The following is a 229,265-nucleotide window of genomic DNA, read 5'->3' as shown; positions in this document are numbered from 1 at the left end:
ACAGACAACCATTCACACTCACATTCACACCTACGCTCAATTTAGAGTCACCAGTTAACCTAACCTGCATGTCTTTGGACTGTGGGGGAAACCGGAGCACCCGGAGGAAACCCACGCGGACACGGGGAGAACATGCAAACTCCGCACAGAAAGGCCCTCGCCGGTCACGGGGCTCGAACCCGGACCTTCTTGCTGTGAGGCGACAGCTCTAACCACTACACCACTGTGCTGCCCATGCAGGCTGCTGTTTCAATCAATCATTGTTGGATATGCAAAGTTTTGGATTGGAGGACTTGTGAATATAAGCATATAACCTTCTTGCTGTATAGCTAGTGAGCTAATTAAGATGTTCATGATGAGCAAATTCACTGCTAATCCACTAAACTGAGACTCGGGTCCTGAAATCCCACTTGTATTAATACTGAATGACCCTCAAAGTGTCGATGTTCCTATGCTTGGACAATAACTGTAGATTACTGTTGAAGATCGAGGCGTTTTCTTGTCAAGTTTCCTTCTGATAGAGAAGGCTCTGTGCACACCGCTCAGGGAATGTGAACGTCCTTTAAATTATACGCTGAAAAGCAAAACCTTGATCTGTTCAGTTAACCTCATCCCTGTCTTTGGATTGTAGGAGGAAACTTATGTACTTTATCAGAAGTGCGTGTAATTCTCTTTGCTGCATTGGTTTACACTTTCAGCACTGTGTTGCAGTCATGCCACACTGAAACGCAATCACTTTCAATCACAGAGCTAAGATCCAGTCACTCTTGGGGTGTTCCTGTCCATGTAATACGACACCCTGTAACATTTCTTGGCTTTTTTTTTTGAGCGCTTAATCAAGCTTTTCAGAATTAGTATTAATAAAACATAAGTGTTGATGCTAAACATGCTAACAGTTTGGGTGGTGCACTGCAAGAAGGTTTTGGGTTCAGACCCGAAGAAGAAGAAGCAGCCTTTATTTGGTCACATGTGTACACACAGAGGGAGCAGTTGGGGGTTTGGTGATACTGTTCGTTCATTCATTCACTCGACTCATGTTTTTCCCACCGGTCCTGGGAATCAAACCAGGTTTGCCTCGTACCTGCATGGGTTTCTTCCAGGTCCCCTGGTTTCCTCCCACAGTCCAAAGACATGCAGGTTTGGCGTGTGTGTGTGTGTGTGGTTGTTGCTGTGTTGCTAGAACCCCGTCTCTCACCCGATATCAACTGGGATTGGCTCCAGCTTCCTCTGTGACCTGTAATGGATGGATACTTCCAGCTCGCCAACCAAATTCTGACCATCTTACCGTGTCCGGCGCACACCCATCTTAGTCAACGAACCCTACTTAATCCCATGAGCTTTATTTCTGACTGCCCACACGAGACGAACTACCTTCCTGTTGTGTCCCAGTCGAGTTGAAGGTTTAAAATTAACCACCGTCCTTAATTTAGTTCCAAAAGGTTAAGTCAAGATTCTTTCGTTTGTTCGATATGGATTAGAACCGAACGAGTCCGAATGCAGAATCGGATCAGGAACGCTGTTTATTACCGGAATAGTTTCAGTCCTGGAGCCCAGATAGACTGGTACCAAAATCCAGAATTGTGACACCCAAAGGCATTTTTGAGACAAAGTCGGCAAACAGTCTTATTTTGTCAATTTGGGTGTGCCAAATTCAAATCTGCAATATGCCGAGCTCTATCTGACCTCTGTTGACCTCTAGAGGTCATTGAACTTTGGGCCTGTAAACGTCTCAGCTGAACCCAGTTTCTCAGCTTTCTAAGGAATGAAATGTACTAAAATGATTAATGAAGTTAGCAAATGGCCTCGTTTGTTAAATGTTTGGGTGCTGAATTCATTTTTCATTTGTAAAACGACATATGACCTCTGATAACCTCAAGGTCATTAAACTTGGCCTATAGGCCTATGCATTTAACGGCATTTTTAAACTGACTTTACTCCCCCAAAAAGAATATGAACAGACAAAAAACAAATAGAAAGGAACAAATACAACATTAAATGCCAGTTCATGTACATGTGACTTACTTTTCACAATGAGAATGCCTCGGCGATCACCTTACATAACATTGCATTACATTTAGCGGTTATTGTTTATACAAAGCTACTGAAAAAAGGACAGATTCAGCAGCATACAAAATGTGGGGGTATACAGGTTAATCAGGGTTAGTATATATGAGAGGTTTTTTTCTTTGTTTTTTGTTTTAAACGGGGTAAAGCCTTTACAAAAAACAAACAACAAAGAAAAAAACTCTCATATATACTAACCCTGATTAACCTGTATGCCCCCACATTTTGTATGCTGCTGAATCTGTCCTTTTTTCAGTAGCTTTGTATAAACAATAACCGCTAAATGTAATGCAATGTTATGTAAGGTGATCGCCGAGGCATTCTCATTGTGAAAAGTAAGTCACATGTACATGGACTGGCATTTAATGTTGTATTTGTTCCTTTCTATTTGTTTTTTGTCTGTTCATATTCTTTTTGGGGGAGTAAAGTCAGTTTAAAAATGCCGTTAAATGCATAGGCCTATGGAGCACTTGCATGTGACATCACAGCCGATCCAGATTGTGACAGACGCCATCTTCTCGGTCAAACGCCATATTCCGCCTTCTACTTCTGGTTCTACTTCTGCTTTTACTTCTACCTTTTCTTCTGGAAAACCCTACTATATACAATTCTACTACAACGGCTGCGGCTACAAGCTCTCCCTACCTGTGCACGTTTTTTTGTGTGTATTTTTGCGTGTTGTTCGTCTGTACCGGACTTCAGTATCCACTACAACCGTATGGACTTACTGGACATTGGTTTCCAGCAGAAAATGACGGTTTGTAGCGATTTCCATCGCATGCACAACATTCCGGACGAGAAAAAAAAAAAACATTCCGGACGAGATAGCGAGACCAGCGGGGTCTCCGTGGATTGTTATCGGAAGCAAAGCGAAGGAGGCAGCGCCGGGAGCGGAAGCAAAAGCGAGGCTGCAGAGCCGGCCTGTTGACTAAGCTCAGAAAACAGCCACTCAAATCTCCACTGCCAAGCCTCTACCTCTCCAACACCAGATCCATGTAAACAACACGGACGATTTGGAATTACCTTATTCTATTCTATAATCGGCTGGTCAGTGTTATACTCAATACTTAAGTGACTTACCCATCCAATGAGGATTATTTTCTTGTTTACAAGATGCCACATCTGAGTTGCTGACAAATCCTGAATTTCTGTACAGATAACTGTCCAGAGATTTATAGGCATGCAGTGCTTCACCACTGAACAGCGAGGGAAAGTTAATGAGGTAATCATACACGTCTGGGTATTCCGCTGACGGTTCAAAATCCGGTCGTGAAAACTCCGTCCGGTAAGCCATAAGGGTCACTAATCTGTAGATGGTTTATTTTAGACATATATCTAGTTATCTGTTCATTAGAAAAATGAGCCGTGTAGCCCGTCAGTTGAAATTGATCCATTCTGTACACGAGTGCAGCAGTATTCAGCGGTGTTTTTGACCGACAAGATGGCGGTTGTGTACTTTCCGGTCACGTGACTGCAAGATCACAGGTCATATGTCGTTTTACAAATGAAAAACGAATCCAGCACCCAAACATTTAACAAACAAGGCCATTTGCTAACTTCATTAATCATTTTAGTACATTTCATTCCTTAGAAAGCTGAGAAACTGGGTTCAGCTGAGACGTTTACAGGCCCAAAGTTCAATGACCTCTAGAGGTCAACAGAGGTCAGATAGAGCTCGGCATATCGCAGATTTGAATTCGACACACCCAAATTGACGAAATAAGACTGTTTGCCGACTTTGTCTCAAAAATGCCTTTCACTCCTTAAATAAGCACTTTTTTGAATTTTGGTACCAGTCTAAGAACGGTTTCTTGTAAATTATTCAAAATCAGTTTGAATAACCAGTATCGCCACAAATAAGTTCAAGTAATAAATCACAAGACAAAGTTTTATTTTCAACTTTCACAACACTGCAAATCATAACTGTAACCATTCTCCAAAAAAGGGGGGGGAAAAAAAAAAAAAAAAACCACCTACAATCTAGGGACGGGGGATAAATTAAAACCCCAAAAAAATCTGAGCAGTCGACTCGTGAGATATAACACATTTTCAGTGATATCACTCAATCCTGAAAAATATTTTTCCCCTGTTCCTGTTGGTTCTGGATGATTGATTGATTGATTATTATTATTTCAACATTTTTAAATGGATAACTTTCAAGCAGGGAAGAAGGGAAAAAAAAATAATTCAAGCCTATTGGCCAGTAATATTCACAGTAAAATTAAACATCGTAACTTGAAATAAAAAAAAAACAAAAAAAACGAGCACTAAGTGCAGTGATTTCTCCGCAGCACTTCTGCAGACGCTCCCCAGCTTTCGACGGTAAGTAGTGTCAGACGCAGCACGTCAGATAATTATATATTATGATCACGTGTGAAATGGAAAGCGAGTCAGTTTTCTTTTAAAGTGAAGAACTAATCAGCTCAGAAATATCCCAATTATATTTTTACACTGAGGGGGGGAAAAAAAAAAGTCGTCGTCGGCGGCGGCTAAGAATGACGGCAGGACGTTAAAAGAATTAAAACTACATTATACAGCAGTACGGATGGCGATGTCGTGATATAAAAAGAACGTTCTAGTGAGTGTGATGGAAAATATCCTGCCTTTTTCCCCCCTCAGGCATAGCATCATATTTAATCGTGATATTCCTTTTATTCCAAATGTAGCAGATCAGCCGGACGTCTGAACACCTGAATCATCTCGCACACGCGCGTCAAAACACGCTGTTGGACTCCAGTACAAAACTCAAGGTGCGAACTGTGGACGCTAAACACGTCTGGGTCCGACTGACTACATTTGCTGTAAGAGGAAAAAAAAAAAAAAAAAAAAAATTTAAATTAACTTTTGGCCAAACTAACGCGTTTCATTTAGAACTGTAAATGTTACATGAGCAGATTTATTCTAAAAGGCGTGTCGTCAGAATCGCGTGCTGCTGCTGTGCATGCCGTCAGTCACTCATGTCCATGTCTTCGTCCTGTTGTTCGTCGCTGTGTTGGTCTGACTCTCCTCGCCCAGCGTCGTCGGCGCGCGGAGACGGCGCCATATCCGGGCTCCTTTCCCGCTCTTCCTCGTGCTCGCTGTCGTAGCCCTGCTCTTCTTCGTCATAATCCCGGATCACCTGCAGGACAGACACGAGTCAGAAGTCAGCTCAGGATCTAAGTCAGAAAACGGACAACTGATCAGCGTTCGAGGACCTTCACGTCGCTCTTCTCGCCGTCTGACTTCCTGTCTCGCTCCTTCTCCTTGTCTTTGCTCTTCTTGCTGCTGGAACGTTCTATCTTGTCCCGGCTTTGCTCTTCTTTCCTGTCCCGGTCTCTTTCGCGCTCCTTGTCCTTCTTCTTTTCCTTCTTATGCCTGAAATACACGCTAAATTATTGAAGACAATCTTTTTTTTTTTTTCCTGGAACCTACTTGGCTCAGATTCACTTTCTAACACAACACAAGTTCTTACAGTAGTAGAGCTGCAAATTTATAAGCCATATAAAAGGAGACGTTTCTTTCTGGAAGGAGTCTCCGCTTTCGCACAGCTGATCAACATTAAATGTAACCATGAACAGATTTTTTTTTAAAAATCGTCGGGAAATTGTTGCGTTTGTTTATATGTGCGAGGAATCTCACACGGTGGGACGCACTGTTAAAGAAAATAATTCTTTTCACGTGTAACTCCGCTTCATCACACCATCACCATGCCGTTGATTATTTTTCTATTTCCGCACGCCCCTATTTTATTTTTTTTAAGTCCCTTGCGAATCTTGTTTCTACCCTGGCCATAATACAGCAATTTCAAACTGAGCTTTTATTATATTCTGTTGCTCAGAAGGCATTCTGTCCTGTTCCTTTCATTTCTAAGTAGTGCAGCGTATAAATCATTCCTTTTCATGGAATAGTTCAACTGCAACATAAATCAAATTAATCGATCAGTCTATAACAAATCATACGTTTAAAAAAAAAAAAAAGTATTAAACAGGTTTTGATCAACCTTGATTTACAACCCCGATTCCAAAAAAGTTGGGACAAAGTACAAATTGTAAATAAAAACGGAATGCAATAATTTACAAATCTCAAAAACTGATATTGTATTCACAATAGAACATAGACAACATATCAAATGTCGAAAGTGAGACATTTTGAAATTTCATGACAGCAACACATCTCAAAAAAGTTGGGACAGGGGCAATAAGAGGCTGGAAAAGTTAAAGGTACAAAAAAGGAACAGCTGGAGGACCAAATTGCAACTCATTAGGTCAATTGGCAATAGGTCATTAACATGACTGGGTATAAAAAGAGCATCTTGGAGTGGCAGCGGCTCTCAGAAGTAAAGATGGGAAGAGGATCACCAATCCCCCTAATTCTGCGCCAACAAATAGTGGAGCAATATCAGAAAGGAGTTCGACAGTGTAAAATTGCAAAGAGTTTGAACATATCATCATCTACAGTGCATAATATCATCAAAAGATTCAGAGAATCTGGAAGAATCTCTGTGCGTAAGGGTCAAGGCCGGAAAACCATACTGGGTGCCCGTGATCTTCGGGCCCTTAGACGGCACTGCATCACATACAGGCATGCTTCTGTATTGGAAATCACAAAATGGGCTCAGGAATATTTCCAGAGAACATTATCTGTGAACACAATTCACCGTGCCATCCACCACTGCCAGCTAAAACTCTATAGTTCAAAGAAGAAGCCGTATCTAAACACGATCCAGAAGCGCAGACGTCTTCTCTGGGACAAGGATCATTTAAAATGGACTGTGGCAAAGTGGAAAACTGTTCTGTGGTCAGACGAATCAAAATTTGAAGTTCTTTATGGAAATCAGGGACGCCGTGTCATTCGGACTAAAGAGGAGAAGGACGACCCAAGTTGTTATCGGCGCTCAGTTCAGAAGCCTGCATCTCTGATGGTATGGGGTTGCATTAGTGCGTGTGGCATGGGCAGCTTACACATCTGGAAAGACCCCATCAATGCTGAAAGGTATATCCAGGTTCTAGAGCAACATATGCTCCCATCCAGACGACGTCTCTTTCAGGGAAGACCTTGCATTTTCCAACATGACAATGCCAAACCACATACTGCATCAATTACAGCATCATGACTGCGTAGAAGAAGGGTCCGGGTACTGAACTGGCCAGCCTGCAGTCCAGATCTTTCACCCATAGAAAACATTTGGCGCATCATAAAACGGAAGATACGACAAAAAAGACCTAAGACAGTTGAGCAACTAGAATCCTACATTAGACAAGAATGGGTTAACATTCCTATCCCTAAACTTGAGCAACTTGTCTCCTCAGTCCCCAGACGTTTACAGACTGTTGTAAAGAGAAAAGGGGATGTCTCACAGTGGGAAACATGGCCTTGTCCCAACTTTTTTGAGATGTGTTGTTGTCATGAAATTTAAAATCACCTAATTTTTCTCTTTAAATGATACATTTTCTCAGTTTAAACATTTGATATGTCATCTATGTTCTATTCTGAATAAAATATGGAATTTTGAAACTTCCACATCATTGCATTCCGTTTTTATTTACAATTTGTACTTTGTCCCAACTTTTTTGGAATCGGGGTTGTAGTTTTACTTTATATTATATGGACACCAGTGTTTTACTGGGAAATGCACCACTTGTATTTTTCATCCGAGCTCTATCCGGAACATGGAGAACCAAAACCGTGACATAAATCTCTATATGTCAGTCGTGAGGAAATCGATGAATGAATTGTTTTTTGATAAATTTGGGGACTTTTTGTTTGTGAATGTGTCGATATAATAAAAAGAAAAATATCACACATTGGCTTAAAGATATGAAGTTTATCTTGTGTTGAAAAACTCGCATTTTTTTTTATATGAAAATACATCGCTGATCTGAGCGACATATTTAAATAATATTGGCCAGCCTTTTTTTTCCACGGTATATCGGATACATTCCATTCAGCTAGCATGATATTGAACAAGTCAAAGATGAGTAGGTGAATGGAATATATCTGATGGACCACGAAAAAAAATCCAGCCAATATTATATTATTATTATACATACACATTCCTTTTGGGTGTTTGACGCGTCTTTCTCTTTCAAAATCTTCTGTATTTAACGAAGCAAACCTGGCAGCCATGTTTGCTTACAAACTGTCACGGTCGCTCGCTAGCACAGGAGTTTTAAGTCTCCGACGTGTGTCTTTTCCAGTTTTTCAATGTCCGTTGGTATGTTTTTCTCTTGTAAATATGCGTGAAGAATATCTAATGAAGTTTTGATAGCCTCTCGGGTGTTCAGCGCGTCTCTCTCTTTATAGTGAACTCTATAGCGAGTTCGCCATTTTGTAGTGCTGTCCGAATGTACACTACCGTTCAAAAGTTTGGGGTCACCCAGACAATTTTGTGTTTTCCATGAAAAGTCACACTTTTATTTACCACCATAAGTTGTAAAATGAATAGAAAATACAGTCGAGACATTTTTCTGGCCATTTTGAGCATTTAATCGACCCCACAAATGTGATGCTCCAGAAACTCAATCTGCTCAAAGGAAGGTCAGTTTTATAGCTTCTCTAAAGAGCTCAACTGTTTTCAGCTGTGCTAACATGATTGTACAAGGGTTTTCTAATCATCCATTAGCCTTCTGAGGCAATGAGCAAACACATTGTACCATTAGAACACTGGAGTGAGAGTTGCTGGAAATGGGCCTCTATACACCTATGGAGATATTGCACCAAAAACCAGACATTTGCAGCTAGAATAGTCATTTACCACATTAGCAATGTATAGAGTGGATTTCTGATTAGTTTAAAGTCATCTTCATTGAAAAGAACAGTGCTTTTCTTTCAAAAATAAGGACATTTCAAAGTGACCCCAAACTTTTGAACGGTAGTGTATAAATTCACCACTTGAAGATAAACTTCATATCTTCGCGTAACCGTGCAACGTCCTCTATATACCTACAGAGACGTCATGCTGCAACTAAAATGATAAAGGCTACATTTAAGTGTGTTTAAACAGGGAAAAAAATGTTCAGGATATCACCACCACCACCATCATTTCTATGAACGATCCTAGGTCCCCCCCCCTCCTAAACAGCTGAGCTGTACCTCCTGGGAGACGGAGATCTAGAGAGCCTCCTCTTTGGAGATCTGGACTTTTTCGGCGAGTGGGAGATGCTGCGGCTCCTCCTGTGGCGTTTACTGAAGGAAAGAGAAGGAGGGGAAAAAAAAAAAAACCACACAGCTTCATACTTAAGATTCACCGATCCATTTTTCTGCAGGGCAAATCACAGACTCGAGCGCTTTTACATGCAGAATTGCACTGTGTAAAAGGAATTCGATGTCATGTATTCAAGGCAAACAGAAAAAATATAACCGGTACCGCGTGCTGTAAGATTTCCTGAAACCTACCGGCTGCTGCTGCGGGAGCGTCTGCCGCTGCTGTAGCTCTTCGGTGGAGTTTTCGAGCGCTTTCTCCGATCTCTACGCAAAGAAAACAAACATGATGCTCATCAGCAGGCAGTCTGAGGACAACATTCCAGACATGTGCGATAAAATACATTTGCTTGCGTGAACTTGTGGCTTCCTATTCGTCATCCTTACTTCTCTCACCTTCGTCAGTGTAATCTTCCCTGGCTCGGAGTCTACAGTCGTGGCCAAACACTTTAATACCGAGACAAATTTTGGTTTTCACAAAGTTTGCTGCTTCGATGTTTTTTTTAAAATCACGTTTCTATGGTATACTGAAGTACAATCGTAAGCATTTCACAAGTTTCAAAGGCTTTTATTGACAAATACACAAATCAATATTTACAGTGTTGACCCTTCTTTTTCAAGACTCCTGCAATTCGCCCTGGCATGCTGGATATCAGCTTCTGGGCCAAATCCTGACTGATGGCGATTCATTCATCATCGGAGAAAATAACTTTACTGCAGTCTGCAAAAAGCTATTTTCTCTGATGAAGCCTCGTTCAGACTGTTTGGGACAGCTGGAAAAATTATTCTCTAGGGGTGTTCACACGGCAACTTTTACTCCGGTGTAGCACCAGGGCTGCCCCGGTAGAACGTTCACACGATACAAAGTTATACCGGTGTAGCCCCTGAAAGCTGCTTAAACCGGTGCAAATCTAACCCTGCTCGGCAGGTGGTTTAATAAATTTACTCCGGAGTAAATGTTAGTTTGCGGGGCAGCACCGATATAAAATGGGACGTCTGAACGCTACAGGGGTAGACTCGCTACATGTGAGGAGAGTTGATTATGTTGATCCTGGGATTGAGATGCTGGCCTCTTCTGCCCCTCGGACCTGCTTGATCCATCCTGGTGCCCTGTGTCTGGTCGGAGTTTTATCGCCCCACTCCTGTGAAGGACGGCCCCATGAGGACAGTTGAGGGTTATACCTGTTAAAACTGTTAATATTATAGTCAGGCTGTCTGTTGTTGCCCAAATGAGGATGGGTTCCCTTTTGAGTCTGGTTCCTCTCGAGGTTTCTTCCTCATGTCGTCTGAGGGAGTTTTTCCTTGCCACCGTCGCCACAGGCTTGCTCATTGGGGATAGATTAGGGATAAAATTAGCTCATGTTTTAAGTCACTCAAATTCTGTAAAGCTGCTTTGCGACAATGTTTATTGTTAAAAGCGCTATACAAATAAACTTGATTTGATTACATACAGGCATTGCATAATTTGCATCCTGGTATTTTGCGCTTCCAAAATGGCGAATATCAACAACAGAACTGCGTGTCTTCCAGTGTTGCCAGATTGGGCGGTTTTAAGTGCATTTTGGCGGATTTGAACATATTTTGGGCTGGAAAACGTCAGCAGTATCTGGCAACACTGGTGTCTTCATCCACATTGTTTTCCCCGGCGCTTGGTGATGCCATGACAACCTAGCCTGGGAAATCCCATGCTGCTTTGCACAATCGTTCCGATCTGAAAAGACAGCATGGAAACTATGGTCTAAAGGCTCGCCTGAGTTAGGGAGCCAATCAGAGAGTGGGGAGGGGTGGAAAGACGGTGACGCGTACTACTCGACAAACGGAAGCTTGTAGTTTATTTGGGACTGTTTACGGATCACATTTAACATGGCGGCGAGCGATACGAACCAAACTTCTCTCATATTTGTCTTGCACAAATGGCAGTAATCGTTCGGTGCCATTGTTTTCCTATTTTTGTTTTGCCTTCTCTTTCTCTTTCCTTCTCTTCGTCGCTCTAACTACGTCACCGGGTACAACTGCCATGATTGGCCATGGGCTACGTATACGCCAAATGATAGACATTCGCAACGTCCAATAAACGGCCGTTGACAATCGTAAACCACACCTCCCCTACAAGAAATTCGATAGGCGGATTCCAGACCTGGTGTTAACCAGACTAATGACAACCAGGAAAAGGAAGTACATTTTCACGCATGCGCATATTTCATTTCCGCATTATTACTCTCGTATAGCACGGTCGCCAAAACTGCCGTGTGAACACAAGTGGGGCTGCACCGGTGCCAACACGCTTCTCTCTCGTAAGCAGGTTTGTGACATGTGAACGCTCCACAAAATTTACACCGGTGTAAGATATATCGCAACAAAATACATCGGTGCAGCATCGATGCAAATATGTGCCGTGTGAACACCCCTTCTGTCTGGAGAAGAAAAGGTGAGCATTACCATGAGTCCTGTGCAGAGGTGGACAGTAACGAAGTAGATTTACTTGAGTACTGTACTTAAGTACACTTTTTGAGTATCTGGTACTTTTACTTGAGTAAAATATCGTACTTTTCACTCCACTACATTTCTATCAAGCTCCTCGTTACTTGTTACTATAAAGCAGCTTTGAAAGTAGATGTTTTTTTCCTTTTCTTTTCTAAAACGTGATTGTTTTTTTCACAGGTGACACTGAGACAGCCTGTCAGTAATCACTAGGGTCACGTCACGTCCTAAAATCACGTTCAGTGATTTCTCAGCAGCGTTATTTGAACTCGATCAGTTGATGGCAGAATGGAAGGAGGCGGTTCTTCTGTGGAGCGCGCGCGCACACCCATGGCTATACCTAGAACCCATGTTTCAGTTTTCTGTACGGATTAAAGAGTCGTTTTGTTTTAATTGTTTGCCTAAAATGAACCACATCACAGCCTACAAAAGCTTGCCGCCCAACCTGCGGAAGCATATAGAGGTGTATAAACGTTTTATTCCAAGAGAAAGCTTGCAACGAAGTGGTCTGTGCTTTTAGAGCTAGCGATAACGTTGCAATAGCTATGCAGTCTGGTTAGTCAAATGACTTTCTATGGATTTGCCCGCCAAGTTGCCGTAGCCTTGTCCACGGCTAACGTTAACACATAGCTAGTTAACTTGGACGTTCTTAGTTAGCATGTAAAAACAGAGTTACGCTAACATGAATAACGTTAACTTATCTGAAGTCCTTTCAGAAATATGTTTCGGCATAATCTTGCCAAATAAACAGAATGTAGAAATCTTTCTTTTCTAGTAGCGTTAGCTACGCAATATGATTTCGAGTTTGAAAAGAGTTTGCTAGCATGTCAGGTGGAGCTTCACTGACTAGCTAGCTTAACGTTAAACCACCATGATGGCCCAGCATGCGTTCATCCTGTGAATTCATATTTCTGTCTTCGGTAACGGTGTTAGGTTTTGTAAGCGTTGTGGCAATAATACGACGATGTGTTGACAGAAAATGTACTTTTAATACTCAAGTATTTTTAAAAGCAAGTACTTCAGGACTTTTAAGTAAAAATTTGACCGGACAACTTTCACTTGTATCGGAGTAACATTTGACCAGTGGGATCTGTACTTTGACTTAAGTAATGAAGATGGGTACTTTGTCCACCTCTGGTCCTGTGTCATGGCAACAGCAAAGCGTCCTGAGACTATTCATGTGTGGGGTCGCTTCTCATCCAAGGGACTGTGCTCACTTACAGTTTTGCTCAGAACATAGCCATGAATAAAGAACGGTCTCAAAACATCCTCCAAGAGCAACTTCTCCCAATAGAGATGAGAGTGGAGCAAAGAAAAAAATCCTGAACTTTTTAAAGTCCAGCTAAGATTTGGGGGAGGCACACAACGTCCCCCGAAAAAATTTTAATAACACCACGCAAAACCCTGCATTCTAGCGCATTTTAGTACTTATTTTCACTAAAACAAGTTATAACTTTTAAGCCTTTTTCTTTCATGTACATTAATGATTAACATGTCAAAAATATCAAATTTAATTCCCCTCGTTAATGAGTAATTTTCAGGAGTGCGTTTAGAAAACGCGGTGATTTTCCTGCCTACACAGTTCATTACTTTGAAAAAAAAAATCAGACAGTTGAAGGTAAACTCAGCAAAATCCCAAACCAGTCCTGTTAAAAAGTAAAGGTCTGTTAGAGTTTCTAAAGCTTTCAGGTTTCAGTGTTGGGGACGTTGAGCCTCGTTTATCAATCTTTTAGTAGAGTTGTGCGTTTGCAAAAGCTAAAGTGAACTAAAAATTTCCAATTGAGATTTATGCGAGTTGAAGCCAATTGTTTACATTAGTTCGTATTGTCTGTAAATTTAAACGCACCAATGAAAACCAAATTTCTCATGTAAATCAGGGGCGTAGCGAGGATTTTTCGGGGGGGGGGGGCACACACTGACTAGCAGCCTGAGTGCATTACGTAACAAAAAATAAACCGGTTCCTCCATTATTGCTGTTTCTTCCACGTTTTCTTGATGTTGTGTTCTAGAAACGGCACTAAAACTTAGCTTCAAAGCCACAAAATACAACTGTGATGGAACATATACGAGTGATTCCACGCTTATGGGTACTGAAATGGGGACATGAACTTATTCACCTAAAACCATTTCTTTTTTTTACCATCAGGTCACAAAACATGTAATCTTTAATGAATGATATGTTAAAAGATAACTTTAATTTTCTGAGATGTAATAAAAACATATTTATATGCCAAAGTCAAGCCTATGAGTTCCAAAATGATGTCTGTTCCATTACTTCTGTTACGATTGTCCATCTCGCGTCTGTTACAAATTAATTACAATCTAGCTATATACCATGTTAATCTTATTGAAAGAATGTGTATGTTTATTCTACTACACATGTTTATTAATTATATTTGCTAAAACATCACCCTCCTATGTTTCAAAAAGTAATTCTACATTGTTAAAATTGAGAATATATACATGTCCACAACACTTCTGTTACGTTCTGACTTTGGCATATAAATATGTTTTTATTACATCTCAGAAAATTAAAGTTATCTTTTAACATATCATTCATTAAAGATTACATGTTTTGTGACCTGATGGTAAAAAAAAGAAATGGTTTTAGGTGAATTTTTAAAAATAAGTTCATGTCCCCATTTCAGTACCCATAAGCGTGGAATCACTCATATATAAAATAAATTGCTTACCTCTCTTTTTTCTTTTCTCTCCGTGCTCTCACGGAAGACGGTCGCATTTCTTTGCTCTCCTCTCCTCTCCCTTATTTTCCCTGCTTGTGCTCCTTTGTCTCGTCTTGTCTGTTTGTCTATACTTTTGAGAGACACTCTCCGCACTGCTCTCTAAACTAAAAATCACGGAATTGATAAACTGGTCTCCTAACGAAATTGACACTGTTTTCTCGACGAGAAGCCTGGGTTCGGGGGAACCCGCCTGTCCTGCCGGAACATTCGCAGCTGGCTACACGATGGACGCATGGGAGCGGTGGCGGGTCGTGTGCCTGGCGGTTCTTTCTGTGGAGGACATTGAAGACATCTACATATTCGCAACCATGATTACAGGACTTTTGTTGATTGGATTAGGCACTGCCCTGGTTTATCGAGGAAATCAGGAAACGGTGACAGCTGTTCAAAGCCCCATAAAGCTGCCTGACATGATTGAAGCGGTGGGCAGAGCTGTCGGCATTCAGACTGTGGCTTTTCAGAACTTGAACCGCAACATGGATATCATCATGGAGAAGCTTTCGGCTTTGCAAAGGAAATGGATTGATTCGGAGACCAGAATGGACAGAGTGGTCGTGTAAAAGAATGCATCTGCTCGCCAGACCAAACAATCTCATCTGCTTTCGGCTCCCTTAGACAGCACTGGCCTCGGCCAAGGCCGTTGCTGGGACAACATCTCCCCCTGAAGGTCACTGCTGTGAGATGCTCTCGTATTCCTTCCCCCTCTTCCCGCGGTCGCCGCTTTTACCCCCAGTGTGACAAGCGGGTGCGTGACCAGCGCCATCATGGTTGCAGGAGAGGACGGCTGCTTGCTTGCACTGGGTTACCTCTACCTCCCCCCCACACACAAGTCCCGAGTCTTCATGTTGTAAAGTGTACTTGTGTTTTTTTTGTGCTTATGTGCTGAGGTGTTTTTTTTAATGTTCCCACACTGTACTCCTCACAGGAGCATAGTGTGGGGGTTGCTTTTTTTTCCTCTTCTTCCCATGTTACTCTGTATTTTTTCTTTTCATCCCTGTCTTCTTGTCCTGTCTACTCCCCCTCTGTCAATTGTGTGTGTGTGTGTATGTAAGGACAGGTTGATCGCCAATTTCGCTGGTACTTGTGACTAGTGATAATAAAGGGTTCATTCATTCATTCATTCATTCATTCTTCCCGTCAAAAGAAGGAGGAAAGTTTTGCTTGTTTTGACATGGCAAATTATTAACACGAGGAAATACTCGTAATTCGCAACTTAAAAGACTGCAGCTACACCGGCAGCTTGAACATGCTTTCTAGTGCAAAGAACACCTGTCTTTAATCAATGAACTATGTTTGGGCTATTTAAGGACTGCGCCCATGCAAGGACGATGCGAAATATTACGCTGCGTCTAGGAACGCGAAAAATCCGAAAAATAAATTTCTCCATTCGGAAAACCGGAGATTTTCAAGTTTGTCAAATATCCGGATTTCTGGGTAAATCCGGAAGACTTTCATTTATATCCCAATGATCCAGGAGCAATTTGGTGATGAACAATGCTTTTTCCAGCATGATGGCGCACCGTGTCACAAGGCAAAAGTGATAACTCAGTGGCTCGGGGAACATTCATTTATTCATTCATTATCTCTAGCCGCTTTATCCTGTTCTACAGGGTCGCAGGCAAGCTGGAGCCTATCCCAGCTGACTACAGGCGAAAGGCGGGGTACACCCTGGACAAGTCGCCAGGTCATCACAGGGCTGACACATAGACACAGACAACCATTCACACTCACATTCACACCTACGGTCAATTTAGAGTCACCAGTTAACCTAACCTGCATGTCTTTGGACTGTGGGGGAAACCGGAGCACCCGGAGGAAACCCACGCGGACACGGGGAGAACATGCAAACTCCGCACAGAAAGGCCCTCGCCGGCCACGGGGCTCGAACCCGGACCTTCTTGCTGTGAGGCAACAGCACTAACCACTACACCACCGTGCCGCCCGCTCGGGGAACAAAACATTGAAATTTTGGGTCCATGGCCAGGAAACTCCCCAGATCTTAATCCCATCGAGAACCTGTGGTCAATCCTCAAAAAATGGACGGACAAACAAAAAAAAAAAAAAAATCCAAAAATTGTGAAACTCCAAGCACTGATTATGCAAGAATGGGTCGCCATTAGTCAGGATTTGGCCCAGAAGCTGATATCCAGCATGCCAGGGCGAATTAAAAAAGAAGGGTCAACACCGTAAATACTGACTTGATGTATTTGTCAATAAAAGCCTTTGAAACTTATGAAATGCTTAGAATTGTACTTCAGTATACCATAAAAAGATCTACAAAACACTGAAGCAGCAAACTTTGCGTCAGTCTTAAAAACTTTTGTCCACAACTCTACTCACCGTGACCTGGAGCGCCTCCTCTTGTCTTTAGAGTGAGATCTCCTCCTCCGAGGGCTCTTTGACCTCCTCTTGCTCCGAGAGCGAGACCGCCGCCGTGACCGGCTCTTGGAACGCCTGCGACAGAGCCCGTGTTTGTAAAACAGGCAGCACTGTTTTTCACGCTCACACCGCAGCACTAGTACGCACCCACAACAATGCGAGGAAGTGTTTTCTCAAACCTGTATTTGGAGCGAGACCTCGATCTCTTCTTCCGTGACCTTGACCTTGACCTTGAATGCTTCCTTTTGTCATCTTTCTTATCTGAAAAAAAAAAAAAGCAATGCAATGCCATCCCATCAGGCTTCTTTTAAAAGTTGATAATTGTGTCTCAGCCCTTTTTTTTTCTCCCCATTTTATACTTTGGATTTTACACTTCTCAGGTAACCTAGGATCTTTGTTAAAATGCTCCGTCTTCGCGTGCAAGCATGTTTTTTTTTAATCCTCCAACAGAATAAATCCCGATGCACTACATAGTGCTTAATTTGAGGGGGAGCAAGCCGGAGCGCGCTGCTTAATTTGAGGGGGAGCAAGCCGGAGCGCGCTGCTTAATTTGAGGGGGAGCAAGCCGGAGCACGCTCCGGCAGCTATTTACACTGGATCCGGTATAAATAGCTGCCGGATCATAATTACAGTAAACTAGTAAATACAGTAAAGGAAAAACTTGACTGAAAGTCTTGACTGTTAAAAGTCATCCAAATGACTGAACGTAAACATTGCTACAGTAACATACTAGCTACTATGTTGTTGACATTAGCTAGCTTGACCTTCAAAATGGCGGACACCGGGGCGTCACGTGACCCTGTGACGTCAGGTGAAGTACCTCAATTGTGGCTGCCGTGTCAACTAAGTGTTGGGCTAACTGAACTAATCCCCAACCAGCGATGCTGTCATACGGGCGGAGGTCCGCAGCAACAAAATCAACGCATTTCTCCACGGTCTTTGCCTTCAACGCATCTGTCACTTTTGCGTTGTTCCCTCTGAACTCCAACAATTGTTGTCCTTTTAAGACAGTACATACATGGCGATTCAGGCCTGATGTACCGGATTTATGGCCGTTGTACGTCAGAACCTTTTGGCACTTATCACAACAAGCAAAGAGCAGCTGATTTCCCTCTGCGTCGTACACGAGTGACAACGACTTCCAAATGTCTAATTTCAGGTCTCTTGGCTTTTTAACGGTAAATGTACCTCTTTTTAAAGCAGCACTTGCTTCTGAAGCACTGTGAGCTTCACTAGAGGAGCTCTGCTCTTCTGCCATGATCGGAGATCTCAAACACGGAAGAGCGGAAAAGAATCGGAAACTTACACGAGATTGCACCACATCCGCAAATTTAGGCATCTTAAAAGGTTTTTATTAATGCCAAATAAAATATCCAGCACAAATTATATATGATAGACATAAATTAATAATTTATAAATTTTATTTTAAACACGTTTTTAGTTAGCGGGACTGCAGCTCATCACCTCTCCCGCCCACTCCCACATTGTGCACTCCCCCTCCTGCCCGCAATGAGCTTTCAAAATTTGTCCCGCGCCGCACTGCTTTGCGTCGGGTCCCGCGGGAGTGCAGGGCTCTACTGACAAGTTAAGGTGATCTTAATCGTTTCATAAGTTTGGCCTCTGTGCCTTTATAACGACGTACTAACACTCACTTCCAGGCTCGATGGCAGCAGAGATCAGAGACTGGGCCTCTCTCACCCTCTTCATGGCCTCCTCGATCTCCTTGTTTGACGCGTCTGCCTTTAGTCCAGCGTTTAGGTTTAATCCAGCAGCCAGTGGATTTAACCTGCAATAAAAAAGCAAAACGCGGTAAGCTTTGACGGTCGCTGCATTTCAAAAAGTACATTTCTACACAGATCTACCACAGTGTTATTGATATTAAAATGGATTCAGACAGTGAAATAATGTCATTCTAACACGTATTCAATTTCTAGTTCATCCCCATCACTATAATTACTGTTAGAGTATCTCTGGGATTTTAATCCAGTCTGTATCCGTCGTGCTGCGTGGATAGGTTATGCTGTATTCTAAAGAAGCAGCCTTGGGCCCAAAGGGACACCGGTTTGATTCCCGGGACCGGGAGGAAAAACCTGAGGGGAGTTGAGTGAATGAACAGCACTTGAGGAAGGCACCTAACCCCCAACTGCTCCCCGGGCGCTATAGCATCGCTGTCTATTGCTCTGGGTATGTGTGCGCGCTCATATCTCACGTGTGTGTTTACTGCTTCAGATGGGTTAAATGCAGAGGAGGAATTTCAGTGTGTTTGAGTGTACATTTGACACAAAGACGACTTCCGACCAACAAAAATAACCCTAGGTGATACCATATACTGACAGATAGGTAAAAATTTACATCCTGTGAGGAAAGGTTTTGTGCTCGCTCTTCACTATAAAGACACTCCAGGAAGTATAAAGCATATACACAGAACCATGGCCTCACTTTCATTTATAAACACCTTGAGACCTCAAGAATGGTACAGGAATAGTTTTAAGCGTTAACAATAAATCTAATATAGTAATTTTTATGATTAAAGTGATTCATATAGGTAGCGGTCTGAGTGAATGACCTTGACGTCCGTAACGTCACAGCAGGAAGTCTATCGGTCTCATCGCCATTTCCGCTATTCTAAAGCGCAGAGCTGACTGCAACTCCGATCCTCCATTTTGAGCTAATTTACCGCCATGCCACGTAGATGTGTTGCTGGCGGGTGCAGCAACATGACAGAAGGTGGATTTACGTTGCATTCATGGCCCAAGAATGTTCAAACTGCAAAGATTTGGACGCGTTTTGTGAGAAGTTCACGGCAGGGTTTCCCATACATAGACCATTGTGTGGTGCAGCGCCACACAATGGATTCCTATCGCCACACAATCAGACTCGCGATTTTGAAAAAAAAAACAAAAAAACACAATTCCGTTGCGTATCGTTCCGTTCATTCATAGTGCTCTTTCTTCTCGTTCGCGCATGTACACAGGCCTGCCGTTGCGCATATACCCGGACTGCAAGTAGTCCTGTTAGGCTAATTAAAAATAACGATTCGCCTTCCGACCCTTTATTTTAAAAAGGTAGCCTACGTCGTGCTCGTGATGAGCTTTATCATCATAGCCTTCTTGGCTTACAGGAAACGGACATCCCTGAGTCAGGCTATAAACCAATTTTGATGCATACAGTAGCAGCTTGACGCGAGGAACCGGCCTTATTGCATTATCCCGTTTATCCCGCTTCAGCAATGACTTCCCTTACGATAGAGCACTTGAGGTTTTTTTTTCAGGAAGCCACGCAGAATTAAATGTTCTGATAGGGCATGCAGGCTTTGCACCAATTAGGGTAATGCTTTTTCATTACTGTTAGTTGCCTTGGTGTTACCTTAAGTGGTTTCTTACATCTAATTATGATATTTTATTTTATTATTTTGTTGTTACACTATACTATTTATTTCATTTTAGTATTGGTTGAGGTAAGTGTTGAGTTCAATATTTAAAATAAAAACCTCCAGCTTGTTTTTTGCAATTTATTCCTTGAATGTCAACTAAAGAATGATTGAAAGATTGCCACCAAAAAGGCAAAAAACTAAGGTAAAAACCAGAGATGCACCGATTGACCGGCGACCGGCCGGTCAAAATTAAAATATGCCGATTTTCTGCCGATCAAAACTTGTGTATCACAGAGATGAAAGTGGAAATACTCGTAATTCGCAACTAAAAAGACTGCAGCTACACTGGCAGCTTGAACATGCTTTCTAGTGCGATTGTGTTGCGCTTGCGCAGAACAGCGTCAGTCCTGTGCGCCTAACGAGCTCCGGTGCACGCGCCGTTAACAAAAAAATAAATAAATAAAATCACTATATTTGGATATCCAAATATAGTGAATTTTTTTTTTGTGACAGATATTGGATGTGAAAAGAAGAAAATGTTTGTGGTTGTGTGAATTTCCCATTACAGGAATTAATACGTTAGCCTATTACCAAACATCTAGTTAGATTTGTACAAAGAGAGAGAGAAAAAAAATGTCTTTTTGTTTGTTTTACAGCCTTGGTTGCTATTGATTCCTTTGGAAATTACTCTACAAATACACATTTGACAAAGATGATAGAATGGCTATGGTATAAGTATGACTGGAAATTATTTTTGTATTTTGATACTGAATGAAGAAATGGGTTGTTCTATAAGGCATAAGTTTTCAGATCTAAACAGGGTCATGAAAGTGTGTTCCATAGCAGTTGGCAAATAATATATGAGGGGTAAGTTGTTTTTGTGCCAGATATTGGATGGGAAAAGAAAAAATATGTTTGTGTGGATTTCCTATTTCAGGAATTAATATGTTAATACCAAACATGGAGAAAGATTTTACAAAGAACAATGTCTTTTTGTTTGTTTTCAACCTTTGAGGTGTTGAATATTTATTACTGAAAATCTGGCAGAATGTTCTATTAAAGAAAAGATAAAAAGAAAATAGTCTTTGTGTGTGCTGTGAAGTGGTTTGAAAAAATGAAATCGGAATCAGCCAAAATTGGTATCGGCAGGTCACACTCCATGGGAAATCGGAATCAGCCCAAAAAATTGCAAATCGATGCATCTCTAGTAAAAACTAAACTTCAATTTTGGTGAGTAATTTTCATAAATTTAAAAGACAGGTTTTCCACCAACATCAAGCCCAGCAAACTAATGGCCTGCCCTGTAATGTAAAGTTGGGTCAAGGAATGAAACCATGCAGGGTTCTGGGAAAAATTGTTTTAGCTGTCTTCTCTTAAAGAACTTAAAAGAATTTAGATTGAACTGAATAATCTCAAATGCTTCTTGTAGCTTTAAAATAGTCCCAGCAGGTGACTCTGAAGAAAAATACTGTGTGTTTGAACACCGCCCGCTGTAAACACTTTGCATACACCCCAATGACCGACTCCACCGACCGCCACGACACCACCGCGCACGATTCCCTCATCAGCACAGTGGAGCACCACAAATTGCTACCTGGTCTGTGGGAAACACTGCACGGGCACATTGGGCGCCTACGAAGTGGTCTCTCCTCTGCTCTGCACATTTTACTGAAGACTCGTACGAGACCTCTGATCTGTTGAGGAGTGTTGGCTCTAAGCCCGTATTGAAAGAGGGTGCAGTACCAACAATTAAAGGAAAAGAAAACTACAAGAAAAGGAAAGGGGTTTTTTTTAAAAAGGAAAGCAAGTTCAGTTGCACCAGTTCTCCCGGAGTGTGAGCCAAGGGTTGTTGGTAAAATCCGGGATGGAACAGGACGTGACCTATTATCGCTCGGGCAGTTACCTCCCTGTGGTTGTTGCTAAAACTGGTTGACGTCCCGTCCCGGGTTTTAGTAATTGCCTGAGCTGAGCAGTAATAGCGGAGTACTCAGCATGGAGAAAATAGAGAATGAGTGAACCAGCCGTCTGATTGCTCCACTGGATATTGCTGCCATCTCGCGCTTACGTGGAAGAAGTGAATGAACGGAGAACTGAACAAACAACTGAAAGTCAGATTGTTTCAAAACAATCGGCCACAAGGTCGGCCTTCAAGAAGCGAGAACACAGACGGGTAAGATGCGACTCTCATTTGGATACAAAACACGTCGTTTACCTGCATTTAGATTAATCCATGTAACTTGTATTGTGTGTTTAAGTTACCGGTATAAGATTATTTAATTTGCTTCAGAATGTGATTGTCTCAGTTCATCTGATTATTTAATGAGCCTTTTACGTGAAAATGAATGCATGTACATGTCTGTTGCACAAGTTATAACACCCATCCTGTTTTAATGAGAGTCAACCCACAATCAATGCAGTCAAATCAGTCTCAGTTGAGCAAGTCGGTAACGGTATTTCTTACTTTCACCATAAATTTTTATTTACATGACTTTGGTCTATAGCTGTCAAAGGCCTCGGTCTTAAAACCGGTTACCGCTGTGACGTCACACATTCAGGCCTGGCTGGCTCAGCGGGGCAGCTCGAACGCCAACTTTGCGTTCGATTTTAACTCTCAAAAATACATATTTTTATTCCCATTTCTGCAGCATACAAGAGTCAAGGATGGAAATACTATCCACTCAGAAATTTATTTTAAAATAAAGGTTCTGCGTATCTCCTTTAAAACACAGGAATATAAAATAGAGACGTTTAAAAGGACTTGCCAGAGAAGCCAGTGGTTTTAGGGAAGTTACGGAGTTCCTAGCACAGCTACAGCTCATATACTCACCATGTCATAGTCGTGTGATTGACTGATGATCAAAGTAATGCTCAAGCGCTTATGATAAAGGACAAAGCAATCAGTTTGTAATAAAATGAGGTGGACGTAATAGCGAAGCTCCATACGCGAGAGAATATGGTATGGTAAGATGCTTTTCTGCTCACCACGGTTGTAAAGAGCTGCTACGAGTTACTATATCCTTCCTCGAACCAATCTGGCCATTTTCCTCTGACCTCTCTCATCAACAAGGCGTTTGTTTCCACCCACAGAACTGTCGCCCATTCACTTTGGGGGTTTTTTTGTTGTTGTTTTTCACACCATTCTGTGTAGAGACTGTTGTGTGTGAAAACCCCTGGAGATCATCAGTTTCTGAAAAACTCAAACCAGTCCGTCTGGCTCAAACCAGCACCCGTACCACGGTAAAAGAAAGTCAGTCAGGCTTTCACGGAGATCACAATTTTTCCCGTTCTGATGTTTGAAGTGAACATCAATCAGCTGAAGCTTGTGAGTGTAGATGGGTTTTTATCCATCACTTATTTTTAATTTGCTTTAAAAAATAACATGGGACTAACATTTTACGAAAAAAACATGAATGGATTTTTTTTCCCCCCTCTAGCGGGCAACGTATCTTTGCATTGCATGCTTTTTTTTTTAAAACACTCGTCTAAACACAATTACTGTACAGTTCAATCGCAATTCTGAGCAACTTTCCTTAATTTTAGATAATCTAAAAGTCGTGATTAGTTCTTGTGTGCGAAAATATCGGATGGTGACTCTACAGTCCTGATGTAAAGTGAAAGCTCTGGTTCACTGCTGTCCCCCAGGCACCCAGCAGAGTCACACTATAATAAATGTCACGGTGTTGTTTCTGGTGCATGGCATGTGGCGTCAAAGAAAGGAATAAATATGTATCCGGAACTGCAATGCGTATCTCATTATTGGTTTTAATGTCACAAGACAATGGAGTGATTTACTGATGTGAAATAAACGGCACTATACAATTCGATGGTTCATTTATGGCGCTATATTATTATTATTATTATTATTCTATTCAGGCTGATTTTGTACCACTGCAAATATTTTGCTCATACACTCATCAGGAGCTCTGCTTTTACGCAGTGACTAAAATGAATATATGTTATTTACCAGCTGGGAGGTCCGTATGGTGAAATACCGTGACCGAGGTCTTGAAAGTACTGATCGAGGCCCTCTGGGCCGAGGTCAGTATTCAAGGCCGAGGTCACGGTATTTCACCATACGGACCAAACTTAAGCTGGTAAATAATATATGTATTTTTTTCTTTACCAAATTCTCACAGAAAACGAGAGCGCCCGAAAGGGAAAACCAAGCCGAGGTGAGCCGCCATTTTGAATTCTCATTCACGGCTGTAATGCAAATGGCTTCCTCCTCGGTATACAAGTGCACTTCCATGGCAGGAAAACAAAACTACATTTTGCCGCCTATGTAGTCCCCTATTTATACAAAATTGAGTCATTCAGGATTCAGCCATGTTTTTGCTCGTTACAGGTTTTTAGCTTTCTCCTGAAATGTTTTCTTTTATTTCTTCTTCCTCAGGGTAGTAAAACTCGCTTTCGCTGTGAAGACTCATTATCGCTGTCCATGATGTAAAATTAATGCTATTCTCCTGAGAAATGCGAAAATAAATGTTGACAAAAATTGCTACAATGTTGTTTGTTGTTGTGAACAAGCGAGTCGCCAGAGGTCCGTAACCGGGGTCTGTATCATAGGATACGGACCCGCTTGCCAGCCAATCAGAGCACAGGATTTGATGGAAACCGCACCGCGAAAAAAATAAATGGATTTATTTTTCTCGCGGTCCAAATCCTGCGCTCTGATTGGCTGGCGAGCGGGTCCGTATCCTACGGTACCGACCCCAGTTATGGACCTCTGGCGACTCGCTCGTTCACAACAACAACAAAATATAGTGGCATTTTTTGTGAACATTTATCTTTTTTTTTTCTAAGATTTATTTATAAGATTATCAAAAACCTTGTAAATTTTTGCCAGCATTTCTCAGGAGAATAGCATTAATTTTACAGCATGGATAGCGATAACGACAGCCTTCCCAGCGAATAAGAGTTTTACTACCCTGAGGAAGACAAAAGAAAACATTTCAGGAGGAAGCTAAAAACCTCTAACTGTTGCTAACGCCGAGTAAAAACATGGCTGAATCCTGAATGACTCCTATTTGTATAAATAGGGGACTACATAAGTGCAAAACGTAGTTTTTTTTTCCTGCCATGGAAGTGCACTTGTATACCGAGGAGGAAGCCATTTGCATTACAGCCGTGAATGAAGATTCAAAATGGCGGCTCACCTCGGCTCAGTTTTCCCTTTCGGGCGCTCTCGTTTTCTGTGAGAATTTGGTAAAGAAAAAAATACATATATTATTTACCAGCTTAAGTTCGGTCTGTATGGTGAAATACCGTGACCTCGGCCTTGAATACTGACCTCGGCCCAGAGGGCCTCGCTCAGTACTTTCAAGATCTCGGTCACGGTATTTCACCATACGGACCTCCCAGCTGGTAAATAACATATTACATGGAAATTTAAGTGTGATGACTTTCCATACATCATAAAGATCCCATCTCTGTGGTTTATCCAGAGATAGCGTCTCCTGTGCGAATCGATCATAATTACTAATGTCTCACTAGAAACCTTACGTTGCCTGAGTAGTACAGTACTTTAGACAGCAGGTTATACAACGCTAGACTGCACTCGAAAAATAAACGCAAAACTTTAGACAACAAACATCCTTCTACATATTTAAGATGATCTGGAAATTGATATTTTCAGGGGTTTTTTCCCCCTAAATGGTTCTTTTAACATTCTAGATATTTAAAATCTAAGACACAGAGATCTTCACAGGCTTACTTGGGATCCATTGATGCCATGAGCTTCATAATCTGCTCCGCTGACAAAGACTAAAGGGAAAAGAAGAAAAAGAAAAAAAAAAAAAAAAGAACCACACACAGGGGTATTTTGGGTTTGGTGCAATGAATAAATAACATGACTTGACTACAAATAGTTAAGGTGATGATACACGGAGCAACTTTTTGGGCAGCCAGGTGAGATAAAGCAAAGGGGAGTCCCATATACGATTCGAACATTGGGGGAGTGCCTGTTAGAGAGTGCACTTGTCCTGGGCCATCGGCATAGTGAGGTAGGGTGGCCAGTTCCTTTCCTCGCCGCCTTTAACTTCACCAGTGTTTCCACCAGGTCCCCATTCACTGCTGGGTGGACAGGGAGCGAGCCCCAGATCCCCGTCGAGCCGAGGCTCGAACCAGGGACCGTTCGCTTAGTGGTCAAGCGCTCTAACCACTTGGCCACCTGCGCTCCCCAGGTGAGACACTGGGCAACTAAGGGTAGTATCGCACTGGGCTGCGACAGCCCACGACTAGTTGGAGACACAACAATTGCGATAAAATATGCGAATTAGCGACAATTTTCACCTGGAATCACACTGAATTGATACTCGCACATTTTGCCGCAATTGTTGTGTCTCCAACTAGTCGCAGCCCGGCTTTCCCTCGGTAGGCAGGGAAGTAGAGAAGCCTCACGGAAACTGACTTGAGAAGGGTTCGCGACGGCTTTGCGACACCAGCGACACGTTTGCGTCTATTTTGTGAGAAATTCTGTCGCACTAATTTTTTGAACATGTTCAAAATTTCAGCGATGAAGGAGCAACACTTTGCGACTCATGCGAGGAAATTGAGAAGCCCCGCGAATGTTTCAAGACACTTTTGAAACTCTCTTGCGAACTATGTTCGCAATTTGTCACAAGCTGTCGCGGCCCAGTGAGATACTGGCTTAATTAGGGCAACAGACAATTGGCAACAACCAATCAGATCAGCGTAAATCTACTGCCAGGGAGACAGACACCGCAAAGATGGACACAAACATTTGCAGCCGTCACTTCTAGATCAGATGATAAATTAGACAGACAACCTCTATTACAACTCTCAAAGAAAATTAAATAAAATAATAAGCTGCCCATCACTTTTAACTTGACACAAGAGAGCTAACGTTATCCCTACATAGCTAGCAATAAATTTCAGCCAACTATGTTAGCAAAAACCACCGCTAGTTAGCTAAATCCCATTCAGACTCTATGGAGCGGTGGTTAGCTAATGGCAGTTTACAGATAGATAGATAGATAGATAGATAGATAGATAGATAGATAGATAGATAGATAGATAGATAAAAATCGTTGTCTTAAGCCTTGGTCACAACCAGCCGTACGTGCTCCTACGGATGGTCTATGTGCAAAAAACGCAGAAACGCACGGAGGGCGCGCGTGTGACGTGCTGATTTTCGAGCCGTAGACCGGCCACAGAGGTTCTTTGTCATGTCAAACAAGCTCTACGGGCGCTTACATTTTTTTTCAGGTTGCAAGACAAACTTACAGCCGGCCAACGTGCGTCTTTCTCCACGAACAAAAAAAAAAAATGCAGAGATTTGGGAAACGCCAAAAATCGCACTTGCCAAAAAAATCGTACGTCCGGTTGTGACCTAGGCTTTAATTACAACCAGAGAACATAAAATGAGGTAAAATACACCACTTTGGGTTTACACATAACTTACCGGCATAAGAAGATACAAGTCGTCTCTTTTTCTTCGCCATCTTTGTTGAGAATTTCAGAAGCTCTCAGGTGGTCATGCGAGTCGCTGCTGGCACTCTGATTGGATGATCTTAAAAAGTTGCCCAAAACGATCCAAATCGTTCACATAGAAATCACGTTGCCCGATCTCAATGGGAAAGCGTCGAAGCGCAATTACCCGGCGACACTACCCAAAAAGTTGCCCCGTGCATCATCACAGTTATATTCAAGAGCCTGGAAAAGAACCTTTTCTGACCTGAGGGTTCATATTGGGTCCAGGCATGCCTAAAGCAGTCATAGCGTCCATGCCCGGTCCGCTCAGAGAGCCAAGAGGAACACCAATCTGTAGGTCACAGGAGACACTACGGTAGGATGGATGGAACATTTTAACAGTGTGTCAGAAACAGAGACTGAGCAGTGCTTACAGATGGCACTGGACTGGGTGTGGGGAGAAGCCCGCCGCCTGGCAACATTCCTGCAACGGCGTTGGCTGGAGCCATCAGCGACAGAGCTTTGGATTCATCAGGGATCACTCCTGCAGGCCAGAGACAGAAAACGATCACGCCGTTACGTCGGTCCCGTAGAACAGACCCAGCCTTAGAATACAATCTAATTTTGTCCAAGTTTACATTTGCACTTACATCAAGGCTCGATTTTCAGAGGACCTTTTTACAAAATTGCATGATACTATTAAAAAAAAAAGTGTCACTAAACACACTGCCAAGATTTTATCACCTGAACTGTTTCTAAGTCATGAACCAAATGTAAGCAAGCACACAGCCGGTTGTCCAGGGGAGCTGCTTTCAATTTTCATTAGCTGTTTTATGAACAAGCGACTCACGTCGACTGCTTCGCTATAAAAGCACACAAAAACATCAAAATAGACAAAACAGAGTTTATGATTCGGGATCAACATCAAAGGACAGTTTCATTACTAATGGACTGACTTACCCTACATACTGGAAATAAAATAAAATAACTTCTTTTTTCTTTCCAGGGGGCTTTTGCTGGTGTCCATGTTGTAGCTATGTGAAATTTCTTATAATAAGTGTAGATGTGTGTGTGTGTGTGTGTGTGTGTGTGTGTGTGTGTGTGAGAGAGAGAGAGAGAGAGAGAGAGAGAGAGAGAGAGAGAGAGAGACTGAGGAACAGCAGCAGGAAAGGACAAGTGTGAGCTGCCAGCAAAAGCCCACTTTTTATACTAATGAACAAAAAAAAAAAAAATTAATAATGGACGTTGTGGGAGAATCCATGGGGTGAATCTGTAATCAACATTTTACTGTGCATGTGTGTGAGTGAGTGTGAGAGAGACAGAGAGAGAGAGAGAGAGACAGACAGGACGGGCTGCGGAGGATAAAATTGTTGGATGACATTTTCAGCTGGGTCTGGTTTATAGCACTGGTAGAATCAGGGACAAACAACTGGAAAACACAACAACAAAGAAAAAAAAAGAAAACCACCATTAATACGGTTCTCAGGCTTTTTGAGAGTTTTGTGGAAAAGATAAATACAACATTCTAGACCAAAAGTCAGCACTCTTTCCAAATTGCAGAGCCAAACAAGGACAGAGAGAGAAGGAAGAAGAAAAAAAAAAAAAAAAAAACACGTGTGGCGGCCTGGGAAAACCCATCAGCTGAATTCTGTAAAACAGCCAACATGAAAATTTTTTTATTAATTAATTAATTCATTAATTCTATCCACATTCACTGGCTATGTGCAATCGTGTGCTCTGATTGGCTACTCTACTACTAGGATATCAGCTCATATACCGTGAGTAGAGAAAAACAAAATGGCAGAGCATGTTGCGGAACCAAACGAGGACGAAATAAAAACTACTCGAAAACAAAAACCCCCAAAATTGTCATCAAGCGTTTAAAAGAAACAGAAATATCTAAAAGAATATAGTCCGTCCCCCAGACATCTCCTGTTCCGCACTCCAGCCCAATCATGCCCCTTTTCCACCAAAGCAGTTCCAGGGCTGGTTCGGGGCCAGTGCTTAGTTTGGAACCGGGTTTTCTGTTTCCACTGACAAAGAACTGGCTCTGGGGCCAGAAAAACCGGTTCCAGGCTAGCACCAACTCTCTGCTGGGCCAGAGGAAAGAACCGCTTACGTCAGCGGGGGGGCGGAGTTGTTAAGACCGACAACAATAACAAGACCGCGAAAGATTGACATTTTTAAGCGCCGAGAAGCAGCAGCTGTACAAACGCAAAGTCATCCATTATTATTATTGTTGTTGCTGCTGCTGCTGCTTCTTCTTCTTCCATATTGTTTTTGCTTCAATATTCGCGCCAAGGTTTATGCAAACGTAGCGACGTAACTGACGTATACAGCGACGTAATGACGTGGCTTCCCTTAGCACCGTGAGCTATGGAAAAGCAAACTGGTTCTCAGCTGGCTCGCAAGTTGAACGAGTTGTGAACCAGCACCAGCACTGACCCCGAACCAGCCCTGGAACTGATTTGGTGGAAAAGGGGTATCAGTGGTGGTAATGCACCTTTAAGTTGGTTCGCCAACCACCAAAAAAAATCCTAAAGAAGAAGAAAACCCCCCCAAAAAAAAGACCCAAAATATGGAATGAAAGTATTTGATAGTAAGAACTTTTTCCCCCCAAGAATCATCACCACCAGCACATTTTTCACAAATTCCTCCTGTCATTCGTTTACATTCCAAGTGGAAATTATTTTGTCGGATGTTTTGTATAAAGTTTTTATTTATCGAATTTGCGCGAAAAAAAAGCGCCCCGTTTCTGAAAATCCAGTGAGTGTGGATCGAATAAAACAGTTATTCCATTCGATCTCGTCGTACATGGCTTATAGACGACTCGGTGCTACGTGCCTCGTCGGCTATCGGCTCATGTACGACTGGATTTCATGGAATAACTGTTAAATATGTTGGTTTTCCCTTCCAACATTAGAATTTGGCATTTGTAAATATATTTAATGTTTTTATTTCTGCTACTTTATTACCTTGAATTGGCATCTTCCTGCAAAGATCACATCAGGTTAAACAAACACAGGGGTAAAAGCAGTCAGTCTGCTTGAAGACATTTAAACCTTCGCGAGCGAAGATTAAGCATCGTGCCATAGTGAAACAGACATTAGGTTCATACACTTAGTTTGTAATCAGACACTTTGATTCAAGTCGGTGAGGAAATTTTACATCACGTGATAACAGAGGCCCGGTTAACACGTGCGTCCTGCGTGATCGGATCCGAAGTGTAAACGTGTCTCAATGCATCCCAAACAGCAACGAAGCACCAACTAATCGACTGCGACGTTTCCCCGCCGGTAGAATCCGCGATCACTGTTTGTCAACTGTGGTCTCTGCTCTGCTGCTTGGTTAATGGACCAAAGCAGCTGTTTTTCATAGCTACAGATCATCCCTCGTTCATTTACGAGTTTCATTAACAGACCACGTGATTAAAACTTCTTCTGAAACAGCCAGTAAGGCGTAATAAACGTGCGACAGCTTTTCAGCGGAAACAGCGTACGAAACGATCACCTGGAGATGCCCTCACAGGAACGCTGTTCCCACCTGGCACCATCACCCTTGACTTGTTGTTGAGATGCGTAGAGCTTTCCCAGGCCGCCACACACATAGGTTGAGGTTTCTAAACTTCATTTTAATGATGAATCTAAACAAGAGATCTTGTGATAAGTATTAACCCATATCAATGACAAACTAGTCTTCAGTCATATTACTGCGTATTAAAATAAATAAATAAAAAAAATTCCGCAAGCAGCGAAGCATGCGGAGTCAACCTGTACTAAGGGTAGTATCTCACTGGGCTGCGACTAGTTGAAGACACAACAATTGCGATAATATATGCGACAATTTTCACTTGGAATCACACGGAATTGATATTCGCATATTTTATCGCAATTGTTGTGTCGCCAACGAGTCGCAGCCCAGTGAGATACACTCGCACTACCTGTCTCACGGAAACCGACTTGAGAGGGATTCGCGACGGCTTTGCGACACCAGCGATGCGTTTGCGGCTATTTTGAGAGAAATTTTGTCGCGCGAATTTTTTGAACATGTTCAAAATTTCAGCGACGAACGAGCGACACTTTGCGACTCGTGCGAGGAAACCGAGAAGCCCCGCGAATGTTTCAAGACACTTTTGAAACTCTCTCGCGAACGACGTTCGCAATTTGTCGCAAGCTGTCGCAGCCCAGTGAGATACTGGCTTTAACGGCAAAAAGTTTGTGGACGCCTAACCATCACACCCACATGTGGCTCTTCCACAGACTGTCAGTATAAAATTGGAAGCACACAACTGTCTTTGCATGATGTCGCCTTAAAGTGCATATCACGGGTAAATTCAGGAGCAAGATCAATGTAATTCTCTATTTGATATTAAACTTTGGTCAAATATCTGTAACATTCTGCATTCTCTGCAATTTTTTTTTACCTTGCGCAATACCAGAAAAATTCAGTTGAAATCGAGCCATTTGAGGCGAATTGGTCCGCCTCTGAAAAAACTTGCCGTTTGGATTTCCCAGCAAACGTTGATTTTCGTGACGTCACGTGCGGGACGCCTCCTTCTGAATCCTTCGTCAGCGCTGGTTTGTTTATGAGAAAACGACCTGGTGGTTTATTGCAAATTTCTTCAACGTTATCGCATAATTATTAAAATGGTTAACAGATGTATCGTAGGAAGGTGTAGCAACACCAATCTTGATGGGATTAGTACTCATCGTTTCCCAAAAGACCGGACAACGAGAGAGAAATGGGAGCGCTTCGTGCGAGGCACCCGGAAGCCGAGCCGAATAAAAGACCAAGACAATCGGCAATTCACAAGTTGACTGTTGCCAGGGTAAGAAATAATTCTGACATCTCATTATATTCTTCATCCAAACGTGAAGTAACATTGCGCTCAGGCGACAATTCCATATTTCAATGCAAAATCGCGAGCTGCTAAACTTGGTCTACACAGGCTGTGCACTGAAACCGTGCAAGCTCTCGCAGCCTGCTGGCGCTTCCGCAGGTGACGGCACGAATCTGGCTTGGGATTTTTCCAGACGCGGTTTGTTATTTTATTTTTTTCTGATGTAGACAGATGGCCTTGTGAAAAATTACTCTTCTGGATGAGTGTGTAAAGCGACATTCTTTCATATAAAAAAAACAAACAAAATTGGTCCAGGATATACACTTTAAGGCTCCGGTCACACTACAGCTCGCGATGCTTTGCAGTGATGAAAACGAAGCGTTTGGTGGCCATGCTTCTGGAAGTAGTCCCAAACCCATCTGCGAGTATTCGCTCCTTAGTTTGCTCACGCGAACAAACATCGCCACCAAATTTCAATGCATGCACTGAAAGTCGATGCGATGTTTTTGGCCACTCACGAGGCAGAGACATGGCAAAAAAACAACTCGACAAGTTCGGAGAACACTTGCCGTGCATCACATGATTGGTGGCGATGCTGCCAAGTATTCGCAAACCCACTGCGAGCTGTACTGTGACCAAAGCCTAAGATTTCCCTTCACTGGACCTAAAAGACTCCAACCTGTTCCAGCATATGACAATGCCCCTGTGCACAAAGCAAGCTCCATCAAGGCATGTGTGCTAAGCCTGGAGTGGAAGAACAAGCTGAATGGACAGAAATCCCTTCAGCCGCGCTCCAAAATCTAGTGGAAAGCCTTCGCAGAAGAGTGGAGGTTATTATAACAGTGAAAGGGTTACTCAAATCTGGAATGAGCAAGCACATATGGTCATGAGTTCAGACGGGGTCAATATGGTGATTGGGTAATTGATGAATGCACCAATTTTTTTTCAAATTTCATACCTTTTTTGGTGTTTTTTTTTTTAAATCTCATCTCATCCCATCATCTGTAGCCGCTTTATCCTGTTCTACAGGGTCGCAGGCAAGCTGGAGCCTATCCCAGCTGACTACGGGCGAAAGGCGGGGTACACCCTGGACAAGTCGCCAGGTCATCACAGGGCTGACACATAGACACAGACAACCATTCACACTCACATTCACACCTACGCTCAATTTAGAGTCACCAGTTAACCTAACCTGCATGTCTTTGGACTGTGGGGGAAACCGGAGCACCCGGAGGAAACCCACGCGGACACGGGGAGAACATGCAAACTCCGCACAGAAAGGCCCTCGCCGGCCACGGGGCTCGAACTCAGACCTTCTTGCTGTGAGGCGACAGCGCTAACCACTACACCACCATGCCGCCCGGATATTTTTTTAATACTTTTTATTAAAAGATACATTTTTATGCACCTAGCTTAATCTCTGGCTTAAACACAGACAGGTGTGTGTGTGTCTCTCTCTCTCCACGGCACTGCGCCTGAAGGGCTTCCCCAAAAACACCGGTTCCTCATTGGCTAGGAAAAAGAAATTTCGCCACGTGACTGGGGACACCCTAATGCATTGTGGGATGTGCGTGTATGCAGATTTCAAACCATATACACACAGTTCAATCCTCAAACCGTGCAGTTGAACCGTCAGCGATTTCTCGCAAATTTGTCACGAATTTTCCAGGTAAGTTGCGCGATTTGCAGAAAAAAAGCATCTCGAGCAAAACAGATTGATCTCGTGCTCAATACAGTGCTTTCATTTTGATTATTCAAGCTGAGGAACAAGCGTTTGCCACTTCTGAACACCAGCACTCCTCGTTTCAGAATCGTCAGTTATATTCAAATATGCTCATTTGCATATTTCCTTCATGGGGTTTATAGCAACATTTTCAGTGGATTTTCTTTTTGATGTTTTGTCTCTCACAGTTAAAATAAACCTACCATTAAAATTACAGAATGTTCATTTCTTTGTCAGTGGACAAACTTGCAAAATCAGCAAGGGATCAAATAATTATTTCCTCCACTGTATACAAATTAAATATTATGCTAATTAGCCGAATTAATTATGCACGGAAGTTTAAACAATTTTGAAACGCCTGGATTCTGCAGGGAAGAATAATGTAGCACAGAAAATTATCAAATTTGGCAACTTATTAATAAAAATACAGTTTTATTCCCAGGATTAGCATAAAAAAAAACAGCCATTGTTCTTTGCTAATTGCCTTTTGTTTTATACGGACCCATTTCTCTGAAAAGAGCAATATCCGAGAACTAAAAATGTCCATCAATCTGAACCACTGGACCGAGTTGCTTGATTTTTTTTTTTTAAATAAATCTGCATATTTCAAAGATTAATAATTTATCAGTTTTACATCTCTTGGCCATACTTCAAATTTCAGTCTGAACTCCCTACGTAGGGTGGCACGGTGGTGTCGTGGTTAGCGCTGTCGCCTCACAGCAAGAAGGTCCGGGTTCGAGCCCCGTGGCCGGCGAGGGCCTTTCTGTGCGGAGTTTGCATGTTCTCCCCGTGTCCGCGTGGGTTTCCTCCGGGTGCTCCGGTTTCCCCCACAGTCCAAAGACATGCAGGTTAGGTTAACTGGTGACTCTAAATTGACCGTAGGTGTGAATGTGAGTGTGAATGGTTGTGAAGCTGCAACAGGCCTAGCAAGCTGGCGGTAGATTAATGGCCCTTTTCCACTACCCTTTTTCAGCTCACTTCAGCCCGACACGGCTCGCGTTTCGACTACCTCAGAGCAGCACGACTCAGCTCGCTTCAGCCCTGCTCAGCACCCAAAACTCGCATGGTTTTGGAGTGGGGCTGAAGCGAGCCAAACCGAGCCGAGTGGGGCTAGGGGCGTGAGGAGACACTCCCCTGTGCACTGATTGGTGAGGAAGAGTGTCCTCACATGCCCACACACGCCCCGTGAGCACGCTGGGATCTGTAAACACCGTAAACCCGGAAGAAGAAGAATTACGAGAATTTCTGAAGCCTTATGCGCCTCGCCTCATCTATACGCTCTTGCCAGTATCTGTTGGCGTTGTCGGTGATAACAAGCCACAGCACCAAGACCAGCAACACTAACGACTCCATGTCCTCTATGTTTATTGTTTACTATCCGGGTCGTGAGACTACCGCTTAAAAGCTCACTGATGTCACTGTTTGCGCCGCCTAACGACATCACGTGACGTCCACCCACTTTCGCTAACACCACCCAATGTGTCCACCCACTTCCAGCCAGCGCGGTTGTAGTCGAAATGCAACTCCAACAGCCCCACTCAGCTCAACTCAGCACGGCACGGCTCAGCCCGACTCAGCCGCGTTGGTAGTGGAAAAGCGGCATAAGTGTGCTCTCGATAGACACTGACAGGCCAATTGACCTACAGGGTGTTAGGAGGGGGGGGGGACTCCCTACATACGGGTGTCAAGGTAAGGTGTCCACAAACTTTTGACCACAGTGCAACTTTGGTTGGTCTAGACCAAGAGGCTGCTGACTGGCCTGAAGCGTTTAGGTATGTTACAGATCCATGTTTGCTTCACCAATGAGTTCTCCCAGTTTACCGGATCGTTATTCTGAGGAGCCGTAGCTGAATGGATCAATCTCATCTTGGCTTTACATCCGAATCCAGCTTTATACTACTCTGATTTATTTCACACAAGGATCCTGCGTCTCAATAATAATAAGTGCTAACAAACAGTTCAGGAAAACTTATCTTACACCAAATTAATTAATTTGATGAAAATCCAGTGAGGTTTTTACTTTTCTAACCAACACCAGAGCAAACGCTTTGTAACAATAGACTATACACTGAAATATCCCTAATGTGTGTGTGTGGGGTTTAGGTTATGGATTTTTGTAGCGTTTCTATCAAGAAACCATGACCACAGGGACTTTCTGTAGTTCTACAGCTCTGTCCTTCGGTTCAGTTTATCAGCCCGCATAACCCCCAAATCTACGACATGTTTGGTTCACCTCCTGCAGTCGAGTCGCTTCAGCCGTGCTGAAAGAACTGCACTGAATGGAAACACACCAGGCTTCAGACTAAACGGACATGCATGTGTGAAAACACTCAAGAAAGAAATACTTTTTTTTTTAATCAGCTGATCTGTACCCAAATATTTCCTGCATACTGATTGTATTTGTTTTTAATCTGTTAACAATATGATTGTTGTGAGGATTGGATGGACACAAACCTTCGGCGAATGGGACGACGATCAAGGCTCTGTCCACGAAGACCGTGTTCGTCAGATGCTGCGAAACGCCAACTGATTCAGATTCGAGGAACTTTACAAAACAGACACGGGAAGTCACAGGCAAGGGAGAATCACTGGAAGAAAATATAAAGGCTTTTGCAAGACGTACGTATAACTTTTAGACACACTTGCTCCCATCAATCCATCTTAAATCTTTTACTTTCCGGATAGTTTATATCCCAGATCACTCACAGACGCTCCGTGTCTACACATCCTACCTGAACTGCAGTGCAGCCCGATGTTTTTGTACAGGTGGAAATGACAGAAAAGAATACAAGTTAGCTATATTATTATTATTATTATGGCTGGTTTTTAAGTTTGTGAGCGATGTGGAAACTATTACAATTATCCTACGTACACCGAATGGAAAATATGCACCTTTAAAAAGATGTTACAGAACCAGTTTGTTTAAATTTATTATTATTATTGTTATTATTTCTAACGCTTTCTATTACATATACATATATATCCACACAGCACTTCTCCTACTTTACACTTGCATTTAGATTCAATATTAAAGCTGGCACAATTTTATTTTTATTAAATTGAGCTTTAAATTATATTAGTGTGACTGACAATTTTAATGAAAATTGAAAATTTAGAAGTAGGTAAATAAAGGGGGGGGGGAAACATGAGCCGCAATACAAATAAATAAGTAAATAAATGAGTCAGTAAACAAGTAAATAACTGACTAAATATACAGCATAAACAAGTAAAAGAATCAGTAAATAAGTTTAAAAAAAAAAAACAGGAAATCAGTCAAAATAAATAAGCGCATACAGTATCTGAAAAAAAATCTAAAATAATTAAGTTTAAAACAAAAAAAAAAAGAGGCAAAGGAATAAGTAAACTAAAATTAATAAAGTCAAAATAAATAAGTGAACATTTATTGACTTTATTTAACAAGTCAGTAAACAACTGACTGTGTAAATAAAAATAAGTAACCAGGCAAATAAGTAAATAAATAAACAGTGAGTGAGCAAATAAATAAGAAAATAAATAAATAAACAAACAAACAAACAAACAAACAGATATACGTATAACTCTGTTAAATCTGTACTCGTTTATCTAAGTTTTAGTTTTTATTTTTTTTAAACAGTCTAACATTAATGTATGTTTAAAAACAGTGCACATGAGGAAAGATATTTATTTTTATTGTTATTAATTTGACATTTTCAGCTAGTTCTAGCTCATACAGAACGCTAGCTATGCTAACACAGACTTTGGCTAAATTCCAAATGACTCGCTGCTCCCTACTAAGGGCACTACATAGCGCGTTAAAATGAACAGCTCCTGCACCTGATGTAGTGCGCTCGTTTTGAGTTAGGTATCCGTTTGGCATTCCGCCGTTAAAGCACATAAGAACGCTGCAGTTTTGTACTCACTCTGGTGGGAACAGTTTGAGCTCGTCGATGCTCCCCAGGAAGCCGAACAGAGTCCTCATCTGCTCCGAGGTCGCACTCGGGGACACGTTGGTCACCTGGACCACTTTAGTGCTGGAGCTCATTCCTGTTGTTATTCTTATGACTGTTAGCTGAGCAGCTATTGCTAGCTACCTAGCTAGCTCGCTAACTAACTAGCGAATGAGCCTTAGCTCGTGAGAGCCCGAAATTTCAAAACAGCTCGCGCTTTCAACGGTCAGGTCATGCGCGCGACACTGCAGTTCGCTAAATTCAAAAATTTTATGCTAATTTCTTTTTTTCTCCCCTTTTTCTTTTATTTTCTTCCCTTTTTTTTAAACAGACGACTTATCGCTCTGCAAATGTTCCTGTTTTCACCACCAGGACCTCTTCAAGGCGAAGACTGAAACTTTAATCAGTGCATTTCAACATAATAGTCCTTTTCTTAATCTTCCCTAAAAAGACCAAATAAATAAAACAAAATAAAACTCGTCCTCAGATACAAAAAGTGTTAATTTTCTAAGGAATAAAATACTTTGGTGCAGGCTGTTCTAGAAAAATCATCAACTTTAGGATGGCGGCAGGGTGGTGTAGTGGTTAGCGCTGTCACCTCACAGCAAGAAGGTCTTGGGTTCGAGCCGGCGAGGGCCTTTCTGTGCGGAGTTTGCGTGTTCTCCGGTTTCCCCCACAGTCCAAAGACATGCAGGTTAGGTTAACTGGTGACTTTAAATTGACCGTAGGTGTGAATGTGAGTGTGAATGGTTGTCTGTGTCTATGTGTCAGCCCTGTGATGACCTGGCGACTTGTCCAGGGTGTACCCCGCCTTTCGCCCGTAGTCAGCTGGGATAGGCTCCAGCTTGCCTGCAGAACAGGATAAAGCAGCTAGAGATAATGAGATGAAGCAGTGAACACACGCACACACACAGAGCAGCTACACCAGAGCACCCGGGGAGCAGTTAGGGGTCAGGTACCTTGCTCAAGGGCACCTCTGCCCAAGGCCACCCCACGTCAGAAAACCCACGCCGACAACATGCAAACTCCACACAGAAAGGCCCTCGCCGGCCGCTGGGTTCGAACCCGGAACCTTCTTGCTGTGAGGCGACCGTGCTAACCACTACACCACCGTGCAGCCTCCTTTGAAGGGCGGCATGATGGTGTAGTGGTTAGCTCTGTCGCCTCACAGCAAGAAGGTCCGGCAAGGGCCTTTTCTGTGTGGAGTTTGCATATTCTCCTCGTGTCCGCGTGGGTTTCCTCCGCGTGCTCCGGTTTCCCCCACAGTCCAAAGACATGCAGGTTAGGTTAACTGGTGACTCTAAATTGACCGTAGGTGTGAGTGTGAATGGTTGTCTGTGTCTATGTGTCAGCCCTGTGATGACCTGGCGACTTGTCCAGGGTGTACCCTGCCTTTCGCCCGTAGTCAGCTGGGATAGGCTCCAGCTTGCCTGCGACCCTGTAGAACAGGATAAAGCGGCTAGAGATAATGAGATGAGAAAAAAAAACCTAAGAACCCTTTATTCATCACATGCACACTTCAAGCACAGTGAAATTCATTCTCTGTATTTAACCCATCTGAAGCAGTGAACATACACACACTCAGAGCAGTGGGCAGCTACACCAGAGCACCCAGGGAGCAGTTAGGGGTCAGGTACCTTGCTCAAGGGCACCCCACATCAACCTAACTGCATGTCTTTGGATTGCGGAGAAAACCCACACCGACATGGGGATAACATGCAAACTCCACATAGAAAGGCCCTTGCCAGCTGCTGGGTTTGAACCCGGAACCTTCTTGCTGTGAGGCAACCGTGCTAACCACTACACCACCGTGCAGCCTCCTTTGAAGGGCAGCATGGTGGTGTAGTGGTTAGCACGGTTGCCTCACAGCAAGAAGGTCCAGCAAGGGCCTTTTCTGTGTGGAGTTTGCATGTTCTCCCCGTGTCCGTGTGGGTTTCCTCCGGGTGCTCCGGTTTCCCCCACAGTTCAAAGACATACAGGTTAGGTTAACTGGTGGCTCTAAATTGAGCGTAGGTGTGAATGTGAGTGTGAATGGTTGTCTGTGTCTATGTGTCAGCCCTGCAATGACCTGGCAACTTGTCCAGGGTGTACCCCGCCTCTTGCCCATAGTCAGCTGGGATAGGCTCCAGCTTGCCTGCGACCCTGTAGGACAGGATAAGCGGCTACAGATAATGGATGGACCTCTCTTGAAGTCTTTTATTCCTCTTATACTGAAGCAATTTTCCAGCAATCACAACTTGTAATTTAAAGAATGATACACTATACATATATACAATTTTTTCCATTTATTGTTGCATTTGATGGAGAATGTCGATGGAAAAAGTTATCAATTGCTTTATCGCAGCTATAAACTCTTGTCCTGAAGGCTCTCATTTGGCAGAAAACCAACTGACCTGTTACACTGGAGACTCCTTCCATAAATGTGAAATAAACATCTTCCAAAAAGTTTCACCAAATCAAGTGTATGATGGAATTACATAACGTTACACAGCATTTAGCAGACGCTCTTAACCAGAGCGACGTACAATGAGTGCAACACAAAGTGCTGAACTTCTAGACAAGAACATTCTACTGCCAACTGAACAAGTGACAACAATTAGTGTCATATTCTGTTCAAGTATCAATACTCAGCAAACAGCCAAGGAAACAAACCAACCATATAAAGTACAACTAGAGAACACAAATGACTAACCCCAGGCTAGACCGATATGCAGTGAGACAGTGGGCAGGGGAGAGGTGCAGCCTGAAGAGGTGAGTTTTCAGTCTGTGCTTGAAGGTGGTCAGGGAGTCAGCAGTTCTGACCTCAATGGGAAGGTCATTCCACCAATGGGGAACCAGGACAGACAGCAGTCTTGAGCGGGATGGGCAGGAGCAGAGAGGAGGAGGGGCCAGGCAACCAGTAGTAGTGGAGCATAGGGATCTGGCTGCCGTGTAGGGGCAGATCAGTCTCTGGAGGTACGCTGGCCCTAACCCCTTGAGAGCCTGGTAAGCTTGCACCAATGTCTCAAATTTAATACGAGCTGTGATAGATAGCCGGTGCAGGTCGACAAGCAGGGGGGGTGACATGGGAAAAATGAGGGAGGATGAGCTGCAGGGGTCTGATGGCAGAAGCTGGAAACGGGAGATAATCAGTAGCGGAGTAGAATAGATGGTGAGAAAAGGGCAGATCCTTCTGATGTTGTAGAGAAGGAATCTACATGTCTGGGTCACTACAGCCATGTTCACTGAAGAGAACATGACCCCTAGGTTCTTCGCGCTGGGTGAAGGTGACCTAGAGATGTCCCCCAGGGAGATGATGATGTCCAGGGGTGGAGAGGATGGAGCAGGAATCTAGATTACCTCTGTCTTGCCTGGGTTGAGCTTCAGGTGATGGTTGTCCATCCAGCTCTGGATGTCATGCAGGCAAGCAGAGATTCGAGCAGAGACCTGTGTGTCAGAAAGAGGAAAAGAGAGAAACATTTGAGTGTCATCAACATAGCAGTGGTAGGATAGACCATGAGCAGAGATCATCGGGCCAAGAGACTGGGTGTACAGGGAGAAGAGAAGCGGACCAAGGACTGAACCTTGAGGGACGCCAGTGGTAAGTGGGCATGGTGCTGATACAGTACCAGACCAGGTAACCTGAAAGGAGCAACCGGAGAGGTAGGACTTGAACCAGTCTAGGGCTGTCCCACAGATCCCTAGAGCTGATAAGGATGACAGGAGGATGGGGTGATCAACAGTATCAAATGCATCATGTCTTTTTACTCAGTTTATTATCAACATTAGGTTATATTCTTGTCTGCCGTATAAGGCAGCTGGGCCATAGAAGGTTCACGCTGCACGCTGCATGCTGCACGCTACACGCTACACGTTCACATGAAGAACCGGACCCTGGGCCATTAAACTTCAACTTTTCTCGGTAGTCGTCCATTTTATCTCCCTAGACCCGTTCTGATTGGCTGGCACAGCGGTGACCTTGGGGTCGTGCATGCATTGACTGGAATTTCCATCTTCACGCCTAGAAAAAAGTGTGCATGTTCATTTCTCGCTTCACGCGTGAAGTGTGCAGCGTGCAGCGTGCAACGTGAACGCCGTTCTACGGCCCAGAGCAAGTCATGCTATGTTTGTCCACTTTTCTTTACACGCATGTAGCGTGCAGCATGCAGCATGCAGCGTGCAGCGTGAACCTTCTATGGCCCAGCTGCCTAAGTCCTTGTGCATGAGCTGATACTATAGAAACAAGAATGTATTAGAATGAAAACATTCATACAAACCTCTGATTTGCAATTGCATTAGTGTCAGAGCTGTCAGCACAGAATCGTTGCTATGATTTCAGGTCAGAGGAGAGGTGAACCAACCCACTCTTTAGGCCCAGGGGCCTGTCCACAGTTTGGCTCAGTGAGCTGAGACAACTGAGCCGACCACCCAGGCTGTACCATTCACACACACGTTCACCATGATGGACAATTTAGAGTAGTCAGTTAGCCTAATTGCATGTCTTTGGACTGTGAGGGAAACAAGAGAACCTAGAGAAAATCCATGCAGACACGGGCAGAACATGCAAACTGCATACAGAAAGGCCCCCGTTGGCCGTGAGGTTCAAACCCTGAACCTTCTTGCTGTGAGGTGATATTGATAACCAAAAACATTTATCCATCCATTATCTGTAGCCGCTTATCCTGTCCTACAGGGTCACAGGCAAGCTGGAGCCTATCCCAGCTGACTATGGGAGAGAGGCGGGGTACACCCTGGACAAGTCGCCAGGTCATCACAGGGCTGACACATAGACAAAGACAACCATTCACACCTACGGTCAATTTAGAGCTACCAATTAGCCTAACCTGCATGTCTTTGGACTGTGGGGGAAACCCACACGGGCAGAACATGCAAACTCTACACAGAAAGGCCCTCGCCGGCCGTGAGGTTCGAACCCTGAACCTTCTTGCCGTGAGGTGATATTGATAACCAAAAACAGCCATTCATCTCATCTCATTATCTCTAGCCGCTTTATCCTTCTACAGGGTCGCAGGCAAGCTGGAGCCTATCCCAGCTGACTACGGGCGAAAGGCGGGGTACACCCTGGACAAGTCGCCAGGTCATCACAGGGCTGACACATAGACACAGACAACCATTCACACTCACATTCACACCTACGGTCAATTTAGTCACCAGTTAACCTAACCTGCATGTCTTTGGACTGTGGGGGAAACCGGAGCACCCGGAGGAAACCCACGCGGACACGGGGAGAACATGCAAACTCCACACAGAAAGGCCCTCGCCGGCCGTAAGGTTCGAACCCTGAACCTTCTTGCTGTGAGGTGATATTGATAACCAAAAACAGCCATCCTTAGAACATTACTTGTTTCAATTAAGGTGCGTTGTCTGACTTTTATTTTGAAATTTAAGGTCTGTTCCGGTTCCGGGAAGAATGAAAGAAGTAGCAGGTATGGAGTCAGAAACAAAGCAAAGCGGTCTTTCTCGAGCAGAGAGAAAAGCTCTTGAAAAAGCTAAACTCGTCCAGAAAGAGACGCAGAGAAATAATTTTAAACTGGTGAGTGGACCAGATGGTTATTTATATTTATCTGTTTGTTTATTTCCCCCCAGATGTCTCAAAATCTGTTGTTTCTGTAGTAACACGTTCCTCTAACACACTCAGTTGATCCTACTTTAACATTACATCAGAAATTAAGTTCATGCTTTCTTGACTATTTCTTGAAATATGCACAGCTGCCCCCAGTTTTGTACTGGAGTCACACTATATGTGCAAAAGTATATGAACACCTGACCATTCCATCCTGGTATGGTTCTTCCACCAACCTGTAACCGATTCCAGTGTAATCTAGAAGCACACAATTGTCTACAATATCTTTTGTATATTGTGGCATTACAATGTCCCTTCACTGGAACTAAGAGGCCCAAACCTGTTCCAGCACAACAATGCTCCTGTGCACAAAGTGAGATCCATGAAGACGTGATGCGTTCAGGTTGGAGGAACTCCAGTGTCTTGCACCTCAACCCAACTGAACATCTTTGGGATGAACTGGAATGCCAACTGCACAAAAACCTCCTCGCCCAACGTCAGCGCCTGACCCTTACTGATGCTCTTGTGATGCTCCAGAAATTTTTGCAGAATGGTGGAGTTTCTCATCTCATCTCATTATCTCTAGCCGCTTTATCCTGTTCTACAGGGTCGCAGGCAAGCTGGAGCCTATCCCAGCTGACTACGGGCGAAAGGCGGGGTACACCCTGGACAAGTTGCCAGGTCATCACAGGGCTGACACATAGACACAGACAACCATTCACACTCACATTCACACCTACGGTCAATTTAGAGTCACCAGTTAACCTAACCTGCATGTCTTTGGACTGTGGGGGAAACCGGAGCACCCGGAGGAAACCCACGCGGACACGGGGAGAACATGCAAACTCCACACAGAAAGGCCCTCGCCGGCCCCGGGGCTCGAACGCAGGACCTTCTTGCTGTGAGGCGACAGCGCTAACCACTACACCACTGTGCCGCCCCATGGTGGAGTTTATTTTCACAATTTAAAAGAGGACTAGATCTAGAATGTGATGTTCAGCAAGCTTGTATGGGTCTCATGGTCAGTTGTCCACAAATGTTTGGCTATAGGTGTGTGTCATGTTTTAAAGGAACAGTCCACCGTACTTCCATAATGAAATACGCTCTTATCTGAATTGAGACGAGCTGCTCCGTACCTGTCCGAGCTTTGCGCGACCTCCCAGTCAGTTAGACGCGCTGTCACTCCTGTTAGCAATGTAGCTAGGCTCAGTATGGCCAATGGTATTTTTTGGGGCTGTAGTTAGATGCGACCAAACTCTTCCACGTTTTTCCTGTTTACATAGGTTTATATGAGCAGTGATATGAAACAAGTTCAGTTACACAAATTGAAACGTAGCGATTTTCTATGCTATGGAAAGTCCGCACTATAATGACAGGCGTACTAACACCTTCTGTGCGCTTCGGCAGCGCATTGATATCTGAGCTCCGTATCAGTGCGGCGCAGAAGGTGTTAGTACGCCTGTCATTATAGTGCGGACTTTCCATAGCATAGAAAATCGCTACGTTTCAATTTGTGTAACTGAACTTGTTTCATATCACTGCTCATATAAACCTATGTAAACAGGAAAAACGCGGAAGAGTTTGGTCGCATCTAACTACAGCCCCAAAAAATACCATTGGCCATGCTGAGCCTAGCTACATTGCTAACAGGAGTGACAGCGCGTCTGACTGCGTCTGACTGACTGGGAGGTCGCGCAAAGCTCGGACAGGTACGGAGCAGCTCGTCTCAATTCAGATAAGAGCATATTTTATTACGGAAGTACGGTGGACTGTTCCTTTAAATAAAATTTTTGGGCAAGTGTTTCCATTGATCTTATCACAAGTGGACTCAATGTTAATATTCACGTTTTCTATTATCTTTAGTAATAATGTTCTGGTGATACACGAGGCTTTTTATTCTGATGGCTTGGGGTTTGCGTACACGTGTGTAAGACTTTGTATGAGACCCTGATTAAGGACTGGCTTGACTTGAGGATTGGTATCTGGTGTTTTTCCTTTTTTTTGGGAAGCCCCATGTTCAGGTGGATGGGCTTTTACTTGTATATGGGTCTGTCTCAGAAACTGGGTGCTGTGGGGGAACCTCACTAAGTACTGTATACTCTGTCAATAAACTCTACGGTTTTGAATGGTGATGGTTTTAATATGAAATAAAATGATGAAAGAAATAATACAGATAAAACTAAATCTTTGATGTGAATACTCTTCAGAATTTGGCAAAAATTCTGCAAATTTGTGGAAAAATGGCGGCTTGATCTGGGACCTGATAAACAGTTGACTCCATCGCATTCCTTTAAAAAGGTTGTAGTCCACTGAAAAGTCTATAGTTATCACTAATTGTATTTTCAGTTGTAACTTTATCCACCTAAGGATCGGTGCGCTCATAGAATAATCATAACCGTAATAAAACATCATGCAGAATATTTGATCACCGTCGTAACTCCATTTTCCGCAAACCCAAAACCGTGTGTTTTGATCTAAATGGAAAGCCTCAGGGTCGAGGTCACTACCTCACCAAAAGTAGGAACTTAAAATCACTACACCGTATAAAAATTTAGTTATAAATCTGCGATTTTGTTTTTTAAAACGAAAGCTGAAAGTTAGGTATAGAATATGTTTCTTACAGAATGTTACGATGGTAGCTGGTCTTGTATGAATTTCTGAGCTATAAAATGAGTTGTGGTCTATTTTTTACCGTAGCGTGTTATTTGTGTGCGGGGAAGGACACACGTTAACAATTTGCATGTGTAGAATGGAATTTTCCACTCCAACAGTTAGAAGTTGATCGTGCTTCCATTTGCGGTCTTTCTGTTACGCGGGTGATCTGTTCGGAAGTTATCGCTGAAAAGGTGAGTTTTGACAGTTTTGTTTTAGTCTTGCAGTATAAGGCAATAGAATGTTTCTTTTTCATCTTACTTTCATATTTCGTAGTGTTTGCGTATTTTTGGCCAATGTTTTGCAACCACGGTCAATTTAGATCGAACTTTTGGTAGAATCTACGGCCAGTCATTTTGCCCCGCTCCCACCTCGCGCTCCGTCCGGTGCGGTAGTGATGTCCCGTTGCTCGCGCGCCGCAGCAGAGACCCGCGCGACCTTCAGCCGGTACAGTCGCTGTTCTTTTACCCAAATACCCAAAACGTATCATATTATTCATATTTAAGTGAATAATTAATTCAGTCATCATAACTTGGCATATTGAACCCAAGCAATCAAAAAGAGGAAATGTATTCAATATTTTCACTCATCTGTGAAGGAGGGGCTTTAATTCTTCATGATGTAGTTATTTTATATGGAAATCAATTTTACAAAAGCATTTGAATTGTAATAAAAAAAATGTTCCACGGTGGAGGCCAGATAAAGCAAGATGCTATCTTTATTCTTATTAAACATGACAAACATTGAGTGTTCGGTAAATGCAAAAAAAAATTGTAAAATTAGAAAATTTATTTTTTGACCATAATGTCCCAAATGAGAGACCAGTTTCTGAGACGGAACCATATGTAATATTTTAAAGCCCATACTCATGTGGGTGGGTTTTTTTTTTCCCGCCCTGTGTTCAAGTGGATGTTATTTATTTATTTATTTATTTATTTAAAGCCCTATGTTCATGTGGGCTTTTTTTTAAGCCCCGTGTTTAAATTTAATGCTCAATTGTGTCACATCAGATGTTAAACAAACAAGCAATAATCCTTCCTCCGAAGTACAATGAAAAGCTGAACTGAATCGTTTCACGTCAAGATTTTGTTGCTGACGGTATTAACTTCGACATGAAATCAACATGCATATGAACAACGGAGTCGCAACCGCTCGAATTTCACAACAAATCACAAAAACATAAGGTTCACGTCTCCTACTTGTTACATTTTGGCTTTTGCTGATCTTTTCAGGATCATCTGAATTGAATAAAGCTTTGAAACGGAATTAAGAAATTCCTTCTGAATGTAACGCCTTCTAAAATGGTGTTTTAGCCCCACGTACAAAATCCCTCAAGATGGGGCTCAACCACCATAAACCCTGCTATACGTCCCCTTTTATACACGCATCTTTTAGATAATATAAATTAGATTTTTTTTTTTAAATGTCTGTGATTGAAAGATTTTTCAAACTGTTCACCACTGCACAAGAATTTCATATGATACTGATTTGTATGTCATAATTAGTACATATATATAAAAAATCAATCCTTAAACTTTGTTATACTGATTAAAAACATTGTTTTTGGACGTCTACCATTTAATCAGGTGGCTAGGATATTAAAGAAACCTGAATGTGAGCGAACTGAAGAGGAGCGTGCTTTACTGCAGGGACATCAAGACACCGTGCAAGAGCTGAGCAAGCGCCAGGTTCGGACAAACCTCCTGAAACGGAAACAGGAAGAGGCGAGTCGGATAGATTTTTAACGTTGGCTGTGTTTCAATAGCTGAAAAATCCTTTTCATATTGTTCTTATAGAAAATCTTGAGTTGTTATTTTGAATTGATTACCCGAGACACAGTGTTTGTGTTGTGCTGCTTTTAGGTCTTTGATGATGAGGAGGATCTGAGGAGTAAAGTTAAGCAGCTGGCCGAGGCGATGGGTCAGGCTCGCCATGTTGTCGTCTACACAGGAGCCGGGATCAGTACGGTACCAGTGTGCTTAGTTTCTGTACTTCTGACTTCGTAGATTGCATGTTTGATGAAGGTTGATTGATTGATTGATTGATTGATTGATTGATTGATTGAATGGTTGCTAGGCTGCTTCCATCCCGGATTACCGCGGGCCGAATGGAGTGTGGACCCAGCTGCAGAAGGGGCACGCTATCAGGTGACGGAGTCCAAGACTGACGTCCAGCTTTTGCGTTTGTGCTCTTGATGTCCTCTTTCATGCAGAAATCGCTCACTAATTCGTTCTCTGTCCATCAGGCACTCGGACCTCAGCGAAGCAGAACCGACTCTGACTCACATGTGTATCCGGATGTTACACAAAGTCAAAATGGTGAGTGCTTGAAAATCTTGAAGCTCACTTTTCTCAGCACAATTTGAGGTGCCTGAGATCTTTTTTCACTTTTCTGGCCACGAGCTTCAGAATCCTGAAAGTTGTTGCAATCTGATTGGTTATTCAGAATTTCATGAATGCGTAGAGTTTTACATCGTTTTTTGGGGTTATGGGAAACGGGTTAAAGCTAGACGGCCTTTCGATTTCATAAAATTGGTGAAATTTAGCTCTCTCTGAAATGTGGTCATTGCGATATATGTTTTTATTTCTGTAATATCTCACAAAATATCAGGACATTCTGTGGCTGGGAAGTTACTTAATTTGAGGGGATTCCTAAGCAAATGATGTGTATGAAATTGCTTGCTTTGTGCAGTCAAGCAGACCGAGGAAGTGTGTGTGCGCGCGCGCATGCGCAGGTTTACCTTTGACCGTGCACTGACAGTTCCATCATTCTGTCACTAAATGAACAGCTGATCACACCGAGGTGCTCGCTGAGTGCCAATATTCATTAGTTTGGTCCTGCGTTTCCTTTCCTTCATATATAACATAACGTCTTCTCGCTTTCTGTTACTGTAGTCGGTCTTTCACGTTTCATTCGCACACTCACGCCCTCCATTTTTCTCTCCTGTTTCAAATTTGTATCCCACAATGCCTTATGCGAACGGGGAAAGCCCACCACGTGATGCATGACATTAGTATCTTGTATTGCGTCATGGTGAAGCAGGAAAAAATAGCGGAGAATTCATGGATTAAAGTTTTCCGTCGTGTGACGGATTTCCGTCAACTGAACTCTCCCAAGGCCAAATGTGAGGTCGGTGCTGATCCGAGGAGAATTAAAATGACGGGTGGTTGGGTAGAGATTGGGTTATAACACTGATGTGTTGCAACATCATCAACTATCAGCAGGGTTTATTTAACTTTTTTGTTTTTGAGCCATGCTTTGTGTCGTTCATTTCCTATGTTTGATCATGTTTAAACGTTCGCTGTCTACGGTGCGGCATTAAAAAAACATACGCTGTCAAAATTGGCAAAATACATTCCCATGTGCTTGGCGTGCTTGTGTCTGACCATTTCTGTTTTGTATTAAATTAAATCTTGCCAAAATGACTCAGTTCAAACTTGGACATATAGAAATAGAGCATGTTAAAAAAAAAAAAACGAAAAAATAAACCCCGGAAAGCCCGCTCCTCTGCTTCAGCCAGACTTGAAGACCCGACGGTGCAATGCTTGCAGACTGTCAGAAGTAATTAGACCTAAACTTATAACTAACAAATCAGCAGACGCCCCAACAATTATTATTTTCGTTAGGCCAATGTGTAAGGTATGTTAGAACCGTGCCTTATAGCCTACGTTATATCACAATTTAAAGGACGTTTGAGGAGTTGGAGGCTGCGAGCGCAATGATGTTCCGACATGCGCTAAACTTTATTCCCTGAAAATCATACACCAGCGTTCAATGCCCCAAACAGTCAAAATGTCTAGAAGACTACGGTTAAATAATAATCAGCCTACTAAGTTAAATTACGTCAAAACATCTGTTTCTGGCCGATGAAATGATGGAGGAAAATGAGAACGAACGCAAAGTAGATAGCAGCCAACTTCACGCGATCTTTTTAGGTAACTTAACACCCGTGTTGGCCACAATATTTCTCTAAATAAAATCTTGAATTGTTTTTGAAGTCGTATTCAACACACAGTAAGGTCAAATTATAATTTTAATTTTAATGTAAGCGAAGATCCAAACTTTTTTTTCTATATTGACGTCGAGCATAGAGGAGCGTGTCATTCTGCTTTCGGTTTCGGCAGCATGGATGCGCTTTACATGAAAGAAGGCACTGATGTGTCTGCCATCAATAAAGGTATAAAAAAACAAGTGGAGGTGGGCTTGGCTGTACGAAATAGGTGAAAACGTAAAGCCATTTAGTTCATGGTGCAAAAAACTAAACATTCCAGGTGCTTGCATTTGTGTGGTTTGCCACAAAAAATAATATACGGAAGCAATGGAAAGAAAGTGCAATAAATTGAATATATTAATCCATTAATTAATTGATAATAAAGTTATCAGTTCTAAGGCAGCTGGGCCATAGAAGGTTCACGCTGCATGCTGCACGCTACACGTTCACGTGAAGAACCGGACCCTGGGCCATTAAACTTCATGCTTGGATGTTCACGTGTTGCGTCTGTTCTACTTTGACCGAGTAACCAACAATATGGACTCTTCGGATGACGACGATTGCCTCATTCTGCTTTTACTGAGACAGAGGAAGAGAAAAAGGAACAGAATTTGGAGCCGAGAACACTTCCTTCTGAGAGAAACCCGTGGTGAATTTCACCGAACATTCTATAATCTGCTTGACAATCCCGATGAAGAACTATTTTTCAATTATACCATTCAATTATATTTTTTCTGAAGTTTTCCCCTGAAAGCATAGAGTTATCTCCCTAGACCCGTTCTGATTGGCTGGCGCGGCGGTGACCACATGCATTAACTGGAATTTCCATCTTCACGCCTAGAAAAAAGTGTGCATGTTCATTTCTCGCTTCACGCGTGAAGTGTGCAGCGTGCAACGTGAACGCCGTTCTATGGCCCAGAGCAAGTCATGCTGCGTTTGTCCACTTTTCTTTACACGCGTGCAGCGTGCAGCGTGAACCTTCTATGGCCCAGCTGCCTAAGTTAATCATTCTCAGAATTTCATCGAAATCCACCCATAACCCCCCCCCCCCCCCCCCCCCCCCGTAGAATTTCATCGAAATCCACCCATAACCCCCCCCCACCCCCCGTAAATTTTCAGTCAAATAATTTTTTTTTTGCTTTAATCCATGAGAATTTAGGGCCACATGGCCCTAAATTCATTAATTGTTCAATTTACAAAAAGAAAACTAATAAAATTGGAAGTCTGATTCGAATTTAGTAGCTTTCGGTCCACTAAACAAAAATAATTGGGTGTCGGGGGATTCTGTTCATGACCTACACTTGAAAAATCTGAAAGGCAGTCGCCCTTTAAACTTTTGGTTGTCATGTATTAAAATGGATGCTAAGGCTCTATTTAGATGTTTGTTTTTTTTTTTATATTAACTTGCCAAGTGTTTTTATTTGAAGTGACGCACATCTTCTGTTCAGGAGCCTCATGATTTTGCACAGGTTTAAATTTTTAGAGCAAGATATAAGCACTGGATTGAGGAGAAAAAAAATTCCAGCATCTGTCAATTTATTCCCAAATGCTGTTAAATATTTAAAAACGCCACACACGTACAACAGAAAAAAGAATGGCCAGACTGGTTGGAACTGAAAGAGAGTCTGCAGTAACTTCAATAACCGCTCTGTGTAATTCAAATCAAATCAAGTTTATTTGTATAGCGCTTTTAACAATAAACATTGTCGCAAAGCAGCTTTACAGAATTTGAACGACTTAAAACATGAGCTAATTTTATCCCTAATCTATCCCCAATGAGCAAGCCTGTGGCGACGGTGGCAAGGAAAAACTCCCTCAGACGACATGAGGAAGAAACCTCGAGAGGAACCAGGCTCAAAAGGGAACCCATCCTCATTTGGGCAACAACAGACAGCCTGACTATAATATTAACAGTTTTAACAGGTATAACCCTCAACTGTCCTCATGGGGCCATCCTTCACAGGAGCGGTGCGATAAAACTCCGACCAGACACAGGGCACCAGGATGGATCAAGCAGGTCCGAGGGGCAGAAGAGGCCAGCATCTCAATCCCAGGATCAACATGTAACTCAGAGGGACAGATTGGGGGGGGGAAGAGAGAGAGAAAGAAAACACGTTGTTAGGAATGCCCTAAAAATGGCAAGTATTAAATCTGTGTGGTAGGCTCGCAGAGATGAGAGTCTTTACATCAGGCATAACTCACAGCAATGGCATGTTAATATGGTAAAATATATCATGACCTGCTCTGGCTGGATGCTTGATTGGGTGATGGGAGCACACTCCTCAGCAATGATGAGATGCAGATGGGACCCTTAGGGCTGGCCAAGACAATTCAGTTACATTTCACCGGGTCTGGGACATGCGACAGAATGTCTGACGGCCGATTCCCTGCAGGCTACGATAGCCAGTCGAGGTCTCCACCCTCTCCACCAAAAGATTTCCTGTTGACTCCATGTAACTCAGAGGGACAGATTTGGGGTGGGTGGGGGGGAGGGAAAGAAAACACAGGTTGTTAGGTATGCCCAATGTCACCTGAATAAGTAGGAACAGTATACATATTGCACCAAGTACAAGCAGGGACTCCGGCAACTAACTATGACAGCATAACTAAAAGGAGAGAGCCAGAAGGTAACACAGGCATGAGGGAGCCCCGGGACATAAAGCAGCAGCCACTACACCGTCAACAAACTCGAGTGAGCAAGCGAGTGGGGACTGACAGCATCCATACATCCCAGTTTACCAAAACACACTATGTCTGAGGACCCTCCAGATCTACTCCTTTACCTCATAAACACCATTAACAAAAGGCTTGACTAAACAGATATGTTTTCAGCCTAGACTTAAACGCCGAGACTGTGTCTGATTCCCGAACATTACTTGGAAGGCTGTTCCATAACTGTGGGGCTTTGTAAGAAAAGGCTCCGCCCCCTGATGTAGCCTTCACTATACGAGGTACCAGCAGATAGCCTGCACCTTTTGATCTAAGTAGGCGGTGTAATTGTGGTGAGTAGGAACGCATCTCGGAATGCACAAAACGTCAAGCCTCGAGGTGGATAATAATAAACAACTATTAACCTGTTTCTCAAATTAAAAAAAATGTATACATGTTGCTCTTAACTTTATCATGTTACCAGTCTTCATCATCAAACCAAAGTAAGATAAATTCAAAACAAAACGCACCAATACTTCTCCATACTCCTATACACACATACTTGATCAAGTAGACAAATTCAAAATAAGTAAAACGCAAGCAAAAAAAAAAAAAGCTTATACAGTGGCATGCAAAAGTTTGGGCACCCTTGCTGAAAATGTCTGTTACTGTGAATAGTTAAGTGAGTAGAAGATGAACTGATCGACTTCCGGTCTGGCAGCCATGAGGTAGACAGCACACTATCGGAGCTCCCCGATCATCAAGAAAACGCCGTTATTTTTTTGAGGGATTGTTTCTTATTAACAGGACAAGTTAAAAAGGCGTTTATAATATGCCCAAACCAAAACAAAAAAGCGTATCACAGACGAGGGAAAGAGCTCAAACAACCGAGGACGAGTCAGTCGAGGACGACACACCCGGCCTTCCTGACATGGCGGAGCAACAGGTGGATGCAGACACGGCTAGCCTGCAGATGATATTGCAAGAGCTGAGAGAATTTCGGTGTGAAAATGTAGATACTCTTCGAGAGATACGAGAAGACATTAAGGCAACTAACAACAGAGTCGAAGAAGCCGAAATGCGAATTTCAGAGACAGAGGAAAGAGTGCAGGGGCTGGAAGAAGCTACGATGGAGCTGCTAAAGCTACAGGCTAAGCTGGAGGACAGGCTAACGGACCAGGAGGGGAGAGCAAGACGGGAGAATATAAGAATCCACGGCATAGAGGAGGGGTCCGAGAGCAACTCCACATCGATGATAACATTCGTGGAAAATCTGCTGAGGGAGAAGCTGGAGCTGCCCCCCACCCATGACCTGAAGATTGAACGTGCGCATCGCGCACTGGGACCGAAGCCCCCGGCTCAGTCTCCCCCGAGATCTATAGTCGCTAAATTCTCCAGCAGCAAAACTAAAGAAGAAATTCTGAAGTTGGTATGGCAGAAAAAAGGTTTTCTGTATAAGGAAAGAAGAGTTTTTGTGGACCACGACTATGCACCGGAGACCCTCAAGAAGCGCCGGGAATACGCAGAAGCGAAGAAGGTGCTGCGGGAAAACAACACACGGTTCCAGACGCCTTTCCCAGCCAGATTAAGGGTGTTCTACGAGGGTGAGACGTGCCTGTACAACTCTGCTGAGGAAGCTACGACGGACATGGTGAAGAGAGGTTTGCCCGTGACGATATTTAAACCACCGGTGAGCTGGGCTGATAGAGTGAAGGACCTGATGTGGCGCAAAGTCCGGTCTCCGGGGAGAGCGAAGCAGCAACCTGAGACGCCGCAGGATGATTTTAAAAAGAGACTGGACGTTTTCAGGCGGTCTCACCGCTGATCTTGTTGCGCCTCAGAGCGGTTTCCCCACGGTAAGGATACATAGTAGTAGTGGCAGTGAAACGAACAATTAATTAACCGCTACTTTAAGACGTGTTTGGGACAGTTTAATGACATTAATAATACAACATGTGTGATCGGGGAAGCTCCGACTAAGCTAAAACATGGAACATTTTGAAAACTTAAAGGAGGGCCCTCCACAACTGGAGATGATTGGAGACTTTCCCTCCGAGCCGGCAAAACATCCCGGCTCCTTCAGGGTCACAAACGAGACCTCAAATCAGGAAGTTCAACTTGAGTCACTGGTAAAATGTATTAAGTTCATGTTTTCTTGGGACTGTTCAAGTCACGTTCTTTTTTCTGTTCGTGTTCTTATAGTGTTTGAGTGGAGGGGGGGTAGTAAGATTAAGAGACACATAATTTATAATGGAAAGTCCAAAAGTTCCACTTAGGTTGGCCTCTTATAATGTGAAGGGTGTACTTAATCCAGTTAAAAGAAGTAAAATTCTGGGCAAAATGAAAAAAGACAAGGTAGATGTAATATTCCTGCAAGAGACACATTTAACTGAATCCGAGCATGCTAAACTTAAAAGGCAGGGCTTTAATCAAGTTTATTCATCGTCCTATAAAACAGGACATAGAAGGGGAGTGGCAACACTGATAGCGAAAAGAGTAATTTTTGAAAAGATATCAGAAACCACGGACAAAGAGGGAAGGTATAGCATGCTTGTAGGAAAATTAGAAGGGTCAGAAGTCACTCTCTTAAATGTTTATGTACCCCCAGGTGCAACATGGGAGTTCTATAGACAAGTATTTGATCTCATGATTACAAAAGCCCAGGGAATGGTGATCTGTGGTGGTGACTTTAACTTGAGATTGAATCCAAAGTGGGATGTGTCAAGATCCACTCAGACTAACACAGTAAGCAAAAAGGTGAGAAAGATGATGAGTGAAATGGGCATTTGTGACGTATGGAGGGAGTTTAATCCTACAACTAGAGACTACACCTTTTATTCCCCACCACATAAAACGTACTCAAGGATTGATTATTTCTTCATGTACAGCAAAGACATTGGTGTTGTAAAGTCTTGTAAAATTGGAATAATGGACCTCTCGGACCACAGCCCGGTTTATCTAGATTTAAACTTTAAAGATAACAAAAACTGTTTTTCCTGGAGACTTAATTTAAATGTACTTAAAGGGAAAATGAAGAAAGAACTTCAGGAGGAAATTCGGTTGTACCTGTCAGAAAATGATAATGGGGAAGTGTCCCCACTTATGGTATGGGATGCAGGTAAAGCTGTCTTGAGAGGGAAAATCATTGCGAAACTGGCCCTACAAAAGAGGCTTAGACAGGAGAAACTGAATAAACTAGAAAAAGAGTTAGAAAATTTGGAGAAAAAACACAAAAAAGATGTCCAAATGGATATTACGCAGAAAATTAAGGAAATTAAAAATCAAATCAAAGAAATTTACGAGGTAGAAATTCAGAAGAAACTAACCTTTTTGAAACAGAGTTATTATGAAGTAGGTAATAAGTCAGCCAAAATTCTGGCTTATAAATTTAAAAAACAACAAGCAGAGAGGGTAGTATATAAAATCAAAGACCCAACCACCAAACAAATAAAACTTGACTTTCAGGACATTCATAGTTGCTTTGAAAAATATTATAAAAATTTATACACCCGGATGGTCAGTAAGGGGAATAAGACACCTGAATCTCTGCTTGCGTCACTCAATCTCCCCACAATTACAGAAGATCAGAACAAAGTCTTATTGGCCAATGTGACTATCGAAGAACTCCAAAAGGCAATCTCTAGACTAAAACCTAATAAGTCCCCAGGCTCCGATGGGTTTACAGCGGAGTGGTATAAGACTTTCTGTGACTCATTGTCACCTTTACTACTGAGGACATTCAATTGGGTCATTAAAAATGGAGAGATGCCTCCATCTTGGAGGGAGGCAATTATTACTGTAATACCGAAAGATGGTAAAGATAAGACAGATTGTTCTAGTTATCGACCAATTAGCTTGCTAAACCAAGATTATAAACTATTCACATCAATTTTAGCAAAACGCTTGGAAATCATACTTCCAGATATTATTCAATTAGATCAAACGGGGTTCATTAAGCAGAGGCAAACCCAGGACAATGTCAGGAGGACATTGCATGTTATCAACCATATAAACCAAGACAAATTAGAGGCTGTTCTGCTGGGGCTAGACGCAGAGAAGGCTTTTGACTCTGTCGACTGGTCATTCCTATATAAGACACTAGAGAGATTCCAGTTTCACAATGATTTTGTTAAAGTAATACAAGCCCTATACTATAAACCAACAGCTAAAATTCGAATTAATGGAGGATTATCTAATAGTTTTGAATTAGAAAGGGGATGTCGACAGGGCTGCCCTATATCTCCGCTCTTATTTGCCATCTTTATAGAGCCCTTGAGTCAATGGATAAGGCAGAATGAGAAGATTAAGGGAATTATGGTGTCGCATGAAGAACACAAAATTGCCCTGTTCGCTGATGATATTTTGATATACTTGGGGCAGCCATCCTCCTCTTTTCCAGAATTACTCACAACCCTGAAGGAATATGGCTTACTATCAGGTTATAAACTTAATACTCACAAATCACAAATTTTGACATTCAGGTATTCACCTAGCCATACCATCAGAGAGGAATTTAAAGTCAATTGGGAATCCAAATCAATTAAATATCTAGGTGTGAATATCCCAAAGCACCTGAACATGATCATATCAGAGAACTATGACATACTATTTTCCAAAATTAAATCTGACCTGACCAGGTGGAATCTAATCCCCTTCTTAGGATTAGGACAAAGAGTGGAAGCGATAAAAATGAACCTGTTGCCCAGATTACTGTATCTGTTCCAAAACATACCAGTCGAGCTCCCAAAGGGGAAATTTCAAGAATTAGACAAATTAATATCTCGATTCATTTGGCAGGGGAAGAAGCCAAGAATTCGCTATAAAACTCTCCAACTAGCAACGGACAAAGGAGGCCTTGCTCTCCCGAATATTAAAAATTATTATCAAGCGGTTCAGATAAAAATTTTGGTTAACATTTGCAACCCTTCCTATAAAGCAAAGTGGAAAGACATAGAATGTCAGATATCTAGCGACATCCCAATACAAGCAATTATAGGGGATAGTGGACTGATTAATTGTTTAAAAGAGGTAAACCCATGGATTAAAACGTCAATGAGGATTTGGCACAGGGTAATCAATGAAAATAAGGCGAAAGAACCTTACTGGATCATAAAATGGATAGGATATGACATAGATTTTGTACCAAACAGGATGGATGCTAGATTTAAACAGTGGGCTGACAAAGGGCTAGCAAAATACAGTGACCTTTTTGAGGGGGGCAAACTGCGACAGTTCCAGGATCTTAAAAATCGATTTAGTTTAATAAATCAAGATTTTTATAGATTTTTGCAAGTTAGACATTATGTAGATAATATAACGAAAAAGGAAGAAGTACGACAAACTAACTTGGGATTACTGAAGATATTTCTACTCAGCTACAGATCGGACCCTGGACGCGGAAACATATCAAAGATATATAAGGTGTTGCAAGAACTAGAAGGAGGAGACACTGCATATATAAAGGAGAAATGGGAGAAGGAGAGCAACATTACGATGCAGATGGAAACATGGGGAAAAATTATGTTACAGAAGTGGAAGAGTACATTCTCTCTGTCCTGGAGAGAATTTGGGTGGAAAAATGTTGTCAGGTTTTTTAGAGTTCCAGCACAAAGGACTTCTCTGGGAAGAAATACAGCCTGCTGGAGATCCTGTGGCGAGAGCAAGGCAACGCATTATCACGTGTTTTGGGATTGTCCGGTCATTACAAAATACTGGGAAGAAATTAAATCGAACATGGAGAAAATCATGAAAATAGTGATTCCATCAGGGTTTGAGACCTTATACTTAGGGCTAAGACCGGACTCTGTGAAGGGACCTGAAAACAGATATATGTATAATATTTTATTATTAGCAAGTACAAAAGCAATCACAAGGAAATGGTTGGTAAAAGATTCCCCTACAATTGAAGATTGGATCAAAGTGGTAAAGGATATTTTCACGATGGAGAAGCTAACATTCATTTTGAGGCTGGAACAAGAAAAGTTTGAAAGTTATTGGAAAGTTTGGATCAACTATCTAACAAATGATAGGCAGGAAGTTTAAAGTGACAACCCCATACCCCCCTCCTCCTCTTGGTTCTTAGTTCTTGACTACACTCATTTGGTTCTGGTTTCAGTTTTTGGTGTAGTTATTACATTATTATTATATGTGCTACACATGTATGCAGCAAGCTATCTTTGTTTTATTTTAATGACTATCACAATTGTTATTATTTGAGTTATTTATACTTTTGTCATTGCTGTTATTAACACCCCTTGATGGATTATTGTCCATACTACTCCCCATATAACATGGTTATTAGTGTTACTTTGTAACAGTATAATTTTATTTTTTATTTTTTTTTGGATACTTGAGATGTTTAGAAATTTAGAGGGGTGCTGTGTTAGGGAACGTAGGTGCTTTTGTAATGATTTTTTTTTTTTTTTTTTTAAATTTTGAATATCTTTGTAACCTATTTGTTTTTTTATATATGTTTCAAGCAATAGACTTGATGAGGTATACATGTATGAGCTCTCATTTTTTCCAATAAAAAGTTTAATAATAAAAAAATAAAAAGAAGATGAACTGATCACCAAAAGGCATAAAGGTAAAGACGAGACGTTTCTTTAATATTTTCCGCAAGATTACATTTTTATTTCCATCATTTACAGGCGTAAAATACCAAAAAATGAAAAGGACCTGAAGCAAAAGTTTGGGTGCCTGACATGGTCAGTACCTAATAACACCCCCTTTGGCAAGTATCACAGCTTGTAAACACTTTTTGTAGCCAGCTAATAATCTTTCAGTTCTTACCTGGGGGATTTTCACACATTCGTCCTTGCAAAGGGCTTCCAGTTCTACAAGTTTCCTGGGCTGTCTTGCATGCACTGCTCTTTTGAGATCTATCCACAGATTTTCAATGATGTTTAGGTCAGGGGACTGTGAGGGCCAGGGCAAAACCTTCAGCTTGGGCCTCTTGAGGTGTTCCATTGTAGATTTTGAGGTGTGCTTTGGATTATCGTCTTATTGTACGACCCATCCTCTTTTTAACTTCAACTTTTTTACGCATGGTGTGATGTTTGCTTCCAGAGTTTGCTGGTATTTATTCGAATCCATGCTTCCCTCGACCAATGAAATGTGCCCTGTGCTACTGGCTGCAACACAACCCCAAAGCATGATCGATCCACGCCCATGCTTCAGAGTTGGAGAGGTGTTCTTTTCCTGGAATTTGGCACCCTTTTTTCTCCAAACATACCTTTGCACATTGTGGCCAAAAAGTTCTATTTTGATTTCATCAGTCCACAGGACTTGTTTCCAAAATGCATCAGGCTTATTTAGATGTTCATTTGCAAACCTCAGACGCTGAATTTTGTGGCTAGGACGCAGGAAAGGTTTTCTTCTGATGACTCTCTCATGAAGGTGTTCAGGTGTCGCTGCATAGTAGAACCGTGCACCACCACTCCAGGGTCTGCTAAATCTTTCTGAAGGTCTTTTGCAGTCAAACAGGGGTTTTTATTTGCCTTTCTAGCAATCCAATGAGCAGTTCTTTCAGAAAGTTTTCTTCATCTTCCAGACCTCACCTTGATCTCCACTGTTTCTGTTAACTGCCATTTCTTAATAACATTACGATCTGAGGAAACAGCTACCTGAAAACACTTTGCTACGTTCTTGTAGCCTTCTCCTGCTTTGAGAGCATCAATTATTTTATTATTCAGAATGCGAGGGAGTTGCTTAGAGGAGCCCATGGCTGTTGATTTTAGGGACAAGTTTGAGGAGTCAGAGAATTTATACAGCTTTGAAATCTGCATCATCTGACCTTTCCTAACGAAGAATTTGAACAAGCCACAGCTCAATAAGCTAATTAAGGTCTGGAACCTTGGTAAAAGTGACCTGAGAACTCAAATGTATTGGGGTGCCCAAACTTTCACATGGTGTTCCTTTTCTTTTTTTCACTCGCCAGTTGTACAAAACAAAAATAATACACACATCCTGCATAAAACGCTGAAAAGAAATGTCTCGTCTTTACCTTTATGCCTTTTGGTGATCAGTTCATCTTTTGCTCACTTAACTATTCACAGTAACAGACATTTTCAGCAAGGGTGCCCAAACTTTTGCATGCCACTGTATGCTTATCTACGCTCATATACATCTACATTCCCTTCGTTCATACATGTCCAGGGTGGCACAGTGGTGTAGCGGTTAGCACTGTCGCCTCACGGCAAGAAGGTTCTGGGTTCGAGCCCAGCGGCCGGCGAGGGCTTTTCTGTGTGGTGTTTGCATGTTCTCCCCGTGTCCGCGTGGGTTTCCTCCGGGTGCTCCGGTTTCCCCCACAGTCCAAAGACATGCAGGTTCGGCTAATTGGTGGTTCTAAATTGACCGTAGGTGTGAATGTGAGTGTGAATGGTTGTTTATCTCGATCTGGCGACTCGTCCAGGGTGTACCCCGCCTCTCGCCCGTAGCCAGCTGGGATAGGCTCCAGCTCGCCCGCGACCCTGCACAGGATTCTACCCCTGTACAATCAAATTCACAAACCCTGCATACATATTATTATTTAATAAGGGGGGGAAGGGGGCGGCACGGTGGTGTAGTGGTTAGCGCTGTCGCCTCACAGCAAGAAGGTCCTGGGTTCGAGCCCCGGGGCCGGCGAGGGCCCTTCTGTGCGGAGTTTGCATGTTCTCCCCGTGTCCGCGTGGGTTTCCTCCGGGTGCTCCGGTTTCCCCCACAGTCCAAAGACATGCAGGTTAGGTTAACTGGTGACTCTAAATTGACCGTAGGTGTGAATGTGAGTGTGAATGGTTGTCTGTGTCTATGTGTCAGCCCTGTGATGACCTGGCGACTTGTCCAGGGTGTACCCCGCCTTTCGCCCGTAGTCAGCTGGGATAGGCTCCAGCTTGCCTGCGACCCTGTAGAAGGATAAAGCGGCTAGAGATAATGAGATGAGATGAGATGAGGGGGGGAAGGAAAAAAACTACCAAAAAAACTGGCTGTTTACATGTCTACCTCCTAAAAACAATGAAAAAAAGGAAACAGAACCAGTGGAGTGGAGCCGAACAATAGGGGGAGCCATTGTGTCAAGTTACTCAATATCTTGTCTAAAGGTTGTTCTATAATTTGTCCAAGTTTTTCCACTATCTTTCAAACTCGTCTTGTTCAAACCTAAGAATGAAAGTTAGCTTCTCCAATAATAATGGATGAGGTTGAACAAAATATCTTAATTTTTGTTAACGGCGAATAAGCAATTAATTATTTGCCAACGCTGAAGGCAGATCACGATCTTTTGTTAAAACGGAGAGCTCTCCTTAAATGGTGTGTATGAATGCGTGTGTTTTTTTTTTTTAAATTTATAATAAGCACTAAAACAGCATAATGATTGATATACTTTAATTTGTTCATTCGGTAATGTTCAGTAAGCACTTTATCCTGGTCAGGGTTGTGATGGTTTCCGAGCCTTCCTGGGGAAACTGGGTGTGAGGTAGGAACACACCGTGGCTGAAACACCAGTTATTCACGACTCTGGGGATTTTAGCTTCGCCAATTCACCATTCGATGTATTTTTGGGAGGTCGGAGGAGGAAACCTGCGGAAATCCACATGGACACGTGGAGAAGCCTGGAGCTGTGAGGCACCGCTGTGCCACCCGTCAACATACGTTTCGATATCTTCTCTAACTGTGTGTACGCTACCGTTCAAAAGTTTGGGGTCGCTTTGAAATGTCCTTATTTTTGAAAGAAAAGCACTGTTCTTTTCAATGCAGATCACTTTAAACTAATCAGAAATCCACTCTATACATTGCTAATGTGGTAAATGACTATTCTAGCTGCAAATGTCTGGTTTTTGGTGCAATATCTCCATAGGTGTATAGAGGCCCATTTCCAGCAACTCTCACTCCAGTGTTCTAATGGTACAATGTGTTTGCTCATTGCCTCAGAAGGCTAATGGATGATTAGAAAACCCTTGTACAATCATGTTAGCACAGCTGAAAACAGTTGAGCTCTTTAGAGAAGCTATAAAACTGACCTTCCTTTGAGCAGATTGAGTTTCTGGAGCGTCACATTTGTGGGGTCGATTAAATGCTCAAAATGGCCAGAAAAATGTCTCGACTATATTTTTTTATTCATTTTACAACTTATGGTGGGAAATAAAAGTGTGACTTTTCACGGAAAACACAAAATTGTCTGGGTGACCCCAAACTTTTGAACGGTAGTGTCTATGTAATCATTCACAGGTTCAGCATGTGGTCTCTCAAAACTGCGATGGTCTTCACTTGCGTAGCGGGCTCCCCAGACACGCCCTGTCTGAGCTGCATGGGAACATGTTCATCGAGGTGAGACTTCGTCCAGTGCACTTCACCGAATCTTGTGTGCCGTGCCTTATCCAATATCCGTCTTCTCAATTTTCGTGCAGGTGTGTGTGTCGTGCTCTCCGGTTCGCGAGGTGATCCGTCTGTTTGACGTGACGGAGCGTACGGCGCTGCACAGGCACGCGACAGGCCGGCAGTGCGCTCATTGCAGAGGGGAGCTGAGGGACACCATCGTGCACTTTGGTGAGAGAGGGACCCTGGAGCAGCCGTTAAACTGGAAAGGCGCAGCGGAGGCCGCAGACCAGGCTGATCTCATCCTCTGCCTCGGTTCCAGTCTGAAGGTCAGCCAGGAAATGACGTTAGGTTAGGTTTAAAAACATTCTCTCGGCGGTTTCTCTGATGCCTGGCGTTGCTTTGGCAGGTCCTGAAGAAGTACGCGTGCTTGTGGTGCATGAAGAAAGCGGCTGCTAAAAGACCGAAGCTATACATCGTCAACCTTCAGGTAAAGCCATCTCACGTCTGTTATATTCGATTGAATGCATTTACAGCACGTTTGTTCATCTTTTTTTGTAGTGGACACCAAAAGATGACTTGGCCACTCTGAAGATACATGGAAAGTGCGATGATGTGATGCGTCTCCTGATGGAAGAGTTGGGAGTTAAAATTCCAAACTACAACAGGTAGGAATGGTGGGTTTGTTTGTCTTCCCCCACAGCACATTGAACTGGGGACCTGCACTGTGTGGCACAGTAAAAGCAACTGCATCCGTCATTCTGGCACGTATCCTTGTCTTTGTTAAAATGTGTCTTTTATATTATATGGACACCAGTGTTTTACTGGGAAATACTAGCCTGGGCCCGCCCATCCTAAGTGTGACGTAACACGAGGGCCTGTTGCGAGCTTAGTCTGGCAAGGCAAGCTATCTCCAGCTCTTCCAAGCTCCCGAAAAATCGGGAGCCAATCAACTTTGAGCATCTCCAACGGCCCTGGGTAGAGGCGTGTTCAAGGCAGTGACGTAGTAGAACTGCGACCGGAAGCCATAGATTGTTTACAGAATCTATGCCGGAAGCGCTTCATTCACTAGAAACATTACGAACATGGAGCAGCGGCAAGCCTTTGACACAGCGGTGGATGCTGTATTGAAAGCATTCAACGGGAAGTTCTCATTGAAAACGGAGCAAAGAGCAGCCCTGGAGGTATTTATTCTCCTCCCTGTTACTCAAGCAGTTTCCGTCGCGTCACATACGTCAGAGGAAAGAGTGATGTGATTGGTTTAAGCTTCGTCACAGCCTTTTCTGGCTTCGACCAGTAGCAAACTGAGGCATTTCAGGTAGGCGGGTCAACCACGCGCTTTGGGAAACGGTTGGGGTTAATATCTTTGCCAGACCAATGCTCGCAGAGCTTTGAAGTTGCGTTAGCCAGACTAGGGAAATACACCACTCATGTTTTTCATACGAACTACATCCGGGACATAAATCTTTTTTTTTTTTTTTTTTCTCCTCGCAGTCCGGTTTCCATCAAATCGTGTGCTCTGATTGGCTCGCGAGCGGTCCAGAATCCTACGATCCGGACCCTAGTTATGGACCTTTTGGCGACTCGCTCGTTCACAACAACAACAGACATGGTAGCAATTTTTTGTCAGCATTTATTTTCGCATTTCTCAGTATAATAGCATTAATTTTACAGTATGGATAGCGATAACGGCAGTGTTCACAGCGAAAGCGAGTTTTACTACCCTGATGAAGACGAAATAAGAGAAAACATTTCAGGAGAAAGCTGAAAACCTGTAACTGTTACTAACACCGAGCAAATCCAGCAGTTTATTGAGGAGTAAAGGGCAGAAACAAGCTTATTAAATATTTTATTTACCAGCTTAAGGTCGGTCCGTATGGTGAAATACCGTGACCTCGGCCTTGAATACTTTTTTCAAGACCTCGGTCACAGTATTTCACGATATGGACCTTCCAGCTGGTAAATTTTTTTTAAAATATAAAATGTATGTCACTCATGAGGAAATCAATGATTTGTTTTGATAAACTTGTGGACGTTTTTGTTTATGAATGTGTCTATATAATATCTTCTCGTGTTGAAAAACTCGCATTTTTTATACAAAATGTATCACGGATCTGAGTGACGCATATTTAAATAATATTGGCTGGCTTTTTTTTTTTTTCCATGGTATATCAGATATATTCCATTCAGCTAGCATGATACTGAACAAGTCAAAGACGAGTAGCTGAAGCTGAATGGAATATATCTGATATACCATGAAAAAAAAAAGCCTATTATTATACATGCACTTTCCTTTTGGGTGTTCAACGTGTCTTTCTCTTTCAAAATTCTCTCAATTTTCTGTATTTAACAAGGTAAACCTGGCGGCCATGTTTGTTTGTTTGTTTGTTTGTTTGTTTGTTTGTTTGCAAATTGTCCCAGTCACTCGCTAGAGCGGAAGTTTTACGTCTCCGATGTGTGATGTCATGTTATCTTGACAACCATGCAATATCGTAAGCCATATTCAGCGTTCATTCTCCATTGGGTAGAGTGATGTAATGCACATAGGATAAGCGATATGCTAACAATATTGCATACTATCGAGCCAAATGAATGAAACCTGCTAGAAGGGAATAGAACACGTTTTTATTCCATGGAAAAAAGTGTCCTGTATGTATAATAATTCCTGATATTTCACTCTGATGACGTCACGCCTAGTGTTTTCCCACTGACTAGACGCACATTGTCAAAATGGCGAACTGGTTCAAAATTAAAATTTTCATTAACTTTTTTTTTTTTTGTGGATGTCCATATAATATAAAGAACATTATACAGTGGCGCGAAGATATGAAGTTTATCTTCTCATGTTGAAAAAAATATACATTCACCACTCTGAGATCAACTTCATACCATGTAATATCCTCTATATATGATTTTATGCTTGTATATGCTGCTGAAAATGCCTGATTTTAATGAAGTCTGTTTCATTCTTACTAGCGTATTAAGATGGCATAGTGATCCATCAGTAACACTAGCTCATGTTGGTACAGTTCCAGTTTAATGGTGCCAAAACTTCTTGTGCTTTGTATAGTGGAACAAGTCAAGAATACACCACTTGGGGTTGTGCTGTAAAACAAGCTGGTGCCTGTTATCACTTGTTATAGCAGCCATTAACAGTCGTTCCCTCACCATCCTGTCTTTCTCTTGAACTTAAAGCATGTACACAGAACCGTGGCCTCACTTTCGTTTATAAATGCCTTGAGACCTCAAGAATGGCACAGGAATAGTTTTAAGCGTTAACAATAAATCTAATACAGTAGTTTTTTTTTTTTTTATGATTAAAGTGATTCATATAGGTAGCGGTCTGAATGACCTTGACGTCCGTAACGTCACCGCAGGAAGGCTATCGGTCTCATCGCCATTTCCGCTATACTAAAACACAGCGCTGACTGCAACTCCGAGCCTCCATTTTGAGCTAATTTATTGCCATGCCACGTAGATGTGTTGCTGGCGGGTGCAGCAACATGACAGAAGGTGGATTTACGTTGCATTCATGGCCCAAGAATGTTCAAACTGCAAAGGTTTGGAAGCGTTTTGCGAGTTGTTCACGGGCACATTGGGCGCCTACGAAGTGGTCGCTCTTCTGCTCTGCACATTTTACTGAAGACTCGTACGAGACCTCTGATCTGTTGAGGAGCATTGGCTATAAGCCCGTATTGAAAGAGGGTGCAGGACCAACAATTAAATAAAACTAACAAGAAAAGGAAAGTAAGTTCAGTTGCATCAGTTCTCCCAGAGTGTGAGCCGAGTGTTGTTGATGAAACCCGGAATGGGATGGGACGTGAAGTATTATCGCTCAGGCAGTGACCTCCCGGTGGTTGTTGCTAAAACCGATGATTTCCCGTCCCAGATTTTAGTCATTGCCTGAGCCGAGTAGTAATGGAGGAGTACTCAGTATGGAGAAAATGGAGAATGAGTGGAGCAGCCGTCTGATTTCTCTGCTGGATATGCTTGCCTCAGCAGCAATATCTCGCCCTTACGTGGAAGAAGCGAATAAACGGAGAACTGAACGAACAACTGAAAGTCAGATTGTTTGTTTCGAAACAATCAGCCACAAGATCGGCCTTCAAGAAGCGAGAACACAGACGACTAAGATGCGACTCTCGTTTGGATACAAAACAACACTCGCTGTTTACCTGCATTTAGATTAATCCATGTAACTTGTATTGTGTGTTTAAGTTACCGGTATAAGATTATTTAATTTGCTTCAGAATGCGATTGTCTCGGTTCATCTGATTATTTAATTAGCCTTTTATGTTTTATCAGTGAAAAATGCATGCATGTACGTATGTTGCATAAGTTATAACACCTATCCTGTTTTAATGAGAGTCAACCCGCAATCAATGAAGTCAAATCAGTCTCAGTTGAGCAAGTCAGTAACGCTATTTCTTACTTTCACTATAAATTATTTATATGACTTTGGTCTATAGCTGTCAAAGGCCTTGGCCTTAAAACCGGTTACCGCTGTGACGGCACATGCTCAGTTGGCTGGCTCAGCGGGGCAGCTCGAACGCCAACTCTGCGGTTGATTTGTTAACTCTCAAAAATTATATATTTTTTTAAATTCCCATTTATGCAGCATACAAGAGTCAAGGATGGAGATCCTGTCCACTCAGAAATGTATTTTAAAAATAAAGGTTCTGCGTATCCCCTTTAATGAGACCTGACAAGGCAGCTTGTCATGTGACTAAGAAACCATAAGCGCAATAATTCTTCTCTCTCTTAAGAATGGAGTGTGGACTTTACAAAGTGCTAACACTGGAGACTCCTTCCATAAATGTTTAAACATCTCTTCCATACGCAAAACTTTCCCATATCAGCAACACATCTTTTTGTAGTTACAACTATTGTCATAGAAAATTAATCACCACCTTCTGCCCAATCAGAATTGAGCGTTTAATAGCACTGTGGTACTGTATAATTGTATTTACTGCTGTGTGTCTTTTTTCCCCTCAATGTAACAGATCTGAGGATCCTATCTTCAGCTTGGCCACCCCTCTCAGACCGGATGAAGCGGACAGTCACAGCCGTAAAACATTAGCGCCCCCTGCTGCCCTGGAGCACTCTGAGTCCGAGTCAGCGAGTAAATCTGAAGAGCCTGGAGTACAGGGTGGCTGGTTTGGGCGAGGTTACGCCAAAGCAAGAAAGAAAAGAAAAAGTACATAGTGACGTGTAGTTTCACTTCAGGATAGCACAGATTTTGCTTTAAAGAAACATTCCACCTACAATCCATATTTGTATCATTGTACTGCAAACCCAGCTATTTTGGTGTATTATTATGAGACAATTTGGTCATCTGGATGACTGAATATTCGTTACTTAGCAGTGCAGATTTGCTCTCTGTGGAAAAAGCAGTGGGGTTTGTGTTCATTTGTTAGGATTAAAAAAAAAAACTGCCAAAAAATGCAGTGAATGATGATGGAAACGGACTTTTAAAGTCTCAATTCTACTAGGCATGTTCTCATATTCTTACTGCAGTACTTGGAATAATTTTTTCTTTTTAACAGGAAGAGGAATTCAGGTAAAATAACAAAACCAGCTTCAACCTCAGTATCAAAGTGTCTCTGCTGTAAATAATCAGTTTTAATGCTGTGTGGAATGTTTAAGGGACTAATTGCATTAGGACTGTACCAGTTTTTCAGTATTGGCCAGTCGCACCTTCTGTTCTTTCTCTCAGGTATTAAGTAAAACTTGATGCATTCGGTTACACCCAGAATCCATGTTGATGAGCTAAATAAAGTCTTATTCTGACTCCGGGATGGTGGAGTTTTGTTTTACTTGCTCCACCATATCTAGTCTGTGCAAGGTCAGAAAATTGGAGAAATCTGTAGTGCAGATTTTATAGAAGGAGCTTGCTACTTTAAAATTATTTCTACAGACGAGGACATTCAATTTAAGTATAATGTACAATAGCAGTCATCTGTTAGGGTGCTTTCACACTTGGGCTTTTTCCTTCCTTCCTTCCTTCCTTCCTTCCTTCCACAGAGCAGGAGGTTCTGGAAAATATGCTCCCCTGGAAAATATTGAAATTAGAGACTTCAGATGGTGTATTCTGGTGGCATCTAGGGCTGATTTAGGCACAATTCAACATTATTAAATTTGCTGGGGTTTTTTTTTGTCAAATATGCAAGGAGCAAAATTTTAAAGGACAAAATTAGATTTGAAATGAAAACACTGAAAAGTCAATTTAGAGAAATATTTAAATGATATACCACTTAACGCCAGCCCATATGGGAGAGATATATTCCATTCAGCTAGCATGATATTGAACGAGTTGAAGATGAGTAGCTGAATGGAATGTATCTGATGGACCATGAAAAAAGCCATTATTATTATACATACACACACTCCATATTAGCATTCTTGAAGGCCAACGCAACATGGGGCAGTTGTTACCTTCTAGCTGTTGTAGCATTCAGCAGTAGCATTAGCGAAGGTCAACGCGAGTTTACCCACGACTCGGTGCTGTTAGCGCGGCAGTTAAGTTACCTTCTAGCTGGTATAGTGTTAGCGAAGGCCAATGCTAGCACAGTCAAGCTGAATATGATTATTATTATTCTCTCTGTGTAATTTACTTACTTTTTAAATCAACATCGACAACTACACACAACGGAGCGACTTGGCAGTCAAAATTCTCTCAAAATCTTCTGCGTTTAACAAAGCAAACCTGACAGCCATGTTTGCTTACAAACGGTCAGTCACTCGCTAGCGCAGAAGTTTTCCATCTCCGAAGTGTGTCTTCCAGTTTTTCGATGTCCGTTGATATGTTTCTCTTGTCAATATGCGTGAATTATATCTAATAATGTTTTGGTAGCCTTTCAGGTGTTCAGCGCAGCTTCAGTTTCAGTTTTTAGTTCATTTATTTAGTGCTTAATTATAGCATAACTAATCCTAGCAGTAGCACTGGATTAGCCTCGTCTTCTCTCTCGGCCAACAAAGAAACGATTCTGCGCAGCAGAAAAGCTCTGTCATTGGATCTTTGCGTGAGCACAGACATGTGATGTCGTGTTGTCTTGACAACATGCAATATTATAATAATATTGCACACTCATTCTCCATTGAGGAGAATCTAGCAGCTAAAATTGGAATATTAGCAATACGAATGTCAACTACAGACCTGCAACCCAACAAGCAAAAGTCACACACAAAAGCCTGCAGGATAGTGCCAGGAACAGAATCGAGGTCAAATCGCTCACCAGCGCCATCTAGTGACCAGTGTTGAGAATGTGGTTTTATGTATGGTTGTGAATGGCAGTCAGTGCACGCAGCGAAACCCTTTTTCACTTCTGGGTTGAGTACCAGGATAATCTAGACCTATATTTTATAATATCTTATTTATGTAGTTATTACTCATTTTCAGACGGGAATAGGAGATATTTAGGTGTTGAAAGTACAATGCATTGTTCAGTTTATAGTTTTTATTTTTTGGTGTGCAAGTGCCAGTGTGGCAGAGCGCCGCGTATCCGCACCTTGGGGAAAGCTCTGCAGGATGTGTTTTACATGCAATCCTGTTGAAAGTGGCTGCAAGATGGACCAATGGAGATCTTGCATGTGACGTCACAGCCGATCCAAATTGTAACAGACGCCATCTTGTCGGTCAAACGCCATATTTCCGCCTTCTACTTCTGGTTCTACTTCTGCTTCTACCTTTTCTTCTGGAAAACCCTACTATATACAATTCTACTACAACGGCTGCGGCTACAAGCTCTCCCTACCTGTGCACGTTTTTTGTTTTTTGTGTGTATTTTTGCGTGTTGTTCGTCTGTACCGGACTTCAATATCCACTACAACCGTATGGACTTACTGGACATTGGTTTTCAGCAGAAAATGACGGTTTGTAGCGATTTCCATCGCATGCACAACATTCCGGACGAGATAGCGAGACCAGCGGGGTCTCCGTGGATTGTTATCGGGTCTGGCAGGCGAAGGAGGCGGCGTCGGGAGAGGAAGCAAAAGTGAGGCTGCAGAGCCGGCCTGTTGACTAAGCTCAGAAAACAGCCACTCAAACCTCCACTGCCAAGCCTCTTCAACGCCAGATCCATGGTAAACAAGACGGACGATTTGGAATTACAGCTGGAATTATCTTATTCTATTCTATAATCGGCTGGTCAGTGCTATACTAGATACTACTGATATATCTAGTATCAGTACTAGTAATACTTAAGTGACTTACCCGTCCAATGAGGATTGTTATTTTCTTGTTTACAAGATGCCACATCTGAGGGCGGCTGATAAATCCTGAATTTCTGTAAAGATAACTGTCCAGAGATTTATAAGCACGCAGTGCTTCACCACTGAACAGCGAGGGAAAGTTAATGAGGTAATTTATACATGTCTGGGTATTCCGCTGGCAGTTCAATATCCACTGACACGGTCGTGAAAACTATGTCCGGTAATCGATAAGGGTCACTAATCTGTAGGTCGTTTATTTTAGACATATATCTAATTATCTGTTCATTAGAAAAATGAGCCGTGTAGTCCGTTGGTTGAAATTGATCCGTTTTGTATACGAGTGCAGCAGTATTCAGCGGTGTTTTTTACCGACAAGATGGCGGCTGTTTACATTCCGGTCATGTGACTGCAAGATCTCTATTGCCCAATCTGAGCTAAAATTGGGGGGGGGAGAAACAAAACAAAAATTGTCAAAAATCGGTGTTCGTGAATTAGTATAAGATTTAACATGTTGGAAAATATTTTGTCAATATTTCAACATCACAGTTTAACTATAATGAACAAGGTGTCAATTTGTGGGACGTTCATTAGTACGTGATGTGGCCATCTACTTTAACTGATGATAGATAAATCCAATCTAGACAGGACAAGACACTATTTGGTTAGCCGGCAAGAGCATCATTATAGTAATACTCCAAGTGTGAAAACCATCCTCGCAATTGTCACTCGGTCAAATTCTCAATGTTATTTGTGGCAGCAGACAAATATTAATAGAAATTATTACACTTCAGAACATTTAATTTTTTTAAATCGCTTTAGACCTGCATTGCTCGTACCTTTTGGGTAGAACAAAATTTGACTTCTACAGGTTTTGTAGTGCAGCACATAGGTGATAGAAATTTCCAAATGAGGTGCATTTTAATAATAACTTAAGCTGTATATATGACATATATATATTTTATTTTAAAAATGGAGGACGGAGTGACTTCTTGAACATCTTTAATTCAGCAATGACTCCATCACTGTTCATAACAATGTGTTTACATGAATGAGCTCAGTTCATGGCATCGACTTAAATTACTGTGGAAATGTACTCAGCCTCGTAGAACTGAGAATTACGTCTATAGAGAGACTAATACAGTCCTGTGCAGAAGTCTTGGGTATGTGTAAAGAAATGCTGAGGATGGAAAAAAAAGTCTTAAAAATAATGAAATGTTTCAACTTGGGGGGGATACTGTAAATAGCAGTAAGCCATAATAAATCAATATAACAAAGTCAGTATTTGGTGTGCGATGACCCTTTTGGTTTATATAAAAAGCAGTCGTCTGAGGTCCAATGAGTGCAGTTTGATAAGGAAATGAGCTGTAGGTTTTACTGAGCATCTTCCAGAACCAGCCACAGTTCTTCTGGACACTTTGACCGTCTCACTCGCTTCTTCATTTTGCACCAAAACCCAGCAGCCTTCATTATTATTTTTATTTATTTATAAATCTGAAAAGTGCTCTGTTATGGAACATGCTGCTCAGATACAAACTTTTTTTTTTCTTTTTCCTGTGCTGTGGAAACAACGAACGTTTGGAACTTTTGAAATGTTTTTGTACTGACTTGATAATGTAGAAGTCATAAAACAGAAATCTATAGAGTTTGTATGGGAGGAGGGTGCCAAGACTTTTACATAGTACTGTATGTCTCATGCGTTCGTTATATTTGCCTTAATGTCACCAAGTACGTCTGTTTTGAATTTTTTTTTAATCATTAAGATTTTAACGATACAGGGGGTTTTTTTTTTAGATTTGTGTGTTGAATTTGTACAGATAGAACTATTATGATTAATGTACCTGTAACTTTTTTTTTTAGTGCTGTCAAAATAAAAAGGAAAAACGTTCTGTTTTCTTTTCTGGTTTGTATTGGACTTTTCATGACACAACCTGCAAACCTGAAGTGAAACAGTCTGCTCAAACTATTAGAATCTTGCACGTTTGCAAAGATGAGGTTCGGTACAGATTTAAAAAAAGAAAAAAAAATTCCAATATTTCTGGATAATTGAAATGGCTTCATCTGACAATGACAACCAAAATATACCTCTCACTGGCCACTTTATTAGGAACATCCATCCATCCATCCACTGTTTTATGCTGTTCTCTAATCAGCCGATCCCTTGATGCATAAAATGATACAGATACAAATCAAGAGCTTCAGTTAACGTTCACGTCTAACATCAGAACGGGAAAAATTGTGATCCCAAAGTGTGACTTTCTTTCACTGTGGCATGGATGTTGGTTTGAGTATTTCAGAAACGGCTGATCTCCTGGGGTTCACACACACGCACCAGTCGCTAGAGTTTACACAGAATGGTGCGAAAAACAAAAAACAGAGTGAGAGACAGTTCTGTGGGTGGAAACAAATGCCTTGTTGATAAGATAGCTCAGAGGAAATTGGCCAGAGTGGTTCAAGCTGCCAGGAATGAACTCGTATAATCACTCTTTACAACCGTGGTGAGCAGAAAAACATCTCAACATGCAACAGCAGAAGACCACACGGGGTTCCTCTCCTGCAGCCAAGAACAGGGACCTTAGAATCAAGAACGAGTTCCTATTAAAGTAGCCAATTAGTACATGTTTAAATCTTGTAGCGATTAGCAAATTACACTTTTTTTTAAAAAAAAGACCATTGGTGGTAAACTGAAAAGCAAAACAACCCCCTCCTCACCGTTTTAATTGAATCTTTACAGCACTTATACTTCCGACAAATGAAATATAAGGAAACTGCGTTTGATCCCTCGGTTATTCCTTGATCAGTTTCCGTACAGCACTGATGAGTTCTGGGAAATGTGTGTTCTGAAAATGTCCACGGTCTGTGTATTTGTGAAGCTCTGCCTTCAGCCCATCTGCTACTTCCTGCTGTTCCTCCCACGGTAGGAAAGGGTCGTCTGTGGAGCCGAACTGGATGATGCGTTTCACGTTCGCTCTGATCTTCTCCCACTCCCATGGACGGTTGAAATATCCTGAGTGAAGGAAAAATAGATATATATTTAACAGTTATTCCATGAAATCGAGTCGTACATGAGCTGATAGCCGACGAGGCGCGTAGCACCGAGTTGGCTCCAAGTCATGTACGATGAGTGAGTGGAATAATTGTTTTATTCTATCCACATTCACTGGATTTTGAGAAACGGAGCATTTTTATTTTTCACAAATTCGATAAATAAAAATTTTACATCAAACGTCCGACGAAATCATTTCCGCTTAGGTCTCGTCTCGTCTTCTTCCGCTTTATCCGGGACCGGGTCACGGAGGCAGCAGTCTAAGCATGGAAGCCCAAACTTCCCTTTCCCCAGACACCTCGGGAAGAACACCGAGGCGTTCCCAGGCCAGCCGAGAGACATAGTCCCTCCAGCGTGTCCTGGGTCTTCCTCGGGGCCTCCTCCCGGGGGGACATGCCTGGAACACCTCCCCAGGGAGGCGTCCAGGAGGCATCCGAAAAAGATGCCCGAGCCACCTCAGCTGATTCTTCTCGATGTGGAGGAGCAGCGGCTCTACTCCGAGCTCCTCCCGAGTGACTGTGCTTCTCACCCTATCTCTAAGGGAGCGCCCAGCCACCCTGCGAAGGAAACTCATTTCGGCCGCTTGTATCCGCGATCTTGTTCTTTCGGTCATTACCCAAAGCTCATGACCATAGGTGAGAGTCGGAACGTAGATCGACCGGTAAATTGAGAGCTTCGCCTTTTGGCTCAGCTCCTTCTTCACCACGACGGACCGGTAAAGCGACCGCATCACTGCGGAGGCTGCACCGATCCGCCTGTCGAGCTCACGCTCCATCCTTCCCTCACTCGTGAACAAGATCCCGAGATACTTAAACTCCTCCACCTGAGGCAGGACTTCTCCATTTCCGCTTAGGTGGACTTCTTAAAAACCTATCGATGGCTGCACAATTTATTTTTTTTTTGGTAGAAAGTGCCGTCTTGCTGTCAAATAGCTTGAGACGTTGATTTAATTCTTCCTTGGACAGGGTTTCTGCAGGCCTGAACAAGTTCAATTTAAGACTTTTTAAGACCTTTTTAAGACCATAACAGGTTAAATTTAAGATTTATGCCGCACAAAAAAATAAAGAAAATTGGGAGAGCCTGAATTGCTTTGAAAATAACAAAATTTATTATCATTCACCAATGAACTCTACATCCCCAGGGTGCGCTCTTGCATTAATGAAGAACTAAGTTGCAGTGGAGCCAAAGACATCCCACAAATCACTTGAGGATGAGGCATTCGATTCCGTACGGTTTGTGTGTTGTAATGTTACAGTTCGCACGGAGTTCGCTGATACACCGTCTCAAGATGTACTTGGACCTGACAACGGTGAACAAAATTGAGTGATGGCATGCGACTGTTGCAGACTTTTATGGGCAGCCTGGTGCTTCTCCACTTCCGCGTGCGATTCCGGTGCCTTTACACCCAGGGTGCCGAGTTTGAGTGAGTGTTCTTTTGCACAATGTGCAGTACGCCTCAAACGGATTGTTTGGTACACATTTTAGCCAGTCTACGAAATCATTGCGTTCAAGCAAGCAGTCGTTAAACTTGCATTTGCCCATTTTGCTACAAACCGTGACACTCTCCCTCGCTTCTTTTAGGCTCTACTGTCTAAATGCACGCGTACCATGCCCTGTGCATCACCATGCCAACCGGGCTAGACGCCGGATTCCACTGTGTCTCATTTGTAGTTTGCAGCGTAGCCTACTGACACTAAGTAGGCCTAGCCTATATGACTAATTATGAATATCACCAACGCATTTAACAAAAAAAAAAACGAATGGGGTAAATGGACGTAAGGATTTAAAACTTCACAAAATTACATTTAAGACCTACAATGCAAAATATGCTCGTATTTTAGACTTTTTAAGGCCTTAAATTAGGATTATCAAATTTTAGACTTTTTAAGACTCCGTGGAAACCCTGCTTGGGCATTTCAGTTCTTTAATTTTCAAACTATTTTGAGCTTTTGAACCAGTCAAAAAAAAAAAAAATTTAATGCTTAAAGATGAGAATGCAAACAAACCAGCGAAATGACAGGAGCAATTTGTGAAAAATGCTAAAATAATAATACTTGAAAAATTAAGAGATATGTTCTTACCGTCAAATACTTTCATTTCATATTTTGTTGCTTTTTTTGTGTATTTTTGGGGTTCTGTTTTTGAGTAGAGTTTTTAATTTCATCCTCGGTTGGTTCAGCAACACGCTCCGCCATTTTGTTTTTCTCTACTCAGGGTATATGAGCTGATATCCTAGTAGTAGAGTAGCCAATCAGAGCGCGCAATTGCTCATATCCAGTGAATGTAGATAGAATAAACTATTATCTGATCAATAATCAACAATTTATGTTATGTTATGCTAGAAATTAAACACTTGGGGGGGGGTTTATAGGAAATTAACAAAAGACGAGGTTTTGTGAAGAGTTCACGTTTCCATCCTGGAATTGATTCACTTACTACAGCAGCATATCCGGAAGTGTTTTATTCCGTTTACAGTTGCAATCAGAAATATTCAACCCCCTCACCTCAAAAGACATTATAGTGATGTGGATGAAAGATGACAATAAATGACAAAAAAAAAAAACCCTCATTAAACAACAAAAAAAAATTTGATGCGTACGAGTTATTTTGACAACAGAAGTTGACTTAACTTTGACGTTCAAATGAAAATGTAAATCTTTTAACACGTGCATTGTTATTATTCAACCCCCAGCTTCAGTACTTTGTGGAGCGTCTTTTAGCTTTTATAACTTCTAACAAACATTTTCGCTAAGTGCTGACAAGCTTCTTACACCTCTTGATTGGAATCTTTGCCCATTCTTCACCTCTAGCTCGGTGATGTTTGATGGCTTCCGTGCTGCAACCGCCTTCTTTAAATCCCACCAAAGATTTTCAAATCGGATTTAAATCTGGTGACCGAGAAGGCTGTTCCAGGACGTTCCAGGATCTTTTTCTCAACCAAGCTTTGGTTGACTTGGAGGTGTGCTTGGGATCATTGTCTTGCTGGAAAGTCCATTATTCACCAAGGTTTAATTTGTCAACAGAAGGCATCACGTTCCTCTTTAAAATGGCCTGGTATTTCTGGGAATCCATGATGCCAAGGATACAATCAAGATTGCCAGTTCCTGCCGCAGAAAAACAGCCCCACATCATCAAATCAAATCAAATTTATTTGTACAGCGCTTTTAACAATAAACATTGTCGCAAAGCAGCTTTACAGAATTTGAACGACTTAAAACATGAGCTAATTTTATCCCTAATCTATCCCCAATGAGCAAGCCTGTGGCGACGGTGGCAAGGAAAAACTCCCCCAGACGACATGAGGAAGAAACCTCGAGAGGAACCAGACTCAAAAGGGAACCCATCCTCATTTGGGCAACAACAGACAGCCTGACTATAATATTAACAGTTTTAACAGGTATAACCCTCAACTGTCCTCATGGGGCCGTCCTTCACAGGAGTGGGGCGATAAAACTCCGACCAGACACAGGGCACCAGGATGGATCAAGCAGGTCCGAGGGGCAGAAGAGGCCAGCATCTCAATCCCAGGATCAGCCCCACATCATCAGTGACCTACGTCCATGCTTGACTGTAGGGATGGTATTCTTCTGGTCATAAGCCTGGTCTTTCGCATGCCAGACATACCGCTGGTCCATATGTCCAAATAGTTCCAGTTTGGTTTCGTCAGTCTATAGAACTGTCTCCTAAAACTCTGTAGTCTTATCCAAATTCCTCCTGGCATATGATAACACGTTATGAAAACAAAGGTGACAGAAGAGATTGCAATAACTATTGTGCCATCTCCCTTCTCAGTGTCGCTGGTAAGGTGCTCACCCATGTTGCTTTGCAACGTCTAGTCTGCCTCACCGATCACATTCTTCCAGAGCGTCAGTGTGGGTTCAGGTGAGGATGCTCCACCATAGACATGGGCTTCGCTCTCCAACAATTGCAAGAAAAAGCAGTCGAACAGAACCGCCCCTTGGTTGATCGCCTTTATTGACCTCACCAAAGCTTTTGACCTTGTGAATAGAACTACGCTCTTCATCATCCTCCAGATCATTGGTTGTTCTCCTACACTTCTCGCAGTCATCCGTTCCTTTCACGATGGGATACAAGCAACCGTCACCTTCGATGACAGCTTCTGACCCCTTTGTTATACAGAATGGTGTAAAGCAGGGCTGTGTGTTGGCCGCCACCCTTTTTGGTATATTTTTCTCAGTTTTGCTGAGACATGTGTTACCTGATCCATCTGGCATCTCGCCGTGTACCAGATCGGCTGGCTCGCTGTTCAATCTTGCGAGACTAAGGGCAAAAACAAAGACTCGTACTCTCCTGATTCGTGAGCTTTTGTTTGCGGATGACGCAGTTTTTCTTGCTCACTCTCAGGATGGTTTGCAGTCACTGTGTGACTCATTTGCCTCTGCTTGCGCATCATTTGGTGTAATGATTAGTATCACAAAGACCAAAGTGATGCATCAGGGCCTTCCGTTACCACCAGTCATTACAATGAACGGCCACCTCTGGAAATCGTGGATCAATTTTGTTATCTTGGATCGACCGTCTCCAACCCACCGTGCTTTGAGGTTGAGATTAACAAGCATATTGGAAAGGCCACCTTTACTTTTGGTGTTCAACAAGAAGATCTCCCTCAGCACCAAGGTCAAGGTATATGAGGCTTGTGTTCTCTCTGTTCTACTTTACGGAAGCGAAACTTGGTCAACATATGCCAGCCAGGAGAGACGACTCAACTCTTTCCACCTGAGATGTCTGCGTAAAATCACAAATGTAAGCTGGCAAGATAAAATACCTGATGTCAGAATACTTGAAATGTGTGACTCGATTAACTTATACACCATAATGCAGAAGCATTGCTTGCGTTGGCTGGTCATATGTATCGGATGAAGGATTCGCGAATTCCAAAATCAGTTCTCTACGGTGAACTAACTGACGCCAAAACACTCCATAGGCCACCCTATGCTCCGTTTCGAAGATGTCGTAGAGCGTGATTTGAAAGACTTCAACATTGTACCAGCTAACTGGGAAGTCACTGCAGCTGATAGACATGCCTGGAGGTCAGCTCTATATGAAGGCGCAACAGCATCATCCAGAAACTTTGAAGAGCTCCGTCACCACCAGCACCTGACCAGAACGAGACGGCAGCAGTGCCTACAATACGTCTAAAGCCTGGAAACTCTCAAGTTTTTGATGTAAAAGCCAAAAAAATAATTCTAGTCGACTTTTGATGTTCCTTGTGGTCAAGAGTGGAGTGCGTCTTGGAGTCCGGCCATGAAATCCTTGTTTGTTCAGTGCACGTCTTATACTTGCCACTGAAGCACTTGTACCAGCCTTCATCATGTCATCCTGTAGGTGTCTTGCAATCACATGGGGGTTTTTCTTAGTTGTCCTGATTAATGCCTCTTTTCCACCAAATCAGTTCCAGGGCTGGTTCGGGGCCAGTGCTGGTGCTGGTTCACAACTCATTCAACTTGCGAGCCAGCTGAGAACCAGTTTGCTTTTCCATAGCTCGTGGTGCTAAGGGAAGCCACGTCATTACGTCGCTGTATACGTCAGTTACGTTGCTACGTTTGCATAAATCTTGGCGCGAATATCGAAGCAAAAACAACGCGGAAGAAGCAGCAGCAGCAACAACAACAATAATAATGGATGACTTTGCGTTTGTACAGCTGCTGCTTCTCGTCGCTTAAAAATGGCGATCTTTCGCGGTCTTGTTATTGTTGTTGATCTTAACAACTCCGCCCCCCCGCTGACGTAAGCGGTTCTTTCCTCTGGCCCAGCAGAGAGTTGGTGCTAGCCTGGAACTGGTTTTTCTGGCCCCAGAGCCAGTTCTTTGTCAGTGGAAACAGAAAACCCGGTTCCAAACTAAGCACTGGCCCCGAACCAGCCCTGGAACTGCTTTGGTGGAAAAGGGGCATAAGTGGCTAAGGGGCCTTGATTACATTTTGGGCTTTCTTCTTCTTTCTTCCGCAGCCAGGCAGGTTTGCAGCTGTTCCATAAGTTTTAAACTTCCTTACAATACTCCCAGTGGTGTCTCTTGGAATGTTTTTGGAAATTGTCTTATACCCAAGGCCCTTTAGGTGTGATGAACTAATCTCCTCTTCTCAGCTTTTGTAGAAGCTCCTTTGTCTTTCCCATGATTCCAACGGACCTTGAATACTTTCATGGGTGGGGTTTATATATGCATCACAGTGGAAGCAAATGAAGGATCATTATAGAGTTCACCAAAGGCTTAATTATGTTTCAACTCCACTTTAGGCCATAAAAAGTGTCAGAAAGCTTTAAAAAACAATATAATATAGGGGTTGGATAATTGTGACATGGCTATCTTAAAGTGCCATTCCACCATAGGATGTATTCTTTGGCATAAAATACAATATATTTTATGACAACATGACTAGACAGAGAAATCTTTTAGCTTCAAAATGATATATCAAACATAATTTTTTGACAACGACAAGTATATTAATTTTGCGACCAAAGTCACCTACCCTTTTAATTTCCGCGCGGTAGTGAAACGTGATGTCATCGGCAGGTTCCCCTTCTTGTGTACCACGTGTCGGTCTATTTTTAGACCAGGAAACCCCCAAAGTGAGAGAGTCATTTCTCCTCGTATATGGGGGCCAAAAAAATTGCGAAAAATTTTGAGTTAATCTTTGCTAGATTTATTGGTATTAGCTAGATTTATTGGTATTATTTTTATCGTGTTCTATCCGCCATTGCTGATAATATGTGCCACGTCACACGTCACGTGGTACACAAGAAGGGGAACCTGCCGATGACATCACGCACGAAAATTAAAAGGGTAGGTGACTTTGGTCGCAAAATTAATATACTTGTCGTTGTCAAAAAATTATGTTTGATATATCATTTTAAAGCTAAAAGATTTCTCTATCTAGTGATACCATTTATATATGTTGTCAAAATATATTGTATTTTATGCCAAAGAATACATCCAATGGTGGAATGGCACTTTAACAAAATACGGTATACTGTTACACACAAATACTACATCATTGCATTTTCTGTGTTGATTTTATGTCTCCCCTTAGCAAAAAGAAGTTTATTCAAGTGTACTATGAGTATACTTATTTTTTACTAAAACTGAGGAAGTATACTTGAAGTTGACTTTTTATAAACTATATTTTATATACTTAAGAATAGTATAGTGACGTATACTTGGCTTATACTGAAAAGTATAAATAAAAGTCTAAGACTAATGGCCCTTTTCCACTACCCTTTTTCAGCTCGCTTCAGCTCACTTCAGCCCGACACGGCTCGCGTTTCGACTACCAAAAACCAGCACGACTCAGCTCGTTTCAGCCCTGCTTAGCCCCTAAAACTCGCACGGTTTTGGAGTGGGGCTGAAGCGAGCCAAACCGTGCCGAGTGAGGCTGGGGGCGTGAGCAGACACTCCCCTGTGCAGTGTGCACTGATTGGTGAGGAGGCGTGTCCTCATATGCCCACACACGCCCCGCGAGCGCACTGGGATCTGTAAACACCGCAAACCCGGAAGAAGAATAATTACGAATTACGAGAATTTCTGAAGCCTTATGCGCCTCGCCTCATCTATACGCTCTTGCCAGTATCTGTTGGCGTTGTCGGTGGCAACAAGCCACAGCACCAAGACCAGCAACACTAACGACTCCATGTCCTCCATGTTTATTGTTTACTATTCGGGTCATGAGACTACCGCTTAAAAGCTCACTGAATCAGTGACATACAGAGCATCGTGGATGAGTTCGCGGAGCGCAAGGCTCGTCGTATGCCCTTCAAATAATGCGCGCAGTAGGCTATTGATGTTTTATTATGAGCCATGTACAGTATGTCGCCTAATGTTTTTTTGTTTCTGAGTTGCATGTTCGTTTGAAGGACTTAATGTACAAAACAACATAGTTGCACCCCGGAGTGTTGAAATTGGTAAACACAGTGCATTCAGTGAGGTTTGCACCGCCCTCCTTTTATTTCTGACTCTTCCTGTCACCGTTGCAACCTCTGAGCGCTCATTCGTATGCCCTTCAAATAATGTGCGCAGTATAGGCTATTGATGTTTTATTATGAGCCATGTACAGTATCCTAATGTTTTTTGTTTCTGAGTTACATGTTCGTTTGAAGGACTTGATGTACTAAATAACATAGTTGCACCCGGTAGTGTTGAAATTGGTAAACACCGCAGTTGCGGACATTTTGTAGCCTAAAATGATGTTATGATAAGCTTTAATAAAGGGCCCGGTCATTTGCCCCGCCCCCGGCCCGGCTCTGACTTGTTCCGCCACTGTCACTGATGTCACTGTTTGCGCTGCTTAACGACATCACGTGACGTCCACCCACTTTCGCTAACTCCACCCAATGTGTCCACCCACTTCCAGCCAGCACGGTTCAGCGCGGTTGTAGTCGAAATGCAACTCCAACAGCCCCACTCAGCTCGACTCAGCTCGACTCGGCACGGCACGGCTCAGCCGCGTTTGTAGTGGAAAAGCGGCATAAGTACATTAATACTAAGACTTCCACTGTAATACTAAAACTTATACTTTAGAATACTTTTTACGTTTTTCTGCCACAAAGTACTAATACTTAGTATATCTTGCTCCAAGTGCATAATAAGGTCAAGTCATTGACTCATGCTTAATATTTAATTTATATATTAATATAATGCTGGAGTTTAAAACTTTACAGTATATAGCATGTGTGCTCAATTGCATTATCTTTATGTACCTTAAAATCATACACAAAAACAGAAAAACTTTTGACTTGACTTTATTGATCAATTTCTCCAGTAAGGAAGGACTTGATTTCATAGGTCTTTGTTTTTGAAATGTTTGAAAATATATCAAAGTTGTTTTCAACATTCTGTCTTGTGATTTTGTAAATGCATCACACTCGTGTACATACAGTATGAGTAAACTTTAAGAATACTTTAAGGAGTATATTTCCAGTATATAAATAGTAAGCTACAAGTAATATGCCAAGCAAACTTAAAGTATAACAAGTAAACTAGTGAAATAACCAATGTTTATAACAGTATACTTAAAGTATGTACAGTGGTGCTTGAAAGTTTGTGAACCCTTTAGAATTTTCTATATTTCTGCATAAATATGACCTAAAACATCAAATTTTCACACAAGTCCTAAAAGTAGATAAAGAGAACTCAGTTAAACAAATGAGACAAAAATATTATACTTGGTCATTTATTTATTGAGGAAAATGATCCAATATTACATATCTGTGTGTGGCAAAAGTATGTGAACCTCTAGGATTAGCAGTTAATTTGAAGGTGAAATTAGAGTCAGGTGTTTTCAATCAATGGGATGACAATCAGGTGTGAGTGGGCACCCTGTTTTATTTAAAGAACAGGGATCTATCAAAGTCTGATCTTCACAACACATGTTTGTGGAAGTGTATCATGGAACGAACAAAGGAGATTTCTGAGGACCTCAGAAAAAGCGTTGTTGATGCTCATCAGGCTGGAAAAGGTTACAAAACCATCTCTAAAGAGTTTGGACTCCACCAATCCACAGTCAGACAGATTGTGTACAAATGGAGGAAATTCAAGACCATTGTTACCCTCCCCAGGAGTGGTCGACCAACAAAGATCACTCCAAGAGCAAGGCGTGTAATAGTCGGTGAGGTCACAAAGGACCCCAGGGTAACTTCTAAGTGACTGAAGGCCTCTCTCACATTGGCTAATGTTAATGTTCATGAGTCCACCATCAGGAGAACACTGAACAACAATGGTGTGCATGGCAGGGTTGCAAAGCGAAAGCCACTGCTCTCCAAAAATAACATTGCTGCTCGTCTTCAGTTTGCTAAAGATCATGTGGGCAAGCCAGAAGGCTACTGGAAAAATGTTTTGTGGACGGATGAGACCAAAATAGAACTTTTTGGTTTAAATGAGAAGCGTTATGTTTGGAGAAAGGAAAACACTGCATTCCAGCATAAGAACCTTATCCCATTTGTGAAACATGGTGGTACGTAGTATCATGGTTTGGGCCTGTTTTGCTGCATCTGGGCCAGGACGGCTTGCCATCATTGATGGAACAATGAATTCTGAATTATCCCAGCGAATTCTAAAGGAAAATGTCAGGACATCTGTCCATGAACTGAATCTCAAGAGAAGGTGGGTCATGCAGCAAGACAACGACCCTAAGCACACAAGTCGTTCTACCAAAGAATGGTTAAAGAAGAATAAAGTTAATGTTTTGGAATGGCCAAGTCAAAGTCCTGATCTTTAATCCAATGGAAATGTTGTGGAAGGACCTGAAGCGAGCAGTTCATGTGAGGAAACCCACCAACATCCCAGAGTTGAAGCTGTTCTGTACGGAGGAACGGGCCAAAATTCCTCCAAGCCGGTGTGCAGGACTGATCAACAGTTACCGGAAACGTTTAGTTGCAGTTATTGCTGCACAAGGGGGTCACACCAGATACTGAAAGCAAAGGTTCACATACTTTTGCCACTCACAGATATGTAATATTGGATCATTTTCCTCAATTAATAAATGACCAAGTATAATATTTTTGTCTCATTTGTTTAACTGGGTTCTCTTTATCTATTTTTAGGACTTGTGTGAAAATCTGATGATGTTTTTGACTATATTTATGCAGAAATATAGAAAATTCTAAAGGGTTCACAAACTTTCAAGCACCACTGTAAGTATAAGTATACTTAAAGTACGTTGTGGCTCAGTCGACTAATGCCGCTTTTCCACTACAAACGCGGCTGAGCCGTGCCGTGCTGAGTCGAGCTGAGCGGGGCTGTTGGAGTTGCATTTCGACTACAACCGCGCTGAACCGTGCTGGCTGGAAGTGGGTGGACACATTGGGTGGAGTTAGCGAAAGTGGGTGGACGTCATGTGATGCCGTTAAGCAGCGCAAACAGTGACATCAGTGACAGTGGCGGAACAAGTCAGAGCCGGGCCGGGGGCGGGGCAAATGACCGGGCCCTTTATTAAAGCTGATCATAACATCATTTTAGGCTACAAAATGTCCGCAACTGCGGTGTTTACCAATTTCAACACTACGGGGTGCAACTATGTTATTTTGTACATTAAGTCCTTCAAACGAACATGTAACTCAGAAACAAAAAAAAACATTAGGCGACATACTGTACATGGCTCATAATAAAACATCAATAGCCTACTGCGCGTATTATTTGAAGGGCATACGGCGAGCCTTGCGCTCCGCGAACTCGTGCACGATGCTCTGTATGTCACTGATTCAGTGATCTTTTAAGCGGTAGTCTCATGACCCGAATAGTAAACAATAAACATGGAGGACATGGAGTCGTTAGTGTTGCTGGTCTGGGTGCTGTGGCTTGTTGTCACCGACAACGCGGACAGATACTGGCAAGAGCGTATAGATGAGGCGAGGCGCATAAGGCTTCAGAAATTCTCGTAATTCATAATTATTCTTCTTCCGGGTTTGCGGTGTTTACAGATCCCAGCGCGCTCGCGGGGCGTGTGTGGGCATGTGAGGACACTCCTCCTCACCAATCAGTGCACAGGGGAGTGTCTGCTCACGCCCCCAACCTCAGTCGGCACGGTTTGGCTCGCTTCAGCCCCACTCCAAAACCGTGCGAGTTTTAGGGGCTAAGCAGGGCTGAAACGAGCTGAGTCGTGCTGGTTTTTGGTAGTCGAAACGCGAGCCGTGTCGGGCTGAAGTGAGCTGAAGCGAGCTGAAGTGAGCTGAAAAAGGGTAGTGGAAAAGGGCCATAAGGTGCCATACCATAAATCCAGGGACCCGGGTTCGATTCCAACCCGTCTCTCTCCAGCTCATTTCCTGTCTCTACACTGTCTTATCCAATAAAGGTGAAAAAAGCCCCAAAAAAATCTTAAAAAAAAGAAGTATATAACTAGTACAATTGCAGTATATCAGTGTGTACTTGTGGTATACTTTAAGCATACGAGAGGGATATACCAAGTACATTGATAGTATATAGATGAGTGTACTTGTTGTATACTTTAAAGCAGGCATCACCAAATGGCGGACCTCGGTCCGGATCCGGACCCGTGACCAATGGTAAATTCACGAGATTAAGTAATTTTCATGAAGCATTATTTTGGATGGTCACGCCTATGGACAGCAGGCGCTGCTACTCCAGTTAATACGACAACAGCTTTACTCAGTTGAGCCAATAAAATCGTTAGTTTACCCAGCGCGCCACAGCAGAGCAACAAGCAGAGAGGAAGAGAGTTAAGTTCAGAGACAACCGACCGAGACAACATGGCTTGCTCCAAAAGGCGGCGGAAAGTAGACAAGGAAAATCGTTGTTTTAAAGATGAATGGACGGAGAAATATACGTTCATTCTTCCGGTGAGCAGTTCAAAACCAGTGTGCCTCATATGCTCCGAAAACGTGGCATTAATTAAAAGCGGCAACGTGAAGCGCCACTACGAAACAAAGCACAGCTCTTTTGAGCAAAGTTATCCCCTGAAGTCCGAGCTGAGGGCACGCAAAATAACCCAACTGCAAGCCCAGTATGACAGGTCTACCCAACTCATCACACATACATTTACAGCCCAGCAACGTGCAAACGAATGTTCCTTAAAGGTCCCATGGCATGAAATTTTCACTTTCTGAGGTTTTTTAACGTTAAAATGAGTTCCTCTGACCTTCTTAAGTCACCCCAGTGGCTAGAAATTTCATAATGTGTAAACCAAACTATGCCCAACATTTGAGAATGGCGCATCAAAACGGCGCGTTGATAAGCTCTTCCCTTTACTACGTCAGCAAGGGAGATGATCCCCACGCCCCCCCTCTGGATTCCCACCCACTGTATGAATTGCCCGCCCAGTTGTAGTGAGGAGACCATAGAGGACACAACAACATGGCATCACCTAAGCGAGCGAAACATGGAAATTGCGCTGTACATGGATGTGACAACACAGAAAAGAGTCTGTTTTTACTGCCGACGGGAGAGCCCCTGAAGACACAGTGGCTTAATTTTATTTACTTCAATAATACGCCGTCGAGTCTACCTAAGACGGTGTATGTTTGTCGGAAGCATTTTCCTGAGGAATGTTTCCACAACTTGGGACAGTACAGGGCAGGTTTTGCACATCAACTGTCACTGAAGCCTGGGTCCGTACCAAGCATCCCTGCCACATCAGCAACAAACACCAAACAAGTAAGTGTATAACTGTTAAGTCGTTTTGCCGTGTTTTAAAATCGGTGCCACGTTAGCCTTGCAATTGCTACATTAGCTGTGCAGCTAACCGCTTCCTGCAGTTAGCCAGGTACTCTGCGCTACAAAACCAAAAAGCATGCAGCATGCTCTGTTATAATAGCCAATCAAAACAGTTTTTACAAAGACACCCACATTCTTTTTTTTAAGTCACTCGTTCATTTTATTTGTTTGTTTGTTCAGTAAAAACCCAAACATTTGTTGAATTTTATTTTATTTCCTCGCGTCACACCTTAATGACGTCAGCGTGCGGTATTTTTCCCTTCGCGGTTTGTTCCTTCTCTCTCGCCTAAGGCTAGGCTGATACTTGCACGATTCCGTGGCACGCATTGGCACGACTCGAGTCGTGCCAGTGCGCAAACTAGTCGTAAACTGGCGTGAAGTGTGCGTAAACCCGTCGTGACTGCGTGCCATGTCGGGATGAGAATTTTGAAATGTTCAAAATTTTGGTCACGACAAAATTTCACGACCGGGTCGTGAACTATGCGCAAACTGTTCGTGATCTCATCGTGAACTCGTCGGGACGATGCGGGAGGATGCGTGCCAGTGCGTGGAAGTGCGCGCCATGCCACGACTGTCACGAACTGCCACGAATAGTTCACGAACAGCTCACGTCGAGTTCACGAGTAGTTCATGACATGTTCACGAATTGGTGCGCGTCGCAGCGTGGCCGTGCCTTCCCACTGACACGGTCACGCATTGATGGCACAAGCAGTTCACGACTAGTTTACGCACTTCACGAACAGTTTGCGCATGGCACGAGCAGTTCACGACGAGTTCACGAGCAGTTCACGACTACTGCGCGACAGTGGCGCTCGCGTCGGTGCGGGGGTATATATAGGGCTTCCCGGACACTTATCACCATTCGCAATTTTTTTTCTTGCTTTTTTCTTTAATGTCTTTTATTTTCTATTCCTTCATGACTTTTTTTTTGGGGGGGGGAGTTTCGTTTCTTTTATTTAAAAAATGGAACAACTGTGGATGCAGCTCATGAAGCTACTACCATTCTTTCTTGCCAAGGGACAGCACCAGCAGGGGACATGTAGTAATGTGACAGGTAGTCTCGCTGATCCTTTGCATCCTTCTGGGTATGATGGCCGGTTAGAGGCAGCAGCCCCTGCAGGTGTCGGTCAGTCCTCCATCCACCAGGGATCAGATCATGTGTGTCTGGATCTTCGCGGTCCACTTCTGAAATTGAGTGTGGGTATCTGATGAGGATGAGGTTGTGCATGACACAGGCGTGCCCAAGTCGGCACGACACCGTCCGAATTGCGCAAACTCGTCGTGCCAATGCGGGAAGTGCGTAAACTATGCGCAAACTATGCGTGAACTCGTCGTGCCAGTTCGTGAATGTGGACGGGCACGCATTCGTGAACTCGTCGTGAACTATGCGTGAACTAGTCGTGAACAGTGCGGGAGCCTCCCAGTTCGTGCCCCAAAATGGCACAACTTGCCACGACAAAATCATGGCCAAAAGTCGTGCAAGTGTCAGCCTAGGGATAGTAAGACACCCACATCCGCTTCTTCTGACCCACTGGAGGTAGCGTCACAGTGCTGTTAGCCAATCAGAGGTAACACATTTACATGTCATGAATATTAATGATAAGACCCACCCCCAGGCTTTCTCCCAGGAGGCTATATCTACGTGCCGAGGGTTCATCTCGAGAAAGGCTGCGGATATAACATCTGGAAGCCTCCACGAACCCGTTTAAAGCATCAACAAACCACCATGCCATGGGTCCTTTAAAAGTAGCGTGGATTTTGGGGCAACATAAACACATTGGAGTGTGTTCCCTGGTCTAATCAAAGGAGCACTGCACACCTTGACTATGTTTGGATCGACTTACAGCTGTGATTCAGCTTTTTCCACGATGAACATTGTCAAAACCAAGTACCGTTCTAGGCTCAACAATGAACACCTACATATCTGCATGAGAATGGCACTCCAACCAAGATTTAAATTACTGGCAGGTCAGCCACATGCCCATTTTTCTCATTAAGACAAGTAAAAGAAGAATTAAAAGAGAAAAGTTCAAAGAAAAATGTTCTGTTTGCATTTCCCCCCCAAAAAGCCACTTGTTTTCTGAAGATGTGGACTTTTTTTCTTGAAAAGTAGGCCCTCATTTTTTTACGCTGGGACCTCCTTATTTTAAGAACAAAGAAGAGAAAATGTGAAGTCGATGCTCTGTTTGCACTTTTTAGTTAATGTTTTCTGAGTTGACTTTTTTACTTGAACCGTAGGCCTTCAATCCTTCAGATTGGGACCTCTTTAATTTAAGAGAAAAAGGAGGTATTCCACTCTGTTTGCACTTTATTTATTTTATTCTGAGGTTTCTGTTTTCTTTAATCTGAAATGAAGGCCTTGAATTTATTTATCTGGGACTACTTTTACAACCCCGATTCCAAAAAAGTTGGGACAAAGTACAAATTGTAAATAAAAACAGAATGCAATAATTTACAAACTTCAAAAACTGATATTGTATTCACAATAGAACATAGACAACATATCAAATGTCGAAAGTGAGACATTTTGAAATTTCATGCCAAATACTGCCTCATTTGAAATTTCATGACAGCAACACATCTCAAAAAAGTTGGGACAGGGACAATAAGAGGCTGGAAAAGTTAAAGGTACAAAAAAGGAACAGCTGGAGGACCAAATTGCAACTCATTAGGTCAATTGGCAATAGGTCATTAACATGACTGGGTATAAAAAGAGCATCTTGGAGTGGCAGCGGCTCTCAGAAGTAAAGATGGGAAGAGGATCACCAATCCCCCTAATTCTGCGCCGACAAATAGTGGAGCAATATCAGAAAGGAGTTCGACAGTGTAAAATTGCAAAGAGTTTGAACATATCATCATCTACAGTGCATAATATCATCAAAAGATTCAGAGAATCTGGAAGAATCTCTGTGCGTAAGGGTCAAGGCCGGAAAACCATACTGGGTGCCCGTGATCTTCGGGCCCTTAGACGGCAAATGGAAATCACAAAATGGGCTCAGGAATATTTCCAGAGAACATTATCTGTGAACACAATTCACCGTGCCATCCGCCGTTGCCAGCTAAAACTCTATAGTTCAAAGAAGAAGCCGTATCTAAACATGATACAGAAGCGCAGACATCTTCTCTGGGCCAAGGCTCATTTAAAATGGACTGTGGCAAAGTGGAAAACTGTTCTGTGGTCAGACGAATCAAAATGTGAAGTTCTTGATGGAAATCAGGGACGCCGTGTCATTCGGACTAAAGAGGAGAAGGACGACCCAAGTTGTTATCAGCGCTCAGTTCAGAAGCCTGCATCTCTGATGGTATGGGGTTGCATTAGTGCATGTGGCATGGGCAGCTTACACATCTGGAAAGACACCATCAATGCTGAAAGGTATATCCAGGTTCTAGAGCAGCATATGCTCCCATCCAGACGACGTCTCTTTCAGGGAAGACCTTGCATTTTCCAACATGACAATGCCAAACCACATACTGCATCAATTACAGCATCATGGCTGTGTAGAAGAAGGGTCCGGGTACTGAACTGGCCAGCCTGCAGTCCAGATCTTTCACCCATAGAAAACATTTGGCGCATCATAAAACGGAAGATACGACAAAAAAGACCTAAGACAGTTGAGCAACTAGAATCCTACATTAGACAAGAATGGGTTAACATTCCTATCCCTAAACTTGAGCAACTTGTCTCCTCAGTCCCCAGACGTTTACAGACTGTTGTAAAGAGAAAAGGGGATGTCTCACAGTGGTAAACATGGCCTTGTCCCAACTTTTTTGAGATGTGTTGTTGTCATGAAATTTAAAAATCACCTCATTTTTCTCTTTAAATGATACATTTTCTCAGTTTAAACATTTGATATGTCATCTATGATCTATTCTGAATAAAATATGGAATTTTGAAACTTCCACATCATTGTATTCCGTTTTTATTTACAATTTGTACTCTGTCCCAACTTTTTTGGAATCGGGGTTGTATTTATGGTAAAAGAGATAGTTGTGCACTCACTTCATTTCCTGCATTGGAAATGAACAATAAATATTGTTGAAACCATATGAAAATGTGGACATAGGGGAAGGCTATAAGACACAAGCTGGACTTCGGTTCGGACCTTCTACTTGGACAAAATTTAATAACCGGACCTCAGTGACTTAATTGAATACCCCTGCTTTAAAGTGTACTTTTGCAAACTTAAAATGAACTTTAAAGTATACTTTTATAAACTTGAAATGTTCCAATTTAGTCCGAAAAAGTATTAAATTTGTATACTTTCTAGTACACTAAAAGTACATGGTCTGTAGTATACTTGCTATACTTCTACTGAAGCATACTTAATAAAATGAACTTTAAGTATACTACTTTTTGCTATGTCTCACTCAACTCATAAAGAAGTCATCCAAAGCAGGTTTGAATATTTCTGATTGCAATTGTATATCACAGCAGTTTCTCAAAGATTATAATTTTAATTTGTTAAAGAATGGCACGCCCATCCACGACTGGAAGCACAAGAGCCTACAGTTTCAGGATCCATCGGACTCACGAGATTTAATCATAAACTCTTTTTAACAAGTTACTTTTCAATATTTGTAAACCCTACGGACAGACGCAAAGGGTGTCCAATAGCATCAAGTTTAAGAAAAATGATTAAAGAAAAAGAAATATTGAAATAAGAGGTTTCTGCCCAACAACGACATGCTATATGTTACAAAGCACTGATCCTGGAGACTCCTTCAAGACAAATGCTAAATAAAAATCTCCTTACAGAAAACTTCACCAGGTCAACGATGGGACGTTGTTGTTGTTCTAGAGAACATCAAGACATCATACTGTATGAGAATGAGTGCACTGACATAAACATTGGTTACAGCTGGAACTACTATCAAAGCTGCTCTTCTAGAAAATTAATCAACACGTCCTGAGCAATCAGAATCGTCGATCGAGTGAATGTATAAAACACTCCATCTCAATGATCTATTTAGCTTTGCAAATAAGGACGAGTCTCACCGCTCTCTTGCTCATTCGCGTCTCCGAGGTCGGAAGTGTAGGCGCCCACCAGGATGATGCCGAATACCTTGTGGGTCTCGCCGTACCTGAGACGCAGTTAGAGGGGAAGAAGAGCGCAAGTGATTTACATCAGTTTCACTTAGATCATCAGTTAATCATCAGCCCTACACAGACAGGGCATAAAAATGTACCAAGTGTAATACCAATTATTCAATCCACATTCACTGGATATGAGCAATCGCATGCTCTGATTGGCTACTGGGATATCAGCTCATATACACCGAGTAGAGAAAAACAAAACAAAATGGCGGCGTGTGTTGCTGAACCAACCGAGGACGAAATAAAAACTTGATTTGAAAACAACCCCCCCCCCAAAAAAAACATACATAATAAAAGTAAGAACACTTTTTATTTCTCAAGAATTATCTCATCTCATCTCATTATCTCTAGCCGCTTTATCCTGTTCTACAGGGTCACAGGCAAGCTGGAGCCTATCCCAGCTGACTACGGGCGAAAGGCGGGGTACACCCTGGACAAGTCGCCAGGTCATCACAGGGCTGACACATAGACACAGACAACCATTCACACTCACATTCACACCTACAGTCAATTTAGAGTCACCAGTTAACCTAACCTGCATGTCTTTGGACTGTGGGGGAAACCGGAGCACCCGGAGGAAACCCACGCGGACACGGGGAGAACATGCAAACTCCACACAGAAAGGCCCTCGCCGGCCACGGGGCTCGAACCTGGACCTTCTTGCTGTGAGGCAACAGCGCTAACCACTACACCACCGTGCCACCCCCAAGAATTATTATTATTATTATTATTATTATAGCAGCATTTTTCACAAATTGCTCCTGTCATTGCGCTGGTTTGTTTACATTCTAAATGGAAATGATTTTGTCAGACGTTTTGTATAAAAAGTTTTTATTTATTGAATTTGCATTTAAAAAAAAGCTCCGTTTTTCAAAATCCAGTGAATGTGGACAGAATAAATTATTCAAACAATTATTCCACTCAATCTTGTTGGCTATCCACTCATGTATGGTACGACTCGATTTCGTGGAATAACTTAAATGTAATACCTTGACAAGGGTGCCAAATTATTCACTTCTCTCCTTTCGGCTGCTCCTATTAAAGGAGAACTGAAGTCATTTTTAAACTTGCTTTATTTCTTAATTAACGTGTTATTCAATGACGTTTTCGGTTTTAGTAACCTTATATCGTGACTCGTATTGGCAGCTAATCGCAATTAAATATTATACTTCTCGGCCTATTCGGTTTTTAGCCGTGTTGAATTTAGTTCGTTTGGTCCACGGCAGGCGTCGCTTATCCGCGCGATCTTCGTGAGACTTGTGCGAGACTTCGAAACGTGAAGCGTCAGCCGGGTGTCAGCGCCGCCATTTTGAAAACTGTTTTCCAAACGAAGTATTGCACAGAAACGAGTTTAAATGACGATTACTGCCGACTTTTTTCAAACTTTCCTGATTGCTATCAAAACAAACAAAACTTCCGGCTTGATCACATCAGCATTCGAAAGAGGGCGCGCGCGTCTTTTGACAACGTTGGCAGATGTCGGTCACTTTGATTTCTGCCGTACGTTTTACTTCCGTCCTACGATGTCTCGCACAGGTCTCAACGAATCTCGTTTACGGCCGTTGCTTTGACATACGGACTGATATATTACAGAGCATATTTCAGACACTCATAACTTGCTACAGCAGCGACAAAATAGCGATCAAACATGCATTCCTATATTTAATAAAATGAGATCAAGAGAATTTTGATAATAAAAAAAATTTGCCTTCTTTAAGGGTCGCCACAGCAGATCTGCTCCGCATATTTGATTTGGTATAGGTTTTACACCCGATGCCCTTCCTGACGCAACCCTCCCCAATCTATCCAGGCTTGGAACTGGCACCAAGCATGCACTGGCTTGTGCAACCCCAGTGGCTGGGTATTTTTACCTAACCTGCATGTCTTTGGACTGTTGGAGGAAACCCACAGACACGGGGAGAACTTGCAAACTCGACACAGAAAGGCCCGCCAGCCGTGAGGTTTGAACCCAGAACCTTCTTGCAACAGTGCTAACCACTGTACCACCGTGCCGCCCTAAATTATTCAAAACAACTGGGGTGTGCTGTTGGAGGAAATTAATGAACAAGAGTACGTGTGATGAATGAAGTGGATAGTTTTCCTTTCACACTGCATCACCAGAGTGTTTTATTCCTCTCATACCGCAGCAATTTGCCAACTGTTACAATTCTAATTTATTACTGAACACCACATCATGCTTTTCAACCGTTCATTTCCCTATTTAATGTCGTGGAACACCTACGAGGCAACGGAGTTCCTGTTGAGTGTCTTTTTTTTCTATTCAAATTAACAAGGCAAAGAGGAGGAGGGAAAAAAAAGCGCAGCTTGTTGCATTACAAAGAACCGGAATACACAAACCTCTCCGTCCTGAAGACTTTCTGTGGTGGAAAATGTTACAAAGCACTGAAACTGCAGACTCCTTCCATAAACATTTACATCCAGAAAACTTTATATCAGTAATAATCCGTTTATTATTATTATTATTATTATTAGATTATACGACTATCTGCCGTGCTGCAAATGAGTTGTTACTATAGAAACGCTATGCGTTAAAACAACAGCTTGAATATACGTAAACCTGTGATTTATTCAGGAATTCAGCAACCCTGTGGTGTAAAATGTTTTATTTCTATTCTGATAAACCTCGATCGTATTCTATTCGACCCGTCTTCCTAAAAGCTTCCTCCATCGCGTAAGGCGTTTTGATATGAAAATGACAATTCAATAAGTCTATGCTGTGACAGTTTTTGAATGTGTATTGTCTACTTTTCCCCGATACGAGAAAATGGAAAGCAGCCCCTCATCACATGTCCAGTACCTCATCGCAGCAGCAGCTCCTGAGCTGTGGCCGATGATCACCGTCTCCTCGTCACACTGCAGCTCCTTCTCCATGAACGGCAGCCATATGCTCTCTCTGGCGGTCACTGTTCGACCGTTCAAGAGTGTAAAAAAAAAAAAACACATTAAATGAATCAGTTTCAAGTTTGACTTGTATTTTGTTCAAGAGCACGAAAATTTTGTGGTATCTTCATGTACCTGAGTCTGGCATGTTCCTCAGCTCACCGCACACACCAGGTATCTGCAAAATAAGTGCAATCGATAGATGTTTGAATACGTAGATAGACAGACAGACCGACAGATAGAGATAGATGACACACAAACAGACAGATAAACAAATAACTAGACAAACAGACCGATAGGTGGACAGACATGAATAGGTAGATAGACAGACGCGACACACAAACAACAAAGATAGGCAGACAGATAGATAGATAAATAGCTAGACAAACATACAAAGACAGACCAACAGAGAGAAAACAGACATATTTGGATGCGTAGATAGACCGACAAACAAATAGCTCAAACAGACAGAAAGACAAACAAACAAATAGCTAGCTAGACAGACAAATAAATAAATAAAAAGCTAAACAGACAGATAGATATTTGGATGCATAGATAGACAGACAGACAGACAGACAGACAGACGGCAATAGATTTGACACAAACAGGCAGACAAATAGATCGACAAACAGACAGATAAATAGGTAGACAGAAAGACAGATAAATAGCTAGCTGGCTAGATAGACAGGTAGACAGCCAGCTAGACAGACAGACAACAGGCAACTAACTTACACAGTTACAACTAATTACTAATTATAATTTTATTTATATATACATATACACACACACACCCTTACAAAAGTATTCATCCCCCTTGGTGGTGTTTGTCCTGTTTTGTCGCATTACAAGCTGGAATTAAAATGGATTTTTGGAGGGTTCGCACCATTTGATTTACACAACATGCCTACCACTTTAAATGTGCTTTTTTTTTTTTTATTGTGACACAAACAATAATTAAGATGAAAAAACAGAAACCTGGAGTGTGCATAGGTATTCAGCCCCTTTCGTATGAAACCCGTAAATAAGAGCTGGTCCAACCAAGTCACTTCATAAGCCACATAATTAGTTGATTAAGATCCACCGGTGTGTAATCAAAGTGTCACATGATTTGTCACGTGATGTCTGTAGAAATCAACCTGTTCTGGAAGGACCCTGACTCTGCAACACTACTAAGCAAGCAACATGAAAACCAAGGAGCCTCCAAACAGGTCAGAGACACCAAAGGAGCTGCAAAGATCCACAGCGGATATGGGAGTATCTGTCCGTAGGACCACTTTAAGCCGTACAATCCGCAGAGCCGGGCTTTATTGGAAGAGTGGCCAGAAAAAAGCCATTGCTTGAGGAAAACCTGTTTGAGACTGGGATGAAGGTTCACGTTCCAGCAGGACAATGACCCTAAACATACTGCTAAAGCTACACTGGAGTAGTTTAACGGGAAACATTTAAACGTCTTGGAGTGGTCTAGTCAAAGCCCAGACCTCAATCCAGTTGAGAATCTGTGGCTTAACTTGAAGATCGCTCTACACCAACGCAACCCATCGAACTTGAAGGAGTTGCAGCAGTTTTGCCTTGAGGAATGAGCAAAAATCCCAATGGCTGGATGTGCTAAGCTAATAGAGACACACCCCGAGAGACTTGCAGCTGTAACTGCAGCAAAAGGTAGCTCTACAAAGTATTGACATTAGGGGGGTGAATAGTTATGCACGTTGAAGTTTTCTGTTTTGTCCTATTTGTTGTTTGTGTCACAATTTAAAAAAAAAAATCACATCTTCTGTAAATGAAATGATGCAAATTGTCAAACAATCCATTTTAATTCCAGGTTGTGAGGCAACAAAACCTGAAAAATGCGGGGGGGAGGGAATACTTTTGCAAGGCACTGTTTATATTATAAAAACACACAAGGATTTAAAAAAAAACAAGTCCCATGTCATGATAAATAAAGTCTTACTTTATAGAATCTGGAAAGTAAGCAAGGGCAACATGACAAACATTATATCACAGTAGTTGAAGATACGATCACGATAAATATCTTTTCTAACAAGCTGTTCATTCAAATGAATGTTGAGAAAATAAATGATTTCAAACTGAGAAAAGAGGAAAAGGCATTTGAGAGAGCTCAGAGAACTGAGTAAGACACATAGAAAAGAAAACAGTATCACGATACCAGTAACAAAGCGTATCATGATATAACTGATCACGATACTGATACTGTATGGTAATATCACCCAGCTCTGACTGAAAGTGGATCATCAAAAACAAGGCAGAAAAGAAACCTGGAAGGTTGTGGATGAAAACCCCTGAGCTGTAGATCTTATAAATGGTAGCATTCAATACAAACTTGTCCCTATTGATGCTATAAAGTGTTTAGATCTTCCATACCTGGTTTAGGTGTTTACTGACCCAACCGTACCAGTTACTGTGTTCCACATCTCCTGTTCCATTACCTGGAACTATCACTACTTTCTTTACAGGCATGATTTCTGTTTTAGAGCTTAATAAAGTAAGAAATTACTACACGATCAACACATCAACGTTGCTTCCGCCTCTTCTTCTTGTTCATGAAACACTATCCGTGCATACTGCTACCTGCTGGAGTAGTTTAAACACTACACTACACTCTCAGAAAATACAACCCTGATTCCAAAAAAGTTGGGACAAAGTACAAATTGTAAATAAAAACGGAATGCAATAATTTACAAATCTCAAAAACTGATATTGTATTCACAATAGAACATAGACAACATATCAAATGTCGAAAGTGAGACATTTTGAAATTTCATGCCAAATATTGCCTCATTTGAAATTTCATGACAGCAACACATCTCAAAAAAGTTGGGACAGGGGCAATAAGAGGCTGGAAAAGTTAAAGGTACAAAAAAGGAACAGCTGGAGGACCAAACTGCAACTCATTAGGTCAATTGGCAATAGGTCATTAACATGACTGGGTATAAAAAGAGCATCTTGGAGTGGCAGCGGCTCTCAGAAGTAAAGATGGGAAGAGGATCACCAATCCCCCTAATTCTGCGCCAACAAATAGTGGAGCAATATCAGAAAGGAGTTCGACAGTGTAAAATTGCAAAGAGTTTGAACATATCATCATCTACAGTGCATAATATCATCAAAAGATTCAGAGAATCTGGAAGAATCTCTGTGCGTAAGGGTCAAGGCCGGAAAACCATACTGGGTGCCCGTGATCTTCGGGCCCTTAGACGGCACTGCATCACATACAGGCATGCTTCTGTATCGGAAATCACAAAATGGGCTCAGGAATATTTCCAGAGAACATTATCTGTGAACACAATTCACCGTGCCATCCGCCGCTGCCAGCTAAAACTCTATAGTTCAAAGAAGAAGCCGTATCTAAACATGATCCAGAAGCGCAGACGTCTTCTCTGGGCCAAGGCTCATTTAAAATGGACTGTGGCAAAGGGGAAAACTGTTCTGTGGTCAGACGAATCAAAATTTGAAGTTCTTTATGGAAATCAGGGACGCCGTGTCATTCAGACTAAAGAGGAGAAGGACGACCCAAGTTGTTATCGGCGCTCAGTTCAGAAGCCTGCATCTCTGATGGTATGGGGTTGCATTAGTGCATGTGGCATGGGCAGCTTACACATCTGGAAAGACACCATCAATGCTGAAAGGTATAGCCAGGTTCTAGAGCAACATATGCTCCTATCCAGATGACGTCTCTTTCAGGGAAGACCTTGCGTTTTCCAACATGACAATGCCAAACCACATACTGCAACAATTACAGCATCATGGCTGCATAGAAGAAGGGTCCGGGTACTGAACTGGCCAGCCTGCAGTCCAGATCTTTCACCCATAGAAAACATTTGGTGCATCATAAAACGGAAGATACGACAAAAAAGACCTAAGACAGTTAAGCAACTAGAATCCTACATTAGACAAGAATGGGTTAACATTCCTATCCCTAAACTTGAGCAACTTGTCTCCTCAGTCCCCAGACGTTTACAGACTGTTGTAAAGAGAAAAGGGGATGTCTCACAGTGGTAAACATGGCCTTGTCCCAACTTTTTTGAGATGTGTTGTTGTCATGAAATTTAAAATCACCTCATTTTTCTCTTTAAATGATACATTTTCTCACTTTAAACATTTGATATGTCATCTATGTTCTATTCTGAATAAAATATGGAATTTTGAAACTTCCACATCACTGTATTCCGTTTTTATTTACAATTTGTACTTTGTCCCAACTTTTTTGGAATCGGGGTTGTAAAGTACATTATAACGGCTGGTCACTTAGAGCAGTACCCTATAAGATACTTACTACTTGTACCCTTTATATACTGCTTGGGAACATATATGTGCCTTTTTTGGCCCTAAAAAGGTACACATAGTTACCTTGACAAGCCCGAAGTGGTACATTAGTGTCGACTGTACCTTGGGGGACAGAAATAGACCCGTACTGTACCCATCCATCCATTATCTGTAGCCGCTTTATCCTGTTCTACAGGGTCGCAGGCAAGCTGGAGCCTATCCCAGCTGACTACGGGCGAAAGGCGGGGTACACCCTGGACAAGTCGCCAGGTCATCACAGGGCTGACACATAGACACAGACAACCATTCACACTCACATTCACACCTACGGTCAATTTAGAGTCACCAGTTAACCTAACCTGCATGTCTTTGGACTGTGGGGGAAACCGGAGCACCCGGAGGAAACCCACGGGGAGAACATGCAAACTCCACACAGAAAGGCCCTCGCCGGCCACGGGGCTCGAACCCGGACCTTCTTGCTGTGAGGCAACAGCGCTAACCACTACACCACCGTGCCACCTCTATTATTATTATTATTATTATTATTATTAAGGGCGGCATGGTGGTGTAGTGGTTAGCACTGTCGCCTCACAGCAAGAAGGTCCTGGGTTCGAGCCCTGGGGCCGGCGAGGGCCTTTCTGTGCGGAGTTTGCATGTTCTCCCCATGTCCGCGTGGGTTTCCTCCGGGTGCTCCGGTTTCCCCCACAGTCCAAAGACATGCAGGTTAGGTTAACTGGTGACTCTAAATTGACCGTAGGTGTGAATGTGAGTGTGAATGGTTGTTTGTGTCTGTGTGTCAGCCCTGTGATGACCTGGCGACTTGTCCAGGGTGTACCCCGCCTTTCGCCCGTAGTCAGCTGGGATAGGCTCCAGCTTGCCTGCGACCCTGTAGAAGGATAAAGCGGCTAGAGATAATGAGATGAGATGAGATTATTAATAAAGATATGTAAGGAAGAGATACTTTTGTTAAGGGAGTGGTAAGATGGCGGCCAGATTGCTTCACTCTGACGAGCCTATGAGCGCGGCACATTCGGGTCACGTGATTCAAAACCAGGATGTAGGATTCAAAACAGACGTCTAATCCCATGCAAATCTTTATTATGTAGTTTTACAGTGGGCTTTAGAGAAGAGTGAAACTAACTGAACTCTGTTTAGACGCAGCAGTGTTTCTGTCAGCAGAATGCTGTAATATAATATAATAGAATAGAATGTAATAGAATAGAATAGAATGTTGTGTAATGTGATAGAAGGCCTGGGTGTGTAAACAGAGGAGCATCAGTGAAGCAACTCAGAAGCTTCAGATAAAAAGGACACTACTGCTGTGTTTATAGTGGCACATTTTATCTGCAGTTTGGCTTCAGTGCTTATTTAACAACCTGAAATATCTTTCTAAGGGAAGTCAGTTGATCTGGTAAGTTGATTTGTTTCCTTGCTGCTTGAGTAAACTGATAAATAAACGTCTGCATGTACTGCATTTCCTTAATGCTGGCTTCTTTGCTTTTTCTATCTCTAACCACTTCCTAGATGGTCAAGATGATCCACCTACCAGCAGCTCAGTGTGTGTTTTGGTAGCTGATCAGACTAAATTGCATGTTTCAGAAGGGAGGAGATGATGATGATGAGTTTATTTAGTAAAATAATGTACAAAATACAAGTATAATGTACATTAAAATACACGGATAGCACAATAAAGTCTAAACGCTTATTTCCATTATGGTCCAAGTACATCAAGTGCCAAAATAAGGGGCTATAAACAAAAGGAGGGAGGGGAAAAAAGTGTCCAGGAGGTATACAAAATAAAACATGGCATGAACTAGCCTAGAAGGTTAACTAGGACATCATTAAAGGATTTTGTGATTGCGGATAAAATTGATCAAGTAAAAAATGCTTGACATTGGATTTAAAACTATGTAAAACAGGGCAGCACGGTGGTGTAGTGGTTAGCGCTGTTGCCTCACAGCAAGAAGGTCTGGGTTCGAGCCCCGTGGCCGGCGAGGGCCTTTCTGTGCGGAGTTTGCATGTTCTCCCCGTGTCCGCGTGGGTTTCCTCCGGTTTCCCCCACAGTCCAAAGACATGCAGGTTAGGTTAACTGGTGACTCTAAATTGACCGTAGGTGTGAATGTGAGTGTGAATGGTTGTCTGTGTCTATGTGTCAGCCCTGTGATGACCTGGCGACTTGTCCAGGGTGTACCCCGCCTTTCGCCCGTAGTCAGCTGGGATAGGCTCCAGCTTGCCTGCAGCCCTGTAGGACAGGATAAAGCGGCTAGAGATAATGAGATGAGATGCGCTCAGTATAATATGGAGTTATCACAAAAATACATGCATGTATTTATTATTTTGAAAACCCACCAGCCGACTGATCTGGCACGTTTTGATCGTGCGACAGTAATGACGTAAATACCAGCGCGACGGACTAGTGTCCGAAAGTGTTTTTTCATTTTACCAATGAGCTCACTATATAGTCCTCTATAGAGTAATTCCCAATATGGAGTAAGGAGTAGTGAATGAGTGAGTGATTTCGGACACAGGGAATGTTGGCAGATGTCGGTCACTTTGATTGTCGCTGTACGTTTTACTTCCGTCCTACGATGTCTCGCACAGGTCTCAACGAATCTCGTTTACGGCCGTTGCTTTGACATACGGACTGATATATATTACAGAGCATATTTCAAACACTCATAACTTGCTATAGCAGCGACAAAATAGCGATCAAAAATGCATTCCTATATTTAATAAAATGAGATCGATAGAATTTTGACGATAAAAAAATTTGCCTTCAGTTCCTCTTTAAAGCCTTCCTCAATGTCACTAAGTTTCAGAGTATCACAATCAGACAAAACCTGACTTTTTTGTTGTTGTTGAGTTCTTGTATTTTTATTATAACAGTCCTGGAGAAGACCTATATATTCTCGATTATCCAGAAAGCAAAATGATACGTCGCAGCATTTTTCACAGCTTTTGAGACCCCAGAGGAATCAGGATGGATGTCCAGTGTGGTTTGCTTCTGTTTGAGTTCCGCTTTTATTTCCACAGATCTGCGTTACACCAAGATGACTTACACACTGAGCATCATTGCGGCTGTTTTCGTGGCTCATATTGTGTCCTTGAGCAGCTCGCAACAGAACGTTGACCCAAACGTCATCAAAGCGGCCAACTTTGCCATGGAGTTCCACAATCGCATGACAAACTATCCCTATGCGTACAAAGTCGTGGAGATCCTGTCGAACTCTGCTCAGGTACGTGACACTTAAAGCTCAGGAAGAAAGCTGAAAGATCTTCAACTCTCAGATTCTCGTCTTAAAGCATTGAGTAATGTCAGTGAAAATAATAGGAAAAGTGTTGATGTGAGACAATTGTGGTCCAGGTAACTTGTTTTGTGGAGGTACAGTGGTGCTTGAAGGTTTGTGAACCCTTTAGAATTTTCTATATTTCTGCATAAATATGACCTAAAACATCATCAGATTTTCATGCAAGTCCTAAAAGTAGATAAAGAGAACCCAGTTAAACAAATGAGACAAAAATATTATCCTTGGTCATTTATTTATTGAGGAAAATGATCCAGTATTAGGTATCCTTGAGTGGCAAAAGTATGTGAACCTCTAGGATTAGCAGTTAATTTGAAGGTGAAATTAGAGTCAGGTGTTTTCAATCAATGGGATGACAATCAGGTGAGAGTGGGCACCCTGTTTTATTTAAAGAACAGGGATCTATCAAAGTCTGATCTTCACAACACGTTTGTGGAAGTGCATCATGACACGAACAAAGGAGATTTCTGAGGACCTCAGAAAAAGCGTTGATGCTCATCAGGCTGGAAAAGGTTACAAAACCATCTCTAAAGAGTTTGGACTCCACCAATCCACAGTCAGACAGATTGTGTACAAATGGAGGAAATTCAAGACCATTGTTACCCTCCCCAGGAGTGGTTGACCAACAAAGATCACTCCAAGAGCAAGCTGTGTAATAGTCAGCGAGGTCACAAAGGACCCCGGGGTAACTTCTAAGCAACTGAAGGTCTCTCTCACATTGGCTAATGTTAATTTTCATGAGTCCACCATCAGGAGAACACTGAACAACAATGGTGTGCATGGCAGGGTTGCAAGGAGAAAGCCACTGCTCTCCAAAAAGAACACTGCTGCTCATTTGCAGTTTGCTAAAGATCACGTGGACAAGCCAGAAGACTACTGGAAAAATGTTCTGTGGATGGATGAGACCAAAATAGAACTTTTTGGTTTAAATGAGAAGCGTTATGTTTGGAGAAAGGAAAACGCTGCATTCCAGCATAAGAACCTTATCCCATCTGTGAAACATGGTGGTGGTAGTATCATGGTTTGGGCCTGTTTTGCTGCATCTGGGCCAGGACGGCTTGCCATCATTGATGGAACGATGAATTCTGAATTATACCAGCGAATTCTAAAGGAAAATGTCAGGACATCTGTCCATGAACTGAATCTCAGGAGAAGGTGGGTCATGCAGCAAGACAATGACCCTAAGCACACAAGTCGTTCTACCAAAGAATGGTTAAGGAAGAATAAAGTTAATGTTTTGGAATGGCCAAGTCAAAGTCCTGACCTTAATCCAATCGAAATGTTGTGGAAGGACCTGAAGCGAGCAGTTCATGTGAGGAAACCCACCAACATCCCAGAGTTGAAGCTGTTCTGTACGGAGGAACGGGCTAAAATTCCTCCAAGCCGGTGTGCAGGACTGATCAACAGTTACCGCAAACGTTTAGTTGCAGTTATTGCTGCACAAGGGGGTCACACCAGATACTGAAAGCAAAGGTTCACATACTTTTGCCAATAAATAAATGACCAAGTATAATATTTTTGTCTCGTTTGTTTAACTGGGTTCTCTTTATCTACTTTTCAGACTTGTGTGAAAATCTGATGATGTTTTAGGTCCTATTTATGCAGAAATATAGAAAATTCTAAAGGGTTCACAAACTTTCAAGCACCACTGTATGATAACATTAAAACCAACTAAAAAAAGGGAGGTCATTCGTTAAAGAATAAAATATGCAGTTGTGGCAAATTGCTGTGGTACAAGAGAAATAAAACACATGCTGTTATCATTTGTAGTTGATTATTTTCCTGTAACAGTATGCTTGCAAGTCTTTTACTTTATAAATCACATCTTACATCTTGTGTGATTTTTATAAGGATAGGAAGGTTTAACCCTGTGATGATGACGTCATCATCCCGTCGAAATCCAACCGTTCTTGATCAGTTTCCTGTTGATTGAAAATGTATGGATTCAGACAGGAAGTTTGGTTGGAGATCAGCACCTATATGTGCGTATATGATATTTAGTTCTTAATACCGTAGATAAGCAAAAAAATAAGTAATGTAGGTAATTATGTTACAAATTCTGAATATGTTTCAGTGCTGAACCTGATCTCGGATTATCCTTATCCTTTCGTAAGAATATTAAGAAATATTTGGCAGCTTTTACTGCATCAGCTGGTCAGATGTTTCCACATCCAGCCATTGCATCAAAAATAAATGTGTTCCTTCACCATCTCGTTATTGTTTTGCTCTGTGCCTGGCTTGTGACATGTCACATGATCAGTTAATGCTGTACTTGATTAAAGGTCGTAGCTCAGACCTCCGACGAGAAAAAAAAGCAAAGAAAATTCTATTTATTTATTTATTTATTTTTAAAAAATGAGTTATTCTGTGGGCGGCACGGTGGTGTAGTGGTTAGCGCTGTCGCCTCACAGCAAGAAGGTCCTGGGTTCGAGCCCCGTGGCCAGCGAGGGCCTTTCTGTGCGGAGTTTGCATGTTCTCCCCGTGTCCGTGTGGGTTTCCTCCGGGTGCTCCGGTTTCCCCCACAGTCCAAAGACATGCAGGTTAGGTTAACTGGTGACTCTAAATTGAGCGTAGGTGTGAATGTGAGTGTGAATGGTTGTCTGTGTCTATGTGTCAGCCCTGTGATGACCTGGCGACTTGTCCGGGGTGTACCCCGCCTTTCGCCCATAGTCAGCTGGGATAGGCTCCAGCTTGCCTGCGACCCTGTAGAAGGATAAAGCGGCTAGAGATAATGAGATGAGATGAGTTATTCTGTATATACAAGTATTAGCTTTAGAGCTATAACATGGACCGGCGTCTTTAATAGGAACTTGGTCTTGATTCTAAGATTTCTCTTCTTGGCTGCAGGAGTGGAACCCAATATGGTCTTCTGCTGTTGCATGCTGAGATGCTTTTCTGTTCACCATGGTTGTAAAGAGTTGCTCTGAGTTGCTATATCCTTCCTGGCAGCTTGAACCAATCTGGCCATTTCCCTCTGACCTCTCTTATCAACAAGGCGTTTGTTTCCACCCACAGAACCGTGATGTTTTTTTATCCCCCGCTGGCCGAAAGGCCCAAACGGGGATTATGTCATGGCGATGTCTGTCCGGGGAAGGGTGCTCACCTTCTGAAATCAACTCCTCTCACAGTGGTTGGTTGAAGAGAGCAACTGGACTTGCTTGACGATTCTTGAAAACGTTTCGCCTCTCATCCTAAAGGCATCCTCAGTTCTGTCTGACTAGTCAGACAGAACTGAGGATGCCTTTAGGATGAGAGGCGAAACGTTTTCAAGAATCTTCAAGCAAGTCCAGTTGCTCTCTTCAACCAACCACAGATTAGGCCATCCTTAAAAAAAAATCCGTTTCCTGTCCACCGGGTGGGCAAAAAAAATTTCAGTCGGGAGGGAGGGATTTATTTTTTTTAATTTATTTTTTTTATTATATATGGATGGATAAGAAATCGCAATGCTGTGTTTGCTTTTTCTTTCAGTACTTTTTTTTATTACAAAAGCAGACACATTTAATAAAATATGACAGTTAAATCAACTGAAACTTGTACAAAAACTTTAAGTTAGCATTTTAAATGCTGACTGCAACATTTGCAAAACTTTTACAAAGGTACTTAAAATGTCCGACACGCGGACTTTTTGTAGTTCTAAATCGAGCGTTAGGCCTAGTTCGGATGAAATTACACTATTAAAATGATCACTGAATGATTTGTTTTTCTGAATCTTTACTATTTTGTTGTTTGCTAGAATACCATTTTGCGATTTTACACTTAAGCAAATGTTTGAAAACTCCAGATCTCCTTCCTTCATGGTGGCTGCCATCTTTTTGTGCCGCACGGCGCATGCGCAGAGCTGATTCGACAGGGCTTTCCACATGCGCCGGCTGCCGGCCACACAATTAAGTCCAGCCGGCTACTTTAATGACTATTTTTGTAGCCCACAGGCTCTAAATATTAATTTTCGATTTTAATAAAATTAAATGTTTATCTAACGGACTGACAATAATGTCAAACTGAACCGTTGATCAAGGGAGAGTAACTCATCCGCGCCCCGATATGCGGTGTGCGCGCGCACTCAGCTACATGAATGTGTCATGCACCGAAAATAAGGAATGCCTCATGATGCAATACGCAAGAAAAGAAAGAAGATTTGCTGCCATTTTACTTTGTATTTGAGTAAAGTGAATAAATAAATGGTCTGTGGAAAATACATTTAATCCTGGGAACTGCGTGCACAGGAGTTTATTTTGTGTTTACTCCCCCCCGGCTACTTATTTGTGATGGCTGGCTAGTATGAGCCTTAGTGGAAAGCCCTGGGAATGCGGAAATGTCAAGTTCGATTTTAGATTTACGAACCCGAAAAAAATGTCGAAAAACCGGCGTTAAAAAAATAATTTCACCCGCACAAACGGCACTCACCCGGCCGGTGGACCGGAAACAGAACATTTTTTAATAATGGCCTTACTATGTACCTGGATGACTGAGATTCGTCACAGATAAACTCCTCTCACAATTTTTGGAGGAATTTCACGAAACTTGGCAGGATTCTTTGTTATATGTCGGTAATACGCAGATTGTAATTTCATTAAATTGGGTCACATTTTACCAGAGTTACAGCCCTTGATTAACAAAATTATACTTTGACAATTTCATGAGAGCGTGTTTTCCTTCTGAAATCAACTCCTCTCACAATTTTTGGAGGAATTTCACCAAACTTGGCAAAAGGCCTTGTTATATGTTAGTAGTACACATATTGTTATTTTGTTCAATTTGGTCGCATTTTGGGCGGCACGGTGGTGTAGTGGTTAGCGCTGTCGCCTCACAGCAAGAAGGTCCGGGTTCGAGCCCCGTGGTCGGCGAGGGCCTTTCTGTGCGCAGTTTGCATGTTCTCCCCGTGTCCGCGTGGGTTTCCTCCGGGTGCTCCGGTTTCCCCCACAGTCCAAAGACATGCAGGTTAGGTTAACTGGTGACTCTAAATTGAGCGTAGGTGTGAATGTGAGTGTGAATGGTTGTCTGTGTCTATGTGTCAGCCCTGTGATGACCTGGCGACTTGTCCAGGGTGTACCCCGCCTCTCGCCCGTAGTCAGCTGGGATAGGCTCCAGCTTGCCTGCGACCCTGTAGAACAGGATAAAGTGGCTAGAGATGATGAGATGAGATGGTCGCATTTTACCAGAGTTACGGCCCTTGATTAACAACCTTGTACTTTGACAATTTCATGAAGGTGTGCTCGCTTTCTGACATCAACTCCTCTCACAATTTTTGGACGAATTTCTCGAAGCTTGGCAAAAGGCCTTGTTATATGACGGTAATACGCAGATTGCGATTTAATTTCGTTTGTGAGAATTTTCCCAGAGTTTTGACTCTTGATTAAATAACTTGTACTTTGACAATTTCATGAGGGTGTACATTCTTCTGAAATCAGCTCCTCTCTCAATTTGTGGAGGAATTTCACCAAACTTGGCAGAAGGCTTTGTTATATGACAGTTATACGCAAATTGAAATTTCATTTAATTTGGGCCAATTTTCCGAGAGTTATGCCCTTGATTATTAATAAACTTTAGCAATTTCATCAAGATGTACTTGCTTTCTGAAATCAACTTCCCTCGCAATTTTTATCCCCCGCTGGCCGAAAGGCCCGAAGTGGGATTATGTCGTGGCGATGTCCATCCATCCCGGGAAGGGTGCTCACCTTCTGAAATCAACTCCTCTCACAGTTTTTGGAGGAATTTCACCAAACTTGACAGGATTCTTTGTCGGTAATACGCATATTGCAGTTTCGTTCAATTCAGTTGCATTTTACCAGAGTAATGGCCCTTGATTACCAAACTTGTACTTTTGACAATTTCATGATGGTGTATTAAGCGCTTATAGCATACTGTAGATGTAGTTGCCAACGGGAGATATTGTGCTCTCAGAGCACTTTTGTTTTTTTATTGAATTTGCAAAACGTAAAAACGCTCTTTCTCAGAATCCAGTGAATGTGGATAGAATTAAACAGTTATTCCACTCAATCTCGTCGTACACGGATTATAGCTATCAGCTCACGTACGACTCGATTTCGTGGAATAACTAATAACTGTTAAATAGCCATATCCACAATTTTTACGTAGGGATCAGTGGGAGTTTTCAGACTCTAACGGTTTCTGTAGCGTTTCCAGAAGTCTTCATTTTGAGGCTGGAAAACTCCAGAGTAGTTAAATTCATCTATTCATTTGACGTAGTGTCTTTGGATCATTTATAATCGAATTTAATTATTGTGGTTCTCTGTTGGTTTGTGTGTGTGTGATCTCAGATCTACCCTCCTACTCGGGTGAAGTACTCCATAAAAGTACGAGCTGCAGAAACGACCTGCAGAAACGACGGCAGTGCGAACCCGGAGGACTGCAGCGTTGCGGCGAACGCGCAGGCAAGAGCCCTTGTTCCATTGTCCTCCTCTGTTATTTTGTGGTTCATATTCAGGACTCCGTCGCCATGGATACTGTACACGCTTCTGCAATTTACATGGAAATACAGTTATTACAGGCAGCTCGCATGTGCCCTTACACTGTATCCTATAGACCGTGTATAACAATTCATCGCATTTTTCTTTTTTTTAAACAGACGATGATCTGCAGCTTCGTGGTTCTGGCAGTTCCAGGAGAGAACTCGCTTCCTGAATACGTCCTGTCACAGCACTGTGCTTGAGGTGTTGTTCATCCAACTGCATGAAAGGTTGTTGTTTAAAAATCTAGGTTTCCTGAGGAAGAGAAAATCCTTCTTTAGGAAGAGATTTTCCTTGAAAAGCTTCTTTTTTCCTTAAGAATCTACGTATCGATCAAAACACTATGTGGCATGCTGTTGTGGGAAAATAATCAACAACATGGTGTGGTGAATCGGTGTTACTTTTCCCAGCCAGTAGTTGATTACTTTCCTATAAAAGGATGTCCTGAGGTGGTGGTGATTTTTTTTTTTTTAAATCGTTAAAGAGCGACATAGTTTCTATCCGCTTATTTAATGTTATGGAACGAATCAAACAAATGACTTCCTGTTATCACTTTAGGTCTAGCAGCTATAACCAGTCGTCGTCTGTCCTGAAGATTTTTCCGTGGCGTAAAACTTAGTTCCAGCTGTTACAAAGCCTCACGCCTTCTATAAATGAACGCCTCCTTATGGAGAACTTTACTAAAACTTGTGGTGTTTTGGAATCTGTTTATTAGCATTCGGCTTTGATGAGTGGAGTGTTCATCGGACAGGTCTGTGTGTAAGTCGGTACCATGTGTCAAAACGATGATGCTGTTAGAGAAAATGAATCAACAACCTTCTGACCAATCAGATTTGAGTATTCTGATTCAACAGCGCTGTGGTTTTGGGTTAGAAATGAGGCGTGATAGCAATTTTAATCACGTTTCTTTTTTATTATTGGTATAAATAGTGAGCTGGGGGGGGGGGGGCATTATTTTATTCACAGAGATTCATTAGACTGGTACATCCAGGAACTTTAGCTTGCAGCACGTACCAACAAGAGGCTTTTTTTTTTTTTGGGACAGGGGACAAATAACACTCGCTGTAGACTTGAATGTAAAATAGCAGGACAAAAGCAAAGCAACAGAGAACCACAATAATTAAATTCGATTATAAATGACCCAAAGACACTACTGTACATCGAGTAAATAGATGAATTTAACTACTCCGGAGTTTTCCAGCCTCAAAATGGAGACTTCTGGAAACGCTATGGAAACCGTTAGAGTCTGAAAACTCCCACTGATCTTTAAATAAAAATTGGGTATTTGGCGAATTAACAGTTATTAGTTATTCCACAAAATCGAGTCGTACATGAGCTGATGGCTATAATCCGTGTACGACGAGATTGAGTGGAATAACTGTTTTATTCTCTGTGTATTCACTGGATTTTGAGAAACAGCGCATTTTTGTTTTTATTTTTTGCAAATTCGACAAATAAAAACTTTCTACAAAACATCTGACAATCATTCCTATTTAAAAAACTGGCGAAATGACAGGAGCAGTTTGTGAAAAATGCTAGAATAAAAATTCTTGAAAATAAAAAAAGGATACGTTCTTAGCATCAAATAGTTTTATTCCATATTTTCTTGCTTTCTGTTTTTGTATTTTTGGGATTTTGTTTTCGAGTAGAGTTTTTATTTCGTCCTCGGTTGGTTCAGCAACACGCGCCGCCATTTTGTTTTTCTCTACTCACGGTATATGAGCTGATATCCTAGTAGTAGAGTAGCCAATCAGAGCGCGCGATTGATCATATCCAGTGAATGTGGATAGAATAAATAAATTTATACTACTAATTGTATAAAATATGAATAATGGATGTGAGAATGTGTGAGTCTGTGTGGGCATTCAAAACAAAACCCAAACACCACCGCTTTTGTTATTGTAGTTTACAATAATCCTGAAATAAAGAGTGAAAAATTGGTTTCTGTGTCTCTCTTCTGTGCTTTCAGCCAGTCAACTTATAAAACAGGCAAATCCTGAGAAAGAAAGAAAGGGGAGAGAGAAAGAAAGAAAGCAAGAGAGGTAAAGAAAGAAAGAGGGAAAGAAAGAAAGAGGGAAAGAAAGAAAGAGGGAAAGAAAGAAAGAAAGAAAAAAGGGGAGAGAGAGAAAGCAAGAGGGAAAGAAAAAAGGGGAGAGAGAAAGAAAGCAAGAGGGAAAGAAAAGAGAGAAAGAAGAGAGGGAGATAAAGAAAGGGAGAAAGGAAAGTGAAAGAAGAAAGAAAGAAAAAGAAAGCAAGAGAGGGAGAGAGAAAGAAAAAGTGAAAGTAAAAGGGAAAAAGGAAAGAAAAAGAAAGGGAGAGAAAGAGGGAGAAAGAAAAAAGGGAGAGAGAGAAAGAGGTAAAGAAAGAAAGGAGAGGGAGAGAGAAAGGAAAGAAAGAAAGAAAAGGAGAAAGGAAAGAGAAAGAAGAGAGAGGAGAAAGAGGGCGAGAGAAGAGAAAGAGGGAAGGAGAGAGAGAGGGAGAGAAAGAGAGAAGAGAAAAAGAGAAAGCGGGAAGGAGAGGGAGAGAAAGAGGGAGAAAAAAGGGAGAGAGAGAAAGAGGTAAAGAAAGAAAGGAGAGGGAGAGAGAAAGGAAAGAAAGAAAAGGAGAAAGAAGAGAGAAAGGAGAAAGAGAGAAGAGAAAAAGAGAAAGAGGGAAGGAGAGAGAGAGAGGGAGAGAAAGAGAGAAAAGAGAAAGCGGGAAGGAGAGGGAGAGAAAGAGGGAGAAAAAAGGGAGAGAGAGAAAGAGGTAAAGAAAGAAAGGAGAGGGAGAGAGAAAGGAAAGAAAGAAAAGGAGAAAGAAGAGAGAAAGGAGAAAGAGGGAGAGAGAAGAGAAAAAGAGAAAGAGGGAAAGAGAGGGAGAGAAAGAGAGAGAAGAGAAAAAGAGAAAGCGGGAAGGAGAGGGAGAGAAAGAAAAGAGAGAGGGGGAAGGAGAGAGAGAGAGAGAGAGAATCATTAGTGAATGTTCCCTGAAACAGGAGGTTTGGGAAATGATTATTCGGTACTCAAGAAAACTTACTAAATAAAAATCTCAAAACATATTGATGAAATAATGAGGAAAAATGAAGTACTGTGGAAAATTACTGAATTAAAAATTCAAAACTAAAACTGACTAAAGAATAAAAACACTAATCCCAAGGAAAAATTCCTCAATAAAAATAACAGTCAGTAAAATGAGCAAAGAAAATTCTAGAAGAAATATTACTGAAGAAAAATTACAAAAGAAACATTACAGATTAAAAATACAAAATAAAAATGATGAAGGAAAAAAAATACTAAAGTTAATAACAAACCAAAGGAAATTACAGAAGAAAACAGGAAAAGCATTAATAAAGAAAAAATACTAAAGAAAAATTACAAAGAAAAAACACTAAAAGTAAATCAAGGAAAAAAATAGTAAAATAAAATGTTCTGTTTGTAATGTATTTATTTTTGCTCATTTAAATGATCCTACTTGTGACCGTAACATATCCAGCCCGTAGTGTGTAAATTAAGCCCTATCTAGTGCACTAAGCCATTTGGAATTGAGCAGGCTCCGTAACGGAACCGGAACCAGAACAGTTCAACTTTGACCTGTGACGTTCCAGAAGTTGAGGAGTCGCTTTCCAGAGTAGCTTTGTTATTGTTGATTAGTTTGCGAACGGTATTTCGGTAAATAATGACAAAACAGCATTTTAGATAGACTGCTGGGTTTCAACGGACATTTTATTACGAGCTGGAAGATGATGGAGCTGAACTCGGCGCTTAATAACGAAGGCTGGTGAGTATTTACAACAAGCTAGCCGCGCTACTCAAGAGATTAGCGCACTGTTGTCATAGCAGCACCCGTAATACGGGAAATCCCGCCTTCTGTGCTAGGATTGGTTAGGCTTTCATACTCGCATGGGTTTCATTGGTGGACGGGTTTTGAGTATGACGTCTTAGCCAATCCTCGCACAGAAGATTGGATGGTACTATCCAATCAGAGCGCGGCGGCGGAATACGGTTGGGAAGAAAACAGACGGTTAACGTTAGCTAGCTGTGTAATATTACAAAATGCTTCAAATAACGTTAATAAAATAGTCACTAGATGAATGAGAGAAGTAGTGGGAACATTAAATAAATCGTTAATCAACGATAAACACATCTAGCTGATTTAAAGTAGTAGTTTAAATTAGCTCGTCTGCTAGCTAGCATGCTAATTTTAGCTAGTAGTTAGCAACGTCAGCTAGTTTACACCGACTGTTATTGTTTATCTACCCGTTTTTTGGCAGACAGCTGTTCTGCTTATTATCTGAAATGACTTCCTTTCTTTGTAATTTTTTTTTAATTTGTTTAAAATGTTCAATAATAAAACTAGTCATCAGTTAATTGTTGGTTGCATAAGTATTGGCACCCCACTGTGTCAATTACATCTGCATGTCTTCTGTAATGTATGTCCATCAGCTTTGCACATCTGGATCCTGATAGCTGGTGTTTTTTTTTTTTAAATACCCGTTCTTCTTGGCACATCTGCCCAACCTCTACCAGACTGGATGGAGTTCATTGTTGAGCATCAGTTTTCAAGTCACGGCATCAGATTGGCATTTGGGCTTTGACCAGACCCTTCTAGTACGTTCCTTCCGTTTCTTGGTTTTGAATCACTTGAATGCTTTGGTAGTCTGCTTACAGACCTTGTCCTGATGGATCTTAAGGGGTTAGCGCTGTCGCCTCACAGCAAGAGGTTCTGGGTTCGAGCCCAGTGGCTGACGGGGGCCTTTCTGTGTGGCGTTTGCATGGTCTGCGGGAGTAATGTTTTCCTCCGGGTGTTCCGGTTTCCCCCACAGTCCAAAGACACGCAGTTTTGCCCTTAGGTGTGTGTGTGTGTGAATGTTTGTTTCCCAAGTCTGGAAATGGGAGGGTTGTGGCAGGAAGGGCAGCTATGTTCCAATTAATATAAGTCAAGGACATAGCAGTGACCCCACATACAAGTGGGACAAGCTCGAAGAAGAAGATTGTCCTGATGAATCTTGAGGAATTTTCATTTCAGTTTCCTTGGAACAAGCTTTGTTCTAGGATCGCTCCGTTGTAGGATCGCTCCAACAACATGATGCTACCACCCTCATGCTTCACTGTGGGGATGTTGTGGGTTGTTTTTGAGTGATGAGCTGTATTGGGGTTTCCACTTCTGTTCCAAGGCCAAGAAGTTCAGTTTAGGTCTTGTCAGACCAGAGAAGCTTCTCCACATGTCTGGTGAGTCTTCCAACAGGATTTAATAACCCCAGTTTTGTGGAGAGGTTATGGGTTTTCTGAGTAACAGCTTCCCTCAGCAGAGTTATCCTTGCCGTGTCCGACTTTGGTTGATGCATCTGCCTCTAGGCAGAGTCGTATTCTTTCCAGTTTTAATAATTGATTTAATAGGACTCCCTGGGCTGTTTAAAAGTTTGAGATTCTTTTCCTTTTTTATTTAATAAACACACATTGATATTTTTCCATAACTTGATTCCTGACTTGTTTTGGCAGTTCCTCGATGATTATATTGACTATAATAGCTAGTCACTGGCCTTATGGTAATATAAGGGACTGCTTCTGTTATCACATGACCTACTTTACATCTGATTCCGATACTGGATATAGCGTCAAACTTTGTTATAGATTTCTATTTTATGACTTCTACATTATCAGGTGAGTATATTTACAAAAACATTTTAGAGTTCCAAAGTTTTGTTCCCCCCCCCCAGTACAAAATTAAATGTTACAGAAGAAAAAAAGTTTGTATCTGAGCAGCATATGATATAAGAGAGCACTTTTCAGATGAAAAAAGAAAACATAATGAAGGCTGCTGGGTTTTGGTGTAAAATGAAGACGCGACTGTGACAGTCAAAGTGTCCAGAAGAACTGTGGCTGGTTCTGGAAGGTGCTCAGTAAAACCTACAGCTCATTTCCGCATGAAACTGCACTCATTGTACTTGAGACTTTTTTTTTTTTAATCAAAGGGTCGTCTCACACCAAATATTGACTGTTATATTGATTTTATTATGGCTGACTGTTTCTAGTATTTTTCTTCATGGTGAAACATTTCATTTCATTATGTTTTTAGTAGTGCTGTCAAGCGATTAAAATATTTAATCGCGATTAATGTCGCGACTGTCTTAGTTAACTCGCGATTAATCGCAATTTAATCGCACATTTTTGTCACAGGGGCGGCACGGTGGTGTAGTGGTTAGCGCTGTCGCCTCACAGAAAGAAGGTCCTGGGTTCGAGCCCCGGGGCCGGCGAGGGCCTTTCTGTGTGGAGTTTGCATGTTCTCCCCGTGTCCGCGTGGGTTTCCTCCGGGTGCTCCGGTTTCCCCCACAGTCCAAAGACATGCAGGTTAGGTTAACTGGTGACTCTAAATTGACCGTAGGTGTGAATGTGAGTGTGAATGGTTGTCTGTGTCTATTGCCGCTTTTCCACTACAAACGCGGCTGAGCCGTGCCGTGCTGAGTTGGGCTGAGTCGAGCTGAGTGGGGCTGTTGGAGCTGCATTTCGACTACAACCGCACTGAACCGTGCTGGCTGGAAGTGGGTGGACACATTGGGTGGAGTTAGCGAAAGTGGGTGGACGTCAGGTGATGTCGTTAAGCAGCGCAAACAGTGACATCAGTGAGCTTTTAAGCGGTAGTCTCACGACCCGAATAGTAAATAATAAACATGGAGGACATGGAGTCGTTAGTGTTGCTGGTCTTGGTGCTGTGGCTTGTTGTCACCGACAACGCAAACAGATACTGGCAAGAGCGTATAGATGAGGCGAGGCGCATAAGGCTTCAGACATTCTCGTAATTCTTCTTCCGGGTTTACGGTGTTTACAGATCCCAGCGTGCTCGCGGGGCATGTGTGGGCATGTGAGGACACTCCTCCTCACCAATCAGTGCACAGGGGAGTGTCTGCTCACGCCCCTAGCCTCACTCGGCTCGCTTTGGCTCGCTTCAGCCCCACTCCAAAACGGTGCGAGTTTTAGGGGCTAAGCAGGGCTGAAGCGAGCTGAGTCGTGCTGGTTTTTGGTAGTCGAAACGCAAGCCGTGTCGGGCTGAAGTGAGCTGAAAAAGGGTAGTGGAAAAGGGCCATTAGTGTCGGCCCTGTGATGACCTGGCGACTTGTCCAGGGTGTACCCCGCCTTTCGCCCGTAGTCAGCTGGGATAGGCTCCAGCTTGCCTGCGACCCTGTGGAAGGATGGAGCGGCTAGAGATAATGAGATGAGATGAGATTTTTGTCACATGAAAAACCATTGTAATTCTCTTATCAGCATAAAAAAGTGAATGGGCGGCTTGCTTTGTAGCAGTGTTTTTTATTTATTTTTTATTGCAGAGCATAACACGTCTTGTCACAGCCACTGACATCCATAACTTCCATATTAGATGAGAAAACCAAGGGATGAAAAATAAAGTGCATATCACTGTGAAAATAAAAAATGTTTTATTTTCCTCTTCATTAGTTTCTTTTGAAGAGAAGTATTTGCCATAAAAGAAGAAAAAAACCAGATAACAAAAATAAAAATTCATCATACGTTCAAAAACGTTCATCATAGTGTGGCACTGTATTCTCTAATTCTCACTGCTTATAACTCTACACCTACCCGGTGGAGATGAGCTGGGAAACTGAAGACTGAAGGAACAGTATTGAAAAGTATTTTTCCAGTCTCACCTGTGAAAGGTAATCCCATGTGATCTCGTTTGGACGGTAAACCTGTTGGTACAGTTAAACGCAGCACATGAATGAGGCATCTTTATTCTCGGCTACTGTCTAGACGCTATACCAGAGACGGTTGAAGAATCTCCACTTTGCCCCATCCAATACGGCGGCGAGGATGTTTATATGTCTGTGCCTTTCTCCATCACTCACACTACTCTTATTGAGGTATTTCACCCACGTGACCAAGTCACGTGATGCAGCCATTTTGGACGGCACGCTTAAGTCCTTCAGTGCAAGGCGGTATGAGATGGTGGAGACCTTTGCACATTTTAACAAGAAAGTAAGCTGTGATTCGTGTTAAATTGGATCTGTCTTTTATCACAAACACTGTACCCAGCCTTGGTATGGAGCCAAGGTTGTCGACAGAAGTCAACAGTTTGATGAAGGATGACCCCAGCAGTTTGAAACGGTACAAGGTAGGCTATGTTCACAACACTGTCTTGTTACTCGGGGGATCCGAGATCCCCTGAAACAGACATGAGATCCCTTGAAAACATGATTTGGGAAATGTTGGGGGGGTCTCTAAAATATTGGCAAAATGATGTTTATTGACATAGCAATCGTGTGTAACGGGAAGCATTTGCATATCCGAAGTGTTGTGTTTACATGACAACGACTGCTGCTGCCAGGTTGGTTGTTGAGTAGCCTGACTGTTTTTTTTTTTTCCTTGCGTGTGGCATCATTGTTGACGCGAGGTTGTTTTTTGAACATGCCAATGAACATGCCAATGCCCTGATGAGTTATGACTTCAGACGCGGTGGAGGTGTGGAGTCCGCGTGATATGTGCGTAAGATAGGCTTCTCATGTGTTTGGAGAGCTACGCTCTTTTTTTTTTTTTTCCCCCTCTCTTTCTTTCTTTTTACTTCATTTCCCTGCTTATTTCTGCTACATGCAACCCTAGACAAATTAACACTGCCTTGTTTCACTGCTCAGATGGGTTAACAAACACTGACCCATTTACTGTTTGCTATATCTCATCTCATTATCTCTAGCCGCTTTATCCTTCTACAGGGTCGCAGGCAAGCTGGAGCCTATCCCAGCTGACTACGGGCGAAAGGTGGGGTACACCCTGGACAAGTCGCCAGGTCATCACAGGGCTGACACATAGACACAGACAACCATTCACACTCACATTCACACCTACGCTCAATTTAGAGTCACCAGTTAACCTAACCTGCATGTCTTTGGACTGTGGGGGAAACCGGAGCACCCGGAGGAAACCCACGCGGACACGGGGAGAACATGCAAACTCCACACAGAAAGGCCCTCGCCGGCCCCGGGGCTCGAACCCAGGACCTTCTTGCTGTGAGGCGACAGCGCTAACCACTACACCACCGTGCCGCCCCTGTTTGCTATATATTTTATCAAAATTGCGTTAACTGATAAACTAACCTGAAATGAAATGATCACTGCAAAGTCTGGAGTACTCTGCTGGCTCCCAATCCTGTCTCTTCACAGCTGTAATCCCTCTTGTTTGGGTCAGTAGTAAACCGGTAGTGATGTGTCGGTCGCGAACGATCCGGTTCAAAGAGCCGGCTCTTTGAAATGAACGACGGGAGCTGGCTCTTCGGTGGGAGCCGAGTTTAGGAGCCGAAAGAGCCGGCTCCTTATAGTAAGAAGAGCCAAAAGAGCCGGCTCCCGAAAAAGAGCCGAAATTCCCATCACTAGAAACCGGTAAAAGGAGCGTCCTGCACGCTGTCCCTGTCTGTTGTGGCAGCCCACAGCACAACAAGCAAACACCATGGTTATTTATAGAGTGCTTACTGACAAATTAATCTATTCTAGGTGCCTGTAACACGTTTTTTTTTCAAGCCGGTTCTCCCTCTCTGTCTGCAGCGTTAGTATGTAGCTTGACGTTCAAAATGGCGGACACCGGGGCGTCACGTGACCCTGTGACGTCAGGTGAAATACCTCAATTGAAGCAGCGCGCGACAAGCCTCAACAGGAACTACGGGTGACTCGCAGGGCCAAATTAGAATTTGCGTTAACGGCACTATTTTTTTTTAATCGCGTTAAATTGAGATCGCGTTAACGCGTTATTATCGTGCTAACTTTGACAGCACTAGTTTTTAGCCATTTTTGGTCTCCAGCATTTCTTTCCATGTGCCTCAGACTTTTGCTGTATATCCGAAGCAGATGTGCTGTTGAGTGAGCCATTGTTCTGATTCACAGATTTCTGTCTTTCTTCCTGTCAGGTATCTCACAGATGAAGGACTAGACGAGTGCAAAAGCTCTTCAGAGAAAGAGAAGGCGGTGCCCAATGACATCATCACTGTAGCATTGAATGTAAGTCTGTATGCAGATGAAAAGTGTCTTATTAATGTCTGATAAGCAGCTACATGTACAGAATGATGATAAATAGATCCTAGGGGTGTAATGATGCACTCCATTCACGGTAATGTCTTCACGATTCGATACGATTCTCAGGATATGCTGAACAAAATTTGAATGAAGGAAAATTTCTGTCTGATATTTTTGTCTGTGTAAAACTCAGTAAATCAGTGATTGCTATGAACAAAGGTTTAATATTGTAAACGAAATGTCCTACAGGTTCATTATATCTGAAAAATAAATATATAAATTCTTCCAAAAATTTAATTCAATAAACAAAGTCTCTGATAAAGGATGAAAATGATCAGTGGAAATAATAATTATTATTATTAAGTGTTGCCAGGCAAAACAAACCTCGCCCGGTAGCACTTATGATGAATACGAAGGACGACATTGTGAAAAAAAATGATTTTGACCTATTTGGTGACCTTGACCTTGATTTTGACCTTGCGTGTGAACATACGGGGCCAATCAACATGGTTCTGATTCGCACACCATACTGCTCTCAGCCAGTCAGAACAAGATATCGCAAAAAACCCGATTTTGACCTTTTTGGTGATCTTGACCGGATGACCCTCAAAATGTTGGCGGTTCTATCTGAGACCAATGCCCATCTATCCTGAAAGTTTCATGAAGATTGGTCTGGCAGTTTTCCTGTAATATCATTAACGAAGAAACCCCACCGAAAACAATACTTCGCCCCCTGGTGGACTCCGTCCTGGGCGAGGTAATAATGATGGTTTAATATCAGAGTTTCCACAAATATGGCTCTTCACCTGATATAAAAGCTAAATATACATACTCTATTAATGTTAAAAATACTAATTGTTAAACTTACAATATAAAATATATAAGAGAATTTCCTTGCCTGAGATCCCAAAAAAAACCCTTTTACTTATAATACTAAATATTGGTGATTATATGAGAAATAAGTCAAATTTGAAACTGGAGTGATACTAATAATTTTTCCTCTATTTGAGACAAAGTGAAGGAGTTAAACAATATAATTACCTAACAGATAAACAAAAAGTGTAATGTAACAGTGATAGTATAACGGGGAGGGGAAGAACTGTGTAGCAATAAACAAATTAATAATGAAAATATTATAAACAAAATGAGCTCCATAGCAGCACCCGAGGCGTCGTTTTAACCAGAAATAGAGCTCCAAAGGCGGCTAAACTGCCCGTCTGCCACCTTTTGACTAACTGAGTTCCATGTCATTTGAAGGCCAATGAAGAGCTCTTTTTAACGTTGTTGTTGTTATTGCGAGTCTCTTCGGGCAGCTTGCCTTTCTTGCCAGGCTAATGTCAGATGTGGGATGCCACTCCTACCCATCCCTTGCTCTGGCTTGTGCAACCCCAGTGATTGGGTAAATGTGTTAATGTTTATGACATGGTTGTGTAACTACATCACCTGTAGAGGACTTTCACTGCCGTCATAGATTTTTGTTTATCATGCAGCGTCTGCCATACTGCTGGGCAACCAAAGAAACAGCCGCGGCTAAGCATGCACCGATACTGGCATCGGCATCGGCCCCGATACTCCACTAATATGCTCATACTCGTACTTGTCAAACAGTTGCCGATACCATGAACCGATACCAGTGCCGATCCCATGCGCCGATACCAGTGTTCCCCGCAGCGCTTTTTGTTCCATTCGAGAGAGAAAAAAAACTGAAGCATTGTTGAGCTCAGGCTTGAGCATAATATGATAGGCTATACCATGCGCCGATAGTGTTCCGTGAAGCGCCTTTTGCCAGCGTCCGTTCGAGGGAAAAAAAGCCTCTCCCAGGAAAAAAATTGTAAATCTCAAGCATTGAGCGTAGGCTAATTTCGTCAGAAGACAAAAAAAAATTGTTCGACAACAAACCATTTTTCCATGACGAAGATGTGTTTGCGTAGTCATGAAACAGTGCCGTCACAACATCTTTCCCCAACACTGTCATTTTAAACATCTCTCCACACTCCACTCCCTTTCGCTGCCATACGCAGATAGGCCTATGCTAAGATCCCCAACGTTGTCCTTTTTTAATGTTGGCTATTCGCCTAGGTAAGGGTTTTGTAGGACAGGCTACTCACTAACAAACAAATGAAAATCGGATTTTTGTATAGGTGAATCCAACCGGCAGAGTTTTTAAGTACGAGTTTAAGAGTGAAGAGTGAGAGAGAGAGCTTTAAGAAATGGCTGATTTGAGTTTTCCAACTTGTTTCAGTTGAGGGCAACGCTAAGACCAAGGAAATTGATGTCCCATCTACAGGTATGGAGCTCCACGAGCACGGGACGCGATGTTGCGAATGGACAGCAACAGCGTCTGCCTAACAAGTTCTGCGGCTGAGTCTTCTTCTCTATACACTCGTTCATGACTAGTTGTCTCCCTCTGCTGGGTACTGAATGTCAGTGCGCAGAGTTGTAGTGGGTGGTTGCGAGCATTGCGGCGGCCCGCGGGTGTTAGATTATAGATATGTAGGTAGCCTATATTTTAATAACATCAACGGTATCGGTAGTACTCGGTATCGGCAAGTACTGAAATGATAGTACTCATACTCGTATCGGTTTTCACAAATGTGGTATCGGTGCATCTCTAGCCGCGGCAATTAATAATGAAAATCGAGATGACTGCGGTCAGTACAGTCTCTCTGAAATGATTAAAAATTTAATTATAACAGCAGATCGTGTTGTATCCAAGAGCTGAAACATGTAGGCATGACAGATCCATATAATTTACCCACAAACATTTATTTATTCTGCACACCTCTCTCTCTCTCTCTCTCTCTCTCTCTCTCTCTCTCACTCTGTGCGTGTGTTCACCGCTTCAGATGGGTTAAATGTAGAGGAGGAATTTCGCTGTGCTTGAGTGTACGTGTGACAAAAAAAAAAAGGCTTCTTAATTTACCCACAAATGTTTTTATTCCACTTGAAAAGTGTTCGGCAAACCAGCTACTGGATTTGGGACACGATGACATCCTGTATTTGGGACTTCTAAATACACCAGAGGTCCTTAGCAGTATTTCGAGGCAGGTTTCATGCCGGAATGTTATGGGAAATTCCTGATAAAGAAAAATACCGTATTATGACAAAGGTAAGCTCAAATATGGACTTCTAATAGTAATAAACAAGTCAGGGCCTAGATCTAGCATATTTTATGGTGCTTAGCCAAATCTACATTATCCGTACATAAAACATGCTGCTAGTCTTGCTAAGACTTGGCCGTTTGGTCAACACGACGAGTTTGGCCATGTTGAAAATCGCTGTGGGTCAAGTGCTGGATGAATTCATCCGTCGCAACCGTGAATGCATCCTTGAGGCAGACTTGCGTGGGCTGCCAGGGGTTACCATAGCATTCTGTCGCAATCAAGCTCAAAATGTTCATGGAACAACATTCTGCAGAAAGTGAAAAGTTTGCCTGCGTGGCTTATTTTGTCTTGCCGTGGCTATGCCGTACCTCGGCGGTGAAAACCGTACACACTGCTTTAAGGCCATATGTCGCTGCCGTCACCCAACCGGCCTCAACCACGGAGGCAACTGCCACCCAGCCATCGTTACCATCGGCAACCGTAATGGCTACTATCGCGGGTACGGTGGCTTCATTTGCATATTTACGCCGTCCACATTTACGCGATGGATCACCTCCAAAATCTGCCAGAATGGCCACGTTAAGGCCCCAGACACAGTTCTTGTGGATCAACCGGCTCTGTTTGACCTTCGAGTTAACTTATGTGTTCACAAAGCAAGGAATAAAACACATGCTGTGGTATAAGAGGAATAAAACCACTTCAGGATGTGCCGTTCGAGGAAAATAACCGGCTTCAGCATCGGAACACCACACCATCGTTGATTGTTTTACTGTAACAGCACATCCTGAAGTGTTTTATTCCTCTTATACCAGAACAATTTCCTAGTGATTACAATATTTAATTAATTAAAGCACAACAAATCTCTTTTTTTTTTTTTTAAATTCATTTAATGTTGTGTAACATCCTCAGAGCAAGTTTGTTCCTGTTCTCGGTTATAAGCAGTCGTTCTTGCACCACAACTTTTTCTTCCCCCCCCCCGTCTTGAAGCTAATAAAACAAAAACGAACCCAGTTTGTCATGTGACCCAGGCTTTTCCCTGAAGGCTTTCCCTTGACTTGCTGATTGTTACAAAGCGCTGGCACTGGAGAGTCGTTCTATAAATCTTAAATAAACACCTCCTTCCAGAAAACCTGAAACATATCGATACGATAAATATAAAAATAAAAGCGTTTTAATAAGTCAGAAGTTTTGTGGTATTTTAATTAGGAGTAAAATATTTCAAGGCACACCGTCGCGTGTAAACGTGTGCGACGTTTGTGTCGTAAAAGATCAACGGTCAAAACGGATCAACCTGGATTGTTCATGGATTTGTTTTGCTTCTCGTTTACAGATTGATCTGAGATCGATTGGAAAAGGTTTTCTGCCTGCTGATGTCAACAGTGGCAGAGTGGAGGAGGTAATTTTACTGGAGTGTGTGTGTGTGTGTGTGTGTGTGTGTGTGAGAGCTCATGTGTGTTTGCAGTATTATTCCGGTACTTTTGCAGAGTGGCCACTGGATGTCCCTGTAGGAAGGTAAATGAGCTGATGCATGAATTATTTGTTGTAAGCAGTCATCTTTCCTCCTTTCTTGATGGAATGAAATTACAGGAAGTACGCGACCGCGTTCAGATCATGCTCACCGCAGTCCTTGTAGTTACGATGTGACATTTGGAAACAGAGTGCTTTTTGTAATTGTCCAGTCCTAATCCAGCCATGCATTTCTGGGAGGTGTAAGAGTACCTCCCCCCCCCCCCCCCCCCCAAAAAAAAAAAGACTTGAGACAGTATTTCTGAGGAACACCTGGAATGAAAGCAGTATATGGAAAGAGTGCGTTTGTGCAGTAATCAGGAATTCATTCATTTATTTATTTTATTAAATTTTTTTGGGGGGCCACAGATAACTACACACACACACGAGGGGAAGTCAAGAAGTTCTAAGACAAATTAAAAAAAAAATTAATTTATGAAAATAACAAGGCTATTTCTCTCCATATCCTCCATTTAAGTCTAAACACTTCTGCAAGCGATGTTTCCATTGGAGAATTCCTTCTTTGTATTCCTTTTGAAATTATAACATCGGTCTTAAAACTTTTTGATTTACCCGTGTGTGTGTGTGTAGTACGTATATGTGCATGTGCTGGATATGAGCAGTCGAGCACTCTGATTGGCTACTCTACTACTAGGATATCAGCTCATATACCGTGAGTAGAGAAAAACGAAATGGCGGCACGCGTTGCTGAACCAACCGAGGACAAAATAAAAGCTCGACTCGAAAACAAAATCCCCAAAATTAAGTATTTAGAAGAATATAGTCCACCCTCCTAGTATCGTCTGTTCCACACTCCAGCTCAGTCGGTGGCAGTAGTGCACCTTTTAAGTTGGTTTGCCAACCACCAAAAAACCCAAAATAACTTTTTTTTTTTTTCCCCAAGAATTCTTCTTCTTCTTCTTCTTATTATTATTATTATTGCATTTTTCATCAATTGCTCTTGTCATTTCGCTGGCTTGTTTACAACCCCGATTCCAAAAAAGTTGGGACAAAGTACAAATTGTAAATAAAAACGGAATACAATGATGTGGAAGTTTCAAAATTCCATATTTTATTCAGAGTAGAACATAGATGACATATCAAATGGTTAAACTGAGAAAATGTATCATTTAAAGAGAAAAATGAGGCGATTTTAAATTTCATGACAACACATCTCAAAAAAGTTGGGACAAGGCCATGTTTACCACTGTGAGACATCCCCTTTTCTCTTTACAACAGTCTGTAAACGTCTGGGGACTGAGGAGACAAGTTGCTCAAGTTTAGGGATAGGAATGTTAACCCATTCTTGTCTAATGTAGGATTCTAGTTGCTCAACTGTCTTAGGTCTTTTTTGTCGTATCTTCTGTTTTATGACGCGCCAAATGTTTTCTATGGGTGAAAGATCTGGACTGCAGGCTGGCCAGTTCAGTACCCGGACCCTTCTTCTACGCAGCCATGATGCTGTAATTGATGCAGTATGTGGTTTGGCATTGTCATGTTGGAAAATGCAAGGTCTTCCCTGAAAGAGACGTCGTCTGGATGGGAGCATATGTTGCTCTAGAACCTGGATATACCTTTCAGCATTGATGGTGTCTTTCCAGATGTGTAAGCTGCCCATGCCACACACACTAATGCAACCCCATACCATCAGAGATGCAGGCTTCTGAACTGAGCGCTGATGATAACTTGGGTCGTCCTTCTCCTCTTTAGTCCGAATGACAAGGCGTCCCCGATTTCCATAATGAACTTCAAATTTTGATTCGTCTGACCACAGAACAGTTTTCCACTTTGCCACAGTCCATTTTAAATGAGCCTTGGCCCAGAGAAGACGTCTGCGCTTCTGGATCATGTTTAGATACGGCTTCTTCTTTGAACTATAGAGTTTTAGCTGGCAACGGCGGATGGCACAGTGAATTGTGTTCACAGATAATGTTCTCTGGAAATATTCCTGAGCCCATTTTGTGATTTCCAATACAGAAGCATGCCTGTATGTGATGCAGTGCCGTCTAAGGGCCCGAAGATCACGGGCACCCAGTATGGTTTTCCGGCCTTGACCCTTACGCACAGAGATTCTTCCAGATTCTCTGAATCTTTTGATGATATTATGCACTGTAGATGATGATATGTTCAAACTCTTTGCAATTTTACACTGTCGAACTCCTTTCTGATATCGCTGCACTATTTGTCGGTGCAGAATTAGGGGGATTGGTGATCCTCTTCCCATCTTTACTTCTGAGAGCCGCTGCCACTCCAAGATGCTCTTTTTATACCCAGTCATGTTAATGACCTATTGCCAATTGACCTAATGAGTTGCAGTTTGGTCCTCCAGCTGTTCCTTTTTGTACCTTTAACTTTTCCAGCCTCTTATTGCCCCTGTCCCAACTTTTTTGAGACGTGTTGCTGTCATGAAATTTCAAATGAGCCAATATTTGGCATGAAATTTCAAAATGTCTCACTTTTGACATTTGATATGTTGTCTATGTTCTGTTGTGAATACAATATCAGTTTTTGAGATTTTTAAATTATTGCATTCCGTTTTTATTTACAATTTGTACTTTGTCCCAACTTTTTTGGAATCGGGGTTGTACATTCTAAGCAGAAATGATTTTTGTCTGACGTTTCATATAAAGTTTTTATTTATAAAATTTGTAAAAAAAAAAGTACAAATAAAAATACTCTCTCAAAACCCAGTGAACGTGGATAGAATAAAAGTTATTCCACTCAATCTCGTCGTACATGGCTTATAGACAACTCGGAGCTACGCAACTCGTCAGCGCTCAGCTCACGTACGACTCGATTTTGTGGAATAACTGTTATATGAGGAAATATTGATAGGATTTCTTTTTTCTTTAAGTTGTATTTAGAACAGAAGAGTGTGGGATTAAATATTTTAATCGATTGACAGTCCTTGTATGTGTGTGTTTATAATTTATATAATTTTTGTTTTTTCTTCATCAAAACCTGTTTAGTGTGTGATTTGTTAACTCGTCACTAAAAATTGGATATGAAACCCATGGGTGTGAGAATGCAGTTGATTTTCTCAAATGGTTATCATGTTCCAAAATCTCATCCCGCCTTCATGATTTCAAGCCAACTGAGTGCGACTTGACTTTACAAAAAGGATTCAGGTTACATAGACAGGGGAAGCCGGTATTCCAAGTGAGGAATAAAACACTCCGAGTTATGCTGTCAAAGGAAAATGATTCACAACACGGTCATGCAATGTGGCACAGCATGAAGTACGGTTACTGTTCCCATTTTGAAGGTGGTTCTTCTCCATTAATGTCATTTTCTGAAGGGTTTTATTCCTCTTATACTACAGACATTTGCTAACAGTTATGTTTTCTATTTATTAAAGAATGATGTAGGACTTTTTTTTTATACGTGTAATGCTATGGAACGTCCACAAAACTGGTTCGTTCCTGTTCTTACTTAGTATCTCTCTTTATATCCTCTTGAAGTTAGAGTACCAGTCGAAAGTTTGGACACACCTTCTACAATCCCGATTCCAAAAAAGTTGGGACAAAGTACAAATTGTAAATAAAAACGGAATGCAATAATTTACAAATCTCAAAAACTGATATTGTATTCACAATAGAACATAGACAACATATCAAATGTCGAAAGTGAGACATTTTGAAATTTCATGCCAAATATTGGCTCATTTGAAATTTCATGACAGCAACACATCTCAAAAAAGTTGGGACAGGGGCAATAAGAGGCTGGAAAAGTTAAAGGTACAAAAAAGGAACAGCTGGAGGACCAAATTACAACTCATTAGGTCAATTGGCAATAGGTCATTAACATGACTGGGTATAAAAAGAGCATCTTGGAGTGGCAGCGGCTCTCAGAAGTAAAGATGGGAAGAGGATCACCAATCCCCCTAATTCTGCGCCGACAAGTAGTGGAGCAATATCAGAAAGGAGTTCGACAGTGTAAAATTGCAAAGAGTTTGAACATATCATCATCTACAGTGCATAATACAGGGGTGATAGCATTCCGGCGCCGCGCCGGATTTCCGGCGTACCGTGGCTGGGGGAAAAAAAAAAAATAAATCTAGTTCGCCCATTGTCCTGTGTCACAGGACAATGGGCGAACTAGATTTTTTTTTTTTTTTTTCCCCAGCCACGGTACGCCGGAAATCCGGCGCCGCGCCGGAACGCTATCACCCCTGATAATATCATCAAAAGATTCAGAGAATCTGGAAGAATCTCTGTGCGTAAGGGTCAAGGCCGGAAAACCATACTGGGTGCCCGTGATCTTCGGGCCCTTAGACGGCACTGCATCACATACAGGCATGCTTCTGTATTGGAAATCACAAAATGGGCTCAGGAATATTTCCAGAGAACATTATCTGTGAACACAATTCACCGTGCCGTCCGCCGCTGCCAGCTAAAACTCCTATAGTTCAAAGAAGAAGCCGTATCTAAACATGATCCAGAAGCGCAGACGTCTTCTCTGGGCCAAGGCTCATTTAAAATGGACTGTGCCAAAGTGGAAAACTGTTCTGTGGTCAAAATTTGAAGTTCTTTATGGAAATCAGGGACGCCTTGTCATTCAGACTAAAGAGGAGAAGGATGAACCAAGTTGTTATCAGCGCTCAGTTCAGAAGCCTGCATCTCTGATGGTATGGGGTTGCATTAGTGCGTGTGGCATGGGCAGCTTACACATCTGGAAAGACACCATCAATGCTGAAAGGTATATCCAGGTTCTAGAGCAACATATGCTCCCATCCAGACGACGTCTCTTTCAGGGAAGACCTTGCGTTTTCCAACATGACAATGCCAAACCACATACTGCATCAATTACAGCATCATGGCTGCGTAGAAGAAGGGTCCGGGTACTGAACTGGCCAGCCTGCAGTCCAGATCTTTCACCCATAGAAAACATTTGGCGCATCATAAAACGGAAGATACGACAGAAAAGACCTAAGACAGTTGAGCAACTAGAATCCTACATTAGACAAGAATGGGTTAACATTCCTATCCCTAAACTTGAGCAACTTGTCTCCTCAGTCCCCAGACGTTTACAGACTGTTGTAAAGAGAAAAGGCAGGGCTCAAAATTCACGGTGGTCCGGTCGCCCGAGGTGACTTAATTTGTCATTTGGCGGGTAATTCCTGTCACTCGCCAGCCCGGCTGGCTAGTTGAAAATAAAAAATATATATGAAGCGAAGATTCAGACACACCGTCAACTAAAGCCGCCACATATTAAGCGTGTGCCGTGTCTGTGTTAATCGATTGTGTTAATCAAACCCAGAACCTTCTTGCTGTGAGGTGACAATGCTAACCACTACACCACCGTGCCACCCTGTTGTTATAATTGGTGTTAATTAACTTTGTATATCAGTAATGACTCTCTTTTTCATATCCTTCTCATTGTTTTATTTATTTATTGGGTCAGTTGAAGGGCCCATGTGTCCTTCAGGTGCTAAAGATACGCAATGTCACCGCCCCAAAAGAACATGAGGAGTCCCAGGCTGCTCCCAGAATGCTCCGCCTCCAAATGACTGACGGACAGACCGCGTGCACAGGGCTGGAGTTTAAACGTCTGTCAAAAATTAGGTAAGACCTTCACAAATTTATGAAACGCATTGCAAATTTAATGGCGATCCATAGCTACAACGCTTAATGCTGTTCTTAAGTTAACTTCGTCATTAGTTTGTGAGGATTATTTATAGATTCCGAACTGAATTCACGGTTAACTGCAAAAGAACGAAAAATACTCATCAAAATGCTCTTTTGAAAGAGTGTCAGGCCCCCCGTCCTCGGACATTTATTTCTGATCTGTATGTGGTGGGTGGGGCTATATTGTGGGTTGATGAAGTCAGCTAACTCAAAAAAAAAAAAAAATCAGAATTAGCAGTATGCTTATGTCGGCTTCCTGCTTTACTGTGTGTTTGTGTTTTTATATTAAATATTTGTTAAAGGGTGCCAGTACTTTTGGAGCGCAACCTGATCGCAAAGGTTACAACACAAGTCTGTCAACATGAATCCTCTCTTAAAAAACAAAAGCTGCCTCTATATAAACCTGTTGCATTCTTTGCAAACATGGTGCGCGCTCAAAGAAAATATCGGCACCCTTTATGGAAAGAAGGAAGTTGATTGGCTTTTTAAAAAAAAAAAGATTAATTCTGGTTGAATTAATGCATGCTTGTCTTTAACCGTGGCCAATGATGTGTTCATTAGTCTATTTTAATACATTTGAGTGCAAAAGTTTGCATCCCCTTAGAAGACGTACAAGTTTAAGTTATTGTAACGAGATTTTTAGTGTTGTGGGTTGATAATAGTAGGCGTATCAGATGCTCGCTGGCCATGGTGTGAAAATTGTCCATGCAGACGTTCATGTAAGTTTCCAAATCTGTCATTGCTTCACTCTTGAATATTTTTTATCGTGAATATTATCATTAAAAAAGCTCATCTCTGCTTTCCAAAGAAATGTATCTGGTTAAGATCTGTTCAGTACTTTGGGAGGGTTGAAGTCGGTACAACAGAGTAAAAACTCTGCCAGCGCTTTTCTTTTTGAATCACGGGAAAGCGGTCAGGCCCCCCCCCGATCGGTTTCTGACTGCATTACTCGTCAATATCAATCAGAGAACTTTTATAGTGATGTTCTCTCGTTCTCACTGTTTCTGATGAAGGATTCAGCAAAATTTTCCGTCTGCTAGTTTTGATGTTCTGATTCACAGGAGACTTTGAAGTGAGTTTTCATAGCTTTACCTACTTATTTTTCCAAATCAAACTGATTCCTGTAAATAAATAACTGTTTTAGAATATAACTGGAGTTGTTGTGATGAAAAATATTGAGATCTTCGTGGTCGGAATGAGGTTTTAAAAAACCGGAAGTCAGAAACGCGAGTGTCGATTTCAGTTGAGTTAATGTGAATTGTTTATTGGATGTGGATCAGACAGTTTTTTTCGAGGTTCGCCTTGAAAGCTGTGAATATTAATCGAAATAATCATTTATATTCTTTCATATAAACACTAGTAGGCCCTACTTTTGAGAAATACAAAGGTCTACAGAGCACAAAGAGGGGATTAGAAATAATCTTTTATTACTTTTTGTTTTGAGCGTACCGATTTAATGGGTTTTTTAATCTAATTTGCATAATTAACACTAATTAAAAGCTAATTTGCATAATTTTGTTTTGACTAATTTTTCACATTTTGTATTCAGTATACAACCATCTATGTGCTGCCAGTTTCCATGTAAATATCTTGAAAAGTTATTAAGGAAAAAACATTTAATCTCATTGGTTAATGAGGCCCATTTTGGACCATGTGACCCTCATATAGAATATTGCAGCAGTTTTATAAAAATTAAGTCGCTTCTTCAGTCTTTGACTTGTAATATCTTAAGAACGGATAAACATATTTTAATTCTGTAAAAAGTATGTTGTTCTGCGTTAAATTCTGAACTCAGTGCAACCAGATTCAAGCAATTTGGATAGATTTTGAATTTTCACCTGATATGCCTAGTAACAGTAACCTCGCTTCATCACACCACTCCAGAATTGATTATTTTTCTTTCACAGCATGTTTGGAAGTCTTTATTTCTTACTTATGACTTGCTTGTACTCTGATTTTATACATGATCTTTGTCAGTGAGTTGTAATATGATGTCTGTGGCAGCTTGGGCAAACAATTTTATCGAGTCATGACTGCAGGTTGTTTAAACATCAGTGAGGTTTGTCTGGAAATGATGAAATTCTCGATCTTAAAATACAACCCTGTTGCGTGATGTTTGGTTTTCAGAGGTGGGAGAATTCTGCTTCAGGGTCAGCCTCGTTATTCAGCTCTCAATAGATGCAAGTACCGCTTCACTGCAGGAAATCCGAGATCAGCATTCAGGGCTTGTTTGGGTTCGTGAGCTGCCTAACACAGATGACTGTGACCCTTTGGCCTCTCCTCATTTCGCTTTCCTTTAACCCGTTTCACCCCTTTTCCACTCGACAATCCTCTTCCATTCCACCGTCGTATTTACTGCTGCGTCCTGGCACAAGCCGGCAGCGTGGCTCCCTTCCAGCCAGTACAGGTGGAGACTGGAGCATTGCACTGCTACGCTTGTCTGAGGAACAGACTTCTCTTTATTCATACACTCCTCCTGTCTCACTCTTCATCCATCCCTGTCTCCCTCCTCAAGGCTGGGAGATAATACGTCCTACTGTTCTCCTCCCCAGTGTTATAGCCAGCCTCCTGTTCTTCTTTTTTTTTTTTTAATATATATTGGCGTTGGTAAAACTAGGAGGGAATTATTTCTTTTTTTTAAATATATATTGACAGTGTTAAAATTAGGAAGGAATTATTTTTTTTTATTTTCTTTTTTTATAAATATATATTGATGGTGGTAAAACTAGGAGGGAATTATTTTTCTTTTTTTTTTTCCCCGTTTCTGTGCTCATCTCATCTCATTATCTCTAGCCGCTTTATCCTGTTCTACAGGGTCGCAGGCAAGCTGGAGCCTATCCCAGCTGACTACGGGCGAAAGGCGGGGTACACCCTGGACAAGTCGCTATCTGCGACCCACAAGTCAACATTGCATTTAGCTTGGTTCATTTTTTTAGGAAATGCCATGTGTGTTGCAAAATTAGGAACATTTTTGACATGTTGGTGAAGACACAAGTTTAAAGGAACAGTCCACTGTATTTCCATAATGAAATATGCTCTTATCTGAATTGAGACGAGCTGCTCCGTACCTATCCGAGCTTTGCGCGACCTCCCAGTCAGTCAGACGCAGTCCGACGCGCTGTCACTCCTGTTAGCAATGTAGCTAGGCTCAGTATGGCCAACGGTATTTTTTGGGGCTGTAGTTAGATGCGACCAAACTCTTCGGCGTTTTTCCTTTTTACATAGGTTTATATGAGCAGTGATATGAAACAAGTTCAGTTACACAAATTGAAACGTGGCGATTTTCTATGCTATGGAAAGTCCGCACTATAATGACAGGCGTACTAACACCTTCGGCAGCGCATTGATATCTGAGCTCCGTATCAATGCGCTGCCGAAGCGCGCAGAAGGTGTTAGTACGCCTGTCATTATAGTGCGGACTTTCCATAGCATAGAAAATCGCTACGTTTCAATTTGTGTAACTGAACTTGTTTCATATCACTGCTCATATAAACCTATGTAAACAGGAAAAACGCCGAAGAGTTTGGTCGCATCTAACTACAGCCCCAAAAAATACCGTTGGCCATACTGAGCCTAGCTACATTGCTAACAGGAGTGACAGCGCGTCTGACTGCGTCTGACTGACTGGGAGGTCGCGCAAAGCTCTGATGGGTATGGAGCAGCTCGTCTCAATTCAGGTAAGAGCATATTTCATTATGGAAATATGGTGGACTGTTCCTTTAAAGGTCCCATGGCATGAAATTTTCACTTTCTGAGGTTTTTTAACGTTAAAATGAGTTCCTCTGACCTTCTTAAGTCACCCCAGTGGCTAGAAATGTCATAATGTGTAAACCAAACTATGCCCACCCTTTGTGAACATTTGAGAATGGCGCGTCAAAATGGCGCGTTGATACGCTCTTCCCTTTACTACGTCAGCAAGGGAGATGATCCCCACGCCCCCCCTCTGGATTCCCACCCACTGTATGGATTGCCCGCCCAGCTCAAACGTTGCCACCATAGATACGTCACTTCAATTTTGTAGTGAGGAGACCATAGAGGACACAACAACATGGCACCACCTAAGCGAGCGAAACATGGAAGTTGCGCTGTACATGGATGTGACAACACAGAAAGGAGTCTGTTTTTACTGCCGACGGGAGAGCCCCGAAGACGCAGTGGCTTAATTTTATTTACTTCAATAATACGCAGTCGAGTCTACCTAAGACGGTGTATGTTTGTCGGAAGCATTTTCCTGATGAATGTTTCCACAACTTGGGACAGTACAGGGCAGGTTTTGCACATCAGCTGTCACTGAAGCCTGGGTCCGTACCAAGCATCCCTGCCTCATCAGCCACAAACACGAACAAGTAAGTGTATAACTGTTAAGTCGTTTTGCCATGTTTTAAAATCGGTGCAAACCGGGATATAGCCTAAATCACTACCTTTGTGTAAACATAGACTCGGTTTGATCGCGAACTTTATAACAGGAAACATAACCAACCCAATAATTCCTGTTTCCAGACATAACATTTCAAACTCACCGTTCTGATACGTCCTGCTGAAGTCGGTGATTTACAGTTTGTTCAACTGCTTGCGCTTCTGCTTCGGGGTCGGACTCCGGGTCAAAAGCGAAAGCTTGGACTGTTGCTTGACCTGCCATTGCTACTGTTCACACACAGGTAGCATGCCCGCAGCTTGGTCAAGCCCCGCCCCCTGCTTCTCATTAGCAAAACGACGCACTGGGAAAAGCGCTGAAATGGGGCTTTCTCCCAGGAGGCTATATCTACGTGCCGAGGGTTCATTTCGAGAAAGGCTGCGGATATAACATCCGGAAGCCTCCACGAGCCCGTTTAAAGCATCAACAAACCACCATGCCATGGGCCCTTTAATGAAAATATTGTGAAACTAGGTCAAAATGCATAATAATAAATTAAGGCAAATAATACTAGTCATTCAGTAAGAGCAAAAGTAATTGCACCCTTTCAGAAGAGGAAGGTTTAGTGTGTCGATGTGCTTCACTGGCTGAGGCGTGCTTTCACCGTTGGGTTGCCATTTTGTCATGTGCAGTTCTGAGCTTTTCCTTTTATGGCAGGGCTCTACATTAACTTTTGAAACCGCTTGTCCTGTCGGGCAAGTTGAAAGGAAATTTACTTGTCCGAATGTGAAGTTGACTTGTCCGAAGAAGTATTTGAGAAAAAAAAAACACAAGTAAACTATTTGTAACCCAACAATCTTTATTGCATTTGTTTCCGAATTCACAACATATGCATAATATCTATCTATGAATCAAAAGTAATCAGTACTTGATATACTGAGGCAAAAGTTCAAAAATATAGTAAAACAGACTGATTGATACCGTAATTCACCAATTATTATGCTGAAATTCAGAAGCAATATATTCAAATAGAGTAGAAATTATGAACATAAAATTTTAAGAACAAAATAACTATACTATGAGATCCAGAAACACTAATCATTATATACACACAGATCAGTACTCTGCAGTTCAGTAACAAATATCACAAAAACTAACATTATCATAAAATTTATGACTTGATGAGATATCACTAGTTTGGACAAGAGAAACAAACAACATTAATGCTACAAATAAAAACAACTGATAACAAAATTGACTGATTAATACTGTAAATCACTGATTATTATAACTAGATTTCAGTGTATCAAATGATAAGATTAATATATCTTGTTATGAAAACCTCCACGCCTCCTATTGACTCACAGATGAATGGATACAAATAAAGTTTCTATTCATCATCTTCATCTATCAACCCTTGAGTTCTGCTCCATCAATCGGACTCCATCAATCATTAATTTATTTATGAGAAATTGAAAAACAGAAAATTAAAATTATATATATTCATTTTTAAATTATTAATTTTGAATATATATCCTCCACTGATTAATTGTTGTCTAATTATTCAGTGTGGCTCCTGTATGGTATTTAATGGTCAAAAAAAAGATGATAATTTCAAATAATCCATAATTATATTTAAATTATAGAGCCCTATGTTTCAAATTCCTAAACTCCCATTACTAATTAGTTAATTAATACAGCCGGTAACCTAATTAGCAGCCATTTGACAGCTTGGTATTTCATAGATAACTTTCCCCAGTCCTACCTCACTTCCTGTCAATCCACACGCATGCAGGCGCACATTCCTCGCCACACGCTTGGCTATATAACGAACACCATCAACAACAATTCAAAGATTTGGAAATTACCACACACTCATCGTAAATATACAGTTGAATAATGATCCGGCCAACAGAAACGTCAACAAATCCATGTGTATGACACGATTAAAACCAATCATAAACGACCGTTTACTTTTCAGCTCAAGTACACGAAGCGGTATTGGCCGGTTTCGCAAGTGGAGTATTGCGCATGCGCACATCGCTCTTTCCGAATAGAAACATCCGGCGATTCATCAAAACAATATGTCGAGTGAGATCATGTGAATAAACTGATAAATTTGATATGTAACCCAAATATCGGCGTATTTTGGCACTTGTCCGACATTAAAGTGCCATTCCACCATTGGATGTATTCTTTGGCATAAAATACAATATATTTTATGACAACATGACTAGACAGAGAAATCTTTTAGCTTCAAAATGATATATCAAACATCATTTTTTGACAACGACAAGTATATTAATTTTGCGACCAAAGTCACCTACCCTTTTAATTTCCGCGCATGATGTCATCGGCAGGTTCCCCTTCTTGTGTACCACGTGTCGGTCTATTTTTAGACCAGGAAACCCCCAAAGTGAGAGAGTCATTTCTCCTCGTATATGGGGGCCAAAAAAATTGCGAAAAATTGAGTTAATCTTTCAGTTAGCTAAATTTATTGGTATTAGCTAGATTTATTGGTATTATTTTTATCGCGTTCTATCCGCCATTGCTGATATGTGCCACGTCACGTGGTACACAAGAAGGGGAGCCTGCCGATGACATCACGCGCGGAAATTAAAAGGGTAGGTGACTTTGGTCGCAAAATTAATATACTTGTCGTTGTCAAAAAATTGTTTGATATATCATTTTGAAGCTAAAAGATTTCTCTATCTAGTGATACCATTTATATATGTTGTCAAAATATATTGTATTTTATGCCAAAGAATACATCCAATGGTGGAATGGCACTTTAAGTATCACTTGCCCCGGACAACCGTTAATGTCGAGCCTTGCACGGAGTTTTGTGGGCGTTCCTAAACGGAAATGTGTCTTGAACATACATATGATTTAGCTTTTATCAACATGCATGCGTGAGTATCAAGAAAATCAGCGTTACTGAAGGTTTATTCAGTCTCGCAGGAATTTTTAGTTCAGGTTTCACTTTATGATGTGATTCATTAGAAAATCGAAATGTTTTTCTCTTTTTTTTTTTTTTTAAAGAAATTAAACATAACACATTTTATGACCTGTAGCTTCACTTGGCACCCCATTTTCAACAGTCTGGACCCTGATTTCCTTCGTATTGTGAAGTTAAGAGAGGTTTATCAGGGAGAGAGAGAGTGAGTGCAGTGTGATGCTTGCTCTGCCATTTAACGTTTTTTTTTTCATTTTTGTGCTGCATCTGTGCTTGATTAAAAATAAAATAAACCGCACAGACCTTCTGTTCTTTTGGTGGGACAAATGCTCTTTTGACAGTATGCTGAGTGACATCACATGGCCTAGTGTATGCTTTATTTTCTTAAAAAGCGCTGGCTTTTGCAACACAAACCAGCACAAATGCTGAACGTTCAGTATTCTTGAAGGCTGTGTATTTTGTGAAGATGCCCGAAATCTGTATTTTGTAAAATCATCTGAAATACAGAGGATTATTATGGGTGCTCTTTCACAATGCTGTTAGCCAAGCGCGCCAGCCAGACGCATTTCCTTCATACTGGCTTTTGGTTTCATTCCCGTGCCACAGCTGTAAAATGGCCGAGAGGAAAACAGCTCTAATTAGAGCGCCAGCGTCACGCATCAGAGGCTCAAATCCTGCCCCAGTCCTCGTTTCTAACGAACGCATTCAGAAGAGCTTGACCTGATCGTCAAGCAGACCGTTTGAGGCTACATCCACACGACAACGGCAATGATTATATATAAGGGGGGGGGGGGGGGGGGGTGGTATCCATGTCATCCTCAAGCTCGGGTCCTCTACCAGAGGCCTGGGAGTTTGAGGGTTCTGCGCAGTATCTTCGATGTTCCTAGGACTGCGCTCTTGTGGACTGAGGCTTCAGATGTTGTTCCTGGGATTTGCTGGAGCCACTCTCCCAGTTTGGGGGTTACTGCCCCAAGTGCCCCCACTACCACGGGGACCACGCAACCCTTGACCTTCCACATCCGTTCCAGCTGCTCTTTCAACCCTTGATACTTCTCAAGTTTCTCATGTTCCTTCTTCCTGATGTTGGCGTCAGCTGGGATCGCCACATCTATCACCACCACCCTCTTCTGCTCTTTGTCCACCACCACTATGTCCGGTTGGTTAGCCAGGATCTGTTTGTCAGTCTGGAAGCTGAAGTCCCACAGAATCTTGGCCCTGTTGTTCTCAGCCACCTTCTGTGGTATGGCCCATTGGGACTTGGGTATTTCTATTCCATACTGGTTGCAGATGTTCCTGTATACTATCCCAGCCACTTGGTTGTGCCTCTCCATGTACGCTGATCCAGCTAGCATCTTACACCCTGCTACTATGTGCTGGACTGTTTCAGGGGCTTCTTTGCACAGTCTGCATCTTGGGTCTGATCTACTCTGGTAGATCCTGGCCTCTATGGCTCTTGTGCTTATGGCCTGTTCTTGTGCTGCCATGATTAGTGCCTCTGTGCTGTCTGTCAGTCCTGCATTATCCAGCCACTGGTAGGATTTCTTGATATCAGCCACTTCCTCTATCTGACGGTGGTACATGCCATGTAGGGGTTTGTCTCTCCAGGTTGTCTGTTCCTCCTCCTCCTCCTCTGCACTCTCTTCAGGGTTCTGCTGCCTGAGACATTCACTTAGCAGTTCATCCTTTGGGGCCATCTTTCTGATGTATTCTCGGATTTTCGATGTTTCATCCTGGACCGTGGTCTTGACGCTCACTAGCCCTCGGCCTCCCTCTTTCCGCTTAGTGTATAGTCTCAGGGTGCTGGACTTGGGGTGGAACCCTCCATGCATGGTGAGGAGCTTTCTAGTCTTGATATCTGTGGCTTCTATCTCCTCCTTTGGCCAGTTTATGATACCAGCGGGGTATCTGATGACTGGTAGTGCGTACATGTTGATGGCTCGGACCTTGTTTTTACCATTCAGCTGACTTTTCAGGACCTGCCTTACTCTCTGGAGGTATTTGGCTGTGGTTGACTTCCTTGTGGCCTCTTCATGGTTTCCATTAGCCTGTGGGATGCCAAGGTACTTGTAGCTGTCTTGGATATCACCTATGTTGCCCTCTGGTAGGTCAATCCCTTCAGTCCGGATCATTTTGCCTCTCTTTGAGACCATCCGGCCACACTTGTCCAATCCGAATGACATCCCTATGTCATCGCTGCAGATCCGGGTGGTGTGGATCAGCGAGTCTATTTCTCGCTCGTTCCTGGCATACAGCTTGATGTCATCCATGTAGAGCAGGTGGCTGATTGTTGCCCCACTACGGAATCGGTACCCGTAGCCGCTCTTCGTGATGATCTGACTGAGGGGGTTCAGGCCTATGCAGAACAGCAGTGGTGATAGCGCATCTCCTTGGTATATGCCGCACTTGATGTTGACTTGGGCAATGGGTTTTGAGTTGGCCTCTAGGGTTGTCTTCCACATTTCCATTGAGTTCTGTATGAAGGTCCTTAGGTTCCTGTTGATCTTATACAGTTCCAGACATTCCAGTATCCATGTGTGTGGCATTGAGTCGTAGGCTTTCTTATAGTCAATCCAGGCAGTGCACAGGTTGGTCTGTCTCTTCTTACAGTCTCGGGCGACTGTTCTATCGGCCAGTAGCTGGTGCTTGGCTCCTCTGGTGTTACTGCCAATTCCTTTCTGTGCCTCGCTCATGTATTGAGCCACATGCTTACTCATTTTTGCCGCAATGATGCCTGACAGGGCCTTCCATGTTGTGCAGAGACAGGTAATTGGCCGGTAGTTGGATGGGATGGGTCCCTTCTGGGGGTCCTTCATGATTAGTACTGTCCTGCCTTGGGTTAGCCATTCTGGGTGGGTTCCATCCCTCAGCAGCTGGTTCATCTGTGCTGCTAGGCGTTCATGGAGTGCAGTTAGCTTCTTCAGCCAGTACGTATGGATCATATCGGGGCCTGGTGCTGTCCAGCTCTTCATCTTTGACACTCTTTCTTGGACGTCTGCCATTGAGATGGTTACTGGTTCTTGTTCTGGGAGGTTGCTGTGGTCAGCTCTTAGGTCCACTAACCATTGGGCATCGGTGTTGTGTGATGCCTTTCTTTCCCATATGTCTTTCCAGTATTTTTCCACCTCAGCTCTTGGTGGGTCTGACCGGTTGTTGTTCCCCTGCCATTGAGAGTACACCTTGGCTGGTTCAGTGGAGAACAGCTTGTTTATTCTCCTGGCCTCTCCTTCCTTGGTGTATCTCCTCAACCGGGTGGCCAGAGCTGTTAGTCGCTGTTTGGCAGTTTCGAGTGCCTCTGGTATGGAGAGTGAGTTGTACTTCCTGGGCGCCCCTTTATTCACCATGTTCCCTTTCTGTAGTTCAGCTAGCTGGCTAACTTCTCTCCTTGCTGCCTTTATCTTGGCCTCTAATCGTCTCTTCCATGGTGGATACTGTTTGTTATGTCCCGAGCCCACCTTGTGTCCAAGCATCTCCATGATTACTGTTGCTGTACTGTGTATCAGCTTGTTGGTCTCAGTGATGGTTCTTGTGGAGATTGTCTTCAGAGCAGCATTCACATCTACTAGTAGATCTTCTGAAGGTACTTGGCAACTCAGCTTCGGTATTTGAAAATATATATATATATATATATATATATATATATATATATATATATATATATATATATATATATATTTTTTTTTTAAATATCGTGTCCACATGGGCAACGGATCAGTAAAATATCAGGTTCATATGGCAACGCTTGCTGAAAACGATGCAATACACATGCCACACCACTATGTGCGCTGTAAGACGGTCCCATCGGAGACACCAGAACAATAGAAGAAGTAGACGCATGCGCATAAACCCCTTCTTCTGTAGCATCAGCCACATAAAGTTTTGATTATTAATCAGTAGCGTAAAACGAAAGACGTGGAAAGAGGAATGAACGGGGGTAGGTGGAAGCCGGTACGCCAACATTGTGATATCCTCCAGAATTCTTTAATGGTCCGGAATAAATTGAATGCTACACGTTGATGGATTACTTTGTTCTTCTACGCCCTTTTTGAGGAATGTATTGTCGGACTTAAACCAACATCTGAAGAGGTGAGATCGCTCCTTTTTTTTTTTTTCTATGTTTGCTGGAGGGATTGTTTTTGTTTTTGGAAAGCGCACGGGCTGTGCGCGGTTTGGTACTGCTTCCGCAGTGTTTGGACTAAAGACTCTGCCCTAAAGGCTATTCTCTCTCTCTCTCTCTCTCTCTCTCTCTCTCTCTCTCTCTCTCTCTCTCACTTTGCACCATTACACTATCCTAGTAAACTAGACCCACCCGCTTAGCGGCCAAAAATATTTTTGCCTAGCGAGTGGGTCTAGCCTCGCACCATATAAACAAAAACACCCCGGGCATCAAATCGTGCCCGCCAATCACAACGCAAGGTTTTTGTTTGGATTCTTTGGGCGGGCTTTTGCAGGAGTGACGACAAAGCTGCGCGACGCTGGAGAAAGCACAGCAGGAAAGATGGCTACGGCTAGTGTACAGCGCTCGTTTGACTCCGCTTTGGAATCAGTTTTAGAAGAATTAGACTTGGAGTTTTCGTTGAAACATGAGCAGGAAGAGGCTCTCCGCTCATTCCTTTTCAAGAAGGATGTTTTCGCTGTTTTGCCGACCGGCTATGGCAAAAGTCTGATTTACCAGCTGGCTCCGCTCGTAGCCAAAAGGATGGGGCTAATTTGTGCAGTACGAAGAATTAATAAACAGCTTTGAAACATTACTTTTTGATTGTTTCTTATTTTCCCGTTATTTTAAATTTAAGGGAAATTATTTCACCAAACACCACTAAATAAAAACTCAAAAACAGTTTAAGCAAACCCTTGAAAAACACTTGGAAAAAAAAAAAAAAGAGTGTATGTGGTACAGACTCCAAACTTGTGGTCATTATCTCCAAACTTCTTAATATCTAGAACCTGTTTATTAATTAATACGCATTTTGAAAAATTATTTATTTCAAGGTCTCCCCCACTGCTTTCTGTCGCTCTGACTACGTCACAGTCACTGTTGCGCTGATTGGTCAGAGCGTTGGCCTATACGCACAGAGACAGTTTGAAAGACAGCGGTTTGTTCCTCCTACCCCCGTCGGAAATGTCTACGGGTCGAGGCCAGACTAAATATTCACATTTAGTCTGGCTTGCCAGGCTACCATTACACAATAAATATTCACAGTGAAAATATTTTGTAAGCGCGTTTCATGAACCAAGTTATAGGATTTGTTGACAATTCGCATCGAGTTCGTTACACTTCTACCCGGCGTGAAGCACTGACAGTCATGTGGTTGTGACGTCATCGTGAACAAATCCGTTCTACTCATCCAGACGACTTCGCAACGGTGCCGTTGCCAGATTTTTTTTCACTCGGGAACCCGTTCTCAAAAGATTTCGTTTTGGGGTACCCAAAACGCCGGTGCCGTGTGGACGCCAGGCCGAAACGATAAACAATTTTATCAGCTTCACCTGAATCCATTGCCGTGTGGACAGGGCCTGAGTCAAGTGAAGAAAGGAGGGGGAGATTTTAACACAAGCGCATATGTAAACTTGCGCGCCGTGTCCTACTGAAATTTAGCAAGGAGCTCCATTCGAGGGAATGCACCAACGATTTTTTTTGGCATCCTCACTACTCTCTATCTCCACTGGCTTGCGGCTTATTGGTATGCTTGTGAGGGGGGAAATTGAGTTTCTTTCTCTCGCGCTCGCTCAGTCTCTCTCCCTCTCTCTTTTCGATAAGTTCACTTTAATTAAAATCAGTCTGCTGGCTTTGAATCTAAACTTGCACAGCTGATGTGAAATTTGGAAAGGGAGTCGGGGGGGTGGGGATTGGTTTACTTTTTCAAACAGGCAGTAAAAGAAAATGCAGGTTGGATCTGGCATCTAATCTAATCTGTACTGTGTTCCTTTTTTCTTTTTTTAATTGCTTGAGGGTTTTTTTCCCCCCTTCCCCTTTATTTCTGTTGTTTTTAATTTATCTTATCTATATGCTTTTATACTCGCAATGACTTAAGGTACATAAGAATTTCACTGTAATTACTTGTGACAAATAAAACTTGAGCTTGAACTGTTTATTTTTGGCCAAGTCAAGTTTATTTCTGTCGCGCTTTTAACCGTAAACATTGTCGCGAAGCAGCTTTACAGAATTTGAATGACTTTAAAACATGAGCTAATTTTATCTCTAATCTATCCTAAGGCATTTACCCTCGTTTTTCCTCAAAGGGAGCCAATAGTTTTGGAATGCACGTCGGTTGCCAAGAATGCAACATGGCCGTACGAACACAGTGCAGTTAAAATAGGTTCCTTGACTGACTGCATTGTGTTTTTATAAACAAGTGATGCATTCTTTGCAACAACAGTGCACTCCAAAATTATTGGCACCCTTTGTGAAAGCAAGCCTGCCTTAAAGGCGTCGTGCAGTAATTTCAGCAATCAGGCTATATCATGTGTCAATGTCGGGTTTGGTGGGTTATTCAAGCCCCTCGGTTTCCCGCGATCTCAGTGTCACGATGCGCCCGCTACAAGCATTTATAGTTGACGCGCACAGCCAAATTTAGGCAGCCAGCCGTTAACTAGGTGAACTTATGTGTGACGTCATACCAGTAACCTCCCTTGGGTGATGCTGGCCTGTTGCCATGTTTTCTCTATAGCGTGCGTTTACCAGAGTTGTTTACATTACGGATTTTGTGGATTTATTCAGTTTGTGGATAGTTTTGAACACTCAAAACACTATGAAATGATGTATTAATATTCTGTGATACAAAATGCCTAATCGGTGTATTGTGTTTGGCTGTAACAACGAACACTGAACACTATTTGTGACTGTTATCAATGGATCTGATTTCAAGGTCATGGCTAGGTATTGATAGAAAAAAAATATTTTTTTAAAAACACATGTTTTAAGTGTTTCTATGTATCAATCATTAATTGTCCAAAATGATTTTCATACATTTATGTATTTGTCATATCTTTCTTTGTCACATGAAGTGCTGTCTTGATAACATATGTGGCACATAATTTTAGCAAATGGATGACAGAAGATTAATTGAAAGGTTTATGCCACAGAGCTGCCTTTAACTAATAATTATCACTTATTACTGACGATTGTACATTTACTAAACAATACAATACAAAGCTCAATACTCCCAGCCTATAACATACTGAATATCAAGTTCAAATCAACCGCAATAAAAGGAAAATGATGAAAACTGGAATATCAAGGGGTCTACTGTATCAGAAGGCCCACTGCATTTCGCGAGATCGCAAGCTGTCAAGTTGCTAGAATTCAATCTTTCTAGCTATACTTTCACCCCCTACAGCTATCAGTATTACACATAATCATAGATTAATCACACAGCATTCTAATTCAAGTGAAAATGGTCTTTAAAAATACACACAAGTAGTGATTTAGTCAGAGAAACCAACCAAAACTAGTCTTCAAGTCGCCGGTCTTCTTCATTCACGTCTTCGTTTCTGTCGTCAGAACTGTCCTCATTTTCTTCTGAAGATGAGCGCTCAGGTTCAAATCTGTAAGGCTGGATACCACCAGGACATTCAGCTGTCAAAGGCCGAATCCCATTTCACCCCTTGGACCAACCCCTTGGCCCTTCCCCTCCATTTTGCGCGTTCACGTGAAGGGGTAGGGGTATCCCAATCCCAGTTAACGCGGAGGGGTAGGGGAAGGGGTAGGGCTTCTGTACCCCTCCAAACGGAGATTTTCCTGGAGCTGACTCCGAACGAAGGGGTTTGAGTGATTTTCCACAATGCCATGCGGATTTCAGCGAGATTTCATGCGGATTTCAGAAAGATGGCGGTTCCCGCGGCGAAAGATTGTCATAAATGTATTTTCTCCATTATTTACGTGTTTTAAGTTGTTATCCAGAGGAAACACGCCGCTTGATTCGCTTTTGAGCTGAGAATGAGCAGCGAGTTCTGAAATCCAAGCTGCTGCTAAAAAGCTTTGGGAGTGAGTCTTGTTTTCGGTTGCTTGACTGCGTACGTTTTGTTCTGTTATTCTCGCTTTTATTGTTTACATGAGTGTTCTGACACCTCATTCTGTCGGATGTGGTGCACGAAGCACCAAAGATATCCCATTCAGTGGTGTTAGTTAACAAATCACACCCTGCCAGCAGAGATCTCTGGCTCTGACTGTAGCGGCTGGTCGCAGCCAATGACGCATTTGGTCGCGTTTTGCTAACGTAAACGCTGACGGAGGTACGCGATGACGTATGCGATCGTTGAAGGGCTATCCCAATACGTAGGGGTTGAATTTCAAGCCCTATCCCTTGTAGCTCAGTTTCAAGGGGGAGGGGGAGGGGTAGGGGTAGAAATTAGAATTGGGATTGGGCCAAAATCTCTACTTGTGGGCCATTTTCTTCTTCTGCATCGGTAAAATCAAAGCTAATTTCCTCAGCATCGCTCCTATTTTCTGGTGTATCCGTCATTGCAACTGCACCGAGTGGTTACTGGTATGACGTCACGCAGCTGTTCCATTGACCGAGAGGGGGCGCTGCGAACGCGGGAAATTTCAAGTGATGGGCATGACCAAATAAGGACCGATTACAACCGCGGGAAGCTTTTGAAAAATCGACGGTCAATTTATTTCGAATCTCGAAAGCATTCTGGTGCAGAATAATGCGACTTTTATCGCCACTGCGTGACGCCTTTAAAGGGCTGATGACACGAACATGACTCTATGCAATTTCTTAAAAAAACTATACAACATGGCAAACGTTAGATTTGTGTTATAATTACGTGAAAAGAAGCTGTTGTTACGCGAATATCCAACTTTTAATTGCACAGCGCAAGAAAACTGGGTCCGTGGCTCGCGGCCATGCTGTGACGTCAGCGGAAGAACACGCTGCGGTTCACTGGCTGTTCTACTCAATGGGAATGGTGCATGAAAACGCCGGTGAACTCTCTAGTGCTAGCTCTTCCTCTGAACAAAAGAACAACCAAATACTGGTACTTTAAGCAGTGATCATGATGGCATGATTTTATCTGATTTTAAATAAATGAGATTGATAATAATGTGAATGTTCACAACTAGTACATACAAACTCTGCAGCTTCTGATTCAGCAGCTGCGTCATACTCCGCAAAAACATCAGCAACAACCTACAATATAAATGGAAATGCAATACACTAAGCTCAAATGACTTTTGGAAAGTATAATTTCTAAATTTTTTCTACATATTCTTGAAGTCGGTCATCGGGGTACTTGCTACCGTTCCCTAACAACGCATGGCAAAGGGTAAAGTGTAGTGTTGCTACGAGTACTTGCTAAAGCCTCCGGTGGAAGATCCTCGATGTGCTGATAAGACATACAGTTCTATATAACACACAAGTGTCACGATAATCACAAAACAGATGCAAATTGTTAAAATACCTAATTTTTAAGCAATCATGTGTTGATCTCTTCCGAATAGAATCTATGATAGCCTACCCTCTTTACCCTTTGCCTCTCGTTGCTAGGCGGCAGTTACATGAAAGCCGCAAGCTTTCACAAGCAAATACATGACTGATATCACGCCGACTTTATGATTTACATTTATGATTATCATGAATGTGTACTCTATGATGTGTACTCTATGAGCGCTCTGGAGCGAGTCACTTCCAAGATGGCCGCACAGACCGCAGTGTTACTATTTTTAGCATCATGTCGGAGCACTCTATAGCTCTACGTACCTTTATCTTATGTCGTTTCTCAACACATGTTCTGACAGGAGGACTGTCTTTGGAGGAGTCGGCTTGTCCCAGGCGACTGCTGGATCCGGCATAGCTACTAGTAGACCCCCTCCGGAATACTGTAGACACTGCTGATGGTAGCAGCACACGTTTGTGCTGAACTGAACACCCAAGAGATTCCTTTAAGCTGGGAAGGGTGTCAAAACAATCCAAATCGAAGTGTTCAGAGCACAGGACGGATGTTGGTGAGGGCTCCCACTTGTCACGAGTGCGCCTGACTTGCTTCACCCACTTCGCATGCAGCTCGGGATCTCTGGGAAACTTGAATAAACTTCCCCATCCTTGTGGGTTTTGGAGCAAAAGCCGGCAACACAACGCGAAGGCATATATATATTAGTGCTGTCAAGCGATTAAAATATTTAATCGCGATTAACGTCGCGACTGTCATAGTTAACTCGCGATTAATCGCAATTTAATCGCACATTTTTGTCACATGAAAAACCATTGTAATTCTCTTATCAGCATAAAGTGAATGGTCTTGCTCACCGTTCGAACTACGGGGGTACTCGGGGGATCCGAGATCCCCTGAAACAGACATGAGATCCCTTGAAAACATGATTTGGGAAATGTTGGGGGGTCTCTAAAATATTGGCAAAATGATGTTTATTGACATAGCAATCGTGTGTAACGGGAAGCATTTGCATATCCGAAGTGAGCGCGCGATGGAGATCCGCGCTCTGAGACAAGCGCAAGCACCCCCCAAGGGAAAAAAAAGGGACCCCCCGAAAATATCAGCATAGTTCGAACACTGGTTGTACCAATGTTTTTTTTTTATTGCAGAGCATAACACGTCTTGTCACAGCCACTGCAAAGTGGGGCTGGAGCCGCCGATGGGAAAACGAAACCTAAGCCGAGCACCGTGGCTCTTCGGGGGAGGGCAGAGGACTCTGGCTGTGCGGGGCGTGGCATCATGTCACAGAGCGTTAATCTCGCGATAAAAAAATTATCGCCGTTAAAATTGAGTCAAGTTAACGCGTTAATAACGCGACATTTTTGACAGCACTTTTTTATATATATATATATATATATATATATAATAATGTATAATAATACTAATAATGATAAACTGAACACCTGCCGCATCAACAACAAACTGGTAAGTTAGGAGGAAGGTTCTTTCGCTGACGTCATATAGCCCCTCCTCCTCCTTCGTCTCCTGGGTGCTGCAGCCCCGTCAAATTTGCCCAAATAGCCGCGTTTTTTTATCATAACTTGTAAAATAGGCGCCTTCGTGAAATTAATATATGGATCATCGGGAATTACTTTATATGTTATAAAACATCGCCAAAGATGTCAAAAACGTGTCATCAGTCCTTTAAATGATATTTTGAGCTTAATCATTTGGAAACGCTGTCTGTCTGTCTGTCTGTCTGTCTGTCTTCCATGCACAACATTTCACACTCATTTGTATTTGTACGTTTGTGTATGTGGAAAGTTCTCTTTTTGGGCCAACGTTGTTGTTGGCGTCGTCGGTTGTTTGTAATCATGTAAAATCAGTATTGCTTTATGGTTCAGAGACTTGGAGAATGACAAAACATAATCAGTAAAGTGAGTGTGAATGGTTGTCTGTGTCTATGTGTCAGCCCTGTGATGACCTGGCGACTTGTCCAGGGTGTACCCCGCCTTTCGCCCGTAGTCAGCTGGGATAGGCTCCAGCTTGCTTGCGACCCGGTAGAACAGGATAAAGCGGCTAGAGATAATGAGATGAGATGAATCAGTAAAGTACAGACCCTCATCAACAACTGCCTAAGAAGGATCCACTTGTCACGAGTGCGCCTGACTTGCTTCACCCACTTCGCATGCAGCTCGGGATCTCTGGGAAACTTGAATAAACTTCCCCATCCTTGTGGGTTTTGGAGCAAAAGCCAGCAACACAACGCAAAGGCGCATATGAGTGATTCCACGCTTATGGGTACTGAAATGGGGACATAAACTTATTCACCTAAAACCATTTCTTTTTTTACCATCAGGTCACAAAACATGTAATCTTTAATGAATGATATGTTAAAAGATAACTTTAATTTTCTGAGATGTAATAAAAACATATTTATATGCCGAAGTGAAGCCTATGAGTTCCAAAATGATGTCTGTTACATTACTTCTGTTACGATTGTCCATCTCGCGTCTGTTACAAATTAATTACAATCTAGCTCTATACCATGTTAATCTTATTGAAAGAATGTGTATGTTTATTCTACTACACATGTTTATTAATTATATTTGCTAAAACATCACCTTCCTATGTTTCAAAAAGTAATTCTACATTGTTAAAATTGAGAATCTATATGTCCACAACACTTCTGTTACGTTCTGACTTTGGCATATAAATATGTTTTTATTACATCTCAGAAAATTAAAGTTATCTTTTAACATATCATTCATTAAAGATTACATGTTTTGTGACCTGATGGTAAAAAAAGAAATGGTTTTAGGTGAATTTTTAAAAATAAGTTCATGTCCCCATTTCAGTACCCATAAGCGTGGAATCACTATATATATATATATATATATATATATATATATATATATATATATATAAATACTAATAATGATAAACTGAACACCTGTCGCATCAACAACAAACTGGTAAGTGAGGAGGAAGGTTCTTTCACTGACGTCATATAGCCCCTCCTCCTCCTTCGTCTCCTGGGTGCTGCAGCCCCGTCAAATTTGCCCAAATAGCCGCGTTTTTTTATCATAACTTGTAAAATAGGCGCTTTTGTGAATTAATATATGGATCATCGGGAATTTACTTTTTGTTATAAAACATCACCAAAGATGTCAAAAACGTGTCATCAGCACTTTAAATGATATTTTGAGCTTAATCATTTGGAAACGCTGTCTGTCTTCCATGCACAACATTTCACACTCATTTGTATTTGTACGTTTGTGTATGTGGAAAGTTCTCTTTTTGGGCCAACGTTGTTGTTGTTGGCGTCGTCGTTTGTCGGTTGTTTGTAATCATGTAAAATCAGTATTGCTTTATGGTTCAGAGACTTGGAGAATGACAAAACATAATCAGTAAAGTGAGTATGAATGGTTGTCTGTGTCTATGTGTCAGCCCTGTGATGACCTGGCGACTTGTCCAGGATGTACCCTGCCTTTTGCCCGTAGTCAGCTGGGATAGGCTCCAGCTTGCCTGCGACACGGTAGAACAGGATAAAGCGGCTAGAGATAATGAGATGAGATGAATCGGTAAAGTACAGACCCTCATCAACAACTGCCTAAGAAGGATCCTGAAGGTACGCTGGCCGGAAAGGATCAGTAACAACAATCTTTGGTTGTAAACACAGCAAATACCAGTGGAAGAAGAAATTGGAAGATGATGATGGCGATGGATCGGGCACACGTTAAGAAAACCAGCGACACACATCACCAGGCAAGCCTTGACTTGGAGCCCTCAGAGGGTGAGGAGAAGAGGTCGGCCAGTGGCGAAGAGATCTCCAGACCGACATCAGGAGGCTGGTGTACACCTGGACTCGGATAGAAGGAAAAGCACAGGACCGGGTCCTCTGGAGATCCCTTGTCAGCGGCCTATACCCCAGGAGGGGTGTCCGGGAATAGAAGTGCACGTGTGTGTTTTGAAAAGACAATATGGAGGGTAAAGGAGGAAAAAGCATGCGCCCTGGATGGCCAGGGCGCATGCTCGTGCGGCGACCTGCAGCAAGTCACCTCTGTGTTGTTTTGTGCTATGTTTGTTTCGTTATTTGCGCACATCGACGTACATAATTTGTAACATAAATAACATTGATCAGTCAAGTGTTGAACTATGCTACAGTACATCGCGACGATCTGATGAACATTAAACCATGGATTTTATGGGCCTGCTTCTGCTGTGGACGGCGTTCTATCTTGTGGAGGCTCTGGCTGGTTTCTCCAAACCAGAGCGAATTAGATACAGCAGAGACTTTCTCCTTCAGTGGAGTAACTTCCAAGATCTGAGTGCCGTGGATTTAGTCATTCCTGACATTAATTGTTTTGTTGATCACACTAGAAGCAAAAGGGATTTAAACAACGCGGTTCACCGAAAAACCAGGAAGCGAGGTAAGCGGGCTGGTGCGCGTAATAGATTGAGGAAGCAACCTCTATCCCGCACCCCCCTGCCATCCATAATTCTCTCAAATGCCCAGTCACTACGGAATAAGACTGATGAGTTGCAGGCCAACGTGAGATCTCAACATGAGTTTAGAGATTCTTGCTTGTTGGCTTTTACAGAGACATGGTTGCAAGATAGAGACTTGGACACCGAATTAGCTATAGATGGATTTGGCATACCTCTGCGGCTGGATCGGAATGCCGCAGTGACAGGCATGTCACGCAGGGGTGGGGTTTGCTTATATGTGAACCAAAGATACTGTAAAAATGTTCTTGTAAGGGAGAAACTGTGCACAAAAGACGTGGAACTGTTGTCCGTGTCGCTGCCCCCCCCCCCCCCCCCCCCCCCCCTATTTGCCCCGCGAATTCCCTCAAATATTTGTTATGGTGGTCTACATTCATCCAAGGGCAAATGCGGATAACGCATCAGACACCATAACACACTCTCTCTAAGGACTGCAGGCCATATCTCCGGAAGCGCCTGTTTTAATCCTTGGGGATTTTAACCACTGCTGTCTTAAGACCAACTTAAGAAACTTTGACCAATATGTTACATGCCCGACTAGATTCAACAAAACACTGGACTTGTGTTATGGGTCGATTAAAGGCGCTTACAAAGCGCTCCCCCTTCCTCCACTAGGAGGGGCCGATCATAACTGTATTCATTTAATACCGAAGTATCGCACTGCCTTGCAGAGAGAGAAATCCCTCATTAAACAAGTTAAAGTCTGGACTGAAGATTTTGTACTCAGCCTACAAGGATGCTATGACTGCACGGATTGGCAGGTGTTTAAGGATACCTGCTCTGACCTAGACAACCTGACAGATGTTGTCAGCTGCTATGTTTCCTTCTGTGTGGATAATGTAATCCCGGAAAAGACTATTAAGATATACCCTAATGGTAAACCTTGGGTAACAACATCACTGAAGACTTTGCTTTATAGGAAAAGGTGTGCATTTAGAGAAGGAAACATTGTTGAACTTAAAAGACTGAATAAAGAGGTGAAATATAGAGGGCAAAACGTGACTATAGAGATCTTGCAGTCACGTGACCGGAAAGCCGCCATCTTGTCGGTAAAAAACACAGCTGAATACTGCTGCACTCGTGTACAGAATGGATCGATTTCAACCGACGGACTACACAGCTCATTTTTCTAATGAACAGATAACTAGATATATGTCTAAAATAAACAATCTACAGATTAGTGACCCTTATGGCTTACCGGACGGAGTTTTCACGACCGGATTTTGAACTGCCAGCGGAATACCCAGACTTACAATTACCTCATTAACTTTCCCTCGCTGTTCAGTGGTGAAGCACTGCGTGCTTATAAATCTCTGCACAGTTATCTTTCCAGAAATTCAGGATTTGTCAGCGACTCAGATGTGGCATCTTGTAAACAAGAATCCTCACTGGACGGGTAAGTCACTTAAGTATTGAGTACTGCACTGACCAGCCGATTATAGAATAGAATAAGGTAATTCCAGCTGTAATTCCAAATCGTCCGTCTTGTTTACCATGGATCTGGCGTTTGAGAGGTAGAGGCTTAGCAGTGGAGATTTGAGTGGCTGTTTTCTGAGCTTAGTCAACAGGCCGGCTCTGCAGCCTCGCTTTTGCTTCCTCTCCCGGCGCCGCCTCCTTCGCTTTGCTTCCGATAACAATCCACGGAGACCCCGCTGGTCTCGCTATCTCGTCCGGAATGTTGTGCATGCGATGGAAATCGCTACAAACCGTCATTTTCTGCTGGAAACCCATGTCCAGTAAGTCCATACAGTTGTAGTGGATATTGAAGTCCGGTACAGACGAACAACATGCAAAAATACACACAAAAAACATAAAAAACGTGCACAGGTAGGGAGAGCTTGTAACCGCAGCCGTTGTAGTAGAATTGTATATAGTAGGGTTTTCCAGAAGAAAAGGTAGAAGTAAAAGCAGAAGTAGAAGGCGGAAATATGGCGTTTGACCGACAAGATGGCGTCTGTCACAATCTGGATCGGCTGTGACGTCACATGCAAGTGCTCCATAAAGATAAGCTTGAAGGGGAGTTGGGGAAAAATAATCTAGGGTCTGCATGGGATAGTATGAAGACTAAAGAAATAAGGGATTCAAAAATTGTGTTGGATGGTTTTTATTGTGACAAACAGCTTGCACAGGAGCTGAATTCATTTTACCTGAGGTTTGACTTACCAACATTTAACAACACCATCTTGGAGTTGAAACATCACCTTACTGATAGTGTCCCCCCACTTTTTAGTGTACATGCTGTGACCAATGCTTTTAGACACACTAACCCTAAGAAGAGTCCTGGGTCAGACAATATAGGGGGCAGATTACTCATGTCATGTGCTGAGCAGCTTGCTCCAATATTTTATTATATTTTTAATCTCTCTCTCAGTCAACAGAGAGTCCCCAAAATCTGGAAACACTCCATCATTGTCCCAGTAGCTAAACACAACCACCCCAGGGTCCTGAATGATTTTAGGCCAGTCGCCCTGACCTCCTTGGTTATGAAGTGTTTTGAAAGACTTATGAAAAGGTTTATTTTACTTGGCACAGAGAGGTTCCTGGACCCTTTACAGTGTGCTTACAGGTCCAAACGAGGGGTAGAGGATGCCACTGCCACTCTACTACACATGTTATTTAAACATCTTGAGGGCAGCAACACACATGCAAAGATTTTATTTGTGGATTTCTCATCTGCTTTTAACCTCCTAAGGCCCAAGCTGTTTTTTTACATGCATTTTTTATTTCTCTTTGCTATTTGGGCTTATTAGAACCTGATTAGAATAAAAACTAAGCATCATCTTTTGATAAGATGTACTTTTAGAGAAAAAGAGTGTCCACATATGTGGATTCTTGTTCCGAATTTCCATAAAGTGCTGTCCACGCATGTGACCACTAAGCCCTAGGAGGTTAATACTATTTTACCACACATTTTAGTCGATAGGCTGATTAGCAATTTTAAGTTGGACCATGGCTTAGTGGGGTGGATTCTGGACTTTTTAATTAATAGAACCCAGCAGGTGAGGGTAAATGGGGTACTTTCTGAAAAAATGACATCCTCTACAGGATCACCTCAAGGATGCGTTTTGTCTCCTCTGCTCTACGTTCTGTATACTGATGACTGCCGTAGCCAGTATGCAAACCGACACATACTGAAATTTGCAGATGATTCAATTATTCTTAGCCTTCTCCATGGAAATGAAACAGATCATGGTCTCGTTTTAGATGATTTTATTGCCTGGTGCGACAGTTCTCACCTTCACCTGAATGTCACAAAAACAAAGGACATGGTCATTGACTTTAGGCGCAACCCCCTCCCTGCTCTGACCACTATCATCAAGGGGCAGGCTGTGGGCGTGGTAGACTCTTATAAGTACTTGGGTAGTTGGATTGACAATAAGTTAAATTTTAATATTAACATAGAACACATATGTAAAAAAAAAAAAAGCCAACAACGTCTCTTTTGTCTACGTAAGCTAGCCAAATTCAATGTTGACAAAACCATGATGACTTTTTTTTTTAATAGATCCTACATTGAATCAGTTTTATCATTTTCTATATCTTGTTCGTTTGGTGTGAAAGCCAAAAATTCCCTCGCCAAAATTGTGAAGGTCAGTGGCAAAATCATAGGTGCCCAGCAAAGCAGCCTCACTGACCTGTACAAGAAAGCCACCTTGAGGAAGGCTGAGTATTTTATCTGTCACTGCCCACCCTCTCCACTCTGAATTCCAGCTACTTCCATCTGGTTCATGCTTTAGGTTCCCCTCTGTCAAAACCAGTAGATTTAGATTTTCATTTGTCCCCAGTGCCATTTCCCTGTTAAACTCAGATCCTCACTGATCACTTGACTTGATCTCTGGTGTTGTTTATGTGTCTGTGAAGATTCTCAATCATCCAGGTCATAGTAAACTGTGGGTGGTAGAAAAGGGCAACTGGACTTGCTTGAAGATTCTTGAAAACGTTTCACCTCTCGTCCAAAAGGCTTCCTCAGTTCTGTCTGACTAATAGGGAGTATCAGATATTTATCCTCTCCTGGCTCAGAATCAGAATCAGAATTCTGATGACCAGCTCATCTAAGGTGTCACTGAGGCATCATGTTGGTGTGGGTCGCTGGAGGCTGGGTGTGAATGGCGAGTCATTAGGGTGATCAAAGGATTGCCCGTTAGGGTGATCAATGGCAATCTGACTCTCTCTGTCCTCCTGTGAGTCCCCGAAAACAGCTGGGTCCTGGCGTACACCCAGCCGTCTGGGAAGAGTGTCCAAGACCACCTTGTAGATGGTTGACAAATGATGTCTTAGACCCCCACCTCTGTTCAGTGATGGCCGTTCCAGGTTTACAAAAATGGCTTCTTTGACTCCTCGCTCATACCAACGATCCTCTCTGGCTAAAATGCGTACGTCACAATCCCGAAATGAGTGTCCTTCATTGTTAAGATGAATGTAGACAGCCGAGTCCTGGCCTGAGGAGCTGGCTCTCCTGTGTTGGGCCAAGCGCCTGTATAGCGGTTGCTTCGTCTCCCCAATATACGAATTTGTGCAATTCTCACTGCACTGAATTGCATACACTACGTTGTCCTGTTTGTGTCTGGGTATTCTGTCCTTAGGGTGGACCAGTTTCTGCTTCAGGGTGTTATTGGGTCTGAAATGTACTGGAATGTTGTGTTTGTAGAAGATCCTCCTGAGTTTCTCAGATAGACCAGAAATGTAGGGAATGACAATGTTCTTGCGTTTGTTCCTGTTATCATCCTTGTCAGTTATGTTCCTTTTTATGCTCTTTAGGAAAGCCCAGTTGGGATAACCGCAATTCTGAAGTGCTTTCTTGATATGGTTCTGCTCCTTCTCTTTTCCCTCTAATGTTGTAGGAATGTTCTGAGCCCTGTGTTGCAAGGTCCTAATGACCCCCAATTTATGTTCCAGTGGGTGGTGAGAGTCGAAAAGTAGGTACTGGTCTGTGTGTGTGGGTTTCCGGTAGACCTCGATACTAAGGCTTCTGTCTTGTCTAATGTGTACATCACAATCCAAGAAGGCTAGATTATTCCCACTGACATCCTCCCGAGTGAAGTTGATGTTGCTATCCACTGCATTGATGTGTTTCGAGAAAGCTTCCACCTCCTGGATTTTGATTTTAACCCAAGTATCATCCACGTATCTAAACCAATGGCTGGGAGCAACTCCTGCAAAAGTGGTCAAAGCTATATGTTCCACTTCCTCCATGTATAAATTAGCCACAATAGGGGACACTGGTGATCCCATGGCGCATCCATGTAAACTGGAAATAAGTGGTAGTCAGGCAGAGGTCAAGCAGGGTGCAAATCTGATCCGTGGTGAGTTTCGTTCTATCCAGTAAGGAGCTATCCTGAAGGAGTCGTTTTCTTACAGATTCGACTGCTTCTGTGGTGGGAATGCAGGTGAACAGAGAAGTGACATCGTAGGAAACCATGGTTTCATCTGAATCTAGTTTGAGGTCTGCAACTTTAGAAGCAAAATCTTCGGAATTTTTGACATGATATGGTGTATTCCCAACCAGAGGAGCCAAGATTGTGGCTAGGTGTTTAGCAATGTTATATGTGACCGAGTTTATACTGCTGATAATAGGTCTGAGAGGAGCTCCTTCTTTGTGAATCTTGGGGAGTCCGTATATGAGAGGCACGGCTTCCCCAGGGTACAATCTGTAGTAAAGAGCTCGGTTGATGGCTTGGTCCTTTTCTAGTTGTTGCAAGCAGCTAACAACTTTCTTTTTGTAACCACTTGTGGGGTACAACGCAAGAACATTGTCATTCCCTACATTTCTGGTCTATCTGAGAAACTCAGGAGGATCTTCTACAAACACAACATTCCAGTACATTTCAGACCCAATAACACCCTGAAGCAGAAACTGGTCCACCCTAAGGACAGAATACCCAGACACAAACAGGACAACGTAGTGTATGCAATTCAGTGCAGTGAGAATTGCACAAATTCGTATATTGGGGAGACGAAGCAACCGCTATACAGGCGCTTGGCCCAACACAGGAGAGCCAGCTCCTCAGGCCAGGACTCGGCTGTCTACATTCATCTTAACAATGAAGGACACTCATTTCGGGATTGTGACGTACGCATTTTAGCCAGAGAGGATCGTTGGTATGAGCGAGGAGTCAAAGAAGCCATTTTTGTAAACCTGGAACGGCCATCACTGAACAGAGGTGGGGGTCTAAGACATCATTTGTCAACCATCTACAAGGTGGTCTTGGACACTCTTCCCAGACGGCTGGGTGTACGCCAGGACCCAGCTGTTTTCGGGGACTCACAGGAGGACAGAGAGAGTCAGATTGCCATTGATCACCCTAACGGGCAATCCTTTGATCACCCTAATGACTCGCCATTCACACCCAGCCTCCAGCGACCCACACCAACATGATGCCTCAGTGACACCTTAGATGAGCTGGTCATCAGAATTCTGATTCTGATTCTGAGCCAGGAGAGGATAAATATCTGATACTCCCTATTAGTCAGACAGAACTGAGGAAGCCTTTTGGACGAGAGGTGAAACGTTTTCAAGAATCTTCAAGCAAGTCCAGTTGCCCTTTTCTACCACCCACGGTGTTGTTTATGGCATTTTATGGTGTGGTGATGATTTTATTTTATGATGTTTTTATTTTTCTTTTAACCTTTTAACTTTTTAATGACCAATTGCACTTTATGGTCTGTCCTGTGTTACAGTGGGGCAAAAAAGTATTTAGTCAGTCACCAATTGTGCAAGTTCTCCCACTTAAAAAGATGAGAGAGGCCTGTAATTTTCATCATAGGTACACTTCAACTATGAGAGACAGAATGGGGGGAAAGAATCCAGGAAATCATATTGTAGGATTTTTAATGAATTAATTGGTAAGTTCCTCAGTAAAATAAGTATTTGGTCACCTACAAACAAGCAAGATTTCTGGCTCTCACAGACCTGTAACAACTTCTTTAAGAGGCTCCTCTGTCCTCCACTCGTTACCTGTATTAATGGCACCAGTTTGAACTCGTTATCAGTATAAAAGACACCTGTCCACAACCTCAAACAGTCACACTTCAAACTCCACTATGGCTAAGACCAAAGAGCTGTCAAAGGACACCAGAAACAAATTTGTAGACCTGCACCAGGCTGGGAAGACTGAATCTGCAATAGATAAGCAGCTTGGTGTGAAGAAATCAACTGTGGGAGCAATTATTAGAAAATGGAAGACATACAAAACCACTGATAATCTCCCTCGATCTGGGGCTGCATGCAAGATCTCACCCCGTGGGGTCAAAATGATCACAAGAACGGTGAGCAAAAATCCCAGAACCACATGGGGGGACCTAGTGAATGACCTGCAGAGAGCTGGGACCAAAGTAACAAAGGCTACCATCAGTAACACACTACGCCGCCAGGGACTCAAATCCTGCAGTGCCAGACGTGTCCCCCTGCTTAAGCCAGTACATGTCCAGGCCCGTCTGAAGTTTGCTAGAGAGCATTTGGATGATCCAGAAGAGGATTGGGAGAATGTCATATGGTCAGATGAAACCAAAATAGAACTTTTTGGTAAAAACTCAACTTGTCGTGTTTGGAGGAGAAAGAATGCTGAGTTGCATCCAAAGAACACCATACCTACTGTGAAGCATGGGGGTGGAAACATCATGCTTTGGGGCTGTTTTTCTGCAAAGGGACCAGGACGACTGATCCGTGTAAAGGAAAGAATGAATGGGGCCATGTATCGTGAGATTTTGAGTGAAAACCTCCTTCCATCAGCAAGGGCATTGAAGATGAAACGTGGCTGGGTCTTTCAGCATGACAATGATCCCAAACACACTGCCCGGGCAACGAAGGAGTGGCTTCGTAAGAAGCATTTCAAGGTCCTGGAGTGGCCTAGCCAGTCTCCAGATCTCAACCCCATAGAAAATCTTTGGATGGAGTTGAAAGTCCGTGTTGCCTAGCGACAGCCCCAAAACATCACTGCTCTAGAGGAGATCTGCATGGAGGAATGGGCCAAAATACCAGCAACAGTGTGTGAAAACCTTGTGAAGACTTACAGAAAATGTTTGACCTCTGTCATTGCCAACAAAGGGTATATAACAAAGTATTGAGATGAACTTTTGTTATTGACCAAATACTTATTTTCCACCATAATTTGCAAATAAATTCTTTAAAAATCAGACAATGTGATTTTCTGGATTTTTTTTTCTCATTTTGTCTCTCATAGTTGAAGTGTACCTATGATGAAAATTACAGGCGCCTCTCATCTTTTTAAGTGGGAGAACTTGCACAATTGGTGACTGACTAAATACTTTTTTGCCCCACTGTATGTGTTGTCTATATGTGTTTATGTTGTCTTGCTGCACACTCAATCGCCCCTTTGGGGACAATAAAATTGAAGTTGAAAGTGACCTCAGTTTCTGATAACGAGAACACACTACACTACATGGCTAATACCTCATGATCTGTATACATGAAAAGAAACACCAGTGAAGAGTACCCATGTTGATTATCAGCTCTGCGATTTACTTGTGTCCTCTGAAATGTTTTAAACAGCGACAGTAGGAGCTTACTTTCACTGTCGTCTAGTTGCGCTTTCAGATCTCTTTTGCTGCAACGGGGTGACAGAATTTTCTTTGTAAGTAAATACTGAAGGCATGTAGTCCGTCTTCCGAGTTCACAAAGTCTGGCCAACCACTTACAAAATGGGCACTGCATACCCTGGAAAATTTCTTCCTGTTCAATGCTCTAATCCATATCCGTTGATGCCTCTTCCTGTGGGGAAAGCGAAAGAACTTTATATCGCCTCCTTTCACAAATCGGCGTGCGCATCCTACAATACGGCAACTGACCACCATTTCTCGTTTCTGTCATACGCGGGCAACAATGCGCATGCGCACGAACTCAACCTCACTTAAGCCGAACTGCACGCAGTCCTTGACTTGCAAGTAGAGCCCTGCACTCCCGGTGCGGGACAAATTTTGAAACCTCATTGCGGGCGGGACCGGAAGCGCACATATGCGGCGCGGGCAGGAGCGGTGATGAGCTGCAGTCCCGCTAACTAAAAACGTGTTTGAAATAAAATTTATAAATTATTAACGTATGTCTATCATATATAATTTGTGCTGGATATTTTATTTGGCATTAATAAAAACATTTTAAGATGCCTAAATTTGCAGAGAGAGTCAGATTGCCAGATTGAGTGAGGAATGGCATCTTAAATTTGCCATTGATCACCCTAACGGGAAATTCTTTGATCACTCTAATGACTCGCCGTTCACACCCAGCTAGCAAGAGAACCATGAGTGAAGTGATTTACTGCTTGAGTTAGTCTACAACTCTAATCAGAGAGACAGGTTACACAGTGACGGTAGGCTTGACTCAGTGCTATCCCAGAAATTCTTCCTGTAATATGCAAATTTGGCTGTCCAATCAGAGGTGGCCAAACTTGCTTATTACAGGAAGGATTTCTGGGATAGCATTGAGTCAAGCCTACCGTCACTGTGTAACCTGTCTCTCTGATTAGAGTTGTTCACTCATGGTTCTCTTGCTAGCTCTGCTTTGCAATAAAAAAAAAACATTGATACAAAGCAAGCCCATTCACTTTTTTATGCTGATCAGAGAATTACAATGGTTTCTCATGTGACAAAAATGTGCGATTCGCTATTAAATATTTTAATCGCTTGACAGCACTAATTATTATTACTAGAGACACTGCATGCTGAATTCAGAGACAAGGTAAATAATAACAAACGTGAACGTGAGCTGTAGATATTTATGCTCAAATCCACTCAAAGTAGGGGGCGGGGCACCATCACGCTGTGTCAAGACAAGAACTTTCCTGAGAAATAACGCGAACGTCTGCATCATGCGTGATTTGCGGGCGGGAGCGGGACAAAATATGGCAGGCGGGAGTGGGACTGAAAATCATAATTCTTTGTGGGCGCGGGCGGGAGCGGGACTGAAAATCATAATTCTTTGCGGGCGCGGGCGGGAGTGGGACTGCACAATGCGGGCGGGAGCGGGACTGAAAAATCCGACCCGCGCAGACCTCTACTTGCAAGCGACGTCAAAGCAAAATAGAAACCCAGATGTCGGCCATGTTGGTGGATATACAAATGCGAGGTTTAGCGACATTCCATACAAAACATAGTCACAAGTGCGCAACTCTTGGTTTTTTCACTGCTTTAAGTGTTCTTTTAGCTATGCCATATCTTTGTGTTGTATATGGTTGTGGTCACAACAGTACTCGTGACCGTGGCACATTCCGGTTTTTTAGAATTCCGTCCGTGATTTGGAAAGAGGGCAAGGATCTATGAGGCTTAGTACGGAGAGGAGACGAGGGGATCGGGACACTTCATCCAATGACCATTTCATCCAGTAGTTAAGACACTTCGTCCAAAGCCTTTTTCATACCGTACGGGCTATCAATTATTTTATATTTCAGGTATTCCTGCGTTCATGAACAAAAGTCCTGTGAGAGCGCTGCTCCGCAGCTAAAGATTTAACATGATCCAGCTGGCTTTAAAAATGAATAACTTGGCCAGTGGTGCTCACAGCGAAGCCAAATTTGACAGGCTCCTCCCTCTAAGCCTCACCCTTCGAAATAGTATGGTCTCGGGTCGGTAGGACCACGCCTCGGCCCGGGATTCATAAACGAAGCCCCTGCGAGAGCGCTGCTCCATGCCTGAAGATTTAATATAATCCAGCCGGCAACATAGACATGCAAGCAAGCAACCTGCAATGACAAGGGAGTTAAACTCATCCCAGGGTCAGCAAGTGGCACGGGCCAATGTGGTTACCCCCCTTAGTACACTCTTTAGTGTTGAAGCGCACGTACTATGGCACTCATTTGCTTTACAAAAATGTGTTTTTGCTTCAGTCAAATTCCATTGAGAATTCCTCCTTTTTTCGGATGAACAAATACCTGAAAGATAAAATAATTGATGGTGCGTATTAAATGGCTTTGGATGAAACGTCTTAACTGTTGGACGAAAAGGCATTGGACAAAACGACCTGTATTCATACTTGACGGTCGGTGTAAGTGTCTTATCTTTTTGCCTTTTTTTTTTTTTTAAGCAATATGGGTCAAAACCACACGTATCTATCTTCTCTTTGTATCGACTCTTCGCTTGACCGTTCAAATCGTGGTAACACAAAAAATTCAGCATTGTTTACAGACACGCTTTCAGCAGCTGCCATCCTAGTTGCTTTGCATATCCGCCATCATGGCGGACGCTCATGGCGTAGCACATTTCGATCACGTGGTTGCAAGTCATCTATTTGCAACAATGGGGAAAAAAATCGACCCCTTTTAACAGTGACCACCATTAAAAGTGGTCTCTTAATTTTTTTTCCGTCACTACTTTGCAGAAACTTTGAAAGCTTCTGCTTGCATACATGTTAATAATGTTCTTGCGTAAGCGTGCAGGAGACCTTTCAAAGCAACTTCCTGTTTACCGACTGAATGTATTTACGAAACATGTACGGTAGGGTGGATTTACAATTTTCGTGACACTTTTCTCCACAACTACAAATCACACCTGCTTGATATTTGGTACGGAGCTTCAGCTTGGGGTTCTGTACCGTGTATACCGTTTTCAGGTCTGTCGCACATCGACTTCCTGTTTACCGACTGAATGTATTTACGAGACATACACTACTGTTCAAAAGTTTGGGGTCACTTTGAAATGTCCTTATTTTTGAAAGAAAAGCACTGTTCTTTTCAATGAAGATCACTTTAAACTAATCAGAAATACACTCTATACCAGAGGTGGGCAAACTACGGCCCGTGGGCCACATCCGGCCCGTTGGCGTTTTTAATCCGGCCCGCGCAAGACAATCATATAAACACGATTGAGCAGATCTATAAACTATAAGCGTCAGTGTTATCACGTAGACAGGTGTTCTAGAGATCTGTCTTTCCAGTCAGTCGTATTCACGCGAGATTACATTTGCAGAGTGGTGCAGCGCGTGCCATGGAAGTCATTCTGGCACCTGTGCCACTGATGATCTCGAGAACACAGGATAAAACTTTACAATGAGTGGTCCTAAAAAAAGAAAAGTGGACAGTGAGTGCAGGGTGTTCAATAAAGAATGGACAACTAAATATTTTTTTGCTGAAGTCCGATCAAAGGCTGTATGCCTTATTTGCAAAGAAACCGTTGCAGTTTTAAAGGAATATAACATCAAATGGCACTTTTCCTCCAAGCCTGCTAATTGCGCTGACTGGTTGTTAGCATAAGCACGGACGAATACAGCTCAGCGGTTGCTGAGTGAATGTGAGTATTAACGCTTTCTCTTTTTAAAACTATGTTGGAGCTGTAATAAGATGGTAGTCACATGTTTACAGACATAATAATATAAAAAGTATAACTCTTAGTAATTTTGATTGTCGTGGGTGGCTGCTGTAGTGCTGGTGTTTTGTTTTTAAGTACCGTGTGCTTTTGGGTGTCTGCTCCACCCCTCATTTATGTCCCTGTCTGCTATTATAGGTGTATTATGAGCAGCTGACCTTGCTTCTGCTTATATCTGTTCCTGGACTTTTGCCTGTAGAGGTTATTCTGATCTATGAGTGGCCTTTTGGAATATGAAAACCTGTTTGGAACCTGTGTTTTGATTTTTTGAGGACTGGAAATATTTCAGTGAGTGACTTTGAACCTGAAAACCAGTTTGGAGTTTTTTGCTTTCTTGAGCCGTTTTGTTTGATTTTGTGGGCTGGATGGATCCAGTGCCAAACCATTGAACTGCAAACATGTTGGCATGGTGTGGTACCCAAACTGTTGAACTACAAACATTTTGGAATGGTGTGGTACCTCTCCTACTAATGGTGGTTGGTTGGACTGGCAGGCTGGAAGTGGATGGTTAAAAAAAACACTCAGGTGTAAATCTACGAGTTCAGTGAAATGTACAAAAATTATATGTACTGATATGTAATTTAGGCGGCACGGTGGTGTAGTGGTTAGCACTGTCGCCTCACAGCAAGAAGGTCCTGGGTTCGAGCCCCGGGGCCGGCGAGGGCCTTTCTGTGCGGAGTTTGCATGTTCTCCCCGTGTCCGCGTGGGTTTCCTCCGGGTGCTCCGGTTTCCCCCACAGTCCAAAGACATGCAGGTTAGGTTAACTGGTGACTCTAAATTGAGCGTAGGTGTGAATGTGAGTGTGAATGGTTGTCTGTGTCTATGTGTCAGCCCTGTGATGACCTGGCGACTTGTCCAGGGTGTACCCCGCCTTTCGCCCATAGTCAGCTGGGATAGGCTCCAGCTTGCCTGCGACCCTGTAGAAGGATAAAGCGGCTAGAGATAATGAGATGAGATATGTAATTTAGTTCAATTTAATGATATGCAATTTAGTTGTATGTATAAAATGATACAAATATACAAATACACTGGCATCCTACTCATCCTGGCAGCTCAAAGATGTAATTTAAGAATTAAGTGTGCTACTTTTCTTACTGTCACGTGTGTGTGTGTGTGTGTTACTTTTCTGGATGGATCCAGTGCCAATCTATTGAACTGCAAGCATTTTTCTGCTCTGCCTTTGTTGACTGAGAACTAAAATAAATGTCAATCTGATCTGCATTTGGGTCTCTGTCAGTGAAGGCCTTACAATAACACTAAAGCTTTTCCGGTTTATGTTCGATATGTATGAATTTGGTGTTGGCCCGGCCCGCCTGGCAAATTTCAAAAGTCAATGTGGCCCGTGAGCCAAAAAGTTTGCCCACCCCTGCTCTATACATTGCTAATGTGGTAAATGACTATTCTAGCTGCAAATGTCTGGTTTTTGGTGCAATATCTCCATACTGTAGGTGTATAGAGGCCCATTTCCAGCAACTCTCACTCCAGTGTTCTAATGGTACAATGTGTTTGCTCATTGCCTCAGAAGGCTAATGGATGATTAGAAAACCCTTGTACAATCATGTTAGCACAGCTGAAAACAGTTGAGCTCTTTAGAGAAGCTATAAAACTGACCTTCCTTTGAGCAGATTGAGTTTCTGGAGCATCACATTTGTGGGGTCGATTAAATGCTCAAAATGGCCAGAAAAATGTCTCGACTATATATTTTCTATTCATTTTACAACTTATGGTGGTAAATAAAAGTGTGGCTTTTCATGGAAAACACAAAATTGTCTGGGTGACCCCAAACTTTTGAACGGTAGTGTATAGCGTCCATTTTAATGCTGTTTCAAGAAGCAAAACGCTATCTCAAAAGGACAGTTTCCCAGGATGCTGTTTGAAATCCCTGGGGAGAGACACTGCTCTTTACTTACTTGTTTCAGGGTTCATTATTTGTTGAAGTCAACATTCATAATAATAAGTGTCCTATTCTTTCGATTGCTTGCATTCTGATACAAGCGAGAGCCGGGGGGGATACGTAAGTGAGCAGGAGCTCACAGTTCATCTTGTTGCCACCTGTTTTGCGAGAGAGGGGGGAAAGAAACCAACAACCCCACACGGTCTTTAATTTTACATTTTTATATGATTATTTTGTTTACTCGAGTAATTTTTCAAGGTGCTAGATTTATTCTTGCTTCAAACGCAATGTCATGTTTGTTATGGATGAGTAAATCCTAAAAGCATGCAGCTGAGGTTTGCTGTGATTTGCATTCTGCTTGCAGTTTGAACACTCCACCTGGAACCAAAGTCAAACTCCTGGGCACGGTGCCAGTGAAAAACGGTTTACTGCTATTAGACGATTCCAAGATCGCAGTCCTCGGGGGAGAGGTGGATCACCTGATTGAGAAATGGGAGTTGCAAAGGGTGAGAAATGTCAGAGTGGATGATTGAGTGGTGAGAAGTGATGCGATATGACTACTTTTTTTTGTAGTAATAGTTACATGCACAGTACAGGGCATGCTGCTTGTGCACTGTATATTTGTTCATTGGCAATTAAAGTTATTCAGTAAGAAATAAAACATTTGGTGGCATTGTGTTCCAGGATTATAAGTGAAGCAGAGTTATTGTCCCCACCCTGACATTATTTCTTGCTTTTCTAAATTTCTAAGGATTATTAAAAAAAAAAAATTGAAAAAGCTTTTACACTTTTTTTTTTTTTTTTAATATATAGAGTCTGGCGAAGCACAGCAGAACTAATATAGGTGCAGAGGGTGGCCCGCCTCCGTTTGTGCCCTTCGGACAGGTAAGACGTGCATTTAAACCACGTTCTTCAAAGACCGTGAATAGACGAACGATCTGAATATACACACACAACCTTTTTTTGGTTGCAGACTATTCGATTATACATACAGAGAGACTCTCAGCGGTGTTTTTTCCTTCCTCAGAAATGCGTCCGTAAGGATGAGGTGGACAGTAAAACCCTGGACCAGAAGAAAACCCTTCAAGGCAGCAATGTTTCCAAAGCTACAAACGAAAACGACGAGTTTGAGAAGCAGAGGATTGCTGCTATTGCTGAAGTAGCCAAAAGCAAAGAGGTGGGGAAAGTAGAAAATGAGTAGAGAGAAATTATACAGTGGATATAAAAACTGTACACACCCCGTTAAAATGATAGGTTTTTCTGATGGTTAAAAAAAAAAAAGAGACCATGATAAATAATTTCAAAACTTTTCCCACCTTTAACGTGACCTGTACAATTCAGTTGAAAAACAAATCTGTTTGGGGGGGGAAAAACGTTAAAAAAATAAAAAACGTACAGTAAGCTGGTCGCATAAGTGTGCACACTCTAATACTTTATTGAAGCACCTTTTGCACTGCAAAAACCCGGCTTACAAAAACAAGAAAAAAAAAGTAATAAAATGAGGAATATTTTACTTAAAATAAGCAAAATTATCTGCCAAAAGAACAAGAAAATTTGACTTGGCAAGATTTTTAAAAAGTAAATATATCTAGCTTTAGAAATCCCACAGATGTCTTAAAACTAGTGTATTTACACTACCGTTCAAAAGTTTGGGGTCACTTTTGCCGCTTTTCCACTACCAACGCGGCTGAGTTGGGCTGAGCCGAGCTGAGTGGGGCTGTTGGAGTTGCATTTCGACTACAACCGCGCTGAACCGTGCTGGCTGGAAGTGGGTGGACACATTGGGTGGAGTTAGCGAAAGTGGGTGGACATCACGTGATGTCGTTAGGCGGCGCAAACAGTGACATCAGTGACCTTTTAAGCGGTAGTCTCACGACCCGGATAGTAAACAATAAACATGGAGGACATGGAGTCGTTAGTGTTGCTGGTCTTGGTGCTGTGGCTTGTTGTCACCGACAACGCCAACAGATACTGGCAAGAGCGTATAGATGAGGCGAGGCGCATAAGGCTTCAGAAATTCTCGTAATTCGTAATTCTTCTTCTTTCGGGTTTACGGTGTTTACAGATCCCAGCGTGCTCGCGGGGCGTGTGTGGGCATGTGAGGACACTCCTCCTCACCAATCAGTGCACAGGGGAGTGTCTGCTCACGCCCCTAGCCCCACTCGGCTCGGTTTGGCTCGCTTCAGCCCCACTCCAAAACCGTGCGAGTTTTGGGTGCTGAGTAAGGCTGAAGCGAGCGGAGTCGTGCTGCTCTAAGGTAGTCGAAACGCGAGCCGTGTCGGGCTGAAGTGAGCTGAAAAAGGGTAGTGGAAAAGGGCCATTTGAAATTTCCTCATTTTTGAACGAAAAGCACTGTTCTTTTCAATGAAGATCACTTTAAACTAATCAGAAATCCACTCTATACATTGCTAATGTGGTAAATGACTGTTCTAGCTGCAAATGTCTGGTTTTTGGTGCAATATCTCCATAGGTGTATAGAGGCCCATTTCCAGCAACTCTCACTCCAGTGTTCTAATGGTACAATGTGTTTGCTCATTGCCTCAGAAGGCTAATGGATGATTAGAAAACCCTTGTACAATCATGTTAGCACAGCTGAAAACAGTTGAGCTCTTTAGAGAAGCTATAAAACTGACCTTCCTTTGAGCAGATCGAGTTTCTGGAGCATCACATTTGTGGGGTCGATTAAATGCTCAAAATGGCCAGAAAAATGTCTCAACTATATTTTCTATTCATTTTACAACTTATGGTGGTAAATAAAAGTGTGACTTTTCATGGAAAACACAAAATTGTCTGGGTGACCCCAAACTTTTGAACGGTAGTGTATACTAAAAACAAGTAGATTTGTACTACTCATTTTAACATGCTATAGAGATCTTGCAGTCACGTGACCGGAAAGTACACAGCCGCCATCTTGTCGGTAAAAAACACAGCTGAATACTGCTGCACTCGTGTACAAAATGGATAAATTTCAACCGACGGACTACACGGCTCATTTTTCTAATGAACAGATGATTAGATATATATCTAAAATAAACGACCTACAGATTAGTGACCCTTATCGATTACCGGACGTAGTTTTCACAACCATGTCAGTGGATATGGAACTGCCAAAGGTGGAATACCCAGATGTGTAATTACCTCATAAACTTACCCTCGCTGTTCAGTGGTGAAGCACTGCGTGCTTATAAATCTCTGGACAGTTATCTTTACAGAAATTCAGGATTTGTCATCCGCCCTCAGATGTGGCATCTTGTAAACAAGAAAATAACAATCCTCATTGGACGGGTAAGTCACTTAAGTATTACTAGTACTGATACTAGATATATCAGTAGTATCTAGTATAGCACTGACCAGCCGATTATAGAATAAGGTAATTCCAGCTGTAATTCCAAATCGTCCGTCTTGTTTACCATGGATCTGGCGTTGGAGAGATGGAGGCTTGGCAGTGGAGATTTGAGTGGCTGTTTTCTGAGCTTAGTCAACAGGCCGGCTCTGCAGCCTTGGTTTTGCTTCCTCTCCCGACGCCTTCGCCTGCCAGACCCGATAACAATCCACGGAGACCCCGCTGGTCTCGCTATCTCGTCCGGAATGTTGTGCATGCGATGGAAATCGCTACAAACCGTCATTTTCTGCTGGAAACCCATGTCCAGTAAGTCCATACGGTTGTAGTGGATATTGAAGTCCGGTACAGACGAACAACACGCAAAAATACACACAAAAAACATAAAAAACGTGCACAGGTAGGGAGAGCTTGTAGCCGCAGCCGTTGTAGTAGAATTGTATATAGTAGGGTTTTCCAGAAGAAAAGGTAGAAGCAGAAGTAGAAGGCGGAAATATGGCGTTTGACCGACAAGATGGCGTCTGTTACAATCTGGATCGGCTGTGACGTCACATGCAAGATCTCTATATACTTTGTCCCCCAACCAACAGTTTGACTATTTCATCTGGGCATATTGGTGTGCTCTGTTTAAGTAAGTGTTTATACCAACTGAGACCGCCAAATAAATCAAAATCAAAACAACAAACCAATCCATTTTGTAGCCTATTTTTGTTGCCAGATCGACAATACAACAATTCATTTAATTTAGTTATCTGTTTTGGAACAGGGGCTTTAGTCAAGGTGGAGGGAATTATGAACAGTTCTAAATACCAGTCAATTTTGGCCCAAAACCTTCAGGTGTCTGCTAGAAAGCTGAAGATGAAGAGGAATTTCATCTTTCAGCATAACGACCCCAAAAAAGTTTTGGAATGACTCAGCCAGAGCCCAGACCGAAATCCAATTGAAAATCCATGGGGTGACCTGAAGAGGGCTGTGCACAAGAGACGCCCTCACAATCTGACAGATCTGGAGCGCTTTTGCAAGGAAGAGTGGGCAAATATTGCCAAGTCTAGATGTGGCAGGCTGATAGACTCCAACCCAAAAAGACTGAATGCTGTAATTAAATCAAAAGGTGCTTCAACAAAGTATTAGTTTAAGGGTGTGCACACTTGCACAACCAGCTTATTGTACGTTTTTTGTTTTACCCCAACAGATTTGTCTGCTTTTCAATTGAATTGTGCAGGTTATAGGTCACATTAAAGGTGGGAAAAGTTTTGAAATTATTTCTCGTGGTCTCAGGTTTTTCTGATGTAAAAAATATCATTTGAACGGGGTGTGTACACTTTTTATATCCACTGTACGTACAGGAAATTAGAGGGTGTTGCGTCATACTCATAATAAGTGAAAGTAGAAAATATATATATAGTGTTTAAAAAAAAAAAGTGTACTGCATTATACTCAACATGAGGGGTTCTCAGATTTTTTTTTTTCTACTTTAAGGCCGACCTGTTCATACTTGTAACGAGTCGGGGCCCGTTAAAAAGATCCCCAGTTATTTTGGCTCATCTATCCTACCGTATTAGAATCTAATAACTGATTGTAAAGTGTATTTAATGGAACACATCATCACTCCCTGTTACTACAGATGGGAGCCCAGAAATTAAATAAATGCAATCAAAACAATCTGTTTTTAATTGTAGGTATTGTATTTAAAACTGTATGGATGTGCCTGAAGCCAAACCCTGCATGCAGGGCATTCTTAAGGGCTCTGCATGCTCTTGCGACAAGGCTTTTGCAGATAGCTTTTCGCAGACAGTTGTAATTTATTGTTGGCGTGCGCGATGTTATTCACCGGCACAACGCAAGGGGGCGCGAAGTCGCAAAATCGCTAGGAGTAGTTGGTGGGTGTGGTTAGTGGAGTGTTTATCCTCCGGTTACTTATAATGACTAGAACTTTTTTTTTTATAATGACTAGAACTGGAGTCGTATAGATGTACGTACTTCCTCAATCAACCGCTCTTCATGCTGCTCCATCTTCACTCGTGTTTTTAAAAATGCCGGTCGTGAAAACAAAACAAACCAGGAAAGTAGGGAAGCGGAAGTGCGTGTACAGCGGGTAGAGTGGACCAATCAGAGCCCTCTTGTCTGCGGCGCTGTCTGCGAGGCTTCTGCGGTGGTCACAATTTTTGGGAGGTGCGCGCAGAGCGTCTGTGAAGGTGGGGGGGCTACGCAGACACTGTCTGCGACACCGTCTGCGAGGACTGGGTTGTCAGCATAAATTGGCCTTCGGTCAAAAGGGATTAATGATCCAAAAGTGGAGTCTGGTCCATTAACACAAGAACTTATTGCCATGTTTGTGTTCAGCAAACAAGCACGTTATTAAAACCAAGAAATACACTCAAAAGAAGTGGATACCGAAACCCCCTCAATGGAATTCGATCCTTACACGCTAACAAAGAAGGATTTTTCCTACGAGTTGGAAAATTATCCATCCATTGAGTGGTGCTGCAGACATCGTGCTACGCGGACGCACAGATGAAAACCTGGAAGAGCGTGGAGGAGAACAACTTTTTATATGGCTGGGGTAAAGATCTGGAGATCAGGACACTACAGGATAGACGGCGGTAGACGGAGCTAAATGCAGGAAGAATGTTTATTAGCAGGTGTGATATTTACAGAATCGTAAAGCAGAGTATTTAAACAGCGTTATAAACATGGCTAGAAACAAACGTGACTGTGATGATAATACTTCGCAAAGCGTGTGTGAAAACAGCGTCTGTATCGGCGTGTGCTGATTGCGCTCAAATCAGTATCAGGCGTTTCCCATAACGACCGGGTCCTAAGAGCGTGTACAACGCGCTCTGTGAGCGGGCGCAGTCGCTTGAGCTGCTCCAGACTCAAGCGCGTGAAGGCGTAACAGTCAAGCGTTCACCTGCTGTGTGACCATAACTTTTTTTTTTTAAAGAGATTTTTTGGGCCTTTTTCACCCCTATTATTGGATAGGACAGTGCAGAGACAGGAAATGAGCGGGAGAGAGAGACGGGGAGGGATCGGGAAATGACCTCGGGCCGGAACCGAACCCGGGTCGCCGGACCCACGGCATGGTGCCTTATCCACCTGAGCCACGACGCCTCCGACCATAACTTTTAGCTCACGTGTATATCACCAAGCATCACCACCAAATTTTCATCGATAACCCGTCACAAAGCATCGCGAGCTGGAGTGTGACCGGAGCTTAATGAGGCGGATGCAACCCAATAATTGTATCGTACTACAAGTAAAAATTAGCTTCAATTTTGAAAAAAAAAAAAATTAAATGATTTTCACTGAAATTGGGGGGGTTTCAGCATGCTTTTAAACATTTGTAAATCTGTAACCATTTGCTCAGATTAATTCTTATGAAAAATAGCAAAGTTTAGAGGATGGGCATTCACATAAACATTAAAACAGAGAAAAAAAAGAAATATCAGGGGGGTGTTTATTTTTTATTTTTTTAAACTCTCATTGGAACCAACTGACTAGATGTTAACACTTTGAACTCTATCTTTTAAACTTAAATATTGGAATAATATATCATGAAAATATGTTGAATAAACCTTTATTATAAAATAAAGGTTTCTTCTTAATAGATCATGAAAATATGTTGAATTCTCAAATCTGATTGGTCAGAAAGTTGGAAGTTCTTTATTATATGACACAGGCTACTTCTTCCAGTGAAATCGTGAGCTCTGATTTTTTTTTTTTTTTGACGGGTAGAATTTTCCCGTAAGTCCGTAATCGCTCACGGGCATTTCTTTCCAAGGTGCTAACTTTCAATGTTGCCAAAAACAAAATGGCAAAAAAAAGATTAACTGGAAATCCAAATGGAATCAAAAACGTCCAAAAGACAAAAGAGTCACCGAGTTATTCAAGAAATGAGCAACGAAGAGCATTCAGAAACCGCTAACCACTAACCGAAATTCAGTTTTGAAACCGCGAGCTGTTTATTCTGCCTGCGTGACTCAACTACGTTATAAATATGACGTGACTGAAAGCAGCGTCACGCATCGTTATAATGTGCGTCTATTTTAATCTTAGCAAATATCTGGGAAATATCTGACCTCGGTCTTTTTGTACGGAGCTCGCTTACGGCTCGGTCTGTACTGTCAAGACCCCGGGCTGATATTTTCCCGAAAAGACCTCGCGCTCAGTTAATAAGTAGGTAGTAATATTAATGGTGTATATTTTCAGTCTAATACGTTGTTCTATTTAAGGAAGGAGTTTTGTAATGGGAAAGTTTTCAGTAGACTGGAGCTTATGCCATTTAAAAAAAAAAAAAAAAAAGTCGTCTTAACTCTGGGGGGGGGAGTCCAAGCACTAAAGCACAGAGCACTGGACAACCACGATGTTAAAATGACAGAACGCCTGTTTATGACTGCTTTAACTGACTTGTACCGTAAACATTTCACTAGCTGTAAATTAATAAAATATAGGGCGTGGTGTTTATTAATGAATTTAAAAAAAAATAATCAAGCAAATTGCTGAAGAATAAAACACTTCAGGATGCGCTTTTATGGGAAATATGAACAATTTTGAAGCATCGAGCTGCATCACATCACCCTTTGTTGATTATTTTCCTATTCTTTGTTTGCAATAGACGTCACTTCGGTCGTGATCCGCCTCATTATATCTTCAGATTTCCAGCGGAAGGTCAGGCATCGTATTTGTTTAGTCGCTTTTGCAGTAGTTTCTTGTGATTCCCCTCAATATGCCAGACTCTGTGTTTGGACATTCAAACAGATCAAATTGAGAAAAAGACGAAGGGTATTACAGGATGCCAAAAGAAGTCGTGCACAAGGGTGAAAGAAGGAAAGATATCTCAAAGACGCCGTGAAAGATGTAGAATGTTTTTGCGCAAGATAACGACGGACACGTGCTTGGTTTGGACGCCATCTTTGATCATTGCCCGTCGTTTGGAAACCGGAAGGGAACCAGGAGGCAAAAAGTGCAAACAAGGAATAACAGCATGCCCTCTGTGTTGTGTTGTGTGGTGGGATTTATTTATTTATATTTATTTATTTATTATTATTATTCTATATTCCTTGCATATTGCCGACCCCTAAGGGGCGGAGTTAATGTTTGTCCCCGTTCTTATGGCTTCATTCAAACGAATGTTACGAAATACAACCAAATCGCATTTGTTCATTTGAATAAAATTTGAACAAATGCGATTTGGTTGGATTTCATAACATTCGTTATGGGGAACCCCCCCCCCCCCCCCCCCCCCCCCTTTTAAATTAATTAATTATTTTTTTAAAATTTAATTTTGTGTGTTTGTGTAGTTTGAGGTTTTTGTTTGAGTGTTTTGTCTGCCGGTTGTGGTGTAGCTCCGGACCCAGTTTTGGGCGTCGGTTCCCTCCAGGCCTTGGTTCGCTGTGGGTGATTCCTGTACTCCTCGCTATGGACTGCAGCGAGCTCGTTGCTCATTTTAACATCGTGGTTGTCCAGCGCTCTGTGGTTTAGTGCTTGGCGTGATGTTCCAAGTGATGTTGCTCGGTGGCGTCGCGGCGGCTGTGCAGGCGGTTTGGGACATACCAGCACTCTGCATGGCGGTGCTTCTGTGCTCGCTTTGTGGATCCATGGCACGGTGAGCCGAGTGATGTTGCCCGGCGGCATCACGGCAGCTGTGCTGGCGGTGTGGGACTTTGTTTTCATGCGCCTTTTGGTGGGACTGTGTCTGCTACACCATTGGAATGACATCCTGGCCTCTATTTGGTGGACTTTTATCGATCTATCAATTTATTTATTTTTCTCCTCCCTATCTTCTTCAATATAGGACTAGGTGTTATGGTCCCTACATAAATCAAGGCAAGTGAAAAGGAAACCTGGTTGGAGTGGGATTTAGGCCTGATGATCATGTGGTGCAACCAGCCCAACTCATCGTCAGTTGTGTGCCCTGGCTTCATTGGGTGTTTCGGCCATTTTATCACAAGACACCCTCTTCCAAGGTTGGCCCACCACAGGATGATCAAACCTGGGTGTAAGTTGTGCTGTGGCACCACACGGTCACCTTGCAGCCCAAGTTGTATCCCTCTGTTTCAGCCACAGCCAATGACTACTTTGCTCTGCTGCAGAGGCCAGTTCTTTCAATGCCCTCAGTTGGGCCTGCCCTCTGATACCCACTTCCTTCAGAAGCCTTGTGGTCGTTCTGGCCACAAAGCCTCTGCAGCCCACCTCCACTGGCCACACCTTCACATTCCACCCCCGCGCCTCCGCTTCAGCTGCCAGGTCAGCATAGCGCAGTCTCTTCCTTTCATACGTTTCACTGATCGCATCCTCCCATGGGACGGTGAGCTCCACGATGAAGACGCGCTGGCAGGATCTTGACCATAGAACCAGGTCTGGGCGCAAGTTGGTTACTGCAATTTCGGGTGGAAAGATAAGCCTCTGACTGAGGTCCACCCGCATCTCCCAGTCCCGGGCTGCAGACAGTGGTTCCGTCTCCAACGGGGTTGGCTTGATCACCCTTTTCGCCCCTTCCCGAACGAAGGCCATTCTCCGTAGGACATCCGGCTGTGGATTTGGAGGCATGGCATTGGCGATTACCCTCTTGCTCTCAAGTTCGGCCGCCAGGCTCTTCAGCACCTGATTATGGCGTCAGGTGTATCTACCTTGCGTAAGGCTAGTCTTGCAACCCACCAAGATGTGTTTTAAACTTGCTGGGGCTGCACACAGGGGACAGGCTGGTTCCTCTCCATACCAGCGGTGTAAGTTGGTTGGAGAGGGCAGGACATCATACGTGGCCCTCAAGATGAAACTAAGCCTATTCGCCTCCATGCTCCACAGATCGTTCCAAGTGATGTTCCTCTTCTCAACACCCTCCCATCTCATCCACCGGCCTTGCTGCGCTTGGGAGACTGCTTTAGCACACCTGGCTGCTTCCTCCTGACGGCGCACCTCCTCCACTACCATGTGCCGTCGTTCAGCTGGAGTGGCCTTTTGCCAAGTAGGTGTTTTTTCCATGCCCAGGCCGCCCCTGCCATGCTGGATATGGCCTACTATATCCCGGTGCTTGAGGGCGGTCTTTGCCACTACCACAGCTGCTGCTGGCTTCCACTTCCTTGGATTTCATAACATTCGTTATGGGGACCCCCCTCCCCTTTTTAAAATTAATTAATTATTTTTTTAAAATTTAATTTTGTGTGTTTGTGTAGTTTGAGGTTTTTGCTTGAGTGTTTTGTCTGCCAGTTGTGTTGTAGCTCTGGACCCAGTTTTGGGCGTCGGTTCCCTCCAGGCCTTGGTTCGCTGTGGGTGATTCCTGTACTCCTCGCTATGGACTGCAGCGAGCTCGTTGCTCATTTTAACATCGTGGTTGTCCAGCGCTCTGTGGTTTAGTGCTTGGCGTGATGTTCCAAGCGATGTTGCTCGGTGGCGTCACGGCGGCTGTGCAGGCGGTTTGGGACATGCCAGCACTCTGCATGGCGGTGCTTCTGTGCTCGCTTTGTGGATCCATGGCACGGTGAGCCGAGTGATGTTGCCCGGCGGCATCACGGCAGCTGTGCTGGCGGTGTGGGACTTTGTTTTCATGCGCCTTTTGGTGGGACTGTGTCTGCTACACCATTGGAATGACATCCTGGCCTCTATTTGGTGGACTTTTATCGATCTATCAATTTTTTATTTTTCTCCTCCCTATAATTGTAAAGCGACCTTGGGTTTTGAGAGGCACTATATAAATTGAACTTATTATTATAATAATAATAATAATAATAATAATAGTCATACGTCAAGTAAATATTATAGTGTCCCTCCCCCCCTTCATGGAAGTATAATTGACTAAGGGTACACATATTAATTTTTAATCACGAAGTACATTCACATGATAATGTGTTCCACTGTGTGTTTTCAGGACACTTGCATACATTAGAGCACTTTAGTAGTGTTGCTTCCGAGTTTATAAAGCAGCGGTTAATTGCAGTGTAATTTAGATGAATATTTTATGCAGCCCCAACGACTCGTTATTCTGCCCTGATTCGTGCTGTCGGAAATCTTTGGGCAATGTGGAAATAGGAAAATGGCTCCTCGGTCTAATTCATTTACTGGATGAGATTTTTGCGGCCACTTGTAGATGGAAAAACTTATTAATGTAATAAGTAATTGGGTTGTCTGTTCATATAATTTCTGCCCTCGGCACTGAGCGAGCTTAATAATCTCACGGCAAAAAAAAAAAAATTGATTTGAAATGAATAATGAAAAATTTAATTTTCTTTGTTGGGGAAATGAATGCTTATTCCATTCTGCTATTCATCAGTTTTTTTTTTTTTTTAAATGTTAAAATATACTATATGATCTGTGCAGGTGTGTGTGTGAGATTGCTGTATTGATAAATATTTATTTAACTTCTTGGGTCTTCCACTCTCCAGGTCTTTTGATAAACACACGTTGTGCTTTGCTTCTGTTTGCATGCAGACACGAACGTTTGGCGGTGGAGGCAATGCGGGGAGCAACCTCGCCAATCCGGGTTTCACTTACAAGAACCGAGACACGTACCAGAGAAAAAGAGAGGAGCGAGATAAGAGCAGCACTGAGAGCAAGCCAGAAGGAGTGTATCGAGAGCTGGTATGATTTTCACTGTCGCCTTTATCTGAACGAACGAACAAACAAACAAACAAAAAAACGCATACCTTTTGGTTTGATACGACATAACATAAGTTCAGGCTTGTTGAATGAAGATGGCTCCGGTAGATAAAACTAGAGCCCTTATAGGGCAATAAGATGATGTTCCTAAAAGGTATTGTTTTCCTCCTCTCTCTATCTTTCTTCCTCTGGATTTGTAGCCCTTTGTAACGTGCTCTTGCGTAACGAGGTTTTTCTTTAAGGTTTTGGAAACAAACACTTCCAATTAAATTTAGTTTTTAATTCATTTCCATTCAGGGTGTAGTGGCTGTGTTCAAAATGGCAAAAATACAATTCATTTTAAACCCTGGTGAAGCACAGTATGTACAATGTAGTGTACAACACTGAGAGTACATTATGTATTTTTGTAGTACACAGAATGCAATATACAGAATGCAGTGTAGTATACAGAATGGAGTATGTAATATAAAATATTCAGTATGTTGTATACAGAGCGCAGTATGTAATACACACTATATAAAATATTCAGTATGTCGTATACAGAGCGCAGTATGTAATACACACTATATAAAATATTCAGTATGTCGTATACAGAGCGCAGTATGTAATACACACGATAAAATATTCAGTATGTCGTATACAGAACGCAGTATGTAATACACACTATATAAAATATTCAGTATGTCGTATACAGAACGCAGTATGTAATACACACGATAAAATATTCAGTATGTCTTATACAGAACGCAGTATGTAATACACACTATATAAAATATTCAGTATGTCGTATACAGAACGCAGTATGTAATACACACTATATAAAATATTCAGTATGTCGTATACAGAACGCAGTATGTAATACACACTATATAAAATATTCAGTATGTCGTATACAGAGCGCAGTATGTAAGACACACTATATAAAATATTCAGTATGTCGTATACAGAACGCAGTATGTAATACACACTATATAAAATATTCAGTATGTCGTATACAGAGCGCAGTATGTAATACACACTATATAAAATATTCAGTATGTCGTATACAGAGCGCAGTATGTAATACACACTATATAAAATATTCAGTATGTCGTATACAGAACGCAGTATGTAATACACACGATAAAATATTCAGTATGTCGTATACAGAACGCAGTATGTAATACTATATAAAATATTCAGTATGTCGTATACAGAGCGCAGTATGTAATACACACTATATAAAATATTCAGTATGTCGTATACAGAACGCAGTATGTAATACACACGATAAAATATTCAGTATGTCGTATACAGAACGCAGTATGTAATACTATATAAAATATTCAGTATGTCGTATACAGAGCGCAGTATGTAATACACACTATATAAAATATTCAGTATGTCGTATACAGAACGCAGTATGTAATACACACGATAAAATATTCAGTATGTCGTATACAGAACGCAGTATGTAATACACACTATATAAAATATTCAGTATGTCGTATACAGAACGCAGTATGTAATACTATATAAAATATTCAGTATGTCGTATACAGAGCGCAGTATGTAATACACACTATATAAAATATTCAGTATGTCGTATACAGAGCGCAGTATGTAATACTATATAAAATATTCAGTATGTCGTATACAGAACGCAGTATGTAATACACACTATATAAAATATTCAGTATGTCGTATACAGAACGCAGTATGTAATACACACTATATAAAATATTCAGTATGTCGTATACAGAGCGCAGTATGTAATACACACTATATAAAATATTCAGTATGTCGTATACAGAGCGCAGTATGTAATACACACTATAAAATATTCAGTATGTCGTATACAGAACGCAGTATGTAATACTATATAAAATATTCAGTATGTCGTATACAGAACGCAGTATGTAATACACACGATAAAATATTCAGTATGTCGTATACAGAGCGCAGTATGTAATACACACGATAAAATATTCAGTATGTCGTATACAGAACGCAGTATGTAATACACACTATATAAAATATTCAGTATGTCGTATACAGAACGCAGTATGTAATACACACGATAAAATATTCAGTATGTCTTATACAGAACGCAGTATGTAATACACACTATATAAAATATTCAGTATGTCGTATACAGAACGCAGTATGTAATACACACTATATAAAATATTCAGTATGTCGTATACAGAACGCAGTATGTAATACACACTATATAAAATATTCAGTATGTCGTATACAGAGCGCAGTATGTAAGACACACTATATAAAATATTCAGTATGTCGTATACAGAACGCAGTATGTAATACACACTATATAAAATATTCAGTATGTCGTATACAGAGCGCAGTATGTAATACACACTATATAAAATATTCAGTATGTCGTATACAGAGCGCAGTATGTAATACACACTATATAAAATATTCAGTATGTCGTATACAGAACGCAGTATGTAATACACACGATAAAATATTCAGTATGTCGTATACAGAACGCAGTATGTAATACTATATAAAATATTCAGTATGTCGTATACAGAGCGCAGTATGTAATACACACTATATAAAATATTCAGTATGTCGTATACAGAACGCAGTATGTAATACACACGATAAAATATTCAGTATGTCGTATACAGAACGCAGTATGTAATACACACTATATAAAATATTCAGTATGTCGTATACAGAACGCAGTATGTAATACTATATAAAATATTCAGTATGTCGTATACAGAGCGCAGTATGTAATACACACTATATAAAATATTCAGTATGTCGTATACAGAGCGCAGTATGTAATACTATATAAAATATTCAGTATGTCGTATACAGAACGCAGTATGTAATACACACTATATAAAATATTCAGTATGTCGTATACAGAACGCAGTATGTAATACACACTATATAAAATATTCAGTATGTCGTATACAGAGCGCAGTATGTAATACACACTATAAAATATTCAGTATGTCGTATACAGAGCGCAGTATGTAATACACACTATATAAAATATTCAGTATGTCGTATACAGAGCGCAGTATATAATACACACTATATAAAATATTCAGTATGTCGTATACAGAGCGCAGTATGTAATACACACTATATAAAATATTCAGTATGTCGTATACAGAGCGCAGTATGTAATACACACGATAAAATATTCAGTATGTCGTATACAGAGCGCAGTATGTAATACACACTATATAAAATATTCAGTATGTCGTATACAGAGCGCAGTATGTAATACACACTATATAAAATATTCAGTATGTCGTATACAGAGCGCAGTATGTAATACACACGATAAAATATTCAGTATGTCGTATACAGAACGCAGTATGTAATACACACTATATAAAATATTCAGTATGTCGTATACAGAACGCAGTATGTAATACACACGATAAAATATTCAGTATGTCTTATACAGAACGCAGTATGTAATACACACTATATAAAATATTCAGTATGTCGTATACAGAACGCAGTATGTAATACACACTATATAAAATATTCAGTATGTCGTATACAGAACGCAGTATGTAATACACACTATATAAAATATTCAGTATGTCGTATACAGAGCGCAGTATGTAAGACACACTATATAAAATATTCAGTATGTCGTATACAGAACGCAGTATGTAATACACACTATATAAAATATTCAGTATGTCGTATACAGAGCGCAGTATGTAATACACACTATATAAAATATTCAGTATGTCGTATACAGAGCGCAGTATGTAATACACACTATATAAAATATTCAGTATGTCGTATACAGAACGCAGTATGTAATACTATATAAAATATTCAGTATGTCGTATACAGAGCGCAGTATGTAATACACACTATATAAAATATTCAGTATGTCGTATACAGAACGCAGTATGTAATACACACGATAAAATATTCAGTATGTCGTATACAGAACGCAGTATGTAATACTATATAAAATATTCAGTATGTCGTATACAGAGCGCAGTATGTAATACACACTATATAAAATATTCAGTATGTCGTATACAGAACGCAGTATGTAATACACACGATAAAATATTCAGTATGTCGTATACAGAACGCAGTATGTAATACTATATAAAATATTCAGTATGTCGTATACAGAGCGCAGTATGTAATACACACTATATAAAATATTCAGTATGTCGTATACAGAACGCAGTATGTAATACACACGATAAAATATTCAGTATGTCGTATACAGAACGCAGTATGTAATACACACTATATAAAATATTCAGTATGTCGTATACAGAACGCAGTATGTAATACTATATAAAATATTCAGTATGTCGTATACAGAGCGCAGTATGTAATACACACTATATAAAATATTCAGTATGTCGTATACAGAGCGCAGTATGTAATACTATATAAAATATTCAGTATGTCGTATACAGAACGCAGTATGTAATACACACTATATAAAATATTCAGTATGTCGTATACAGAACGCAGTATGTAATACACACTATATAAAATATTCAGTATGTCGTATACAGAGCGCAGTATGTAATACACACTATAAAATATTCAGTATGTCGTATACAGAGCGCAGTATGTAATACACACTATATAAAATATTCAGTATGTCGTATACAGAGCGCAGTATATAATACACACTATATAAAATATTCAGTATGTCGTATACAGAGCGCAGTATGTAATACACACTATATAAAATATTCAGTATGTCGTATACAGAGCGCAGTATGTAATACACACGATAAAATATTCAGTATGTCGTATACAGAGCGCAGTATGTAATACACACTATATAAAATATTCAGTATGTCGTATACAGAGCGCAGTATGTAATACACACTATATAAAATATTCAGTATGTCGTATACAGAGCGCAGTATGTAATACACACGATAAAATATTCAGTATGTCGTATACAGAACGCAGTATGTAATACACACTATATAAAATATTCAGTATGTCGTATACAGAACGCAGTATGTAATACACACGATAAAATATTCAGTATGTCTTATACAGAACGCAGTATGTAATACACACTATATAAAATATTCAGTATGTCGTATACAGAACGCAGTATGTAATACACACTATATAAAATATTCAGTATGTCGTATACAGAACGCAGTATGTAATACACACTATATAAAATATTCAGTATGTCGTATACAGAGCGCAGTATGTAAGACACACTATATAAAATATTCAGTATGTCGTATACAGAACGCAGTATGTAATACACACTATATAAAATATTCAGTATGTCGTATACAGAGCGCAGTATGTAATACACACTATATAAAATATTCAGTATGTCGTATACAGAGCGCAGTATGTAATACACACTATATAAAATATTCAGTATGTCGTATACAGAACGCAGTATGTAATACTATATAAAATATTCAGTATGTCGTATACAGAGCGCAGTATGTAATACACACTATATAAAATATTCAGTATGTCGTATACAGAACGCAGTATGTAATACACACGATAAAATATTCAGTATGTCGTATACAGAACGCAGTATGTAATACTATATAAAATATTCAGTATGTCGTATACAGAGCGCAGTATGTAATACACACTATATAAAATATTCAGTATGTCGTATACAGAACGCAGTATGTAATACACACGATAAAATATTCAGTATGTCGTATACAGAACGCAGTATGTAATACACACTATATAAAATATTCAGTATGTCGTATACAGAACGCAGTATGTAATACTATATAAAATATTCAGTATGTCGTATACAGAGCGCAGTATGTAATACACACTATATAAAATATTCAGTATGTCGTATACAGAGCGCAGTATGTAATACTATATAAAATATTCAGTATGTCGTATACAGAGCGCAGTATGTAATACACACTATATAAAATATTCAGTATGTCGTATACAGAGCGCAGTATGTAATACACACTATATAAAATATTCAGTATGTCATATACAGAGCGCAGTATGTAATACACACTATAAAATATTCAGTATGTCGTATACAGAACGCAGTATGTAATACTATATAAAATATTCAGTATGTCGTATACAGAACGCAGTATGTAATACACACGATAAAATATTCAGTATGTCGTATACAGAACGCAGTATGTAATACACACGATAAAATATTCAGTATGTCGTATACAGAGCGCAGTATGTAATACACACTATATAAAATATTCAGTATGTCGTATACAGAACGCAGTATGTAATACACACGATAAAATATTCAGTATGTCGTATACAGAGCGCAGTATGTAATACACACGATAAAATATTCAGTATGTCGTATACAGAACGCAGTATGTAATACACACTATATAAAATATTCAGTATGTCGTATACAGAACGCAGTATGTAATACACACGATAAAATATTCAGTATGTCGTATACAGAGCGCAGTATGTAATACACACGATAAAATATTCAGTATGTCGTATACAGAACGCAGTATGTAATACTATATAAAATATTCAGTATGTCGTATACAGAACGCAGTATGTAATACACACGATAAAATATTCAGTATGTCGTATACAGAACGCAGTATGTAATACACACGATAAAATATTCAGTATGTCGTATACAGAGCGCAGTATGTAATACACACGATAAAATATTCAGTATGTCGTATACAGAGCGCAGTATGTAATACACACGATAAAATATTCAGTATGTCGTATACAGAGCGCAGTATGTAATACACACGATAAAATATTCAGTATGTCGTATACAGAGCGCAGTATGTAATACACACTATAAAATATTCAGTATGTCGTATACAGAGCGCAGTATGTAATACACACTATATAAAATATTCAGTATGTCGTATACAGAGCGCAGTATGTAATACACACTATAAAATATTCAGTATGTCGTATACAGAGCGCAGTATGTAATACACACTATATAAAATATTCAGTATGTCGTATACAGAGCGCAGTATGTAATACACACTATATAAAATATTCAGTATGTCGTATACAGAGCGCAGTATGTAATACACACTATATAAAATATTCAGTATGTCGTATACAGAGCGCAGTATGTAATACACACGATAAAATATTCAGTATGTCGTATACAGAGCGCAGTATGTAATACACACTATATAAAATATTCAGTATGTCGTATACAGAGCGCAGTATGTAATACACACTATATAAAATATTCAGTATGTCGTATACAGAGCGCAGTATGTAATACACACGATAAAATATTCAGTATGTCGTATACAGAACGCAGTATGTAATACACACTATATAAAATATTCAGTATGTCGTATACAGAACGCAGTATGTAATACACACGATAAAATATTCAGTATGTCTTATACAGAACGCAGTATGTAATACACACTATATAAAATATTCAGTATGTCGTATACAGAACGCAGTATGTAATACACACGATAAAATATTCAGTATGTCGTATACAGAGCGCAGTATGTAATACACACGATAAAATATTCAGTATGTCGTATACAGAACGCAGTATGTAATACACACTATATAAAATATTCAGTATGTCGTATACAGAACGCAGTATGTAATACACACGATAAAATATTCAGTATGTCGTATACAGAGCGCAGTATGTAATACACACGATAAAATATTCAGTATGTCGTATACAGAACGCAGTATGTAATACTATATAAAATATTCAGTATGTCGTATACAGAACTCAGTATGTAATACACACGATAAAATATTCAGTATGTCGTATACAGAGCGCAGTATGTAATACACACGATAAAATATTCAGTATGTCGTATACAGAACGCAGTATGTAATACTATATAAAATATTCAGTATGTCGTATACAGAACGCAGTATGTAATACACACGATAAAATATTCAGTATGTCGTATACAGAACGCAGTATGTAATACACACGATAAAATATTCAGTATGTCGTATACAGAGCGCAGTATGTAATACACACGATAAAATATTCAGTATGTCGTATACAGAGCGCAGTATGTAATACACACGATAAAATATTCAGTATGTCGTATACAGAGCGCAGTATGTAATACACACGATAAAATATTCAGTATGTCGTATACAGAGCGCAGTATGTAATACACACTATAAAATATTCAGTATGTCGTATACAGAGCGCAGTATGTAATACACACTATATAAAATATTCAGTATGTCGTATACAGAGCGCAGTATGTAATACACACTATAAAATATTCAGTATGTCGTATACAGAGCGCAGTATGTAATACACACTATATAAAATATTCAGTATGTCGTATACAGAGCGCAGTATGTAATACACACTATATAAAATATTCAGTATGTCGTATACAGAGCGCAGTATGTAATACACACTATATAAAATATTCAGTATGTCGTATACAGAGCGCAGTATGTAATACACACGATAAAATATTCAGTATGTCGTATACAGAGCGCAGTATGTAATACACACTATATAAAATATTCAGTATGTCGTATACAGAACGCAGTATGTAATACACACGATAAAATATTCAGTATGTCGTATACAGAACGCAGTATGTAATACACACTATATAAAATATTCAGTATGTCGTATACAGAACGCAGTATGTAATACTATATAAAATATTCAGTATGTCGTATACAGAGCGCAGTATGTAATACACACTATATAAAATATTCAGTATGTCGTATACAGAGCGCAGTATGTAATACTATATAAAATATTCAGTATGTCGTATACAGAACGCAGTATGTAATACACACTATATAAAATATTCAGTATGTCGTATACAGAACGCAGTATGTAATACACACTATATAAAATATTCAGTATGTCGTATACAGAGCGCAGTATGTAATACACACTATAAAATATTCAGTATGTCGTATACAGAGCGCAGTATGTAATACACACTATATAAAATATTCAGTATGTCGTATACAGAGCGCAGTATGTAATACACACTATATAAAATATTCAGTATGTCGTATACAGAGCGCAGTATGTAATACACACTATATAAAATATTCAGTATGTCGTATACAGAGCGCAGTATGTAATACACACGATAAAATATTCAGTATGTCGTATACAGAGCGCAGTATGTAATACACACTATATAAAATATTCAGTATGTCGTATACAGAGCGCAGTATGTAATACACACTATATAAAATATTCAGTATGTCGTATACAGAGCGCAGTATGTAATACACACGATAAAATATTCAGTATGTCGTATACAGAACGCAGTATGTAATACACACTATATAAAATATTCAGTATGTCGTATACAGAACGCAGTATGTAATACACACGATAAAATATTCAGTATGTCTTATACAGAACGCAGTATGTAATACACACTATATAAAATATTCAGTATGTCGTATACAGAACGCAGTATGTAATACACACTATATAAAATATTCAGTATGTCGTATACAGAACGCAGTATGTAATACACACTATATAAAATATTCAGTATGTCGTATACAGAACGCAGTATGTAATACACACGATAAAATATTCAGTATGTCTTATACAGAACGCAGTATGTAATACACACTATATAAAATATTCAGTATGTCGTATACAGAACGCAGTATGTAATACACACTATATAAAATATTCAGTATGTCGTATACAGAACGCAGTATGTAATACACACTATATAAAATATTCAGTATGTCGTATACAGAGCGCAGTATGTAAGACACACTATATAAAATATTCAGTATGTCGTATACAGAACGCAGTATGTAATACACACTATATAAAATATTCAGTATGTCGTATACAGAGCGCAGTATGTAATACACACTATATAAAATATTCAGTATGTCGTATACAGAACGCAGTATGTAATACTATATAAAATATTCAGTATGTCGTATACAGAGCGCAGTATGTAATACACACTATATAAAATATTCAGTATGTCGTATACAGAACGCAGTATGTAATACACACGATAAAATATTCAGTATGTCGTATACAGAACGCAGTATGTAATACTATATAAAATATTCAGTATGTCGTATACAGAGCGCAGTATGTAATACACACTATATAAAATATTCAGTATGTCGTATACAGAACGCAGTATGTAATACACACGATAAAATATTCAGTATGTCGTATACAGAACGCAGTATGTAATACACACTATATAAAATATTCAGTATGTCGTATACAGAACGCAGTATGTAATACTATATAAAATATTCAGTATGTCGTATACAGAGCGCAGTATGTAATACACACTATATAAAATATTCAGTATGTCGTATACAGAGCGCAGTATGTAATACTATATAAAATATTCAGTATGTCGTATACAGAACGCAGTATGTAATACACACTATATAAAATATTCAGTATGTCGTATACAGAACGCAGTATGTAATACACACTATATAAAATATTCAGTATGTCGTATACAGAGCGCAGTATGTAATACACACTATATAAAATATTCAGTATGTCATATACAGAGCGCAGTATGTAATACACACTATAAAATATTCAGTATGTCGTATACAGAACGCAGTATGTAATACTATATAAAATATTCAGTATGTCGTATACAGAACGCAGTATGTAATACACACGATAAAATATTCAGTATGTCGTATACAGAACGCAGTATGTAATACACACGATAAAATATTCAGTATGTCGTATACAGAGCGCAGTATGTAATACACACTATATAAAATATCCAGTATGTCGTATACAGAACGCAGTATGTAATACACACGATAAAATATTCAGTATGTCGTATACAGAGCGCAGTATGTAATACACACGATAAAATATTCAGTATGTCGTATACAGAACGCAGTATGTAATACACACTATATAAAATATTCAGTATGTCGTATACAGAACGCAGTATGTAATACACACGATAAAATATTCAGTATGTCGTATACAGAGCGCAGTATGTAATACACACGATAAAATATTCAGTATGTCGTATACAGAACGCAGTATGTAATACTATATAAAATATTCAGTATGTCGTATACAGAACTCAGTATGTAATACACACGATAAAATATTCAGTATGTCGTATACAGAGCGCAGTATGTAATACACACGATAAAATATTCAGTATGTCGTATACAGAACGCAGTATGTAATACTATATAAAATATTCAGTATGTCGTATACAGAACGCAGTATGTAATACACACGATAAAATATTCAGTATGTCGTATACAGAACGCAGTATGTAATACACACGATAAAATATTCAGTATGTCGTATACAGAGCGCAGTATGTAATACACACGATAAAATATTCAGTATGTCGTATACAGAGCGCAGTATGTAATACACACGATAAAATATTCAGTATGTCGTATACAGAGCGCAGTATGTAATACACACGATAAAATATTCAGTATGTCGTATACAGAGCGCAGTATGTAATACACACTAAAATATTCAGTATGTCGTATACAGAGCGCAGTATGTAATACACACTATATAAAATATTCAGTATGTCGTATACAGAGCGCAGTATGTAATACACACTATAAAATATTCAGTATGTCGTATACAGAGCGCAGTATGTAATACACACTATATAAAATATTCAGTATGTCGTATACAGAGCGCAGTATGTAATACACACTATATAAAATATTCAGTATGTCGTATACAGAGCGCAGTATGTAATACACACTATATAAAATATTCAGTATGTCGTATACAGAGCGCAGTATGTAATACACACGATAAAATATTCAGTATGTCGTATACAGAGCGCAGTATGTAATACACACTATATAAAATATTCAGTATGTCGTATACAGAGCGCAGTATGTAATACACACGATAAAATATTCAGTATGTCGTATACAGAACGCAGTATGTAATACACACTATATAAAATATTCAGTATGTCGTATACAGAACGCAGTATGTAATACACACGATAAAATATTCAGTATGTCTTATACAGAACGCAGTATGTAATACACACTATATAAAATATTCAGTATGTCGTATACAGAACGCAGTATGTAATACACACTATATACAGTGGTGGGCAAAAGTTTCTATACCCCAACAGAATGTTTCTTTTCTTGCCTATTTCTAAGAGAAATTGAATGATAATACACAAAAACCTTTTTCACTTGTGGTTAATGGTTGGCTGAAGCTATTTATTGCATTCATTACTGCGTTTACTCTTTGAAAACCATGAAAACAACAAAAACTACCTAAATGACCCTGATCAAAAGTTTACATACCCCTGTGAATTGGGCTGAAAACCTGTACACAATTTGACATAAACAGGACTGAATGGCAATTAAAGGCAACTACCTTCACCTGTGATCTGTTTTCTTCTAATTAGTGGGTGAAAATAAAAGTAAATTGCTGGACTTTTGAGAGAACCTTTTATCCCTCATCCAGTGCTGCGCGTCATCTTTGAGATTGAACCATGGGAAAATCAAAGGAATTGTCAAAGGACCTGCGTGAAAAGGTAGTTGAACTTTATAAATCAGGGAAGGGATATAAGAAAATATCAAAGCAATTAAAAATGTCAGTCAGCACTGTTCAAACAATAATTAAGAAGTGGAAAGTCAGGGGCTCTGTAGACACCAAAGCCCGTTCAGGTAGACCAAGAAAAATTTCACCCACCACTGCTAGAAGAATTGTGCGTGATGTAAAGAAGAAGCCCCAAATAACATCTGGTGAACTTTGAGATTCTCTGAAACAAGTTGATGTGGATGTTTCAAAGAGTACAATTAGGAGACTCTTGAGAAGAAATGGGCTGCATGGGCGAGTTGCCAGAAGAAAGCCCTTCTACGCAAATGCCACAAAGAAGCCCGTCTACGATATGCCAGACTGCACAGAGACACACCCCAAACCTTCTGGCAAAAAGTTGTGTGGAGTGATGAGACCAAAATTAAACTTTTTGGGCACAACACTAAACGTTACATCTGGCGAGGAATCAACAAGGCCTATGATGAAAAGTACACCATTCCCACAGTGAAACATGGTGGTGGATCTCTGATGTTTTGGGGATGTGTGAACTACAAAGGCACTGGAAATTTGGTAAGAGTTGATGGCAGGATGAATGCAGTCACTTATCAAAAAATACTGGAGGAAAATCTACACGCCTCAGCCCGGAAGCTGCGCATAGGACAAACTTGGACATTCCAGCACGACAATGATCCAAAACACAAGGTCAAATCAACTTGTCAGTGGCTACAACAGCATAAAGTGAAGGTCTTAGAGTGGCCATCTCAGTCTCCTGACCTCAACATTATTGAGCCACTCTGGGGAGACCTCAAACTTGCAGTCCATGCAAGACAGCCCCAGACTTTACAGGAACTGGAGGCTTTTTGGCAAGAAGAATGGGCAGCTTTACCATCTGAAAAGATAAAGAGACTCATTGACAACGATCACAAAAGACTTCAAGCTGTTATTGATGTTAAAGGGGGAAATACACAGTATTAAGAATTGGGGTATGTAAACTTTTGATCAGGGTCATTTGTGTAGTTTTTTTGTTGTCATAATGGTTTAAAAAGAGTTAACATTTTCTTGACAATAAATGGCTTCAGCCAACCATTAACCACAAGTGAAATAAAGGTTTTTCTGTATTATCATTCAATTTCTCTTAGAAATAGCCAAGAAACAAAACATTCTGTTGGGGTATGTAAACTTTTGCCCACCACTATAAAATATTCAGTATGTCGTATACAGAGCGCAGTATGTACAACCCCGATTTCAAAAAATGTTGGTACAAAGTACAAATTGTAAATAAAAACGGAATGCAGTGATGTGGAAGTTTCAAAGTTCCATATTTTATTCAGAATAGAACATAGATGACATATCAAATGTTTAAACTGAGAAAATGTATCATTTAAAGAGAAAAATTAGGTGGTTTTTTTTTTTTTTTTTTTTTTTTAATTTCATGACAACAACGCATCTCAAAGTTGGGACAAGGCCATGTTTACCACTGTGAGACATCCCCTTTTCTCTTTACAACAGTCTGTAAACGTCTGGGGACTGAGGAGACAAGTTGCTCAAGTTTAGGGATAGGAATGTTAACCCATTCTTGTCTAATGTAGGATTCTAGGTGCTCAACTGTCTTAGGTCTTTTTTTTGTCGTATCTTCCATTTTATGATGCGCCAAATGTTTTCTATGGGTGAAAGATCTGGACTGCAGGCTGGCCAGTTCAGTACCCGGACCCTTCTTCTATGCAGCCATGATGCTGTAATTGATGCAGTATGTGGTTTGGCATTGTCATGTTGGAAAGTGCAAGGTCTTCCCTGAAAGAGACGTCGTCTGGATGGGAGCATATGTTGCTCTAGAACCTGGATATACCTTTCAGCATTGATGGTGTCTTTCCAGATGTGTAAGCTGCCCATGCCACACGCACTAATGCAACCCCATACCATCAGAGATGCAGGCTTCTGAACTGAGCGCTGATAACAACTTGGGTCGTCCTTTTCCTCTTTAGTCTGAATGACACGGCGTCCCTGATTTCCATAAAGAACTTCAAATTTTGATTAATCTGACCACAGAACAGTTTTCCACTTTGCCACAGTCCATTTTAAATGAGCCTTGGCCCAGAGAAGACGTCTGCGCTTCTGGATCATGTTTAGATACGGCTTCTTCTTTGAACTATAGAGTTTTAGCTGGCAACGGCGGATGGCACGGTGAACTGTGTTCACAGATAATGTTCTCTGGAAATATTCCTGAGCCCATTGTGATTTCCAGTACGGAAGCATGCCTGTATGTGATGCAGTGCCGTCTAAAGGCCAATTTATGCGGACAACGCAGTCCTCGCAGATGGCGTCGCAGATGGTGTCTGCGTAGCCCCCCCACCTTCGCAGACGCTCTGCGCGCACCTCCCAAAATTTGTGACCACCGCAGAAGCCTCGCAGACAGCGTCGCAGACGAGGGCTCTGATTGGTCCACTCTACATCCGCTGTACACGCACTTCCGCTTCCCTACTTTCCCGGTTTGGTTTGTTTTCACGACCGCCATTTTTAAAAACACGAGCGAAGATGGAGCAGCACGAAGAGCGGTTGATCGAGGAAGTGAGGAAGTACGGACATCTATACGACTCCAGTTCTAGTCATTATAAGTAACCGGAGGATAAACACTCCACTAACCACACCCACCAACTACTCCTAGCGACTTCGCGCCCCCTTGCGTTGTGGCGGTGAAGAACATCGTGCACGCCTATTACTCCCCGCTCAACGATAAATTACAACTGTCTGCGAAAAGCTATCTGCGAAAACCTTGTCGCAAGAGCATGCAGAGGCCTTAAGGGCCCGAAGATCACGGGCACCCAGTATGGTTTTCCAGCCTTGACCCTTACGCACAGAGATTCTTCCAGGTTCTCTGAATCTTTTGATGATGTTATGCACTGTAGATGATGATATGTTCAAACTCTTTGCAATTTTACACTGTCGAACTCCTTTCTGATATTGCTCCACTATTTGTCGGTGCAGAATTAGGGGGATTGGTGATCCTCTTCCCATCTTTACTTCTGAGAGCCGCTGCCACTCCAAGATGCTCTTTTTATACCCAGTCATGTTAATGACCTATTGCCAATTGACCTAATGAGTTGCAGTTTGGTCCTCCAGCTGTTCCTTTTTTGTACCTTTAACTTTTCCAGCCTCTTATTGCCCCTGTCCCAACTTTTCTGAGATGTGTTGCAGTCATGAAATTTCAAATGAGCCAATATTTGGCATGAAATTTCAAAATGTCTCACTTTCGACATTTGATATGTTGTCTATGTTCTATTGTGAATACAATATCAGTTTTTGAGATTTGTAAATTATTGCATTCCGTTTTTATTTTACAATTTGTACTTTGTCCCAACTCTTTTGGAATCGGGGTTGTAATACACACTAAAATATTCAGTATGTAGCACACTGTGTACAGAATGCAGTATGTGGTATACTGAACGGAATATGTTGGATACAGAACGGCATACGTACTATACAGAACACAGTATGTAATATGCAGTATAAAGTACACAGAATGCAGTATGCCATAGACAGTATAAAATATTCAGCATGTTGTATGCAGAACACAGTATGTAATGCGCAGAATGCAGAATGTCGTATAGAAAATGTAATATTAAGTATGTAGTACATACTACACCATATTCAACACCCAGTTTGTGAGTCATGTGAATTTCCAGTACACCAAAGACACCCAGGTTATGTAATGTTCAGGCTGAATTTTTACAGCGTACTGTATGCCGGATGGAGTATTCCGTATGTAGTATAGACTGCATAATGTGTAGTATGCAGTACTCGGTACACTGTATTCAGGCGGCAGTTTGTAAAGAAGGTACGTTTTCCAGTGCACCAAAGACACGCCGTATACAGGACACAGCATGCAGTGAATAATATATACAGTATGTTGCGCAGTAGACTGTGTAATATGCAGTATAGAGTACACACTATAGCGTTATACAGTATATAATACATTCGTTATAATACATTGCATTATACAGTATATAATACTTTCGGACATGGTTTGTGAGTGGACAGAGCTACGTGTGTAACGTATTCATTCAGTTTCCAAATGAAAAGGTTTTTAGTGGTGCTTCAAAATAGAAGCTGATCACTCCAGGCTGTTGTGTACGTGGTTTACTATCTACATTGGTGCAGTGTCCAGTATACCGTATCTGCCTCTCACTACCATGGTTTCATGTGTTCTGTATAATTGCAGGTGGACGAGCGGGCTCTAAGGGATATCATGGAAATGGGTTTCAGTAAAGAGGCAGTCAGACAGGCACTGCTGGATAACAACAATAACGTGGAGGCAGCACTTAACTCCCTGCTAGCAGGAGCCAACCAGGCCAAAGCGGCCCCCGTGGAACCGAGTCGCCCACCGCCCAGAGGTAGACTCATCATACAGTTAGCCTCAGATAAGAACGCTCCATTTACGCTAGTGCTCTAAGCTGCTTCCCGTGGTATTTCTGGATGTGTGGAATTTTTATACCATGTCCGAGTCAAACTAATATGATTTTTTTTTTTTGGGCGGTATGATGATTCTGGTCTTCTCTCTATCAGGCAAGGGCAGAGGGCGAGGAAAATCCAGGCAGGATGATGACGAGGATGGAGGAGCGAGACCCTCAGGGCCTAGCACGCTCTTTGACTTCCTGGAGTCTAAAATGGGAGCATTCTCTATTGATGGTGCGCTATTTGAAGGCAGTGGAATAGTATATTTATGACCTCGTGATCTTTTATTTCTGGTTTTTCATATTAGACGGGAAACCCAGTCAGTCTAGCTGCTCTATCTGTTTTTATTTAAACGTGTATGTGTCTATACGGTATGCCTTTTCTGATCAGGGTTCCTACGCAGTATGGAAAAGTATGGAATTTGATTTTAGTATTTTCCAGGTCTGGAAAAGTCTGGAAAATGGAAATTAGGGTATAGAGAAATATTTGTGTTTCCAGACCTTTGCCGCTACATAGTAAAATGAAGCTCAACATTCCGACATTCAGTTGAATTTTGCCAAAGAAATGTGTTGAAATGCGGAGGGAGGGAAACGGGTGTTCTGTTGTACTGGCATGCGCTCCGCCACACCCCCTGAACCTGCTTGCTTCTTGCAAGACTTTGGACAAGACGCAGGAAAACCCCCTGCTACAAAACGCCTCTTGAACACGCGTGAACACACATCCAGTCAGTGTAAAAATGCTTATGGCTTATTTGGCAGTATTGCCAGAATTTGCTAGAAAAATAAGGCACATGGACCCTGAAAACAAGCGACCCAAGACAAAAAAAAACTGCCAACAAAAATATGAAGGCTGTGTACGCAAATGTACATATAAACTGAACAATGCTGTTATTACATTATTATTATAATTACATTACGTTTAGTTGTCGTGTTTATCCAAAGCCACTTAGTTATTACAGGGTACAACATGGTTACAACCTGGAGCAATGTGGGGTTAAATGCCTTGCTCAAGGGCACTGCAGCCATTACATACTGGTTAGGGTCGCCACGTCTCGGCCACGTCTGCCATCTCTTAGTATGTGGACAAAATGTGATCTGCAGTGGAACTAACACAGGGCCTTCATAAAACACAATAGTAAATACAAAAAATGCCATAATGACTGTTTTCAAATTAGAAGTTTCAGTAAACTTCTGTGTGCGCACAACATACAGTACAGGGTGTCCCGAAAAAACGTATCCACACTTTGAATCATTGTGAAGTAGGTGTTTATTAAAATTCATTTCATTTTCAAGGTGTAATAGAATTTACAGACATCACTTTGTTTTATCACTGCCTCTAACTGATGTTTATAGTCTACGCTATGAGACCTGCAACAGTCACTGAAAGTGAATGTCCAAAAATACTAAGAGAATTGAATGTGATTTGCGTTGTCAGCAGTGACTGGACCAGAATGGATGTCAGTTTGAGAACAGGTGGTGACTAAATAATAAAGTGTCTGTAAATTCTATTACTCTTTGAAAATTACACGGATTTTAATGAACACTTATGGCCCTTTTCCACTACCCTTTTTCAGCTCGCTTCAGCTCACTTCAGCCCGACACGGCTCGCGTTTCGACTACCAAAAAACAGCACGACTCAGCTCGCTTCAGCCCTGCTTAGCCCCTAAAACTCGCACCGTTTTGGAGTGGGGCTGAAGCGAGCCAAACCGAGCACTGTAAAAAAAAAAGAATAGTTGAGAATACTTGAAATTTCAAGGCAACAGTCTGCATTAAGAATTTTATGTTTTGCCAATGATGTGCCCATGATAATCCAAACTATGATAAAACTGTTATCTTTATTAAGAATTCTTAATTAAGTCAATTTTCAATTCCTCATTCTGCCAACATAGATTTCTCTTTTTGCTGAACAGTGGCATTCACAGTAGTACAAAAAGGCAATTGAGGTTATCAGACTTTTTTGGGGGGCTTTTTTCACCTTTATTTGGATAGGACAGTGTAGAGACAGGAAATGAGCGGGAGAGAGGGACGGGGAGGGATCGGGAAATGACCTCGGGTCGGAATCGAACCCGGGTCCCCGGGTTTATGGTATGGTGCCTTATCCACCTGAGCTACGACGCCATACCCACGATGTGGGTTTTAAAAACTTTATTTCAATATTGAAGTTTTGTAATTGTGTAGAACAATGAAAAAAGGCATGTATAGTTTAATGATAAATTGTGATGGCGTCGTGGCTCAGGTGGATAAGGCGCCATACCATAAATCCGGGGACCTGGGTTCGGTTCCGACCCGAGGTCATTTCCCGATCCCTCCCCGTCTCTCCCGCTCGTTTCCTGTCTCTACGCTGTCCTATCCAAATAGAGGTGAAAAAAGCCCCAAAAAATCTAAAAAAAAAAAAATTGTGATCACCTCAATTGCCTTTTTGCACTACTGTGAATGCCACTGTTCAGCAAAAAGAGAAATCTATGTTGGCAGAATGAGGAATTGAAAATTGACTTAATTAAGAATTCTTAATAAAGATAACAGTTTTATCATAGTTTGGATTATCATGGGCACATCGTTGGCAAAACATAAAATTCTTAATGCAGACTGTTGCCTTGAAATTTCAAGTATTCTCAACTACTTTTTTTTTTACAGTGAGCCGAGTGAGGCTGGGGGCGTGAGCAGACACTCCCCTGTGCACTGATTGGTGAGGAGGAGTGTCCTCACATGCCCACACACGCCCCGCGAGCACGCTGGGATCTGTAAACACCGTAAACCCGGAAGAAGAAGAATTACGAATTATGAGAATTTCTGAAGCCTTATGCGCCTCGCCTCATCTATACGCTCTTGCCAGTATCTGTTGGCGTTGTCGGTGACAACAAGCCACAGAACCAAGACCAGCAACACTAACGACTCCATGTCCTCCATGTTTATTGTTTACTATTCGGGTCGTGAGACTACCGCTTAAAAGCTCACTGATGTCACTGTTTGCGCTGCTTAACGACATCACGTGACGTCCACCCACTTTCGCTAACTCCACCCAATGTGTCCACCCACTTCCAGCCAGCACGGTTCAGCGCGGTTGTAGTCGAAATGCAACTCCAATAGCCCCACTCAGCTCGACTCAGCACAGCACGGCTCAGCCCGACTCACCTGCGTTTGTAGTGGAAAAGCGGCAATACAGTACTTTACAGTGATTAAAAGTGTGTATACATTTTTTTCGGGACATCCTGTATGTGCTTGACATCTTCACGCACCTGTGTTTTAATGTCTTGAAGTGTGCATCAGATACGTGTGCGTCAGAGTGGCATCCTGTATTTTGTGTAATGTGTATATATATTTATGACAAAAACAGGGCACTGATACAAATTTTAGGCCAAGCTAAATATGGTATGCATTTTGGTGGTATGTCATAATGTGAGTACCTGTTTGATTTTCAAGTAATTCTTTTAAATATACGAGTAGTTGTTTGTTCGCTGAAGTCTCCAAACCTGAGAATTTGAGTATGGAAAAAGTCTGGAATTTTAAATTTGAAAATGTGTAGGAACCCTGTCTGATTGCTAGCAATTTTGATTCAAGGATGCCAGCACTAGGTTATATGTAAGAAATAAAACCCTGCTTGCTGCTACATGTGCGTTACCGTGCATAAGGCATGAGTGTACTTGACATGCACGCTATAATGTTTTAAGGAAATGCTATCGTAGCACAAGTTTAGCATGAATGCGGGACATCTGTGTGAAATGGATTTTTTTTGAGCCACTAAAGTGTTCCCACTTTTAATTGAACCCCTAGAGACGAAGAAACAGCCACCTCAGAAAGCGCAGGAGCATCCAAGCAGGACAGGCGTCCATAATCCTGATCATTTCCCCCGAGAAGCCTCTCAGAACAAGCAGCCTAGCCGAAACGAGGGACGGGCGCAGAGGAACGACCGACCCCCTCGCTTCCAGAGGGACAGCGATTTCCCCAAACCCAGCACTGCTGAATCGTCTCCTCTAATCCCTTCACAGCCTCAGAGATGGAACGACGGTGAGAAAAGAGGGAGAGGCGGAGTAGAGCAGCGGAGAGACGAAAGGCGGGACGCGAAGGGTGGACACGTGAACGCTACCTCTGCGGGAAACCAGAGGTCAAAAGGTCAACAGGGTCAGTCTGTGAACTTTTCCCAGGGCTCAAAACGAGACCGGGGGCTGAGAGAGCTGGACCATGCAGGCGGAGCCGATAAAAAGAACCAAGCAAACGGCCCACTCGGAGCTAAACCATTAGAATCGGTTGGGATGGACAGACCCGAACCGCACAGCAAGAGGAAAGGCAGGCCAGACAGACCTAACTCCACCCACTTCGATCGGGACACAACGGGCAACTGGAACTCTGTCCACGTTCCCGGGATGAAGGACTCCGCCGTCACACACGACGGAGGGCAGACGTACTTTGTTAAAGGAGGTGGGAATCCGAACACGCTCCTCCTCCAAAACGGGGATCCGGAGCCCAGACGCACAGGTCCCATCAAACCACAGACTTCAGGCCCACCTCACAAGAACAACAGCTTTTACAACTCCGCCCCCAAGAAGAGGTCAGGACCGATCAAAGGTCACAGAGGGTCAGAGATGGGTTATCAAGCAGAGAGCGGTAACCATGGAAACTGGAAATCCGGCGACCAGTGCCTTGCACTTTACTGGGAGGACAACAAGGTCAGTGGAGAAGTACGGACACGGTCCGTGTCATGACATCATGAGTATTATAACTTCACATTGACCGGCCCTAACATGAACCTGGCCCTGACATTTCCTAAATGAAGCCGAAAATCCGTTTGCAAAAAATCGACGTAGAATGAACATCAACATATTTTATTTAAATCGTTGTTCTCGATGACTAACCATGAAAATCTGAGGAACTCGTACAGGTAGTCTTCAGATTATCCGGAAAATCAGGCCATACTGCTTTGCTGAGATTCTGATTAACGAACAGTGATTTAAAAAAAAAAAAAAAAGATTAACTCACTCCTAAACTTTGTATATTAAATAGTAAGTTTTGTCAAATCCTTTTTTTCCCCCTAAAACAGAATTGAAAGTAGGATGCCTTCTCGTCATTCAGCGATGACCCTCTGAAAGCCATAAAATGCAGGTTAATGGCATATCGAGTGAAATTTAAAAGCTTTAAGTGGATGTTCATATACGTATCTCTTTTTTTAAATGATGTGTTTTTACGAGCTTGCTTGTTTCACCAGTTAATTATGTTTCGACTCTCGCTATATTTGAATGTTTAAGCTGCTTGTTGTCGTTCCTCTGTGCGCAGTTTTACCGGGCCGTGATTGACGCGGTGCATCCCTCAGGCTCAACAGCCGTGGTTGTGTTCAGTGACTATGGCAACTGTGAGGAAGTCCTGCTTCAAAATATCAAACCTGTGCACATGGACACATGGGTGAGATGATGATGATGAGAATTCTTCATCTGAGCTTATGAGCTTTAAATGAAATCTGAGTATAAAGGTGTAAATGGAGCTGATCTGGTTTTATAGTCGTGTGAATCTGACTCGGTGGCATTCAGACGTGTACTGACTGGCAGCTGTTGGCAGCTGTTGATTTTGCTACCGTTAATGACTGTTTAATCTTTCGTCTTCTACACAGGAAGAAGACGACATTTACTATGAAACTTCTCTGGAATTCCGAAGGGGAGGAGACGGCCAGCCCAGACGCACTCGACCTACACAGCAGTATTACCAGCCTCCCAGAGCAAGGGACTGATGTTTGGTGAGCGCGTGCATGCACACACACGCGCACACACACACACACACGAACAGCAGCTAGTGCACTTCAGAGCTCTCAAACTCCTAAAAATTTTATCATTTAAATTAAATGAACAGGTTTAATATTCGAATAAATTTGAATATCCGTGAACCTGACTTTCTTAAAAGGATAGTTCGGGATTTTTGACATGAATCTGTATGGCATCCCCATCAATAGTGTCGTGCAAACACACTGACTTACCCCCGACAGCATCCTGTGAGTCCAGTTCTTGTCCAGACGAAAGTAGTCCGGCAAGTTTGTTGGGGTCACGAAAGTAAAACGTTTTTCGTCTCAAAACAGTATGTGCTCAAAAGAGTGATATATTTGCATCACAAAACCGTTGTCAAATAAAAAGTCAGACCTCGAAATCGCTTGGCACTATTTTCTCTCCCTTCTTATCACTGCGCGCTGCCGCCAGGTGACAGCCACGGCTGTTTCATTCATTGTTTACTAGTGATGGGAATTTCGGCTCTTTTTCGAGAGCCGGCTCTTTTGGCTCTTCTTACTATAAGGAGCCGGCTCTTTCGGCTCCCAAACGGCTCCTGAGATTTTATTTTACAAGGGATTTACTAGACCAATTTATATCTGGAACTATTTTCAGCCACAGCACAGGCAAAGCACCGCTGCAGGCGCAAAGACACCGCGCAGCGCCTGAAAACGGGTGCGCAGCGCCTGAAAACCCATTTTCAGGCGCTGCGCGGTGTCTTTGCACCTTCCTTTTCCTACCTATTCCTTTAATTGCTGCAATTAACTAGTTAATTCTGATTCTATTTCTCCTCTCAGTTATAATCTGTCCTGCTTTTGAAAAGATCCTCTCTGGGGGGACAGATGCTGCCACTATACACATCCTCCGTGCCATCACGTGTGTAAGCCGTGGATAGAGTGCAGCCTTGGTCTCCCACCAGCTTAGCGGGTCTGCGTTTCGCTGTCACCTGGCGGCAGCGCGCAGTGATAAGAAGGGAGAGAAAATAGTGCCAAGCGATTTCGAGGTCTGACTTTTTATTTGACAATGGTTTTATGATGCAAATATATCACTCTTTTGAGCACATACTGTTTTGAGACGAAAAATGTTTTACTTTCGTGACCCCAACAAACTTGCCGGACTACTTTCGTCTGGACCAAAACTGGACAAGAACTGGACTCACAGGATGCTGTCAGGGGTAAGTCAGTGTGTTTGCACGACACTATTGATGGGGATGCCATACAGATTCATGTCAAAAATCCCGAACTATCCCTTTAAGCAAAAAAAAAAAAACCCACAAGGAGCCCAAATTAAATTTTATCATAAACTTCAATTTGCTTTTATTTCTTTGCACACAGTAAGCTGGTCATCACTGATTTGTCAAGTGTATATGAGCATCATGGGTTTCCCACACTTGAAAGGGAAGGACTCGGACACAGGATTCCACTCGTCTTGTGTTTTATTGGTTTTCAGTGGAGTTGACGTTGTAGTAGAATTGTGGTAGTAGTAAAATATAGTAGGGTTTTTCCAGAAGAAAAGGTAGAAGTAGAACCAGAAGTACAGTTGTGTTCAAAATAATCGCAGTGTGTTTAAAAACGTGAGTATTAAAGCTCAAAATCCTTATAATAGTTTTTATTTCCATGCATTGGGAACACTGCACATTATATTCTACATCAAAACATGAAGAAAAATGTATGAATATTTTAATTACTTTACAGAAAATGAAGAAAAATGAAGATTGGGCTGTTCAAAAAAATGGCAGTGTCTGCATTTTTCATTACAAACTCCAAATATTTACTATATAAACTGAAAAAATCTTAAGGATTTAGTATTCCTGTGAATCACTAAACTAATATTTAGTTGTATAACCACGGTTTCTGAGAACTTCTGGCACCTGTGAACAGGTATTCCAGCCAAGGATGATTCGACAACATTCCACAGTTCCTCTGCATTTCTTGGTTTTGCCTCAGAAATAGCATTTTTGATGTCACCCCACAAGTTTTCTATCGGATTAAGGTCCGGGGATTGGGCTGGCTACTCCATAACTTTCATTTTGTTGGTCTTGAACCCTGATGCTGCTCGCTTACTGGTGTGTTTGGGGTCGTTGTCTTGTTGAAACACCCATTTCAAGGGCATTTCCTCTTCAGCATAAGGCAACATGACCTCTTCAAGTATTTTGATATATGCAAACTGATCCATGATCCCTGGTATGGGCAATTCCATGTAAATGTCAACCTCACCATGCAAAAATAAAGCAACATGTAATACATCAAAACCACTCCCAGAGATATCACCTAGGCCTGTATTTTACAGATGTGAATAAGTTGAACCAATTTGTAACCAACCTAATATGTCACTGTCAGTCTTTCTTTCTTATAATGTAAAACCCAAGCTAAAATCAACTTTGATCATGTACAATTCTGTATTATTGCCACAAGCCACAGAAATGTATGCTAAAATCCAAAAAACAGCAAAACAATAGCCATCCTAAATATTATTTACGAACTTTGATAGTTTTAGCTGATATTTAGAGAGTTTTTCAAAGGGTTATGGTGGTTAAATTGCTGATTTTCTAAACATATGCCATGTCTATTTCAGACGCGTCACATCCGTAATGGAATTTCGTCACATCCATAACGCTGACTTTTCCTTCCGAAACTCTGCATGAAATACAAAATATTTTAAACAAAGATTTTTTTAATATTCACCTTGGACCCCTCTATCAAATGGATATCTCCATTTCAACATTAGGTTTACAATTTCACAGAGTTTGATAATGTACAGTCACCCAAGAAAAGTGATACTTTTTCTGTCACATCCATAACGCATCTTTTATTGGCATTTTCTGGCATGCCCTAGATGTACTATGGGAATTGTTCTTGTTCTATCACTTCTCCAGTATGGTACAGCCTTAAAATATGCAACACCTGTTTAAATACTGGGAGACAATAAAACATGCACTGGGTCATTTGTTGCCATTTTGAGTTCAAGTGTCACGTCCATAACGCTGGAATTGCTCGTATGCGATAAATGGGCCCAACATCACAGTAAGAGAAACATTCCCATATCATGATGCTTGCACCACCATGCTTCACTGTCTTCAGAGTGTACTGTGGCTTGAATTCAGCGTTTGGGGGTCGTCTGAAAAACTGTCTGCGGCCCTAGGACCCAAAAAGAACAATTTTACTTTCATCAGTCCACAAAATGTTTTTCCATTTCTCTTTAGGCCAGTCGATGTGTTCTTTGGCAAATTGTATCCTCTTCAGCACGTCTTTTTTTTTTAACAGTGGAGCTTTGCGGGAGCTTCTTGCCGATAGATTAGCTTCACACAGGCGTCTTCTAATTGTCACAGTACTCACAGGTAACTTCAGACCGTCTTTGATCACCCTGGAGCTGATCATTGGCTGAGTCTTTGCCATTCTGGCTATTCTTCGATCCATTCGAATGGTAGTCTTCTGTTTTCTTCCACGTCTCTCTGGCTTTGCTGTCCATTTTAAAGCACTGGAGATCATTTTAGCCGAGCAGCCCATCATTTTCTGCACTTCTTTACAGTATACGTTTTACCTCTCCAATCAACGTTTTAATCAAAGCACGCTGTTCTTCTGAACAGTGTCTGGAGCGACCCATGTTTCTCAGGTTTTCAGAGAGAAATGGATGTACAACATGTGCTGGCTTCATCCTTAAATTAGGGCCACCTGACTGACATCTGTTTTTTCACAGAATGAATGATCTCACTAATTAAACTCCACACTGCTATTATTTTGAACACATCCCTTTCACTTAATTATTCGATTACACAGACTCAGGAGCATGCATATCATGAATGTTGGGTCTGTTGGTTTTCTATGACTCTACTACACCTACTGGTAAATTATTTGCCATGTAGTAATATAATTTCCACCAAAAACAGTGATTGATCTGGTTAGTCGTGTTGGACTGCTATTATTTTGAACACAAGTGTAGAAGCAGGAGTAGAAGGTGAAAAACCTTTAAACATACGAACATAAAAATAAATGTATAAATAAATGCCTATTTTTCTACAACAAAGCATATCTGAATAAATGCCTGTTTTTCTACAACAAAGCCCAAGTTAATTAGGCAACAATATATAAATATTTATGTATAAGGCAAGTTAAGTATATTTTAACTAGTGCTGTCAAGCAATTAAAATATTTAATCGCGATTAATGTCGCGACTGTCATAGTTAACTCGCGATTAATCGCAATTTAATCGCACATTTTTGTCACATGAAAAACCATTGTAATTCTCTTATCAGCATAAAAAAGTGAATGGGCTTGCTCACCGTTCGAACTACGGGGGTACACGGGGGATCCGAGATCCCCTGAAACAGACATGAGATCCCTTGAAAACATGATTTGGGAAATGTTGGGGGGTCTCTAAAATATTGGCAAAATGATGTTTATTGGCATAGCAATCGTGTGTAACGGGAAGCATTTGCATATCTGAAGTGAGCGCGCGATGGAGATCCGCGCTCTGAGACAAGCGCAAGCACCCCCCCCCCCCCCCCCCCCCCCAAGGGGAAATAAGGGACCCCCCGAAAATATCGGCATAGTTCGAACACTGGTTGTACCAATGTTTTTTTTTTTTTATTGCAGAGCATAACACGTCTTGTCACAGCCACTGCAAAGTGGGGCTGGAGCCGCCGATGGGAAAACGAAACCTAAGCCGAGCACCGTGGCTCTTCGGGGGAGGGCAGAGGACTCTGGCTGTGCGGGGCATGGCATCATGTCACAGAGCGTTAATCTCGCGATAAAAAAATTATCGCCGTTAAAATTGAGTCAAGTTAACACGTTAATAACGCGACATTTTTGACAGCACTAATTTTAACCATTTTTAATCATTCAGGCAATATGTTGCTGAACAAACATAAATGAACAGAAAACCAGTTCTAAACTAAGAATTATTTACTTCTAACCATTAGCCCTTTAACAGGCAGTTTGTGCACTTTAAGTGAAGATATTTTACTGCACGCCACTGAGAAAGGAAACTGATGAAATTAAACTAATGTAATGAAACGAAGGACACGTTAGCAACTACCAGCAAGCTATAAGAAACAAACATTTCTCATGCCCACGGATTACTGCGAGTGCAGCGTTTGCATATAGTTCAGTAGGCTTACCGGTAGCCTTTTTCGTCCTTTTTTCCCCAATGTGCTGTAAGGTTTGTGTTAGTAGCGAATTCTCTTTGCAACTGCTGTGCTGCTGCTTCGTTACAAACTGAATGTCAATTCTGCCTATCGTTCTAGAACGACCGCTGCCCTGCTAATTAGCGTTCTGATTGGCTTCACCTGTTCAGCGCAGCGTGCTGTGAAGCTGTGCGCTGGCAGCGTAGCACTGCGATTCAGCGTAGCAGGGAGTGGCAGCTGTCAATCATGTGAGCCTGCGTTCAGACACTCCTTGCGGCAGGTCGCCACGACACTGATATTTAGTTACTTCTGTGTCCTAAATAGCATCATGCTCTATATCCATCCATCCATCCATCCATCCAATCCACATTCACGAGATATGATCAATCGCACGCTCTGATTGGCTACTACTAGGATATCAGTTCATATACCGTGAGTAAAGAAAAACAAAATGGCGGCGCGTTTTGCTGAACCATCTGTGGATCAAATGAAAACTTGACTCGAAAACAAAACCCCAAACAAGTGTTGCCAGGCAAAACAAACCTCGCCTGGTGGCACTTACGATGAGTCTGAAGGAAGATATCGTGAAAAAATGATTTTGACCTTTTTGTTGACCTTGACCTTGATTTTTTTTTTTGACCTTGTGTGTGTGAACATACTTGGCCAATAAACATGGTTCTGATTCTCATTCGCACACCGTACTGCTCTCAGCCAATCCGAACACATCTGAATGAATATGAAGGAAGATATCGCGAAAAAACGATTTTGACCTTGACCGAATGATCCTGAAAATGTTGGAGGTTCTATTTGAGACCAATCCCCATCTATCCTGAAAGTTTCATGAAGATTGGTCCAGCCGTTTTCCCGTAATATCATTAACAAACAAAGAAACCCCACCGAAAACAGTACCTCGTCCCCTGGTGGACTCCGTCCCGGGTGAGGTAAATATACAAAAAATGCAAAATATTTTTTTTTCCAAGAATTATCGCATTTTTAACAAATTGCTACCATCATTTCAACAGTTTGTTTGCATTCTTCATCTGTAAGCATTAAAATATTTGTTGAATTTTTTTTTTAGACTGGTTCCAAAGCTCAAAGAAGTCTGAAAATGACAAAACTGAAACATCCAAGAAAGAATTAAATAAATATCTAAACTATTTTATACCTCGGCATGACAGCACTTTCTATAAAAAACAACACTGAAGTCAATTTGTGCAGCCGTCGATAGGTTTTTAAGAAGTCCGCCTGAGCGGAAACGATTTTGTCGGATGTTTTGTAGAAAAAGTTTTTATTTGTCGAATTTGCAAAAAATAAAAATGCTCCATTTGTCAAAATCCAACAAAGCAGTTATTCCACTCAGTCTTGTCGTACATGGATTATAGCCTACTCGGTGCTACGTGCCTCGTCAGTTATCAGCTCATGTACGACTCGATTTCGTGGAATAACTGTTAAATGGCATTGCAGAAACCTATATAGTCCTGTTTGTGTCTATGCTTATATGCCAAATGTCATTTTATTTAGTGACAGAAAACCCGTGACTCCTGACTCTTGACCATTTGTTATAAATTACTTCCACGTAAGATTTGCTGTAAGACCATTCATTGCACATTTTTGTACATCGAGCTACAGAGAAATTTGTCCAAGGTGTTTTTTGCCTTTGAATTGGTATAAATTTACGGATGATACGTACGTCGATAGATCTGTTCCCTTAAACCTTACAGTGGTGCTTGAAAGTTTGTGAACCCTTTAGAATTTTCTATATTTCTGCATAAATATGACCTAAAACATCATCAGATTTTCACACGAGTCCTAAAAGTAGATAAAGAGAACCCAGTTAAACAAATGAGACAAAAATATTATACTTGGTCATTTATTTATTGAGGAAATGATCCAATATTACATATCTGTGAGTGGCAAAAGTATGTGAACCTTTGCTTTCAGTATCTGGTGTGACCCCCTTGTGCAGCAATAACTGCGAGTAAACGTTTCCAGTAACTGTTGATCAGTCCTGCACACCGGCTTGGAGGAATTTTAGCCCGTTCCTCCGTACAGAACAGCTTCAACTGTGGGATGTTGGTGGGTTTCCTCACATGAACTGCTCGCTTCAGGTCCTTCCACAACATTTGGATTGGATTAAGGTCAGGACTTTGACTTGGCCATTCCAAAACATTAACTCTATTCTTCTTTAACCATTCTTTGGTAGAACGACTTGTCTGCTTAGGGTTGTTGTCTTGCTGCATGACCCACGTTCTCTTGAGATTCAGTTCATGGACAGATGTCCTGACATTTTCCTTTAGAATTCGCTGGTATAATTCAGAATTCATTGTTCCATCAATGATGGCAAGCCGTCCTGGCCCAGATGCAGCAAAACAGGCCCAAACCATGATACTACCACCACCATGCTTCACAGATGGGATAAGGTTCTTATGCGGGAATGCAGTGTTTTCCTTTCTCCAAACATAACGCTTCTCATTTAAACCAAAAAGTTCTATTTTTGGTCTCATCCGTCCACAAAACATTTTTCCAATAGCCTTCTGGCTTGTCCACATGATCTTTAGCAAACTGCAGACGAGCAGCAATGTTCTTTTTGGAGAGCAGTGGCTTTCTCCTTGCAACCCTGCCATGCACACTATTGTTGTTCAGTGTTCTCCTGATGGTGGACTTTAACATTAACATTAGCCAATGTGAGAGAGGCCTTCAGTTGCTTAGAAGTTACCCTGGGGTCCTTTGTGACCTCGCCGACTATTACACACCTTGCTCTTGGAGTGATCTTTGTTGGTCGACCACTCCTGGGGAGGGTAACAATGGTCTTGAATTTCCTCCATTTGTACACAATCTGTCTGACTGTGGATTGGTGGAGTCCAAACTCTTTAGAGATGGTTTTGTAACCTTTTCCAGCCTGATGAGCATCAACAATGCTTTTTCTGAGGTCCTCAGAAATCTCCTTTGTTCGTGCCATGATGCACTTCCACAAACGTGTGTTGTGAAGATCAGACTTTGATAGATCCCTGTTCTTTAAATAAAACAGGGTGCCCACTCACACCTGATTGTCATCCCATTGATTGAAAACACCTGACTCTAATTTCACCTTCAAATTAACTGCTAATCCTAGAGGTTCACATACTTTTGCCACTCACAGATATGTAATATTGGATCATTTTCCTCAATAAATAAATGACCAAGTATAATATTTTTTGTCTCATTTGTTTAACTGGGTTCTCTTTATCTACTTTTAGGACTTGTGTGAAAATCTGATGATGTTTTAGGTCATATTTATGCAGAAATATAGAAAATTCTAAAGGGTTCACAAACTTTCAAGCACCACTGTATACTCGTATGCCACTCCCGTATGCTACAGTGATGCTTCAGAGACACAAACGTGTAAACACAGTATGACATTGTGTCTAAAATGACAGCATTTCCTGTTTTATAGCAAACGTCTTGTCTGGTCTTCTGCTCATCTCTTTTATTCTTATCTGCTAGCGGTGTGATTTTATATATTTGTTGGGAGTATATTTAGCCTGTTTTGACAAATCAGAGCCTCTAGTTAGCCCTCACGCACTACACTTGCTCGTCTTTATGTAATAATTTAAGGGTTTTTGGTTCACGTTTCTGAGTGCAGTGGTAAGCAATTTTTAAAGTGATCCTGTGGTGATAAAATTGGACATCTTTGTGTACGTTGTGATTATTTTTGGCAACCGTTTTTTTTTTTTTTTTTTTTGCGCGCGCACTGGAGCTACATGAGTAGTACAGCTAACAAATGAGGGAAGCTTATAGCCACCAGTTTGGCATTCAGCCCTAAAACTTCTTCACAAATAAATAAGCACACATTTTGCGTTAAATCTCACAGCTTGGTTCGTGAACTTTTTTTTTTTTAAAGCAGCAAAATATAGTAAATCTGTATAGAAAAAAAATACTCTACTCATTCATAGGTTTTACTGTATTTTGTGTTTTCTACATTATAGAACAATACTGACATCAAAACTATGAAATAACATCTGGAACGTATGGAATTATGTGGTAAACAAAAGGTTTGATCGTTTAGATTTTTCAAAGTATGCAGCGTTTACCCTGATGACACTTTGTGCATGATTGGCATTATCTTAACCAGCTTTATATAGGCGTATCAGACACTCGCTGGCCATGGTGTGAAAATTGTCCATGCAGACGCTCATCTGAGTTTCCAAATCTGTCATTTGCTTAACTTTTTGAATATTTTCTATCGTGAATACGATCATTAAAAAGCTTAGAATTTCTGCTTTCCAAAGAAATGTATCTGGTTAAGATCTGTTCAGTACTTTGGGAATAACGGCAGGTTGAAGTCGGTACAACAGAGTAAAAACTCTGCTCACGTGACGTCAGGAAACTGCTGGTGCTTTTCTTTTTGAATTACGGGAAAGCGGTCAGGCTTTCTCTCTCTCCTGATTGGTTTCCGACTGCATTACTCGTCAATATCAATCAGATAATTTTTATAGTGATGTTCTCTCGCTCTCACTGTTTCTGATGAAGGATTCAGCAAAATTTTCCGTCTGCTAGTTTTCATGTTATGATTCACAGGAGACTTTGAAGTGAGTTTTCATAGCTTTACCTACTTGTTTTTTCAAATCAAATCGATTCCTGTAAATAAATAACTGTTTTAGAATAGAACTGGAGTTGTTTTGATGAAAAATATTGAGATCTTAGTGGTCGGAATGAGATTTAAAAAAAACAGAAGTCAGAAACGCGAGTGTCGATTTCAGTTGAGTGAATGTGAATTGTTTATTGGATGTGGATCAGACAGTTTTTTCGAGGTTCGCCTTGAAAGCTGTGATTGTTAATCGAAATAATCATTTATATTTTTTCATATAAACACTAGTAGGCCCTACTTTTGAGAACTACAAAGGCCTACAGAGCACAAAGAGGGGATTAGAAATGATCTTTTATTACTTTTTGAGTGTACTGATTTAATGATTTTACCTAATTAGCATAATTAAATACTAATTTGCATAATTTGTTTACTCATATTTCAGACTTTGTATTCAGTATACATCAATCTATGTGCTGCCAGTTTCCATGTAAATATCTTGAAAAGTAGAAAAGTTTATTAAGAAAAACCATTTGATCTCATTGTTTAATGAGGCCCATTTTGGACCATGTGACCCTCATACAGAATATTACAGCAGTTTAATAAAAATGTAAGCCGTTTCTTCAGTCTTTGCTTTGTAATATCTGAAGAACGGATAAACATTTTAATTTTGATATTGTCCTGCATTCAATTCTGAATTCAATGAGAGCCGTTTCAAGCAATTTGGACTGAGTTAGAATTTTCACCTGATGTGTACTTCATGAGGTCGTCACCTGGAATGCTTTTCAATTAACAGGTGTGCCTCGTCAAAAGTTAATTAGTGGACGGGTTTATTTCCTTCTCCGTGCGTTCGAGATCAAACAGAAAAGAGTAAATAATAATACTGTAAATAGCCCTGTTCCACAAGAGAAACGATATCCATCATTACTTTAAGATATGAAGTGACTTTTTTTTTTTAATTAATAAAAATACAGAAAAAGAACTGAATTAGGTGCATCCAAATGTGTGCGTGAGATTATATACAAGTTCCTATGAACTCCTATCAACACTTCAATCTCCAATCAACTCCAAAATGTACAATTTTAAATGCTTCTGAAGCATGCGTCAGTCACTTTGTGTTCACTATAGTGTCCAGGGTTGCCAATAATAATGCAACTTTCATGATGAGGGATTTATTTTTTACTCTGAACAAATTTATTTTAATTAAAGGTGGGGTATGAGATTTTTTCAGGAGTATTTTTTTACCATATTGCTTGAAAAGCTCCTCACACCCATGTTGCAAGCAGTACAATAGAAGGTTTGACCTAAAAACGAAATATTTTAATCCAGTCTACAGTGTAAAATAAAGGAAAAACGCCATCCAATCATATCGAGGTACCACCTCAAAATGATTGGATACTGACACGTCAATCAGACTGAAGCCCGCGAGCAGCCCGGGCCTTCTGTGTGTGTGTGTGTGTGTGTGTGTGTGTGAGAGAGAGAGCGAGCAGCCCCTCCCCCAACCCGCGCGCTGAGCAGAGAAAAAAGGGCAGCTTTCCCTCAGAGCGCTCCCTCCAAACAACGGGGATTTACACGAAAACGGAAGGAGATATTCACAAAATTCTTTCACAGTGAGCGCCACAAGGCTCTCCTGAACACACTGATGTAATTTTTTTTTGTCTGTAGTGTAACAAATGAGGTCACTAGAGCGAGTTAAAAACGAGTGACTTTTCTGCCAAGTTTATAATGGCAGTCTATGGGGCTGCGCGCCTGCCCTCTCCTTACTTTCAGGCTTCTCATTCAAAAACTGCAAGTCCTATTGTGTAGGTAGACACATTGTGTGAATCAGGACGAGTGTGGCTACTACTTTTGAGAAAATTGTGTGTGTGGAGTGAAAATTGTGGCTGAAAACACAGTTTAAATGAAAAAGTTTGAGCTATTTTTCCAAGCTCTCTACACTCTAAATTAAAGTGCCATTCCACCATTGGATGTATTCTTTGGCATAAAATACAATATATTTTGACAACATATATAAATGGTATCACTAGATAGAGAAATCTTTTAGCTTCAAAATGATATATCAAACATAATTTTTTGACAACGACAAGTATATTAATTTTGCGACCAAAGTCACCTACCCTTTTAATTTTCGCGCGTGATGTCATCGGCAGGTTCCCCTTCTTGTGTACCACGTGACGTGTCACGTGGCACACATTATCAGCAATGGCGGGTAGAACGCGATAAAAATAATACCAGTAAATCTAGCTAATACCAATAAATCTAGCTAACTGAAAGATTAACTCAAAATTTTTCGCAATCTTTTTGGCCCCCATATACGAGGAGAAATGACTCTCTCACTTTGGGGGTTTCCTGGTCTAAAAATAGACCGACACGTGGTACACAAGAAGGGGAACCTGCCGATGACCTCACGTTTCACTACCGCGCGGAAATTAAAAGGGTAGGTGACTTTGGTCGCAAAATTAATATACTTGTCGTTGTCAAAAAATTATGTTTGATATATCATTTTGAAGCTAAAAGATTTCTCTGTCTAGTCATGTTGTCATAAAATATATTGTATTTTATGCCAAAGAATACATCCAATGGTGGAATGGCACTTTAACGAGACGCGGGGGGTGGGAGCATGGCGAGGGCGGGCTTGTTTCTTTTCAAAATATGGCTTGCGGGAACCGTTATTCCAAAATCTCGTACCCCACCTTTAAAGGTCAGATACGCTTAATTTTGAGTGACTTCACCAAAAGGTGGACATTATTTTTTTCCTAACCCTTTTTACTAACCTTTACAAAGGGGGCTAATAATTGTGGATAATTGCGGAGGCCACTATATATAATGAATCAAACTGGATCTTAATCATTGAAATTTACTTCTAGCATGTCTTCCACATTAAGAAGGTAAATGTAAGAATGTAAGGGGCCCCCCCCTTTATTTATTTATTTATTTATTTATTTGCTTGCCTTTCTATCCACAAATGCACCATTTTGGATCACCAGTCACAAAGCAACTATATTTTTAAATTTGCTCTGGGAGAAAAGTATAAATCTGAGGGGGACAAATAAAAAATAAATTTTCATGTTGTGTGGAAAAGGGAAAATGTAACTTTCTGAAGCCCCCCCCCAAAAAAAGACACGGTTGTCATGTGATCTCTCCATTTTGCAAATTGGTGTCGCTTATTTTGAAGCCAGTTTGTTGTGTCTTTCAGGTTTATGTTTGAATGTTTTATATAAAATATTTGAACGATGATGGGGAATGCAAGAAAGCGCATTTTACATTCAAATTTAAAAAAAAATAAAAAGTGGACATAACTGAAAGGTCATGTGTCGGACTCGTGCTGTTTTCTATCAGGAAACTGGTCAAAACACGAGTGCTTTAATTCAACCTTATTATTACTAGCATTAGGAATATTAGTATTGGTGTAGACGAGGCGATGAACATTCGACTTCAAGGTGCATCTACGACCGTTTGATGTCCGTTCGGCCATTTTTCTAGATACCCGCATGTCCAGCATCAGAAACCACATTAGCAAGTCTGTTTGAGAAACTGAACAACTCCACCAAGTTGTTTGAAGTGAGTGTTTGATGATTTGGGTAAGTATTGGCAACATGAACCTTGTAACTCCCAGTGCAAAACAAACCAAAAAAAAAAGCCCCAACCTCATACACAAGTCTTTGCGGATGGACTGCCTTCAGGGTGTGGATTGATTTTTGTGCACATGATCTCTTTATAGAGGCAAACATGTAAACACAGTAACGGTGGTGTGTATTTGTTCCCTCAGGCCCCTGTTGGGACGGTACGTGGGTGATCGAGGACCCGATCTCATTTGAAACAGCGGCTTGAAATGAATCAACCGAAACATTGGCGGAAGACGAACTCCGTCCTCTCTCTCTGTCTCTATCTCTGTGAAGTGTAGAAGAAGAGAGCTGAAAGGGCTTGCTGCACACAAACACACACACACATGCACACACACACACGCACGCGCGTGCGCGCGTTAATGTGATAATGCAAAACGCTGCTGTATGTGTTGGCGGTTTTTATTGTATGTGGTAGTAATAATAATAATAATAATTATAAAAACAATGCAACCATATTTCTTCAGTGTCATGTGTCTTATTACATCACATAATTTCATGGATTAGTCATTTTTCAGTCTGATAGTGTACCATGATTAGGCGTGGTCAAGGTTCACTGAGCCACATCATGTCCCTGTACAGGTACCTGCACTGAATTTGGGGACTCTTCCTGCTCAGGTGGCCCAAATAAGGACGTATGGGTGGAGCTAGAAACAGTGCGGACCACCGATTGGCCAAAGACAATGATGACAGAATCGGCTTACATCCAGGAAACTTCAGTAGTGTAGTAACTGATATTATGTTTTTCTCATTGCTTATAGTATATTAAGCATGAATTTATGCCTTTATTTATTTTAAAATGTAAAAATCTGCTGCTTCCTGTTCACTATATAGACTGTAATGTGGTGGTGGGATAGTCGAACAACATTAGGGATTCAGTCACAAAAGCAAGCATGACTCCGTTACGTTTTTCATTTTACCCTTCAATCGTTAATAAATAAGTATTGGCACCTTCACCTTAGTGGATACCAATATAAACTATTGCTGTCTCTGAAATCATTCACTATCTAGGGAATTCTATACAGATGGCTTGCAACCACGTGATCAAAATGCGCTACGTCATGAGCGTCCACCATGATGGTGGATATACAAAGCGACTAGGATGGCAGCCGCTGAAGGCGTCTGTAAACAGTGCTGAATTTTCTCAGTATTACCACGATTTGAACGGTCAAGCGAAGATTCGATACAAAGAGGAGGTAGATGTGTGGTTTTGACCCATATTATTTAAAAAAGTCAGACTTTTCTGAACATAAGACGCTTCTACTGACCATCGAGTACCCAGATATATCGCATTCTGTCTGGTTCGGCTGCCAAAGAATCAAGTTCAACCTTGGACGAAACGTAGCCCATTTTCTGAGTGGGAGCCCAGTCTGGATGTTTCTATCGTATAATTTTGCTGGCGCTCCTAGAAGCGAAATGGTAATACACGTGTTAAAATTATAACAACGACGAGTGAACCACGGCAAGAGAACGCTCATTTTATAGCAAAATTCTAGCAACACGGAATAAAATTCTTCCATGATATTATCGAGAAAGCTTTTGAATCTCACCTGAGATAAAATGATCACTGCAAACACAAGCTGTTTTGGTTTTAGCCTCTGTTAGATCAGCCCTGCCGATGTTGTTCAGCCATGCTCGTCTCCTCTCCAGACTAAGCCTCAGAGTTTCCTCGGCCTCTTTCCGAATCACGGACGGAATTCTAAAACATCGGAACGTGCCACGGTCACGAGTACTGTTGTGACCACAACCATATACAGCACAAAGATACGGCCAAGCTAAAAGAACGCTTAACGCAACAGAAAAACAAAGAGAATTGCACACGCATGACTGTTTGTTTTGTATGGAATGTCGCTTGACCCCACATTTGTATCTCCACCAACATGGCCGACATCCAGGTTTGTATTTTGCTTTGACGCCGCTTGGAAGTCGAGGATAGGGTGTAATAATTCTCACTATACATTCGGACAGCGCTACAAAATGGCGAACTTGGTATAGAGTCCACTATATAGTGAATAGGGAGTGATTTCCGACACGGTATGATTAGTACTCGATAACAAAACAAGCTGGATTGTATTTTTATTCCATGTCGAGGAGGAAATCGCTCACAGTGAAACAACAATTTGCACCTTTAAAGTGGTAGGCATGTTGTGTAAATCAAATGGTGCTAACCCGTCAAAAATCCATTGTAATTCCAGCTTGTAATTCGACGAAACAGGACGAACACCAAGGGGGATGAATACTTTTGTAAGACACTGTATACTCTCAGCAAATATTGCCACATCTTCTGCATATGATAGCTCAATAGCTCGTCTTCGGCTGACTGCGCTTGCTCTACGACGGAGTTCACGAAGTGACACTTGATTTGGCATTTGAAACAAATCGGTTTAGTAACTGTACCACGCTGTATTGCACTACTTTTACCAGAAGGAAAAAGGGCTAATATTGTGTAACAGCAAGCACCTGATGCTTAATCACCTGTCAGCTGCAGTGTTTGCGTAAGTGCTCGGGCGCTGAGCACTGAACAACGGTTAATATTCAACAGGACTCAAATCTGCCCTGCACTAACCATCTGTCGCATTCATCCTAATGTTTAAAGGGGCGCACCATCCTGTAATCGTGCATGGTCCTGATCACTCGTGCTTGGCTTGCATCAGAAACCAGGTGTGATATGAATAAGAATGTAGGCTCAGCTTTACTGTTCTTATTAAGATTAAACCTGGAACAGATCTGGATGTGTACAAGAGTTTCGAGTGCAATTCTTAGTGCCAAGTTATTACAGGCAATAATGTTGATGGCCTGCTGTCGTGCTTGTTTTATATGCCTTTTGTTTATCAGTGAACATCTGAGGCTTGTGCCGTCCCTCTGGCGAACTCTGCGAAGCGCGTTCCTCTCATGTAAGCTGATCGCGTCTATCTGAAACGGAGAACCTCGATGTTGAGGAGAGGTCATTTTTCACATCACAAAAGGCATTATGGGCGGTTTCTCAACCATGGATGATGGTACACGGCCAAGACTGATTAGGTTTTTAAGAGAAGTACAGACAGGACGTGACATTTCACATCCAGACTACATCCAAGGTGAATAAGGATGGATGGAGAAAGTACATATAAATGGATGAGCTTTGGTGATATGCTAGTTGGCCTTGTATCTTGTAGCATGTCTCAATTATTGACATGGACACAGTGGACAATCAAAGTGAAGCCGTTACATTTCCACTGATTCGGATGACAAATTCAAGCAGGGGTTCACATCCCATCCAACTGGAGAAAGACGAATATCCGTCTGGAGAAAGTAGCTGGGGCTAATACTTCTGAAGAACTGCACCTTAATACACCATCCAGTACTCCTCATGAACAACCTGTAAGAAATACAGTGGTGCGTGAAAGTTTGTGGACCCTTTAGAATTTTCTATATTTCTGCATAAATATGACCTAAAGCATCAGATTTTCACACAAGTCCTAAAAATAGGTAAAGAGAACCCAGTTAAACAAATGAGAGAAAAATATTATACTTGGTCATTTATTTATTGAGGAAAATGATCCAGTATTACATATCTGTGAGTGGCAAAAGTATGTGAACCTCTAGGATTAGCAGTTAATTTGAAGGTGAAATTAGATTCAGGTGTTTTCAATCAATGGGATGACAATCAGGTGTGAGTGGGCACCCTGTTTTATTTAAAGAACAGGGATCTATCAAAGTCTGATCTTCACAACACGTTTGTGGAAGTGTATCATGGCACCAACAAAGGAGATTAAAAGCGTTGCTGATGCTCATCAGGCTGGAAAAGGTTACAAAACCATCTCTAAAGAGTTTGGACTCCACCAATCCACAGTCAGACAGATTGTGTACAAATGGAAGTAATTCAAGACCATTATTACCCTCCCCAGGAGTGGTTGACCAACAAAGATCACTCCAAGAGCAAGGCGTGTAATAGTCGGCAAGGTCACAAAGGACCCCAGGGTAACTTCTAAGCAACTGAAGGCCTCTCTCACATTGGCTAATGTTAATGTTCATGAGTCCACCATCAGGAGAACACTGAACAACAGTGGTGTGCATGGCAGGGTTGCAAGGAGAAAGCCACTGCTCTCCAAAAAGAACATTGCTGCTCGTCTGCAGTTTGCTAAAGATCATGTGGACAAGCCAGGAGGCTATTGGAAAAATGTTTTGTGGACAGATGAGACCAAAATAGAACTTTTTGGTTTAAATGAGAAGCGTTATGTTTGGAGAAAGGAAAACACTGCATTCCAGCATAAGAACCTTATCCCATCTGTGAAATATGGTGGTGGTAGTGTTATGGTTTGGGCCTGTTTTGCTGCATCTGGGCCAGGACGGCTTGCCATCATTGATGGAACAATGAATTCTGAATTATACCAGCGAATTTTAAAGGAAAATGTCAGGACATCTGTCCATGAACTGAATCTCAAGAGAAGGTGGGTCATGCAGCAAGACAACGACCCTAAGCACACAAGTCATTCTACCAAAGAATGGTTAAAGAAGAATAAAGTTAATGTTGTGGAATGGCCAAATCAAAGTCCTGACCTTACTCCAATCGAAATGTTGTGGAAGGACCTGAAGCGAGCAGTTCATGTGAGGAAACTCACCAACATCCCAGAGTCGAAGCTGTTCTGTACAGAGGAATGGGCTAAAATTCCTCCAAGCCGGTGTGCAGGACTGATCAACAGTTACCGGAAACGTTTAGTTGCAGTTATTGCTGCACAAGGGGGTCACACCAGATACTGAAAGCAAAGGTTCACATACTTTTGCCACTCACAAATATGTAATATTGGATCATTTTCCTCAATAAATAAATGACCAAGTATTATAATTTTGTCTCATTTAACTGGGTTCTCTTTATCTACTTTTTGGACTTGTGTGAAAATCTGATCATGTTTTAGGTCCTATTTATGCAGAAATATAGAAAATTCTAAAGGGTTCGCAAACTTTCAAGCACCACTGTAAAAGCAGCAAAGCCAGTTGAATCTGATCAATTATAAGTTAGTGAAATGTGTGTGTGTGTCTAATATATAATTTTTTTTTTAAACATGCACAATATCAATTTTTTAAAATGTGAGTTTAGTGATCAAGTCACCATGCTGCTTATGGTTCACATCAAAGGCTCTGAGAATCGATTCCCTGGAATCCATGAATCGTAAATGAAGAGTCATCGCTCAACCTTTGGAATCAATTCTACATACTGAAAATGATGATGATTCATCTTATATAAGCATGCCAGAGCAAAAATTAGTCTCTGAGTGAGACAGCCAGTGGATATATAGCGGATATTACACAGTTGCATGAAGATAAAGTTTATCTTATATATATATACAGTGCCTTGCAAAAGTATTCATCCCCCTTGGTGGTGTTTGTCCTGTTTTGTCGCATTACAAGCTGGAATTAAAATGGACTTTTGGAAGGTTAGAGCCATTTGATTTACACAGCATGCCTACCACTTTAAAAGTGCACATTGTTGTTTTATTGTGACACAAACAATAATCAAGACACTAAAACAGAAATCTGGAGTGTGCATGGGTATCCACTCCCTTTCGTATGAAACCCTAAATAAGAGCTGGTCCAACCAATTCACTTCATAATTTACATAATTAGTTGATTAAGATCCACCTGTGTGTAATCAAGGTGTCACATGATCTGTCACATGATGTCTGTGTAAATCAACCTGTTCTGGAAGGACCCTGACTCTGCAACACTACTAAGCAAGCGACATGAAAACCAAGGAGCCTCCAAACAGGTCAGAGACAAAGTTGTAGAGAAGTATAGATCAGGGTTGGGTTATAAAAAATATCCCACATTTTGAATATCCCACAGAGCACCATTAAATCCATTGTAGCAAAATGGAAAGAATATGGCACCACTACAAACCTGACAAGAGAAGGCCGCCCACCAAAACTCACAGACCGGGCAAGGAGGGCATTAATCAGAGATGCAACAAAGACACCAAAGATAACACTGAAGGAGCTGCGAAGATCCACAGCGGAGATGGGAGTATCTGTCCATAGGACCACTTTAAGCCATACACTCCACAGAGTGGGGCTTTATGGAAGAGTGGCCAGAAAAAAAGACATTGCTTAAGAAATCACATTTGGAGTTTGCTCAACAGCATGTGGCAGACTCCCCAAACACATGGAAGAAGATTCTCTGGTCAAATGAGACTAAAATTGAACTTTTTGGCCATCATGGGAAATGTCATGTGTGGTGCAAACCCAGCACCCTGAGAACACCGTTCCTACAGTGAAGTATGGTGGTGGCAGCATCATGCTGTGGGGATGTTTTTTCATCTTCAGGGACAGGAAAGCTAGTCAGGACTGAAGGAAAGATAGATGGCACTAAATACAGGGCAATTCTGGAGGAAAACCTGTTTGAGTCAGCCAGAGGTTTGAGACTGGGACGAAGAAGAAGGTCACACACGCATCTCGAGCCTCCAGATCTTCCTCAACACCATGGATGACTTCATAATCAGTCATCACTCTGAAAATGGTGACCACGTGAGTGAGATTTCAGTTTCAGATGGTGCCAGGTCGGGTGAATAAGGTGCATGGGGCAACAATTCAAAGCCACATTTGGCTGCTTCTGCCCCTGCCCCAGCTGTGCTGTGTGGATGGGCGCATTGTCCTGGAGCAACAGCACACCAACTCCAAGCTTTCTTTCCTCTCCTTTTGTCTTTGATCGCTTCTTTCATTTGAATTTTTGTGGACATTGACATAAGGCTTTATAGTTCGCAGTTATGCCCCAAAATAGGAGTTACACCCCTTGTTTCTGGGTGAGGCCGAGAACTTTTTTGAAGTACTCTCATATTGTACTGTAGTTAGTGACTTGTTTTTTATTTAAACCCAAACAAATTCTACACTTTTGGAGTAGAGTTACTGTAATTAAATTAGTTGATTGAAATGCTTGAAAGAACTCATCTCATCTCATTATCTCTAGCCGCTTTATCCTGTTCTACAGGGTCGCAGGCAAGCTGGAGCCTATCCCAGCTGACTACGGGCGAAAGACGGGGTACACCCTGGACAAGTCGCCAGGTCATCACAGGGCTGACACATAGACACAGACAACCATTCACACTCACATTCACACCTACGGTCAATTTAGAGTCACCAGTTAACCTAACCTGCATGTGTTTGGACTGTGGGGGAAACCGGAGCACCCGGAGGAAACCCACGTGGACACGGGGAGAACATGGAAACTCCGCACAGAAAGGCCCTCGCCGGCCACGGGGCTCAAACTCGGACCTTCTTGCTGTGAGGCGACAGCGCTAACCACTACACCACCGTGCCGCCCGACATTTAATATACTTCTAAAATTACACAATTAAAGCTAGACTGCCTTTCAGATTTTTCAAGTGTAGGTCACAAATAGAATTTTCCCCGACACTCAGTTATTTTTGTTTAGAGGACCGAAAGCTACTGAATTCGAATCACAGACTTCCAATTTTATTATTATTATTTTTAAAAATAGAACAATTAATGAATTTATCTCCACATGGCCCTAAATTCTCCACTATTTTTTCCTGCTTCACCATAACGCAATACAAGATACTACGTCATGCATCACATGGTGGGCTTTCCCCGTTTGTGCAAGGCATTGTGGGATACAAATTTGAAACAGGAGAGAAAAATGGAGGACTTGAGTGCATGAATGCAACGTGAAAAGACCGCCTACAGTAACGGAAAGCAAGAAGAAAAGACGTTATGTTATATACGAAGGAAAGGAAACGCAGGACCAAACTAATAAATATCGGCGCTCAGCGAGTACCTCGGTGTGATCAGCTGTTCGTTTAGCGACAGAATGATGGAACTGTCAGTGCACGCTCAAAGGGAAACCTGTGCGCGCACACACACGGACTTCCTCTGTCTGCTTGACAGCGCAAAGCTAGCGATTTCATGCATATTATTTACTTGAGAATCCCCTCGAATTAAATACAGTGGCATGCAAAAGTTTGGGCACCCTTGCTGAAAATGTCTGTTACTGTGAATAGTTAAGTGAGCAGAAGATGAACTGATCACCAAAAGGCATAAAGGTAAAGACGAGATATTTCTTTTCAGCGTTTTATGCAGGATGTGTGTATTATTTTTGTTTTGTACAATTGGAGAGTGAAAAAAAGAAAAGGAACACCATGTGAAAGTTTGGGCACCCCAATACATTTGAGTTCTCAGGTAACTTTTACCAAGGTTCCAGACCTGAATTAGCTTATTGAGCTGTGGCTTGTTCAAATTCTTCGTTAGGAAAGGTCAGATGATGCAGATTTCAAAGCTGTATAAATTCTCGGACTCCTCAAACTTGTCCCTAAAATCAACAGCCATGGGCTCCTCTAAGCAACTCCCTCGCATTCTGAATAATAAAATAACTGATGCTCTCAAAGCAGGAGAAGGCTACAAGAACGTAGCAAAGTGTTTTCAGGTAGCTGTTTCCTCAGATCGTAATGTTATTAAGAAATGGCAGTTAACAGAAACAGTGGAGATCAAGGTGAGGTCTGGAAGATGAAGAAAACTTTCTGAAAGAACTGCTCGTTGGATTGCTAGAAAGGCAAATAAAAACCCCTGTTTGACTGCAAAAGACCTTCAGAAAGATTTAGCAGACCATGGAGTGGTGGTGCACGGTTATACTATGCAGCGACACCTGAACAAATATGACCTTCATGAGAGAGTCATCAGAAGAAAACCTTTCCTGCGTCCTAGCCACAAAATTCAGCGTCTGAGGTTTGCAAATGAACATCTAAATAAGCCTGATGCATTTTGGAAACAAGTCCTGTGGGCTGATGAAATCAAAATAGAACTTTTTGGCCACAATGTGCAAAGGTATGTTTGGAGAAAAAAGGGTGCCAAATTCCAGGAAAAGAACACCTCTCCAACTCTGAAGCATGGGCGTGGATCGATCATGCTTTGGGGTTGTGTTGCAGCCAGTGGCACAGGGCACATTTCATTGGTCGAGGGAAACATGGATTCAAATAAATACCAGCAAACTCTGGAAGCAAACATCACACCATCTGTAAAAAAGTTGAAGTTAAAAAGAGGATGGGTCGTACAATAAGACAGTGATCTAAAACACACCTCAAAATCTACAATGGATCACCTCAAGAGGCACAAGCTGAAGGTTTTGCCCTGGCCCTCACAGTCCCCTGACCTAAACATCATTGAAAATCTGTGGATAGATCTCAAAAGAGCAGTGCATGCAAGACAGCCCAGGAAACTTGTAGAACTGGAAGCCTTTTGCAAGGACGAATGCGTGAAAATCCCCCAGGGAAGAACTGAAAGATTATTAGCTGGCTACAAAAAGTGTTTACAAGCTGCGATACTTGCCAAAGGGGGTGTTATTAGGTACTGACCATGTCAGGCGCCCAAACTTTTGCTTCAGGTCCTTTTCATTTTTTGGTATTTTACGCCTGTAAATGATGGAAATAAAAATTTAATCTTGCGGAAAATATTAAAGAAATGTCTCGTCTTTACCTTTATGCCTTTTGGTCGGTTCATCTTCTACTCACTTAACTATTCACAGTAACAGACATTTTCAGCAAGGGTGCCCAAACTTTTGCATGCCACTGTAACTTCCCAGCCACGGAATGGCTTGATATTTTGTGAGATATTACAGAAATAAACATATCACAATGACTGAATTTCAGAGGGAACTAAATTTCACTGATTTTATGAAATTGAAAGGCCGTCTAGCTTTAACTGATTGATTTAAAAATCTGGAAAAAAAAATTAAATTTATTTAAAAAAAAAGATTTTATGGTATTTGGTATAGTTTGAAAAATAATCCAACAAATTGATTAATTATAAAGAAATAAAGTGTTTTTTTTAAATATACTGTAACAGTGCTACTGGTAAGCATTAGCTGGAGTAGAAATGGTAGGTGAGCTGCAAAGCAATTTCCGTCCACTTGTGCTTCCTCTGACACAATCCCATTAACTGCAGTGTGTGTGTGTTGGGCCTAATCGCCTCTCATTAACTTCACAGTTACAGGATGGCACAGTGGCACCTGATTCAGCCTGATAATATTAGCTAATCTGAAAAAGCCAAGAGACATAAAAACAAGACAGGACCAGATTGAAGCAGCGATTCAGCCTTTAAATGGCACTAATGGTGACATTAATATTGCAAAATCTGACGTAAATCCTTTTATGAACAATTTGCTCTTCCTGGATGACTCGGTGTAATATATGAAACCAAAAGCCTGTGGGTTGATGAGCGAGTGAGAATATTCTGACTCGTCTATTTCAATAATGCATTTTTAACAGACTTTGTAGTGATTTACAGATGAGCTGACTGAGCTGTTTCTTTCACAGCATGCTTCTCATTTTTCTCTGAAAGTTTTCTTGCTTTCTGTCTCATTTCTCAGTTCACTTCTGACTGAGATTCTCTTCCAGGCTTGTACTGTAGTGCTTGAGTCCAGGACTCGTGCCCAGATTTTAAAGATTCGTGACTTGACTTGGACTTGAGCACTGATGACTTGGAGTCATGCATTAAAGGAGAACTGAAGGCAAATTTTTTATTATCAAAATTCTGTTTATCTCCTATCTCATTTTCTTCCGCTTATCCGGGGCCGGGTTGCGGAGGCAGCAGTCTGAGCATGGAAGCCCAAACTTCCCTCTCCCCAAAGACCTCGTCCAGCTCCTCGGGAGGAACACCAAGGCGTTCCCAGGCCAGCCGAGAGACATAGTCCCTCCAGCGTGTCCTGGGTCTTTCCCGGGGCCTCCTCCCGGGGGGACATGCCTGGAACAGCTCCCCAGGGAGGCGTCCAGGAGGCATCCGAAAGAGATGCCTGAGCCACCTCAGCTGATTCCTCTTGATGTGGAGGAGCAACGGCTCTACTCCGAGCTCCTCCCGAGTGACTGTGCTTCTCACCTTATCTCTAAGGGAGCGCCCAGCCACCCTGTGAAGGAAACTCATTTTGGCCGCTTGTATCCGCAATCTTGTTCTTTCGGTCATTACCCAAAGCTCATGACCATAGGTGAGAGTCGGAATGTAGATTGACTGGTAAATCGAGAGCTTTGCCTTTTGGCTCAGCTCCTTCTTCACCACGATGGACCGGTAAAGCGACCGCATCACTGTGGAGGCTGCACCAATCCGCCTGTCGATCTCACGCTCCATCCTTCCCTCACTCGTGAACAAGATCCCGAGATACTTAAACTCCTCCACTTGAGGCAGGACTTCTCCACCAACCTGAAGAGGACAAGCCACCCTTTTCCGGCCGAGAACCATGGCCTCGGACTTGGAGGTGCTGATTCTCATCTCAGCCGCTTCACACTCGACTGCAAACCAGCCCAGTGCATGCTGAAGGTCCTGGTTTGAAGAAGCCAACAGGACAACATCATCCGCAAAAAGCAGAGATGAAATCCTGTGGTTCCCAAACAGGATTCCCTCCGGCCCCTGGCTGCGCCTAGAAATTCTGTCCATAAAAATTATGAACAGAACCGGTGACAAAGGGCAGCCCTGCCGGAGTCCAACATGCACTGGGAACAGGTCTGACTTACTGCTGGCAATGCGAACCAGACTCCTGCTCCGTTCGTACAGGGACCGGACAGCCCTTAATAAAGAGCCCCGAACCCCATACTCCCGAAGCATCCCCCACAGGATACCACAAGGGACACGGTCGAATGCCTTCTCCAGATCCACAAAGCACATGTGGACTGGTTGGGCAAACTCCCATGAACCCTCGAGCACCCTATGAAGGGTATAGAGCTGGTCCAGTGTTCCACGACCAGGGCAAAAACCGCATTGTTCCTCCTGGGTCCGAGGTTCGACTATTGACCGAATTCTCCTCTCCAGTACCCTGGAGTAAACCTTCCCAGGGAGGCTGAGAAGTGTGATTCCTCTATAATTGGAGCACACTCTCCGGTCCCCTTTCTTAAAAAGAGGGACCACCACCCCGGTCTGCCACCCTAGAGGCACTGTCCCCATTTATCTCATTTTATTAAATATAGGAATGCATTTTTGATCGCTATTTTGTCACTGCTATAACAAGTTATGAGTGTTTGAAATATGCTGTGTAATATATCAGTCAAAGTGATGGCTGTAAACGAGATTTGTTGAGACCTGTGCGAGTGTAACAGGGTTGAATGTGTTCCCTGAATTTCCCCATCCATGTTTGATTTTGTGTCCATTTTCCTTTAAGTCCTGTTGTAGTCTGGGGGGCCGGGGTTTCCCCATGCCGGGATCTTTTAAATTTGCTGGTGCCCTCAACTCTGCCTCTTTTGCGACTGGCTTCAGGCAGAGGAGAGTTACGCGTCTGGCTTGCTTCGGTGCCTGATTGTTTTATTTCTTTTCATATATCTCAGAACAATAAAACTCTAAAATCAGGTCGGGTGTGACGTCCTTCCTTCAAAATACACAACGTAGAGAGAACGTGGGGGAGGGGAGACGACCTCAATTACAGTGGTGCCGTTTGACCCGTTCGTCTGTTCAGCTGTGGCCGAACGCTGGGGTTGCTGCATCGATGAGACATTCCACCGGGACCTGTTGCTGAGTGCTGCCCTGACGTTTTCGGAGCCTCGGTCATCACGCGAACCGCCATTGGATACATGTATCTTTTACAAAGACTCTGACGTGCATATTTTTTTAATTCTCCATGCATGCATTTGCTGAGGGTGATGCGAAAGAGCATTGTATATTATGAGTATATAGCTTTGTGTGTGTGTGGTTTTTTTTTCTTTCTACTTCATTTTCTTCCCCCCCCCCCATTTAAATTTTTTTTGAATGGTTAGATTACCATGGATGGGTGGTAGTCCTGGGCACTATAGTTTTGGGAGGGGCCATCTAACATTTGCTTTGGATAGATCTGGTGCTGACAGGGGTATGGATAGTGGGTACTCAAGTGCTGGGAGGCGGAGGGGCCTTCTCACATGTAGCACTCCAGGTAGTCCTGGCTTAGCTGAGGGTGACAGAGTTACGCCATTTACACCCATGCATCAGGATGTGCCACCATTCAATTTCACAGAGTCTAACACCCCAGTTAGACTGAGTAGTGAGCAGGTGAAGGAGATCAGTGCTAATATTAGTCAGTGTGTCACTGCGAGTGTTTTGAATAATGTTCAGTCGGGTTCACCAGCAACACACTCTGCAGATCATTCCTTGTGGGATGGTACTCTTATTGATGCTTCTAAATTGAACCTCGTCCTTAAGTCTGAGCGGAAAGAGCCACCTTTCTTCAGGGGTGATAGCACAGACAAGTACTCTCTGTGTGGGTGGGAGGGTTTGATGAGAGGGTATCTGAGTAACTGTGTTGGGAGGGAACTTGTGGATGAGCTTCTTAGCAAGCTATTGGGCTGTGCCAGGGGTGTAGTTCGCATTTGGCTCCATAATAATGTCCAGGTGTCCACTACTGGTAATGTGGATGCTGTCTTTCGCATCCTCAGACAGCATTTTGACAGTGCTGTGCATTCGGGTATGCCTCTTGCTGATTTCTACGCTACCACACCATATGCCAATGAACAACCTCTTGATTATTGGATTAGGCTGAATAATGCAGCTGAGGTAGCGGAACAGGCTCTGGGGAGTGTAGGTAAGTCAGTGTGGCTGCAGACTGTAGAAGTCGCTGCCATGTTTATTAGGCATTGCCCTGACCGAGACCTTTCTGTGATGTTTCTAAGCAAGTCTCAGAGTGAGTGGACGGCCTATGAAGTTCAGGCACATCTGGATGAGTATTTAAGAAATCGCAAGGGACAAAGGGGTCATGTAGCGCAGCACACTGTTTCTGCTGTCATGCCGGTAAATGAGGTCATGAGTGGCATTAGGCCATCTGGTGAGTCTACAGTGGGGGTGGGCAAGCCAGATAGTGCAGCTACAGAGGGCACAACACTGGACAGGTTGCTGGGCATGCTAGAGAAGGCATTAATGTGCATTGTGCAAGCTGCTCAGCATACTTACCCTGGGCAGAATGTGAGGCGCAGTTTCAAATGTGATGTATGTCAGAGCGCTGACCACTCTACCCAGTCACACTGTTGGTTACACAAGTTGTGCTTTTTGTGTTTCAGTCCTGAGCACATTCGTGCACAGTGTCAGGATAGGTCTCAAGGTGCGAGGCGTGCTGTTGGTTCTGCCGCAGTGGGGACTGCGCAGAGGCCGAGGCCTTTTCAGGGAAACTAGAGAGCCTCCATTCGGAGGAGGGCAGTGGCGGGCATCTGAGTTTACCCTCGAATTTAAATGATGACATTGAGTCTGTGTATTCATATTTGTGTGAAACATTGCCAAAATCAAGTAAAATAGTCATGCAAAACACTGTTAGGGCTGCGCAGAGTGACAGTCTGTTTTACACGTCTGTGTTAGTGCAGGGCAAAGTTGAATTGAAGGGGATGTTGGATACTGGGTCAATGGCGACCACGCTTAGTGCAGACATTGTGCTGCATCTGAGGGAAGTGGGTGTGTTGCCAGGTGAGTCACCAGCTCCTGTTGATATTGTCCTGGTTGGCTGTGGGGGTAAGCAGACTAGTCCTCTGGGTGTGTGCGATTTGGTTATTGAGATGTATGGATTCAGTTTTGAGGTCCTAGTGTTAATTGTTGAGGGACAGGTGGATCCATTGATTATTGGCACAAATGTTTTGAAGCCTTTGATCAGTCAGTTTAAAGGAACAGTCCACCGTATTTCCATAATGAAATATGCTCTTACCTGAATTGAGACGAGCTGCTCCGTACCTATCCGAGCTTTGCGCGACCTCCCAGTCAGTCAGACGCAGTCAGACGCGCTGTCACTCCTGTTAGCAATGTAGCTAGGCTCAGTATGGCCAACGGTATTTTTTGGGGCTGTAGTTAGATGTGACCAAACTCTTCCGCGTTTTTCCTGTTTACATAGGTTTATATGACCAGTGATATGAAACAAGTTCAGTTACACAAATTGAAACGTGGCGATTTTCTATGCTATGGAAAGTCCGCACTATAATGACAGGCGTACTAACACCTTCTGCGTGCTTCGGCAGCGCATTGATATCTGAGCTCCGTATCAATGCGCTGCCGAAGCGCGCAGAAGGTGTTAGTACGCCTGTCATTATAGTGCGGACTTTCCATAGCATAGAAAATCTCTACGTTTCAATTTTTTTAACTGAACTTGTTTCATATCACTGGTCATATAAACCTATGTAAACAGGAAAAACGCGGAAGAGTTTGGTCACATCTAACTACAGCCCCAAAAAATACCGTTGGCCATACTGAGCCTAGCTACATTGCTAACAGGAGTGACAGCGCGTCGGACTGCGTCTGACTAACTGGGAGATCGCGCAAAGCTCGGATAGGTACGGAGCAGCTCGTCTCAATTCACGTAAGAGCATATTTCATTATGGAAATACGGTGGACTGTTCCTTTAAGTCCAGTGATGCTTTCTGGCGGGTTGTGAGCCAGCCTGATGTGGCAGGTCAGGATGATGGTCAGTTTTTGCAGCTGTTATCTAGTCTGGAGAGATGGAGAGGGGGGTCCATCCCAGATAAAGTGGGCACACTGAGGCTGAGGAGTGCAGTCACGCTACAGCCCATGACCGAACACCTTGTGTGGGGTAGGTTACCGCCTAAGACATGCATCTCTGTCAGCAGCACGGTGGTTGTGGAGCCCAGCACCTCGCGCTGTATTAATAGACAGATGCTTGTAGGGCGCATTGTCTCTCCTATGTGGGGAGATGGGTGGCTTCCATTCAAGGTTTTTAATCCCACGTCGGCTGCAGTAACTTTACGCCGGAATGCAAAAGTTGCTGATGTATATCCCATACATGAAAATCCCTCACCTTTCGGCGAAATTCGCCGTTTTGAAACCAAAATGGGTGACCTACGTGAATCGTGTAGATCCGATGAGAAAAAAAATTGGGGGGTGTTGATATATTGACCCAAAGGGCAAGGAGGTCACTTCGCACCCATAGACAGTTTGTGCCGGTTTGTGCCTCCTCCTCCTGCTTTGATATTGACGCCATAGCGACAAGTACATCTCGCTGCAAAGGGCAAGCAGCATCA

The 229,265-nt window shown here is 41.9% G+C and overlaps 5 protein-coding genes across 11 annotated transcripts; 3 read left to right on the top strand and 2 right to left on the bottom strand.

Annotated features, from left to right (window-relative positions):
* Positions 1-3,938: 3,938 nt before the first annotated feature.
* srsf11 (serine and arginine rich splicing factor 11) lies at positions 3,939-38,520 on the bottom strand. Of its 5 annotated transcripts, none has more exons than XM_060940864.1 (13): positions 38,114-38,200; positions 36,669-36,759; positions 28,396-28,514; positions 28,086-28,195; positions 27,917-28,003; positions 25,934-25,983; positions 18,500-18,633; positions 17,027-17,108; positions 16,809-16,922; positions 9,439-9,510; positions 9,136-9,228; positions 5,259-5,418; positions 3,939-5,182 (listed from the first exon to the last, which is right to left on the bottom strand). In XM_060940864.1, exons 4-13 carry the CDS (start codon positions 28,158-28,160, stop codon positions 5,012-5,014), a joined length of 1,038 nt encoding a protein of 345 aa, XP_060796847.1. In that variant the 5' UTR covers positions 28,161-28,195; positions 28,396-28,514; positions 36,669-36,759; positions 38,114-38,200; the 3' UTR covers positions 3,939-5,011. The 5 variants fall into 5 exon arrangements, with proteins under 5 accessions (XP_060796847.1, XP_060796848.1, XP_060796846.1 ...); XM_060940865.1 differs by having other exon boundaries at positions 28,396-28,509; XM_060940863.1 differs by lacking the exon at positions 28,396-28,514 and having other exon boundaries at positions 36,669-36,802; positions 38,114-38,520.
* A 5,014-nt stretch (positions 38,521-43,534) lies between these two features.
* Positions 43,535-73,369, top strand: sirt7 (sirtuin 7). The gene is made up of 10 exons (XM_060940860.1): positions 43,535-43,673; positions 47,942-48,079; positions 48,218-48,322; positions 48,432-48,502; positions 48,601-48,673; positions 63,199-63,297; positions 63,378-63,614; positions 63,695-63,775; positions 63,847-63,953; positions 68,289-73,369. Exons 1-10 carry the CDS (start codon positions 43,551-43,553, stop codon positions 68,488-68,490), a joined length of 1,236 nt encoding a protein of 411 aa, XP_060796843.1. The 5' UTR covers positions 43,535-43,550; the 3' UTR covers positions 68,491-73,369.
* A 206-nt stretch (positions 73,370-73,575) lies between these two features.
* On the bottom strand, positions 73,576-98,272 carry rbbp9 (retinoblastoma binding protein 9). Its single transcript, XM_060940861.1, has 5 exons — positions 98,092-98,272; positions 95,848-95,890; positions 95,630-95,735; positions 92,713-92,798; positions 73,576-74,500 (listed from the first exon to the last, which is right to left on the bottom strand). The coding sequence occupies exons 1-5, from the start codon at positions 98,185-98,187 to the stop codon at positions 74,280-74,282; spliced, it is 552 nt and encodes a 183-aa protein (XP_060796844.1). The 5' UTR covers positions 98,188-98,272; the 3' UTR covers positions 73,576-74,279.
* Positions 98,273-101,034: 2,762 nt separating this feature from the next.
* On the top strand, positions 101,035-111,702 carry zgc:194981 (uncharacterized protein LOC561073 homolog). 2 transcript variants are annotated; one of them, XM_060940858.1, is made up of 5 exons: positions 101,035-101,401; positions 101,515-101,548; positions 103,024-103,226; positions 109,574-109,687; positions 109,882-111,702. In XM_060940858.1, exons 2-5 carry the CDS (start codon positions 101,515-101,517, stop codon positions 109,963-109,965), a joined length of 435 nt encoding a protein of 144 aa, XP_060796841.1. In that variant the 5' UTR covers positions 101,035-101,401; the 3' UTR covers positions 109,966-111,702. The 2 variants fall into 2 exon arrangements, with proteins under 2 accessions (XP_060796841.1, XP_060796842.1); XM_060940859.1 differs by lacking the exon at positions 101,515-101,548.
* Positions 111,703-113,197: 1,495 nt separating this feature from the next.
* tdrd3 (tudor domain containing 3) lies at positions 113,198-213,783 on the top strand. 2 transcript variants are annotated; one of them, XM_060940856.1, is made up of 14 exons: positions 113,198-113,518; positions 119,642-119,732; positions 124,182-124,247; positions 129,761-129,921; positions 165,743-165,884; positions 166,192-166,263; positions 166,406-166,555; positions 177,143-177,292; positions 194,041-194,212; positions 194,385-194,507; positions 198,044-198,936; positions 199,541-199,666; positions 199,872-199,994; positions 213,472-213,783. In XM_060940856.1, exons 1-13 carry the CDS (start codon positions 113,481-113,483, stop codon positions 199,986-199,988), a joined length of 2,301 nt encoding a protein of 766 aa, XP_060796839.1. In that variant the 5' UTR covers positions 113,198-113,480; the 3' UTR covers positions 199,989-199,994; positions 213,472-213,783. The 2 variants fall into 2 exon arrangements, with proteins under 2 accessions (XP_060796839.1, XP_060796840.1); XM_060940857.1 differs by lacking the exon at positions 113,198-113,518 and adding an exon at positions 122,700-122,856 and having other exon boundaries at positions 119,647-119,732.
* The last annotated feature ends 15,482 nt before the right edge of the window (positions 213,784-229,265 follow it).

Source organism: Neoarius graeffei, chromosome 15 (genome assembly GCF_027579695.1).
Source record: "Neoarius graeffei isolate fNeoGra1 chromosome 15, fNeoGra1.pri, whole genome shotgun sequence".
Taxonomy (NCBI): Eukaryota; Metazoa; Chordata; class Actinopteri; order Siluriformes; family Ariidae; genus Neoarius; species Neoarius graeffei.
The sequence above is the reverse complement of the archived record's forward strand: the minus strand, read 5'-3'. Positions and strand labels throughout refer to the sequence as shown.

Bases quoted from the DNA above. Each gene is read 5' to 3' on its own strand.
- zgc:194981 (XM_060940858.1), top strand. From the start codon at position 101,515: ATGGTCAAGATGATCCACCTACCAGCAGCTCAGT. The intron at 101,549-103,023 runs GTGTGTTTTGGT...TTATTTCCACAG, and splicing joins CCACCTACCAGCAGCTCAGT to ATCTGCGTTACACCAAGATG. The intron at 103,227-109,573 runs GTACGTGACACT...GTGTGATCTCAG, and splicing joins TCCTGTCGAACTCTGCTCAG to ATCTACCCTCCTACTCGGGT.
- srsf11 (XM_060940863.1), bottom strand. From the start codon at position 38,235: ATGAGCTCCAGCACTAAAGTGGTCCAGGTGACCAACGTGTCCCCGAGT. The intron at 9,511-16,808 runs GTGAGTAGAGTT...TTCTTTGCGTAG, and splicing joins AGGAGGCGCTCCAGGTCACG to AGATCGGAGAAAGCGCTCGA. The intron at 9,229-9,438 runs GTAGGTTTCAGG...TCTTTCCTTCAG, and splicing joins CGCTCCCGCAGCAGCAGCCG to TAAACGCCACAGGAGGAGCC.
- rbbp9 (XM_060940861.1), bottom strand. From the start codon at position 98,187: ATGCCTGTAAAGAAAGTAGTGATAGTTCCAGGTAATGGAACAGGAGAT. The intron at 95,891-98,091 runs GTATGGAAGATC...CTTATTTTGCAG, and splicing joins TCAGTAAACACCTAAACCAG to ATACCTGGTGTGTGCGGTGA. The intron at 74,501-92,712 runs GTGAGACTCGTC...TCCTTCACTCAG, and splicing joins CGCGAATGAGCAAGAGAGCG to GATATTTCAACCGTCCATGG.
- sirt7 (XM_060940860.1), top strand. From the start codon at position 43,551: ATGAAAGAAGTAGCAGGTATGGAGTCAGAAACAAAGCAAAGCGGTCTT. The intron at 48,503-48,600 runs GTGACGGAGTCC...TCTGTCCATCAG, and splicing joins CAGAAGGGGCACGCTATCAG to GCACTCGGACCTCAGCGAAG. The intron at 63,298-63,377 runs GTGAGACTTCGT...ATTTTCGTGCAG, and splicing joins ATGGGAACATGTTCATCGAG to GTGTGTGTGTCGTGCTCTCC.
- tdrd3 (XM_060940856.1), top strand. From the start codon at position 113,481: ATGATGGAGCTGAACTCGGCGCTTAATAACGAAGGCTG. The intron at 119,733-124,181 runs GTAAGTCTGTAT...TCTCGTTTACAG, and splicing joins TCATCACTGTAGCATTGAAT to ATTGATCTGAGATCGATTGG. The intron at 166,264-166,405 runs GTAAGACGTGCA...TTCCTTCCTCAG, and splicing joins CGTTTGTGCCCTTCGGACAG to AAATGCGTCCGTAAGGATGA.